Source organism: Leptopilina boulardi, unplaced genomic scaffold, assembly GCF_019393585.1.
Source record: "Leptopilina boulardi isolate dan_hultmark-lab unplaced genomic scaffold, ZJU_Lbou_2.1 LbouV2_372, whole genome shotgun sequence".
NCBI lineage: Eukaryota > Metazoa > Arthropoda > Insecta > Hymenoptera > Figitidae > Leptopilina > Leptopilina boulardi.
Window position 1 is genome coordinate 2,042,226 of NW_026137943.1, and position 288,358 is coordinate 2,330,583.

At 30.5% G+C, this 288,358-nt stretch overlaps 7 protein-coding genes, 2 long non-coding RNA genes and 2 other non-coding genes across 19 annotated transcripts in view; 8 read left to right on the forward strand and 3 right to left on the reverse strand.

Annotated features, from left to right (window-relative positions):
• Nucleotides 1-1,572: 1,572 nt before the first annotated feature.
• Nucleotides 1,573-37,731, reverse strand: LOC127287666 (cone-rod homeobox protein). The gene is made up of 5 exons (XM_051314722.1): nucleotides 37,121-37,731; nucleotides 15,657-15,945; nucleotides 8,836-9,041; nucleotides 6,264-6,613; nucleotides 1,573-2,635 (listed from the first exon to the last, which is right to left on the reverse strand). Exons 2-5 carry the CDS (start codon nucleotides 15,757-15,759, stop codon nucleotides 2,146-2,148), a joined length of 1,149 nt encoding a protein of 382 aa, XP_051170679.1. The 5' UTR covers nucleotides 15,760-15,945; nucleotides 37,121-37,731; the 3' UTR covers nucleotides 1,573-2,145.
• Nucleotides 37,732-48,789: 11,058 nt separating this feature from the next.
• LOC127287656 (cGMP-dependent protein kinase, isozyme 2 forms cD4/T1/T3A/T3B) lies at nucleotides 48,790-104,800 on the forward strand. Of its 3 annotated transcripts, none has more exons than XM_051314709.1 (10): nucleotides 48,790-49,783; nucleotides 82,409-82,575; nucleotides 95,801-96,020; nucleotides 100,048-100,111; nucleotides 100,319-100,491; nucleotides 100,584-100,730; nucleotides 102,834-103,280; nucleotides 103,727-104,026; nucleotides 104,116-104,178; nucleotides 104,480-104,800. In XM_051314709.1, exons 1-10 carry the CDS (start codon nucleotides 49,260-49,262, stop codon nucleotides 104,643-104,645), a joined length of 2,271 nt encoding a protein of 756 aa, XP_051170666.1. In that variant the 5' UTR covers nucleotides 48,790-49,259; the 3' UTR covers nucleotides 104,646-104,800. The 3 variants fall into 3 exon arrangements, with proteins under 3 accessions (XP_051170666.1, XP_051170668.1, XP_051170667.1); XM_051314711.1 differs by lacking the exon at nucleotides 48,790-49,783 and adding an exon at nucleotides 78,691-79,076; XM_051314710.1 differs by lacking the exons at nucleotides 48,790-49,783; nucleotides 82,409-82,575 and adding an exon at nucleotides 86,129-86,607.
• Nucleotides 104,801-105,980: 1,180 nt separating this feature from the next.
• On the forward strand, nucleotides 105,981-111,882 carry LOC127287654 (piwi-like protein Ago3). Of its 2 annotated transcripts, none has more exons than XM_051314706.1 (12): nucleotides 105,981-106,267; nucleotides 107,907-108,272; nucleotides 108,339-108,497; nucleotides 108,572-108,770; nucleotides 108,843-109,159; nucleotides 109,225-109,492; nucleotides 109,570-109,914; nucleotides 109,997-110,247; nucleotides 110,350-110,503; nucleotides 110,585-110,785; nucleotides 110,865-111,056; nucleotides 111,218-111,882. In XM_051314706.1, exons 2-12 carry the CDS (start codon nucleotides 107,917-107,919, stop codon nucleotides 111,545-111,547), a joined length of 2,772 nt encoding a protein of 923 aa, XP_051170663.1. In that variant the 5' UTR covers nucleotides 105,981-106,267; nucleotides 107,907-107,916; the 3' UTR covers nucleotides 111,548-111,882. The 2 variants fall into 2 exon arrangements, with proteins under 2 accessions (XP_051170663.1, XP_051170664.1); XM_051314707.1 differs by having other exon boundaries at nucleotides 107,914-108,272.
• Nucleotides 111,883-113,136: 1,254 nt separating this feature from the next.
• On the forward strand, nucleotides 113,137-135,459 carry LOC127287651 (insulin receptor substrate 1). Of its 6 annotated transcripts, none has more exons than XM_051314697.1 (11): nucleotides 113,137-113,578; nucleotides 118,840-119,450; nucleotides 120,786-120,931; nucleotides 121,762-122,050; nucleotides 123,569-123,685; nucleotides 127,120-127,452; nucleotides 129,183-129,616; nucleotides 129,730-130,157; nucleotides 130,223-130,637; nucleotides 130,700-130,934; nucleotides 130,993-135,459. In XM_051314697.1, exons 2-11 carry the CDS (start codon nucleotides 119,066-119,068, stop codon nucleotides 132,111-132,113), a joined length of 3,903 nt encoding a protein of 1,300 aa, XP_051170654.1. In that variant the 5' UTR covers nucleotides 113,137-113,578; nucleotides 118,840-119,065; the 3' UTR covers nucleotides 132,114-135,459. The 6 variants fall into 6 exon arrangements, with proteins under 6 accessions (XP_051170654.1, XP_051170656.1, XP_051170658.1 ...); XM_051314699.1 differs by having other exon boundaries at nucleotides 129,183-129,589; XM_051314698.1 differs by lacking the exon at nucleotides 113,137-113,578 and adding an exon at nucleotides 113,593-114,600.
• Nucleotides 120,947-186,897, reverse strand: LOC127287674 (uncharacterized). The gene is made up of 3 exons (XR_007843903.1): nucleotides 186,849-186,897; nucleotides 154,428-154,527; nucleotides 120,947-121,421 (listed from the first exon to the last, which is right to left on the reverse strand). It is a non-coding gene; the product is annotated as an uncharacterized LOC127287674 (long non-coding RNA).
• Nucleotides 136,790-155,423, forward strand: LOC127287673 (uncharacterized). Its single transcript, XR_007843902.1, has 3 exons — nucleotides 136,790-136,912; nucleotides 137,020-137,168; nucleotides 155,064-155,423. It is a non-coding gene; the product is annotated as an uncharacterized LOC127287673 (long non-coding RNA).
• On the forward strand, nucleotides 162,947-166,093 carry LOC127287670 (protein odd-skipped-like). The gene is made up of 2 exons (XM_051314728.1): nucleotides 162,947-164,158; nucleotides 164,740-166,093. The coding sequence occupies exons 1-2, from the start codon at nucleotides 163,641-163,643 to the stop codon at nucleotides 165,056-165,058; spliced, it is 837 nt and encodes a 278-aa protein (XP_051170685.1). The 5' UTR covers nucleotides 162,947-163,640; the 3' UTR covers nucleotides 165,059-166,093.
• Nucleotides 186,898-220,628: 33,731 nt separating the features above from the next.
• Trnad-guc (transfer RNA aspartic acid (anticodon GUC)) lies at nucleotides 220,629-220,700 on the forward strand. The gene has a single exon. It is a non-coding gene; the product is annotated as a tRNA-Asp (tRNA).
• A 4,268-nt stretch (nucleotides 220,701-224,968) lies between these two features.
• Nucleotides 224,969-229,326, forward strand: LOC127287664 (zinc finger protein 410-like). The gene is made up of 2 exons (XM_051314721.1): nucleotides 224,969-226,992; nucleotides 228,833-229,326. The coding sequence occupies exons 1-2, from the start codon at nucleotides 226,103-226,105 to the stop codon at nucleotides 229,176-229,178; spliced, it is 1,236 nt and encodes a 411-aa protein (XP_051170678.1). The 5' UTR covers nucleotides 224,969-226,102; the 3' UTR covers nucleotides 229,179-229,326.
• Nucleotides 229,327-241,162: 11,836 nt separating this feature from the next.
• On the forward strand, nucleotides 241,163-241,234 carry Trnad-guc (transfer RNA aspartic acid (anticodon GUC)). Its single transcript has one exon. It is a non-coding gene; the product is annotated as a tRNA-Asp (tRNA).
• Nucleotides 241,235-288,142: 46,908 nt separating this feature from the next.
• Nucleotides 288,143-288,358, reverse strand: part of LOC127287688 (protein drumstick) — a 17,195-nt gene continuing 16,979 nt past the window's right edge. Inside the window, exon 3 of the mRNA XM_051314750.1 lies at nucleotides 288,143-288,358. This exon is cut by the window's right edge and continues 4,681 nt beyond it. The gene's annotated coding sequence lies outside the window, so the exon portion shown is untranslated.

Here is a 288,358-nt window from a genome sequence, read left to right on the forward strand (position 1 = left end):
CAACCCCCTTCTAGTGTTCTTTCTATATACATTTTCCAAACTATAGACCCTCAAGTTTCCATTTCTCCTTTCCCAAAGAAGGCTTTATTTCTTTCCTTCTCTAACTAAAAGCTTTTCCTCTCTTTTCTAACCAATCTTTATTTTTCCTTCTCCTTTCCAAGAACTATATATATATTATTTCTCGATTTGTTCCATGATTGTTCTTTATAGATATATATATAGTTACACTGCGAGTATATGTCGAAGAATGAATTACCATCTAGATCGATTTGGTTTCTGATTAGGAAATTTAGGCTAAATTCAGAAATAGGATCAAATTCGAATTTGTGGACTATTAAATTTCGTTTAATATAAAATTCATGGTAATTTAAATTTAGACAAGTTCAAATTTTATTCACTAAATCTGGAATTTGTCACTTTTGACTAATTCAACTGCACCGATTTGTTCATTAAATTAATTAGCAACCGCTTTGACTAATTTTTGATCAACAATGACTAATTGATAGCAGAAAATAAACAAGATTTATTGAAGTTTAAAAAAAATAATTCTGAAAAGAAGCCGTTGAGAAAATACAACATATTACTCTCTTAATTTGAATCAGTGAAATTTCACTGGTGAAATAGCTAGAAGTCGGTTACTGAATCATTTAGTGAAATTTTCACTGAAAATCAGTCATATATCACTGATTTCCAGTGAAAATTTTACTAAATGAATTAGTCAATCTGTTTTACCCATTACCGATAATACAGATTGACTGATTCATTTAGTGAAATTTTCACTGGAAATCAGTGATATATGACTGATTTTCAGTGAAAATTTCACTAAATGATTCAATAACCGACTTCTAGCTATTTCACCAGTGAAATTTTACTGATTCAAATTAAGAGAGTAGGAAAAAATGTCAGGGAACCCAAAAACAGAATTTTTCTCCATTTTGAAATACTTTATATTAATTTTTGAAATGAAAATCAGTGCTTAACTTAGCAACCATTGCTAAGGACAAAAATGGTCATGGAAACGGTTGCTATGGTAACTGTTACCATGGCAACCGTACGATTGTACGACAGACAGATGGACGGACTCCGAATCGAAACTATATAAGACTTTCAGGCCTGAGCCACGAAACCCTAAAGGCCTGAGCAGAATAAAAACGTAACCGGAATCGTAATCGTCAACGCAACCGGAAGAATGAGTTAAAGAAAGACAAACAATATTTTTATCCTTCTCTAACTCATTTTTACGGTTGCGTTTACGATTACGATTCCGGTTTGCATTCCTATTCTGCTCAAGCTTTAAAAATTAATACTACTTCTGAACGGTTAGAGTCGGAATAAGTATTTTATTAGTTTCATTTTAGACAGTGTTTAGAAATTTATATGGAATAGCTCATAGATATAATTGAGTCAACTTAATTTTCTTTTGTACTGCATTTGAATCTTCCAATTGTTTTGTTAGATCCAAAAAAAACATTCCGCAGAAATCTTCAAACTGTTTTACTTGAAGTATAGGTATATATATGATTATATCTGCAACGGCTATAATGCTAAAGAAAGGATTTAATAAAACACAAATTTCTTTCATCACAAGAACAAGTTTATTAGAACTACCTTTATTATTTTCTACATATATATCTAGTCATATACGTAATATACCTTTCGTTAAGTTTATTCTTGAATTATTATCAACGTTTGTCAATCAAAAAATCAATATACAGGTTTCTACAATTGCTACAATTTGACTTTTACAATTTTTTTTTTGGTTGTTCTGACCCAGAAAGAGCGGAAAATTGATTTTATGCTCTGATCCCTATATGTATATTATATATATAAGAAACTTCTAAAAAGACGCCGTACGCGTTAATCACATTCTTCTTGAAAATTGAGACATACTAAAGTCTATATATATATATATCTATATGACAACATCCTTTGGAGGGATGAAATCGCTATTGTCACGGTACAAGCAGGCACAAGCTGGTCCTCCGTGGAGTTTTGATAGAGTTCAGTTTGCTATAAATATACTTGTGCCTTTCCCGAACTAGTAAGTTCAAACGTGATCGAAATAGCGTTGATTACTTATAAAGAAAATTGAAAAAAAAAAACAAAAATCTAAAAAGAATTCTCAATATGCCAAGGCAATGAATTTTAGGGATCTTCTTTTGTTGATGATTGTATTTGATGAACAACATTTGGTAAATGATGTTCATGCCGCCTGGCAAGGCCCAATAAAGGTGGTAATAGAGGCAGAGGCAAAGGCAATGGAAGACCACCGGGAAATGCAGCGAGACCACCCAATAGTGCTGTTGCCGTTGTATGTTCTTGGGCTTTTCTTCTTAATTCAGCTAAACTTGTTGTTCGATGAAGATCACCTGAACCTGGTTTACAACATCCACAAAGTGATCCAGGCCATCCTGTTGGTGACCATGAGAGCATTTCTTGAATGGTACTTGGTCGATGATCACTTGTTGTCCACAATGATGGTGTCGCTGATGATGTTAATGACGTGGGTGTAGTGCTAATAATCTTGTTACTAAATAATGGCGGTGAAAATTGTGCAAGATGAGGCGAGAAGAATAATGACGTTGGTGGATCAACTGGCCTAAATCCAGCTGAAGGCGAACTGAAGCTCGAAGTGCTGAAACAAAAAATGATAATATGTAAAATCATAACACTCTGATGAAAATTCATTTCTATAATATAATTCTATCAAAGAGAGCTGCGAGATTAAACACTTGACTTGATATTTGATTCGCATAACGTTTATGATTCAGTGAAGTGTATACCTTGAAACTACTACTTCCGTTAAACCTGGAAAGCGTTAACCCAATTACTAGCTCGACGCTCACCCCGCGGCCTCTAGGAATAACTTTGGCTACGGCTTTGAAGCGCTTGATGATTATCTCAAATATTAATCGCAAATATTGTTTAATTAATGTAACGAGCGAACTGGCATCTTCTAGTTAATGGTCTTGGCTGCAGGTGGAGGAGCTTCTATATATATATATAGTGGGAGAGATGAAAGCTGAGGCTTCGGCAAGAAGCAAATTGCAGAAGTGAGATGCAACAAAACCCCAAAGGGGATGAAGAAGGATGGAACAAGAGGTTGAGTTGTAGTGGGAGGAATGCTTCCTCTCTCAAGGAAGGCGAAGAGGAGTTTCTCAACTGAGGTAAGCGTGATAATTAGCTGCAATTACCCGCGTATCTTGCTTATGTAACCCCTTAAAATTATACACTATTCACAAATAAATGTGTATATATACAGATTAGATTTATTTTTTATTTGTTTATCTAACAGTAAAAATATAATTCTTTTGGTTGCAAAATGAAAGCTTTGTGTTGAATTTTAAGTGTAATGTCTGAGACTATACGGTTCCGTAACGACAATCCATTAAAGTTCTTTATTTAAAATTCAATGACATTAAAGTATAGCAAGAGGCGAACGTGTGCGGCCTCAGTATGTTATATCCGTGATATAGGACTTATAAGAGGAGGTTCACTTTCTTGATACGTTGTATAAAGAGTAGACCAAAAAAGGGGGGAAGACGAGAGGGGTTTTGTACCTTCCTCTCCGTTTCAGTATGGAAAAGCTAAGGAGAACCCAAAGCTTACCCCTACTTTATACCCTTCTAACTTCACCCTCCCCCCTTCTCTCTCTCTCTCTTTCTGCTCCTCTTTTCACCCCGAACCCAGCCCAGGAGCAAACTGAATAAATGATGAGGATATATTTACGGCGAGCAGTTTTAAATAAATTACAACTGCGGAGACGGTGGAGGAGTAAGTTCTATATCTCCCACCCCCTTGTGCCCTCCTCGCGTGTTTTATCCCACCAATGAACCTCTTATATGTTTTTCCCTCGCATTCTTCTTTCTCAAGATGCAGATTTTCGAGAAAATGCCTTTTTTGAGATATCTCGTATTATAAATAAGCCATATCTGACAAAGATAAAAACACCGATTTAACAGTATATAGGGTGAGTTGAAAATGTATGTTTTGTCTTTCTAAAAAACGTGTATAAGTAATTTGGGAAATTGAAACTTTTATAGGTTAGGTACAAATTGTTTCTATAATCGTACTAGTGATTTTGTACTAAAATTGATGAGCGGGGTTTGATTTTTAAATGAGGTTTATTTTCAGAAAAAATTAGAAACGAAAATATTTTGGTAAATAACTAATCTAAAAATTTAGATGCCGATAGTGCCAGATGGTAAGTTAGAGTTCCTAATCGGTAATTTAATATATATTTATTTACTACTAGCGATGTATTCCTCGCTCGCTCGGTTATAGTTGTACTTATTGTTGTTTACTTATTGTAATTTATGTATATTATATATATATAATTTATGTTTTAAATTAATATATTATTAATATTGTATAAAAATTTATCTTAATTTTGATCAGTATCATTGAAGGATGAAATGATAATTGTTAAATATTAAATGTTTTAATTTATTATAATTATAACAACAATATTAATTATATTATATTCTAATATATTATATTATATAATAATATATTTTTTTTATCTTATATTATATCATATTATATTATATTGCTGTAAATTGACCCACAAACATATGGAGATGTTGCAAATTTTTTAGAAAAATGTTCATAATAAATCGAAAAACCTTTTAAAATATCGGTTTTTATTTTTATTAGCCAGAGTAAACCTTTATAAAGAGATTCCAATAATTCGTAAAAATTGCATAAAATTGCAAAATAATCCTTTTTTTGGGATAAAAATGCAAAATAACCCTATTTCGGGTTAAAATTAAAAAAACATGTTACAAAAAAATAGTATGTAAGATTTTCTAAAAGCATATGGCAAAGTATTTTGATTTATTTGAAAATAAGTGAAAATAGATTTTCCAAGGACGGTGTCAAGGTCACGGTGTCGCTTTTGGAAATTTGTTAACTTAATATAATAGAAGATGTTTCGTTTTAAAATAAGAAATGTTAAAATTATTACGTTAAAAACAATTGATTTCAATGACACTTAAAATTAGGCACAATATTATAGGTTCCTAACTAAAAATTTAAAAAAACAACAATAAATAATTTTAAAAAAACCATAAAAAATTGGTAAAAAATTGTTTATAAGTAACTTTTTAAAAATAGAGTAATTTTAAAGGTATATATCCAAAAAATTCGTAAAAAATTGCATAAAATTGCAAAATAACCCTTTTTTTGGGAAGAAAATGCAAAATAACCCTTTTTCGGGTTAAAATTGAAAAAACATTTTACAAAAAAAAGTATGTAAGATTTTCTAAAAGCATATGGCAAAGTATTTTGATTTATTTGAAAATAAGTGAAAATAGATTTTCCAAGGACGGTGTCGAGGTCACGGTGTCGTTGTCGCTTTTGGATATTTGTTAATGTAATATAATAGAAGAAGAAGATTAGAATTATTACTACCTAGATAGCACAAAAACTTGCGAGTACTTGCAAATTTTTGTGCTATTTGGGTAGTAATAATGCTGATAGTAAATAAATATTAAATTACCGATTAAGAACTCTAACTTACCATGTGGCGTTACCGACATCTAAATTTTTAGGTTAGAGAAGTGAAGATGAATTAAAATTACATAACACTAGCCCGGAGGTACTTACACGGAGAAAAAGGAATGGTTGGGCCAACCATAGGTATTGATAAATACGTCCCATCAATATTATATGGTTACCACAACCATATCTTTAGTTGATACAACCATAGTATGGTTGGCGCAACCAAAGGTCAGGTTGACACATCAAATTTGCAATTTTTCGTCATTTTGATGTGACAACCTAACCTTTGGTTAGGCCAACCATACTATGGTTGTATCAACTAAAGATATGGTTGTGGTAACCATATAATATTGATGGGACGTATTTATCAATACCTATGGTTGGCCCAACCATTCCTTTTCTTTCCGTGTATTTAGTGTTTATAATGAAAAGAATTAAAAAAGAAATATAGAAGAACATTGCAAAAAGAACCAAGAGAGAACAAATTTTACCCCACAAAGAATAATAATTATCACTTAATATTAGATGTAAAAATAGTTGTAAAAAAAAAAAGATGAAGGAAAATGTTTGAAATTTTTCTACTGGAATAAGTCTCAGAGAAGTTTAATGGCGTGTGTCAGACTTCCGGTCCCCAAGTCCATGACGATTTGGTTCATATAAGGTTCTTTTTTGGTGATATTTCCTAAAGACGTAAATATACACTTACATAGAATAAGAGAGAGAGAGAGAGAGAGAGAGAGAAAAATAAGTTGAATGCTCACCTCTTCTCACCGGGTGGTCCCTGCGGGATATCAACTACTGCTCTCGACGGCGGTAAGTCACGAGTGGGGTTTGGCGGTGGCGTCGCGTCGCCCGGAATCAGGGGCGGCTGAATTTGCGGTTGATGCTTTGGACTAACTGACGCCGATGTTGTACTTGGACTGCTTGGACTTTGTTTACGACTTGGACAATCGTCATCATCAATTGGACTTCTATTATCCATAACATCATTAATTGTCACTAAATTATTTGGTGAATTTGGCGCAATATTGCCATCATTATCACGTTTATTTTGTTCCTCTCTTAAACGTTCACTTTTACGCCATTTGGCACGACGATTTTGAAACCAAACCTGGAATAATAATTTTTTTTATTAAATTAATATTGAATAGAGTATTTTTTTTTATGGTGGGCTTGTTTTAAACTCTCCTTTTGTGAAACTTGATCATGTCATATTAAGGACTTTAGTCTCCCCTTTAGATCGTTTCGTACCATTTGAATGGCTTTAAATTGATAATGATCATCGTATAATAAGGTAATGATGATTATAAAGAATTTGATACTGAATTTATTAATAAAATTAATCACGAGCTTCAAAGTGCGGTTATATAATATAATTGAAAATTATAAATTATTTATTTAAATTTTGGAGTAATGAAAATATTTCAAAGGTGCAAAGTGGTAGTATTAGGGGGGGAGGAGGAGGGGTATCAACAAACGGGTAGTCATTCGACGATAATTGCATCCAGAACAAAGTAGCAAGGAGCAACGCGAAGGGTTGGTGTGCATGTTCAACGAGCCGGCAGCAACCACTGTCCTCGAGTGTATTTTAAAAAGCTCGAGTTTCTCTAACGAGGCTAACTTGACATAATGCCAACTGAAATAGACTTTATTATAACTCCAGCAGTCTCCTGGGTTTCTTTTCCTTTTTTTTTCAAAAAAAAACTCGTTCCGCTTTAACACATAACATATAATTTCCCCTCCTTTTTTCTTTTTTTGCCCAAAAATAATAAAATCAACTCTTTTACAGTAATTATTGAAAATATTTTTGAATAAAATTGATTTAATAAAATACAATTCTTTGCGGTTTTTTGAAACGTAAAACTGATGCAGAGACTGGTGGCAGACGGGAAGATATAATAATATCCTAAGGGTTGCGAAGGCGAGTAATAGCTGGGAACAAAGCCCTCATTCCCCTGGGACTAACCCCGTAGATCCCCCTTCCTCCCCCCCCCCACCCCTCTTTTCTCGACTATATTTTCCTGGTTATACTTGTATTCAAAATTTACACTGGAAATTTAATCCTTATATATATATGGTTTACTTAATGGTATTAAAAAATTTCCAAATTCTATTTAAATTAGAATTGAATTTTTTGGTTAAAGAAGGAATTATGATAAAAAAAATAATAATTGACTGGCGTTATATAGACGTGGTGTTTATAAGTAAATGCCGCACGTATAGAGTTAGGTCGTGTGACGCGTGTGAGGAGAACGTGCTTCGTCGGGGGTCTCTCCCCCCCCTTTTGCCTCTCCTCGCACCCCTTTTAGGAGCTTCTAATTGGAGTATATTTAGGAGAGAATAGCGTACACTACATAAACGCGCCTATTTGTCCATTATTCCAGATTCTCTTTGTCTTCACTAATGAAACAATGAGTCTGCGCCGTAATTGCGTCATACTTCGTGGGAGGAAGAGGGGAACTCTCTAAACCCCCCTCCCCCCTATTATGCTCTATATAACTAAAACTACATTCTCCCACTTCTTGCATATCTTACAATTTGTAAATTTATCTTTCCTCTACTTCAATTTACATTCAAATCACAATTTAAACTTTGTTTTAATTTATAACAAATAATTTCTTTTTGAGGTAAAAAAAAACAATTTTTTTTTTTTGGCAGAAGAAAAAACATATATAATTTTGAATTAAATAAATGTGTATTTATCTTACAAATAAATATTTATCTGAGAGAAAGAAATATATATTTTCTCTGCGAATGACTATATATTATAATAAGATAATGGAACTATAATGAAAATTAATATAATAATTATATATAATAAAGAGGAAGAAAGGGAAAATAATGAATTGTGGGATTTTAGTAAATGCGGCGAGAGGAATTAAAGCTGAGAATTCACACATAAAATCTGTTAATTCATATATAGGTGTGTATAGCCTTGTTTCGCCTCGTGGCGAGAGTCACCACGTGTAAAATTTTACTCTTGTGAACAGTGCCGAGTGCAGAGTAATCCCAGAGATTACCGGCTTACCATTGTCAGAAGATTACGTCAGGTTGAGGGTGTCAGCAAACCCCTTGGGGGGCATGGGCCCCTTTCCCTTTTCTGTTTTCTTTGCCTCTTATAAATATATATATATCTTTTAAGTCAAAAGGCCCCATTATATCATATTTTCATCTTGTCATTTTATATCAAAATATATATTATACTATATACTTTATAAAGTATAAGTCACATGATTGACATGAAGTCATTTGATTTGAAAATCAAAATGATTTTTTCTAATTTAAAAAAAAACTTCAATTTTTACAAAATTAATAAATTTTGTATACTCTCACCTGAACTCTAGCTTCAGTTAAATTAATCTTCATGGCCAAATCCTCACGGGTAAAAACATCTGGATAATGAGTCTTAGCAAAGGCATTTTCAAGATCCTCGAGTTGTTGAAGTGAAAATGTTGTTCTGTTTCGCCTCTGTTTTCTCCTCACGAAGGAATCTTCGCTCACACCATGAAGTGCTGGATGATAAGCCGAGTAGCTTGTGTCTGAAATTTGATAAGAAAAGAAATTTTCTGATCAGTCGCAGAATATTAAGATCAATTATAGACGATTCGAAATATCTTTTTTTTTTTGAATTAGTAGTAAAAGTCAATTTTAGTCAGACGTTTTACATATTTGGGAATAATAGGTAATAGTAGGTGGTCACTATTCGGATTTTTGGAACTTATCAAAAAAATTAATATTAGTAGGGAAAGATAGTTTTATTCAGACAGCTGGAAAAAATTTATTAATTTTCTTCAGTAGAAAATGATATTTTTAGTCAGACTAGAGTGAATACTTTTTTTCGCTTGGTATCGGTAGTAAAAGACTGGAAAAGTTGTAAATTTTTAAAAAATGTGTACCAGTAGTCACAGTCAGTATTAGTCAGACAACGATAAGAAATTTTAATATATGTACTTTCTTTCAGTAGAAAATGACATTTTCAGTCAGACAACAATTTTACGAGTAAGAGACAGAGAAAATTTCAAACTTTTTAAAATTTAGTGTCAGTAATCAAAGACAGTTTTAGTCAGACAATAACAGTTTTTAGTACTTCATTTCAGTAGAAAATGACATTTTTAATTAGACAGCAAAAAATATTTTTCGCTACTTTCTATATATAGTAAGAAACCAGACATGATTAAAAACATTTTCAAATTGATAATCAGTAGTAAAACTCATTTTTAGTCAGACTTACTCAAATCTCGTTAAGTTTGTTATTAGTAGTAAAAAACAGTTTTAGTCAGACATTTTTATATAATTTCACATTCAAGTAATTTTTACTTAAAAAATATTGTAGTCAATGAGAAAAATGAGGAAGGAATTTTTTTCCCGGTAAACATTCTTTAAAAAAAAAATTATTTTTAACATATTTTCCAGTTAGTTTCCATTTAGTTTCCTGTTAGTATGATTTGAGAAAAGTATTTTTTAATAAAAAAAATGTAGTCAATGAAATAAATGAGAAGGGAATTATTGAGTTAGTTTTAAAAATTTTTTTCCTTTTCCAGGAAAACATTCTTTCCAATAAAATTATTTTTCCCTTTTTTCCAGTTAGTTTCCAGTTAGTATGATTTGAGAAAAGTATTTTTTACTTAAAAAAAAATTTTAGTCATTGAAATAAATGATAGAGAAATTATTTAGTTAGTTTTCAAAAGAGAAAGATTTTTTTCATTTTCCAGGAAAACAACCTTTCAAGAAAAAATTTTTTTCAACTTATTTTCCAGTTAGTATTTTTTGAAAAAAATATTTTTTACTTAAAAGAAATGGTATTCAATGAAATAAATGAGAAAGAAATTTCTTATTATTAATTATTTATACAAAATAATTTAATGATTATAAATAATAATAATCAGCGCGCAATGGTCTAGTAGTAGTAAAAGATAAGATATAGTCAGACGTTACAAAATTCTTATAATTCCAGTAATACGTTATTAATTTAATGCGGTACTTTTAGTTACACATCGCATTTTAAAATAGAAATTCAAAAAAATTAAATTTCTCCTCTATTATATAATTTTGAAGATAATATAATTTTCCGAATTGATATTTATATATAAATAGAATAATAGAAAATTGCGAAAATGTTTGTATCGGATTTGTAAAATCGTTTGAGGGGATCCAACTCGATTTTTGTGACCATTAATAATAAAATGTGGCACTACTGCGGACACACTGTTGCAAAATGTGAAAGCTTCAGTTGCAAACTACGTTGTCGTTTGACGAGACACGGAGAGAGAGAGAGATCCATGAATTTTTATGAGTTTAGGAAATTAATTTGTGTTTTTCGCTAAGCTGGGCTTAGCGCCGCGGTAATTAATTGCGCTGATTGCTTTGCATCATTGATGAGCGGTTCCGAGCTTCGCCGCGTTTACCTTCTCTCACTCTCTCTCTCTCTCGTATTTCTCTCCTCTTCTATTCACTCTCGTATTATCCGTCTCCTCTCTCATTCGCTTTATGGTACACGCGATGTTTCATTTGTTGAGGCTTTGCACGTTTCACTAGGTTATACCACTATATACGCATTTTCGTTCTCTCAAACTATATATATAGCAACGTTTCTACTAACAAGATCTAATTACAACCTGAGCTCACTCAGTTGCCATAAGAACAAAATTGAACATTCATAATGGACTGATTTCCCAGTGAATTAATTTACCACTTTTTTTTAAAAAAAATTTCTTTTCTCAAGAAAATAAAAAATTTTCTTATTAATTTAGAATTACATTTTGAAAATTATAGAAGAAAAACTCTTACTATAGTAAGAGGAAAGTTAATAATTTAACGAAAGTTAAAACATTTAACCCGTTGTCTGTCGCTGACGCATATATGTATGCGTAAAACTAAAACTGGCCAAAAGTGTTCTTTACGCATATATGCGCAACTTAAAAAAAGTGATGAAAAACATCTCAAATATTTCTGAAACTGGTTACTCGGGGGTTTTTGGAGTCGCTGATTCCGAATCTTAGGTCGGTTTTTCAAAATTCAAAATGGCGGATCCAATATGGCGGACGACAATTTGAAAATATGATACAATTCGCTTGAAAATGGTTACTCAGGGGTTTTCGGAGTCGCTGATTACGAATCTGATATCAGTTTTTTATAATTCAAGATGGCGGATCCATTATGACTGAAAATTTTTCAAAATTGATCGGATTTGACTGAAGCTCGTTACTCAGGGGTTTTCGGGGTCGCTGATTCCGAATATGACATCAGATTTTCAAAATTCAAAATGTCGGATCCAATATGGCGGACGACTATCTGAAAATCTAATGCAATTCGCTCGAAACTCGTTACTCGGGGGTTTTCGGGGTCACTGATTACGAATGAGACATCAGTTTTAAAATTCAAAATGACAGAACCAATATGATAATAAGAGAATTACATTATATTATATTTTCAAATTGTCCGCCATATTGGATCCGCCATTTTGAATTTTAAAAAACTAACATGGGATTCGTAATCAGCGACCCCAAAAACCCCCGAGTACCCATTTTCAAGCGAATTGCATTATATTTTCAAATTGTCGTCCGCCATATTGGATCCGCCATTTTGAATTTTGAAAAACCGACCTTAGGTTCGTAATCAGCGACCCTGAAAACCTTAAGATACCAAGTTTCATAAAAATTCATTAAAATTTTTTTCAACACACTTTTGGCCCAAATAGTGGAAATCTCGTCGACAGTCAAGGGGTTAAGATTTTTCTGCGGATTTTGGTTTTTGGCCTTAAAGTTTCGCTTTATCACTGTAAAAAGAAGGTACTAAAACAGTACCAATTTTAGGTATCAAAATAGAACCAAATAAAAATTTAGTACCTAAAATCGGTATTAAATTAATACCTTTCGTTTTACAGTGTAGCGTCTATCCGTCCGTCCGTCGTATACTTATACGGTTGTCATAGTAACAGTTACCGTAGCAACTGTTAGTTTTTTTTTATAAAATTTGTTTTAGAATATTTTTACAACAATGTAACTTCATAAAAAAAAATTCAATTAATACATGTTCCCCTAATAATTATTAGGGGTTTGTTGTATGACTTTTGGTGTAATTTTTATCATGCTGTGTCTTTATTCTATACACTGTAAAACGAAAGATATTATAATTTAATACCGACTTTAGGTACTAAATTGTTATTTGGTTCTATTTTGATACCCAAAAATCGGTACTGTTTTAGTACCTTCTTTTTGTAGTGTAAGGATAGAAAAAAACATTTTCATTCAATAAATAATCATTTTGAAAATCAAAATTATCTTGATAAATGGTAACCCAGTGTCTCTCTCTTTCTCTCTCTCTATATATATATGATGAGTTGTCTCGTAAATACATTAGCTTGATGCCTCGGTCTGAAAATCCACTCAAGATCTTAGATTAGAGTTCGTGAAAGTAAAGCCGGGATCTAGACAAGTTATACAACTCATCGAGACTCGACTTGATCCAATTTATTATCGAGGGGAAGGGGGAGGGGGGGGGGGATTTTGGAAGGGACCCTCATGAAAGCGCGTGTCTCAATTTTATTCCTTTAACATTAGAGATAAAAAAAAAAGATCGAAAAACTAGAGGTTCACCAGGACACAAAAGATATATCAATTTTCTTTTCTGGCTTTCTCTCTCTCTCTTTCTATTTCTCTTTGGGAACAGGAAGGGATCGAGCATACGTGCCTGCCTCGAGGTTGTGCTTTACGAGTGTCCTTGATTCGCGACGGAAGTCCCTTGATTTAGTGTCTTGTCTGACAAGAAAAAATTATTCTTTTGTTTTCCTCTTTTTTATTCCTAATTGCTCTTCAATTATTCGTCCTACTTCAACAAAAAAAAGAAAGAAGTAAAAAGTAAATAAATGGGGAGACTGTATCTTATACAGGTATGAGAAATTTAGATTTTTTTTTGTTTGTATTTGAAATTTGTCTAGAATGGGAAATTTAATTTTGATGCCGGTATATTTTTAGAGAAAATAATACGATTTTAAGGTTATATGTGGTGTAAATTTAGTTTCTATTGAAACGAAAAGAATTAAAGTTTACAGGAAGGATGCTGCAAAAAGATAAAGGAAGAAGTGAGAAAATGAGGCAATAGAAGAGGAAGAGAGAGAGAAAGAGAGAGAGAGAGAGAGAGAGAGAGAGAGAGAGAGAGAGAGAGGTGGTAGATTGATTGTGTTGGCTCTGGCGGAACACATCGATGAAGTTACATTACCGGCTAGACCGAGTTACGCAAAGTGGACGCTACAAACTGGACGGCCACTAAACTTAGTTTGCACTTGAAGTTAACTTCCGGTTAAACCGCGGTTCGATGTCAGTCGGAACTTTGCCGGTAGTTTGCCTATTCACTGATCGTTTCTAAGTCCACCTAACACTTTTGACTTAACCTTTCTCTCTCTCTCTCACTCTCTCTTCTATATATATATATATACACACGAAGATATCCCATCATCTCGATTGGAATTGTATCAAGTTTCCCATTTCAATTTAAACTTCATTTCCATTTTCGAATTCCCTTTCCTTATGACAATCAGAACTCAAGGAAATCTCATTCATTATTTTTTTCTATCTTCAATTTCGTTATTATAACCCAAAAATAATTTTATAAAGAATTTTTTCTTATGGTATAAATGGTTAAGAAAAATACTTACTTTATTTACTTTTTCATTGAAGATAGGAAAACTTGCTAGGCCCTGATTAGAGTCCCATTTAAAACATTAAATAAGGCTCTAATCTGGATCTGGCCAGTTTTCCTATTTTCAACAGAGGCAAATTTTGTAGTCACTAGAAAATATTGGAGAATGACTTTTTGAAATGGGAAACAAAATCCGTCCCCCAATGTCTCTCTCTCTCATCCCCCCCGTGTACATGACACACAGAAATGGTAGACATATTTTAAAATTTAAGCTATAAAATCGAAATTAGTATTCTCTTCTGAACGAAATATACATGTGATCCATTGTGAATGATTGAATGTGGGGGAGAAGAGAGAGAGAGAGAGGGGGGGGGGAAGGGGCCCTCAGGGACGTCCGGGCACCCTTTCTTTAGTGAGATGTTACCCGCGTGTAGTGCAGGGCCCCTCCTGTCGGGATAAACAGATTAGGTAACTACGTGATAAGTCGGTAAGTGGGTTCACTCGGCCCATAGTCCAGAGACCTCTTCTCTCTCTCTCTCTCTCACTCACCCTTCTGGACCACCGACATTCGCTCTAACATCTAACTACCTCGTTAGTGTCATTAGTAACGGTCGGGGTGTCATTAGATTTCCCTCTACGTGTAGTTTTTCCAGCGAATTCTCCTTGTCTCATTTTTTTTCTGTCCCCCCTCCCCCCAAACTAACAATATCAAAAGTTACTCCTTTTAGCTATATCATTTCGTAATTGAAATCTATTAAATTTTCCCGTTTAATGTAATTTCATTTTCCAACCTTCATCGCCTCACATATATACAGAGACAGTAATTGTAAATTAAATTTAGAAATTTTTCTTTCACCTCTCGAATAAAATGAAGTTTTGGTTTTTATTTCGTAATTTCACTTTCATTTTCACTTTTACATTAACATTTTCTTTTTCACTTTCATTTGAATTTCAACTTGATTTCTTTCCTGAAAATTTTTCGTGGCCAAAGATAAAAGGAAAAAAAACCCTTAGCAACGGTTGTTAAGGACAAAAACGGCTATGGTAACGGTTGCTATGGAAACTGTTGTTATGGTAACGGTTGCCATGAAAACTGTTACCGTACAGACGGACGGACGCCAAAGCGAAATATAAGGATACGAAACCCTAAAAATGAAAGTGAAAGTCACAGTAAAATTGGAACTGAAAGTGAAAGTAACAGTGAAAATAGAAGTCAAAACAAAATCACATAATGTAAAATAAAATTCGTTAAATTTTGGTAATCTGCAAATGGCTGCTCATACCCCAAACGATGGGGTAAAACACGTATATACATATATGTGTTAAATAAACATGGCTTAAAGGTGTCTGGAGGAGAAAAATGCATTATATGTAGACCCTGCTTTAATCTGCGAGAGAGTATCAATTGAAAAATGTAAAGTCAATATAAATTCGACATTTAGGGGTTTGTATGGAGTGAGAGATATGAAAAGAAACGAGATACCCGCAGTGAAAGAGAGTATAAAAATCGAACTTACAGGGATGAGTTGGGGCGAAGGGGTAATCGAGAGATGGTGGAAGTCGGGGGGTCGGGATACCGGGGGGGCAGTGATAGCAGTATATGCCACCGCTTCTGGCCATCACTCCAACACCACCCCCCGACCCACCACCACTGCTACCACCACCACCACCACCGGCTCCTGCTGCTGTAACTGATCCTCCCCCCGAACCCGGCACCTGCGGCTGAGGTGACGGCTGTTGCTGTGGCTGTAGTTGCTGTTGTTGATGTAAATGATTCAATGCCTGATGTGCGTGAACAGATCCAATCTGAAAAAAAAGGAAATTTACATTTTTTTTTTTCACTGAAAATTTGAATATTTTAATATATGACAAAATTTAATCCCTATTGAAAAAATTGACTACTGACGCAGTACTGGCACGACATTAGTACCAGTAACCTTTAGTGAACTCTTAACAAATTTGTAGGGATAACTAAATAAATTATTTTCCTTTTCTCTAATTTTTATTACTATTTATATAACTTTGATTTTTCTATAATGAAAAATATTGAAATAATAAAATAAATATTGTTTACAAATAGTGTAAATATTTTAGGGATAAAAGGATTCTATCCTTATGGAATTTTTCAAAAGTCGATATTTCAATTACACATTCAAAAGGTTTGCAGTCATTTTTTTTTTTATTAGAGTTTACTATGAATTTAAATCCTGATATGTTTAGTCTAAATAAAAAAATAACCGTTTTTCCAATATTGCATCATAGTGGAAGTTGAAATATTCAAACGTTTATTAGAATTGGATTCAGGTTAAAAAAAGAAAATTTTAAACAAAAAATTTGATAAATCTGATTAGTTATGGTTTATGAAAATTTTTTATTATTTCATCAGTACTCTCTAAATTTGAATTAGTAAAAATGTTTACTAATTTGAATTAGTGACTCACTTTTTGCTTCTGAATTAGTAAAATTTTACTAATTATTAGTAACTTTTACTAACAATTAGTAAAATTTAACTAATTCAGAAGCAAAAAGTGAGTCACTAATTCAAATTAGTAAACATTTTTACTAATTCAGATTTAGAGAGTAGTGAAAGTCAATTTTGTGGTAGACAAGAATTAAATGTTTTTGAAACTTTTTTATGAGTTGTAGGTACAAGTCACTTCAGAAATGTTTAGAATTTTTTGATTTTGGTATTAGTAGTAAAATCAGTATAAGTCAGACTGATTTTTTTTTAAAAATATGGTATCAGTAACAAAAGTCAACTACTAAGTCAGATACAGTTAATTTTTTTTATGTAATCCAGTAGTGTTAGTCAGTTTTAGTCAGACACGGTTAAAATCTTTTTTAAAAATGTGTTATAAGTAGTAAAAGTCATTTAAAGCTGGCCACAGTAAAATTTTTCGAATTTGGTACCAGTATAGTGAAAGTCAGGTTTAGTCAGACAATAATTATAATTTTTTTAAAAATATGTTATTAGTAGTGAATGTCAGTTTTTGTAAGGCAACGATGAAATTTTTTTTAAAAATTTAGTATCAGTAGTATAAGTCAGTTTTGGTAAGGCAACGATGAAATTTTTTTTTTTAAATTTTAGTATCAGTAGTATAAGTCAATTTTGATAAGACAACGATGAAATGATTTTAAATGTTAATATCAGTAGTATAAGTCACTTTTAGTCAGCCCCGGTTTCAAATTTTTTCAAAAATCTGTTATCAGTAGTAAACTGGCATTTTAAGCTAGCCACAGTTACATTTTTTTGAATTTGATCAGTGAATGTTAGTTTTAGTCAGACGTTTACAATTTTTATGAATATGGAATTAGTGATAAAAATCAGTTATAGTCAGACACAATTTAAAATTTTCCAAATCTTGTATGAGTATAGTAAAAGTCATTTTTAGACGCGAACATAAATTATTATTTTGTAAAACAAAAAAATTCATCATTCAGCAATTAAAAAAATATTGTGAAAAACTTGACGCATAACGAACAGTAGTTGAGATCGACGAGTGGTCAGACGCACATTCTCGAAATGCGAATTGCGGACCAAATTTCGTTAAATTTGGCAGCAATTACTTTTGATATCCGACACGCGGGCTTAATTGCATTGCACTCGTGTGAGAGAGAAGGGCAATAGCAAGCAGAACATAGAGAGCGTACGAGATAAAGAGAGAGAGAGAGAGAGAGAGAGGGGGGGGGGTAATAATTCGCTAATATCAATTTCAAATTTCAATTAGTATCATCTCGACGGCACTCGGCTCTTCCCGGGCTCTACCATGTCATGATCGAAAATTCAATTTGTCCCTTCGTAGACCCGTAGACGAGGAGGGAGACAGATTAAATGAGAGCGCAAGAGAACGATAGAGAATGAGAGAGAGAGAGATAGAGAGATAGTTTATGATTCTAAAGCCATTCGCGTGCGGACAAAAGGACCTCCTATACATGTAGCCGCATATATATATAATATAAATATATATATATATATACATAAAGACCTATACGATATGACAAGCTCATTATAAATTTATAACATGCCGTTTATTAAGTTCTGCGATCGATGCCTGCTTAGCCATAGAGAACCCCCAATACATTCGTTATTTATTTACATGAGTTTACAATCCCTCTAATGGGAATCTTCGTAATCGGTCTGCTCGCATTTCTGAGTGGCATAATCAAATTTTCCTCTTATAAAACAAAACACTCCCGTCACTTTTGTATATATAAATTGATATAGATTTTTAATTGGTCCATTCGTGAAAATAAAATAACGTGCGTCTGAAGAAAAAAAAAACAATTAAAACCATAACAGTTTGATATTTTTCTGTGGATTTTAAAAAATCTTTTCATTATATAAAACCAAAAAAGAATTTTTCTAATCACTTTTCACAAAAATCTCTCGATAACAGATTTTAATTCTACAATTTTCTTTTAAACTTAGAAAAAAAAACCTTTTTTTTACAGTTTAAAATAAGACTTTCACTTTCTTATTTCTTATCAATTTCAATAAAATGGAATTATTTTTAAATAATTTCAAATTATTATTATTTTCTCTAAAATAGAGAAAAAAACGGTAAAATAATTTAAAAATTAAATTTCATACTCTCGAATGAATATAATAATATACTATATTATATCTTTGGTATATGAGTGTCGAGGAGTAAACACACTCGAAACCTCAATCTCGTACTCTCGCCCCAACCCCAATCGGATGATCGCACAATAAAACACTGGCATAATCTTTCGCTTGGGTGGTTGAACACCACAAATACACACACATTGTGTGTATACGCCACACCAAGCATGGACCACATGCTGATTATTTTCGTGTATATATATATATAGGAGAGGAGGAGGGGGAGTTTGTATTCTTATGCACTTATTAGTGGATGGGGTAAAAGTGTATATGTCTCAAAATCGCTGTACCCGAAGGCCGTATGCGGATTAGCCTCGCTACATTTCGCCCCTTCTGTCGACGCGTATGTTCCCTACACTATACATATATATATAAATATAGCCAGTGCTTTACTTTATCCCAAAGGCATCTTACTTGCATTGCTAACAACTTTTAACCCATATCGTTTCTACTAAATCAAATATATATACACTACTTGGATTAATAACCCTTGATCGACCCTTTCTCAATTATGATTTTGTTTTTTCTTTTAAAAACTTTTAAAAAACACAAAAAATACGCTGGATAAATTTTGTTGCGGGTAATTTTAACTAATTAACATAGATCCTCAATTAGAATAAAATTTGTTGCAGTTAATTTTTATATCGATTTTGGGGTAAAAGATCCACTTTTTAGGGTTTTGTGGCCCAGGTCCGAAAGCCTTATAGTTTCGCTTTGGCGTACGTTGCTATGGCAACAGTTACTTACTATGGCAAAAGTTACTAAGGCAAAAGTTAGTTACTAGGGCAAAAGTTACTAGGGCAGAAGTTACTATGGCAAAAGTTACTAGGCCAAAAGTTAGTTACTAGGGCAATAGTTACTAAGGCAACAGTTGCTATGGCAGAAGTTACTATGGCAAAAGTTACTAGGGCAAAAGTTAGTTACTAGGTCAAAAGTTAGTTACTAAGGCAAAAGTTAGTTACTAGCGCAATAGTTACTAAGGCAACAGTTGCTATGGCAGAAGTTACTATGGCAAAAGTTACTAGGGCAAAAGTTAGTTACTAGGTCAAAAGTTAGTTACTAAGGCAAAAGTTAGTTACTAGGGCAATAGTTACTAAGGCAACAGTTACTATGGCAAAAGTTAGTTACTAGGGCAATAGTTACTATGGCAAAAGTTACTAGGGCAAAAGTTAGTTACTAGGGCAATAGTTACTAAGGCAACAGTTACTATGGCAAAAGTTACTATGGCAAATGTTAGTTACTAGGGCAATAGTTACTATGGCAAAAGTTACTAGGGCAATAGTTACTAAGGCAACAGTTGCTATGGCAGAAGTTACTATGGCAAAAGTTACTAGGGCAAAAGTTAGTTACTAGGGCAAAAGTTAGTTACTAGGGCAATAGTTACTAAGGCAACAGTTACTAAGGCAACAGTTATTATGGCAAAAGTTACTATGGCAATAGTTACTATGGCAAAAGTTACTAGGTCAACAGTTAGTTACTCGGGCAATAATTACTATAACAAAAGTTACTATGGCAGCAGTTACTTACAATGGCAATAGTTACTATGGCAAAAGTTACTAGGGCAAAAGTTAGTTACTAGGGCAATAGTTACTATGGCAATAGTTGATTTCCGCAGCAACCGTTTCCATAGCAACCATATAGCAATTCACAAATAATGTAATTATAAATTATTTATTATCTTCAAATAACTTTTGATCTGAATTTAAAAAGCCACGAAACCCTATAGATGTAGGCATTTCGCGTCTGCTTTTTTTTCCTTAACAACGGTTGCTAAAGATTTAGAAGCAAATGCCTTCTCATGCTTTCTATTATTATCATTTTTTCGTGTAAAAGTAAAAATAATATTAAAAGAAAAATTGATGATTAATAAAAATTAAATGAGTTTAATAATTTTTTTTTTAAATTTCAAGAATGTCGGGTGAAAATAACTTACATAGATGAGGTTAATTTTCACAATTCGCATTTGTTGTTTTGTAATTTATAAAGAAGTGAATAAATGGTTAATCAGACGATTCTTGTAAATTGATTTAAACCCGACTTACATTCTGCAGCGCCATTTCAATCACTTTAGATTAGCCACGATTGTAATACAGAGCAATTGTCCTTTATTTAATTGACGATTTTAGATTAGATCTAGCCTTAGAATAAATCACGTGAATTTTTTTTTTTTTTTTTTTCTTTCAATCAACTTTTTTTTAAAATAATTTAATTCCAAAACATAATTAATTGGTGACAGCGGTGGGATTAGTAAAATCAAATAGAAATTAATAAAAAAAAAATAACTTTATTATTAAAGAAACAAGAAGGAAATAAATTTATGATAGCATAAATGTAGGAAATTAATCATTTTGATGGTTTTTTTTTTTTTTTTATTACATTTTGTATTAAAGAGATGATGATTATTATTTGAGATCAGCATCAAGGCTGAGAAAATTTGTTACTTTTCCTGGGATTCTGAGAGGCAATATGAAATACAAAGCTAATTAAGGAATTATCGCTTTTAATTGCAATTCATGCTATTTGCGCAATATAGCCGCACAGTGGCACAACGCGATTATCGTCGCGTGCCAAATTATTGAAACATAACGTCATCATAACGCGCGGCACTTTACTATAGTTGCCGTCAATTATACAATTAACAAATGTTGATAATTAATTGTACACTATATATATATAACGCAGGACATAAAATTTTATTATACAACAAAAAAAGAGTCTTGATAAAAATGATTAAATATCAAAAATTTTCAAATATTGTACAAAAAATAATTTTTTAATTAAAAAAAAAAAGTCAAAGACCGAATAATTTTCTTATAATAAAGCGTTTTTTAAATAAGAGCGCCTTTTTCTACCAATGAGAGAGTTGCGCAAGCGCAATTGCGTTGGCATTTTTTACCTCCGTCAGTAGATGGCGCAGGATCAAAATTCACTCAAAGAATTTTTTTTTCGTTGTAATTATTTTTTATTCATTAATTAAAATTATTAAATTAAATTCTCAAATGGGAAATTGTGACGAAATTTAAGTTTCAAATTAATTTTATTCTAAGATTTCATTATTATAGGAACAATAAATGCTGGCATCATTGCTTGATAAACTTTAAGCGCATTTAAAATTAAGGTCCCAGGGATAAATTGAAAGGAATTAATTAACTGCGGCCTTAAATTGCATACAGCACGTTAGCCCTTATTCTTGGATGACACAATTTAATAAGGCATTCATTGTGTACGCGCCCTGTTCATAATAGGCGCAATAATGCGGGATAACGGAATTAAGCTTAAATTGCAAGTGCTTTTATCTGTGTGTGTGTGTTTTAAATAAGAATTTTAATAAAAGATGGTGTTTTTTTTTTTAAATTCGTGGAATAAGGGAAAAAATATGACACGCCATAAGTGAAATTTTTCTTTCTCCCATATATATAATATGTGCATTACAGTGATATATAGAAAATCAATTAGTATACGATTAGGTGGGTAATTTAACGTAATGTACTTTGGTTAAGCACATCTGAACGTTCTGTACATCGTATCGACGAGTTAATGCATTTAATGGAGGTTAACTTTGCATACGCGAGTTCCCCCGTGCCCTAACCTCTTTACTCGTTCACTCAACCCTCAGTGTTGCGTGTCTATATAACCTTACGAAAATTAATTCGACTTTTACAAGATATATATATATATATATCAATGTGCAAAGATATTTTCTTTGTTAAGAAATTGTAAATCTACAATTTATTTTTTGATATATTATATAGGTATTTTTAAAGAAAACTAAATCGTAAATTTCTTCTTCAAAATAGCTATTTGCTTTTTAATTATTCTTTATTACGAAAAAATTTCAAATGTTAAAAAACAGGTGTTCAAAAATTAAATGCTCTCAATTTACTCATGAATTATTTATTATACATTGTAATTTAATTATTAATTGAATAAACTTTTTACATTAATTTAAAAAAAGGGGTTATTATAATTTTGCTTACTATATATAAGTAGTTTTTTTTTTCGCACATAACCAACTGTCGTGATTCTAAAATGTTCTTTTTTCAATATACTCTTTTTATTTGCCTACTACATGTAAGTAAAAGAAAATTATTTTCAATTGTATAAAAAAAAAAAATGCTTATTAAACTGCTTTTTGTCAGATTTTCGTATTTTCGGAAAATGTACCAGATATTCAAAATTCCATCAATGAAATAAAAAAAAATATCACTGATGAAGCTGTATTACATTTAAAATTTGAGCTAAATATCGAGACGAATATTAAAAATCGTTTAATAAATGAAAAAAAGTTAAATCTGGAATTTAGAAAAGAAATATTTAATAATATAGGAGATTCAATGGTAAGAGCGAGAATTTCATAGAAAATTTTTTACATTTTTAATAATTAATTAATAAATAATTAAATTTTAAATAACTGAATTAAATCAATAATAAATTTTGTCATAAGAAAAATGTGTTATATTAAAAAATTTCCCACAGATAAACATAAAAAATTCAACCAATGATAGTAGAAGAATCAATTTATGCTCTAAAAATTTATTGAGAAATTTAACATGGCTTTCATTAACTTTTCCAAAATTATTTCAAGTTCAATGTATGAATATGAATTTAACTGACTTTTATGATTTTGAATATCAACAAGTATGCAACAATAATTACGAAATTTTGGTAAATAATTTAAAACAAAATTTTGATATTATTTTAAAAAAAATTTTTTTTTTAATTTTTTTAATGAAATTAATTAATTTTAATTAAAAAATATTTTCAGTTAAGTCAGGGAGTATTAAAAACATTACGTTCAATAATTGATGAATGTAAAAATTTAACAACTTTAGATATTGAAAAATGTCATAATCGACAAAAAGAAAAAGGGGAAATATTAAAAGAATTCACGAAACAGGCAATTAATGAAAAAAAGAAAAAATTACAACTCTATTTAAATGAATATGATGAAAAATTTTCTTCATGTTTTAATGAAATGAAATTAAAGGGAAACAATGAGTACACGAAACTTTTAGAAATATTTAATGAATGTGTATATCGTCAAGAATTAAAAATTATAAATAATGTTGATTTATTATAATAAATTGAAATTTTTAGAAAATTTACATAAATTTTTATATTTACATATTATATAAGTTAGATAATGAAATTTGGTGATACAATAGAAAAACACTTGTATTATCTATATATACAATTTTTTACAATTGACACGTGTGACGATTTTCATAATTTATTAATTAGGGAAAATTTTACAAAAACTATTAATTATTCAATTATTATTTTATTCTATGTGTTTTTTTATTATTTTGTTAATGTGAAATTTCTTTTTTAAATTTACTTTAAATTAATTTATCCAAATCTCTTTATAATACTTTATTTGTAATCTTTATACTCATAAAATTTCTTCTTATCTGATAAAGTTTTAATATAAATACAGTTTTTATTGAAAGTGTTCATATTACAGTAAATTTTTAAATCGTAACAATACTCAGTTCGTTATAATGTTCTTTTTATTATTTTCCATTCTTTTTCTTTTTTCTGTAAGTATAATTTTTTAAAATATTTTTTTAACTTATTTACACATAAAAAAAATAATTAAAAAAAATTATTTTTCTTCAGATAAATTCTATATGTTTAGGAAATAAAATCGAAATACCCAGTGAGATCAATGAATTAAATAAATATGTGTCAGACAAAATTAACAATGTTAACAATTCTCTAACATCAGTCGAAGAAAATAAAACAAATCTACTAAATCAATTATTATTTCGAAATGAAATTTTTGTAGTTAATTTTATTAACAAACGAATGGCACTATTGGTAAATAAATTTTTAAAAAAATTTCATATTATTAATTCTTTTAATAAAATATAAATAAAATAAAAATTTTTAATTTAAAATTATTAAGAAATAATATTTTTGAAATCAAATATATTTTTTAATTTACAGAATCAAAGTATTGGATCGATAGAAAGCAAAAATATTTGTAATAATATTACAAAAGATGAGTTTTCTTGGATATTATTTCGTTTTCCTTTAGAATTTCTATGCTATTGTTCTAAAAGTATTTATGTTGTTTACAATGAATATCGCGAAGATAATAATGTTGATCATTTATTTTGGGTAATTATCAAAGATTTTTATATTTTTTAATAAATAAAAAGCGTTCTAACTTTTATGAAATTACAATGAGAAAAAATTTTTTTGATTCAAATCAATTAAAACAATTAAATAAATATTTACTTGAATCAAAAAAAAAAATTTTTTTTTCATTGTAGATATAATAAAGAAATTAAAATATTATATCAATAATTATTTTTCAGTTAGGTAATAAATTGAAGAATAATTTTAATACAATGCATGAAGAATGTGAAAAATTAAAAGAAGATGATATAAATTTTTCACAATGTTTATTAAAAAAGAAGCAAAAAATTGAAATATTAATTGAATTTCTAAATGAAAATATTAATGAAATTCTAAATCCAACATATATACATAATTTTACTAATGAATATTCTTTGTGCAATGAAGAAATGAAGAAACAATTTGAAATTAAATATCTTAATGTTACAAATAAATATTTACAATGTCTCACTGAAAATAATGAGAATAATGAAACAACAACTTCAATATTGTAATTGAAAAAAGATAAAATTAAAATTATAAATGTAAAAAAGAATTTTTAAATTAAAAACATACAGATATATTTTGCAATTACACTTATTATTTTAATTACATTCAACATTACATATATTTAATTACATTTTAGTTAAATACAAAAACGTTATTGAAGATTATATATAGATTAATTGAAAATATATTTTACAATAAAAAAAAAAAATAACTGAATATAAAATGTGAAATTTTTTTTTTTTTTTTTTTTTAAATAAATGTGTGTAGAAAAGCGTGATTGGTATGGCCTTCAAACGAGGCGTCAGGCGAATAAATTAAATGTAAATAGATAAACGTGAAATAAACTGAAAGCCACGAACCATTCAGTGAACCCAAAAGCAAACAACGATGAGTTTAGCCAACAAGTAACTCGTTTCCTCATGATTGCACGCGACTGCTCTCCTGGTACATTATATTATATATATATATATATATATATATATATGAGGGTCCAACAACACAATAGAAATCATGAGCCCCTAATATAGGAATGAGCTAAATTAAGATTTCAATGTATATATACAATAATTTTATCTTAAACGAAAATTACATTAAAATACAAAAATAAATTTATTCAATAAACAAAAATTTATTTTTTTTATATTTTTTTGTTAGGCGAACATAAAATTTGTTGCAAACACTCTTTAATGGAGAAATTAAAAAATTTTAAACTAATTTTGAATTATTGTTCGGCTTTTGAATTAGAGCGTCTGCGCACAAGTTGTATACAAACATTTTGCGCAGACGCAGAATACTGCATTTAACCTCTCGGAAGATTGGTGAAAATGGGCTGTTAGTAAAATTTAACTAATTTCTAAGCATTTTTTTTTACTATCCAATTAGTGAAATTTAACTAATTAAAAAAAGTGAGTAACTATAATTGAAATTAGTTATAATTTGTACTAATTAGAATTTAAAAAACACAAAACTTTTTTTTACTTCTACATTATACACACGAAAAAAAAAGTAGAATTTTTACCCCGAAATCGGTATAAAAATTACCTGCAACAAATTTTATCCTAGTTGAGGGCGCCACCGTCTATGTGAATTAGCATTGGTTAAAATTACCCGCAACAAAATTTACCCAGCGTTTTTTCTGTGTAATAATCCCGATTTTAAATAAACAGATCATTTAGAATAAATAATATAATCATAAAATGAAATTCGAAATCAAGAAAAGAAAAATTTTTCGAGTCTAGCGTTAAAAAAAAAAAGAAAAAAAAAAGATGTTCCTGATAGCAAAGAAAAATATGAACACACATGAGAACGCATCAAATGCAGTGGAATCGAGTGGCGTAAAAAGTCGAGTACATTGAAGAGAGTTTATCGTACAGGGGTGTGTATATTCCCTATTGCGCGTGTATAGGCGAGAAACCGGAAATGAATCGGCATTCGAATACACTTTTGGTTCAGTGTTAACCCCCACCCCCACCCCTTCAACACCCTATTTCTATACAAATAATTCCCCTTCTAAAAAGATTCAAGATCATGAAGTTTTATATATATATATATATATATATAACACATTCGAGCGAGTTTATATCATCAGAATGCCAAAAAGACCTTCCCACTCGATTTAGTCGCGCTTGGTGGCCCCTCAATTCCGCTTCCGGAACTTAATTCAAGCATGTATTTATAAACTCTTAATGTTCATTTGCCCTCTCGTCTTGTATATAGTTACAAAAATTTTCAAGTTCCAATAAGAATAAATAAATATTTTAAAAATTAAAAGAAAGATTTAATTACTCTCTAAATCTGAATTAGTAAAAATGTTTACTAATTTGAATTAGTGACTCACTTTTTGCTTCTGAATTAGTAAAATTTTACTAATTGTTAGTAAAAGTTACTAATAATTAGTAAAATTTTACTAATTCAGAAGCAAAAAGTGAGTCACTAATTCAATTTAGTAAACATTTTTACTAATTCAGATTTAGAGAGTAAAGTCTGATGATTTAGAAGAATAATTTATTATTATATGATAATAATTTAAATTATTTATTTAACATTTAATTATTATTTTTCAATAATAATTTTTTTTTCATAATAATCAAATATAATAAATATTCAAAAAATCAGTGAGAAATGTTTGATGAAAAAAAAAAACATTTGCGTGAATCGAGAATCAAGTCTCAGCGCTGGTATAACAGTGAAATCAATACGATCCTCCTACTCCTATTGCGTTCGGTGCAGCAATTGAGCTCGTTCAATCTGTGCCTCGAGCTACAGGCTTACGTGTATATATATATATATATATGTGTGTGTGTCTCACAAATGCAGCACTTGGCTTTTATGTACTTCCACTCAAGTGCGATTACACGTGCAAAGCATCTATGTATATATAAAAGCAAGCTCTTGATACTTTCATTGGTCACAAGTTCTATTCACTTGTAACCGATGAACGAGGTAAAATACACTTAATAGATTTATAAATAGAGGAAGGCATGAAACATAAAACCAAAAGATACTGAGAGAGAGAGAGAGAGAGAGAGAGAGAGAGAGAGAGAGAGAGAGAGAGAGTAGAATATAGGTGTAAAGAGAATAAGAGAGGACTTATAGTGATGAGAGTAGAGCCACCAAACAAACTCATCCGTGTAATTGATAAATTGACAGATTAATTCAATCAATCCCATGCTTCGCTCAAGACTCATTCTATATATATATATTTATATATATATATATACTGAATCGACATCGATAATCTTTATCGACTTCATTAATACCATTTTTGTATTTTTTATATTATTTACCATATTATTTAATTTTTTATATTATTTATTATATATATGTATTATTTGATTTAATATATTCTATATACTAAAAGAAATCAAAATTACAACACGTAAGCTTGCAGCAACCTTGCGTTAAGTTTGTCGCGCAATATTGCCAATCTTGCACGGCAAATTTGCCGCAAGCTTCAAATGTCCCACTTTCACACTAAAAAAAAAAAGTAGAATTTTTATCCCAAAATCGGTATAAAAATTAACTGCAACAAATTTTATCCTAGTTAGAGGGGGGCGCCACCGTCTATGTGAATTAGCATATATAGGTATTAATATTAGCTGCAACAAAATTAATCCAGCGTTTTTTCTGACCGAAAGCTTGCATGGTAAGCTTACCGAATGATTGCAGTGCAATATTAAAGTAACCTTAAACTGCAATCTTTCGATATAAGCTTAACATGCAAACTTTCGGTCAGGTTACTTGTCTGACTATAACTGACTTTTACCACTGGAATTCTATTTCTTCATTCTTCTATAATAAAAGATAATTTTCTTTACCGTTTCCTTCTCAGATAACAGGTAAAATGTCTTATCTGACCGGAAGCTTGCATGGTAAGCTTACCGAAAGATTGCAGTGCAATATTGAAGTAACCTTAAACTGCAATCTTTCGGTATAAACTTACCATTCAAACTTTCGGTCAGGTAAGACCCTATTATCTGGAAAGGAAACGGTAAAGAAAATTATCTTTTATTATAGAAGGATGAAGAAATAGAATTCCAGTGGTAAAAGTCAGTTATAGTCAGACAAGTAACCCTCTCTTCTTCCAACTAAATGCAAGTAGTGCACGTCGATAGAAATGACTCGAGTATAAATATACATAGTTGGTTATTCGTAAAGTAATATATATATATATATATATATATATATATATATATATATATATATATATATTCGCGAGTACCGTGAGCAAATTCGTTTCAGATCAGGGTAACTTCGATCCGAAGTAGGCGGGCAAGTATTCCGACATTATACCAGTTTGGCATGAGGGTAAGGGAGGACGACAGGGAGATTTAGAGAGGAAACGAGGAAGGTAAGAGAGAGAGAGAGAGAGAGAGAGAGAGAGAGAAAGCCAAACACGATGATGGGGTAGTAGTGGAGGGACTCGGAAACTCGGTTTCGCCCCCTGGGCACCATTTCCAACAGAATCGCGTCGGTATGGGACTCGATCCGAGCTATATTCCAATTGCCTTCTGTTTGATATGCACCAATTTCGTCCAATATGTCGCGCCCCTTGTCACCCACTCACCATACTTGCCTAGTACTTAAAGCATCACTTTCAAATTTTCGAATCACCATCTAATTCAACTTATATAGGCAATTATTTTAATTGTATAAACCTCTCTCTAGTGTTTAACTCTCTCTTATTAAATAAATCATCTCCTTGCCTCTATAGGCAATTATTTTACGGAAAATTACAATAATTAATTGTTATTTTATAAGAATTTCATAAAAAGTAATTTTGAATTTTCCCTCCTTTGATCGTTTTCGATATATCGAACTCGTTGAGGAGACATAACCTCAATTTTCACTACTTTTTGAGTATGCCTTCGGCGTACGTTTTTTGTGATTTTGATATATTGTTAATAATTGTTGACATGTGGATTATTTAGAGCAGAATGTAGTCAATAATAATACACAAATACGGTTGAAAATAGTCGTTTATTATGAAGAAGATCGAGATACGTTTATACGGTCGAAGTAAAATCAAGAAGGGAAGAAGAAGTGCGTGCGCACACGTTAGTGACTACTGCTAGAGTCAAGCGAGATATTTAAGCGCCAATATACAAAATTTCACCAATAATATTAATATTATTTTTCAAAAAAAACCTATCAATCTGTAATTGATATTAAAAAAAATGTTTCGACTGTCTCAAATCAAGATTTACAGTTAGTAAAAATTATTAACTTATAGGAAAATTTTCTTGAAAAAAAATAGATTATATTTTTATCATTTCCACACGAAAAAAATAGAATTTTTACCTCAAAAATCGGTATAAAAATTACCTGCAACAAATTTTACCATACACAGAAAAAAACTGAACTCAGAATGAGCCGCCTAGGCGACTCATTTTGATGTGCAACAAAAATGAACCAGGTTGGTGGCGCCACTGTCTATGTCGTTTAGCATTGGCTCATTTTGATTTGCAACAAAAATGAGACTAGGTTTTTTCTGTGTAGTTGAGGGCGCCACCGTCTATGTGAATTAGCATTGGTTAAAATTACCCTCAACAAAATTTATCCAGCATTTTTTTTGTGTTGGAACCATTTTTTATTATACATACAGTAAGGTTATAAAGTTTAACAAAATATCGAAGGGGTGTGTAATATTCAATGAAAAAAAAAAAAATAAAAGGTAAAAAAAAAAGATGTAAGGCAAGGGAAATAGTTTTTTGGTAGTCAGTCAGGTAAAGAAGAGACTGGGGAACGTGCCGAGAATGAATGTGTGGGGTCCTGTTACTCGGTCGGACGAAGCTTTCCTACCTCTTTCTATCTTATTCTATTTTATCCGCGTTTTTTTTTTTTTATCTCTTTTCCTTCTTCTTTGCCTTCCCCTTCCCCTCTCTCTCTCTCCGTTTTCTCTCAAGTCAAGTAAGCAGCGCTTCTGTATTATTGCCCGACCGTAAATTTCACCCGGAAAGCGATTTAGCGAGGAAGCGGTGAGGATAAATCTTGAAAAAGTCGAAAAGCGTAAAACAGGAGCGAACCAGGCGAAAGAACGAGCCCGGCGTATATAAGGAACCGCCCGTAGTATAGTTGAGACTCGCCAAGCGAAAGGCGACCTCCTCAGGGAGGTTAGAGGCGTGTCTGAACCTAGGATCGTGTATGTGCTTTTTTTTTTTTTTTTTTTTTATCTTTTCTACCCGACCTCTCTTCATTTATTCCTCTTCTCAATTTTTTTTTCTCTCCTTCTTTCACAATTTTTCCTCCTCTACATGACAAGCGTTCTACAATATATTTTCTCCCAAGAAGCGCATATAATTTTATCTTATCTCTCTAATCTATATAAATTATATTTTACGAATTGGGTTTATTTTTTTTTTTTGGAAATGTTATTTAAAAGTGATAATAATTAATTGTTCGTGCAATTAAAAAAAAGCGGAAACAAATTTTGTTGGCAAAAAAAAAAAGGGAAAGTAATCTCACAGATTAATACCGGGGATTTATATAGGGTTGTTTGCATTTTTTTTTTTTTTAGTTGATTAAATTTGTAAACACACAGATATCCGTGTGGCATTGAATAAATAAAGACGCGCAGCCCTGCGGATTGAACGTTGTTCCGTTATCACCAAATTCATTTGCACCGTGCCTAATTATTCATGACTATGTGGCAGCGATTGAAGTGTGGAACACAATTTCGGTATATACATGAGGCAAATTGCAGTCAATAGAATATTTATTTTATCATTTTTCCAAAAAAAAAAAAATAAATAAAATCACTTCGAATATTATTTATTAAAATCGCTAGATTATTTTAAAATAATCATATAAATAATTATTTGAATTTTTTTATACTTATTAGGAATAAAATTGAAAATTAATTTAATGATATTTACATGAAAGAAGGAGAGAAAAGAGTGGAATAACTTTGGCAAATGTCATCCTCCAGTTATATATATATATATATATATATATATATATATATATATATACATCCGTCTAGAGGAAGTCACCACATCGCGCACGGCGCAGAATAAACGGTCAGTGACGCGCGGTAATGGCCGACATCCTAATCCTGACCCCCTACAGCTTAATACCACACACTCCGCAATGATAATAATGTTGCATGTTCTTTTTGTCATTACTATAGTATAATGAGCATCATATGTGTCAGAAATTCAATGTAGTACATAGTTTGAAAAAGTTTTAGAAAATTAAAAATAATCCTTACTATGAAACGAGTAGATATGAAAATTAGGAAAGAGTATAAGACATTCTTATCTTATTTTCATCAGAAGAGAGAAGATGATTGCGTTAAATTTTTAGACGATCAGTTTTTAAAAAAACCAAAATGGCGGATTTAATATGGCGGCCCAAAAATTTAAAAATTCATCGGATTTGTTTAAAACAATATCCAAAGGGGTTTTCGTGGTCGCTGCGATTAGGAATATCATGTCTGTTTTTGCAAATTCAAAATGGCGGATAGAATTCAAAAAAATTCACCAGAGCATTTTTTGAATCTCATTACATAACTGAGGAGTTTTCGAAAACGCTGATTACACCGTCCGACAAAGTTCAACTTTTTTTTTGACCCACAAAAAAATCCAATATTTTTGGAAACTAGGACCCAAAAAAAAAATACCCGTGTCTGACCGTTTTGCTAGATCAAATCATTTGTGGTTTTTAGGGGTGAAAATAGCCCCTAAATCACTGATTATTAATCTGATGTCAGATTTTCAAAATTCAAAATGGCGGATTCAATATGGCGGTCAAAATTTTAAAAAGTTATTAAATTTTTTTTAAACCTTGATATCTAGGGGTTTTTTTGGATCGCTGATGACGAATCTGATGTTAAATTTTCAAAATGGCTGATATAAAATAAAAAATTAATAACTTTTTAAAAATTTGATCGCCATATTGGATGCGCGTAAGAATTAGTTTTAGTTACAGTAAGAAAGAAATTAACCTCTCTTTTTTGTTTCAGAATTCTAAGAAGATCAACGAAGAACCAATAATAGGTATGACAAAAATATTACATACTTTTTATATTAGAAAAACCAATTTCTAACCTATAAATACAAGGAAAAAAAATATAAAGTACTTATTAATATATTTAACTATTTAACTATTTTTGTCCATCTCTGGCAACTTTTGCTTCGGGAGTATATAGAAAAAAAAATACTTCTGAAATGATATAAAGTTGACTTGAAAAATATAGTATTTTTTAAATATTTCCGTAGCAAAAGTTGCGCAGAAATTTCTAACATTTCAGGAATTTACATTGTATAAGTATAGTAAAAATTACTTTATTGTTGTTTTCCATTTTTTTCCATTGTAATGACAAATATAATTACTATCTATAATATAATGATGAAAACAAAGAAATATTTTCTGTTTATACTTTTTTTTACTTCAGATGCAAAAAAAGTATATCATTCTTTTTTTTTAATAAAAAAACCAAATAATTTCCTTTTAACTTAAAATCCCAAAAATAATAATAATTAATAATTTATTAAATCTGTCAAAGGAATTTTGAAATTATCTTTATACCTGTACTCATCGACTGAGCTATATGTTTAGATTACCTTAGGCCGAAGGTCATAAACAATGCGGTTGGAGAATCTCAAAGATAATTAAATCAGTTGTAATTCGTGTATTGACCTGTTAAGACGTGCTCAACGTGAGTGTAAATTTTGTAATTTTAGTAAATTTTTTGATCCGGGAGTGTTCGAAGTTCTTAAAATCGCGATCGCTTAAATCTTTAGGCCTTTTGTTTTTTTAATTGTCTAATTAAATTAAAATTCGGAAGTGTTCGAAATTTTTTTAAATCACGTGTGTTTACAGAAGCAGCAAATCATTTGCAGAAAATTTAAGGTTAGAGATTTATTTTATTTTTTTATAAATAGTAATAATTACATCCAATTATATTTTTCTCCTGGAAATTTTTAAATTAGTTTCTTTTTACAAATAAGATATCTACCCGTATCTTTTTTGCCGTTTATGTTTCGGAGGACCTAATATTTTTTTTTTAATTCTACTTTTTTTTGTTTACAAAACGAAAAAGGGATTTAAAAAATTTTTATAGGGGATATCCAGAACGTTAAAATCAACCCCTGTATATATATGTAACGAAATGATAATAAACAATAAATTTGCTTTCAATTGCATTTTAAGTGAATAAAATTGAATCAGTAAACGATTTTCCACTATTTCAATGAGTGAACATGCACTTAATAGAATATATCACTGAAACATATATATATATATATTACAATTCACGTAGTAAATTTTCCGTTGAATCTACAATCAGATATATATCATTGATTCGTTGAAAGTTCACTGATCATAGTTTTATTGATTCAATCAATTCAATTTCACCTGATATATATAGGAAAATACACAATTTGAAATTCTATTTTAAATTTAACTCGGTACTATTTTTCCTATATACTATGATTATATATAATTGTATTCACTCAAATATTATATATAATTGTTTTAATTTTACTATTACGACAGTTTTAAAAATTACTATAAACTATTTTATATTTTCTATAATATAAAAAAAAATTTTTAAATAATTAAACCCTTTCTTAATAAATTGTAATAAAATAATTTTTAAGAAAAAATTTAAACAAATTAATATAAAATGATGATCTGTCAATTTGCATTAATTGAAACAAGATGTTGTAGAGGATAATTCAAAATAATTGTTTATTTTTTCTCTCTCTGTATATATAGGCATCTATTATTATTTACACTTGGGTCAGTTTACTTGACTTAAAAGTTTCGATCAAGAAATTTAATCTTCATATCTTAACAATCTTAAATTGGCTGATTGAAATAATGCCATTTGACACACAGCCATATTGGTATTTAATAGAATAATAAAAAAAAATTAAACGATTTTATAACGGCAATTATATATATATATATATGTTATTATATATGTAGTAAACATGGTTTTATTATTTTTCACTATATAGCGCGCGTTTAGATTGAGTTATATAATTAACAAAATTGGTCTCACAAGTGATTTCTTTTGAATAATAATATTGCATTAGTATTACTCTTTCGCGTTGTATATCAACCAATCAAGTATCGAGCTCATTCGATAAATATATATCGATCGTACAATCGATAACATAACCCTTATATTAATTTTATACTAAATTCGTTAAGAATTTATTAATTTCGTTAGTATATTTATGTAGAAAGAGAGAGAGAGTAAAAAAAGTGTGCGGGCTCTATAAATGAAGAAAGATCTTAATTTGAAAGAGGAGAGCAATATAAGGAGAATGACGTCATGGGTCTTGACCCTTCTTTATGTATATGTATAAAGCATTATATCTGCGGGTCGTTCGTCGCCGTTGTCATTTCGAGATATAATGTAGGCAAAAAGGGGTAGAATAAAACCCGCAGCTGCTGCCGCCCTGACTGCCAACACAATAATATCTAATTAATTTATTAATGAGGTTAACTTGGCAGGATTGGTCGTCAGACAGCGCGAGCCGCCAGCCACTATATTTCTTCACTGTAAGCATCTTCTGTATAGCTTCATATATATACACACACTCGCGTTTGGAATATGAATTAAGTTTAATCAGAGCGAAAGTGTCGGGCGCGTGTTGAATCTACCCGCAGGGCCGCAAAACATTATTATTATATTTTACATGGGAATTAAACGTACTCAAAAAATTATTATAATTAAGCCCCCTCTTCCTCTTCCTCGAGATAATCTCCTTCTTCGAATTAATAATTTTTAATTATATTAAATAGTGTGACATAATTTAATAAATTGTTTTCTTTTTGTTCATTTACGGAGCTAATTCCGTTAGTTCTAACAAGGGAATTATCACTTAGCGCCATCTACATCGAATGGAAAAATCAATTTGGAAACAAATTAAATTAATAAAAATCCTATGCCATGAACTAATAAAATTAGAAGTATAGTTTTCCAAATGCCGTCAATTCAAAAGTATTTATGCGCAACAGATGGCGTTAGTTCCAACTGGGGAATTAACACCAAGCGCCATCTACATAACTACTTACCCCATAGATTATATAGAATCTCATTTTAGTTAAAAAATGGAATAATATATTTGAATTGTAGATAATTTTTACTGAAGAAATTCCTTTTAATTTATTATTATAGAATGAAAGTATAATAGAAATTTTTACACAAAAAAAAATATGTTTTTAAATCTGTTTTCAAGAAAGAGGGAGAATATGAGGGAGAGGTTGAGAAAAAAAAGTGGAAGCCCACGAAATCGCGCTTGGAAAGTTCTGACGAGCTTTCTGGCGAGAGCTTAGCCGCAGACAGCTGCCGCGGTCCCCGGAGGGATTCTGGCTCCTGTCTGACGAAAACGAACACTGACAGCCGCCCTTATACCCATCATCGTCGACCCAACCACTTTCTTCTCATTCTATATATATATATATATTTCTTTTTTTTAGCGTGCGGGGCATAATCTCGAGTTTCTCCTTCTATTACCCCCTCCCACATCACTTTATTTTTTAACTACATTTCGAAAATTATATTTACAATTTTTTTTTTTGAAATTTTATTTTCATTAAATGATCAAATATATCGTAAAGTAGAATTTCAAAGATGAAAAATTGTCATTTATAATTGATTGCATAATTCTTTGCAAAGATGTCCAAAGGTTCTCTCGAAGTATTTAATCTCAATTGCCGTTCGTGATCTAGAATTTTAATCGTGTCTATTTAAAAAAAATAAATAATTTTTGAATTATATAATATTAACATTTCGCGAATAAAATGTGAAATAATATTTTGAATATTGAAAAAAAGTGGCAAATAATTGAATATATTTTTATTTGCCTCTCTCTCTCTCAAGACATAAATTAACTTTAACAGAATAATTTCAGTTTAATATATGAGAATGACATTTAAATTATTTCGACTTCATTGTATAACGTTGTAATTTTTATCAAAAATGATTGCTGCTAGTATATTTTTGACAAGATTTTCAGGATATATTATATATACATAATCGCAAAATTGCTTCATCTAATTGACGAAAACTGTTTAAATTAATCCGATTAGTATTTCATATATATTTAATTATAAATAATTTGAATTCTTTATTACTTTCTTTAAAAATTTAATCCGCTATTGCAGATTTGAGAATTAAACTATTTTTTTTTTTAGGGGCAAACAATTTTTTTCTCCCTTTTTTGGATGAAAATTACTTTTAAAATATACCGATGAATGAAAATTTACCTTGACCAAAGGTGGACTATGATTTGATGGGAGATAATGTCCTGAAGTTGGACTCGCTGGAGGCCCTGCGCCCCCGGGCGAGACGTTACCACCTCCGGGGGTGAGAATCCTGGACTCGTGACTGAACAACACTTTACCGGTTTTCTCCGCACTTTCGCGGACCTTTTTTCAAAAAAAAAAATTCTTATTCACAATCAGTATTTTTATCAAGTTCGAAAAAAAAGATTACAAACACTGCCCCTAAAAAAAATCACAATTTCGTATATGAGAAAAATTTGGCAATTTTTTTTTTAAAGTTCAATAATTTTTTTTCAAAGGTTACGATTCAGGCGAAAATTTGAAATAATAAATTGTACCAATATGGCAAGGTGTTTGAATTTTTTAAGTTATATTTTGTAAAACACCATTGTTATCACAAACACTGGAAGAAAAGTTTTTTTTTTTGGAAAGAAATTAGATAGAGGAATTAAAAAACACTCGGGGGAATATTTTTTTTTTTTTTTTTTAATTTCTAGTAGGGGGATGAAGGGGGAACCGGTAAAGTTCAACGATCACCGTGACGAGAACCAGTGAATCGGACTCGGTCCGATGATGATCTGTGTCGCGGATTGCCGTTAAGATTGGGAAACGAAAAACGTGCGCGATAGGCGGTACGCGCAGACGTGGAGAAGTCGCGGGGGCGGAGTCCACGTGAAGGATCACAGCGAAAAGCGGGGGTGGCACCACGTGGTTTTATTGGGCAAATAACGTGTACGACAAACATCCCCTACTTTGTTGAGGGAGATATCTCTCTCTCTCCCTCTCTCTTTTTTCCTCTTTCTCTCCCTCTCTCTCTCTTGGAAACGCGGCACGACGAGAACGAACGTCGGGCGAGGCTGATAGTCGTCCTAGTGTAAATCGTGTTTACCCCCTCATCTATAGAGTGAATCCCTGTATATCAGCTCCGGCGGCGCTTCCTCCCTCTTTTGTTCCTCTTCTTCTTTTTACCATAGAATTTTCTCTCTCTCTCTTTCTCTTATTCATCTCTCTTTTTCTTATCTCTCTTCAACCACCTATTTTTTTCATCATATTTTTTCTTCTCAATAACAGACATCAAATATTCAAAATGGAAGATGAGAGTAATTATATTCTGTATGGGAAATTGAATTTGCATTTGGAATTTTGAGGATTCTTTTTTTTTTATTTACAAATTAAATTAGAAAATGGTTTTTAATTAATTTCGATTTAAATATTCGCGCCGAATGCTTAAGGAGGTTAGATCGCAGTGCGCATACTCACATCTTTCACGCATGCGCGTGAGAAGCTGCGCGGTGGCTCTCTGCGTCGATGTCTGTTTATTATGTCAACGAACTACTTTGCTGTCACATCAAATTACGTTAATATAGGTACAGAGAAGAAATTTTGCTGCACGAAAAAAAAGAAATTTACAGATGCTAACTGATATGTTTAATCGCGGATCTGTCAAAAATTAGTATAACCAAAGCTAAATTTTTTACTATGACAACAAAAAAGTTTGCTATGATAAAGAATATCAGTTTTAATTTTTAAAAATTAAATCACAGCAAAGTTTTTTGACCCCACTGCAAATTTGTTCGCTGTCTCTATATATGTTAGCTAACGTAATTTGATGTGGCAGCAAATTTTGTGTGGGATGAAAACAATTTGCTGTGACAGTAAACCCTACTGAAATGTAAGATATCTTATATATAAATTTTTAAATAATTATTAAGACCACACGGAAAAAAAGAAAAAGTAATTTTTACTATACTTTCATAGTAAAAAAAGGACCTGTCCGAAGTTTCTGCGCATCTCTGGTAACTTTTACTCCAAAAATAGTAAAATTGACTATTTTTGTAGTAAATTTTACTGTCCCACTTGGAAAGATTCCACGGAAAGTGCCCCCTGAAAGTTCTATCAGAATTCCGCCGTAACTTCCAACGTAATTCCGTCGGAATTCCATCGGAGTTCCAAAGAATCTCCAATGGGATTCCGACGGAATTCCGATTAATTTCTTTCGAAAATTTTAGAGTCCTAATTCCGTCGGAATTCCATCGGAGTTCCAAAGAATCTCCAATGGGATTCCGACGGAATTCCGATTAATTTCTTTCGAAAATTTTAGAGTCCTAATTCCGTTGGAATTCCGTCAGAACTCCGTCGGAATCCCATCGGAAATTCTTTGGAACTCCGATGGAATTCCAACGGAATTACGTTGGAAGTTCCGGCGGAATTCTGATAGAACCTCCAGGGGGCACTTTCCGGGGAATTTTTCCAAGTGGGGTTTTCGTAGTAATTTTTACTATTTCGGAAGTATATTTTACTATTTTTGGAGTAAAATTTGCCAGAGATGCGCAGAAACATCGGACAGTTCCCGTTTTTACTATGAAAGTATAGTAAAAATTACTTTTTTTTCGTGTAACATTGTTTATCACAGCAAACATTTTCGTTGTCATAGTAAAAAATTTAGCATTGGTTACTAATTTTAACAGATATCCGATAGCAAACATCAGTTAGCATCTGTAAATTTCTTTTTTTTTCATAAGCTGTTTACCTATTTAGAGGTAAAATTCCCTCTCCAGTTAGAAAAATGAGTATTTTCCGCACAGGTATTAAAAAAAAGTTATTTTTATACACGAATTAAATTTTTTTTCCATTTCAATTTTGTAAAATGAACAAAACACCTGAGATATTACTTTAGACACCAGATATTTAGTTGATTCGAGAGAGTCCGAAAATTACTCCACAGATAGTGAAAATGTGGTAATATATATATATATATATTTCGTTGTGTATATGTATAGGTTCACAAGCGTGGCGCGGTATAATTCAGTCACCACGTAACACAATTATCTTTCTCTCTATATAGTGTTTCTCTCTTGTGCTTATTGGAAATCCAGCTTTACCCTCGAGAGAGATAGAGAGAGGGAGAGAGAACCAACTATGAAGAGCCCCGAAGCATATACGAACATACGCGAATAAGCATGCATTTGTGTGAATTTAGTGTGTATATGTATGTATCCTGAATCTACATTGCCACAGGCAGTTCGTGGTCAAACTTTGAGTCGCTACAGGCAAATTTAATGGAATCCTAACTCGGCACAAGAGCCGTTTGGACCAGCATTGAAGCAGCAATGTCGACTCCAGTATTAAAACTAATTTTCTATAATTTCTTTATTTCGATTATTTTTTTTTTTCACTAAAAGTTTTATTATAATAACTATAAACTATATTAATAATTATTAATATAATCACAGAAAATTAAAAGGCATTAAAATAAGCTGCAACGCTTCTTATTTTAATCCAATTTTGCTTATTTTAATACCAAAATGAATTAAAATAAGCAAAATTTGATTAAAATAAGAAGCGTTGCAGCTTATTTTAATGCCATTTAATTTTCTGTGATATAATTATTAATATAATTATTGATAAACAGTATAAGCATAATAGGCTAGTTTTATTTCGAAATGAAGGAAAACAACTACTGCTCATGCGTTGGAAATCGACCAATTAGAAGGAGTCTAGTGACAATTTCTCGAACTAGAAAGCACTTTAAGTTCATTAAAATTAGCCTTGTGCGGGCATTAATTTTTTATTCCTACATTTTAAATTAATTAGAATTGCTTGGATATAATTTCATAATATTCAGAATTAAAACCTAATAAGAAGCAGTAGAAATAAATTTTAAAGTCAATTAACCAATTGAAAGAAATACTTTAGGTTAGAAGTTATATTTTTTGTGGACATATAAAGAATGAATTTGTTTGCCACATCTTCTTTCTCATTCAATTTTAATAACTGAAACTATGCGGCAGCTGTGAATAATCTTTCGACCACCAGAGTGTGTGCGTCAGACGTTGTATGTTATTCAATTTAGAGACCCAAGCTTTGTAATTGATAGTAAGTACTTAGTAGATTGAATCTAATATAGTCACTATATAAATTAGTAGAATATTCGAAACAAATTGCTTTAGGTTTTTTTTATTTTTTTAACTAATATATAACAATAATCTTAATAAATAGTTACAGGTAGTCGAAATTTTGTTTTACAAAGAAATTTAGAGATAAATTGCATCAATTTCATCAGTTTTTAGGCCAGTTAAAAAAAGTAACAAATTTTCTGAGAAGGACATTCAGTGACCCTGCAATCGCATGGTTGAAATAAATTGAAAGAAGCGGACAGCTATCAATTTACCGATAAGTGACAATCCCTGTGTGGATTATCGAATTTGATGCTCGGCCAGTGTGTGTATGTGTTTTTAATGCAAATGCAGCCGCAACGTGTGGAAAAAATCAAAAGTTTGTGCGCTGGAATAAAAGGCGAAAAAAAAGTGAAACGAAAAATATAAAAGAAAAATCGAGTTAAGATTCGGTGAATTGGAAAAATTTTAGTATTTAAAAATTCAATATTTCTATATGATAAGTTTCTGCAATATTCCTTAAAGTATATATATATGTTAGGTACAATACGCAGGGCCGTATAATTTAACAAATCTTACAGTATAGAATTAATATTGAAGGTTTCACAAAGTTTCTAGAATATATTCTGTAAAGGTTACAGAACGTTTCTATAAAGTTTATGGAATATTCTTTAAGAAACAATTGGAGATTTCACAAAGTTTGTAGAACATTCTGTAAAGTTTCTGGAATATTTCTTAAACTAGAATCATATCACTTATTATATAGGTTTCACAAAGTATCTAAAAGATTTTAGATCCATTTTTCTAGAACATTCTATGAAGTTTGCAGAAGTTGCTATGAGGTTTCTATATAGTAGGTTCCATAGTAGGTTCCATATAGTTTCAATAGATGGTTCTATAAAGTCTTCATGAAGGTTCAATGAAGTTTCTAAAATATTCCCTGAATATCCGCATAGTACATATATGTACAGAACTTTTTCAATTGTTCAGAATTACACCCTTACTCTCTAAATTTGAATCAGCGATAATTATACCACTGGTACCAATCAGCGGATATATACGCTGAAAAATCAGTGAAATTCCACTAATTCATCAATGCGTTATAAGCTGATTAGAATCAGTGGTATACTTATAGCTGAGAATCAGCGAGATTCCGCTGATTCAAATTTAGACACGGAAAAACTTTGTGCAAGAATCATTCCTAAATTTGTTCAGGAACTGAACCAACTAATCCCAGCCTAGTGTTTTGGTGTCTTCTAAAACAGTTCAAGAAACTTTCAACGCCCAGTGACTGAGATATTCCAATCGCGCCATTAACTAGAAGTCTTCCAATGTCATAATAAAAATACAAGTATTTTCTTGAATGATTTTTGTATTTTTCTGTAAATTTTGCAGAATTTTTCTCATATCCTCAGTTCCTAAACAAAATGATTCTTGAACAAAGTTTTTCCGTGGAGAGTAAGATCTAGTTATGTCTGTTTTTATTTTCCAATTATTATAACCTAAAGAAATACAAAATTTGTTTAAAATCAACAACTTTATATATATACAAAAGTGATAGACACTTTATTCTTAGGTTCATGTCGTATAGAAAATACGCCACAGCCGACGCCTCGGTAGAATTCCGACAGCGTTACCAAGCGGCGAGGAGGTTGTTTAATAAAATAATCTTGTTATGCCGCTGTTGGGAGTTCGCCGGAAGGTGGGATGGACTAATGTAACCAGCAGCAGTAGCAAGGGATGGTAACCAAGGGGGTTGAAGGAGGGAGGATGATACAAGGTGGAGAACCAGTCAGAAGGGTTTTTGGGGCGGTGAGGAAAGAGAGAGAGAGAGGATACTCTGGGTAGGCCATGGGGGTACTAATACATAAAGTAGCTTAAAGTAGAAAATTGTGGAAGCGTCGTGATGCCTGGTGATTGCGTTACCTCCGGGCTTTGATTTAAAATGCAACGAGGGGCCACGAGACGGGGTAAGGGGGGTGGGGGTGAGCCAACGAGGGTGGGTTTCGAAAAGGGGCTCTTGCCAGTAGCTATGTTCTCTCTCTCGTCTCGAGAATCATGATGAGGGACGCGAGGAGAAGAAAATTCTCCTAGAAGAAGGAGAAGTAAATGAAGGAGAAGAAAAGGTTGGAGTGGGGCTTTAACGTCGAACTCATCTTGAGGCTCGCGTGGGGATAAGAGGTGGAGGAAATTCTTTCACCGGGTTGGGAAAAGCAGCTTTCTACCAGCCGCACACGAACTTTGCTTCATTCCCTCTATCTTATTTCTCCTATCCATATATAGCAATTCATGGTTTTCAGTTTCGGTGAGGTAATGAGATCTCACTTGGAGAGAATATATTTCCTTAGTTGATCTTCAGTTTTGTCTTGTGTCTTCAAACAAAATTGAAAACTACTACCGTAACTCAAATTGAAATCCAGAGATTGTCAATTCAAAAATCCATTATGTTTTGTGAAATAGATATTGTTTGTCCTTTTATTTTAATAAATATTTAAATACACTAATAATTTCACACATTTTCGAAAGGGTTTCATAAGGCTGAGTAATGAATTAATTAGCTGAATCAATTCGAGCAGGCAAGAAGGTGAAATTAGAGTGAGGGAAACGAGGGATTAAGTGTAATCTGGCTTATTTCATTCGGCAAGAGGGGTTGACTCGAGAGAGAGAGAGAGAGAGATATACGTGTACGGAAAAGTGGATGGGATGTCGAGAAAGGAACAAACGATGTGACAATTTGTAAGTTAGTGTCATTTCAGGACTCGAATCTCACAAGTTTCCATCTCTCCTTTTCACCTTTCGACATTTCTCGTGGTTCACTTGTATCCCTAGCGGGTTTATATAAGAGGGTTCTTGAACGAATCTAGACTGACAGGAAACCTACGGGACTTCCCCGAGAAAAGATCCTACCATAGGTCATTTTTTACCCTCGGGATTCTGTCACAGTTGAAGTGGAGTCTCTGTTCCTTTTTTCCTCGGCGCTTTAACAAACTAGATTCATCAAATTCGTTCCCTCTATAAGCCGCTCAACTCTATTTGAGGTTGATTTTTTCCAATCGGGATTTAAATCGATTTTAAATTATACTGATGAAAATTTTTTAAACTAATGTATGGATTTTACAAAGATAAATTTATTTATCTTGATACAATATATAGATTATTTTCAATTTTTCTCGAAAGTGAAATAAAGGAGTAAAATTTCGCGATGTTGGTATTTTGACAAGGTTGGATCTCGGTGTTAAATCATCTGTCGCCCAGGAGTTACAGCCAAAATGGCTTCAGAGGCAACCTTAAGTCCCCAGCTGTCTGTCTGCTGTCACTCAGACCGTCGCATTACGCCCGACCCAAGGTGGCTTTCTCCTCCGCATAAAATGGAGTGTTTACGTCTAATCATATTTTCAGTGTGTTCAATTTATTAAAAAAAAAAAAGTTAAATTTTCCCAAATCCTTATTGCGACACAGAAACATTAACTTTTTTTCAAAGAAATTTTTTTTTTACCCCTTCCATAAAGAAATATTAATTAAGTATATATTATTGAAACCACAAAATGAAAATTGAGATTCAATTAAAGATTTTGCCTCTACCCGGGGGAAGTTAAAATGAGAGAATCACGTAAAAATCCTGGAAACTTTTCTACGTTCCGAACAAGAAGGATAATCAGGTTAAAGCTGGAATCCGGATCGGATGAGAAAATGAGGGAATCGACGGAACTTCGTTAATTCGCTTCTGAATTCGGGTTGAACGGATCTAATTATTGATAACGTGTGCAATTCCAATTCAAGGCAATTTTTTTTTTGTTCATCTATTAAAAAAAAAAAAAAATTGCGAAATGCATATGATTTTAGGAAACCTCTTGAAATTGAATCTATAATATGAAAAGTGGAATATTATATATATACCATTTGCGATTATTTCAACTACTTTTCCATTTTTATTGTGACGATTGATTCAATTGAGAGACGAATTTTCAATAAGTAACAAAAAAAAAAGTGAATTCGCATACTTTTTTGGTATTCCCCAGGTCGATTTTATGGAATTCTTTTGAAAGAAAAACTACTTTGTGAATTGAAGTTAGGGAGATATATATCGGTGTATATATATATATATAGAAAAGAGAATGAGCGACCGAATGAATAATAAATACGGTTATCGTTTAGTTGATATTTTTTGTCGGGAGCGTAAGTTGGAAGTGAAACAGGGTGAGATCAAAGTCTTCTATATTCAAGTCTATATAGTGAGGGACACTCACCCCATTTTTATATTCTTCGTCGTCGCGTCAAATAAAATGTTTGCATTTATGATTCGACTGTCGTTTTGCGCATCCTTTAACAATTGCGTGAAAAGCTTTATATATGTTTGATGTGTATATCTTTTGTCAGTAACTGACAAATTTCTTCATTTATTGCGTAAAATTTCTATTTTTACAATATTTTATATTTTTGATGATAAATTTTGTATGCCTAAAATTTTTTTTCATTGTGCGAGAAATATTATTTGTTTCAATGGTATTTCCAATAATGAAATTATTTAGAGAAGCTTAAATCTCGGATGTCAAAAGAAACATTTGGGTGAATTTGTATCGTTAAAATCCTGTCAATGCGAATAATGGGATTAGCCACTTGGAATGGAGAAAGTAGTGGTGGTTTTGGACATTTTGGTTTCATTGAAGAGTGGTCGATGCGGAGGCGATGGAGCGGCTAATAAACGATAACGACAATGGAGTAGAGGGTTTGTGTAGGGAATAGACTCCTGGGGAGGGAGGGGCGCTGATTGTCAGGACATTGGTGCGGTTCCGTTAGAAACTGAACACGTACGAATATATATATATATATATTTACATCTATGTTAGGTACGAGACAGATGGAGCAGTAACGAGTACACAATGCGATGCAAATTGCTTCACTCGCTCACTCATTCAGCCAGCGAATCGCTATGTACCACGATGGTATTACTAACATCGCTATTCTATTATGACATTACAGTTCCCCGAGCCGCGGCGTGCCCATTACGCACCGCCGCGCCAGCTCCCTCCAGGCATCCAATCAGCTAACTCGGTAACTAGCTCTCCTCGCCGAGAGACGGAAGCCAATATCGAATACCCCAAAAGTCGCCCAAGGCCAGGGAACACCAATGAAATTTTTTACTAAGGAAATATTATATAGTCAAGAAATGATTATACAATAGAATAATTTGAATATACCCCAAAAAGATATATACATTAAAAATTATTACACTACATTGAAGAACCTCCCTCACCCGCCTATCACTGTACATGACAAAATTGAATTCACTCAACTTTTATGAAACATTTATCTAATAAAAAAAATGTAAAACAGAAATTAAATATAAAAATTTAGATTCGCAAACATTTATATATTTATAAATAATATTCACAAATTGTAAATAATAGTTTGTATAAATATTACATTAACAATTTAAAATATAACAATCAAAATAAAATAAAGATTAAGCTAATCCAGATGAAGATAATGATGACAGTAAATCATAGATCATATAACCATAGATCCATATATCCATAGATCCATAGATGATTGATCCATGGATCATAGATCCATAGATAATTGATCCATAGGTCATAGATCCATAGATCATAGATCCATAGATCATAGATCCATAGATCCATAGATCATAGATCCATAGATCATTGATCACTAGATCATTTATACATACCTCATTGATCCATATATCATTGATCTAGAGATCTATAGATTCATAGATCATTGATCCATAGATTATTGATCCATAGATTATTGATCCATAGATCATTGATCCATAGATCATTGATCCATAGATCATTGATCCATAGATCATTGATCCATAAATCATAGATCCATAAATCATAGATCCATAAATCATAGATCCATAAATCATAGATCCATAAATCATAGATCCATAAATCATAGATCCATAGATCATAGATCCATAGATCATAGATCCATAGATCATAGATCCATAGATCATAGATCCATAGATCCATAGATCATAGATCCATAGATCATAGATCCATAGATCATAGATCCATAGATCATAGATCCATAGATCATAGATCCATAGATCATTGATCCAATGATCATTGATCCATAAATCATTGATCCATAAATCATTGATTCATAGATCATAGATCCATAGATCATAGATCCATAGATCATAGATCCATAGATCATAGATCATTGATCATAGATCATTGATCCATAGATCATAGATCATTGATCCATAGATCATAGATCATAGATCATAGATCATAGATCATAGATCATTGATGCATAGATCATAGATCATAGATCATTGATCCATAGATCATAGAGTCATAGATCATTGATCCATATATAATTGATCTGTAGATCATTGTTCCAAAAATCATATATCCATAGATCATTGATCCAATGATCCATAAATCATTGATCCATAGATCCATAAATCATAGATCCATAGATCATAGATCCATAGATCATAGATCCATAGATCATAGATCCATAGATCATAGATCCATAGATCATAGATCCATAGATCATAGATCCATAGATCATAGATCCATAGATCCATAGATCCATAGATCCATAGATCATAGATCCATAGATCCATAGATCCATAGATCCATAGATCCATAGATCATAGATCTATAGATCATAGATCCATAGATCATAGATCTATAGATCATAGATCATAGATTCATAGATCATAGATTCATAGATCACAGATTCATAGATCATAGATTCATAGATCATAGATCCATAGGTCATAGATCATAGATTCATAGATCATAGATCCATAGATCATAGATCCATAGATTCATAGATCATTGATCCATATATAATTGATCTGTAGATCATTGTTCCAAAAATCATAGATCCGTATGTTTTCGATCTATAATAATTCTATAATAATTTAGGGCTTTCATATATTTATGAATATATAATCTATATGTATTGATGAATGAATTATAATGTAGATATTTATTATTTATTGATCTATAGATTAATCATTTATGATCAGAATATTAACGTACATCATTTTTTAAACCAATGTTGTTATTCACAAATTGTAAACATTTTTAGGCAAATCTTATTGCTTCTAATTTCTAAAAGTCCTTTTTATAAACAATTTATAAACAATAGTTAGTGTAATAAATTTATTTATATATCCTCTAATATTTTTTGAATATTAATGCTTTCTTAAATAATTCTTTGAATATATCTTATATGTTTTAAAAGCGAGAAATAATGTTACAGTTTCCTGAATTACCTTTTGCGAGATGATGTCAGTGTTTGCTAGAATCTCACTAGAGCGCGCTTACATCCGCGTTTTCATATGTTTTAAAATCAATTTTTTCTTAAGAAGAATATTTTTGTTTCTTTCCATATAATGAAATCGAAAACATATAAAATTTTAAAAGTGGGAAGTAGAATTAATATTTTGTTCTTTTTTGAAAATAGGTTTAATATGCTTCTAGACTTGATAAAATAGTGTATACAATCTAGAATTAATTATAAACTAGTTTATTTCGTCCTTGTATGCTTTTTCAGATTGATTAAAAAAATTTCTGTCACCTAATAATACCTGATTTTTTAAAAAAATGTTTGCTTAAAACTAAAGTGTAAAATTTTTGATGAATACAATGAAAATTAAACAAAGCAATGTTTTCTTTCAAATCTTCACATTGGCAACATTGTTAGCACATGAGTGCCACCGTTCTGTAATTCTCTCAACTATACTCCCCCTTTCCGTGAGATCCATTGAAAAGAAGAAGGCAGGCGACCTAACCAGTACTGGCGGAGGGACAGTATTGGATGGGTTTTTGGTTAATTCGATCCCGCCACGTTCGAATGGATTTATTTTTTTTTTTCACGAGTCGAAAGAAGTAACCAAACACTTTGGATGTGTCACTCGTGAACATCGTTCATGGTGAATTTATAAAATCTCATCACTGATATTGTGTGTGTTTATTGAAAAATAGAAAAATATTTTTAAAAAAGATTTTTCTTTGGATTTATAATCAAAGCTTCGTGTCAATGGTGCCTCGCGTATTGTCACGATTAAAAATCGTCAACTCGTTGTTCGATGATAATAGTTGATGATAATTTAGAAGACACTATTATTCCTTTGGGAGAGACATCATCTCCCGCCACTAGGAGGAATTATCGATTAGCTGTGGACTTGGATCATCATCATTATTATTATTATTATTATTATCATCGACTTTGGGTGAATGGACCGCGGCGAGTGCCGGTTAATCAGCGACGCCTGCGTGTCTATGCGCGTGTGCTTCGACACCTTTTGCTTCTCGTCGACACAGCAGCGGCTGGCCGACGAGGAAGACGCATCGCAGTTGGCGAATTCAAATTCCACCACGGTTATTCATCCCGATCAAGGTGGTGGTGCCCTGCCAGGGACCACCGCACAAGTTATCCTGGCACCCCAACAACAACAACAACATCATCATCATCAGCAGCAGCAGCAGACGGTCGCCGCCATGGGCACACTGCGTGAGCTCCAGGAACTTTTGCGCGTCAAAGATGAAAGAATTGCCGATCTTGAAGAGCAATTGCGACGTCGCGATTCTGAAATTCAAGATTTGCGTAGTCATCTTGATAAATTTTTAAGTGTATTACCATTTAAATCGCCAATAACACCAACAAAACCACGACCCAGGAAACAACGGGCACAGGGCATCTCAGCTGAGCCACCACTTCAGGTTCTCGCGCCCCTGGTGGTTGTTGACAAGAGCGACAGGTTGGTGCCACGTGACTTTTTTTCCTCCCTTTTTTTTCCTTTTTCCTTTGGAGCATTGCTATTTTTAGATGACTCGCATGTGTATTTTCTTTTTGTTTGTTTCACTCATTCACTACAGTGCAAAAAGAAGTACATTGGAAGCAAGTTACCAAAAGTATCTTTATATCTTAAAAAAAAAAACTAATGCATTTTAAGATGTTTTTGATAACTTAGAAAGCAAGTAAACATCTTAAAAAGTCGACTAAAACATTTTAAAATAAGATACTTCTTTGTGTACCAAAGTCTTATTTTCTTTTTCTACTGTTTTGCAGTTATTTTCGAAAGAACAAATTTTCGTAATTTAGCTACACGTGAGAAAGAATTTCAAAATTCTGATATCGGAATATATATATTACTTTTTTAAATTACAAAACTGTAGAATATAATGAGTTTCTTTTTTAATGAAGATTATTGTCTTAAGAAACGATTTACTGTCATTAAATATTGTGTTTCTTAAGTTTTTAATCTAAATGACTCATAAAACTAAAAATAGAATGCCTTTTCAAAATATGATTAAGTTTTAGACTTAATTGTATTTTATTGGTATATAGATAACATAACCTAAAATTTAGAAATATAAGACTATTGTTATAAATGAAAAACGATAAGAAAAACTAAATGACATTTGCTGTTATGACACTATGAAACAATGTAATAGAAGAAAAAAGAAACTTTGACCCTGTTCTTATAAGATACTGAAAAATTCCTATAAAGACCTAAGTGACTAACAATTTGACAATTTTACCGATAATTAATAACTGAATAACGATCTAAGGGAACATTTAAACGTTCTTTTATTTAAAAAAAAAAATTTTTTTTAGGAATAAAATAAATAAAAATAATAACTAGTTCAAAGTATGTTTTTACCAATTAATGTAAATTAAGTTAATCTGCTTTATTCGGAAATTTTTAATTTTATCCATTTTATACATTGTTATCTATTTCTAAATATTTACTCATTTCTTAATTTTTATATATATATCTGTTTCTCAATGCTAATCATGAATCTCTATTCCTTAATTTTTTGTTGACAATAAATTTTCTTATATAGTAACTTTAGATTATTAATTTTATTATCTTAACACACAAAATTAAAAGTATCAAATTGATACCAAAAATATCAAATTGATACAAATTTTTAAATCAATTTGATATTTTTGGTATCAATTTGATACTTTTAAATTAGTGTGAAATTAACGAATGTTTTAGAAATTTTTTTTATTTATCATTTAATTCTTTTCTCGTCAAATAATAAAGAAAATTCGTTTTCTATTTTTGTTGAATATAAAATGTGAACAAAGATCGTTTTGGAATTTTCTCGTTTCTTTCTTCTCTATTGCACACGTGTGTTTCAAAAAAAAGAAAGAAAATTTTTTTTCCCTTCCATATAGAAGTAACCGTTTACAATCAGTAAAATCGTCATTGGTTTTCGTCTCAAGAGATACGCGGCCTTTGACGGATTTATTTTTGGAGCAGATGTTTCTGAAGAAATGTATAGGTAGAGGCGATAATATAAATATATATATATATATATATATATATATATATATATATATACACAAAGAATAGAGCACTGAGAAATGATACATCCGAGTATTGTAAGCACGTGCTTTTTGTTTCTTGGGCCACAGGTAGGACCATGAGATATTTATGACAATTCTAAAAGTGCATTTTATCAAGAGTTTTTATTTTAAAGAGAAGGTTTATGAAAATATTACCAAGTAATATTTATATCAGACATATTGGATCCGCCATTTTAAAATTTAGAATTTATTTATTTCTTGCGTCGTTAAAATTACATTATTATAATCGAAGATTTAATTTATTAAACACATCTTTAAAGCAGTATTATTGGAAAATTTTAAAGCTAATCCATTTCCTTGAAAGTTATGTTTACAATATGAGTTCTTAATGTAAATTTTTTTTTTTTAATGTGACTTGGAATTTCCTTGTCCTTGAAAATATTACTTATTTCTTCCTATTATTATAATTTATTTTTTTTTTGTATTTCAAAAAGAATTTATTGTAAAATAAACAAAAATTGTAAATATTCATTTTGCGATTTTTTTTCACAAAAATTTAAATTGTATAAAATGATATTTTTAATCATTTTTCTATGTTTTTGAAAAAAGAAAAAGAATTTTTACAATTCTGTCAGGAAAAATATTTTTCATTACAGTTCATTTACATAAAATATTTTCATTTTTGTTTTTTAATTTTGTTTCTCGCAACAGGAAACCGGAAAAGCTAGTTTTTATATTTACGAGAAATATTGCATGCATAGAATAATTAGCCTGAGGAAAATTTTCTCTATTTGAAAGATTCGAATGTATATAAATATTTTTAATAGTTTTAGATTTTCGTATTTTTATTTATTTAATTTTTTTTATTATTTGCTTTTTTTTTAAATTGACATCTCTTTGAAAAGGGATATCCTTTTGAATGAATTCTATATTTGAGATGATTGCGTGAGGGATTATTAAACAGATAAATTTTCCTCTTAATGTGAAATTATTCTTTTTTCTGTATTTATGTAAAAATAAAAGGAAACTGGTTAAATTTTTGATAATAATTGGGATTAGAAATTTACGCGAAACTGACCCACCCCTGAGCAACCATCTTCGGTTTTTTTTATCTCTTTCTTTTGCATATATGTTAGAAAAAGACGTAATGAAAACATGGCCACCATAACAAGGCTCTCAACAGATGGCGTATCGCAGTATTTCAGATCCCAATAAGTTTTTTTTTTTTTTTTTTGAGGGAAGCATAACCTTCAAATTTAGAAGCTCTCAAAAAGATCTATTTTAATTAAAAGGAATTTATTTTGTGCCAAAATAATGAGATATTTAAGTTCCCTTGAACTTGGCTTAATTGGACTTCCTTGGTCAGCATTCTATTTTCAAATTCATTAGTTATTATTATTATTATTTTTTTTTTTGTTACATTTGTTGAACTACTGAATTTATTGCCGTCCATTATATTACAGTTATCTAATTTTAACTTAGGAAATTTAATTTAAATAACATTAATTAATAATTTTTAATTAATTAATAATTAGTAATTATTAATTATTTAATGATTCGTAATTATTAATTATTTAATGATTAGTAATTATTAATTAAATAATAATTAGTAATTATTAATTAATTAATAATTAGTAATTATTAATTAATTGATAATTTTTAATAATTACTAATTATTGTAATAATTTTTATTATTTATTGAAGAAATAAGAAAAGACAAATTGAAGATTTTAGCAACTTTGAAAAAGTGTTTAGAAAAAAAAAAAAATTCACGCGTTGATTTGTCTTGAAATATCTGCAACTTTCTATAGAGAAAAATAATTATTTCTAAAAACAAACAAGAGATATTAAAGTGAAAGTTGAGTTTTATCCGATCTAATCAAAGTTACCTCCTCTGTATGTCTGTTGGAAAATGTCAAGTTATCAGGATAGTCAATCAACAAAAAAAAAAAATCGAGATATTCTTGGGAAGTGTAATTTTATTTTTTCATATATAATCAACTAAACAAGTGTCTATATATAAATATAATTTAAATATTTTAAAAATTCATTATACATTTTGAATGATGCAAATTCAAGCTCATAAAAATTAAGATATCGTTGATGGATTAATTCTCTTAATATTGTAATCATAAACAATTTTTATAGTACACATACATAATTCAAGAATTATGTCATTTTTTTTTCAATGAATAATTATTAATATTTTTTTGCAATTTAGCGCGAATAACATTCTTTTTAAAGATTTTTATTTAAACGTTTTTCCTTAAATCGAATTGATTGATTGTTAAAAATTTTTTTTTTTCATTATATATATAGTCAAGACAAACTTGTTGGATTGGGTCAGAAAAAAATCGGAGGTCAATGAGGAAAGGAGACAACTTCTCTTATATATTTGAGAATATAGATATATATATATATATTTATTTTTGGCCATGACTCTCGTGTGTCTATTTTATCAAATCGTTTTTATTCGTTTGCGCTTTGCCTTAAAGAGGATAATTAATAATAATGAGAGTAATAAATTTTTTTTTCTTTTATTTATATATCATTAGTAAATTGTTTGAACTAATTATAATTAGAAGCAGAAAGTTATACGATCCTCGGGGTATGATGAAGCAATTTATGACCTTTTTGTTTTTTATTTGATTTTTTGTTACGTAAAATGAACTATTACAAAAATTGAATTTTTCCTTAAAAAAGTTTATCTACTACTATTATTATTATTTTTTTTTTGCGAATGTTTATTTGGCTATGTGGGTACAATTTTTTGCTGTTTAGGTTTCTTTCTAGAAAAGTTTTTTTTTTGAATTATTTTTGAGATGAATCATAAAAAAGAAATAGAACCGCATAAAATTACCTTAGAGAAAAAAATTCTTTTTTAAGAAATGATCGTATTTTATGTATGCACATCAACTTATGCTTCGAGACACGAATTCATACAATGCATTTGGTTGTGTGTGCATTAGATATATATATATATATATATATATATATGCACTAAAGGGATTTAAATTCCACACTCGAAGTCAGGCGTTCATTGCCGACTGAATAACGTGATTCCTCACGATGATGATGATGATGATGATGATGATCACCAGTTCATATTCATCTTGGCACGTTTTTTTTTCTTCTTTTCTTTAAATATATATTTGCAGTTGAATTATATCTATAATACAGAAGATTTTTCCATGTCAAGTAAGCCATTTGTATGGAAGAAATGAAACTTCTTTTTTTTTTTCTTATCTAAGTCCTTATTTAAGTGTAATTGATTTATGTTAGGTCAGGGTCATTATATGGGACATCATCGAAACTCAATATAGAAAATCCAGATAATTCAAGATTATACCAGGAAAAATGTTAAATACGCACACACATTTAATATAAAAAAAATTTTCCAAAGGTGTAATGAAAATAATTTTTCACTTATCTTATCTTTTTTTTTTTGTCGCACTAATTCTCGAGATTAGAAGAAATCATTTATGCGCGATTAGAAGATATACTTAGACTATTTCGGTCAAATATATATAAATTATCATATACGCGGAATATTTAAATCTCTTTAACATATAAATATTTAATTATAAAATATTTACTATTTATGAAATATGTAATTTATTTTATATATTTATTTATAAAATATACTATAATCCATATATATTATTTAATAATTTTTATTAATTCTTTTAAAATTAATATTTGTTTTTAATTGTAATTTATTTCAACGCGTCATTTTCGAAAAAGTCGATTTTTTTTTTGTTATTGTCTCCCTCGCTTTAAATTCAAAGAGTAAAAATATTTTTGCTAATTATATTGTTTTCAGTAAAACGCTATACGCTGACTAAGCGTTCTATTATTAGAAAAACGAGGAAATGAAAATGAATTTTCAATTGAGTTATAACAAAATTTCTTCTTGGCATGAAATTTTTCTTAATATTCAATTTTTTTGGAAATTTAATTATTTCTTTTGTTTCCAAAAAAAAAAAAAAAATTCTATAGAACTTTTAGAAATTAATGAAATTTTTAATCTAGAAAAAAATGCGCTTTTAAAATTTAGGAAAAAAAAAATTTTTTTTATATACAATTTAATGTTTCGCGTGTAAAGTTCGTGAACTTTTTCTTTTATTCTATAGTTGAAAACGCGTCGATTGACGTCATCGTGTTGCGCACCATTGCGCGCGTTTAAGAATCATGTATCGTTTTCATTAAATCAAACTATGCACTCTAGTATTTGAGAGGATGGAACGAGATGGTCAAAGGCCATTGTACAATGTTCTATGCGTTATAAACATTTCTAATGGGATTCAAAAAAAAAACTATTCCATTTTTTATTTCCATACAAAAAATTGTAATATAAGTTTTTCATTCTTTTGATTCGAAAAACAATTTTAAAAAATTTTCAATAAAATATATAATATTTTTTATTATATTATATAATAATATAAAAATTTTTTAAATCTTCCAAGTTTGCGTTTTAAAAAAAAAGAATAATATTATTACGAGTTCAAAAATACATTTTCCGCGCGGTGTGTGTGTGTGTGTTTTATTATAATGAGGAGTTATGAAATTTATTTTGTCTTGCAATTGCAAATGACGTGCGATTAATCGTCGCGCAACTTAATATAGATAATAATATAATTTCGGCATTTAATAAATAAAATATATTTTTTTTTAAATTCGATGTAAATTTTAACGTTTTAAATAAAAAAAATTTCTAAAAAAAAAATCACAATCTTGTTAAGATAAAAGCGCGCGCGCGGTAAAATAAGTTTGAAGTTTAAAGACAAGTATTCGAGACACTTTAAACGTCATCATAAAGCTGAGAATATTAAAGTTTATACTGGCAGATATTTGAGAAAAAAAAAAAAAAAGTTTGAAAGTAACTTCACATTTTAGAGAACTCGTAAAAATCATGTTCAAAATAAAAACAATATATGTCTTATTAAAAAAAAAGTCCCTCGTGAAGGTCAGTGATTTATATATGTTGAAAAATCCGAAATTTTACGAACGTCAATTATTCGAGGTCAGTGTTTTTCACTTTGAACGAATCGACCCACATAACGTTTTTTTTTTGCCCTCGGAAGAATCTAAAGAATCTTGATTTTATCTGCCAAAAAAAAAAAATTCATCTAATTTTTCCGCAAAAAAAGTAATTTTCTCATTTCAGAGAAAAATAAATTTTGAATTTATTTTTTAATAATTATTATTACTACTACTACTAAAAAAAAATGCCAAAGGTATTAAAAATTTTTATGATAATTATTCTAAAATCGATAATATAATTATTACTCTCGAAGGATTTTGCTGATCGACTAATGCTTTTAACGAAGCTGTTCTTTATTATATGGATTTAATAGTGTCGATTCTAAAGCAAGATATGCTAATTTACAAGCCGCGAGATAATCTGCGAAATATGTGAGGTAAATAAAAGAAAAAGAAGAACAAGAGCGCAGCTATATATATATTTGCATATTATTTTTCTTTTAGAGGACAACTTTTTAAAATTTTTCATCTGAGCATGCAAATTTTTTCCAAAATAAATAAATAAATAAATAAAATTTAAATTTTATCACAATAATGATAATAATAGTTTTGAAATTTTGTAAATTATATTTATTCAAGTTGAATCTCTGTCGAAACATATATACGCATATAAGTTATATATATATATATGCTATTTATCTAAAATATTAGCGAAGCGCAACGAGTGACACAAAAGTGCAAAATGCACTTCCGACGAACACAAATTTCGCAAACTGTTAGTTGTCGATGATGTATATAGAGAGTTGTAATTTGGTTATTTTTGTCGTGACCCTAAAGACATCGTCTATATAGATATACGTTCATTTTCTTCGAATATACTGACACTTCCTGGGATATAAATATATGATCACTCGCGATTTCAATTTATTTAACGAGACAATATTTTTTTTCCCCCTTTGATTTTTCTTTTTTGATAAGTAGATAAATTTAAAAAGAAATTTTCACAATTTGTTTCTGATGTTAGAAAAAAGCCACTATTAAATGACTAGTAAATTTTAAAATTCAAAATGGCGGATCCAATATGTCGGTCAAAGTGCGAATACTCCTGAATTAGTATTGAGACGCATTGAATTCTTAAGTTCAAAGTTTTTAAATCTCTAAATCTCTCAGTTCTTGAAATCTGTAAGTTTCTAAAATCTAAGTTCATATAAGTTTGAAGTCACTAAGTTCTAAATAACCAAAAAAAATAGAGATCCTGAATCTTCACATCTGTTAATTACCCCGTGGGCAAAAAACCATGTTCGTTCTAAAAACGTTTTAAGAACGTTTCATGTCCACCAAATAATGTTCTGGAACATTATTTGAACATCCATGTTCTTAAAATGTTCCAGAACATTATTTGGCGGACATGAAACGTTCTAAGAACGTCCTTAAAACGTTTTTAGAACGAACATGGTTTTTTGCCCACAGGGTACTTATACACAGAAAAAAGCTGGTGTTATTTTTGTTGCGGGTAATTTTCTCCAATGCTAAAACCCATAAGATTTAACCCAAATTTAGGGTAAAATTTGTTGCGTGATATTTCAACACCAATTCTGGTGTTAAAATAACATTTTGTTTTTCCTGTGTAGTTCTAAGTGTCTAAGATCGGAAATATACCTAAGTTTTAAATTTCCAAATCTCTTAGTCTCTAAATCCTGATTCCAAGTTGTTAAATCTGTATCTTATTTCTAAAGTCTCTATGGGTGTTAAATTTTAAGTTCCTAAGTTTTAGTCCCTAAATTCTGATTTCAACTTTTTAAGTTCTGCTTCTTAGTTCTAAAGTATCAAACATCGTCAATTTTAAGTTCCTAAGTTTTAAATTTCTAAATCTCTTAGTCCTTTACACTGAGAAAAATATCAAACAAAATCTGTTTGGCCCAACATCTGTTTGGTTGAGTAAAAAAAAATAATTTCAGTGTTTTTTTTTTTAGAACGTTTCCATACGCTTCAGAAGAATAAACCAAAAATGATAGTCTTTTTTTTATTGTTTTTACAGAAGTTTAAAATATGTATATGTTTATAGAGAAAGTTGCGATTAAAAAATAGAAAACGATGACATAAACACCTGCTGGGGTGTGGAAGCGCCGCCGGAAATCACAGACCGGTCATATCTCTATACATGTATTTATATATATATATAGTATATGCAAAATATATACTATATATATATACTTGTTTCCCGGCTCTCCTATTCTGACTTCGAAAAACCCGTTTCTCTCAAAGCTATATACGACGGCACTTTAATGGCCTCGTTTTACCGCCCGTCCACACAGCATATTACACACTATATAGGTACACACAACATAATCACTATTCACGATGGAATATCATTATATTTAAAGACGATTATCAAGCTGGGGACATTTTCAAACCTATTAACAATCGGACTAATGATACTAAGTGCTCGCCAAACGTTTCCCATTGGGAAAATAATTTTATTCCTCCCTCTGTTTCTCTCTTTCTTCATACTTCTATCTCTATTTCTTCACTGTCACATGACATTATTAGAGAAAATTATGTATATAATTTACAAAAAAAATGTTTTAATAAAAATTAATAATTATATTATTAATAATTAAATATTTGTGTAAAATAATTAAAGAGAACAAAATATTGTCACGCAGTATATTTGTCAGTGTTATAGATATATATTCTGAATTAAATGATTCATATAAAATTTTAACACGTAGACATTTTTTATTTATGATTAATTCAATGTGACATAATATATATATATATTGTTTTTACGCATAATTCAAAAAAAAAAAAATTGTAAATATACTGAAAACAAATATAATTTTTATAATATTGTCAATTAAAAATTTTTATTTTAAATTATATCACATATCGATAGTGAGATTTTTTTTAAAAATTATTATTTTCTAATCGCACTTGATTGTAAAAGTGAAAAAAAAATCTATTATAAAGTCACTTCTTAGAAATATAATTGAATTATGCGACGAGCATCGTTTTATCTATCTCTATATATATATATATATAATATGTATCCAGTGTTGTTTTCAGCTGTGATTGAAAAATAAACCTGATGAGAACTAGTTTTATTAAGAACTAACACAAGGATTATATTTCGCTAATGGAATATAATATAATTATATATATATATATATTTGTTTTATATACTTTTAATCAGTAGTGTTGTAAGGATAATCATTATATAAACAAAATCATTGCTATAATCTCTGTCTCTTTTCTGTTCCCATATATACGCAATAATAGATATAAAAGGATTTGCACTCTACTCTCTAAATCTGAATTAATAAAAATGTTTACTAATTTGAATTAGTAATTAACTTTTTGCTTCTGAATTAGTAAAATTTTACTAATTATTAGTAACTTTTACTAACAATTAGTAGAATTTTACTAATTCAGAAGCAAAAAGTGATTCACTAATTCAAATTAGTAAACATTTTTATTAATTCAGATTTTCACTGATTCAGATTTACTCTCTAAATCTGAATTAATAAAAATGTTTACTAATTTGAATTAGTGACTCTCTTTTTGCTTCTGAATTAGTAAAATTCTACTAATTGTTAGTAAAAGTTACTAATAATTAGTAAAATTTTACTAATTCAGAAGCAAAAAGTGAATCACTAATTCAAATTAGTAAACTTTTTTACTAATTCAGATTTAGAGAGTAAATCTGAATCAGTGAAAATTTCACTGATTCAGTTTTAGAGTGTGCACAATAGGGATAAAAAAAGAATAATTATATCTATTTTGAAAAATAGTACTCGTTTTTTTTTAGAATTTCGTGGCCCCATAGAAAATTAAAAGGCATTAAAATAAGCTGCAACGCTTATTATTTTAATCCAATTTTGCTTATTTTAATACCAAAATGAATTAAAATAAGCAAAATTGGATTAAAATAATAAGCGTTGCAGCTTATTTTAATACCTTATAATTTTCAGTGTCAGGAACAAAACTCGTCCGTCCGTCCGTCCAGTTCCTCTACTGTAGGTATCGTTACCTTAGCGACGGTTACCATAGTAGCGGTTTACATAGTAATGGTTACTATGGCAACGGTTTTCATAGCAACAGTTACTACAGCAACCATTACCATATAGCAACGGTCACTATGGCAACCGTTACCATAGCAACAGCCACTATAGCAACTGTTCCCATAGCAACGGTTACTATGACTATATGGTTTCCTTAGCAACCGTTACTATAGTAACCATTACCATAGCAACGGTCACCATGGCAACCATTAGCATAGCAACGGTCACTATAATAACGGATACCATAGCAACCATAAAATATACTTTTTTTAATGTAAATTTTACCATACTGTCATGGAAAGTTTCCAATTTTGTTTAAATATCCCAATAAACGTAAATTTTGCTTTCTATCGATTTTTCTCATATTTCTACAAAACACTAAATATTAATCTACATGCAAAAAAATCGTCACCTAAATCAGCGATATGTTTCACTAAAACAGCGAAAATTTTCACTATTCTAGAAAAATATATCGCTATTCCAAAGAAATTTATCGCTGTTCCAGGTGAAGATTTTTTTGCGTGTATATGATATGTAATTGTTAGGAAAAAAAATAGAATAGTAAAATATATATATTAATAAATAAAAATATCTCAACTTTTAAATTGAAATGTCTTCTTTGACCTCATTTATAAATATATATATAGAAGATATTTTTGAGTTAGGAAGAGAATTGTTTCAATAATTGAGAATAATACCAACACTTGCTCCCTCTCATATCTGGCCTATTAAAATCATTGGTTGCCCTCGCATCGTTCTTAATAAAATTGTACTTCATAACTTGATTCCTTTCTTCTAGCTTCTTGATGCGAAAGGTCTTTTAAATATATATATATATATATATACAATGTATAATAAATTCTCTTCTCACTACCCCCCCCCCCTCTCTCTCTCTTTCTCTCTCTCGCGTGGCAATACAATGGCATCGAAAGGCTAATGCTAATAGCGTATCATCATTTCAATAGATTTCTGCCGGATGCCATGAGAATCGACTTGCGAAATCTTGTATTATCATCGATCATAGAACCGCCTACAATAATAAATTCATATCTTGATATATTATAAATAGAAAAACGAGATATAGTACCAAAGCTCTCTGTTGTTTTATAGAATTTTTTATTTCCTGTAATTTATCGCTAGGAATGCATAATTCAAATTCAGAAATCTCTCTCTCTCTCTCTCTCTCTCTCTCTTGCATGTTTATAATATTCGTATAGGTGAAAAACCCTGTTTCTAATTACATGTTAATTAATTTTACTACATGATATATATATATATATAAGTGAATTCATTAAACAACTGTATATATACGAAGTAGCTTGATTTTTCAAGGTTAAGTCTCCTTTAATCAATTATAAATAAACGCGCAAAAAAAAGGAATATAACATATCTTATTTTATTTCTAAATAAATTTTTCTGTAAAACAGTTATTTTTCTTAAAAATAATTTCGGTTTTTTATTTTTGTTCGGTGCTTAAATTTTCGAAAGTAGCCGCAATCGTTAAGGGCGCTTATAAGAGGTAATTCGGTTAAAAAATGCATCTAGGGTTCGATTCTCGACAAGTATATATATATTTTTTTTTTTTGGTCCTTTGCTATTTTTCTACATTACATTTTAAGGACCTTGCATTAGTAGTTTCTTTTGTAAAAAGAAAAATGAATGAAATAAAGTAGTGAGACATGACATCCTGTCATTAAATAAGTGTTCTTGGGGCCTGAGGCCCAAAAAAGAAAAAAAATTGTAATACACTATTATTATCAATTACATACAGATGTCTTGGAAAAGTATATGAATTATCGTTGATTGGCTGAGTAATTGAAAATTTTATTGGGCCTTATTGGCAGTGTGAACTGTTAATTGTCCGGCCCACTTGCTGTTTGACTCGAGTCGAACTCATCCTGCTGCACTCTCGGTGTTGAAACCAGTCGTGTGACGTCACGTATAATTAGCTCTTTGATTCTCTCTCTCTCTCTCTCTCTCTCTCTCTCTCTCTCTCTCTCTTACTCTCTTACTCTCTATCTTCCACTCCCCCTCCGCCTACGGCACTTCTTGTGCTTATCTCAACGATGCTAAAAATAGTTCCTGTCACGGCCACCGGCGACATTTTAAAAAGTTTAAAGCCACACTATATGGCACCGTCAACGATCAAGTTGAAACCTCTATATCTTTTTCTCTTGAATAATGTTAATTTGTCTCTCTCCCTCTCGCTCGTTTGCATAGTTATCTCTTTCCCTCTCATTGGGAGCGTTTCCCTCACTTTTTAATAGAGAGGGGGATATATTATATTTCTCTCTCTCTCTCGAGAGAGAGAGCTGTTGTCTTTTTTTTTATACTATAAAAAAGAAGAACCTGTATCGACAAGTGGCGCCTCCTCGTTGATAAACCACTTAAGCTCGTTAAATCAATTTTACCTGGTTTATACTTGACCACTTGTTGCTTTCACTCAGTCGGTACAGTGGAAATTTCCCTCTCGCTAAATAGTATACCTACAAGCATCAAAAAAGAAGTTTTTTTTTACGAATTTTTTATGTTTTTTTTACCCAATTTTTTGTTTCTTAAGAGACTTGGGAGAAATAATTAAAAATTTACATCTCTTTCATTGAAGAAAGATGATGAAACTATTAAATTATTATTTATATGTAAAAGTCATTGAACTTGAAAATATTTGAAAATTCTATTTTAAAATTATCATCTCTAAATTTAAAATTTTGATTATAGATAAAAAATGATTATATTTTAATGGAATAATTTTAAAACGCATTCCTTACTTATATATATATATTTTGTATTTCAGATCTGAAAAACTGATCAACTTCTTAGCGGTTTTCTTTATTTGAAAGCACTAAATTTTTATAGCCAACATATTATAGATATTAAAATCTGATTCACTTATATAGATTCATCCAACTTGATTTAGATTGTGATTTTTTTTTTTTAATACAAAACTTGTAATGAGAATTTACATTCTGCGTAACTTATTTTCAAAATTCACATGCATCTAATGTCTGGGTATAATTTTTTAAGAATACGATTTAAGACAATTACGATTGATTAAAGAGAAAAAGGCATTTAAAAAACCCTTATATATGACTTTCGTTACACAAATAATAAATTACAGGGGTTGAATATTAATCATAAGGGCTGCTTTTTAAATGTAGTTATCACTTTTGGTCAATTAGAATTAAATGAAAGTGTACCCTTAAAATTTAAATGTAAAATTCTGATAGTAACCGCGTTTAACGCTTTTAAGGGTTTCAATTGAATGTACACTCTAAATCTGAATCAGTAAAAATTCCACTGAATTCAAATCAGTGGCTCAGTTTTCTTTAATTCACCAGTGGAATTTCACTGGGAATCAGTAAAAACCACTGATTCTCAGTGAGATTCCACTGGTGAATTAAAGAAAACTGAGCCACTGATTTGAATTCAGTGGAATTTTCACTGATTCAGATTTAGAGTGTATCTTAAAACCAGCTCCATATCTAGCAATTTGCCAAAGGAAAAAGTTGTTCAGAATGCGCAAAAAACTATAAAATCCTAAAGTTACAGAAAAATCGACTGCGAGCCAAAACTAATGTATAAATCCTGCCAAGTCCTTTGTTATTTTATTTCGAAAATTTTAAATTTCTAAATGTTTTGTCCACTTTGGTCCATATTGTACCTTGGATGCTGTTGGTCCATTCATACATTTTTTGTACAGCACTATCTGCAGGGATAACTGCTATGCCCGAGAGTTTATCTCAAAAATTTAAAATTTCGAAATTTTTGATCCATTTTAGGTCGGAGGATATTGATCCTAACCCTTTTCGACTTTACTCATATATTAAATGCTTAAGAATGATATCTTTTTGTAACATAGGTGTATATATATATACACAAGTAAAAAAAAATCACAATTTGATATCTAATATATATATACATACATATCGTAGCATGTTGATCTTGACCGCAAGTCAAATCAAAACCATATCAGATGATCCTGACAAATCCAACCTCTTTATCAAATGGCTTCTTATCCGGTTAACGGAAAATCAGAGTAAAATTTCTTTTTTTTTTTTTTTGCTTATATTCAGTAGACTTTTGTTTCTCGTTTGTGTTACAGCGCGGAATTTATATTCAAAAGTATTTTTATATATAAAATAAATATGTACAATTTTATATATATATATATATACGGTTTAGACTGTGATATCGCAAAAAAAGAAAAAAATATTTAAATTATTATAAAACTTGAGGGATAAAGATAATAAAAGGGGTATTCAGAATTTTATTGATGGACCACGCCCCCTCATTTGGCATATTTATCGTGTCACGAGATCTAAACTGCGAATATTATTCGATTATTCAGTCTTCGATTTAAGTGAGATCAGTGTGCCTATAAAAAAAATCGCGATTGTCATATACGCGAAATAAGTTTATTTAAAAAAAAAAAAACCTTTGTGAATTTTATTTAAACGACAAAAAATTGAATTTTATTTTTTACTTTTACTCCTTTTCGTTAAAAGAGAAATGCAATTTAAATATAAATATATATTAATAGTGAAACAAATTAAACGATTTTCATAGTGACGTGTGCAAAAGTCGACACAATACATTATTAAACAATTTTTTAACGAGAATTATTTTAAAAATTGAAACACAATTTCTTTATAAATACACAAAATAATATTAAAAAGTAAAATTTCTTTTTAATTACCTCCCTGAAGTCGGCGTCGACGCTCAGCGTCGAAAATTTTTTTCACGAGACCAAAAATGTCACACCGTTTTCTTAAAGTTTCTTGCTCAAAATTAAGCCCTACAAAACGTCAACCCTTCAGTCATCGCGGAACACGGTTTTTCACCCCTTTCAACCCCCATAACGAAAACACATAGAAATAAAGAAATTAAAATTCATATCTTACAAACAAAAAGCAAGACCAAAATTTTTATTGTTATTTTTTCATCCTAGTAATAGTAGACAACTGCTAAAAAAGTTTGCACCCCCAGGCCATCAGGGAAAGTTGTCATTTTCACCCCTTAAACTCGAAAAAATCGAAAAAATACTAATAAAAAATTCATTTCTCACAAACAAAAAGCGGGACCAAAAATTTTATTGTTATTTTTTCATCCTAGTAATAGTAAACACTTGTGAAAAAATTGTGGACCCTCAAGCCATCGGGGAAAGTTGTCATTTTCACCCCTTAAACTCGAAAAAATCGAAAAAATACCAATAAAAAATTCATTTCTCACAAACAAAAAGCGGGACCAAAAATTTTATTGTTATTTTTTCATCCTAGTAATAGTAAACACTTGTGAAAAAATTGTGGACCCTCAAGCCATCGGGGAAAGTTGTCATTTTGACCCCTAAAACTTGAAAAAATTGAAAAAATACCAATAAAAAATTCATTTCTCACAAACCAAAAGCGGGACCAAAAATTTTATTGTTATTTTTTCATCCTCACAATAGTAGACAAATGTGAAAAAATTGTGGACCCCCAAGCCATCGGGGAAAGTTGTCATTTTCACCCCTTAAACTCGAAAAAATCGAAAAAATACTAATAAAAAATTCATTTCTCACAAACCAAAAGCGGGACCAAAAATTTTATTGTTATTTTTTCATCCTAGTAATAGTAAACACTTGTGAAAAAATTGTGGACCCTCAAGCCATCGGGGAAAGTTGTCATTTTCACCCCTAAAACTTGAAAAAATTGAAAAAATACCAATAAAAAATAAATTTCTCACAAACCAAAGGCGGGACCAAAAATTTTATTGTTATTTTTTCATCCTAGTAATACTAAACACTTGTGAAAAAATTGTGGACCCTCAAGCCATCGGGGAAAGTTGTCATTTTCACCCCTTAAACTCGAAAAAATCGAAAAAATACCAATAAAAAATTCTTTTCTCACAAACAAAAAGCGGGACCAAAAATTTTATTGTTATTTTTTCATCCTAGTAATAGTAAACACTTGTGAAAAAATTGTGGACCCTCAAGCCATCGGGGAAAGTTGTCATTTTGACCCCTAAAACTTGAAAAAATTGAAAAAATACCAATAAAAAATTCATTTCTCACAAACCAAAAGCGGGACCAAAAATTTTATTGTTATTTTTTCATCCTAGTAATAGTAAACACTTGTGAAAAAATTATGGACCCTCAAGCCATCGGGGAAAGTTGTCATTTTCACCCCTTAAACTCGAAAAAATCGAAAAAATACCAATAAAAAATTCATTTCTCACAAACCAAAAGCGGGACCAAAAATTTTATTGTTATTTTTTCATCCTCACAATAGTAGACAAATGTGAAAAAATTGTGGACCCCCAAGCCATCGGGGAAAGTTGTCATTTTCACCCCTTAAACTCGAAAAAATCGAAAAAATACCAATAAAAAATTCATTTCTCACAAACAAAAAGCGGGACCAAAAATTTTATTGTTATTTTTTCATCCTCACAGTAGTGTAAAACTATTGTCATTTTGATCCCTAAAACTTGAAGAAATCGAAAAAAAAATAAAAAATTCATTTCTTCGTCAAGATGAATCGATTTATGTATATAAAGTATAGATTTGATTGAAATTTAAAGAATTAATGAATACTGAAAATTCTTATTTTAGCTAAAAAATTTTGTGTTTCTTTAAATTAAAGTTAATGAAGTATTACACCTAAAATTAATTAAAATTTTCTTAATTTTTCAAAAAATTTAATTAATTTAAAACAGTTTTCAACTCATAATTTTTTTTAATCAATCTATTGAATTGGAGAAATTCATAGCTTCCTCCACGAGGAAGCAAATTTTTTTCTTCACACAATGAGGAAGCAAAATGTTTATGAATTAAATAAACATAAAAGAACCCTTCCTTGTTTTATATATATATTCTATATTACAGAATTTTAATAGAACCAAAAATTCAGTTCACAGAATTTATATTTGTTCTAATTTTTACTTTCTTGATGCGTGTGTGGCGGGGATAGAGCTAGAGCCGAGCGCGGACATTCGGCTGCGTTCGGCTCAGATCGGCACTTTGCTTTGCACTGGCCTCACCGCTCTCCCCACCAGACCCCGGCGAAAGTCTATAACTCCTCGGAAATCTTATTTTGCTTTTCTCGACATATTCGTTCGCTCTCCACTCGGACCCAACTTAAACTCGCTTTAAAGAAACAGTGAAGATTTAAATATTTTATGTTTGTGTCAATATTATTTAGAGTTGACACTTTCCTGAAAAATTATGATATATTTTTCAGTGATTGAAATTTTTTTTTTTTATCATGAATAAAATTATAAATCCTTTAATATTGAAATTGTTCAACATTTTATAATTTTGTAATTTTCATTTTTTTAACAACAAACATTGTAACGAAATGATTGCGTTTGAATTAAAAATTAAAATTGTTCTAAATTTTTTTTTTTTAATCAAGATTTCAAAAAATGTTCAAAAATTATTATATTAAAAAGTTTCTAATTTTATTCATGATAAAAATAAAAAATTTCAATCACTGAAAAATATATCATAATTTTTCAGGAAAGTGTCAACTCTAAATAATATTGACACAAACATAAAATATTTAAATCTTCACTGTTTCTTTAAAGCGAGTTTAAGTTGGGACCGAGTGGAGAGCGAACGAATATGTCGAGAAAAGCAAAAAAGATTTCCGAGGAGTTATAGACTTTCGCCAGGGTCTGGTGGGGAGAGCGGTGAGGCCAGTGCAAAGCAAAGTGCCGATCTGAGCCGAACGCATCCGAATGTCCGCGCTCGGCTCTAGCTCTATCCCCGCCACACACGCATCAAGAAAGTAAAAATTAGATTATCGTGGAGGAAGCTATGAATTTCTCCAATTCAATAGATTGATTAAAAAAAATGATGAGTTGAAAACTGTTTTAAATTAATTAAATTTTTTGAAAAATTAAGAAAATTTTAATTAATTTTAGGTGTAATACTTTATTGACTTTAATTTAAAGAAACACAAAATTTTTTAGCTAAAATAAGAATTTTCAATTTTCATTAATACTTTAAATTTCAATCAAATCTATACTTTATATATATAAATCGATTCATTTTGACGAAGAAATGAATTTTTTTTTTTCGATTTCTTCAACTTTTAGGGATCAAAATGACAATAGTTGTACACTATTGAGAGAATGGAAAAATTAAATAAAATTTTTGGTCCCCCTTTTTGTTTGTGAGAAATGAATTTTTTATTGGTATTTTTTCGATTTTTTCGAGTTTAAGGGGTGAAAATGACAACTTTCCCCGATGGCTTGGGGGTCCACAATTTTTTCACAGTTGTCTACTATTACTAGGATGATAAAATAACAATAAAATTTATGGTCCCGCTTTTGGTTTGTGAGAAATGAATTTTTTATTGGTATTTTTTCGATTTTTTCGAGTTTTAGGGGTGAAAATGACAACTTTCCCCGATGGCTTGAGGGTCCACAATTTTTTCACATTTGTCTACTATTACTAGGATGAAAAAATAACAATAAAGTTTTTGGTCCCGATTTTTGTTTGTGAGAAATGAATTTTTTATTGATAGTTTTTCGATTTTTTCGAGTTTTAGGGGTCATAATGACAACTTTCCCCGATGGCTTGGGAGTCCAAAATTTTTTCACTGTTGTCTACTATTACTAGGATGAAAAAATAACAATAAAATTTTTAATCCCGCTTTATGTTTGTGAGAAATGAATTTTTTATTAGTATTTTTTCCATTTTTTCGAGTTTTAGGGGTGAAAATGACAACTTTCCCCGATGGCTTGGGGGTCCACAATTTTTTCACATTTGTCCACTATTGTGAGGATGAAAAAATAACAATAAAATTTTTGGTCCCGCTTTTTGTTTGTGAGAAATGAATTTTTTATTGGTATTTTTTCGATTTTTTCGAGTTTAAGGGGTGAAAATGACAACTTTCCCCGATGGTTTGGGGGTGCAAACTTTTTTAGCAGTTGTCTACTATTACTAGGATGAAAAAATAACAATAAAATTTTTGGTCCCGCTTTTGGTTTGTGAGAAATGAATTTTTTATTGGTATTTTTTCTATTTTTTCGAGTTTTAGGGGTGAAAATGACAACTTTCCCCGATGGCTTGGGGGTCCACAATTTTTTCACAGTTGTCTACTATTACTAGGATGAAAAAATAACAATAAAATTTTTGGTCCCGTTTTTTGTTTGTGAGAAATGAATTTTTTATTGGTATTTTTTCGATTTTTTTGAGTTTATGGGGTGAAAATGACAACTTTCCCCGATGGCTTGAGGGTCCACAATTTTTTCACAAGTGTCTACTATTACTAGGATGAAAAAATAACAATAAAATTTTTGGTCCCGCTTTTTGTTTGTAAGAAATGAATTTTTTATTGGTATTTTTTTGATTTTTTCGAGTTTAAGGGGTGAAAATGACAACTTTCCCCGATGGCTTGGGGGTCCACAATTTTTTCACATTTGTCTACTATTGTGAGGATGAAAAAATAACAATAAAATTTTTGGTCCCGCTTTTGGTTTGTGAGAAATGAATTTTTTATTGGTATTTTTTCAATTTTTTCAAGTTTTAGGGGTGAAAATGACAACTTTCCCCGATGGCTTGGGGGTCCACAATGTTTTCACAGTTGTCTACTATTACTAGGATGAAAAAATAACAATAAAATTTTTGGTCCCGCTTTTGGTATGTGAGAAATGAATTTTTTATTGGTATTTTTTCGATTTTTTTGAGTTTAAGGGGTGAAAATGACAACTTTCCCCGATGGCTTGAGGGTCCACAATTTTTTCACAAGTGTCTACTATTACTAGGATGAAAAAATAACAATAAAATTTATGGTCCCGCTTTTGGTTTGTGAGAAATGAATTTTTTATTGGTATTTTTTCCATTTTTTCGAGTTTTAGGGGTGAAAATGACAACTTTCCCCGATGGCTTGGGGGTCCACAATTTTTTCACAGTTGTCTACTATTACTAGGATGAAAAAATAACAATAAAATTTTTGGTCCCGCTTTTGGTTTGTGAGAAATGAATTTTTTATTGGTATTTTTTTGATTTTTTCGAGTTTAAGGGGTGAAAATGACAACTTTCCCCGATGGCTTGGGGGTCCACAATTTTTTCACAGTTGTCTACTATTACTAGGATGAAAAAATAACAATAAAATTTTTGGTCCCGCTTTTGGTTTGTGAGAAATAAATTTTTTATTGGTATTTTTTCCATTTTTTCGAGTTTTAGGGGTCAAAATGACAACTTTCCCCGATGGCTTGAGGGTCCACAATTTTTTCACAAGTGTTTACTATTACTAGGATGAAAAAATAACAATAAAATTTTTGGTCCCGCTTTTGGTTTGTGAGAAATGAATTTTTTATTAGTATTTTTTCGATTTTTTCGAGTTTAAGGGTTGAAAATGACAACTTTCCCTGATGGCCTGGGGGTGCAAACTTTTTTAGCAGTTGTCTACTATTACTAGGATGAAAAAATAACAATAAAAATTTTGGTCTTGCTTTTTGTTTGTAAGATATGAATTTTAATTTCTTTATTTCTATGTGTTTTCGTTATGGGGGTTGAAAGGGGTGAAAAACTGTGTTCCGCGATGACTGAAGGGTTGACGTTTTGTAGGGCTTAATTTTGAGCAAGAAACTTTAAGAAAACTGTGTGACATTTTTGGTCTCGTGAAAAAAATTTTCGACGCTGAGCGTCGACGCCGACTTCAGGGAGGTTTTTAATTATTAAAAAATATTTTCAATATTTAAAAAATTGAAATTTTTTCCGTCATAATGAAGTAGGTTAATTTTTAGTTACCCTCCCTCTTTTTTTTTTGAATCTAAATGTCTGATTTTAACTTTATAATTATAATTAAATGAAACATTATTTCAAGCCAAGGTCAATAATGAAATTATTCGAGCTAAGAATTTAAATTAATTTAGACAGTTTTTAATTATTATTAATTTTAACTAGAGTAGAAAATTAAAAAAAAATAATCTATAAATAATTTCGTTAAATTAGAACGAGAAATATTTTGTAATTTTAAATTGCCGTGCGGTCTCAATATGATGTGCTATATTACAATCGATCTTTGTCACTATTACACCATATAAGGATCAAACATTAGTTCTTCATTGGTATTTTTAACACTATGAAAAATTGCACCACGTCTCGCTTAAGAAATTTCAATTGTCGAGAAGATTTTAATTTAATTTCAATTTCATTGCTATATATATATATATATATATATATATATATATATATATATATATATAAATTATAAAAATTATAGAAATTAGATCAAGTATATATATATCACTTTACATGTAAAACCAGTTTAATTAAAATAATTTGCTCACCAATAAACTTGTATTATGATGATGATGATGATTGACGAAAGTTTAATTTCTTTCTTAACAACTTGAAACATATTTATGCAACAAACAAAAATAAAATAATCAATCTAAAGTGGAGAAATATGTCAAGATCGTTTTCATATTTTTATCTTGAAATGTAGTACTACAAGTTTTATTATAACAAGTTGTGAATTTTTTATTTTTTTAATTGTTCCTTTTATTTTTTATTAACAGTTCTTGATATATATTAAAACAGATTTTGCCATTGCTGCTTTAGAGTTTTTTTTATATACATATAAAAATTTACAATTTTATTGTTGGTCTTCTTTTCATGGACCGTTGTTTTCATCCTTCATTTTTTCTGTTTCATAAGATATAGTAACAGTTACCATATCAATGGTTGTCATGGTAACGGTCGTTATGGCAACTGTTACATAGCAACAGATATCACAGCAACGTTCACTATGGTAATTATTACCATAGCAACGGTAACTATGGCAATGGTTACTATGCGGCAAAAGTTACTATATGGCAATAGTTACTGTGGCAATAGTTACAATGCGGCAATAGTTACTATGCGCCAATAGTTACTGTGGTAATAGTTACAATGCGGCAATAGTTACTATGCGGCAATATTTACTGTGGCAAAAGTTACAATGCGGCAATAGTTACTATGCGGCAATGGTTACTGTAGCAATAGTTACTATGCGGCAATAGTTACTGTGGCAATATTACAATGTGGCAATAGTTACTATGGCAATAGTTACTGTGGCAATAGTTACTGTGGCAATAGTTACTGTGGCAATAGTTACTGTGGCAATAGTTACTGTGGCAATAGTTACTGTGGCAATAGTTACTGTGGCAATAGTTACAGTGGCAATAGTTACTGTGGCAATAGTTACTGTGGCAATAGTTACTATGGCAATAGTTACTGTGGCAATAGTTACTGTGGCAATAGTTACTGTGGCAATAGTTACTGTGGCAATAGTTACTGTGGCAATAGTTACTGTGGCAATAGTTACTGTGGCAATAGTTATTATGCGGCAATAGTTACTATGGCAAAAGTTACAATGCGGCAAAAGTTACAATGCGGCAATAGTTACTATGCGGCAATGGTTACTGTAGCAATAGTTACTGTGGCAATAGTTACTGTGGCAATAGTTACTGTGGCAATAGTTACTGTGGCAATAGTTACTGTGGCAATAGTTACTGTGGCAATAGTTACTGTGGCAATAGTTACTGTGGCAATAGTTACTGTGGCAATAGTTACAATGCGGCAATAGTTACTATGCGGCAATAGTTACTATAGCAATGTAGTTACAATGCGGCAATAGTTACTATGCGCCAATAGTTACTGTGGTAATAGTTACAATGCGGCAATAGTTACTATGCGGCAATATTTACTGTGGCAAAAGTTACAATGCGGCAATAGTTACTATGCGGCAATGGTTACTGTAGCAATAGTTACTATGCGGCAATAGTTACTGTGGCAATATTACAATGTGGCAATAGTTACTATGGCAATAGTTACTGTGGCAATAGTTACTGTGGCAATAGTTACTGTGGCAATAGTTACTGTGGCAATAGTTACTGTGGCAATAGTTACTGTGGCAATAGTTACTGTGGCAATAGTTACTGTGGCAATAGTTATTATGCGGCAATAGTTACTATGGCAATAGTTACTGTGGCAATATTACAATGCGGCAATAGTTACTATGCGTCAATAGTTACTGTGGCAATAGTTACAATGCGGCAATAGTTACTATGCGGCAATAGTTACTATAGCAATGTAGTTACAATGCGGCAATAGTTACTATGCGGCAATGGTTACTGTAGCAATAGTTACTATGCGGCAATAGTTACTGTGGCAATATTACAATGTGGCAATAGTTACTATGGCAATAGTTACTGTGGGAATAGTTACTGTGGCAATAGTTACTGTGGCAATAGTTACTGTGGCAATAGTTACTGTGGCAATAGTTACTGTGGCAATAGTTACTGTGGCAATAGTTACTGTGGCAATAGTTACTGTGGCAATAGTTACTATGGCAATAGTTACTGTGGCAATATTACAATGCGGCAATAGTTACAATGCGGCAATAGTTACTATGCGTCAATAGTTACTGTGGCAATAGTTACAATGCGGCAATAGTTACTATGCGGCAATAGTTACTATAGCAATGTAGTTACAATGCGGCAATAGTTACTATGCGCCAATAGTTACTGTGGTAATAGTTACAATGCGGCAATAGTTACTATGCGGCAATATTTACTGTGGCAAAAGTTACAATGCGGCAATAGTTACTATGCGGCAATGGTTACTGTAGCAATAGTTACTATGCGGCAATAGTTACTGTGGCAATATTACAATGTGGCAATAGTTACTATGGCAATAGTTACTGTGGCAATAGTTACTGTGGCAATAGTTACTGTGGCAATAGTTACTGTGGCAATAGTTACTGTGGCAATAGTTACTGTGGCAATAGTTACTGTGGCAATAGTTACTGTGGCAATAGTTACTGTGGCAATAGTTACTGTGGCAATAGTTACTGTGGCAATAGTTACTGTGGCAATAGTTACTGTGGCAATAGTTACTGTGGCAATAGTTACTATGGCAATAGTTACTGTGGCAATAGTTACTGTGGCAATAGTTACTGTGGCAATAGTTACTGTGGCAATAGTTACTGTGGCAATAGTTACTGTGGCAATAGTTACTGTGGCAATAGTTATTATGCGGCAATAGTTACTATGGCAAAAGTTACAATGCGGCAATAGTTACTATGCGGCAATGGTTACTGTAGCAATAGTTACTGTGGCAATAGTTACTGTGGCAATAGTTACTGTGGCAATAGTTACTGTGGCAATAGTTACTGTGGCAATAGTTACTGTGGCAATAGTTACTGTGGCAATAGTTACTGTGGCAATAGTTACTGTGGCAATAGTTACTGTGGCAATAGTTACTGTGGCAATAGTTACAATGCGGCAATAGTTACTATGCGGCAATAGTTACTATAGCAATGTAGTTACAATGCGGCAATAGTTACTATGCGCCAATAGTTACTGTGGTAATAGTTACAATGCGGCAATAGTTACTATGCGGCAATATTTACTGTGGCAAAAGTTACAATGCGGCAATAGTTACTATGCGGCAATGGTTACTGTAGCAATAGTTACTATGCGGCAATAGTTACTGTGGCAATATTACAATGTGGCAATAGTTACTATGGCAATAGTTACTGTGGCAATAGTTACTGTGGCAATAGTTACTGTGGCAATAGTTACTGTGGCAATAGTTACTGTGGCAATAGTTACTGTGGCAATAGTTACTGTGGCAATAGTTACTGTGGCAATAGTTACTGTGGCAATAGTTACTGTGGCAATAGTTACTGTGGCAATAGTTACTGTGGCAATAGTTACTGTGGCAATAGTTACTGTGGCAATAGTTACTGTGGCAATAGTTACTGTGGCAATAGTTATTATGCGGCAATAGTTACTATGGCAATAGTTACTGTGGCAATATTACAATGCGGCAATAGTTACTATGCGTCAATAGTTACTGTGGCAATAGTTACAATGCGGCAATAGTTACTATGCGGCAATAGTTACTATAGCAATGTAGTTACAATGCGGCAATAGTTACTATGTGCCAATAGTTACTATGCGGCAATATTACAATGCGGCAATAGTTACAATGCGGCAATAGTTACTATGCGGCAATAGTTACTATGCGGCAATGGTTACTGTGGCAATAGTTACTATGTGCCAATAGTTACTATGCGGCAATATTACAATGCGGCAATAATTACTATGCGCCAATAGTTACTATGCGGCAATATTACAATGCGGCAATAGTTACTATGCGGCAATGGTTACTGTGGCAATAGTTACTATGGCAATAGTTATTATGGCAATAGTTACTGTGTCAATAGTTACTATGCGGCAATAGTTACTATGTGGCAACGGTTACTGTGGCAATAGTTACTATGCGGCAATAGTTACTATGGCAATAGTTACTGTGGCAATATTACAATGCGGCAATAGTTACTATGCGTCAATAGTTACTGTGGCAATAGTTACAATGCGGCAATAGTTACTATGCGGCAATGGTTACTGTGGCAATAGTTACTATGGCAATAGTTATTATGGCAATAGTTACTGTGTCAATAGTTACTATGCGGCAATAGTTACTATGTGGCAACGGTTACTGTGGCAATAGTTACTATGCGGCAATAGTTACTATGGCAATAGTTACTGTGGCAATATTACAATGCGGCAATAGTTACTATGCGTCAATAGTTACTGTGGCAATAGTTACAATGCGGCAATAGTTACTATGCGGCAATGGTTACTGTGGCAATAGTTACTATGGCAATAGTTATTATGGCAATAGTTACTGTGTCAATAGTTACTATGCGGCAACGGTTACTGTGGCAATAGTTACTATGCGGCAATAGTTACTATGGCAATAGTTACTGTGGCAATATTACAATGCGGCAATAGTTACAATGCGGCAATAGTTACAATGCGGCAATAGTTACTATGTGCCAATAGTTACTATGCGGCAATATTACAATGCGGCAATAATTACTATGCGCGAATAGTTACTATGCGGCAATATTACAATGCGGCAATAGTTACTATGCGCCAATAGTTACTGTGGTAATAGTTACAATGCGGCAATATTACAATGCGGCAATAGTTACTATGCGCCAATAGTTACTGTGGTAATAGTTACTATGCGGCAATGGTTACTGTGGCAATAGTTACTATGGCAATAGTTACTATGCGGCAATGGTTACTGTGGCAATAGTTACTATAGCAATGTAGTTACTATGGCAATAGTTACTATGTGCCAATAGTTACTATGCGGCAATATTACAATGCGGCAATAGTTACTATGGGGCAATAGTTACTGTGGCAATAGTTATTATTTAATTTTTAAAATGAAAAATGAATAATAAAATAGTAACAATTTAAAAAGAAATAGAATTTAGGCAATTAAATTAAAAAAATTGGAATAAGATTAGATTGTAAAAAAAAAGAAAATGTTGATAAAACCTCGAGGCTGTGTCGATATTGGACCTGTTGCGAATGTAGGGCGCCGCGGACGATCGAGATGCCCCGCGGCATAGCGTCCGCGAACCTAATTGGGTTTACCAAGTACGCACACGCGTTTGTACGTGAGCTTCATTGCGCGAGACCATAAAGTTCTTGAACACCACGAGGACCAGGTGGCATACCAGTGAAAGGAAAAGTTTTTTTTTTTTTTTGTTTTGTTTTTTAAATCACCCCTGGAACACTAAGGATAATTGTCTGTTTATAATTTTATAAAAAGTATTTTTTTTTAAATCTAATTTGCCAATTTTTTTTTTAAATTAATGACATTTAATTAATAATTTCAATTATTTTTTTATATGGTGATTTTAATTAGTTTTATTTGGAATTTACTTGAAAAAAACTATAAAGTAAAATTATTTTAATAATCTGTGAGTAATCAAAATAATTATTGATGTAATAATTAGATATTAATTTAATGTCTTTTCTAGTAAAAAAAAATTTATTTATATTACATTTATAAAAAAAAAATTATATATTTATTAGCGAATATATTATTAAAAAAGTTATTTTATTATTTTGTTACTTTATTAAATACTTAGTTTATTATATATATATTTTTTACAATATTTGCTAAATATGTCTAAAATAAAAATAAATATTATTAAATAGTAAATAAATATTATTGAATAATAAATAAATATTATTATATAAATGATTTAAATTATTGTCGAATATTTCTTAATAATTTTGTTAATTAATTTATTAACGTAAATAATTGTGTTGAAAGGTCACAGGAGTATAAAGTAAAAAAAAAACTATTATCAGTTTATTTTTAATTAAAAAGAGAAATTAAATAATTAAAATTAAAAATAATTGTTTTTTAGTAGGTGGTTTTTTTTAAGTTTTCTTTTTTTTTTAACTTAAACAGAAACCTTTGGGGGAATTTTTTGCATATTAAATATAAGGTCTACTCTTTATTCTTAGTGTTCCTCAAGTGTTTTTTTTTTATAGTAATTATGTGTGTGTGTATGTGATTTGTGTTGAGATATATATTTAAAAATAGTTTTTGTACGCTGTTTTGGCCCTTCGTGTGAAAGCTGCCCGATCTACTCTGTCAGTTTATGTGGAAGTCCTTGCTAGATTAGTTCGTGAGTGTCTCTTCGGCCAGTCGGACGTGTTTTTTTTTAAATTCGAATTTTTTTTTTTACCAAAATCGCAAAAGTCTTTAAAAAATATAAATTACCTTTACTTATGTCTATATTGTTCTCAACTATTTGTTAACTGAAATTATTCATTCCCTTAATACTTAATTTATCAATTTATTACTTATTTAATTATACTTAAATATTAAATCAATAATTGTTAAATTATTTACTATTATAATTATAAATTAAAATTCCTCGAAATTAAAACAAATAATATACAAATACATCTATTTTTTTTTTATATTTTTAAAGACATCCTGAAGAAATTTTAATGGTACACAAAAAAAATTATTCGAATCTTTATCTCACCGGATATGATCTTTAGACGGAATTGATAAACTCAAAACGATCAACAAATCTAAAAATAATCCGTTTGTTTAAATAATCGTATATAAGTGAACAAGACTTTTTTTTAGGTCCGGTTTTCCGTATAAGTTAATAAAAAAATCAACAGTTTTTTTTTTTTATATAATCGGGAAAAAACTGCCAATATATTTATGTATAATTTAAAGAAAAAAAAAAAAAAAAAACTTACAACTATACAATATTACGCAATAAAATATATACGATCATTGAAACTGAGATTTGTTGTGAAAATAAATAAGAACACGGATGTTCAATCACTATATACAAAAATAGTTCTGCAAAGACAATATAGTTACAATTTTTTTGTAAAATTATAAAATATAATTTTTTTTTACTTTCATTGTTAAAAATTTTTTTTAAAAATTATTTTATTAAAATATAATTTTTAGTTTAAAAAAAAACGATGAAAACTACACATTTAGGGGAAAAAAGTGTTTATAGTGAAAAGTGATTAGAGAGAAAAAAAAAATTTTTTTTTATTTAAAAAAAAAAAAGAAACTAAAACAATGGATTCTGTGAGAGATTTAAAGAGATTACTCTATGAGAGAACAGAAGCATTAAGAAAACGCGATGAAGCTGTTGAGAATTTGGAAAAGGCCCTTGAGGAACGTGACGCAACAATTCGTTACCTTCAAAATGAAATTGACAAATTTCGTCAAATTGTTGACTTTAATATGGTCACTGGACCATTGGGACCTTATCGAAGGTTGAAACGTCAAGCCATTTCGGCTGAGCCTTTGAAACATGATTCTAAACCAATTCCAAAGTTCAGCAAACCACAAAGGTATACTTAATGTATTCGTTTATTATAATATATATATATACATTATTATAGAGATGAATTTTATTCCAATTTTATCGTCTTTGATATTTCCTGTTACTATATTTATAAAATCCAAGGTTTATTATACTTGAATTTTTAAAATTAAATTCTGATGATGATGATGATGATGAAAAATTATTTTGCGCATGATTAAAATTGAAATTTTCTATAAGAAAATTTTATATAATAATAAATAGAATCAAAAAACATTTAAGTCTTTACTAAATTTTAAGCGCCAAGTGATTTAGAATCTTCTTTATCGATAAATTTTACCAATGTCGGTAAATGTCGGTTACAGGAATCTGTATAAGTTTTTTTTTCTCTTCTACATTGTAAATAGTTTAATTAAATCGAATTTTTTTTAAGTTTCTATGTCAAAATGATGATTTTAAAATGAAATAGTTTTTAACTGATCGAGAAATGTAATACTGAAATTTTTATTCGCTAATCGTAGCAGCATTATATACGGGCGACATTCGAATAGATAATGAGATGTCGAACTTTCACATCACGTCTTTGTCAATGTATATTCGATGGTTCTGAGCATTCTTCATAATATAATTTTGATTTAAACGCAAAACAATCTCTCTTATTATCGAACAACGATCTGAATAATTTAATAATGATAATAATTTTTATTGTCAATTTTCCATATATAATAGACCTCACAAAACGAGAAATTAATTTTACGATTGTCAATTTTACATTCAATTTCCTTTATTATTTCCTCTATAAAATATACAATAAATATAAAATTTAGATGGGAAAATATTCGAAATGAAACTAATTATTTTATTTCTATATGATAAATTTTGATTTTAATTGATTTTTAATGATTTCTATTTATTTGCGATTCAATGGACTTATCTTATTCCTTTCGCTAAAGATTACAAAAATGATGTTTGCAAATGTAGAAGAGACAGAAACTGTGTCACGAGTTAAGAATCATGACCCAGATGCTTGAAACATGTGGAATAGATGCTTTAAAAAAAAAAAAAAAAGTTTTTTTAAAAATAAAATTTCATTTTTTTATAAATTAAAGCATTCAGAAAATTAACACAAAATTATTTTGACAATAATTGTATTTTGTTTAGTATATAATTTATATAGTTATTGGAAAAAAAGTAAATTTTATAAAAAAATAAAAATTTATTTAAATATGATTCTGACAATTATATAAAATTTATAAATAGAGTTTTCGTAAAACAGATGAGTAATAAAATTAAAGAAATATATAATTTCTATTAAAAAAGACTTCCACGAAATTATAATATGCGGTTAGATCAAGTCCATAAATTCGAAATGGAATGTTGCATAACAGAATTAATTAAAGTGTAAAAAAAAAGAATATTTAAGATTTTCTTGGATCCGTGATATAAAATTATATTGAGTATAATTTTCCGCTATATAGTTACTTGATGGAGCTAAAGAACTCGACACATATACATATATATATATATATATAGTAACAGATCTTTTCTGAGCAAACTAATTGTTGTCAATTAGATTTTTTTTTTTGTCTTCTCTTAGTTCACTCACTTTATTTACCACCAGTTTGTCTAGGAAACTTCGTATACAATTGAAAAAATTATATATATTAATTTCAGATTAAGAAAAATTATAAATTAATATTATCAGAAAATAAATTTATTATTTTTATTTATTTAATTATTTTCTTGAACATAAGAAAAAGTGTGAATGAATAATTATCAAAAATTGTGTATAATCATTATCGAATTGCATCAGATTTATTTTAGGGTTAATTGATCTAATCGATGAATATGATATCTTTAAACTAAAAATAAATTTTTTTTTATCTCACAGAGACTACATTAGATGTGTGATATATTTAATATTTCAATTATAATTTAAAAAATTATTTTTACATATTAATAATTATTGTAATTTACCACATTATTTTTTTGGAAGTGCAAATAATTTTAACTGACTTTGAATAAAATTATATTTAATGAATTGTCAACTAACTGTGAAAATAACTGGAAAATACGTTAAAATTAAAAAAAAAACTCAATTTTTTATGAAAGGTTGTTTTCCTTGAAAATGAAAAAATTCTTTCTCCTTCATTCAAAAACGAACTAAATAATTTCCTTCTCATTTATTTCATTGAATACCATTTCTTTTAAGTAAAAAATACTTTTTTCAAATCATATTAACTGGAAAATAACTCGAAAATACGTAAAATTTAAAAAAAACTTATTTTTTATGAAAGAATGTTTTCCTGGAAAACGAAAAAAATCCTTCCTTGTTTCAAAAATAATTTCCTTTTCATTTAATTCATTGACTACTATTTTTTTTAACTAAAATATAGTATATAATAATATATAAGTACGGGTAAGACCTTTTTATAATATGATAAAGTCGAAAGTGTACGTCGATTGTGAGAGAGAATGTTCGCCACCTATGAGTGGTCTGTCGTACTTAAATTTAACGCTAAGAAAGCGCGGCAATATTTGAAACTGACCAACAGGATAAGCTCTTATTTCAAAGAATTCTTAAAGTTCTTAGCTTTGAATTACTAAATTAATTAATTTCTCATTTAAAATGTAAATGAAACCTTAAAAATGACTTAATTAAAATTCATCGTACATTTATACTAGAGCTGTGCAATGTTCGAATCGCATCGAATTTTGTTCGGTTTTTAATGACCCTGACTCGAATTTCGAACTTTCGACATTCGAACTGTACTGACTCGAATGTCGAATTTTCGACATTCGAACTCGGCGTAAAAATTCGGACAGTTCGGTTCGATTTATTTTGCACAGGTCTAATTTATACTACTGACAATTGTTTTCAAAAAAAAAAGGAATAAGAAGTCTCTAAGTAATTACAGATATAAATCATCAATCAGAATAAAAATAATTGTTCCACATCTTTGATAATTTATGGTTTGCCATTTAACTGAAAGGCGATACAATCACTGTATTTTCATTTTGAACATATATAATGTATGTGTTGAATAAGCCCATCATCCGTTACACGGAATAAGTAAACATGACAGAAACTAATGATCCAATGGCTAAGTTTCAAATGTCATCATCAATGTAATTGTAATTTTGAAGATCGTTTTTTTCAATCTTCTTTTTAATTATTTTTTTTAAAGATTTATTTTTAAATATATATTTTTTTTATCTCTTGAAGCTATATATATATATTCTTTTGTTGCGTGTTTCACTCATCTTCTTTTCTTTCATAAAAAAAAAAATACAGCGATGCTCCGTAATAAATGGCGAAGCCCGAGGATAAAAATTAATTCTTCTTTTCACTTTTTCAAGGTCACGCGAGCTGATCAAGGCCGCAATCCTGGACAATGACTTTATGAAGAATTTGGAGCTCACCCAGATCCGGGAGATCGTCGATTGTATGTATCCCGTTACTTTCCCCGCTGGTTCAATTATCATTAGAGAAGGAGATGTTGGGTCCATTGTATTCGTTATGGAAGGTACGATCATCTTTTTTATTAAATTAATCATGTCTCTATTATTCCTTTTATTTTTTTCTTTTTCAATCAGTGAGGAATTTCATTTACATTTGATTACACATTTAATATAATAATTTTATATATAGAAGCTAAATTTTTATATTGAAAATTTAATTGTTATATACTTTATTTATTATTGCCTTTTTTTAAAAAGTAAAATGAAAAAATTATTGAGAATATGGGGGGGATTCGAACCCGAGTTCGATGACCATAAATCAAGAACGCTAACCAACTCGCTACAATGAACTTTGAGAAATTTTTTTTCTTATCTGTACTGTGAACGTTTTTTTTAAATCTGAAAATAAAAAAAAATTATTTTTCCTGTAATGAAAATATTGAAGCTTCTTGTGAATATAATTTTTTTTACATATTATAATAATTTATTGCTCAGTTTAGAAATAATAATATAATGATAAGATAATAAATTGTGTGCGTACAATTTTTCATTAGAGGAAATTATTTCTAATTTTAAGTATACATAATAACTCGACTTCTCAACTATTAAGTCGCGTTTATCTCGCTCTCATTCACTGTAAATTTCAAGGTTCAAGATTTTGCAATTTGTGAGAGATATTAATAATATCCATATAATTATAGAATCTGTAAAAGTACACAGATTCTTTGGATATTATATATATATATATATATATATATATATATATATATATTGATCGAACTAATCGAATATCTTATTTAAAAATTAAAAATTTAAAAAGAAGAACATTAAAATTGAAATTTATTATTAATTTATTTCACTTTCAATGTAAATGATATTATCAAATGAAAACTATTATATAAATGATGTAAGAATTAGGGTTCTCAGAGTAAGAGTTGATTCAAATTGCGGAAGTGAAATAGTAGGTGTGGTTTATAAATGAAATAATTTTTATAACTTACGAGCAAAATTTATACATCTTTTGTTCTGTCTGGGGGACAATTAACTCGATACGCGCGTCTCTTAATTAATGTATAGTCAGAAATTTTTTTTTTTTAATTTATAATGATCTTATTTACTTCAATTCTCAAAGTTTTATTATCATCATTATGTGACAAAAGACAAAAGAAAAATTATGCAAAACAAATATATTTACCAACCTCCCTCTCGCCGCGCTCAAGTAAAACAGTTTTTTTTTTTGAAAACTAATACTGGATTCGTAATCAGCGATCCCAAAAACCCCCGAGTAACAGTTTTCAAGTAAATTTAATAAATTTTTTTAGCCACCATATTGGATCCGCCATTTTGAATTTTTAAAAACGCCATTCGGAATTTAAAATGATTTGTTTTTATTGAAGTGTTAAGATTATGCATGATTTTTGTACACTTCCAATTTTCTTCAGTTGAGAAAGAATGCCTCATACGGAGAGAAATGGAAAAAAGAATAAAGTAACTTTTACTATACTTTAAAAGTAAAACCTGAACTGTCCGCAGTTTCTGGTAATTTTTACTTTAGAAATAGTAAAATTGACTATTTCCGGAATAATTTTTACTATTTCAGGAGTAAATTTTTCAGTTACTAGATTAATTAGTTTTACCAAATTTATTAGTAAGAATTCGTTTTGATTACTAATTGAATCAAATAAAAGAGTTTCATAATACAAATAATAATAAAAAAAAAATAGCACACGATTCACATTAATGGCGCATTTACAACAGCGCAGGAAGTATGGCATAATTTTTGGGCGGGAAATTCAAAACCTCAATTTTAATAAATCAGAATATATATATATATATATTGTATGTACCAACTATTGGCTGCAAGTTATTTTCCTTTACTTGTGAAAATGAGAACCCCTGTCCTTTCTCTAAAGAGTTACTGTCCATATAGTTGGCATAGAGAAGGGTGGGGGGAGAGGGATTTGTATAGTATCCTGAAGAAAAGAGGGGGTTCTCGTGCACGGTCTCGCGGGCGTAGTTTTCACCAGTCGAGAACGCTGTCAGCGTATGTCTGTGTTTCCAAAGGGGACCTTGAGTCTCCAGTCTCTCTCACTATTCTGTTTTCTTATTTATAAGTGACACCAAAAAAAAAGTGCTAAAGTTCCGGAATCAGTTTTTCATCAACTTTTTAATTTATTCATAAATTCAAAAAGAAAAAAAAAACTCGAAATATTGAAATTTTTCACGAAAATTGGCATTAAAACTCAAAATTCGTTTTTTTTTAACTCTAAAGAGAAAAAAAAAAAATTGTGGATGTTTTTTTTTTTAAATTGTGTCAAGAGGAAAAATATTTCGCGGAAGAATATATATATGGATCATTTCGAAATTGTTGTTTTGTAATTTGTCGTAATGATATAATTATTTTGAAATAATTGTGAGGAAATCATCATTATATATGTTTTTAAATAAAATGCTTGTGTGTAGAATTTGAGGGTCACAATGTGTGTGTGTTTTATGGGGAAAATCCCAATGAATTATATATAAAAACAAAATTATCATCGAGATTTGTTTGCTCCATTTGACACGAGGAAATTTCCCCCTTATTTTATAATCAAATGTTGATTATAAAAATGCTCTAATTCTGTGATAATCTGTATAAATACAGTTTTGATTTTGTATTTTTTGGCAAACAGATTTCTGATTTCAAAGAATATTTAAATATTATCGAAAACTGTGATTAATAAAAGGAAGTCATCAAAGAAATATTGTTTAAGGTGTTTGATAAACAAATTATTTTTCCATAATCTGGTTGTGATTGTTGCCAAAAAAAGAAGAAAAGTTTCTGTGATAAACTTTAATAATTATATGAAGATTTTAAATTTTGATCATGAAACTTAACAATATCATTTGAAGAGAACAAAATTTCAAATGATAATGTTTTTAACAAAACCATTTTAAAACGATGGAAAATATTGAATATCATGCACTTTGTTAAAGACGATGATGTTGCATCCGTAAGAATTTTATGGTTTACATATATACATATGTATTTAAAATGAATCAAAAATAACATTGATTTTAAATTGACTGTAATTTTTTATATATATATGACTTATCATATATACGAGGGACAAGAAAAATTTTTTGTTCACCTTCTTTGAAAGAGAAAATTATATTTTTTTGAAAAATGTTGAAACACAATTTTGCCTATGACCATCATACTTCAAATGTTGCTTTCATTCTTCAAGGCTACATCCTTTGAAAGTTCTGCATCCTCTCTTTTGCTTTTAAAATCGCAACCAAACCAGTAAGAAACCATCAAATTTTATCGTTTCTCCTTGCAGAAGCAACGCGGAAGGCAAAGTTTATGAGCGAACAAAGGCTTTTCAAGAGTCGTCATTTTTGAAATGCAAAACTTTTAAAACCTCTCTCTCTGAACATTCAAGATTTTAAAAGCCATATAAGTTTTAGATTTTACTCGAGTTCGAAATTTTTTTTTTTTCATCTTCCCGAATGAAGAAAGAAAATATTATTTCATCTTCAAAATAATCTTACCAAAAAAGTCACAAAAAAAATTGTCACTTTAAAGATTTTTAAACAGCTTTAAAAAAATTAAAGCAAGTATAGAATTTAATAAATTCTTGACTAAGAGTTTAAAAATTAAATCATGAAAGTGAGAAGTTATCCGGGTCGAGCTGTATTGGAGGAACAGGAATTGATTTTGGATCCTGATGCAACTAGAGGACGGGCAATGGAACTTTTGTATGAAGCCAGTTGGAGAGAATGTGATGTAAATTGGATGAATAATTCGCGTGCAAAACCAAGAAATTTACAAAATAATAGTGATGATAAAAGACAACCATATGAAGAGGTGATAAGTCAATTAGAAGGTGTATTGGATGGAGGAGGAAATGTATCTCCATGTTTGAGAGATGTACGTTCACCGAGGTCAAGTAGTAGTACAACTGATAGTGACTCCTCAGAAATTAATCAATCAAATAGTGGTCAAAGTGGTTTCCTCATTCCTCGGCCAAGGCTAATTGTACCAGTGCACACATACGCCAGAAGAAGACGTACTGGTGCACCACCACCCGGTAAAAGACGTCCATTTCGTGAAGGTATTTCGAAAAAAAAACAAAGAATTTTTTCTCATCTAATTTTTGGTGTTTTAAACAGAATGTGATTTACTATTTTTATTTTTATCGGGATATTGTAATGCTTTTAAAATATTGATCTGAGATTTTGTCTGGAAAAGTTTTAAATATGATAAGCAAGAGGTGATATGTATGAAAAGATTTATTGCCGTAACAATAAATGTCGTAACATCAATTGTCGTAACATCAATTGTTGTGATATTAATTAGCGTAACGACAGTTGATGTTACGAGAATTAATGCTACGACAATTGATATTACAACAGTTGACGTTACCCCAATTAATGTTACAATTAATGTTAATACCAATTGACGTTACGCTCATTAATGTCACGACAATTAATGTTACACCATTAGACCCTCACAACAAAAGGATATTCAGGATATCCTTGGGACGTCCTGGGGATATCGATTTTTTTTCGGCGGTTTGGATATCCCTGGGATATCTTAGAGATGTCCATGGATATCCAGAGGATATCTTAGGGATATCCGGATCGCCAAAAGCAAATGGATATCCCCAGGACGTCCCAGGGATATCCTGAATATCCTTGTGTTGTGAGGGGATTAGCGTATAACCTCAATTGTCGTAACATTAATTGTAGTAACGTCAACTGCCGTAATATCAATTGTCGTAACATAAATAGGTTGCCAGACAACACGTAAGCTTGCAGCAACCTTGCGGCAAGCTTACCGCGCAATATTGCCGTAAGCTTGCAGCAACCTTGCCGCGCAATATTGCCAACCTTGCACGGCAAGCTTGCCGTAAGCTTCAAATGTCCCACCTAATCCAAGCCGAAAGATTGCAGTGTAAGCGTTACTGCAAGATTGCACAATAAGATTATCGCAAGCTTGAATAGTAAGCTTGCCGCAAGCTTACGTGCTATCTGGGTTTAAAGGGTGATTTTTTTTATTACATTTTTTTATTGAGAAATTGAGGATCCTCCCTGTTATTATTTTTTATTATTTTAATTAAAGGTTGTCGTGTGCGAAAAATCGCGCTCAAAAATATAGAATTAAATTGGCCATATCGTTTTTTATTGACATCCGAGAGGTGATCTAATTGTTTTATCGCTATAGTTATATATAGTCCCGTTGATTCACAGTGTGGAGAAAGTCGCGTGGACGGATCAAGGATAATGGAAGGGTGCAAAGCATGATTGTATATTTCATATATATATATATATATCATGAGTATTTCTTGATAGCAAGAGATTCATCATGCACACACTCTATAATTTCAATTTCCAGTTCTTGTCTTTATAACATCTCATATTTTTCTATATAATTAAAATTCTGATCAATTTTAATTGTTTCACTTTCAATGGACAATGAGTTTTTGTTATTCATTATTGTCTACGTATCATATTGTTACGTACTTTAAAGGTACATATATTTATATTTCTATCATTGAACTCTTTATATCAGGCCTTTTATTCTTGAACACCATGCGATATTATCGAAACTTTGCGACACTTCTGATTGGTGATTACTTGTCAAATCTTTGCAACGATTGGTCTAAACCATTTGAGTCAAAGTTCCGTGCACAAAAATCAGTGAAAGAGTTGGGAGAATTTCGCTCAACAAATTTTGAATTGACATTCTGGCACAATATGAAGGCTGATAGTTCCTTCGAAATAAGAATTTTTTTTTAATTGTTTCTATTGTATGTTGTACTAATTTTGTCAATCCTAAACTATCATACCCGGAAGATGAAATTGATGACAATATTTCAAACTTTATATCTGATTCGTATATATACTCAGAAAATTATAAGGTATTAAAATAAGCTGCAACGCTTATTATTTTAATCCATTTTGGTATTAAAATCAGCAAAATTGGATTAAAATAATAAGCGTTGCAGCTTATTTTAATGCCTTTTAATTTTCTCTGTATGTATATGTATATATTTATAGGTATATAATTGAAAATTTATTTAAACTCAAATAACCTTTTCTATTTCTTTGCCTTTCTAAAAAGTTTTTGTATCGTCTTTAGTCTTTCAAGGCTTCCTATATTATTTTGCTTTCTGTAATAGATAATTCTAGACAATTACACATTTCATAGAATACTGTGTGGTATAATAATATTAATTGTTCCAACCGAAGTTTCCAATTTTATTTGTCTTTTACAATTATTATACTTTCATATATACCTATATATCTAGTTATATATTTCTTCATAGAAAATATATTTTCAACTTCCGGAAAATTAAATTTTCATCCAAGAAATTTTTTTACTTTCACTAAAATACAAAAATCTAATTTATATTTTTTGTCGAATGAAATTTTATATAGTAATTAACGAGAAAAAAAACTTAAATTAAAAAAAAAAAGAATTTTTTCTAAATTAACAATTTTTTTTGAATAAGAAAAACTTTGGCTATAAATATAAGAATATGCGAGCAACATGTAAGTTTTCTCGTGATTTTCCAATGTACAAAATGAGAAGCAGATGTTTCACGATCATGTTTCATTGACATTCCTTTTTCCATTTTTCTCTGCGTTGACCTTCTTACAGAGGTCTGACGATCTGCATGAATTAAAAATCAGTGACATAAAATTTTCTGTCCAAAAAAATTTTTAGCCGAAAATTAATAGTATAAGGAAGTCATTTCCATCTCTATTGAAGATGCAAGGATTAAATTTGCATTGAATTAAGTTTCTTCGATAAAAATAGCTTCGATTGAAGTTGCATATCTATTAAATTTGCATTGATTGGAGTTTCTTCGATTGGAGTTGCATTTATAAAAATTTCTTTTATTCGATTTGCTTTTTTCTAAGTTGTAACCATTAAACTTGCATTGATTGAACTTTCTACGATTGGAGTTTCTTCGATTTGAGTTGCATTTATAAAAGTTTCATAAGTTAGAGTTGCTTTGTTTGAAGTTTCTTCGATTAGAGTAGCTTCAATTGAAGTTTCTACAATTGGAGTTTCTTCGATTGGAGTTTCTACGATTGGAGTTTCTTCGATTGGACTTGCATTTATAAAAATTTCTTTTATTCGATTTGCTTTGTTTAAGTTGCAACCATTAAATTTGCATTGATTGTAGTTTATTCAATTGAAGTTTCTACAATTGGAGTTCCTTCGATTGGAGTTTCTACGATTGGAGTTTCTTCGATTGGACTTGCATTTATAAAAATTTCTTTTATTCGATTTGCTTTGTTTAAGTTGCAACCATTAAATTTGCATTGATTGTAGTTTATTCAATTGAAGTTTCTACAATTGGAGTTCCTTCGATTGGAGTTTCTACGATTGGAGTTTCTTCGATTGGAGTTGCATTTATAAAAGTATCTTAAATTAGAGTTGCTTTGATTGAAGTTTCTTTGATTAGAATAGCTTCAATTGAAGTTTCAACAATTAAAGTTTCTTCGATTGGAGTTGCAACAACTAAATTTGCATTGAATAAAGCTTCTTCGATAAAAGTACCTTCGATTGAAGTTGCATCCATTAAATTTGCATTGATTTGAAGTTGCTTCAATTGGAGTAGCATTTTTAATAATTTCTCTTGTCGGATTTACTTTTTTCAAGTAACAATCATTAAACTTTCATTGATTAAAGTTTCTTCGATCGAAATTGCTTCGATTTGAACTTGCATCGATTGGAGTTGTTTTTAATCCAAGTTTCTTCGATTGCAGTTCATTATACATTAAAATTCTCTCATCCGCATAAATAATATATAATAATCAATGTTGCTTTCACCCAAGATGTTCTCAAGTTTCAAAATTATTATATGAAAAGAAAACGAGTAGAATATTGTCATCGATTGAGTGCATTTTAAAATGTGTGTCAAGACAGGATAATGCGTGGGTGTTCCTGTCGACTTTTGTGTCCCATATAATTTTTTTTTTTTTTTTTTGCGGATAAATAATATTAAAATTCTCCCGAGGATATTAATCGACAATTCGATTCCCTGTCACGCGTGAATGTCGAGAAGCAAAATAACTGAAAATAAGAGCAAAAGAATATTGACATGCCTGAACACTCAACTGTAAGACCGCTAGAGTTCAGTTACGTTTTCTGAAATAAAATCAAGGTGTATCGTATATGCGAGGCAGGAACTCTTTGTCCTGTTATGTCGTCATGCTAGACTGTCTATATTATATAGTTATACATATATATATATATAGGTTTATACACGTTCAATAACCTAACTGAACCTCCGGGTGCATTTTTTACCTGTATATAAAAAGAACTATATATATATTGAATATCCATCGTAAGAATCGGTTTATGAGTGAAATTTCGTAATTTTCTGTTCTTAATGACTTTTTTTATAACAAAATTGTGTAATATTTTTATTTACATATTTTTATTGTTTATCGAGTTAATAATTATTAGTTAAAATTCTTAAATAAATGATGATAAATAATTTAATTTGTTTGAAAAAATTTAATTAATTAAATTTTTTGTTTACTAAATTCAGTTAATTATTAAACAATTATTTTTTTTTTGCATAATTTAGTTAATTATTAAAATTAATTTTTTTTGCGAAATTTGAATTCTTTTGTTAGTTTTTTTTTTTTTTTTTTTAATATTGTAGCATAAATCAAGTACTTTCCAAACGATGGAAACGCCCCGCGGTAATATGCAATCGTTGAATGGAAAGGCCATGTTCTTGCTTTTGTCTAAATAAGATCTGATTTCTTGCAAGAAGCCCTATTTTTTATTATTATTATTATTATACTTGCAATAAATTATCGCCTTTCTTATACATGTACGTTTAACCTGAATGGAGACAAATCAATCGTCAACGCCTGTTTTTTTTGTAATTAATTTCTAAATAATTTATAAATGACCAAAAATTACGTACATCGTTTCCTAATTTTTTTTTGCATTATTGATTTTTTTTAAATTTTTTAATTACTTTTTTGTTATTTTGTATTTGTTTTATAACTTTTTTTTTTGTTATTTTCTATTTATTTTTTTTTTAATTTTTTTTATTTTTTTTTTTATTTTATTTAGGTATTATTTATATATATATTGTATATTAGAGTAAAATTGCTTTTTTTTATTAATTTATTTCTTTAATTAATTTTTTTTAAATAATTTATTTGAGTGTGTAAATTTTATTCATTTTTGTTGAATTTTGTTTTTCGTTTCTTTCTCTGAATACAATGAATCATCATAAAATAATTTTGTCTTTGGGAGAGAAGCGCGAGAAAAGCCGTTTAGTGTCCATTTATCGTGACAGAACATCGGCAAAAAACCTCGTGTCTAGAAATTTTTAAATCTACGAAACGAATAAATTATATTCACTCTTAAGATCGCGTCTTTGATATAAGATTTTGCATTGCCAGATGAGGAATTTCTGTAGGAGGATGCAACCTCGTCGCATTGAAAAATAGAAATTTTTTTTTTTCATTAAAATAATAACAATTATATAGTTTATTTCAAATTTTTTGAAAATACCTTTTGTTATTTTTATTATTATATCTTAATAATTATAATAATATTATTAATAATATATTAATAATAATTTTCATAATTATTATTATTATTATCATTATTATTATTATTATTATTATTATTATTATTATTATAATTATTCTACTATATATTATAAATAAAATTCATTTTTACTAATTTGTTATGTTAGATTTTTATTTTTTTTTAAATTCTACTCATTTTGAAAATTAAAAATTATTTTTTAGTGATTCTTGGAAGATTTTTTATTTTTTTTTAGGGTGGGAGGGGGTTATTCTGGTACAAATAAAATGCATAGTGAATCACAAGGCCTTTGTGTCTGAACGAGTCCGGTGTCAGGAAGTGAAAGCATTTTGGTCTGACAATACGGCCATGGACCTTCTCTATATACTTTTGAAACTCTCATTTCGCAGTCGAATCGTACATATATACAGCAAAAAAAAAGAAAAAAAAACGTCTATAAAATTCCGACTTATGCAAGTTTTATATCTAGAGATTGCTAACACGTAAAAAAAAAAAAAAAATTTCAAAACACTGCTTTATATATACTTTCAAAAATTTTTAAATTTTGCAATTTATAAAAAATTAATTTTTTTTTTATTAAAATAATTTTTATTTGCATTTTGAATATCTCTTTTTTATATATAATATTGTTAATTATTTAAATTAGAAGAATTACATGTGAGATGATAAATGAAAATGAGGTTCAAGGAATAAGAAACAAGGCATACAGTGTCGACGGAATTGCATATATATATATATATATAAAGCTATTTAACATTACTACTGAGAATTAATAACAAACAAGACTTTAACAACCGGAGGCGCGCAAACCCACGTATAGAATTTTTTTTTTTTTCTTTCTTTCTTTCTTTTCCACCAAGAAAATGAAATAAAACAACCGCCTTGGAATCCCGATTCACTATATACTTACGAAACATCCGTCACTTAGACAATTTTCTAAAGAATACTTCTATTAAATTAATTGTTAAATCATTATAATATATTAAAGTATTCTGTGTGTAAAAAAAAAAAAAAAGAAAAATTAGTCCAAGAATTTGGTATCATATAACTGTTATTTAAAAAAAAAAATGATCTAAAATTCTTTTTCTTTAAACTGTGCGTTAAATGATAAACGAAAAAGTTTAATAACTCCATTATATATATTTTTTTTATCTCCGATAATTATATACTAATGGTCAAAAATTTAATTGTTTTTTCTCCTCTCTTTTTCAAAGAAAAAACATAATTTTCTTTAATTGAGTTAATTTAATGACAATTACGATAAAATGTTGTGTGTTTTTTTTATATAATCTATTCTTATAATTACATCATTTGTAAGGCTATTTAATTGATTAAACATTAATTAAATATGTAGAACGTGACTTTGTAGAAATATATTTTTTATAATTTAAAAATATTTTTTTTTTGCATTGGAAAAAAAAATTTATCTGTAACAAAAGGTTTCAATAGTGATTAATTTAAATGGAAGAATTATACAAATTTTTCTATTCTAGTGAAATCTTTCCCTGTTTCAGATAAATATTTTTTTGTCAGTAATTTAAATTATTTAAATTATTATTATTTATTAATATTATGATTGTAATTTTTTAATATTTAATATTTTTTTACATATAAAAAATCAAATTTTTAAATTATAAATAAATATTAGAGAAATGAATTAAAATAATTTTTGTCTAAATATATGAATTTTTTTTCTTTTTTATGAAAAATATATTTTTTTATGAACAATTTGTATTAATTAGACTGGTAAATGTATATATAAAAATTTCTTGCAATGATTGTGATTCTTCATAATATATATAATGGTGTGCAATAATAAATATATCGTGGGAAATGTGGAAACCTGTTGCTATTATCGTCGACCAACAGAGCATTAAAATATATATATACATATATATATATATATATACTGATTAAAGATTCTTTTATCCTAATACGACTTTAGAAAGAATTTCTAAAATGATATAATTTTTATTACAACAATTCTTAAATAATGCAGGAAGTCGTATGTACATACGGGAATGAAATAAAAACTTTTATAAAAATGCATTATGTATTTTAAAAAAAAAATAAATATTGAAATTATTACATACATTTATTATTAAATTAAATTATTTATTACAATATATACTAATTTATATTGTCAATTAATTTTTGTCGTATTTTTCAGTGAAACTTTACATATAGTTTCATTAACTAATTTATTAAATTATTATCAATTACTGAATTATAATTATTTTTACTTTTAGAAATTGAAAATATAAATATATTTTCTGTGATTATACTCTGCCTAATGTTTATTCAATTTAATTCAGGAAACATGACCTAAAAATCAAAAAAATGCTTTCAAGTAATTATATATATATATAAATATATATATATTTTTTTTAAAGGGACGTTACACAATTTGTTTCACTGATTGTAATTAAATTGCCAAAGCGGATGCTTTCTTCTTATATTTCTTTTCCTGTTAATTCAATTTTTTTTTCTATTATAAATTTTCATGAAAAAAAAACAAACTTTTTTTCCACTTGTTCAAGTAAACCATAAAACCTCATGATATCATTCAAATATTATTTTTATTATTTTTTTTTATCACACAAAGACTGCAAAAATTTTTGCTAAACGTCTGCAGACTTTTTTGCGGACTAATTTACCTGAGAAAAAATGAATGTTTCAATATAATTTTTCGTTTATTTGAAATAAAATAAATATATTATATCATCAATGTGAGATTATTATTTTTTTCCGGGTAATAACTTTCACGATTATTCACCAGATTGAAATAATATTATGGGGAAAAAAAGTAAAATGTAGGTTAAATAAAAAAGTGAACTATTCCTTCCAATCAAGTGCAATCGACCTTGAAGGTATGAACATTTAAATTATATATGTTTAATAAATAAAAACAAAAGTTAATTTATTGTTAATTTTTTCATATTCTTAAAATAATAATAAATTTATAAAAATTAACAATAAAAAGATACAATAATAAAAATATAACTAATAACAATAATTATTATTATTATATATATTTTTATTGTTGATTCTGCAATTTTAATAAATGCTTCGTTGAATTGTGGGCCATTATCATAATAGGACATTTATCATAATAATCGGTCATCTTGTGTGGGTTGAATAAAATTGAATAAATTATATCAGATTGAAAAGATTTGTCGTCATTTTTTTTTTCTTTTTTTTTTAATAGACACGTGGTCACTGTTAATAAATTTTTATTCCCAAAAAAAAGTCCGCTTCCTTTTACGTTCTTAATAATTTTATGTAATCTATAATATTTGTAACTTTTATTGTTTTTTTTTATTCACTCAATTCGTTAGAATCAAATTTTTTTCTAATCATTTTTTCTCTATAGTTAAAGATTTTTTAAAAAAAAAAGTGTTAAAGATTTTAAAGAATTTATAATATCAATATATATAATATAATTGGATTTGGTTTCTTCTTAAGAAAAGTAATTTTAGTTTTTAAATGTCATTGGAGCATCTTGCCATTTACATTATCGCAATGTCCATTGTGTTATTATATTAGCAGCCAGGACAATCGATTAGAAATGCCATATATTATAGTCAAAAGTCTCTCATTTAAATTTAACTAAATAAAAGAAAAAATAAATTTTTAATAATAAATAAATAACTTTCATACAATTAAATAAAAATATTTTTTAATTTTTAGTAATTTTTTTCTATTTGCAGAGGGCAAGGTGGAAGTTTCAAGGGACGGAAAATATTTAAGTACCTTAGCGCCTGGAAAAGTTTTAGGTGAATTAGCCATTCTTTATAATTGTAAACGAACAGCAACAATAACAGCAGCAACTGATTGTCAATTGTGGGCCATTGATAGACAATGTTTTCAAACAATAATGATGAGAACTGGTCTTTCAAGACAAGCAGAATACACGGACTTCCTTAAAAGGTATTTTAATTTTTATTAATATTTTTTAATACTTACTAGCAAATAATAATAAAATTTCAAAGAAAAAATCAATTTTTCATAGGCAGATGATTTTTCTGTAATTTCTTGCACAAAATACACCTAAAAGTGTAGAAAAAAATCGACAGCCAAATCCGAGTAGAGGAACACCATTTTTATGACCATTAAAGCGATTTTCGTCAAAAAAAAATTTTCAAAAAAATTCAATTTTTCTTAGGCAGACTATTTTATTGCAATTTCTTGCACAAAATACACCTAAAAGTGTAGAAAAAAATCGACAGCCAAATCCGAGTAGAGGAACACCATTTTTATGACCATTAAAGCGATTTTCGTCAAAAAAAAATTTTCAAAAAAATTCAATTTTTCTTAGGCAGACTATTTTATTGCAATTTCTTGCACAAAATACACCTAAAAGTGTAGAAAAAAATCGACAGCCAAATCCGAGTAGAGGAACACCATTTTTATGACCATTAAAGCGATTTTCGTCAAAAAAAAATTTTCAAAAAAATTCAATTTTTCTTAGGCAGACTATTTTATTGCAATTTCTTGCACAAAATACACCTAAAAGTGTAGAAAAAAATCGACAGCCAAATCCGAGTAGAGGAACACCATTTTTATGACCATTAAAGCGATTTTCGTCAAAAAAAAATTTTCAAAAAAATTCAATTTTTCTTAGGCAGACTATTTTATTGCAATTTCTTGCACAAAATACACCTAAAAGTGTAGAAAAAAATCGACAGCCAAATCCGAGTAGAGGAACACCATTTTTATGACCATTAAAGCGATTTTCGTCAAAAAAAAATTTTCAAAAAAATTCAATTTTTCTTAGGCAGACTATTTTATTGCAATTTCTTGCACAAAATACACCTAAAAGTGTAGAAAAAAATCGACAGCCAAATCCGAGTAGAGGAACACCATTTTTATGACCATTAAAGCGATTTTCGTCAAAAAAAAATTTTCAAAAAAATTCAATTTTTCTTAGGCAGACTATTTTATTGCAATTTCTTGCACAAAATACACCTAAAAGTGTAGAAAAAAATCGACAGCCAAATCCGAGTAGAGGAACACCATTTTTATGACCATTAAAGCGATTTTCGTCAAAAAAAAATTTTCAAAAAAATTCAATTTTTCTTAGGCAGACTATTTTATTGCAATTTCTTGCACAAAATACACCTAAAAGTGTAGAAAAAAATCGACAGCCAAATCCGAGTAGAGGAACACCATTTTTATGACCATTAAAGCGATTTTCGTCAAAAAAAAATTTTCAAAAAAATTCAATTTTTCTTAGGCAGACTATTTTATTGCAATTTCTTGCACAAAATACACCTAAAAGTGTAGAAAAAAATCGACAGCCAAATCCGAGTAGAGGAACACCATTTTTATGACCATTAAAGCGATTTTCGTCAAAAAAAAATTTTCAAAAAAATTCAATTTTTCTTAGGCAGACTATTTTATTGCAATTTCTTGCACAAAATACACCTAAAAGTGTAGAAAAAAATCGACAGCCAAATCCGAGTAGAGGAACACCATTTTTATGACCATTAAAGCGATTTTCGTCAAAAAATAATTTTCAAAAATATTCAATTTTTCTTAGGCAGACTATTTTATTGCAATTTCTTGCACAAAATACACCTAAAAGTGTAGAAAAAAATCGACAGCCAAATCCGAGTAGAGGAACACCATTTTTATGACCATTAAAGCGATTTTCGTCAAAAAAAAATTTTCAAAAAAATTCAATTTTTCTTAGGCAGACTATTTTATTGCAATTTCTTGCACAAAATACACCTAAAAGTGTAGAAAAAAATCGACAGCCAAATCCGAGTAGAGGAACACCATTTTTATGACCATTAAAGCGATTTTCGTCAAAAAAAAATTTTCAAAAAAATTCAATTTTTCTTAGGCAGACTATTTTATTGCAATTTCTTGCACAAAATACACCTAAAAGTGTAGAAAAAAATCGACAGCCAAATCCGAGTAGAGGAACACCATTTTTATGACCATTAAAGCGATTTTCGTCAAAAAAAAAATTTTCAAAAAAATTCAATTTTTCTTAGGCAGACTATTTTATTGCAATTTCTTGCACAAAATACACCTAAAAGTGTAGAAAAAAATCGACAGCCAAATCCGAGTAGAGGAACACCATTTTTATGACCATTAAAGCGATTTTCGTCAAAAAAAAATTTTCAAAAAAATTCAATTTTTCTTAGGCAGACTATTTTATTGCAATTTCTTGCACAAAATACACCTAAAAGTGTAGAAAAAAATCGACAGCCAAATCCGAGTAGAGGAACACCATTTTTATGACCATTAAAGCGATTTTCGTCAAAAAAAAATTTTCAAAAAAATTCAATTTTTCTTAGGCACACTATTTTATTGCAATTTCTTGCACAAAATACACCTAAAAGTGTAGAAAAAAATCGACAGCCAAATCCGAGTAGAGGAACACCAGTTTTATGACCATTAAAGCGATTTTCGTCAAAAAAAAATTTTCAAAAAAATTCAATTTTTCTTAGGCAGACTATTTTATTGCAATTTCTTGCACAAAATACACCTAAAAGTGTAGAAAAAAATCGACAGCCAAATCCGAGTAGAGGAACACCAGTTTTATGACCATTAAAGCGATTTTCGTCAAAAAAAAATTTTCAAAAAAATTCAATTTTTCTTAGGCAGACTATTTTATTGCAATTTCTTGCACAAAATACACCTAAAAGTGTAGAAAAAAATTGACAGCCAAATCCGAGTAGAGGAACACCATTTTTATGACCATTAAAGCGATTTTCGTCAAAAAAAAATTTTCAAAAAAATTCAATTTTTCTTAGGCAGACTATTTTATTGCAATTTCTTGCACAAAATACACCTAAAAGTGTAGAAAAAAATCGACAGCCAAATCCGAGTAGAGGAACACCATTTTTATGACCATTAAAGCGATTTTCGTCAAAAAAAAATTTTCAAAAAAATTCAATTTTTCTTAGGCAGACTATTTTATTGCAATTTCTTGCACAAAATACACCTAAAAGTGTAGAAAAAAATTGATAGCCGAATACAAGTAGGGGAAGACTCCTATTACCACCTATAAGTCTGTGTTTAAAATAAATAGTTTTTAATTATTCAATTGTTATTTTTCTTAATTTTTTTCATTATTTGATTCACAATGAAGTATTTCTGAATGGAAGTTGTAAAATCAGCATCATGAAAAATATATTTATATATATTGATCACTTAAGATTTACTGAACTGTATATAATTTGAAAATTTTTGAATGATCAATGAATTTTAATTTGAATGAGTCATTTATAGCCACAGCTGAATAAATATTGCTATAAATAGATTTTAATGATCAGCCTCATCAACACTTCATGTTTTTAAATCTTCTTGTTTTCACATTCACGATCGACTTCAACTGAGCGTGAAATCCATTATTAATTACATACATCTTTCTATAAACCTTACATTAGGAATACGATTTCATTTTTTATATATTATTTCAATATAAAAAACACTAAAGAATAATTTTGTTTCTTATTATATTTATTATTATTTTAAATTTTTCAAAAAAAAAAAATATATAATTTTAGTTACATTGTTTATTAAAAAAAAAAAATTTTATTACGATTTTAAAAGAAAAAAAAATGTGTTAACTTGAAAATTGAGGAATATATTATAGTTTTTTCTTATTTATGATTCGTCTTTCCATAAATAGTTTCTCATTAATAGACATGGCAAATTTTATGAGATTAAAAATAGAAGTCGTTAGGGAAAACTTGGTTCGAAATCAAATAACTAAAAATAAGAATTAATTTTTTAATTTTATTATAAAATTCTTTTGATATATTTATTTTTATACTATTGAAACTAGAAAAATATTCTTAATATTAGAGGATTTTTCATACTATTATATGCAAATTTTCTCTAACTAAATTGAATTGAAACGATTTTTGTTTGTGAAATTTAATACAAAAGAAAATTAATATTTTTAATTATGTACTAAAATAAAAATATTTTATTTCAGTGTTCCTATTTTCAAGAATCTTCCAGAAGAAACTCTTATTAAAATATCTGATGTTTTAGAGGAGGTAAGAATTTTTTTTTTCCAAAAAATATTCTTTTTATAATTTATATTTATTAATATAATTATTTATTATTTATTATTATTTATTATTAATAATATATTAATTAATTAATAAAAATCTGAAATGAAAATAAAAAATACTATTTTTTTTTTACTTTAAAAATTTTGCCTCACGTATTATAAATTGAAAAATTGTTTCTATGTGTTTTAGACATTTTATAATCATGGAGACTATATAATTAGACAAGGAGCAAGGGGTGACACTTTCTTTATAATAAGTAGGGGGCAAGTGAGAGTGACAATGAAACAACCTGATACGACTGATGAGAAATATATTAGAACTTTAGGCAAAGGTGACTTTTTTGGCGAGAAAGCACTTCAAGGGTTAGTATATTTAAAAAAAATATTATTTCTTCATCCCTTTTTGGAAAATTAATTTCTAAAAATAGCTTAAAAATTTTGATTTAATTTTTCAGTGATGATCTTAGGACAGCAAATATAATAGCCGATGATCCAGATGGTGTGAGTTGTCTCGTAATCGATCGAGAAACATTTAATCAACTTATCTCGTCCTTAGATGAAATTAGAACACGATACAAAGACGAGCTAGTCGAACGTAGAAGGTAAATTATTATTGCAATAATAAATAAAAAAAAATTCTTTTAGAATTTTTCTAAACAAATTTGAAAAAAAAGTTGGAATTCTTTTCTTTTTATATTCTTTTACTTTATAAATTTAATTATAAGAACCTTTAACAAATAATCGTATATTATAAAGAAGAAATAAGAAAAAGCAGAGACCAAAGAAGATAATTCATATATATGTATATATAGATTAAAAATAGATTTTCAATAGATTCACGAGATATACTATTATAATATTATTTTATATTCGAGGGTTTGAAAATTGACCAATTAAAAAATTTCCAATTAATTACCTTCAACTTTTAGCAAATTTCGCATGATATTTTGGAATTGTTGGAAGTACATTTATCATTTAAAGTTGCAAAAAAAATAAAATTGTGTTTCACGTCTAAAACACAAAGGATATGGGGTAAAAAAAATATATATATGTGAGTTTTTCAAAATTGCATGTTGAGAAAAAAAATAGACTGCATTATTTATTTGCCTTTTGCTTTGTTTCCAAACAAAAAGAACAGCAACGCAAATTTATTCTAATTATCATAGATAGTATTATATAAGTTTTACAATTTTTTTTTTTTCTATAATTACTAATTTTTTTTGGTAATTTCGTATGTACACTACTGTTCGAAATTGTGCGAACGCTTACACCGCGAGTCATTGAAAAACATACTCGCGTGAAAATAAAGATAACTCTGAGAGAAATTAACGTAGTGACTTTTCCCTTATAGCGTTGGAAAGCTTATTAAATTTCGAAAAAAATGATAACACAATTATGATATCTTTCGCGTTATACAAATAATTTATGTTCACAAAAAGGCAAAAATAATAAAATTAATGGTGCCCGGAAAGCGCCTAATCAAAATCCTCTGTTTCGGCCCTGGCGCACGAACGAAAGAGGCAGCGAGACAGGAAAATCGAGCGATTGACGGTCGAATTTTTTTTCGTGCACGCTCGTCCTTTTTTATTTTTTCAACTTTGTAACATGATATATTTAAACCTATTTAAGCAATCTCATTCAAATAGGTATCATTTTTTCGAAATTTAATAAGCTTTCCAACGCTATAAGGGAAAAGTCTCTACGTTAATTTCTCTCAGAGTTATCTTTATTTTCACGCGAGTATGTTTTTCAATTACTCGCGGTGTAAGCGTTCGCACAATTTCGGACGGTAGTGTATTATTTATCAACTAATTAGTGACAGAATATTGACATTAAAAAAAAAGAAACTGAAAATTATTATTTTTTGTGATTTTAAATAAGTAATTTATTAGTAATTATTTGAATATATTTCTTATTAAATTAATTATGTATTATAAGTGGCGCGCACTGAAGAAAGGGGAAGAAAAAAATTGAAGGTTATGTCTATGATAGGTAAAACTATCATAACCTATAATTGTTTTTTTTTTTTGCTTCTTCTTCAGTGCACGATTACTATTTGTCCATATTGTGTCACTATTACTAATTGCAATTTTTAACGTTACACACTTTTGAAAAATTATATTTTTAAATAAAACGCCCTCGTTGAACGTGTGCAAAAATTTTGCATACAATAAATAAGTATTGGATAATTTAGAAATAAAGGAACAAGGAAGTAGGGGGTAAAAATAAATTAGGCGGAAATCAATTTAGAAATAAGAGATATAAAATAAAAATTGATAATTTGTAGCAGGAAAAAAAAAATTAATTTAAGAAAGTGATAATTACAAAATTTCAAGAATATTATTGCCAATATGAGAATTCAAAACTTTTGAATCGTTCTTATACGATTATTCTGTTGATTCACTTGTAGTTTCTACTTTCTAACATAAATTGCGCCTATATAGAAACTTCAGATCATTAAATTGATATGCTCACCATGATTCACGCGCATTTTAAATTAATCTAAATTTATGCACTCGTGACCTCTACTTTGTTTATTGCAAAAATTGAAAAATTTTTTTTTTTCATCCTCTTTTTGAATTTTTTTTTTTTTCAGTTTTATTTAAGAAGAAAGAAAGAATATGGAATTGAAAACGTAATTTTTTAAATATTTTATATAGGTATTTAAAATAAATAATAATTTTTAATTTTTTCTTTTTAATTAGATTTAATGAAGAATTCAGAGAACTTCGATTGCAAGATCTTCGACCATTGGCAACATTGGGAGTAGGAGGATTTGGAAGAGTGGAATTGGTGCAAATTGCCGGCGATAGTTCAAGATCATTTGCATTGAAACAAATGAAAAAAGCACAAATTGTTGAAACACGACAACAACAACATATTATGTCAGAGAAAAGAATAATGGGCGAAGCTGATTGTGATTTTGTTGTTAAACTCTTTAAAACATTTAAAGATAGAAAATATCTTTATATGCTGATGGAGGCATGTCTTGGTGGTGAATTGTGGACAGTTTTAAGGGATAGAGGTCATTTTGATGATTCCACAACACGATTTTATACTGCCTGCGTTGTTGAAGCATTTGATTATCTTCACTCGAGAAATATCATCTATAGAGATTTAAAACCTGAAAATCTTCTTCTTGATAGTCAAGGGTAATTTATTTTAATTGATTTTTATTGATTTTTATTGATTTATTAATTTTAATTTTCAAAGAAAAAAATTTTTTGCAAAATTTTCTTTTAAAATGTAAATTTAATTTTTGACATTGACCTTCTTGATGCAAATGCAATTTACTAAAGAATATGTAACTCTTAATAGCGAGAAGACTTTCACTTGACCCATCCGACTATTATCTCACTATTTCTTTCTCTTTTTCTCAAGACTTATTTTCTGAAATCTACATACTCACGTGACTACGATACAAAAATCAGGAATTTTCTCCTATTGCACGAGAAGAAGTTTCTCAGGACTTTCTATTACTTTCTGAGATTTATTTTCGAATTCTATTAGATTTTCTTCTTTTTTTTTTTTTTTTAAAAAATAGATCACATCCGCTCTTTTTAATCTATTTGCTAAAGAATTTTTTTTTATTTTACAGATACGTGAAATTGGTGGATTTTGGATTTGCAAAACGATTGGAGAATGGTAGGAAAACATGGACTTTTTGTGGTACACCAGAATATGTTGCACCGGAAGTTATTCTTAATCGAGGTCACGATATTAGTGCTGATTATTGGTCATTGGGCGTTTTAATGTTTGAATTACTCACTGGAACACCACCATTCACAGGCGCCGATCCAATGAAGACGTACAATATTATTCTCAAGGGAATTGATGCCATTGAATTTCCACGAACAATCACGCGAAATGCAACGGTTCTTATCAAAAAACTTTGTCGGTGAGAATAAAAAAAAAAAAAAAAATTTCAAAAAAATTACAATATTTCTATTTGAAAAATATTATTAATTAAAAATTTTGTTTTATCAGGGATAATCCAGCTGAGCGTCTCGGTTATCAAAAGGGTGGAATTAGCGAAATTCAAAAACACAAGTAAGATTTTTAATTTGTATTTTAAAAAAATTTTTAATATCATCATTATTAAGAGAATTATTTCTCAAAATCGTTTTGATAAATTTAAATTAAAATTAATTTAAATTAAATTTAATTAATTCTAAATTTTAATTTTAAAATTTAATTTTAAAATTTTTAATTTCATAAATAATTGAAAAATAAAATATATGTTTTGTGCAATCGTCAGGATTTTAACAAAAGGTATTTATTTGAAATAAAAAAAAAAGAAATATATTGGTTTGAAATAAAATTTGAAAATAATGAAATTCAATTTTTATAGATGGTTCGATGGTTTCAATTGGGAAGGTCTGAGATCGAGAACATTGGAACCGCCAATAATGCCACGAGTTCAAAATCCCATGGACACAGCAAATTTCGATGAATATCCACCAGATTCCGATCCACCACCACCGGACGATATGTCAGGATGGGACAATGATTTCTAGCACATTCGATATGGCCATTCGACAATTTTAAAAAACATTCTCTACGTCCACTAAATAGCGTCGTTTGGCAAAAAAATTTTTTTTTTCTCTCTTTTTATAAAACACTAAATTAAGAATCTTTGCCCTCGATTCTTTCTTCCAATTCAATTTTTTTTTTTAAATAAGGGCTTTTTATTTCATAGAATTTCTATATTTGATCGAAAATTTCAAAAAAATTCCATTACTGTATAATTAAAAAAATTTCTGTATATAGCTAAATTGCGTTAAACGAAAATTCAGAAATAATTTTAGTTTTTAAAAAGAATATTTTAATAGAAAAATGAAATTTCGATTTTATAATTTTTTAAAAAAATTTTAATTCCCATTTTCGAGACATCAAAAATGATTTTTTTTTTTTTTTGCAAAATATTTGTACATTCAAACGTAATTAAATACATATCGAAGATTATAGAGAAAATATATTTTAAATTCGGGCTTGTGATAAAAAAAAAATGAAATGTATAGCCTTCTTAGACTCACGTCTGCGTGAAATTATTTCAAGGCAATGTAAGTGCAAAGAGAATAATTAAATTTTCGAATTTTTCAACTTTGTGAAATTTTATAAAACAAAGTTATTTTTATAAATTAAATACCGTGAATGACTGTATTTTTTTTTTTTTTTTTTTTTTGCAAAAGTTTATAAACTCGGTATTTAAAAAAAATTGTAAAATGGAGGTAATTGAGTCTTGTTAGATTATAGTAGGAAAGCCACATGCCAGTGGGCCAAGTGCCATTATTTACGTTAAAAAAAAAAAAAAAAAAAAGTGCGTATTCGCAAAGAAAGCAGCCAGCTCAAATATATAATTTCTCTTGCCATTCGCACTGTACCTCGATTAAAAAAAAAAAAAGAAAAATGCGATCTCGCCCGATCGTCTATTAATTTTTTTTTCTCTCATGCGCAGATTCGATGAGCTAATTGTTGTTTTATTCGTTTTTATAGTTTATTGACATAATTCTATTTTAATTATTATATTGAGGTCATTTGGCCCGTGTAAATAAACTATACATATTATAAATACATGAAACATTATGTACATCTATATTAAATAAAGTTTTATTAATTCTACAAAAATAATAGAAATTTATTTACACAATTTAATTATTGAAAAAAAGAAATAATTTTTTTACTCATTTCTAATTTAAAATAAATATTTCTAAATAATTTAAAAATCAATTATTTTCAAATAGTTTAATTTTCCCGCGATTGAATAAATGCTGCGCGCTTGCGTGAAGTGAATTTAAATTGACGAATCACAGAGTTACCACGTGATATAAAATTTTTTTTTGTGGGGGAGTTGACATGAGTGAACAAGAGAGAAGCGTAATGGACGCTCGCCATAGTAGTTGTGTATCTCGCATGTAAAAGTATTTTTTCATTAAAATATTCGTGTTATAGATTTATTGTACAACTTGGAAAAGTTATTCTTAGTTTAATAAATAAAATTCAGTGATTGAAAATTATTAATAAACTTTGAAATATATCAAGACGGACGTGGAAGAATAAAATTGGCCGGTGTGGAGAAAAAATTCCGGCTGTTGATTTTCTTTTTTTTTTTTTTGTTCTGTGGCACACATAATTATCGGTAAGTCTTTTTATTGTATTTTATTGTCTTTTTTTATTTGTTAATTATTTACTAATTCTTTTCTTCTTTTCTTTGTTATTATTAAATGTCGCTTTCTTAAAATGATCGCTCACATTTTTTTTTCACTGTAAGAATTTTTTTTGTTACATTTTATAAAGAATTTAGATCTGAATTTGTTTTTATAAATCAAGAAAATTATTTACATTTTTCTGAAATTTGTAGATTCGTTTTTTTCTTTTGTTTTATAAGAAAAATTTAACACGTGGTCGAGAAAAATTGCATGGAATTTAAATATACTTTACGTAATTTATTTTCTTATTGCGATTTAGTTTTTTTTTGTTGTACTTTTTGTAATTGATGCAGGTCATTTATATTTTGAATTATTATCAGATAAATTTTTTACTATTATATATATTTGAAAATTAAAATAGAAAACTTTTATGTATAATTTGCGACATAACCTCAAAAATACAGTTTTGTGTTCTCTCTTTCCTACTATTATTTTATTATTAAAAAAAGGTTAGAAGTTCAAAAAAAAATAATATTATTAAGATTTAAAATTTACATCATTGTAAAAATAATTAAATTATTATAAAATTTCGTTTTGTTTTTATTAATCATAAAATTGAGGTTATTTGAAAATAATTATAAAGAAATACATGAGTTTCTAAATTATTATTATTGTGGTTATTATCACTATATATGTATAAAGTATTCATTCTCGTAGAAGAGAAGGAGAGGTGACTGAATATAAACATTCTCGCCTGCTTTAGATTAAATGCCGGAAGAGAATATTACGATAAGAGAAATATACAATTGGCGAATGTTTACCAAAAGACTATTAATTCGGGACAATAAAAGCAATAGAAAATTTATTGGGAAATTCTACAATATTCTCACAATAGATTAAAATTTCCAGTTATCGTATAATTTTCTTTTTTCTCCCTTATTTATTTTGAAAATTTCCCCTTTTTTTCCCACACTAAAAATTTTTGTTTATATATTTCAACAGTATATTTAAACTAAAAGAAATTTTAAAACATTTTTAATATACAGATTTTTTATTTTTGAAAACCAGATAAAAAAAAAATTTAATTTTTAGTGTAAAATAAATTTACATACAAAAATTGTGATTAAATAAAAAAATTAAAATAATTAAAGTTCACGTTGAAATTAACTCGACTTTTATTTGTCAAGATAAATGTGCTTTCTTGAGAAGCTGACTAAGTGAAAAATATTTCCGAGGTCACTTGATAAAAGTTCTAAGCTTATTTTTTTTAGTCACTTTTAAAACTGTGTATGATTGCATTTTTTTTAAATTGATTTTTTTAAATAAATTAATTAATTTTCTATTGAAAATTTTTTTTAAATTGTACAAGAAAATTATTTTTTAATTGAATTTATTTACTTTTCTTTTTGTATTAGTTTTTAATTTAGAATTAATTTATTTACTTTTTTTTGTATTTGTTTTTAATTTAGAATTAATTTATTTACTCTTTGTATTTGTTTTTAATTTAGAATTAATTTATTTACTCTTTTGTATTAGTTTTTAATTTAGAATTGATTTTTTTCTGTGATTAAAAAATTATTTGGAAAAAATATGAAAATTGTTTTTTTGACAATGATTTTTTTTTTTGAGGGAGTAGAAGATGGAGGGAACTGGTAGAGGGAGATCAAATCTCCTGGATCGATTAAGACAGCAACAGCAAGAACTTAAAGCAAGACAACTTGCTCAGCAAGATGATAAACCTGAGGAGCCGCAACGAGTTCCAGAAGTTGCTTCAATTCCAACTATTGGACGTGGACGTGGTATTGCTGCTCTTCTTGCTTCTGCTGAAGCTTCTAAAACAGCAGGACAAGAATCAGCATCACCTCCAACTCTGAATATTGGCCGTGGTCGTGCTGTTTTTAAACCAGAATTATCACCCCCCGAATCTGTAGCACCATCCTCCATTACTTCAATAATTGGTCGTGGAAGAGGAATCGCTCCAACGATATCAGTAAAGTACGTAAAAAAAAAAAAAAAAAATTTATAATCCTTGTGAAATTTATTGATCAATTTTATTTCTAGATCAACAACAACAACCACAACTTCATCAGGTTCCACTCCAACAACTTCAACATCACGTGATGTGGCTGGTGTTCTTGCGCCATTGGAGTCGTTAAGTCTCGCCGAAACAAAATCCTCTGAATTGGATATTATTTCCAAACAAGGAGAAAGCGGAAAATCGTAATATTTTAAAAATATATTCATCAATTTCAAAAAAAAAAAATTTATTTATTTATTTTTCTTTTAATTTTCAGAATTGAATTGACGTCTAATTACATTAATTTGAGTATAGAACCGGGAAAGGAATTAAATATGTACGAGGTTAAATTTAACCCCGACATAGATTCGCGTCCATTGCGAAATCGATTACTCAATCAGCATATTGATTTTATTGGAAAAACAAAAAATTTTGATGGGGCCTTGTTGTATTTGCCGAAAAAATTAGATAAAGAAGTATGAATTAATTTTTTTCCTCTCTGTTAAATATGATTTTTTTTTCTTTTCTTTAAAATTAAACTTTTTCAGGTAACAATATTGGAGTCTGTTCATCCTGCTGATGAAACAAAAATAATTAAATTACAAATAATATTCAAAAAAACCCAAAGAATGAGCGAGAATGTTACATTCTTTAATATTTTAATTAATCGCGTAATGAAAGCATTACAATTGGTTAAAGTTGGTCGTAAAACATATAATCCAGCTTGTGCACATGAAGTGCAACAACATCGATTGGAAATTTGGCCAGGCTATGTTACGGCAGTTAATGAATATGAGGGAGGTTTAAAATTGTGCATGGATTCAAGTCATCGTGTTATGCGAACTGATACTGTTCGCGATTTAATGTAAATATTAAATATTTTAACATTAAATAATTCATTATATTTAATAATAATTTTTTTTTTTACAGGAAAGATATTCATAGAAAGAATCCACAAAATTTTAAGGATATGGTCACTAATGAATTACTTGGTACTTCAGTGTTGACGAGATATAATAATGAAACATATAGAATAGACGATATTGCTTGGGATAAATCGCCGAAATTTAGTTTCAATAGAAAAGGACAGGATATTACTCTTATTGATTATTATAAAACACAATGGAATCTAACGATTCAGGATAAAGATCAACCGTTATTAGTGAATCGATCAAAAGAACGAACTTCCGATGGACAGGTAAATTTTTAATTTCCTTTTTTTTTGAAAACTAAATAAATAGTTATTTGATTTATTGAAATTAATTTTTAAACTAGACTGTGGAGAGAATGCTTCTTTTGATTCCGGAATTTTGCTATTTAACGGGAATTACGGATGCAATGAGAAGTGATTTTCGAATTATGAAGGATATCCAACAAGTGACGGGTGTTAATCCAAGTGGACGACGTGATGTTATAAGAAAATTTGTAAAAAAAGTTAAAGAAACGGACGTTACAAGAGAATTGTTAAACGGTTGGGGTTTACAATTGGAAAATGATACAATTAGAATAACCGGAAGAGTATTAGATCCAGAATTATTGATTTTTGGAAATAATAAAACATTGTCGGCTGGACCAAAAGCTAATTGGCCTGGAGCGACAAGAATGCCTGTTTTACGCACTGTTAGTATTGACAGAAAATTTGTATTTTTTAAAAATTGATAAAATTACAATTTTGGAAATAATTGAATTTTTTTCATTTTAGCCACATTTGGAATCTTGGTATCTATTGTACGATAAAAAAGACGATAGAAGGGCCAAAGATTTTGTGCAAACATTAAAATTCGTTGGTAAATCGGTTGAAATGAAAATAATGGAACCGCAAATGATCGCTTTGCAAAACGATCGTACGGAGAGTTTTTTGGGAAAATTGAAAGAAATAATTAGGCCAAATATTGACATGGTTGTAATGATTTTTCAAGCTCAACGACAGGATCGTTATTCGGCAGTAAAAAAGTAATTTTCTTTTAAATTAAATTTTATTTTATTTGTTAATTAAAATTTCCTTTTTTTTTATCAGTTGATCGAACATTGTGATAAATTAACATTTATTTTTAGGCTATGCTGTGTGGATATGCCGGTTCCTTCACAGGTGATTCTATCAAAAACAATTGGAATGGATCCGAAGAAAACAAAAAGTGCAGTGGAAAAAATAGCTTTGCAAATGAACTGTAAACTTGGAGGTGCTCTCTGGGCATTGAAGATTCCATTTGTTAGTATTTTTTCCATAAGAAAAATTTCTTTTTTATCTTAAATTGAAATTTTTAAAAACAAGTTTATTGTTTTTTTTTAGGATAAAGTTATGATATGTGGAGTCGATGTCTATCATGCTGGTCCTGGAAAAGTGACACATGGAAGTGCAGCCGGTTTTGTAGCAAGTATGGACAAGGGATTGACATCATGGTACTCGAAAATTTGTATTCAGACAAGAAATCAAGAACTTGTTGATTTGCTGAAAATTTGTTTGATTTCGGCTATTAAAGCTTATGAACAGGTAAAAATAATTTCAAAAGTACATATTATTTTTAAATTGATCAAAATTCTATAGTTGTCTTTTTTTTTTTTTTTTGCAGAAAAATGGATGTTATCCAGACAGAATTTTCTTATATCGCGACGGAGTAGGCGATGGCCAATTAGAAGTTGTTACCAAGTACGAAGTAAAACAATTGATTTCGGCTTTTTCGCTCGTTGACGAAACCTATTCTCCAAAATTGACGATTATAATTGTTCAAAAACGAATCAATACAAGAATTTTAGCTGTACAAGTAAGTATATCAATTTAAAAAAAAATTTAATTTAAGTGTTGCAAAAAACAAAAACACAAATCTATTTTATTTTGGATCCCAAAGAATAGGGAAAATTAAATTAGTCTACGGAATCTGGAATTTAAAATTACATTTTCCATAAAATATTTATTTTATTTTAGAATAGAGATCTTGACAATCCACCACCAGGAACAATTGTTGATAGCGATGTTACACGAAGAAATCATTATGATTTCTTTTTGGTTTCTCAACATGTTGGCCGAGGCACTGTTTCACCAACACATTATATTGTCATTCATGACAGTTCAAATATGAAGACTGACCACCTTCAAAGATTGACATACAAATTATGTCATCTTTATTATAATTGGTGTGGTACAGTAAGAGTACCAGCGCCATGTATGTACGCTCATAAATTAGCGTATCTCGTTGGCCAAAGTATTCAAATGGAGCCAAATGAAAAATTGGCTCATCATTTGTATTATCTCTAAAATAACGAAAGTTTTGTTACTGTTTGTTTCTTTTTATTTCAAAAAAAAAAAAAAATTTAAGGCCAATAAGATCTTAATTTTTTTTTTTTAAATAAAACTTCCGATTAACGCGTTATAGAAGTTTCTAGAATAAATAAATTCTCCATGAGAAATTATTTGGGAAATGGAAGCCAAAGAATATTTTCCATTAAGGGGACATTCATAAATATATGTGATAATTTTTTTTTTTAATTAATATGCAAAAATTTGACTGTTCGATGTTGTTTAATATAGTTTATGAATGTTTTCATTTTTTTTTCCCATGCTCAGTATTTATTAAATTATATTTATTGTTTCTCATCGAGATTAATTGCGTTTTTTTCGTGTAAAAAACGCGTGATAGTACAATTTATCGTCTAGAAATTCGTTTTTTTTTTTACGTAAAGAAACGTATAATTTTTTTTTCCAATAAATTTGGAAGTATTTTTTTTAAATAAAAATTTTTCTTTGCGTAAAAAAAATTTGTTTTCGCGAACAAAATATTTTAAAGTTTCCATTTTTCTATGTTTTCGACATCGTTACTTTTTCTCTGTCTCGTAACACTTTCAAAATTAAAAATATAATGTAAATGAACACGTATAAAAGAACTTAAATGACGATTTAAAATTTGTGACTATTGAAAACAAAAGAAAAACTATTGAATATTCCATTTAGTTTATGAAAATATATTTGTTAAAAAATATAGATATTTATAAAACTAACTTTAGTGTTTAAGTTACAATTTAAAAAAGTAGTATTAATAAAAAAAAAAAAACAGTGTTCAATACATTTTGTAATTATATAAGTTGTAATGTACAGGGAAAAAAAAATTTGTTTGATTCAAATAATCGGTTACTTAAGTAAATATTTATTTGTATCAAATTATTATTATTTTAGTTAATTAAATGTTATTTGTTTTAAATACAATAATTATGGGTTTCAATTTATTCGAATGAAATAAAAATTATTTGGTTTAAAAAAATATTTATTTTTGATATTGAAAGTAAATGATTATTTTGAATCAATTAAACTCATTTTTTCAATGTAGCATTATTCAATTTTTTATTATTTACGAAATATATATATATATATATATCTGTTTGCTACGAGACTAGTATAAGTTAATATGATAGAAATTTAAATACTTGAAATAATATTTTTTTTTATTTTTATACTTAAAAATTGTGTAAATAAAAAATGCTACCAAAAATTCGTGTTTTTATTCGAAATATATTTCGGTTTTACATTTAATGGGGGTCATTAGTCATTTTACATGACTCAATAATAATGTTAGCTTATTATAAATGGTAAAGATTAAATTTACCGCCAAATAGCACTGAATTAGTTGATCAATGAGAATCGTGTTTACATTATAAGGAACAAAGTGTAGTAATTTGATTGGTGTAAAGTTTGCCGGGCTTTTTTGGTAGTATTGAATAATATTCAAAAATTCCCGCGACTAATGAACCAATAGTTTGGCTCTATGTTTCGCGCAGTCGCAATGCGTTTTCTCGCAAGAAAATCATGTTTTTCACGCCTGCGCAAATCTTGTTTACAACTAGCGAGTTTAACCATACACATGACCTTTCCAAGATGGACGCAAGTGCCTGTTTTATTGCCTAACGTCTGAGTTGGATAAAAAAAAAAAAAAATTCGGTTCTTTCATCTCACGCTCGTGACATTCCCATCGTGTTGAAGAGTTTCTCATTTGTGTTGTGAAATTCCGCCGGAAGAGTCGTTGGAAGTTGACGAGAATTGTGTTTATGTGTTTGTGTTAAACGCGATTAATCTTTGGAAATTATTTTGTGCAACGAACCATCCACCTCGAGGCAGATGTAAATGTCGCGCATATTTCGTTCCATCTCCGCAGTGCAAAACGCGGCACCGGACCGGGCAACCTGATGGTGGTGGAAGGGGGAGGTTATGTTTACATCCTGGATTTTCACAAGAGAAGAGACATTGTTCAATAATTGGTGTATGAGTGAAAAGAGCAAGAAAAAAAAAACAAGTGTGGTAAGCGTGTTCTTTTTTTTTGTCCCCTTAACTACCATTGCGCATGAAAAATATTTTTGCCCTTGGCAATAGCCTATTTATCCGTTGTAGGCCGCTGTTGTACGAGCCAGGGCGCGATATCTTAAGTGTGTATATGTTTGTAAATGTGTATATGCGTCTCTTTTAGTAAGGAATGAGACGTCGCGACGACCAGCGCACCGCGAATTGCGTTCGTTCAAGTAAACAGGTGTACAATAATACGCACTAAAGTGCGACGTACGTCGCCTCGTGGCGATCCAGTGTTTCCTTCACTGTGCTCCATAATCGTTGGGAGAGAATAACAACTATACTCTAGAAAAGAAAAACATTTTTTCTAATTCAAAAAAAAGCAATACTTATTGGATCTATTGATGACGATTTTTTTTTTTTTTCTTTAAAAGGAAATTGAGATCGTCTTTTTCCTGTTCATGAAAGAACGTTTGTGTTGACTTTATCCGTGACCTGAAAAAAAAAAATCACCTGCAATCGATTTTTAAAATTGGTGTTTCTGAAAAAAATATTGTATTTTTTATTATCGACATCCGTGAAATTTTTCGTTTTTTTTGGAATAGAGAGTCGTAGACTGGCGTCGGTCAAAAGTGACGACGGGAGAGGAAAAAAATCGACGCAAAGCGATTTTTAGGCGTTCCCTAACCTCCGAAACGGGAGCATTTGATTTCGATCGGGGCAGTAAACTCGTGTTTGGTGGGGTGGAGGAGGGGGTGAGACGCCCTTGATGCAACGCGCTGAGTGATTATGCACCCGTGGTGGCGTGCGTGAGTACGAGTGCTTATTTACTTTTTACCCCCCTTTAACACACGACACGTGTGTGTCTCTGCAGCAGCAGCCCTCGGCATCGCCCTTCGCTGGCTGTGCGCGGACAACGTTACTTATATATGTCGCTGCCTCTTTGGCGTTTCTAGGAAGAAGAGCCGTCCCGAATGGAACGCGCGGCCTGCTCTGATCGTCCATGTTTACTTTTCCTCGGGGGAACGAACGCACAGGTATATAGTGTAGTAGAATGAATGTATGTGTGTTGTTGGTTGAGGTTTCATTGATAGGCCTTAACGGAAGTTTCAAGTCCGGATTCTTCTGCGGAATGTGTCCTCTTTTCCAATATCATTTCCGAGATTCGACATTTTTCTTGCAGTCTCTCTTTTTTTTTTTTTTTGTTGCTCCAATTGATTTTCTATAGATTAGATTAGCAGTGTTTATATGTGATTCCACCCTAAATATATATACATATACAGGATTTATCATTTTTGATTTTGCAGATGGTTATGATATGTAATGAAATGTATGGAGGTGCGTTTTGTCAATATTTTGATTGTCGAGAAATGATAAGTGGTCGGATTTCATTAATGACTTGTATTTTTTGTTTTCATCTAAAGTGAATGACGAAATATTCTCAAGTGTGTCAATTACCATCATATGGGTTATTCTAAAAATACTAATTTTTTAATTGTCCAGTAAATAGTGATATAAACAAAATTACACAACCTTTTTTTTTTACTTTACGTATTGAAAAGGTGATTTGTTTATTTCAACACTTTCTCCTCAGTCTCAAATAGACCGTAAATGGGTGACAGATGAAAGTTTGACAATATAGTATATATATAGCTACTATTATTACTAGTGCTGCTGCTACTACTTTTACTACAATAACAACAACTATTACTACTTAGAATGATTACTTACTGAAACTAATTGATAATAACTTCAAAAAAAAAAAATTTTTTTTAGATCTATTAGTGGTGCAACTACTGGGGTAAAAATATTTGTATTAATGAACGCAGATGATTTAGTCTTAATTGCAGAAGAAGTGGCAGAATTACTTAAGATGTTAAAGACACTTGAAAATTGGATAAAAAGAAATAAAATGGAAGTTAACATTGAAAAAACAAAGGTAATGGCTTTTAAAAACGGGGGAAGAAACAAAAAAGAAAAAACAATATGGAAATATGGGCAAACTGAATTAGAAGAAGTGAAAGAATTCAACTACTTAGGAATTTGGTTTATACAAGTCGAAACAATTACAATACTCAAATCAGAAAATTTGCTGGGAAAGTACAAAAATTAATCAACAAGGCATGGAGAAGAAGCGAAAAGAGCGTCAATAAACGAATTAAATAAAAAATTATTTCTAATGGATATGACTGTCAATGCAGGGGCATTATATGGGGGTGGCAAAAAAAATAAAAAATTGAACGAGTACAGGCAAAATTCATCAAAGCAAGCATGAGTTTACCAAAGAATATTTCGGACTACATTTGGAAAATGGAAACAGGAAGAAGAGAAATAGAAATTAAGGCTTGTAGAACGAGTATAAATTTCATAATAAAAAATTTCAAAATTAGACGAAGATAGATGGACATACAAATGTTTAAGGGAAGAAGTAAGAGGAATCAAAAACGGGAATCCAACGAATTAGGAAAAAAAGATGGAAGGGACTCTAAAAGAATTGGGAGATGGACGAATAATAAACATGATTTGGGACAAAAAATCTAAAGTTAACATGTTACTGAGAGCCAAGGAATTAGAAGAACAAGGCATACAAAATTATTAGGCAAAAATAGATAAATCCAGTTATTGCAACTATTATAGAGAGATTTAAAAAAGCAAAGGATTGAAGGAATATTGGAACAAAAAGGATGTGAAGGAATGGCAAAAGATAATTTGGTACACGTACTGAGTTGTGTAAAATTTTTTGGAAAAAATGAGCAACGAGGCAAGGGATCTATTGCAAAAATGGAGAAATGGCATTGAGGAAGAAGAATGGAGAAAAAGAATTGTAACAAAGTTAAACCAAAAAATAGACATTGATATTCGTAAAGTTTTCAATGAAAATTGTCTTATTTTAGAAATACAAGAAATAAAGTGTAAATAGTTTAATATATGGCTGTGGCTAGACAAGAAACAAATTTTGCATTGTCAAAAGAAATAAAAATTCTATTCTATATGAATTTTAAACACTTGATACATTAGGATCAATAGAATTACTTTCCTATATAGGGATTTATGTCCATCTCTATGAAATACAATATCAGAAAACAATTACAATACCTAAAAACAATAATAATAATAATAATAATAATAAATCATAGTACAGAGTTTTTCTTTTAATATAAACGTATATAAAAGAAACATTTTCAATTAGAAGTGAAATATATTTATTTTCTGGATAAAACCAAATATTTATTTAATAATAGTCAAGTAATAAATTATCTAAATCAAATAAATTTTTTTCAGTGACTAGAAAATACCCACGTGGCAATCCCACGTGAGATTTATGCAGGAAATCCATGTGGATTCTTAAATAAAATTTTGTATATTCGTATAATACGAATTATTTTAGGAATCCACAAGGATATTTTTATGCATTCATCCTAAATAAATTTTGAAATTTTTTTCCTCTCATTAAATAATTTATCTTGGAAAATAATTCAAAAGAACCTAATGAGAAAAACATGATCTACAGAAGAGAATAGTACACACATTTAATGGAAAATTTCGAAAAAAATCAAATTGAGAAAAGAAGATTTAGAAATTATTATTATTATTATTATTAATTATTAGATAACTTTGGATCTTTAAATAGTAAAGTAAAAAATTTTAGTCTCAGTTCTAAATTGCTTGGTGAAATATTTAAATTTAGATAATTTTAAATCGTTTATTATTTTTTTTTTTTTAAATGTAAAATGAAACTTTTTAAAAAAGGAAATATGTTATTTCAAATTATTTAAATTTCATGTTAATTTTGATTAGTTTTACTTAACTAAAGTATTATCATTTTATGATAAAGAATCGAATGTGTTTGTTGTGCATAGTAATGTGACGTAATTGTGTAATTTTCTTAATAATAAATGTACAACTTTTCTTAAAAAAAAAAAAAAAATTTTATAATCACGATAAAAAGTTTCAATTACAATTAATAATAAAAATAATAATACATTAACATTTATTTTTTATTAATTCGTTATTTATCGTTATCTTGATATTATTATCATTATTTTTATTATTTTAGTTGTGCTTGTTTTAAATTATATGATCCAGTCAGAAAATTATATGCATAGACATTGTAAGTTCATAATTTTTATCATTCTTTAATGAGAATTTAATAACTCTAATGATAATAATAGATGGAATTGTAATTGCTTTTGAAAAATAATTCAAAGAAATCATTTAAACGCAGTATGATTTTAACCTTCATATATTAACAGTATGTATGAATGTTTCCAATTCTCACTGTTTTTTTCTCCTTTTTTTTTTTTTTTGTTCTGAGATAATGTTCACTTTATCACAATTTTTTTTTTTTTTTACAATAAACGTAACAATATTTTTGTTTATAGTCATTTTTTATATGACAAAAATATTTTGATTAGACAAATTAATATATGGGTTTGATTTTTTTAGCCCATAAAAAATTTCATTTAGTTAATATGTTTGTTGTGAATGAATAATTGAAGGCGATAATGATCATGATAGTGGAAAGAGGGAAACAAGTTGTCTTCTATATGTATTTCATTTGATGATTAATTTACTCTAAATTAGGTTTTTAAACTTTTTTTTTTCTTGATTAAATATTTTAGAAATTGCTTTGGGAAACTTTAAACGATAATTAAATAAAAAAATATTTTTGTGCTTGTTAATTCAATTTCGCGCCTTGAGTCATAATTTGATTTTATCTCCGTTTATAAATCATGAGATTGTTTACAACGAAATAAATTGTTTTTCTATTTTTTTCAAAACGTTTTAGAATTTTATTGCAAATTATTATAGAAATATTATTATTATTAATAAAGTGGAATGAAATAGAAAAAAAAATTTTTTGAATATTTTTTTTGTTTCAAAAGAATTTTCAAATTGCTTTCTCTTTTCTAACATTAGATTCTGTTTCCTGTTTCTCAAAATGCCTGCGGCTTTGGAAATCACATTCTGATCTCATAGCTTGCTCTCAAACTCTCAATAGTTTGAAAATATTTTAATTAACTCATGAATAATGAATATTAACAGAACTTTCAATATATATACTGCATCTCTAAACTTATTTACTTGACAATATTCTAATAAAGTCGAATATTTCTTTCTATAAAAGAACTTTAGATGAATCGAAAATAGTCAAGTCAAAAAAATGTCATATTTTGAAACATTCCCTAATTTCTATTTTAAATTATTTCTTTCTTTCTTTCAAAAAAAAAAAGGTTTCTGAAAATAAATGAAAAATAATAATTTTTCTTTTTTAGGGTGTCTAGACAACGACGAAGATTTTAAACAATTTTCATCACGTTTTCGTCATCGTTCACAATCGACACTATTCGACTCCGACGTGGGTCGAGTTTACGCGGAAGGACGAATGTGACGCGTTTCACCAGTGAAGTACCGTGTAAATGGTGCTTCTCATCATATGGAAATCATTGTCGTGGGGTGTTTACAAAAAAAACGGGTTTCTTAAGCTCGACGACAACAACAATGTCATCAAGCCGAATCCTGGTACCACCATCGACAGGCAATGTCATACGTTCGGGACATTTAAGAAAATTAAAAACATTGAAAAAAAAATATTTTGTTCTTCGCGAAGAAGCACCCGGATGTCCTGCATGCCTCGAATATTATGATAGCAAGAAAAAATTTGAAAATCGCCAACCACCAAAACGACAAATATCACTTCATAGTTGTTTCAATATTAATAAACGAGGTGATATTAAACAAAAAAATGTCATTGCCCTTTATACAAAGGACGAATGCTTTTGCTTGGTCCTTGACTCAGAAAAAGATCTTGGCGATTGGCTTAATTCCATGTTGTTACTTCAAAATGGAGGACAACCCGATGGCGAACAACCACGTCCTACTTTTGGTAATAATTTTTTTTTTTTTTTAAATTTAGTATTTGATAAATGAAATTTGGTTGAAATAAATAAATCTTATTTTGGTTCAAGATTTAAATTATTGAAAATAGATTACAAATATTAATGTCTAGTGAAGAATAAAACTGGTTGAATAAAATTTAAAAGCAGACCCAGTTCTAAGGAGTGTGTAGTATACCTGCATGACATTATAAGTCTCTGCTGGTTAAATTGTTCGTAATAAACTAGAATTATTTTCTGTTCTCAGTTGGTTAGTCTCAAGTACAGGAAACGGCAGTACAATGTATAATAATGATATTAAAGCATTCATTACAAAAATGAAATATGATGACAACCAAATTATTGTACTGTCACAGTGCCTTTTGACTTCTAAAGCAGTTTTTTTCACTTTAACTCTTTTCTGTCGGAGTAGAAATTCAAAAAAAAAAAAAAAAATTCGATTGTACACTTGGATTAAAAATTATTAATAAAAAATTTCCATTTAAGGGGACTTTCTGGTTTAGAATTGACAAAAAAGTACACGTTTTAAAATTTTTGTTGTAAGAAAAGTATTAAATAAATTGCAAATTTTTTTTTTTTTTGATATTATTGCACATTACATAGAGAAAATTAAAAAAAATATTTTTGAGTGTATTTAGCCCTTTTTTTGGTACAGGTGATAGCGGACAACCTGTAATATATAATTTCAAACGCGAATCTCTTCATAGGGGTTTATTCTAGACAATGAACCTAAAAAACGATTTTTTAGGTTTTTTTTTATATTTTTTATGAACATTTTTCTTAAAAATTTGAAAAAAAAACAGTGTTTTTGGGGCAATTACCCCCTTATAAAATAACAGGGGGTAGAAAATTTTTTTTTCAAAGGTTTATTCTTTAGGTTTTTTAACTAAGGAATCGAATGGTTTTTATTTTTTTTAAATCGGTTCAGTTTTCGAGAAAAGCCGTGCACCAGTTTGAAAAATATTTGTTTTCGAGAAAAACGCGTTTAAACTTTTCATAACATAATACATTGAGCCAGGACTATCAAACAATTTTTAATTACAATTTTTGTTTTTTTACATAATTTAAAAAAAAAACGTTTTGGGACAGTAATTTTATGATACTAAGGAACATTTTTTAAAAAAATGTATTTTTTTGGAATTCTAAACCAGAAAGTCCTCTTAATTAGAAAAAGTCGTTAAAGAAATTTTTTTCTATTTTATCTGTTTACAATTTAATAAATAATAATAATTTTCAACTTAGTTTAAAAATCTACCATTTTTTTTTTAATCAATAGAGATTGAAATTAATCTTTTTGTTTTTCTTGATTTTTTTTTTCATTGTAGAGCACGTGTGGCAAGTAAATATGCAGAAAAAAGGACTAGGTGAGCGTAAAAACATCCAAGGATCTTACAGATTATGTCTCACCGATTCTGCTGTGACTTTCTACAAAGTTGGAACGAATAATAAGTCTGATTTTATCGAATTTCCAGTAAGTTTATTCTTTTTATTACAAATATTACATTAAAATTAATTTTTCATTTAATAAAATATTTTTAATCTTTCAGAAATGTGGTAATTATTTGCAAAAAAATTTGAATACTGCAAATTATTTTTGCAAAAAATTTTTATTTACACTTTATAACAAGAAAATTTGAAATTTCTTTTTTCGAGAAACATTTAAAAAATTTTTTTTTTTTGTTTTATGTAGTACTAAATTAGTATAGTGAGCACAATTTTTCTCTGGTTCAGTTTTACTAACCAATTTTATATTTAAAATGAAAGAAAAATCCTGGTGATATTGCTTTTGACACTGGATTCAGAAGAAAAAAAATTCCAAGAAGTGAAAAATCTCAATGGTTCGCTTCTATTTTATTTTCTCTGCTTTTTTTTTAATTTTCATCTCTTATCTTTCAAATACAATTCTTTTTGGATTCCCCGTAATCTCTGTTAAATCTCACATGTAGATTAGATCAAGTTCACTGAAATCAAAATGAAATCAAATTCATGTGAAATTCTTAAACAATGCATTGAAATCTAATTATTTTTTGTTTAAATATAATTTTATTTATCTTCTGTAACTAAAACTATAATTTCTCATATTTTAATTATATACCTTTTTTTTTGTTACAAAAATTCATTTAATAGAAAAATTTGGTTTTTTTTTCTATTTTACCGCTTGTAATTTATTTTTTGAGTTGTGAAAAATATCAATGGTTCGCTTCTCAAATTTTACTAAAATTAGAAATTTATTTTCAAAAAATAAAAGAAGTTAAAAATTTTTTTTTAAATATTTCATAAAAAAAAAAAATTGCATTATAGCTGGTGTCGATAAGACGTTGTGGATTTATGGAGAGGATCTTCTATATGGAAATGGGAAGATCGGCCGTGACGGGTGGTGGTGAATTTTGGATGGAGGCCGAGGATAACAATATCGCTCAAAATATGCACGCTGCTATATTAAATGCCATGACCAATTCAAATACAAATCGAGATGAAGTTGTACCACGTCAAAGGATGCGAAGTTCATCGGCGAATGAGGCTAGTAAACCAATATCCGTTTTACCCCGTCGACATACGGGGCAAAAGCTCCTTGGCTTCTCACCTCTTGGTAAGTTACTTGTTTCTTTACATTAAAAAAAAAAAAATAGAATTTAATATGTTTTTCTCGCTTCCCATTTAAAAAATATTTTTTTTTGTGAAAAAAATGCCCTTTTTTTTTATTTAATTTTTTTTCCGTTACTACATTTGAGAGTTGTTGTGAATTTTGTATATATATATATATATAAAAACACCGCGGGCGATGATTCTCATTCAACTGATTCACTGGTAAACAATGTGCAACATTCTTGCGCGACAAACATTGCTGACTCACGCAATTCAAGTGCAATTAGCTATTAAGTTGTTTGTACGCCGTATTAGGAAACAGACTGATAATATACTTACACAGAAATTATTCATTTTCATATATTGAATGAAGGTAAAAATCATTCTTGCAAAGGCATTTCCCTTTCTTTTAACATTAATAAAAAAGAAAACAATTTTTTCTCACCTTTTTTTTTTCTAATTTACATTTTTTATTTTATTAAATGAATAACTTACTTTTATTTTTTATTATTAAATTAGATCAAGTTTAATAAGTTCATTAGAATTAATTTATTAAGCAAATGTTTAATTAATTTTCTTCCACAAACAAGTCCATTTGGTAATAAATTTTTTTTTTAGTTATTAGGTTTATTCAGTTAGAAGAGGGATTTATCTGATGAAATAGTTTTTTTTTTTGTTTTTCTACTTTGTTGACTCTTTTTTTTTTGCTTTATGTATAGAAGTTTTCAATTTACATAATTTTTCTAATTTATTGCGATTTTTTTCTATTTTTAGAAATTTGTTTTTTAAATTTATGTTTTCACTATATTTTGATTTATAGTTATTTTTATTTAGGAATTTTTTTTTTTTGAATTATTTAAATTTATGGATAATTTTGAATTTAAAGAACTGTTTTGACTCTAATAGAAATTAAAATTTTTTTGTATAATTTTATTCTTAGTTTTTGACGATATTTAAATGGAGGAAAAAAATTAGTTTATTTTATTTTGAATGTTGTGTTTTTTTTGAAGAAATTAATTTTCCTCAAAGAACTTTGCTTTATATAATGCCTTTATTTTATTTTTTTTTTAATTTTTTCACAATAATTGAATATTTATTTGTGAGAAATTATTTATATAGGTATATTTAATTTAGCGCAAACGTGTGAGATTTGAACTTTGATTGTAACCTATCGATGTTTATAATCAGACGTAATTAACTGTTTTACCGGTAATCTAATTTTTCTTTGTGATTTTGGCTTTTGATTAACGATCAAATTTGTTTTCATTCCAAGTAATTATTATTATTATTATTTTTTCGTTAAAATTTCGAAAATTGTAGATAATATTTAATAATATAAATAAAATGGGAATAATATAATTGTAGTATTTTAGAAAAAGGGAAAAATTGAATTAAAAAAAAAAAAGCAGAAAAAGAGAGAGAGATGGAGTTCGTAATGAAACGCGAAGAGGCAGAAGATCCGTTTTATACTTGCTTTAGTTTAGACCTTTAGAGTAATACACGTGGGTTATGGGCTTTGCAGAGGAACAGAGGACGCAAAAGGAGCAGGTGGACTCGTTGCAACAGCAGAATGCCACTGTCTCTGCCCCTTCACAGTGTTGTCAATCACAGAGCACATCCTCTTCCAATACACTCACGGGTCTGTTCTCTGTTCACAGTAGTTGTACGCTTTTTTTTTTATGCCTCTATTCCATAGCAAATGAAATTCGCAAATAAGCACAAAAATTCCATTAAAAATTGTTTAAGAGAAAAATTTTCAATTATTCAATTTTATAAATTAAATAAAAAATATAATATATAGCACAGAATAAAAATTTTTCTCATTCAGGGAAATTATCGTTTTTCAATGGTCCCACATAATTTCTCAACAAAAAAAATTCTTTTTCTATATAGTCATTAATAATATGCAGGTCGACTATATTTCTCGGCTCTTTATTATAAAATGATTCTAGGAAGATAAAAATTCTTTTATAAAATAGAATTCTCAAAGTTACAGAATCACATTTTTGATATTTTGAACATTTTTTTTTCTCATTTAACTTCATAATTATACAATTTGAAAAATACACAATTCTTTTGTTAATATATAGTTTTCTTCGTAAACTAGTTCTCAAAAATAAATATTTGATTTAGTTGATAAGAAAATACTTTTTTAAAAATAGTTGCACAGCTTTTTTTTTTGTTAAATTAATTTAGTTTTCTCTTTTTACAATCTTATATAAAAAATAGTAATTAAATTGTTTAAATCCTCTATTTCAAAATGGAATTATTATTTTTTATTTTCTGTTAATTTTACTACAGAGAATTATACGAGATAAAGAAAAAAAAAATGTTAAAGATTTGAAAACATTTTTGTTTTTTTTTTTAAAGAGTGCAAGTTAATAAAATAAAAGAATTGAAAAAAATTGCTTTTGACGAATATTAAAGGTTCATAAAATAACCTTAACGTAAACCACAAAATATAATTTAAATTTTTATAACCTCTTAAAAAGTTTGTAATAAAATTTTTTGTATAGATAGTAAAAATTAAAAAAGTATTTAAAATAATTAATAAACAATGAAATTTTCTTTCAAAGTATAGATAAATATTTTTTGTCATTGTCGATAAAGTATAAATTAAATTGTAGATTTAATATTTAAAAATTAATTTTGAAAATTTAAATAAAATAATGCATGACTATGATTTATTGATACTTTGTGGTTTTGTGTTTCGGTAATTTTGTTGAACCGATTTATCATTGTTATGGATTTTAGGCTTTACTATTTTCTCTCTTGCTTTTGAACGATCGTAAAATCCGTTCAGAATTTTTCCATCAAATTATTAATTAATTTTTTTTTTTTAATTTTTTCGAAAAATTCTTTGAATTTTCTATTTTTTAGTATCTATTTTTTTTGTTGATATTTTACATGATTATAATTACTAATTTTTTTTTGTAACTGATAAAATAAAGTTTTTCACCCATTAGCTAATATAATATCGTGATTGCAAACAATTTTTGAACGGATGACACACGAATCGTTGTCGGTATTTGGTTTATGCTCGTTGTTAATGAAATGTTTTGCCCGAGTGGCATTCAATTTTGATCAATGGCAATCAATCGATGGAATTGGGATATTGTCTCTCTCTAATGAAAGTATCACTACGTGTGGGTTGCTAAAAAAAAAAAAAAAAATTCTGCTTTTTCATATCGCTAAATGTAAACGTGAGCAAAAAGAAAATTGAAGCATAAACCAACGCTTTTTTTTTAATACTACGATCTTTATGCTCTAAAATATATTGAGGAATAAGTTGGGAACGGTATAATGTGCCTTATATGGATTTTTTTTTCACTTGCAAAATATGTCGTTAACAGAAAAGCTTCATCGACGATACATATATAGTCATTGTCGAAAAATGGAATGGAAGCATTTTATAAATGTTTTTTTTTTTCTAAATTTTATGCTATATTTGATTAATATTTATTTTATCATATATCAATGTATATATATATGTGTGTTTTTCAATGAAATTTGTATATTTATAATCCGGTGTTGGGTGTCTGATTCATTTTTATGTCCGGGTTGTCGATGATATAGTAATTTTGTCAAATGACTAATGTCGAGGCGGCTTGATAAAGAAAACTTAAATTCATTTGAATCTACTTGTAAATTAATAGCCACCATTATTGGTGGAGACGCATTCTTGTTTGTGGCACTTGGGAATAATCATTGTAACGTTCTTTGTTTTTTTTTTTTCTCTCTCTCTGCATGTATTTTCATTTCTCATGAGGCTGAGGAGCTATTTTAAAAAAATTGACAACAATTTAATTAAAAATTAATTTTTGACTTATTAAAAAAAAAAATGATATTTTTATCTAAGTGTATATTCATTTTTAAATTGAGAAATATTCTCTAAAAATTAATTAATAATTGTTAACATACAGTTTAAATTGTGATCCGCTGTGTATATTTTATGTTGCTTTATTTAATTATTGACTTTATATTATTATTATTATTAATTCTGCTATATAGAGTATAACTTTCATGAAATAGCCTTGCGCAATCTTTTGCAATGTTTGACATTTTGCTCAATTTTCTGTTTGTATCGTTTTAATTCTATTTTTTTCCCCTATACTATCTTATTTGTTCCTGTAAAATATCATTGTATCCTTTGAAATCTTGTTCAATATGTAAAATTTAATTTTATATATACAAAACAAAATATTGTATACAAGTCTATATGATATATTTTTTTCAATTCTATGAAATAATATTTGAAATTTTATTGAAAAAAGAATATTAAATCTGATGATGCTTTTAAATTCAGATGTCTCAATCTGATGCAATTTTGTGCAAATTTTAAATATCTGTATTTTTTCTCCTGATTTTCGAAAATCGAATTATTGAAAAAAAACGAATATTTTAGTTTTGTTATTTTTATTACGATTCAATTTTTATTTTTATCCTCTATTTGTGATTCGATAATTTTCTAAGATTGACAATCTCTGCGTTTTTTCTCCCAGAAATTTTTTTCTCAAAAATTTTGTTACAATCTTCACAAATTCACACTTAGCAGAATTTTTCTCGTTAATATTTTTTTTTTTCTGCAAGTTTTTACAATCTCTTCATATTTCTTTACAAATTCTTTGCTATTTATTTTCTTCTTTGTAAATTTTTCTTTTTTCCTTAAAATATTTACAATTCTTTGTTTTACGCAATTTGCAAAATATTGCAAATTTTTTTTTTCTATCTCATCTTTTTTCTTCTTTTTGGAATATTGTGCATTTTTTTTTTCGCGGAAGATAGAATTTTCTTTTTTTGACTCAGTGTACACCAAAAACAAAAATGCAACAAATCTTTTTTGAAGTTTCTGTAAAAAAAAAAAAGAAAAAGACTCAAGTCGATGTGGCGACGAAAGTTAACGACGCTTAAAAGAAGCAAATAAAAAAATCTTTTAAAAGTCTTTTATTGAATGCAAAGCTTATGAAAAAAAGAAGGTAGTTTTTTTTTTTATTGAAAAAGAAAAGAAATAAAAAAAAATATGGAAAAAATCTCTGGTTAACTCGTAAACAGTGAGAGCCATGTGGTTTACAGCACCTGCCGGTACCGGAACTGGAACCACTGGAATTGCCACAACTAATATCAACAGTACCAGTACGAATAGACGCCGCCATTCGGTGGCAAGTCATCCCCATTCCACCAATAATTCCCAATCCGTTCATGTCAATACTACATCATCATCACCATCATCATTATCAACAACAATTTCTACAACAACAACATCAAGTATAACAACAACTGTCACCGCAACCATTGCAACAATCACAACCACAACCGCAACAAATTCCCATCAGAGAACCCTGTCGCTGCCCTTAGCTGCCGTTGCTATCAGTCAAACGCAATCATCCAAAAGATCCGTTTTACGCTGTATGTATTTTCCGTTTCATCATCATCATCAACATCATCATCATCATCATCACCTCTCTCATTTTTTTCCCCTTCAATACAATGCTGCTAAAAAAAAAATCGTTTGCAATAATTATTGAAGCTGCCGCAATATTTCTAATTTTGAGATTGTCAAATCTTTATAAATAAGGATTTTTATCAACATATGAAAATTATATTTATTTTCATATATATTTCATTCAAATTCTTTATTCATATTCCAAATGATGATATTCTTTCGAACCCTTGAGAATGATAATAAGAAATTCTATATTAAAATCTCTAATGCCCAATTTTTTCATCTCAATATAAAATTTTCATATTTTATTAGGTTATGGAATTTTAATTACTAAAAGAGTGGAGTAAATTTGTAAATTAAATCAATCGAAGGAAATAATATTTTTTTTCCATATGCAAAAAAAACTTTTTTTTTTAAATTAAAAATTTTTTTTCGATTTCAAATAGCTCATAAATTTGAGAATGCTTTAATAAAAATTATTACATTCATTTTAGTTAATTTTCTAGGATATTGGAATTAATTAAACAGGTTTTTCTTGAATAATATTTCTCTTACGCTGAATTATATGGTAGATACAATGTTTTTTTTTCTTCAAATTTTCATAAATTACGCAGTTTTCATTTTTTCTGAAAAAAAAATCTATTGTTTTTACATAATATTATTTTGTGATTTTACATCTAGAAAAATATTTTATTTCTCAAAAAATTATGAAAAAAAAATTGATCTTAAATTTAAGATGCTTTTTTTATTATTATCTTGAGAAATATGATTCTTTTTTCTAATTTGTAATTTAAATTTTCTGTTAAATAAATAAAAAAAAAGGTGTACGCACCTTTTTGTTTATTTTTACAGCATCTAATAAATAAAATTTTGCAGTGATTTTTTTTTTGTTGCAAAAACAGTCAATTTATTTTTAAAAATAAGTAGAAAAAAAATTAGAATAATTAATAGCGATAAATAATTCGTGTTTTTGCATAATTTATATTTTTAAAAAAAAGGAGAATATTTGTTAACCTTTATATTATAATAAATTGTCTTACATAATTAACTTTGTCGAAAAAAGAGAGATTTCTCATACTTGACAATTTGTAAATGAAATGACTTTTTTTTCACTTATTCATAGAATTGAAAAATTGTAAATATTATTTATAAATACATTTTTCATTTTGTTTATAGAATTTTAAAGTTTATCATCTATATTTAGGGGGAAAAAAACTCTTCCTTTTTTTGCTCTAAAACATTTTTTAATTCATATCTGAAATTATGTTTTTAAATAAATTCCTTCCCCTTTGTTTTTGTGGTCAATGATCAATGCTTTTTTTTTTTTTTTGGAGTGTCGAAGGTACAATGATACATTATGATCCAAATTTTTGGGAGAAAATTTTGTGTCTTGATAGAAAATCGGTTACAATATAAAGTTTAATATATGAATTAATATTGTAAATTGGCGATTTTTTTTTTTTTGAAAACATCAAAATTTTGACCAATTGGATCAGTGTCTGCATGCGTGGATTTTATAATGCAGGAATAATTTTATTTATATTGAAATATTAACCCAGGGAATATGGTTTAATTGGAATGATGCAACTAATCTATTTTTTTTCTCTGCTGGGTGATTGGCTTTTATTGAAAATTTTTATTATTTTTCTATATATATATATATATATATATTGATGATTTTTTGGATTTACAGGTACAAGTGGAAGAGAAAGATGCGATAGTTTACCATCGAGAGCACGAACAACGAGTGTTGGACATCCAACACCACTTGCGATGGTTCATCCACGAGCTATTCATTTGGGTTCACATGCACCAAGGCCACATTCAATGTACGGTCGTGGAATGTCATATTCACCACCTGTTTCATCAATGCCAATAAGTCCAGCTTCCGGTGCTTGCTCGACAGATTCAGCTGGATCATCACTATCAATGGACGATGGTTCAGAGAATATTCTCGAGGAGGGATTAACATCGCGATATGGACATTCATTAACACCAGATGAGCCCGTTATACTTGAGGAGAATGGTGATGATTATGCGCCATGGCCGAGTAATCAACAGAAATATTCACCAAATTACAAATCACATTCTCCATCGCAGGTGATACCAATCTGCGGTTTCATGCTTGTATGTTTAATTTCGCATTAATTGCATGTATTGCTTTTGGCTATTTAATTTTTAAGAAATAATAATAATATTCCAAAAATTGTTGATAATAAAAATTATTTTTTAAATTTTAGAGTTCCTATGTGGAGATGTACAGTCCTTGTGGATCAAGTCCTAGTCGTGTTGGTGGTGTTTATATGCCAATGAGTCCAGCAACAACGGCTCATTCGCATTCACGAGCCTCGTCATTGGTTGAGGATACTGGTACACTTTTGTCCGAAGGTTATGTTCCGATGGCTCCTGTACGTGACGATGGTTACGTCGATATGGATCCTTCAAATAGTCAAAATGGCGGTCATTTTCCTGACGATATGTCAGGTCATGGTGGTAGTAGTTGTTCAGTGACATCAGGAACTCCCAGTACGGATCTGAGATTCTCTGAATATCATCTCGATAAAGTAACAAGCTATTTGCCACCTGGTGAGGATCTTCAAGCGAGGCCCATCAGAGCCTATTCCGTTGGCTCAAGACCAGAACCTGTAAATAGGCATCGAAAAAATAGGTACGTTTTTTGTATATTATTTTTATAATCAATTTTATTTATACAATTTTTTTTTGTTTGTACAGCACCTTCCGTGATAGGTACGAATTTGCCCAACAAGATGTAAGTAGAGTGCGAGCATTCTCAGTGGGTAGTCGATCAAAAAGGCCCGAAATGGGAAGATTATTAAATATCACAACTGCACCTCTATTACCCGGTGGGGAAAATTCGAATACGAATAAATCGAATTCAGCGCCACTTTTATCCAGTTCCTGGGGTCATAATTCTGGTTGTTCAGTTAATTCCGAACGATTGGAGGATCTAATGGAAATGGATTTTTCAAGATCACATTTACCAACAACACTATCGTCACCACCTTCGACTTATTCGCAATCGCAATCTTACTCCACTGCCACTGATACTAGTTCATACGTTGACATGTCACCGGGACAACAAACATCCTCGACTACTGCCCCTTATGTCGATATGAGTGGCATAAAGGTAACAAAAATTATTATATTATCAAAAGAAAAAAAAAAATACTAAATTTACCTTTTTTTCAGCATCGAAATAATAATAATAACACAACCACTGCCAATCACAACAATATTCATTCATCGACATCGATTGTCGATACATTAAAACCGGTGATAACAACATTAAAACCCGTCGAGGAAGCCGAATCACCTTACATGAAAATGGATTCCGGTTTGGATTATTGGTCAAAAAGTGGATCAAGTCCAAAGCAAGTGCCCTCACCATTACATGATGACTATATGCAAATGAATGGTCCACCAGGTAATATTTTTTTCTTCATTAAAAAATTAAAGAAAATCTAATTAATTATATTTTCCAGGTGGTACAAGAACAGCACCTGTCGATTTTCCTCAACCACGTCGACCAAACGAAGGTTACGTTGAAATGACTTTTAAAGTTCGACCAAGCCTTGAACAAGACTACATCAATATGAATATGGGCGCACGTAATCAACGAAATCGTAATGGTAATAATACTACTACTACTACTACTACTACTAATAATAATAATAATAATAATCGTAAAGAAAAAATACGCTCGCAACCAATTGCAATACTCGCCGGTGGTAAATCAACAAAAACAACGCCAAGTTTTCTACCTCTTAATAATGCAAGTCCAACATCTGAAAGTCTTGAATCAACACCGGCAACACCGCCACGTGCAACACCCACCGGTTCAACTGCAACAATATTTCCATTCTCATTAAATAGTCCTCAATCACCGGAGAAACCATTTGAAGAAAATAATAAATCATCAATAAATGATGAAGATTATGCTTTAATGCAACTGAGAAAAATTTCTGCACCAACAAATTCATTAATTAAATTAGACGATACTAAATTAATTGATGATGGTATAACGATACCAAAACTCGTTAGGGGTAATTCATTAAAGAAAGTTGATGGAATCTCTATGTCGAGTAATGAAAAATCTTCTACTTCTACTTCTAATAATTCAACTATTACTACTAATATTAATACTAGTCCAAAAGAATCATTGTCAAATAATCAGGATATTCTTGTGCCCCTTGCGAAAAGACTCAACGATTTAACAGTGACGAGACCGCGTCTCATTACAACATCGCCAACGACTAGTCCAACACCCACGGGATTTAAGCCCGTTCAATCGAAACCATCGTCACCGAAATTAATTGACGAAACAACAACAGCAACAACAACAACAACAACGACGACGACAATGACGCCAACGTCAACACCCACGTCACATGATTCAGAAGACTACGAGAAACTTCAACCTGGATATGAGAAAATTCAAACGAATTTCGAAAAAATTCAACCGGGTTTTGATAAAGTTTCAACGTTACATTATGCAAGTCTCGATTTACCGGAAGTCAGCGGAGCACCTCCGGTTTCGCCGACACCACTTCAGGAAGGCTTTAAATATGCCGAAATCGATTTCGGGAGGCTTAAACAAAATTAGGAGGTTTTTTTTTTTTTTTTTTTTAATGTTATTTTATTTTAATTTCTTTTTTTTCGTCAACTAAACCAGATCCAAGTGACGATATGCCGGGGAATTGTTTTTTTTTTCGGGAATAATGAGATTTTAAGGGAATTATAATATAGAAGAGGAAGTGTGTGTATGTGTGTGTGATTGTTGTTGAAAAATAAGTATCTAGTGACTGATAAATAATCGAAAATTTCATAATTCGATGATTATTTATAATGCGCTTTGAAAAAAGGAAAAGCAAAAAAAATTATTATCGAATTTTTTGTAGTAAAAAAAAAACTAGTCTTCTCATTTACATCATATAAAACGATATTTTATATTAAAATTCGAGAAATTAAATTACAAAATTTTAATTCCTGAAATAATTATAATTTATAAAAAAAAACACTTTTTATTTGAAAATGTGAAAATTAGTAAAGTTATTTTTTATATTTAAATAACTTTTTCAAAACATTTTTTATTTATATATATATACAAGAGAAATTTTTATTTTTTAGTTCAATGTAAGTAGTGGAATAGAAATTTTAATTTTGTTTCGATTCTAAAAACTTATAACGGAATTAAAAGAGAAATTAATTTCAAATTCGCGACGAAATTAAAAATTTTAATTTGATTCTCCTTTAAAGAAACTTTACTAAATTTCCATTTAATTTTCTTATTAAAATGTTTTTTAAATTATAAATCGATTTCTAATTTTTTTTTTGATACAATAACAGACTTTTTGTAATTAGAATCTGGATAATATATTAATTGTAGAGGTTTTAGAAAGTTTGAAAATTCATTAGAATTTTTATTGTTAAACAATTATTTATGTTGATTACTTTTCAGTCACTTCTTATTATCTTTATTAAATAATTAATGAATAAGATTTATAAAATAGAATTCTACAAATTGTTATTTTTTTTTTAATTCATGTTTCATTACATTTTTTTTTTGAATTTTATGGAAAATTTAATTCTTGTCATTTAAAAACTAAAGTCTTTTTAAAGTCGTGAATAATCTCGATTTCTTTTTTTTTTGTTTTGAAAAGGTTTTTAATACTTTTTAAGAATTTATAGATTTTCAATGAAAACGAAATAATGCAAAGAGTATATGTTTATACTCGATATAATGTGTATACGAATTAAATTAATTTGAAAATGAAAATTAATTAAGTATAGAAAATGTTAATTATTTACAAGAAAAAAAATTTTTTTAAGTTAAAAAATTATAAAATGTAAACAAATTTCCAGTGAAAAAGTTTTAAAAACTTTTTATTTTTAAAGTTTTATTTGTAAATTGATGGAATTTATACTTTTAACGATAAAAAAAAGTAGTTTCTCAATTTTACTAAAATTATTTTCTATTATAAAAGTTTGAAAGTTAAAAATATTTTCGAAATATTCTATGTACGTGAAATGTACATAGTAGTTGTTTTTTTTCTCCTTATTTGTTATGTGAAAACAATATTAAAGAATTTCGATAACAAAAATATTCAAACAAATGTTATTGAATGTTAATCCTTTTTTTTATATATATTTGTTTTTCTGTTTGCTTGTTAATCTTTATTTGTAGATATAATACGCTTGAAAAAAAAATGTAACGAAACGAAAAGACTTTATATTTACAATTCAATGCATATTTTAAGAGACAATAAGTCATTTCCATAAAAAAAAGAAACGAAAAAATTCGTTGTAAAACTTGCAGAAATTTTATTAAAAAAAAATTTTAATAAATTTTCTTTTAAAAGTGTTAAATAATTTTGAAATTAAAATTTCTTTAAAATTTAAATTATACAAATGGATTTCCAAAGTTTAAAAAGATAATGATATTTTTTATCTTCTAACGAATAGTCATTTTTTTTTTGTTTTTTTAAACTCGTAATTTAAAGATATGATAGTCTTACTAATTTGGATTTTTATCGTTAAAATAAAATAGAAATTTCGTCACTCATGATCTGGTTTAGTTAAAAAAAAAAGAAAAAAAAATGGTCTATTTAGCACTTGCAGGTATAATCGTCGGTTTTCGATTAATTTTGTCGGTACGTTATAGTTACAAGTTATTGTTTAAATGTTTTTTTTTTTTTTATATTTCGAAAGTTTGAGATGCTAAAGGTGAAAAAAAAATTGCAGCATTGTTCGTCTAATGGACTTGAACTTTTAAACAGATCGAAGATATTTGACTCATTTTAATTAAAATGACATTAAACGAGTCTTATGTCAAAACAAAAAAACTGTTTTAGCTAATGTGTAGAAAATGGACAAAAGTTATAGAGGAATGGAAGTTTAGAAATAATTAATAACAGGTGTGTGAATATACCAGAATTTTTTTTTTTTTAAACTAATTGTCATTCTTTAGTAATTTTATTTTGTCTATTTTTCATTTTTCCTTTACTTTTTCTATGTTTTTGCTCCCCAAAGACATAAATATCAGAAAGAAATTTTTCTGTGTAAAAAACACTTTTTTTCAAAAGTAAATTAAAGAAAATAGAAAAAGAATGATTAGGGAAAATAAAAATTTCAAAAGTAAAATTTAGAAAGAATGATTATTAGCAAGATTTTAAAAACGATAAAAAAAATGAAATTTTGCTTGTGCATTCATGCGCCTTAGAAAAAAAAAAGTTATGTCAATCGGAAAATGCTGATTTTTTTTTCCTATCTTAAAAATCGAATAGGAAATTTGTCATATTCGTTGTTATGTGTGTCTCATGATTCTCGATTTAAATAGATTTATAGCTGAATTTCTAAACGTTTTATCTAAATTTTATACATTTTAGCTGAATGATGTTTTTTTTTATCAAGCTAAAATTTCAAATTTCCTTTTTTTTTAGCTAAATTTACACGTTTTAGCTAAAAAAAAATTCTATATAGCTAAAACTTTTTTTTAGCTAAATAAACACATTTTACCGAAATTTTTAATTTTTAGCTAAATTAACAAAAAACGTGAGCTAAATTTATATACATTTTAGCTAAATATGCAGAAATATTAGCTTAATTTTAGCTAAATTTATACCGTTTAGCTATAATATGTTTTAGCTAAAATTATATTTTATAGCTAAATATATACACGTTTTTAGCTAAATTTGTACTTGGTAGCAAAATTTGTAACTGTTAGCATAATTTCCTTGTTCGATTGGAAATTGAATTAAAAAAAAAAAAAAGAAAAAAGAAAAAAAAAATTGTAAAAGAAAACTAAGAAATGTGTAAAGGAGAAGGTGAAAAATTTTTGTAACGAGGTTGCATGACTGACTTCGTTAGGAAGAATTTGCGCTATGATATTAAAATGACAATGTTGTGGCAATCTTTAATATAGAAATTAAAAAAAAAAAAAAAAAAATAAAGCAAGAGATTGTTTTTAACATTTATTCGAAAACTGAAGATAACTGCCGACAAGTGCTTACAGGATATGTTATTGCGCTTTTTCGTATAAATTATAAAACGCTTGATACTCTATACATACATGTATGCAAAAAAGCGTTAATATTGTAAAGTAAGTATATAAATATAAATATATATATATAAATTTATATATATATATATATATCCATATATATATACAGATATATATATATGAATATACATTATACATAATATACATATGAAATATAATATTAACGATTAATAAAAGTGGTAGAATAAATAAATTACTGATTTCATTTTTATTAACCGAAAATAACTTTTATGTTCAAATTTTGAATTTTTATTAATTTAAAAAAAAAAACTATCATTTTTATGAAATTATTAAAAAAAAATTAATCTTTTTTTTTTTAATCTTTTGAAATCTATTAATTATTTATTTATCTATTTATTATTATTATTATTATAAATCAATTATTTATCAATTATTTGTCGTTTTTAAAATTTCTGTTCAGTTGTTAAGATTACTGTTTGAAAATAAATATGAAATCTATGATTTCGTTTTAAAATGAGAGGATAAAAAGGAAGTGAACATTATCATCAGATAGTTAGGGAAATCCCCGTTTTTAATTCATACAAATCTTGCTAGATGGCGTAACAAGACATTGGGGGAAAAAAATTCAAATTTGTTCTAATTCACACACTTTTTCATAGATGGCGCAGAAAGACATTTGTTATATAAAAGAATAATTAAAATTTAATTACTTAAAAAAATAAAAACTTTGTTAATAATAAAATTGGATCAAGATTATTATTTAGTAAAAAAAAAATTTGATAGATTTATTTATTTAAATATAAAAAATTATAAAAAAATTATTTAAATTATTATTATTATTATTATTTAAATTATTTAAATTTAAAAAAAAGTAAACAATATTGTTTAAAAATTGGGATTTAATTTATTACAGTAATATTTAACAACTGAATAGTAATAATTTTATGTAATTTCTAAAAAAAAATTTCAGTTAACAAAAAAATCTTTACTTGAAACAGCGATAACTTTCACTACTAGAGTAATACATTTCCCTAAAACAGCGAAAGTTTTCACTAGTCCAGAGAAATATATCTCTGTTTCAGATAAAGATTTTTTTTTCCCGTTTATGAAAAAAAAAAAATTCTTATTTTGAGAGGAATAAATTGAAGTCTATAGAAGAAAAATTATTTTACCAACTCTCATAATGAGATTAATTTTTTTTTTTTCAAATCAAAATTTGAACATTTAAGTATAAAAAAAATTAATAATTTGATTTGTAAAAAATTGTCTATTTTTAATAAATATATATTATATTTATTTTTAATATTAAAATAGGTTTTTCTTTCGGTGGAAAATGTTTGAAGCTTTTTGGATATTATAGACAACTAATTGGCACCTGGGAGGTATGTTTACAAAAACTGTTATGAGTTTCGTTCACGGGATACTTCCTACGGTTCTCATCTCATCCTCTATTTTTCAACGTTATAACATGAAATTGAACATTTTTCAGCGTGACGGAAATGTCAAGGTACTTATAGTTGCAGGTAAACATACCCTAAATCATGAGCAATGGGCCAGAAGTGCTTTTCGTGACTGACCTCACTTTTCGTAAAACTGCAACACACGAAGTCATAAAAGTTCCAATTTTCCGCTCTCAAGGTATTTATGTATTTTCAATTTATTTCAAAATTGTTGATTTAATTTTTTTTTGTATTTTTCTATTATAAAATGGTTAATGGATTTCGCTAATGAATTTTATATTATTTAATAATTATAATACTGAAAAACAAAAAAAAATTTATTTGATTCAAATACTCGATTACTTGACTATTATCAAATAAATATTTACTTGAAACAAATAAATATTTACTTGAATCAAATAAATATCTACTAGAATCAAATAAATGTTTACTTGAACCAAATAAATATCTACTAGAATCAAATAAATGTTTACTTGAACCAAATAATTTTTATTTAAATTAAATAAATTCTATTTGAACCAATAATTTTTCTATATTTGAAATAAATTCCATTTAATTGATTTAAATAATAATTATTTGATATAAATAAATATTTATATTTGATAATAGTCATATAATCGAGTATTTGAATCTGAATAAAAAGATGAGAGAAATATAATGACTCATTTTTTTGAAATAAAAAAAGGAATTTTATTCTTACAATTAGTATTCTCAAAATAAGAATCAAGAAGTATTATTAATAATTTATAAAAAGAAAAAATACTTAAATTTAGAATATCATTTTTTGGATTTATAAAAAAAAAATATGAAAATTCAAAAGGCGATTAGGTGCACTGAGTAGTTGGGCTTTTTTTTTTTTTTACTGAAAAATGGAAAAATGCAATAAAAGAGAATTGTGGGTCACTGTGGGGAGTTCCCCCCACCACTTTTCTTGGCCCTCAGGTCGAAAATGAGACCTTTTTGCTTTGCAATTCTGGGTCGTAACTCGCTCCCTTTCGAAAACTAGACTTTTATTAAATTATTGGGGTCCTTCTGTTGCTTCCGAAACGGTCGAAAGCACAATGAACAGTTAGAAACTGTAAATGAACTGACCTGTTTACCCAAGATGGATATCGCTCTATACCTAAAGAAAATTTACAAATTTGCATGAATCCTCTATTTTTGTATATAATATAATATAATATTATGCCGTGAACTCAATTTGAGTTTCGCTTTTATGAGTGTCAGTCGGCAAAAATGGTTTATATTTTCAGGTGCTATTTTTAAATGACATACTCGAACTAATTCTATACAACATTTTACAATCTATATTTAGTCAAATTTTCCAAAATTTTTAAATGCTCATTAAGAAATAAAATAATATTTTATGCTTCTGAAAAGATTTTACATAATTTACAATCTTTGCGCACAAATTGGCAAATTTTTTACGCTTCATGGGGGGGGGAGTGGAGGGTTATTATTTTTATTTTTAAATTATGATATACATATATATATATATATATAATTTACACGGAGACAAATAGCTATATTAGCTAAAATTTAGTTACCTCAGCTAACCCCATTTGCTATTATATGGATAGCAATTATTGTTAGCCAATAGTTAACTTTCATAGCTAACATATTTTGTTATGGCAGCTAAATATTAGTTACAAGAGCTAAAAATTCGCTATTCACATAATAACAAACTCATTTTTCTCCGTGTATAATTATCATTCAACATAAATTTTAATTTAATTTAACAATATATAATGAAAATAAATATTTTTTATAATTTGCAAGAATAATTCAAAAAAATGTAAATGAAATTAAAAAATTAGAAATTAAATTTAATGATGAGAAATTTAATTGGATCGTTATTAATGAAAATAATGTCCTCGATAAATAAATTGAATTTGTTTAGACATTGTGCAAACAGAGTTTATAGTATTAAATTTAGTTGGGTCACGCTGTTAATAAGGGCTGATTAAGAAGCGGTCATTTTATAATGTTTACTGAACATGTTTCCTCTACCAAAGGGAAAACAGGGATAAATGAGTAGGTGGAGATTTTTCATTATATATTATTTTCGGACCAAATGGTCGTTTTATATGAGAATAGAGCTTTGGAAAATTAATGTTTTAACACTTTTTTGACAGTTTTACTACTTCAAATTAACGTTTTGTAGAGAAAAAAAAGAAATCTTTTCATCATCAATCGTTTCTGTATTAACAGTTAGGTCTAAAATGTTTATTTTGTCGTGAATTTTACTCTTAAAATATTGTTGATATAGAATTATTTTTTATTTTTATATATAAAATGTTAGCATGATAGTCCCATAAAAATAATTAGTTTCTATTTTAAATGATTCTAATTTTTTTCAATTTTTAATTTTGTCGAATTCTCATTTTTTTCGAATTAGTAATTGACAAAATTAATTTTAAAAACAAATTTTTACTTTACAGAATGTTATAGGTATTTTTTATTTAATAGAATTTTTTATTTTACATAGAATTTCTTTTTAGACAACTTTTTATTTATAAATGAATTCTAATTAGGCAGAATTCATATTTAATAGAATTTTAAGTTCTTCGAATTTTTAAATACTAGAATTTCCAATAAAAAAAAATTTCCAACTCTAAAACAGTTTTTAAAAATACAAAAATACCGACACATAAATCTACCCTACCGACTGATAGTAAAACAGTTTTTAAAAATAAAAATACAAAAACACCGACACAGAAATCTACCTTACCGACTTATGGTAAAACAGTTTTTGAAAAAACGAAAATATAAAAAATTACCGACATAGAAATTCACCTTACCAACTGATGGTAAAACAGTTTTTAAAAATAAAAATACCGACACAGAAATCTACCTTACCGACTGATGGTAAAACAGATTTTAAAAATAAAAACACCGACACAGAAATCTACCTTACCGACTAATGGTAAAACAGTTTTTTGAAAAATAAAAATATAAAAAATAACCGACATAGAAATCTATTATCAGTTGGTCAGGAAGATTTTTATGTCGGCAGTTTATAATATTTTCATTTTTCAATAAAACTGTTTTACCACCAGTCGGTAGGGTAGATTTCTATGTCGGTAATTTTTATATTTTCGTTTTCAAAAACTGATTACTATTAGTCGGTAAGGTAGATTTCTATGTTGGTAATTTTTATATTTTCTTTTTTTTTGGAAAAACTGTTTTACCATCAGTCGGTAAGGTAGATTTCTATGTCGGTAATTTTTTACATCTTTATTTTTTAAAAAAACCTATTTTACCATCAGTCACGTATATTTGAATTTGAAATTCAGTTAAATTATAGAATTCTTTTAAATAAAAAGTTGCGTAAACAGAAGTTTTATGAAGTAAAAATTGTGCTTAATAAAAGTTCGGTATCTAAGAATTTAGTTTCGTTAAAAAAATTTCTGTTAAAGGCTAATTTGAAAAATGAAAGTTTGTTTAAAAAATAATTATGAAATCAAATGAATAATTGAAATTTTGAATTAAAAAAAAGAATTTTTTTTAAATTGATCAACAAATTTTTGTTTGAAACTGCATTTTTATGGTTAGTGTCACACACACACACACACACAACACACAAGATCACCCTAAGTCAACAAATCAAAGCAGTTGCAGACTCGATCCTCTCTTTCTCTTTCACTCCCGAAGAGTGTTCTGACAAGAACAACTGACAGGTCTTGGATCATAAAATGAGTAAAATATATATGTATATATTTCGAAAAGGGAATGTCAGAGGAGATACAAGGACACAATTTTTATCATCGGGGGTCACATATATGATCGGCATATATATATATATATATATATATATATATATATATATATATATATATATATATATATATATATATATATATATATATATATATATATATATATATATATATATATATGTATGTATTTTGAAAATTTTTGGTTGAAAAATACACACACACATATATACATTTCTTGTGTTCGCTTCCATTAACGAGAAATTGCTATCGCTATATATATACATATATAGAGTCGCGTTAAAAGGTTTATGCGTGGGTGGCTGTGGTTATGGTTGTGGTCTGTAGCGTGTCACTCGAAACCGGACCACAAATCGTGCTTGTCTGAACTCGGGTCACGTTTAGGTAATATGGGTCTGCACTCTCTGCAGATCTTATATTAATTCAAGAATTTAAAAGTTTAAAAAAAATTAAACTCTTCTTTCAATCCAATTTTCAAATCTTTGATTATAAATTGTACTTGAAAAATTTTACATTTATATAGAAATAGAAGTCTAGGAAGAAATATTCTTTTATTTTTTGTTTTTTTAGCAAATTTCTAGGTTTTGTCGACAACGAAGTATATAGTAGTTGAATGAGGGATGAGGAGAACCCAGGGGTTGAAGCCATTTACTGGCACAAAGCTGCCACCAGATTGCCGTCGGGGCTTTGTACCGCCTCGCTCGCTTCGTTCGTATTCATGATTTAAATTCAATTGGCTTTATCTGCCGTCCCGCAGCGAATCCCGGAACTCAGTCGCTGATGATAGAATCGCAATATATGTTTGAGATCAGACAATATTACTCTTGACTTCACGTTTCAATATAACATATATGCAATTCACAATATATGAAAGCAAAATAGCGTCGCAAAAAGAATGTTTTAATCGATTATTAGTTGATTAATTTCCGATTAGTTTAATTTAATCAGTCTTTGAAACGCTCAATTAATTATTTTACAAGAAAACCTGTGGCGAATATTCCCAGATATCATGTAAACTTGCAGCAACCTTGGGACAAGCTTGCAGCGCAATATTGCCAACCTTTCACGGAAAACTCACCGCAAGTTTCAAATGTCCCACCTGATTCAAGCTTGCATGGTATGCTTATCGAAAAATTGATCAGTTATCCTAGCGAAATATTGCAGTGTAAGGTTACTGCAAGATTGCACAATAAGATTATCTCAAGATTGCTCGGTAAGCTTGTAGTAAGGTTGCAGTAACCTTACACTGCAATCTTTCGGTAGGCTTACTGAGCAATTTTTTGGTAAGCCTACCATGCAAGTTTGGGACATTTGATGCTTGCGGCAAGTTTGCCGTGCAAGGTTGGCAATATTGAACTTTTCGCTATAGTGCATCATACTCGATCGTGTCAGTTTACCATGTGTATTTAAGAAATTAAAATATATGAACTTCTAAAAACAAGGTAAGTCGAAATAATAATTTAAAAAAATTGCTTGCTCCTTTATTAGTTTATTTTAATTTTTACAGATTCGTCGATTACTATTTGGTCGTGATTTTGTGTATTGTAAAGTTAACCTCAAAAATAAGTTTGAGTTGCTGTTTACCTTTATTCATTAAGGCCAGGTCCAAGTGAGGCAGCGCCATCTACATTGAAAATAAAATTTTTGAAAATTTCCAACAGCCTTTTCTTGAAAACAAGAAGATTAAATGGTTTTTCCATTATGGATAATTGATTATTGGCAAGAAATACACCAGCTAAAACTTTTTTTGGGTTAAAATGATGAAAAAAATTTCATGTCGATAAATTAAATATGAGCAGTTTTTTCACAAAAACTGTAACAGTACTTTCTCGGAATTGACAATCAAAAATGCAATTTCCATTTGGAAAATTAATAAACGCTACAAAATACACCAGCTAAGATTTATCAATCACGAAAACAATAAAAAAAAATTTTTTTAACATAACATATTTTACTAATTATGACAGCCGTTTGGCAGGTTATTTTCGTGATTAGTGAATCTTAGCTGGTGTATTGTTTAACGTTTATTAATTTTCCAAATGGAAATTGTATTCTTGATTGTAAATTCCGAGAAAGTACTGTTACAGTTTTTGTGAAAAAACTGCTCATATTTAATTTATCGACATGACATTTTTTTTCATCATTTTAACCCAAAAAAAAGTTTTAGCTGGTGTATTTCTTGGTAATAATCAATTATCCATAAAGAAAAACGCATTTTACCTTCTTGTTTTCGAGAAAAGGCTGTTGAAAATTTTCCAAAATTATAGTTTCAATGTAGATGGCGCTGCCTCACTTGGACGTGGCCTTAAAGATTAAATGAATGTCGGTGATTGAATTTGAAAAATCTCCATTGTCATTTTTTCATCATTGAGTCTGAATTTAATTATAATTAATTGAAAGAAAATCTACATTTGTTAAAGTTTGCCCGGAAATAGAGTAATCTATGAATAATCGCAATTAATTAAAGGTTAGGTTTGCGTCTTTACGATTTAATATAATATCGATTACCAAGTGGCGCAATAATCGAATTTTTTTACATTCACTGACAGACAAACAGACATATATATCGTTATATTAAATTCCCTCTAATGATAAAATGGAGTATAACGATTTTTTTTGTGTTCTCATTTTTGATGATTCAAAATTTCTAACAAGTGGCACGCGCAAAATGGGGTGTTTTTATAAAATAAGTGAGGTCTTCTTCAAGGTTCAACGGCGGTGAGGATTGAGAAACCCCATATTTTCAGCATTGACCCTGAATCTCATGGTCATGGGTCGCGTGGCGTTGACGAATCTGTTTAGTGCCCCCCCAATAATATTGGGTCCCATTTTCTGCTCGGGAGTTTTTCAATTTTGACAATTGGCAAATGGGGATACACACTAAGAATTTTTGAAACCTATGAATATACACTATACTATATCTTACTTTGAGAGTATATATATATATATATATAACTACTACCGTGGTAGTTTGACAGGCAGCAGGACACTAATATTATGGTCTTTTAGAAGACTCATTTATTCTGACGAACCACTTCTTGTTGTCATCCTTATATAGTTTCGCGTCAATTTGGAACTTTTAGAAAATCATTTCCTGAATCATTGACCATAGGACCTTGAATTCTACTAAACGATTCAATATATAATGTCATGAAAGAGTTTACAAAAATTTTATTTTCTAACTTTTTGACAAATTTAGCTTTTGATGCAGAAATAAAGAAAAAAAAAAATTGAAGCTAAATATAAATATTTATTTGTTTTAAAATTTTATTTCAAATCTTTATTTTTCAATTTTATTATACAATATTCCTTTGAACTTCATTTAAAGTTCAAAAATTGTATATTGCCTGTAAATCTTTTTATTTTTAGGTGCAATTTAAACTTTTATAATTGTTTTTTTTTATATTTTATTCCAATCACTTTCTGTATATCATCAAATGGAAAATAAATTTTTCTCTGAATTTTTTTTTTTTTATATACAGCAGAGAATAGTTTTTCCTAACTTTTTTATTTAAAAAAAAAAAAAAAATTGTTTTTTAATTATTTTCATTTCTCTATATTGTGAGCAATTTTTTTTTCTGTAAATTAAAAAAAAAATCACTTCCCCTATTGTGAGAACGAGGAGAAAAAATTAAAATTACCATATAGAAATTTTTCCAAAATCAATTTTTTACAGTGTTTATTTGTTATCGGAAACAAAATTATAGTTATATAATTAAGTTTCGTTAGTAATTTATTAATTATTCTATACTTTCAGTATTAAAATACATATATAAAAAAAAAGTCAGTATCGAAAAGTGCGTCACACATAGATTGCTCCAGATGTTATAATAATTTGTTACGCATGATTTCTTAAACAAGAGACCCTATGGGACATATTTTCTATTTGAAAATTGTTGACAGGCAAGAATTTTGTCGCCTTTCTCGTCTCTATTTCTTTTGTTAAAATTACAATAGGTGTGAAAGAGTTACACAAATATCGGGAAGGGATGCGCTCGAAAGTAGCGTAACGCAGAAAGTGCAAATTGTAAAATCGCAGAGAGAGAGAGAGAGAGAGAGAGAGAGAGAGAGAGAGAGAGAGAGAGAGAGAGAGAGAGAGAGAGAGAGAGAGAGAAGCAAACGCATGTAGCCTTCATGTTAAGAGGGCTGTAGATTGGGAGCCAGGAGCAGGAAGACGAAGTGCCAGGTCGTCCTTGGGGCCACGCGCCTCCAGCGTCGGAGGTGTTTTATGGGGGCCCATAATGGTGCCCCGTAATATCCATTCCATTTCTTCGTATAGTTGGTATTCTCGCGGCGATATGTTCGCTTCTTATGCCCCTTTTTGTGTCTTCCTCAATCCTCAAAAATATTCTTTCTCTGTCTGTCTGTCTTTCTGTCTCTCTTCATCCTCCTTATAACCTTCTTATACACAATCGACCTCCAGAATTTTCTGTCATTGCTACAGTTTATAGATTTTGGGTCCTTTTTAGAGCCCCCGGAAACTTTCATATTTACGAGGGCATTGTATGCTGTTTTACGATGCTAACAATTCCTATTTGCAAGATTACTTATTTTCATTAAAACGAGTGCCTGCGGGTGTTCCTTCAAGGTTGTTGCGTGTAAGCGTGCCAAAATTTGGAAACAGAAAAATATACAAAAAAAAGAAGATATTTTTCAAATACGATTTTTTTTTTTGTTTTATTGGTGGCAGCGGTGGGATAATGAAAAAAAAACGATTGAATGTTGCGATTTTTTAATTCTCTAAAGAGATGTCGTTATTATATCATAATGACGCACTGTAAATATGAGTTTCAGTTGACTCGTCATTTATTTGATATATAATTAAATTTTTTTTTTTCTTCGCAGTGACATTGGAGGTTTTTTGTTTCTATATATGACTTCTGTTTTGATACGAGAACTAAATATCAAGTAACAAACGAAATCAAAAGAATTACCGATTACAAGAGATTTGCACAATAAAAATTTATCTTTCAGTAAATGGAAACTGTATACATCTAATACGTAGAAATAACGAAATTATAATGTTTCTTTTTTTTTTTTTTTTTATTTGAAAATCATTTAAAATTTTAACGAAATTTTTATTACTTCTTTTCTTATTGTTAATTTCCTCATTAACACCTAATATTACATATATCAATATATGATTCAGAAGTAGCACCATTTCTTTTTTTTGTCACAAAATTTTTCCGCGGAAGTATATATTGTAACCGGACGTGACTCAATATAGAAATTTATGATTTACACCAAATTCATAGAAATTGTAAATTAAATTTTGCCTCTGTATGAGTTGTGCACGAATGTATACATATGTATATATACAATAAAATATATTCATATTGAGTAAAAAGAGATAACTGACACGCGAAACGGGAGCCGATATTATCGAGAGTCTCATGATGATAAAGTCATCGTTTTTTTTTTCTGTTATCAGTGGATCGTGCCGAGAGCTCTTTATTGGCCCTTGCGCGGTGCCTATAACTATTCCCAGAATCGGCCTTCTGCAAATGATCAAAGCCAAAGCGACCGAAATGTCTACTTTTGGCTTTGCACAAGATAAGATCCCATCCAAGATTATATACATATCCTCTTTTAAGTGTGTATAATACAGGTATATATGTACACACAAGAAACAAAAAAAAAAGAAAAAACACTGAAAGTGACGGAAAAAAATATTTTATTTCTACATAGAAAAATATTTATTGTTTCTATTAACTCTTTTTTTTCAAAAAATAAATGAAATTAAATAAAATTTTAATTTTCCTTTTTTTCCACTTATTATTTTGAGTAAAAAAAAAATCTCAACACATTTTCTAATTGTAAGTGACTCATTGATGAGAATTTATCGAAAATAATGGTATTTTATGCTTGAAACATAAACACTCGCTCATCACCTCCGGGGAATCCCACGATTATATACTCGTTCGAAACTTGAGTCTCGAGAAGAGTGCATCGAGATGATTATATTGGCCATAGTTTAGTATCTCAGTAAAAGATATTTAGTACATTGGCAGACGCAGGCTCAATGAAAAAAAAACCGTTAAAATTATTGCAAGAGAGGGAGGTGATGATAGTAAAAGAAAAGAGATCCGTTAATTTGGTTTTCCGAGAGATATGTTTGAATAAATATATTCGGAATTTAATTTATCGTTCACGCTCGCAGGCACTCGTATACATTAATTTCTATATATATATTTTTTCATTTATTTATATGTATATAACATGTATAGGATTGTACATGTGTTGCTAAATTGTAAAGTAAAGGTGAAATTTTACATTTGGGATGTTTCACTCTATAATTTAGCAACCCATCCCTGTGTACTGCTTTTGAGTTTCCTTACTCTGTGCCAAATTTCACGCACTGTTCGAGTCTGACAATAAAGTAAAATTATAAAAATTAAAAACAAGAAAAAATTAAGAAAATCTTTTAAAAAAAAAGATGTAAACAAAATTTTGTTTAGGATAATTGGTGAATTTTGGGTATTAGATTTTTTTTTTGAGTCCCCGGTTTATCAAGCTCCTTTTTACTCTTTGGTAACTCTTTCCATCACAAAATTTATACGATCCAATATCCGGTGACATACAATATTGTATTTATATATATATATATATATATATACCCATACCAACGATGGTGGGGAGTTGAAGCGAACGTTATACGAACACATTGAGCGCATAAAACGACTTTAAGCCGCCAAGCGATAGCGGTGCCTTTGATGTTTGCCTCATCTTCAACCCAATGCTCTTCGTTGGCTTGAATGACACCTTGATTCTAGTCAAAACAGTTTCTTTATATATATATATATATACACCCAGACGTCAAATTTTTATGCAATTTTATGTATTAGAAATTTCATGCCTCCCAGACACATTATTCATTATAAATATGTTTAAATACAGTGTGAATATATTATTTTATTTATTCTATTGAATGTGACGAAAAATGTATATTATTATATTATAGAGAATTCTTTTTTTTTCCTAATATTTTTCAGGTGTTTGGAAACATAATGATTGATTCTGAAATAGTTGTAGAATATATTATGTAATATAATATATTTCACGGAATTTATACAACCAAGGAAAATATATATTTGTCTCATAATGTATTTTTTTGCAAATATTTATTTGATTTAAATAAAAAATTTATTTATAGCGAATAAAATTTTTATTTACGATGTTTATTTGAACCAAATGTTGCCACTCACTGATTTATTAGTAGATCTACCGATTTTCGACTTCTTATACTGATTTACCGATTCTTTACTTAATTCTACTGATTTTTTTTATTCTTTGGAAAATTTACATATTTTTCCGTATATTACAAATATACCCACATATCATCATTATTTTCGGAAAGTTTCCAGGAAACTGTCCGAGGTAGGTTAGGTAATTTCCACGGGTAACTTTGTGGAAACTTCCTGTGTACTTCCCTGAATCTAATAATGTCTTAGGTTCGGCAGTTTCCTTTGGTAACTTTCTGTTAACTTTCAGAAAATTATAGGAGTAAATGTCCCGGAAAAGTGCAGAGGAAATTTTATAAAGTTTCAAATTGTTAGTTTCCAAAAATTTTTCTCTCAAATTATCCCCATTATTATTATTTTATTATTAAAATATTATTTATTTATATAATATCTTTTTAAATTTATTTATTATTCAAATTAATAAACAGAAAAATAATATTTATAAATTTTATGAAAATAAAATAAAAAAAAATTACTTCTTTCTTTCATTGTTGTCTTTCTTTCTGTTTATTTATTCACAACATTAACGCAGAAATTATTGGAAATAAATTTGGAATGACTGGGGATTATAATATTTCTTTCTCTGAACTGATATAAGTGCCTTTTATTCTTGAACACTATGCGATATCATCGAAATTTTTCGACACTTCTGATTGGTGATTGCTTGTCAAATCTTTGTAACGATTGCTCTAAACCATTCGAGTCAAAGTGCCGTGAACAAAAATCAGGCACCCCTGGATTTCTATTTCTATTGAAACGAACATATTCTCAGAACCAATCAAAATTGTTCATTTTTTTAGGACAATTATTCCCAGCCCATGTATGAATGTACCTTAAGTTTACAATGGCGTATTTTTTCTAATTGTGTATAACCTATCTTTTTTATTCATGTGTTACTGATTATATTTCTAAATTCATACTTTTGCAAATCAAATCTTTCGTATCGCAACAGTTGATGATTCGCTATTATTATTTTTGTTCATTCAAGCAAACGGAACTTTTGGTTTCTCGATATAGTTAAAAAGGTTAGGTTAAAAGAAAGAATTCTCTCCTCGAACAGAAATATAGAGAGGAATTAAGGAGGTTATAGCGGAAATAGAATTAACATTAGTAATTTAATGAAACTTGGTCCACTATTAGATAAATGTTTGAAAGATATGTAGCTAAATTTTTCAAACCTCTAGGTTCTTGTGAAAAAAGTTATAAGCGTTTTTGTTTTTTAAACAATTAACATTGTGTCTTATGGGAATTAAGTACTTTTTCATACATATATTTACTCGCCACAAAATAATTAACATTAGGAAATTGATGAAACTTTTTTTTAATACAAAACAGATATTTAATGATTAAATATCTGTTTAAAAAAGTGTTATTAAGTTCTTGTGGGAGCTGCAATAAAAATTTGCTACTCGACTGACGTAATGTGGTGTCGACAGACGTTTCACAGTACCGAGAAAGTCAAATCATAAAATAATGGTTTCTGTTTTGATTAGTTCAGTCAATCCCTATAACCTCCTTAATAGTGAAAGAGTATATACGGGGGAAGAATTGGGAGCATTTCACTCAACAAATTTTGAATTAACATTCTTGCACAAGATGAAAGCTGTGATAGTGCCTTCGAAATAAAAATTTTTAATTGTTTCTATTGTATGTTGTACTAATTTTGTAAATCCTAAACTATTACCCGCACTGTAAACTTGATGGTATCATTTTGGAATGCAACGTTTTGATTCGATATAAGATATTTTTATGGTTCAAATAATTATCAATAATTTATTTATTATAAATGAACAAAATTTAAGCAATGCACGCTTGATAAATATTTCTAATGCGTTGTCAATTAATGCAATTAATAATTTCCTATTACACAATATATCATAATCGATATATATGACATTTGTAAACAAACAGGGTTGGGAAACAAGAGCCCAAAATATATTCGTCCAAAGCAGAGTTGGGTAGGATTGAAATTCGCTTTGGACGAATATATTTTGGACTCTTGTTTCCCAACCCTGTTTGTTTACAATTGTCATATATATCGATTATGATATACTGTGTAATAGGAAATTATTAATTTCATTAATTGACAACGCATTAGAAATATTTATCAAGTGTGCATTGCTTAAATTTTGTTCATTTATAATAAATAAATTATTGATAATTATTTGAACCATAAAAATAATTAAAAATTTTCAAGTGTTGTGATTGTGAACGTAACACAAGAAAACTGTGCGGCAGATGAAATATTGATGACAATATTTTCTTAACGTAGGAATTAATTTTTATTTTTCCGAATTCTTTGACAAGAAAGTCATCTTAATTCATCTTACTATGTGAAGGAACGAGACAGAAATAACTACCGAAAAAAATAAAAAATTTTAATATAAACAAAAAATTGAAATTTTTTAATACTGCTACTGAAAAAAAAGGGGCAATGATAAATGACATTTATCGAACAATCAAGTGACAGTTATTATTATGTCTAAAGATCCTGAAGGTGTGATTGATCGATAATTGAAATTATCTTCCTTTCATTTCAAAAACATAGGTGGCACATATAACAAATTATCATCTGCTTAGTCTCAGCTGCAGAAACAGATGCCTTATGCTTCTGTAGTTCTTTCTTCTTGTTGTCATATACGCCTACTAAAGATTATATTTGAACCTGTGTGGTCATCTCTCGTCCATGAGATCATTTTTATTCTTTTTTCCATCATATCTCTACTATATATCGTTTATAAAACAAAAAATTTTGACTTTTTTTATTCCTATATAGGTAGTAATATAAAAATTTTCCTCAATTTTTTGTTTCTCAGCAAAAAAAAAAAATAATTTTATAAAAAAAATATTTTTAAAAATTCTTTTCAGTTCTTTCTTCTTTTTCCTTTTAAGGAATAAAGACGGAATATTATAAATTGTAAAACGAGAAGGTTTGACCTTTTTTTTTAAAGTGAAATTGAATTTTTTCCACTTCGACGTTTTGTCTGATGAAGAAAAACACGTCTGTGAAACATGTGGGGCCTTTGCCTTCTTTTTTTTTTTTATGAAAAATTTGGCGCAAGGGTTTTTGGATTTATCCATGGTTCAATTTTTTTTTGTCGCTCTTTCAGTTTGTGACAATTTTTTTTCGATTCCTCTTGAAAAATTTTATTTATGACTTTTTACTGCACTAAAAATTGTATTGTATTTATATATTTTATATATATATATTCTTTTTTGAAATAGGAAAAAAGGGTTAAAACCATAAAAGTACGAGAGGCAAATTTTTTTTTCTGGTTTGAAAAATCTGGAAGTATAAAAAAAAATTTACTCTTTCTTTTATAAATTATAAAAATGTAATTTTTTTTCAGTTTTAGAGATTTTTTTTTAAAATTATATACGTATATATTTTATATTTAACATGTGAAGAAAATACGTTTATTAGAAATAAAAACTAAATTTTATAAAAAAAAAAAAAATTTCCTCTTCAGTAAAAAGTCATAAATCTGAGTAAAAATTTCACAGACTGTAAATGAAAAAAAAATTGTCTCAAAATAAAAGTCATGCAAAAAAAAAAGGGAACAATGAATTTCAAAGTCTTGCCAGATTTTTGTTCACGAAAAGAAAGGTCCACATGGTTGACAGACGAATTTTTCTCCATAGACAAAAAAACATCAAAGTGGTCAATTTTCCTTTTTTTTTGACTTATTTAAAATTTTATAATTCTGTCTACTTTTTTCCCTAACATCCAGACAAAAAGAAAGAAAAAAAACTTATACTTTTATTAATTAATTTATTTTAATTAATTAATATTTATTTAATTAATTAAAAAATAAAGAAATTATAAAATGTTTAAAAATATTACTAATTTTCTTCATATATACAATAATATAATATTGAGTGCGTTATATCTAAAACATAAATATTAAAACTAAACAAAATAATTACTTATTGGCTCCAGAGGATCGTTAAATCCTCTAAAATAATACGAAACAAAGATTCGACAAAATCCCAAAAAAGGTCTATACTGGCTCGGTATAATTATGCAGGATTTTGGGAATTCACAAATATTTTGTTTAAAGATCTTGCAAGTTTTTATAAAATTTAAATTGTTTCTCAAAAGAAAAAGAGATTATGCTAAATTTTTAAATATATAAAAATTTGTTTGTGAGTTCACAAAAATTATTAATAAAATTATTATATTTAAAATGATTTTTTTTTATCTTTCCTATCGATATTTTACTGTTTCGGTATATTGATAACCGTTTTACAACGCAGATGCTTTTTACGATCCGTTACATATATATGACAATATTCCTATCTAAAAAAAAAGTGTATTTTTTGAGAAATTTGAGCTCTCCGAAAAGGGACCTTAACAAATTTTAGGTTATGTTTGTGTTTTTTAAAGTGATCCTAAAAAAAAGATGATTAACTCATAACCACCGATGTTTAGATCTAAAATATTTAATAAAAATTTATTTTACATAATTAGAAAATGAATTGTAAAATGACTATAATTAAACATAACCTAAAATTTTTTTTGGGAGCTTAAGTCCCTTTTATTGTGAAGCGTCACATATATACTTTAAGAATATTTTATAATACTTAAATTCAGCATGTAATATTCTTAAAATTAGAATATTTGGTACTTAGTATATAATATTAAATGCTAAGAAAATATACTTAATACTAAGAATATATTCTAATTTTAAGAATATTAAATACTGAATTTAAGAATATAATATTTTGGTACCAATATTCTAAATTTTATAATGGAAAAAAATATCTTCACGCAGGAACAGCGATATATTTCACTACTCTCTAAATCTGAATTAGTAAAAATGTTTACTAATTTGAATTAGTGACTCACTTTTTGCTTTTGAATTAGCTAAATTTTACTAATTGTTTGTAAAAGTTACTAATAATTAGTAAAATTTTACTAATTCAGAAGCAAAAAGTGAGTCACTAATTCAAATTAGTAAACATTTTTACTAATTCAGATTTAGAGAGTAAAACAGCGAAAATTTTCCGCTATTCTAGAAAAAATTATAGCTGTTCCAGATAAAGATTTTTTTACGAATAAAATAAATACCCAAAAAAAAAACATTCAATAATGCGCAATTTAATACCAAAATTTCAGTAGCGAAAGTTTAAAGAAAGGGTTAATTTCACCTTGAAATCAGGTATATAAATCATTTTCAGCAAAATATATATATGTATAACATAAAAATGAAAAGAATATTATATAGTATAGGTGAATTGCACTTGTATTCTTTTCCAGGTCAAGGCTAAAATTTTTCCAAGCAATCAGTAACAATTTTATTGTATCCGAGGGTTATTGTTCAGTGCTTGAACTCCATTTTTAGACTTAATAGCGCCAATTTATGTATATATATATATATAGGAAAACTTTGACCTGCTGACCTAATTTTTCCTCCTCAGGTAGTCAAAGTTGCAGAACTGAGGATTATATATACATATTTTGGAAAAATGGGAAAGTGTGCCAGTAGCGTGGTTAACGGAGGTATACTCGGATTTTTCGATTTAGGGTAGTTTTTGTTCACTGACAGCTGCTTTGGATTATATTGCAATGAATTGTTAACAATCCGGATATAAGTGAAAGCACAAAGTCAGCAGATTTTTCACAAATTTTTCCAAGTTGGAGAACATTGTTTTTCTTTTAATTAGAAATTCTTTTAAAATACAAAATTTTATTATATAAAAAATATTTTGTTATTTAAATAATATAAAACAATTCGATGAAAATAATTGTAATTTAGAAACTCTGATTTTAGTATTTCCTCTTGAAATTCAATTATATTTCACTGAAAAATTAGATGAATACTTTACTAATTGAATCAAATCTGTTTTACCGATTAATGATAATGAAAATTTGACTGTTTTACCAATTAATGATAATGCAGATTTGAATTTTTTAATCAGTAAAGAATTCTACTAATTTTGAGTGAAATATAGCTGAATTTCAATTGAAATTATACTGAAGTGATTTCAAAATTTTAAACATTTTGTATATTTAAAGAAAAATGTACTTAGTTTTAATTTTAAAATTAAATACAGCGGGTAATTTTTTATATTCAATGTTCAAATACAAATTTTTAGAAAAGTATTTGTGGGCTGAATTTTTACTTTTACATTCTAATCCTGTGAACAAAGTTTTATGATTTTATGTTTATTATTTTTACGACTCTGCAGTAGCCATATCCAAAGAGAGGACCTTAAATGTGAGAATTTCAATATTATGGCAATTTTCTATGGTTAGACTTGTTTCTAACCCAAAAAATATTCCCCATAGATTCTTTTTTCGAAAAACTTTATAAAATTTTTGACGCGTTACGAATTTTCATAATTTTTTTTTTTTATTGTCCTGGTAAATTTCAATTTTTTTTTAGACAAAAAAATTATTTGGAAAAAAAACCACGTGTTTTTTTTTTTAAAATAAGAAGATGAAAAATTTCTTACCTTCTTTTTTTTTCGCATGACTTTCATCCTTTCCGCTACTGTTCAGAGCTTTTACAACTCTTCGAACCTGTCAATAAACCTTTCGATTTAAAGTCACTACCTGAAAAAAAGAGAAAAAAAGATAAAAACCATTTTGTACGTCCAGAAGCAAAAATATATTTTTCCCTCAATAAAGTTATAAAAAAAAAAATAAGGATTGGCTTGCTTGGCACACTCCCAAGGCTCGTGGCACTTGTCCACTTTTTTTTTTTTTTTGACACAAGTCACAAACTCATAAAAGGAAAAAGTTAAATGAGCAATAACCGAAAAAAAACGGTAAAAAGTGCAGTTAAGCTCTTTTTTTACAAGGGGTGCCAAAAAAAAAAGAAAGAAAGAAAAAAAACTGTCAATAACGTTTCCTCAATTTCTCATATATTGTCACGGTTTAAAAAATTCTAGAATATTTTTTTTTTACAGTTAAAAATATCCGTTGCAATATACATAGTAGTATCTTAAAAAAAAATTTATATTATACCTAATAAAAAAAAAATATATATATATTTTATTTTTGCAATAAAAAAAAAAGTGACGGATTTTACTTTATTATACGTGAGAATGATTAAAAATTGATAAAAAGCGATTAAAATGATTTTGCAGCAGATTGCAGTCTACATCAGATAAACGCTGAGATAGAAGACGTTTATAAGGGATGCTGAATAAAACCAGAGAGAGGGGCAGGAATCGTGGGTTGGTGTGCTTGATGGAGCTTTAAACTAAATTAGCCGCCCATGCCTCGGGCCGACGATCTCGAAGCATCCTCATCTCTCGGCTTCCATTATGTTTGTCTTTGTATGCTAAACATTTTCCAGAAATTATTATCTACACGTCTTTTGTGAAATAAACAAAAAAAAAAAAAAAACATCGTCATTTTCATTTCAAAGCAAAAATTTACATATTATCATTATTCTTCTTACTAGTAAGAAAAAAAAAACGATAATTTTCTTTTCTTTTAGAAAAATTTTCCATACATATATATATATACAAACGCGAATATATTATTATATTGTTTTAGAAAATTTGGTAATTATGCAAATTTTCTATATTTTATGCATATGAGTCTGTGTGTTCAAAAAAAAAAAATGTAGTTTTTATACATTTGTTTAAATTCATTTGCAGAAATACATCAAATTGACAACATCAAAAAAGACAAAAAAAATTAAACGTTAAAACTAACATAATTATACATAATTAAACATAATTAAACATAATTAAACATAATAAATATTATATACATAAAAATAAACATATCCAGGTAGCACGTAAGCTTGCAGCAACCTTGCGGCAAGCTTGCCGCGCAATATTGCCGACATTGCACGGCAAACTTGCCGCAAGTTTCAAATGTTCCACCTGACCAAAAAGCCTGCAATGTAAGCTTATCGAAAGATTGCAAAATTACACAATAAGATTATCGCAAGATTGCTGAGTAAGCTTGCACGGTAAGCTTGTAGCAAGGTTGCCAAATAACCTTGATTTGAAACTAAAATTTTTTTTTAATGTTTCGTCTAATTTATATAATAAAATTTATATAAATTAGACGAAACATTTTTAAAAAAATTGTTTTAGATTTAAAGCAAGGTTATTTGGCAACCTTGCACGAATCTTGCTACAAGCTTACCGTGTAAGCTTACTGAGCAATTTTGCGATAATCTTATTGTGCAATCTTTCGGTAAGCTTATACAATGCTAGCAATAGGGTTAATTGGGACATTTGAAGCTTGCAGTAAGCTTGCGGCACGTTTGCCGTGCAAGGTTGGCAATACTGCGCGGCAAGCTTGCCGCAAGGTTGCTACAAGCTTACCGTGCATGCTTATTGAGTAATCTTGCAGTAATAAATAGTATATCTGTAGTCAGAATTGTTTAGTTAATAAATATATAAAAATAAATGAAATTACAAATAATAATAATAATAAAATAAAAAATGTAAATTAAAATTAAATTAAAAATTAAATGACATAATAAATATAATAATTTAATAAAATAAATATAAAGTAAAAATAAGTTTAAAAAAAAAATAAAATAAAACATAACCGTATATACTAAAACTTGGTGGTCCTTTCAATATAATTGAAGAACTAGATGAAAAATAAATATAGAATAAACAAGTAAGAAATTGGAAGTCGGGTTTTGTTTATTAAAAACAATTGAAGATAATATTTGAGTAAAACTGAAGAAAAACTGCTTATTTGACGGATTCTTCTTTTTTTTTTTTGCACTTTCCTTGAAAAAATAAAAGGCGATAATATATATGTTTAGTTTGTTGAGTAAACGTCTTTTGTGGCACTTAGACAAGATTCGACCCAGATTTTAGACGATAATCAGTCAGGTATTGGAAAAAGTACGTGGGATTTTGTAATCTCCGTCTTTTAGACGGATATAGACTTAAAACTATAATATAAAGAGAAAATTTTCGAGAAAAGGGTTAACATTGGTAAATTTCTGATTATATATACGATTTAGTTTTAGTTTCATCAGTTTGAAATTTTTTTTTTTTTTTGGGATTTCCCCCCATCTACAGACACAAGAAGCGTGATATGTAAACTCTCTCAGTGTGAGTGTGTGATGATATTTGACCATTAAATATTTGCAGTAGTCTCACTATATTATATTGAATATATATATATTTTTGGTCGTGTGTTCCGTGGCAACTTTTCGTTTTTAAAAAAATTTGACCTGCACTTCCGCTCAAGTGTCAGGTTCCTTTACAATTTTTTTTTTTTTTTTTTTTTTTTTTAACAAAATTATAATAATTAAATATAAAAATTTTGTGAAATATATTTTTATTATTTTTATATGTGTGTGTTATGAAGGGAAAAGAAAATAAAGAGAAATTACAAGTGTATGCGAAAGATATATTAGAATGACCCTTGAAAAATTTGTCCCTTAGAAATATAAATGAAGTATATACGATGGAATCGTCTCAATTTCCATGGGTGTTAAAGAGATTTCTAAGAAAAGTCGTAAAAATTCTTAAAAAGCTTATAATAACAGATGATAAACATTCTCCCTTGAGCAAAAAATTCATTTTTCATTTCGACATTTATAGCTTTTTTTGACATATACATTTTATAAATTGGAATCAATTTTTTTTTTCGAATATTATTTTCTTTTCTGAAAATTCATTTTCGTTGGATACTTAAGAATATTTCTTATAATATAAGTATGTATAATTATTATTTTAGAAAAATATGAACTGGATTATTTACTCTCTAAAGAATTTGTCGATTTTAACTAATTTTGAATTGGTGATTTATTTTTTGCTTTATTTTTTATTTAAAAAAAAAATTATCTTCGTTTCAAAGAAATTTTTTATTTAATTCAAATAAATGTTTCTTTGATCCTATAATATATCAATGTTAGAATTTCTTTGATTTAATGCACAAAATTTTGTTTAATTCAATAAATTTTTTTTTTTTTGAAACTATAAGAAGCTTTTTTTTTGTTTCAAAGAAATTGGTTTCTTTAAATCAAAGAAATCTTTTTTCTTGATGTATAATTAAATTTAATTAAAATAAATATACTGGAATTTTTTTAATTTTTTTTTAATTCTTTCGATTTTGTATTCTATATAGTATTGGAAAAAAGAAGAGTAGACTGCTTGACTGGAAGGAATTTGCTTCGTCCACTTGAGAAATAATATTTAAGCTTTATGCGCACTCAAAGTTGACAGAATTGGCCTGTTTAGAAAATAAATTTCATATTTAATTACCTTCTTCATGGTAACGTGAAAAGTTTATTGAAAGTAATTTAAAGTCGTGAATCTCCGTTTTCAAGTCAAGAGTATATATCTGCACAATGTCTCGTCTAGACTAATCACTTTTTCAAATCCTAAATTTCAAGTGTCACGTATGTCTCATGAAAAAAAAAAATTTATTTGCTTTAAATAATCGGTTACTTAACTATTATAAAATTTATTTGTATCAAGAAAATAACATTTCTTTCCAATACAGTCCAAATAGAGTTTATTTAATTCAATTATTTTGAAAAATTATTTGCTTCAAGTAAATATTTATTTGATAATAGAATTTGAATCAAATAAATTTTTTTTTAATAATATCGTAGTTATTAAGAAGTTGATTTTTAATTCAAAAAAAAAAAAATTTGACTTCCAATTTCGATGAAATTTTTTTTTTTAGCATCGTGTAGATTTTATCGAGAGGTGACGCGCTGTCTGCATTGCCATATATATATGCCATATAAATGATAAGCGTAATTTTGCAGTTGATAACACAACGTTTTACACACCACACACACACACACACTGTCAATACACCGATCCTCAAACTGAAATTTATATACACGCTGATAATGATCTTATATGCCTTGAAAACCAGGTGATCTGGATTTTGATGTTTGTAGTGAGATTTTAATGTTCCATCAATTATTATCACTCTAATCAAATAAAAGCTGCTTCTCTTCCTTGAATTTATAATGATTCACAATATTCCCACTATAAATTTTTTTTCTCTGATCATAAATTATTATTTTTTTCTGGACATTACATTCTTTTTTTTTTAAACAAAAATTTATAATGCTCTACAATGGAAAAAACATACGTGTCACTTCCCAGATAGCAGGGTAAGCTTGCAGCAACCTTGCGGCAAGCTTGCTGCGCAATATTGCCAACCTTGCACGGCAAGTTTGCCGCAAGCTTCAAATGTCCCACCTAATCCAAGCTTGCATGGTAAGCTTGCCGAAAGATTAAAGTGTAAGGTTACTGCAAGATTGAAGAGTAGGATTATCGCAAGATTGCTCAGTAAGCTTGCACGGTAAGCTTGTCGTAAGGTTGGTGCAAGGTTGCCAAATAACCTTGCCAATCAGCACAGAAGGTTGCAGCAAGCTTGCCATGTAAGTTTTCTTGGCAAGCTTGCGCAAACTTCTGTGCTGATTCGGCAAGGTTATTGTCAACCTTACACCAACCTTGTCACAAGCTTACTGTGAAAGCTTGCAATAATCTTATCATGCAATCTTGCAGTAACCTTACACTGTAATCTTTCGGTAACCTTACCATGCAATCTTGCGATAATCTTACTGTGCAATCTTGCAGTAATCTTACACTGCAATCTTTCGGCAAGCTTACTATGCAATCTTGGGTTGGGACATTTGCAAGCTTGCGGCAAACTTGCCGTGCAAGGTTGGCAATATTGCGTGGCAAGCTTGACGCAAGGTTGCTGCAAGCTTACGTGCTGTCTGGGAAAAATATTTTTAACAGATTTATTATACATAACAGGAAGTGGTCCATTCATGACCTACATTACCGTTTTTCCTTTTGTAGGGCAGAATAACATTTTCTTTTTTGATATTTATAAATAATTATATTTATTTGTCAATATCAAAAACCAAAAATTTGATTGAAAACAAAAAAAACATTTGTATTGAAAACAAATATTTGGAAATCAATTAGTTCACAATATATTATTGTGAAGAAGAGAGGAAAAAAAAAGAAGAAATTTTTGATGGTAGCCGTTTGATTATATCACGCTGAGCATGATCGTTAGCGTATAATGAGATTACTGAGAGTTGAACATATAATCGACGGGAGACGCGAGTGAGAAAAAAAGATGGTCAAGAAAAAAAAAACCGTGTTCCAATTAATGATCAACAGTGAGTAATCTGTGTTCTTCCAATACTCTCTGGGGCGTGAGCCTATAAAGCATGAGTCCACCTCAAGTCCTTCAAGAGCCTTCTTCAAGGTTTCTTTGAACATATATGATACACACTATATTATATACATATATGTATATATGTAATTATCGTCGTACCTTGTAATTTACATGGTTTTTGCTCAGCGATCAGTGTTTAATCGACACATTTAATTTGTATACCATCAATTTTTTTTTTTTTTTATATCGAAGGACGCGATGCATGATACATATAATAATTCTTTATTTGGAATTAATTAGTTGGGAGAAGAAACTGATAAAATTCCAATCAGAAATGAATCTATCAGTATGGGGTGACATATTTTTTTTTTTTTAAGCCATTTTTGATAACATCAAGAGCAGCTTGTTGGTAGCCCTGTAATCTATTCATGCTAACATCTGGTTATCTGTTACAATTATCATATGCGTCAACATATAAAATTTCAATTTTCACCCTCACTTGAAATCTATTATGTCGATATTTATGTATTTGCAAAAGATAACATAATTTTCTTTTTTAAATGTCTTTTTTTTGAATTTTTTTTATACATTAACTTTTGGAATTGAAAGATGATTCATTAAATTATTTTTTAAAGATCGAAATGATGTATCAATACGCTGCTGAAACAATTGACATTGATTGATCATCTATAGGAATGATAGTCGAGATTTTATAGACAAAATGATTAATATGATTCATTTACTTGTCTTTTATCTTATAAACATGTATTATCATTTAATTTACAAATATCTTAAATATTATTGACGAATGAAGCATATTTTATAAACAGAAGTCACTTATGCAAAAAATTACAATTTAAGTATAGAAAATTTAATGAAACATTATTATGTTATTAATATTTATCAAGTTACCAAGAGCTAACAAATTTTGTTTGGTCGCTACAACAAATTTGTATTGTAACACCAACAATATATTTGTTACAACAAATTTTTAGTTGTTAGAAAAAAAATTTTATGGTCGAGTGATACAATAAAATCATAATTCTTTGTTACAAAAAAGAAAACGAACTGAAGCATCAAAAGCTGTATTGTAACACCAACAATATATTTATTACAACAAATTTTTAGTTGTTAGAAAAAAAATTGTAGATACAAATAGGAATAATAGTTAATATTAATGGTACCTTCTGCTTCAGATAATAATTTGTACTTTAAAAAATAAAGTGCAAATGGTCTAAATTTAATTAAAGGTCGAAAAATGTAAAATTATGTGGATTTTTACAATTTTATGGAAGATTTTTCAAAATTTTGCAGCTTCTGATGCTTTTGTTAGAAAATATTATAGTTAATACATATCAATGGGACCTTCTGCTTCAGATACTTTGAATTCTTAAAAATAAAGTGCAAATGGTCCAGAGTCAATTAAAGGACAAAAAATTTAAAATTATGCAGATTTTAACAATTTTATAGAAGATTTTTCAAAATTTTGCAGCTTCTTATGCATTAGTTCGAATATTTTATAGTTAATATCAATGGGACCTTCTGCTTCACATACTTTGAACTCTTATAAATAAAGTGCAAATGGTCCAGAGTCAATTAAAGGACAAATAATTTTAAATTATGTAGATTTTGACAATTTTATGAAAGATTTTTGAACATTTTTCGGCTTTTGATGCTTCTATTCAAATATATTATAGTTAATATCAATGGGACCTTCTGCTTCACATACTTTAAACTCTTAAAAATAAAGTGCAAATGGTCCAGAGTCAATTAAAGGACAAAAAATTTTAAATTATGTAGATTTTGACAATTTTGTGGAAGATTTTTGAACATTTTTCGGCTTTTAATGCTCCTATTCAAATATATTATAATTAATATCAATGGGACCTTTTGCTTCACATACTTTGAACTCTTAAAAATAAAGTTCAAATGGTCCAGAGTCAATTAAAGGACAAAAAATTTAAAATTATGTAGATTTTAACAATTGTATAGAAAAATTTTTCAAAATTTTGCAGCTTCTTATGCTTTAGTTCGAATATTTTATAGTTAATATTAATGGGACCTTCTGCTTCACATACTTTGAACGTTTAAAAGTAAAGTGCAAATGGTCCAGATTCAATTAAAGGACAAAAAATTTAAAATTATGTAGATTTTAAAAATTTTATAGAAAATTTTTTCAAAATTTTGCAGCTTTTTGATGCTTCAGTTCGTTTTCTTTTTTGTAACAAAGAATTATAATTTTTCTATCACTTGAAATACAAAATAACGCTATATCATAATAAAGACGCCATGCTATAATCTCAAAGGAAATGTTTAAGACTCCCCTTCGTTTTCTGATTCGATATAGTCAATAACTGGGGTTGAAGAAGCAAAAGGGTGGCTATTGCGTTATGCGCAAGCCTTAAATATAACTTTATGTTAGGCGAACATTGATTGGTTCAGCTTTTAAGCTTCTCTGTTAATTATGTAGTTTTTTTCCTTTTTCACAACAAACTTAATTAAAATTAGTATTCACAATTTAATTGTACTTTTCTTGAAGGATTTCCTTTTTTTTTATTTTAGATAGCCAAACTGCAGGAAGTGTAGAACATCCGTGTGCAGCGATGGTTAACATTAATTATTTGTTCTAATCTTTTATTTTCAATTCTTCCACTTTATATGTGTTTTATTTCCTTTTTCTCACATGTTATTTACTTTATCATTTCTAGTAACTTAAATTTTCTTCATCTTTCAACATTTTGGTTTCCGTTATTTCCTTAACGGGTTTTATTAGTGATTTTAATTATTAAGTTCGTTAATACATTTACAAATAATGAAGATATTGAGATCTAATTAGTTTTATTTTTTTTTTGGAAGTACTTCCTGTAAATGGATGGAAATTTTTTTTTCTGCTCTGAAAAAGAGCTTGTAAAAGGATCGGCCATGGAAGCTGAGAATTGAGTACGGAAGTAAATCGCGTGGGTGTCGTGTGCGCATGTTTAAGTTGAATTGAGAAGTACCAACATCAGCAGGGGTAGCGTTGGGACGCGACGCCCTGAGGGTTCTACAATCGGAAGCCCCGCCCCTGTAGAAGTCGCCACCAACCGGGAGTTCAACATTAGAAATGAGAGGAGGAGCTCGCCGTTCATCTGAGGATACAAGAGGGAACTTTTCAACCAAGCCAGTATCTCTCAGAACTTCGAGAAGAGAGCTTCTTATTCCTTTTTTTTTTTCTCTTTCAAAAAATCTGACAACCTTCCCATCCTACAACTTGCTACCGATCGTCAGGGAGGAACTTTCCACCACCAGTTCTTCTACTGTCATTCATCATCCGCCTACTCAGATTTTTTTTTTTTTGCAAATTCCATTTTTCTAAAGTTTCACTCTCCCTTAAGATTATTTTGATATTTAATAAATATTTTTAAAAAAGTGATGTTTGTGAGGAAATAAATTGTATCGGTCAAGTGTTTTAGTGAATAAAGTGTTTAATATTCATCGAGACCTTCATCGTTAGATACTTTGGACATTGCCAAGTGTAGTGCAAAAGGTCCGGAATAAATTTAAAACTAAATTATTAGTGAAAATTGTGATTTTCGATGATGGACACGAAGATGGAGCCTCTGACGCCTCCACATACTCCCCCCTCTGCGGGAATCGATAGGTTACACCCTCATGGTACTCTGGCGCAAAGGTGGATGAGAAATCCTCAACTTCATCTACCACAGCATCAGCAGCAGCAGCATCATCATCATCATCAACAACAATTGCCACAACAACCTGGTTATCATGCTGCTTTTTTAGATCATTGGATGAGGGGTGCTATTTTGGCAGCGAGGGGTTGTTGTCCTCAGACACCGTTGTCTTCCCATCATCATGGACCATCAGGTCATCCTATGCATTCTGCTCTTCCAGTGCCACCTCCCGCCTCTTTTCTCACTAAGAGACTTCCCGGTCAAAGACCCAAGAAGCAGTTTATTTGCAAATTTTGCAACAGGCAATTCACCAAGAGCTACAATTTACTCATACATGAGAGAACACACACCGATGAGAGGCCCTATTCCTGTGAAATTTGTGGAAAGGCTTTCAGAAGACAAGATCATTTAAGAGATCATAGGTAAACTAAATTCTTTGTAATTTCAGTTCAATTAGTTTTGATCCCAAAAATTTATCTTAAAATCAGGGTACATAAAGAAAAAACGGATGTTCATTAAGGCCATTAGGTTTTAGAAATCCTAGGAGTAATTAAGGGCGAAGTCTTGGGATTTTGTTTAAATAGACTTACTTATTCTTTCAAATTTTGTTACAATAAAAACAGATATTCTTAAATTTTATTTCTGTATATATTGTGAAACTGGGATTAAGATCAGTAAACTAAAGAGGTAACATTTATCATCGCTTGAGGCTAAATTTGTTTTCTCTTGGATTAAAAGCAAAAGATTACTTTTTGTTGATAAGACATTTCAAATTTGTACATTCTATAAAAGATCTTGTCAATAGGTCTTTCTATGATGAAAATTTTTAAAGATGTTTGTCAATATGACCTTATTTCTTACATCATTTTTTTATTGTCTTTTACGATTTTAGGCTAATTGTCTTTGTTCTGATAAAAAAAATTTCTGCAATAACAGATATCTATACTGATAAATAATTTTTTGGAAACTGTAATCTAATTAGCATTTTTCTTTTGTTTTATAGGTATATTCACAGTAAGGAGAAACCTTTTAAATGTGCTGATTGTGGAAAGGGATTTTGTCAAAGTAGAACATTGGCGGTTCATAAAATTCTACATCTTCAAGAATCACCTCATAAATGTCCAATTTGTGCAAGAAGCTTTAATCAACGAAGTAATTTAAAAACACATCTTGCAACACACACTGAAGTACCACAGGATCTTCGAATAGATCAACCAATGACAACAGAAAATATGGAAACATCAAATGTTTTAAAATCAAGCGAAAAATTAAGTTCCACGAGAAAATTGGGTTTTAGTATAGAAGATATAATGAGGCGTTAGATGATTAGAAAAAAAGAAGATGAAAAAAATCCAAAGACTATTAAAATTGTCAAAAAATTATTTTTCTCCCAAATAGTCTATAAAAATTGTTTTTGTTTTTTATTTTATAATATAAACCAAAGGTGTTTTTTTTCTTTAGATTTAAATGTAAATAAGTCTTTCAAGTTTTAAATTATATGTCATTTCTCGAAAAAAATTTATCCTCCATAGAGAAATTTGTTTCGATTGTCAAATTGTTGTGTAGGTTTAGGTTTCTAGAGATTAAAACGAATAGTATTTACGATCTGTTTCGACGACTGATGATCATCCAAAAGTGTAAACGTAGATAGTTTATAGATGATAAGAGAGAGAGTTGTATGAATATTGAAGAGCCAAACGATGCTAATATCTTCTAGGTGCTAATCGAGTCTTTTTTTTTTTGTTAACGGTCTTCCTCGTAAAAATTAGGAAATCTTGATCTGATAAGAAGTTGGGACTCCTTCCTTTTTCCAGTGATCTGTAAATAGAAGTCTCAGATTGTGATTTCCTTTTTTTGGCCAAGGACCACCCACATTATCTTGTATATAGTAGTTGTCTCTTGTATTTCTCTTTTTTTTTTATTTTATTATCAAAAACGATCCTTTTTAAGCACGTCCCATTCTTTGTCAATTCCTTGATGTTACCACTAATTTAAGATCGGTGTAAATAGCACATATATATATATATATTGTTTGCCAAAGGGGGACTTCTAGGTGTAAATTTTGTCTTTTAGATGTCGTCGTCATCGTCAGCTTATCTCGACGCTTAAGAGAGTCGCCCGGAGCGTTAAGTACCTAAGCCTGTATATTAATTGTAAGTGCCGCCCGCGGACACCCAAGGTTTCAAGATTAACGTGTAAAGATATGCACCTATACCAAAAAAAAAGGGAAAAAAAAAAAAAAATTAAAAAGAAAAACCTGAGAGTCACCATTCAGTCCTAGTCGACTCTTTATAGATTGTAATGTGTATTAAAGATTTATTGTTATTGAGTGGAAATAGATAAAAGTAGTATATGAATTCATTCTTGAGTTATTTCTCCCACAAAATCTTATCCTGTTTCTTTCCTTTTCGACTAATAAAGGCTCATTTACATAAGGAAGTTCAATTTGGAATAGTCTTCCAACATTTTTTTTTTTTTTTTGATTTTTCTCTCTAGTCTCAAAAAGACTTTCTCTTTTCTATTAGTAAATTTGCTTTAGTTTGATTTTAATTCAATTAATATATGCGATTTATCACTATACAATTTGTTTCATTAAAACTTTATTTATTGTTTAAAAAAGATTTAAAAAAAAATTTTTCTTATCCTTATTTTCCGTATGAGTTCGACAACCTCATTTTGGTCCATTGTGTACACACAGACAATTAACCTGCTCATGGGGCAGTTAGAACTGTTTAACTTTAATTAATTCTCACCCTAGATATAATAATAAAAAAAAAATAATAATGAAAGAGAAGTGTAAATATTTCTGGTTCTTCCATGTCTTTTTTTTTTAATACAATGCTATATATATATAGAATTCTCTCCTCACTCTCTTTATTTTCTCTTCTTTTATTATATATCCAAGAAACTTGGAGCATTGTTGCATCGTTATCCCCATTCTGATCGTAAACTTCAAAGTACTATATCGCCCCCCTTTCTTTTGTACATCTCTCGACTCCGGTTCTTCCATAGTTTATGTGCCTCTTATCAAGCGTAACTAAGTACCTAATAGAACGGTATCTTTTTATCGAAATCGTATAAAGTTGAGTTTATTAACACAGAAATATATATATACATATATATATCCGGAAGTATTTGCAAATTTTTTCAAATATAATTTTTATTTTAAGAAATCAAAATTAAAATTTTAGTTATCAAAATTTTTCAAAAGTGTGTTTTGATAAAAATTGATCATTATAAATAACGAGACCTTCTACTTTAGATTGTTTACAGTTCCACGAAAGTGTTATAAAAGGTCCGAAGTTATTAAAAATTAAGTACATTTTCCAAATTTTACGGATTTTCTGTTTTTTTTTAAACTCTTATCATTATTGAAGTTAATAATTTATAACATTTTTTGATTTACTAAAACAAAATAATTTTACGCTCATTAGAATACCTGTTGTACATCTTTATATAAGAAACAACAAAAAATAGGGGGAAAAAATTATTATACAAAACTGCTCATTAATATTTAACGAAAGTTTCGAAATTTTTTTTTACTTTTTTTGGGTAAAAATTGTAACCTGGTTGCCTATTCATAAGGGGCATTTCCCATGGTGTAGCAGGTAGTCGAATGACCTCGTTTCACCCTTTGCCATAAACCCCTCCTCCCTCTGAAAGTCCATATAGGCAACAATTTAATTACAATAATCAGAACAGGATCTTAGAATTCTGTTTACTCCCCTCTCTCTATCTTGACTACAAAGTAATACCGCTTCTTTTATAAATCAACGTTTAGTGAAAAATAGAAAGTGAAAGGGATTTCTTCTTTCCGCGGGGATCTATATTGTCAACATTTTTTTTTTTTTTTTTTTTTTTTGTACCGCTAGAAAATTATTGCTGCTGTTAATTCTCTCAAGACGTTATATATATCTTTTGCAAATTATTATTTTGCGTGCTAAAACACATTTTACGATTTAATGGACCATTTCATTAATAACTTTTATTTGTGATGATCTTCATTTAATAATAGGATTAAATAGAGAGAGAGAGAGTTATAAAATCAACAATAAACTTCACTTCATTGATTATGATAATGATATACAATAAACGAGGCATTTGTCATTTTTCGAAAGTGATATTCAATTAAATTATCATTTCACTCAATTATAAAAATATTTAAATTTTAATATCAAACTACACAAATCTAAATAGAGAAAGGTCATTTTATTGTAATTAAAAAAAAAATTTCTAATCATTCTATTCGAAAAATAATATAATTGTGACGATCATTTTAATTATTTAATTGCTGTGTAATTATAGAATTATTTAGAAAAATTTTAAAAACGCGAATCGAAACGAAAATACATATTTTATTATTGATAAATCTCGTCTAGTTTTGATAAAATAAAATTTTGTATGTACAGAATATAAATGTTTATTTATTCGTAAATTTTGCTAAATAATTATTTAGCTGCGAGAACTTTGCAGTCTGTAAGCAACACACAAGAAGACTAGAAACAGGAGGAATAACTCCAGTGGTGGGGGTAAGAGAGCGTTGAGGCAATGTACGGGCACATTGAAGGTGGCAAGCAGTTTGTGCAGTAGACCAAATTACGTTTCTGCGCATACTGACATGATTTCTGCTAACTTATGTTTTGTTTACCTGTTTGAAAGAAATCACGTGGAACAGAAATTTGCAATCGTTGGATAATTTTGTTGTGTGCAATGTTAAAAATTGTGATAAATAGAAAATAAATTGTAATGTAAAAATGCCTTCAAGTTGCTGTGTTATGAATTGCTCAAATAAAGGTGATAGTGGTGATAAGCACTTATTTAAATTTCCAAAGGACGAGGTAAGTTATAAATTTGAAACTCATTTAATTTATTATTATAAATAATTTTCTCATTAAAAATAGTAAATGCAAAAGTTTTACGTTTATTTAGTATCTATTGTTATATTTTACAGAAAGTGAGAGATGTTTGGATAAATGCTGTTGGTCATAACCTTAAAGACGGAACATGTGATAACAAAAATCTTTTTATTTGCAACAAGCATTTTGATTTATTATAAAATAAAGTGGTTCGCAATTTAATAAAATTATATAGCTTAATATTTTTAACCTCACTATCATGATGATACATTCAATATATCGTCTGCTCGGCAAACGCTCGAGAAGCATTCACACATGTATGCGCGGATGTTTCATTTTTTCACTACTGCGCAAACTACCGGAGTCCTTCATTGTCCTCCGAATTTGCTTCACCCCCACCACCGGAGTTATTCCTCCTGTTTCTAGTCTTCTTGGCAACACAATTCATCAGGGAATATTTTAACAGCTGATTTACAATTCTATCTCCAATATTTAGACACTAGGTGGCGCTGTCATTAATTTCTCCTCATGTTTTTTTAATACCTCGCGCTAATTGGTGGACAGTTGGAATATCAAGTTCCATATTAGATTTTGAATATCTCGTCAAGATTTGCTTTTGTCATTTATTTCTAAGCAAAAAATTAATCAATCGAAAAATAACCTCTCCTTTTCTTCAAATGATTATTCGCTTTATAAAATTTTTTTTTAATGTTTCATTTTTTTAAAAAATACTTTACAAAAATTAACTTCAAAGTGCTAAAGCGACTAAATGGCATTTTCTTTATGACTTAGAACAAGATTCTCAGAGATGATTTGCGGTAGCTTCAGTCTTTTTAAATGATCTCTCTCTCTCTCTTTCTCTGTTGAAGTTGAGTAATCACAGGATCGCGGATAATAATAGGAGTAAAGTTATGGAGTGACTTTTCTGAAGTAGAAACTGACCAAAATTTTGCACTTAAACCAAAATGACTGGCGGGTGAAAGAGAGAGAGAGAGAAAAGGAGGGTGGGGGGAGGTTTAACTATTACGAAGAACCACTGAATCTTCTTTTGAGGAGAAATTAAATTTGGAACATTTCAGGTACTTTATTGCACTCTGCAACTGTGGGAGCTCTTAAAATTTGCCCAAGGGTACCAATTGATGCCCTTTAGGTTTGAATCAAAAATCCTTTAAAATTGGTACCATGCATTTTTACCCACAGGGTTCAAATAACACCACTTTATTTTTGTCTTGCCATTACTTTCTTTTTTTGTTGGTCAAATTAAATAATGAAGGGTTATATATATAGCTTTGATAAAAATTTTTCTTCTAGAAAAGTACTCATTTTTATTTTTTTTATAAATTTTATTCATTTGTTGAATGAAGAACGCTTTGGCTAAAAGGGGAAAAAATCTAGTAATAGGATATAGGCATTTGAAAATGGTAGACCATTTTTTTCGATGAATTGTTCGTTTTATATATATAAGTGCTGGAGAAAAATAAGAAAAAGAAATGAAAAATTGGGGGTGAAATGGTCAGTTCGCGGTTTAGATTATCTAGATTGAGGGTCGAGAGTTTAGAAAGAGGAGCAAACCATATGTGTACCCACTTATTAGGGCGTGAGCCTTATCTATATATATAAAGGGTCACCGGGGTCCGATGCGACCTCGAAAAATGAGTCCCAGGTCCCACACCGACCTGGAGGTCGAATTCCAGGAGTTTGATGCTCATCGACTCTTTCTTTCTTTCTCTCTCTCTCTCTTTCAATTTCGGAAGGGGATTTTTACGCGGCGCCACTTTCCGTCAAAAAATTCTGTCCGCCTACCGAACGACCCACCATGGTGAAAAATACAAGGCAACAACGGCGGCGGAATATTCTTTCCAAAATCTCATTCGAAGAAGCGCGGCAATTATAACGCTTTTTTTTAGATACCTCCAAATCTCATGCTAATAATTCAATCCGTGTATGTCTTTCACGATCAAAATTCCCCCAAGGACGCCTGGAGGCGCCACTTAAATAATTGTATATATATATATATATATATATATTAGTCAATCGATAACAGTTCATCTCCTTTTTCTAATTCTGGTATTATTTTCTCGTTTTGAATTTTGTAATAAAATAACTACTGGAATTAATTTCGTAATATGGATCTTCATAAAATGATAATTAAGAAACAGAATGATAAATCATTGAATAATTGGAAAAAAGGTCCAATTAGAGAAAATTACAGAATAGTATAGTAAATTTTAATCTTCCTTTCTCAGGGTTGTGTACGTAACATGCCATTTGTTATAATTCTCGGTCAACTACCGCACCCTGCTCCAAATTTAGTAACTTTACAGTAACTTCTAATTTTAACAATAAAGTCACTAAAATATTTACTAGAGCAGGGTGTGGTAGTTGATGAAAATTATGACAAACCTACGTATGTTATGTACGTACGATTACCCAACGTTTGTTACATATGACGTCAGTCAAAAGCAAACATAACCTCAATTTTTCTCTTTGCTGGCAATTACATGTTTAGTACAAAAAGTGAGGTTATGTTATTTCTTTTGCGAGAATTAGTTACGTATATTACGTCATTTAGGTAATAAGTAAAAATTTCGAGTCTACCCCTCCCTACCCTTCTTCAGCCACAGTTACCACCAGACGTTAGGTAAACTTGAAAAAAAAACAGAACCAAAAATATTCCCATACTCATCTTATTTCCGGGCTTAAGATTCATCTTGTTCTAAAACAAAATTCAACATGATCCGCTTTCAAATTCAATTAAATCATTTCTAATCTGATGTTTTGTATCCCATTTGAAAATTGTCGTTGGGGGAAATTTTTTTTTTTTTTTTTAATGAGTCGCAGGTCAGGAGACGCGACGCATGTTAATTCAATGCTAAACTTCGATCGATCACACGTTCCCAAGGTGGCGAATCGTCCAGGCGTAAAAACACACAAGCGCCAAAAAAGATTTCTGGCACTAAATAACCCGCGCATTTTTCTTGGTATTATGGTTGGGCAAGTAACATACCATGAGAGTTAAGGGCCGCGGGCTCATAGCCTGTGGTTAGGGCGGTACGCGGTTTTTTGTGCCCGGCAATTAGGTAAACGTCTGCTGGCTCTCTGTTCACATTGTAGACACACTCTAGACTGCTATTAGTTAGTAGTATACTTTTATACTACAAGCAAAAATGACCTTTCTCTGTCAATAATAAAAAAAAAAAAAAAAAAAACAAATTTGCCCAAAAATAATGTTTCTAAACTTTATTTTGGTTAAAAAAAAATTCATCATCATTTCTTATTTTTGATAATGTAATTCCGGCGGTTGGTAGAAATGATCATTACCGACCGAGTTGGTGAGCTACGCGTTGTTTCCCACGTGAGTCCGAATAGGCGGTTCGATGTCGCTTGTGTCACAGATTCTTATTTCAAACAAGCGTATATATATTGAACCGTTTCAGCTATACAATATGAAGATCCCAACAGCTGCTGCCGCCCTGGCGGAAAAAGCGTCAAGTTACGAAAACTCGTGGCCGCGAATCTCTTCGAATATTGTCCCGTGGGAACTTCTATATATACTTAATTGGAGCGTCGTTCAATCTATTCAAAACTCTTTTCTCATCTTTATAGCTTTATTCTTCTCTTCTCATTCTTTCGTTTTATTATTCTAAGATGACTTTTCATTTGTCATTCTGCGTTTTTTTTTTTAGATTGACTTTTATAATAGTATATATAAATTAAATATGCTAGTAGATGATATATCAAAAAATGGCGAACTGTCGATTTTGTTTAGATCATCGATGTTTTGCACCATCATTTTTTTGTTTGTTTCAAAATTGAAATATAAGTATAAAATAAATCCTTTGTCAGTTATAAGAAAGTGTGATTACTAATTACTTGAGAATATTGATTTTATTTAAAGGAATGTTTCTTCCTCGTAGCTATCATTAAAAACAAAAAAAGCGCTACGTAATTAACTAATTGAAGGCGCTTCTTGAGACTTTACCATGAAATTATTAGATTCACAACTATAAATTCGCTACTTTGAGTTTTAAGAGATAACTCGAGACAATAGTTTTCTTACAATAATAATTTTCTAACAATCTGGTTAGAATTCTTTTCAGTCGGGAGTAATGATTCGGAATAACAACTCTTTTTTTAAAATTAAAACTTAGAAAGAATAAACTGAAAATAGACAAGGTAATGAATTGTTTTTACTATTTGATTTCATTGTCATTTTCTAGATGCTAGAAGAATTTAACGATAATCCTCATTGCTTATTGTTCAATTAAATTAAGAACTAAATTTTTTTTTTTTAATCTTACAAAAAAGAATCATTAGCATGAGAATCAAAAGATGAAGATGGTTGAATAAATAATAGAAAGAAAAAAAAAAAGTAGCTTTTAATAATTGACTAGAAGGACACGCGCGCTCTCTGAGGCAATATTGCCGTTACCGTCGATGATTGGGACCCACTCCTTTTGACTCACGCCACTTCGAAATTGATTATTGTTCGCCCATAATGATCCATTACGAGTTTTGAGCGCGCCCAAAGCATAACGGCAGGCTAACTGACAATCACTGTCTCGAGAAACGTGAATTATGAGCCAGTAATCTATGGGTACCGAGGCAATAGGACACATTTATCCTCTGCACTCAACATCGTAAACATCAATATAGGTCCCATGGAAATTCATCCAATATTAAACGTATCTAGAATTTCATTAAACTTTAATTCTCAAAAAATATCTATTGAGAGGAGAGTTCATTTTCATTAAAAAAAAAAAAGAAATAACGCCGTATATTATCGACAATACTCTAAGAGGAACAAGATAATTACAAGGAACTATATAACGTAACATTGAGTGTTAAACTGCTAAACATAGTAATTAAACTTTCATATTTATTACTATTACCATAAATAATAATTGACTTATTTAGAAAAAATTTTCAGATATTTGGTTTTTGTTTCAGATGCAGAAGGAGTTGTTCAAAAATTTGAAGCATTTAGAATCAAGGTATAATGCAGCAATTCCAATATTTCTTTATTGTTTCAGAAGGCGGATCATCGATTAAAAAAAAGTAATCCTTGGAAAACCAAATCGTAATAAAATTGTTTATTCTTTTATCGAATATATATACAAACCACAGTACCTAAAATTTCATTAATATTGCAGCCATTATTTCGGCAAAGTTATTGTAATTTTTGAATATTTCTGCAAGTTTAGCAACTGTGTGGAATCGATTTGTATAATATTTCTACACTGAGAAAAATATGCTATTGAATCAATAGCATTTCTGCCAAAGGTATAAAAATTATTGATTCCAAAGCATAGATGCTATAAAATTTGTAAAATATTTTACAGATTTTATAGCATATATGCTTTTGAATCAATAATTTTTATACCTTTGGCAGAAATGCTATTGATTCAATAGCATATTTTTCTCAGTGTAGAAATATTATACAAATTAATAGCATTTCTGCCAAAGGTATAAAAATTATTGATTCAAAAGCATAGATGCTATAAAATTTGTTAAATATTTTACAGATTTTATAGCATCCATGCTTTTGAATAAATAAATGCTTTTTTATAAATTTTATACCATTGGCAGAAATGCTATTGATTCAATAGCATATTTTTCTCAGTTTATCTTTGTTAAATATAGATCTTCGATAAGAGAGTGGTATTAGAAAACTAAATCGTAATCTCTGCCAATGCAAAGTTAAATATTTTCGAAAAGTTTTGTAATTTTTGCTTTGGATTAACATATACGTGCTGTTTTTTTTAGAACAAGTATTATTTTTTCATGCATTCTTTCTTTAAGGCCTTCTTTTATATATATCCCCACTATTAAATTCCTCATGCCCCGGAGGCACGCGCTCACAAGCTGCGGGGGATCGCTTCGTCTTTAACGTCAGACATTTGTTTCCTGTTGCAGTAAACCATATAAGATCATTCAAGAGAGTCATAAAATCTTTCAAGAATTGCAAAATCTACGTAATAAAAATTTTCGAAAAAATTATCATTATTTTATAATATTCAAAAATCTAAATCTGTTTTTCAATTTTCACATGAATTTTGGTGTATATACATATATGTAACCAAATTTTGGTGTATATGTATTTCAAGAAGCTAAACATTGTTTTCAACGGCGGTCATCGTTGAAGAGCATTTTTGAGGGCCTTAAACGACTGGGACTCACCCGGTTATAATACGTGAAGGGGGGAAAAATACCGAGGCTCCTCGCAGACAGACGGAGAAACGCGGGTAATGAAAGGGTTGAAACTGGAGGTGGACGACGAAATCGGCCGCGGAAGAGATGCCAAAGAGGGCCCAAGATATAGTGTATATATATATATAGAAGGTGAAGAACGGGTCCCAAGGGGGGGGGGTTAGTTAGGCGCGTGGGTCCACACGCGTTCCCACGGTTTCGAAGCATATCGCACCAGCCCTCTGTGTATAGTGCTCCTATATAGCGAGGTTCCTCCACCCTCTCGATATAACGTATATATTCCCTCCTCTCTTAGCGTTGGCGGCGCGGTGACCTTTGACCCTCCATTACCCGGTACCGGGACTCGACTGACGCCGCAGACTCCTACGGATACACATAAATACAATGCATGCCAGAACTGTGGGTACTCTCTCTCTCGCATCCATATGTGACGTACCGAGTCGACCTCAAAAGAGAGAAGAAATTAGTATATATATATATAAACGATCATGAGAGGGACAGCGAAAAAGGGAGAGAATATATACGCGGGGTGGGTATGCCTTGGCTTGCGCCCTCAGGGTACTTTTGCCTCCATATCTTTTCTAGAGCCTCATCTTACACGATCCCACCTCTCTCTCTCTCTAGTATATTTACATCGTATAACATTCAAACAGGGAATAACTAACCCTTTGGAGGAAAAATATAGAAAAATTTTTTTTTTCTTCATCAAGTTTTTTTTATTAAAAGTTATTACAAATTTTTAGGTTATACACAAAAGTGGCGTATTATGAAAAAAAATTGAAATTTTCGAACGTCATCAACCTTGTTGGAACTCGCGCATATAGTTATGCCCGAGGCTGGCCCTGACCGATACTACATAAAATCTTGTTTTTCGTTGACCTGGGAGGAGGTAGCGATGCCTGGGGGTCCTCCCATGAGGAGGAGTGACCTTAGCTTTTTGCTCTTGGGAATGAGAGTATACGCGTTGTAAATATCTTTCACGCGGGTGCGGGTGCATTGCCCAAAGGTATATATGCGAGAGGAAAAGGAAGACGGCACCGAATCCTTTTTACCTTGGAAGTTTTAAAAAAAATACTACCGCGAGCGTTTGTCTCCGATGAGTATAACAAAAAAAAAGAAAAAAAAAGAAGGAAAATTGCCACTTCTTTGGAAGAAGTTACAGAATTATCACCCATCGTGAAGAATAATCTTTAACGATGACCTTCAAAAAGCCTAGTTGAAACACCCTAAAGGCGCTTGTTGTCTAACTTTAATGACCTTGGACCAGTGAGAAAAGCCCTAAGCGATTCTCTTAATGAGCCCTCTTCTCTTTTTAACAATCTGAGAAAAACCAGGAGCGCGCGAGCATTACTAAATGATACGAAGAATTCCCTTTCCTTTGTGTACATTTACCTTTTTTTTTTTTTTTTGTTTCACGAGAGACAATTTTGCAATTATACGGCCAATTTCAATTTTTACGAGTTCATTATAATTTGTACTTTTACTTTTCAATTTCTTTGAATTTTTTGTGAATTTCACGGTTCTTGCGCTAATTTTATTTTTTTCTATTTGGATATGAAATTTTGAGGTTATAAATAATTTTCAAATAATTAACATTATCTCATCAGTTGCTTTCATATGGGTCTGAAATTTTGTTAAGTACAGTAAAGTTATCAGTTATTGTATATATTCAACATTTATTTCTGACCGAGGGGCTGTTCACTGAAAATCCAATTGAACAATATTTGAGAATTCATTAAAGATTTTTAAGGATTGCTAGTTATTTTTGTAATTCCTTCTTTGCGCTGCTTCGTGTCGCAGACTAAATAAATATATACAAGAAAGTGAAGATTATGATAAAAAAAGTCAGTCAATAATAATAATTAGTGTAAATAATTTTATATTATTTATACCATTCTTACTGCATGACTTAGGATTTTACTGGAATCGACGAGATTCGTTCGGATTCGCATATAGTATTCGACAAATTCGAATGTCCTTTTCAATAATCGTCGGTAATCTCCACTTTAAATACAATATATTCAGAATTAAGAAATTTACATTTTCTTATGTTAATTGATGAATTTACGGAAGATTCCTAGTATATGCTCTACATTACAAATCGGGTATTCGAGAGTGAACAGCCCCTTGTTTCTGATTATTGAGAATTTATTTATTAATTATTATTTTAATGTAATATTTAAAGTTTTTTATTAAACGAAATAATTTGAAGTGTCAGATAATTCTTTAATTAAAAAAATCCTGCACTAAGTGACGAAATTCATTAATGACAAATTACCCATCGAATGGTACAAAATCATATGCTGAAAAAATTATAAGCAAATCAAGTAAGTTTTTCATATGGTTTTTATTTACTAAACCAGAAATGTATATTTTATTAAATATTATAATATAATATTAATATTATAAATGTTAACCTTGTATTCACTGCCAATTGTAATAGTTTATTTAATAAATTATTGTATAAAATATTATAACACAAAAATTTTTTATAAAAAATAATTTAATAACATTAAAATATTTAAATATATTATTGATTAGAATGCAACTTAAAGTTGACATTTTTTTCAGGTACGGAATTATGAGTTTTATAATGGATATACATACCAGATTACTTATCGCATCAAATATTTAATTCAGATAGTTATTTTTCTTTATGTTTATCTAATTATTTATTTAACTTGTATATTAATTAATTACGTATTACACAGTCTACCGTTTGGCACGGAGCAATACTAATTCGAATAATATGTGACTCAAGTTTACTTTTGGAATACCTACATTTTTCATCCCGGGGTCTTTAAGTTCAAAAGTTTTATTTCCGACTAAATACAGGAAGCAGAAAAGTTATCTTTTTTTAAAGTATATATATACAAAAGTCATCACTTCTCTCTCTAAACTAATATACACTCCAAAAAACATTTCGTTCTTTCTTCAAACCTCCACCTTCAATGAAGTGGAAAAATTTTCCACTAAATTAAATCCTCTCAAACGAAGAATCGATTTCTATAATTGTAGGTCTAAAATTGCATCATATTAAGAAGATTTTCTCTGAAGTAGAAAAAAAAATTTTTTTTTTCTTTCTTCAGCGTGAAAAACGCTTCAGGAGAAGCTTCACTTATCCGGCGCGTGTGATTGGGGTCCAAATGCGCATATAAGTTTACCGGCATGGTAAGTATATAACTATGCGTGTAAATACACTTACGGCGAATATATATATATATATATATGAATGAAGTATGGTCGTTCTCTCGTTTTATGGGATATATCCATATACTTCTCAGACCCATAGAGCGCGAGAAGAACTCTCTTGTTGCCTTATTGTGAAGATATACCATAATGCCAGAGGCGCATTTTCATCGTAATCGTCGTCAGGTACGCGCAGGCTTAATTAACCATCCTCTCTGTAGGTGACTTAAATGACCGCGTTTCATTCGCGAGAGAGTAAGTTCTTTGGCGCGCTTATTACATATATGACCTTAGCGCCAATGTCAGTCGGTCGACGATTATATATTCCTTTTTCTGTCTATCATCAAGTGTATGAACATAAATGACGTTTCCTGAATGTTAGTAATTTTTTTTCTGCCGTTTAAATTGCATATGCCAATCTTAAATTTTCACACAATTTGTCACAATATTAAACTATTTCGTCAAACTATTTCTCTTGTATAATTAAAACTAAAGACTATGTTGTTAGTTTGCGTCTCTTTTATGATCCAATTAACTAACACGTAATAATTATTCAAAAAATATAAAAATTTCTTCTTCACATGGAGGAGGGTGGATCGTTAAAAAAAAATTTTTTTGTATCTCGCATCCTTATGAGAAAGATCTTCAGGTATAATCTTTAAGGTTTGTTATTTGCTAAGTGGCGCCTTCGGTGAAAGGGTCTTAACTAAAAACTCACCGGAAACAAATAATCTCTCTTTCTCTCTCTCTCTCTCGGCCACATATTTACGCACAGGTTCTTTCACTAGAGCTGCCGATGTTAAACCATGTGAGTTACGTGTAGGAGGGCAAAAAGACTCCAGGGAGTGCAAGTAACGAGCAAAAACATTATTAGCAAGCTCGTACCATATATATATATATATACATAGAGCTATATATATATATATATGTATATATTACACGGAAAGACGAGATAATTAACGCATTAACTGGTGCCACGTCACGTTATCGGACCTCTCTCCATTTAATTATGTACGACTTGTCGCTACTCTATCCGTGGTAATATACGATCGTGTGAGGTTGCAGCTTCCGGGTCGCGTAATAACCCCTCTTCATATAATCTATGAGATCTACAAGATTCTATATATCGATGAGATATAGTGAAAGGTTACCGGATTCATGTCAGAATTGCAGTTAATTTTTTATACTCTCGTTGAGAAAGTTATCCGAAAAGGTCAAAATAATTAGAGAGAATTTAGGTCGTACATATATATAATAATCTAGGTTCATTGTTATTTTATAAAGAAAAAAAAATGTCCTTTTTGCAAACTGCATTGCACTGAAATTTCAGTCGCATTTATAAAATAAATTGAATCTACAAATCTGTTTTACCGATTAATGATAATGCAGATTTTGACTGTTTTACCAATTAATGATAATGCAGATTTTGACTGTTTTACCAATTAATGATAATGCAGATTTTGACTGTTTTACCAATTAATGATAATGTAGATTTAACTTTAAATCAGTAATAAAAAATTTTATGCACAAAAAAAAGTAGAAAGTGGTCTGATGACTAGAAAAAAAATGCTTTTATATATTATATGAAAATATATAAATAACTGTTTACATTGAGAAGTATTTTCTTTATTCGAAAAAGCACGAACAATTGGAAGTATATAGTCATTTTTGAGTGATCGTTGAAGACGCGCGCGTCCCTTAAAAATTTGAAAAATGCGAAACCCCTCCATTGTCCATTCAACTATACTAATTTGAAAATGATAGATACCTGCTTTTTTCACACTAAGTGTTCTCTGAAGGTGAGATCCATTTTAATGGAAGAATTGTGAAAAGCAGAAGCCATTAGTTCACGAGGTCAGGTGGAGGAAAAAAAAAGCCTCAAAGGTATATATATAGCGACATCACAAGAGTCTATATTTCTATTCGAATCTTTCACTCTCCACAAACAATTCTTAAGAATACAAAAGACCACTTCTGTTCTTCGTAGCATTACAGAGTCACACATATATATATAGATACTCCCGACGGATATCGGAGAAAAGCAACGACAGGTGGGTCAAAGCTACCGCAGATTGGATATACCTTTTGTCACCGAATAACGAAGTAGGCGTCGCCCATCGATTTCTTTTACGCGTATCTATTCGAATAAAAGAGTCCAAGAATTGTTACGAGGCAAAAGCTCTGAGAGAGACAAGAAACATAGAAAGAAAGAAAAAAATAAAGAAACCGAAGGGTGAGTTAGTCGATATTAAAAAAATGAAATGAGTCTTTTGTTGCTAAGTTGTTTCTAGTGAAAAGAAACTTCACAAGAGAGCGTTCAACATGAAAAAGAATAGTGTGTGTAATAAAATAAATTTTGACACACTTTTAAAAGCCATAAAAGAAGTGTATAATTTATTATATTATTCGAATCGTATATATATATACATACGAAACAAGAAAATTTTGTTACTAGTTACACTGAAAATTAAAATAACCTGCAACGCTTATTATTTTAATCCAATTTTGCTTATTCTAATCCATTTTGGTATTAAAATAAGCAAAATTGGATTAAAATAATAGCAGCTTATTTTAATGCCTTTTAATTTTCTGTGTAAAGAATAATTTTCCGTATAAAGGGAAAAACTGATAGTTATTGTCATTATTTATATATATTTATTAATTTATTCAAAAAGAGTTGGAAAAGATTTTCAAATGGATAAATTTTTTCTTTTTTTTTGTTTAAAACGCACTTGAAAGAAAAATTCTAAGGGTGAAAACATCGTGACTCGGTGCGAGAAGTCCCATGCCGAGATGATGATTAAAATTGTAAATATCCATCGCGACCCCTGGTGTTACGACCTTTTGCGCGTCCATTGGCTCCCCATTGACTTACCCCATATATCAACCAATATTAGATTACGAAAAGAGGTGTACATTAATATCAGGTGGAAAGGAATCGATGATCAGAATTACGCGACCTGACCTCTTTCTTATTATACGTGCGCCGCGCGCGTAATTTTTCACGCAATATATAAATTTATATTTTCTCACTCAATATTATTAATAATAAATGACAAACTAATAATAATAATTAGTATTATTTTAAAGCATCGTTTATCTTCTTTTTTTTAAATTTACCCGCCTCCTCGTTATTACGGTGTCCGCTAGACGGCTCTTGCGTTAATTTCCCTAGTGGCGTTTTGTTTATATAGTTTACAGTCAATTTTATTTTTCTTTTTTTTAAATATTTATAGTAATTAATTGGACTAGATATTGTCACTACGCGATAACGTAAATAAAATTATAATATACGGGATCAGACATTATGAATTTTGAAAAACTGACCTCAGATTCGTAATCAGCGACCACGAAAACCCCTGAGTACTCATTTGGTGCTCTAATTATTAAAATTTACCGCCATATTGGATCCGCCATTTTGAATTTTCAAAAACTGACCTCGAATTAGTAATCAGCGACCCCGAAAACCCCCGAGTACTCATTTTGGTGTACTTAGCTCTAATTATTAAAATTTTGTCCGCCATATTGGATCCGCCATTTTGAATTTTCAAAAACTGACCTCGAATTCGTAATCAGCGACTCCAATAACCCCCCGAGTACTCATTTTGGTGAGCTTCGTTTAACTTAGTTTTATACAAAATCGATATAGATCGAAATCACTTGAAAATATACTAAAAGTGAAAAAGTACTTTGTTCAATAAATCTAGTGTAGAATTGTCATTTTTTATCCGATTGAGGTCTATAAAGGCTTAAAAGTTTCGTAATTAAATATACTATTAATAAAAAATTTAAAACTTGCATTTTTTTGATTGTTTGACTTTGAAAAAATTAGCGAAAGTTAGACGAATGTCTAAAAATTTGAAATTTGAACTTTGATCGACTGTAACTCTTACAATTTTGAATGGATTTTATTAGTTGACCAATAATTTTAGAGGCAATTTAATTATCTTTCAAATGGTGATTTATTTTTTACATTTGGATTAACTGCTTTCTCTACCGGTGACTTTATGTGACGTCACACCTCGAAAATGCATAATTTTCTATTACAAAAAAATTGCACGAGGGAAAAAAATTTAAAATATGATTTTCTTACTCAAAAAACACATATATTAATCGAAAAAAAAAAATGTTTTGTTCGATTGACAATTTCACTGTAAACCTGTGTTATTTTTAGTCTGCTTTGAAAATTATAATAAATCAAAAATTTTCCCTCATTTTAAAGTATGAAACAAAAAATTGATCACAAAATTAAGAATAATAAGTTTTCATTCGAATCAGTGAAATAAAAGGGAAAAAAAAAAATGTTTCCCCTTTGACGTCTAAATCTAGCGGTATGATCGTTTGGCGAACTCGCGGCTCTGTGTCGTTTGTCACCCCGATGTGCGAGATATTTGAGCATGAGGTTTCACCGACCGACCCTAAATCTTGAAGAAGGGCAAACGTTTGCCGGGTCTTTTATCGCGGTGAGATTAGTGGAGATCAGCCACGTTGGCGTTTGTTTCGTTTCTCTTGTATATATATATATATATATATATATGTATATGTGCGTACAGTAAGTTTCGTTGGGGACTTCGCAGCGAGTGAAAGAGGCGCGCAATAAAGCAATCTCTTTCTATATACCCACCTCTGCCGGCTCCTCTTGGTGGACGTATACCTGGCGTGGGTGTATCCTGGAGACAAGCCAACGTTTGGAACACGGCCGGCCCTCCGGTAATGCATGGGTTTGTGTCGCGGCGGGCGGCGCACTTTGTAACAACGCGGGCTTTTGACTCGATTAATCTTACCGATATATTCCGCCGTGCGGCGCACGCTGCGAGCGCCGATATATCAGAAATAATGTGTCGTGCTGCGCTTCGGGGTCCTTCCCTATATATATATATATATACACACCAAGCAATGTCATATATGAAAATCGACCTATAAGTATAAATTTGCATTTATTTTCGGAAAAATCATTTTACAGAATTTGATTGCTTCTGAAATTTATATTTTTCTTCTAATTTTTATTCGTATAATATGTTCTGGGGGTCGATTCTGTAAAATTTCTACTTTCCATATTCCATCTTCTACTTTCCACTTTCTATTTCTCATTTAACACCTTATACTTTCTGTGTTTTACGTCCCAAAGTTCACTTTCTACTTAACATTCGTTACTTTCTACTTTCCACTTTCCACTTACCATCTTCTATATCCTATTTTTCACTTTCCATATTCCACCTCCCAATTTTCACTTTCTACTTTCCACTTCCCATTTTCTGCTTTCTATATCTCACTTACCACCTTCTACTTTCTACTTTCCATATTCCACCTCCTACTTTTCACTTTCTATTTCCCACTTACCACCTTCTACTTTCTAATTTTTAGTTCCCACATTACACTTTCCATTTTCTACTTTCTACTTCCCATTTTTCATTTACCATATCTCACTTACCACATTCTACTTTCTACTTTCCATATTCCACCTTCTACTTTCCACTTTCTATGTCTCATTTAACACCTTCTACTTCCTGTGTTTTACGTCCCAAACTCCACTTTCTACTTAACATTCGTTACTTTCTACTTTCCACTTTCCACATACCATCTTCTACATCCTATTTTTCACTTTCCATATTCCACCTCCCAATTTTCACTTTCTACATTCCACTTCCCATTTTCTACTTTGTATATCTCACTTACCACCTTCTACTTCCTATTTTCCACTTTCCATATTCCATCACCTACTTTCCACTATCTATTTCCCACCTATAACCTTCCACATCCTATTTTTTACATTCCACTTTCCATTTTCTACTTTCTATTTCCTATTTTCCACTTCCCATATTCCACCATCCACTTTTCACTTTCTACTTTCCATTTCCTGCTTTCTATTTTTAACATATAACTTTCTACTTATCATATTTTACATTCCACTTTCCCGCTAATATATACACATATCTATATAAGTGGGATGTGAAATATGGGAAGCAGAAAGTTGTAAGTTAAAAATAGAAAGTAGGAAGTTGGAAGCAGAAAGTGGAAGGTGGAATATGGGAAATGAAAAATGGGAAGTAGAAAGTAGAAAATGGAAAGTGTAATGTGGGAACTAAAAATTAGAAAGTAGAAGGTGGTAAGTGGGAAATCGAAAGCGAAAAGTAGGAGGTGGAATATGGAAAGTAGAAAGTATAGAAGGTGGTAAGTGAGATATAGAAAGTAGGAAATGGGAAGTGGAAAGTAGAATGTGAAAAGTGGGAGGTGGAATACGGAAAGTGAAAAATAGAAAATAGAAGATTATAAATGGAAAGTAGAAAGTAACGAAAGTAAAGTAGAAAAAGGAACGTGAAAAACAGAAAGTAGAAGGTCTTAAATGGTAAATAGAAAATGGAAAGTAGGAGGTGGAATATGGAAAGTAGAAAATGGAATGTGGAAAGTAGAAAATGGAATGTGGAAAGTAGAAAATGGAATATGGAAAGTAGAAAATGGAATGTGGAAAGTAGAAAATGGAAGGTGTTATAAGGGAATAAAAATAGGAAGTAGAAAGTGGTAAGTGGAACATAGAAAATAGAAAATGAAAAAGAAAAGTAAGAAATGCAAAGTGTGATGCAGAAAGTGAAAAGTATGAGGAGAAATACGCGGAAGTGGAAAGTGGAAGGGTTACATAATCGACCCCTTGCGGTGAGAATCGCTTTTTGTTATTTGAGAATTTTTTTGATGAAGGGCGTGCCGGCTGTCGATCGGAACAGTGATCATGCAAATTTTGAGGTTTGGGGAGGGGGGGGGGAGGCGTAAGAAATCTGTCAGAAAACTCAAAATGGCTCATTACCAGCAATTGTGGTATCGATCGACTCCCCATGGTTGGGAGGGCCTCCACATGACAACGGCTTTTAATTGCTCGATCAATCATTATTTTCATTGGTTCTAATATAAACCATACGCTCACACATTTATTATATCCGCTTCTCGCTTTACTAATCAGATGATAACTCTGCATTACTTAACCTTATAATAATTCTTAATATTTTCATTTTTGAAATTTCAATACAGTTGATTAATATTTTTCCATGAGTGAATATATGAAATGACAAATGTTGGTAATGATCGTTCACCAGTCAGTTGAGTTGTATAATGTAATATGTGATGTTATATATATATATATATATATATATATATATAATACATATAACTGTGGACTGATTATCCAATGGTCACGATAAGGCGATTTGTCCACGCTTTTTCAACTATATTATATGCGAGACGGCCGTCGGGACTCAAGAGACACTGTGGAGACAAAACGAACCACTTATAGAACTTTTAGGGCGATTCTCCACGCTCTCTCTCTCCATATTATTAGCCGCTGGTCCCAAACCAAGAGACTCCAATGTCTCATTCTTTCTGAGAAACAATCTGTTATAGTGCCCCACATGAATGGCGAAACGTAAAAATACCCTCGAGTTCCCACGTGGCTGTCTCAATGGAAGAGAGGGACTTGGTGAGAGAGGAGGTGCAGAAAGGGATATAAAGCATGAGAGAAAGAGAGAGAGAGAGAAGGCGGAAAGAAAGAAAGTGAGAGGAGAGGAATTCGTCGCGGAGTGCGATTTTCAACGAAGCCAATTATTATATGTGACTTAAGGTGTACTGCAACAGTGAGAGGACTTGGGCCTCTGGGTATGCCAAACTCAACAAAGGGACATCATCGTGCTAAATAGAATTTAGATATTATAAAATTTCTCATTCTTTTTTGGAATATTATATACTCTTTAGAACCTAAATCCTTTTTAGCTTTTGTTATCAATTGTAATTATATCTTTAATATTACGTAAATGCTATTTTGACCCAATGAGCTGAAATTTGGTACAAATTCTACATTTTCTCATAGAAGCCAAACATTTTGACCCAGTGAGCTGAAATTTGGAACAAATTCTCCATAAAATTAAACTAAACAGGTATAATTTTGTTTGTTTGTTTTATGGCAAAAGTTTAGTAGGGGCGGGGGGGGGGAGAACGTGCTTCCCGGAATGCTCGGTTCGTGTAAAGCGAACTTTACCTCTCGATGATCCGGACTCGACCCTGCCCCTCGCGGGTTACATCGAATCGCGCAGGACGTATTGCTCTGTCACCCAGGGCTCGCCGATCTATTAGTTATGAATATGTAGCCCACGGCGATACATGCCCAGACTCGACGATCCACCGAAAATATGTATATACGACCACAGTCGTCCATTCCGAAATATGTCACGTAAAATATAATAAAATGAAACTCATCCTAAGAAGCAAGTATAGGTGTTCTCTACTCTCCAGGGAAGGGAACTAATTTCTTCAAAATTCTTAATAAAAATTTCGATTATTTCTTGTTTTTAATTTTTACAGTGAGAAACAAATTTTTTAATCGGATTTAAAAAAAAAAAATTTATTAGTGCGAAAAAATATTCGATTTTTACTCCCGCGCTCTTTGGATCCCAAACCCACAATTTGGTCCTTTGCTTTTAATATAACCACAGGACGAAAATGCAGCATCGATCATACTCCGAAAAGAGAGGGGTCATCCGTAAGGGTCAGAGAATGGGTCAGGAGGAATTTTTTAAATTGACACGTTCAGCGCCGGGGTTTTTTTTTTTTTTTTTTTGCCAAATCAGACTTTAGGGTCCCGGTTATTCGTCGTCATTTAGCATTTAAATTACAGTTCAATGTAGGGTCAACCAATTCGATGTCGCAATTTTAAAAGAAGTTTAAATTTAACCTCTCGCTCGCACAGCATGATGCCACCTGCACTTGAATACGTGTTAATTTGTTACAACACGAACTCAATCAATTAAGATTTTTGATAACAATAAATTGAAGAAAATACAGTTGATTTGATGAAAAAAAAAAAAAAATTACTTACGATTCTTCTTGTGATTTGCGCCTACCGGAACAGTGTGTGTGATGTATCTGAAACAGAAAATTTTCATATAAATTAAAAAGGCTGATTTTTGTGCTGCAAATGGTAAAGCTCTGATAGGTTTTTTGTCTGTTGATTAGAAATTCGTTAGTGAAAAGTTTTCATTAATATAGTTTTTAAGAAACTCAGATTCAAAATATTGCGTTTTAGTACCTCTAGTAATAAAACAAAAGGTGCTGGAATCTTTTTGAAATCTTACAATTCCTGAAAATAAAATACCTACACAGAAAATTAAAAGGCATTAAAATAAGCTGCTACGCCATATTGGCTCCGCTATTTTGAATTTTTGAAATCTGACTTTAGATTCGTAATCAGCGATCCCAAAAACCCCCGAGTAACAATTTTTAAATATTTTTAAATCATTTTTGCCATTTTTTGAAAAAATCGTCCGCCATATTGGCTCCGCCATTTTGAATTTTTAAAATCTGACTTTGGAATCGTAATCAGCGACCTTAAATACTATAGTATACACATTTGCACAAATTTTGGTCATTCAAAAATTTACTGACATTTTGGGACCACTTATGAGGTTTTGGCCTCGACTGCGAAGGGGTTAATCCATTTTGGTATTAAAATAAGCAAAATTGGATTAAAATAATAAGCATTGCAGCTTATTTTAACGCCTTTTAATTTTCTGTGTTTACTTTAGATTTGAATTTTTGAAAATCCTATTAAACTTTAATTTGAAACCAAATAGAAGATTCTATATACCTTTTGTTTCGACGATAGAGGTATACTCAAACGCGATTTCTTAAATCCGAGTTTCTTAAAAATTTTTCATTAACGGATTCTTTAATCAGCAGAAAGAAATCATCTCTCTAAATCTGAATCATTAGAAATTTTACTAATTCAATTAGTACTTTTCATTTTAACTGAAGTTTCAGTTATTTTTTGAAATTTATACTAATATAATTAGTGAATATGCAAGCGCAATAGAAAATAACTTATGTGAATCAGTAATTTGTATATAATATAACCTTTAAAATTAACTATTAAATCAGTAGATTTTGTGGCCGCCGCCATATATTTATATTACTGATTCAATCAGTAATTGATATTTTACTAATTGAATCAATAAATTTCTACTAATTGTCAGTTGTTCGATTCTCGCTATGGCAATTAGTAGATTTGTACTGCTAATCAGTAAAATATGACTGATTCAAATTTAGAAAGATTTGCTGCATTAAATTATCAAGTAAAAGTTTGGAGTTTAGATAACATAAAAAATAAACACAGCCGCATATACAGATTGGGACGCAATTCGAACAAAAAGGGATATCATACCTGAAAAACCACGCACGCAATTTAAAATCACCGAATGAATTTACGTTTAACAATATACTAATCATTATTATTTATGTACATCCCTTGACGTAAAACCCTTGTTTTTTGTGACGTAGATGATGACCATGATTCTTTTTAATGCACTCAACGTATTATAAGTTTCCAATAAAATCAAGAGACAAACTTTTAACAACCATTTTCGACAACTTAAAGACACGATTTTAAAAATCATGAGTTAAACAATAATAGTGTTTTCGCGAGAACATATGTGCGGGGACCTGGTTACAGTTTACGTTTTTGCATCATGGTATCGGGTTTCGAACCATGAAGAGAACAGGCGAAAGGTATATGTATATATAGAGAAAAGGGTCATCGAAAGGTCAGAAGGGGTCAGTAGTACGGGCCGGCCGTAATTTAACCGGCTGTTAAGTCGATCGTAAAGGGGGCGCCGGAATCTGTCGTCGGTTATATACCCTCGAGGTGTATATCGAAGGCGAATAATACTTCTCTACACTCTTTTGTACCAACTTTTCAGAAGAGGAAAGTAAAAATCAGTTGTCCAGGATATATACTGTAATCGTGGCACGTAAAACACGAAGGGAACAAATTTTCCACTGAAGATGACTCTGCGAAGCTTTATAATCTCTCTTTCTCTCTGATACATTGGAAGAGTTGGCAATATATCTTACTTGTTATTTTCAGCAGTAAAATTTTGAATGATATCAGATGCGTGAAATAAAAAAAAAAAGGTTGACAGAATGTTTATGTATGCCATAAAGTGGATTTGAAGAAATTTCATCTTTTTTTTTTTGGGGTTAAATTATAAATGGTATAATTTGTAAGTGAAGGTGTTTATGAAACCTAATATTGATACATATAGGCGGGTATATATATATCGACATGATCATCAGCATCCTGGGTGGCGGAGTTATAATTACAACAAATTCTCGTCGATTGGCTGCGGGGGGGTCGTTGATGATCGTCTGGAGCACGAGCGAAAAACCCCAGCAGTCAGGATGGGAAGCCATACTCATTGCGTCTTCATTATAAATCCTGAGAATCACGCAAATTGATAACGGCATCCGGGTCCCTACCGTTTACTTTTAAAATATATATAGATTCAAAGTGCCCTTGCTCTCAGCAGGAGTATTTTTTTCGAGTTTCAAATCGTTTCATTTTTGCAACACACGAGGAACGTCATCCCTGTGTTTGGTTCGTTATTCAAAAAACACTCATCCCCCTCAGGTTATCTGTGCCAGGTGAAGGAGAGTAGAAGCCGCCGACGACGATGATGTGAGTCCTATATATATATATATTGGGACTCAGCCCCGCGGACCCGGGTAGAGATTCATAAATTATTTTAGGAAAAAAGGATGGAAAAGTATTTCCAATTACAGTTTTTTGTGAAGGGTTGCCGCGGGCCACACGGCAGGGGGTCCGCTTAATGGCGACCCGCACCCACCGCACCTCTTCTTCTTCTTCTTCTTCATCATCTCCTCTTTTCTCGCTATCCTTCATATTCTTCAGGGTCCTATATACCAATCGTATTATTCTCCCACATTCTTTCACCTCTCCTTCAATTTGTTATATTAGCTCATTTTTTTTTTTTTTGAGACTATTAATTGAGGTATTAAAAATGACAAAAAATATTGTCATTTTATATTTCAATTAGGTGTTTTTTTTTGGGATGATAAATTTTTTTACGAATTTGCCAAAAAAAAAAGAGACACGATGCTCTTTTGTGAATTAATAATCTTGGAATATCTTCATTTACATAAATGAAGTCGTTCAGCCCACGTTTATAAAAAGTGAATGTCTTGAAATTGTATACGCTGTGTGTACAAAATCAAAGTGGTTTTGTATAACTTGTCGTCAGTTCATCAATTACTGTTTGAATGAATAGCAATTGTGTAAAACATGACGTCTTAAGCAACAAGAAGAAACTTGAGATGGTTCTTTCTGATATAGAAACCAGTATCTCGTAAAAACTATTAACAGATCGTAATTCGAGAGTATATACGCAGGTTGTATTCACCATATGATCTGGTATCGAATCATACATATAGGGTCAAATTTTGAGCAATATTCTCTTCTGCTCCGCCCTCTTAAAATCATTTGGTAAAATCAGCAGGGGAGCTTTGGTGCAAACCCTACGGGCTCATTTTGTATCGAATTTGACGACCCCAAAATTCTTGGGACATATGGAAGGTGGTTTTTTTTTTTTTTTTTAATTTTGTGGTTTTCTTGCCGACGCATATGAGCGCATATATGGTCCAGAAAAAACGATTATTAATCGTTTGCGCGCCTCCATTGCTGAAAAGGGCTACGATCTATCGACTCAGGTAGCAGGAATCCTTTGACCTTTTTCCCCGTAGTGTCTATGATCCTTATACATATATTTCTCTCACCTTCTGTCTCATCAAACCCCGGGGGCGGGTTTCAACTTATAGCTCCCGCTATTCATTTTGTTGCCTCCGAGAGAATTGAAAGAATTAATAAGTGACATCTTTTGAGAAGAGAGGTTTTACGCTTCGAATATAAGCGCTTTCTTTGTTGTTGGATTTCCTTTCGGCACGAGCTGCGCCTGCTCTTTTTTTTCTTTTTTTTTTACTAGAACGCGATCCAACTGTCTTATATGTGTTCCTATTATAATCCACAATAGCATCGATACTATATATATATATATATATATATATATATAGAAAGACGCGGAAGATTTAAGACGTCCTCCGAATAATAGAATGAAAAAGAAGCAACGGACCCATTTTCGGTTATGTCAATTATGAAGACAAAAACTTTAATTTTATCCTCTCTTGCTTTCTTCGTAGTGTGTGTTAATCATTCTATTTTGAACGAAATTTTATAGTCAACTTATCAGAATTTTCCATGCATTATGATATATACATTTAAGTCTACAATTGGAAAATTAAATCAAAATCTAGCCGAGACTGAATTTTTGAATCGGAGATATAATTTTATTTTTTAATTTAATTTTACGAGGTATTTTTTAGAATAATTTATTTACTTACTAGAGCAGGGTGCGGTATGTAGTTGACGTGAATTATGACAAATGGACAAAATTTCAATCCTATCCAACCTTGCTTTCGTGCTCTTGCTTCCCAACCCTGTCTGTTTATAAATGTCATCTAACAATTAAGATATTGTCAGGAAATTATTAATTGATAACGTATTAAAAAATATTTATCAATGGAATGAGAAATAAAAAATGAATCTGCTCTAGTAAAAATTTAATAACTTTATGGTAATTTAATTTTAACAATATAAAGTCACTACATTTTTACTAGAACAGGGTGCGGTAGTTGACGAAAATTATGACAAATGGCCAGTGGGGACAATGACAACCAACCATATTATGTAGGGTAAATGTGGGTATTACCACGATTTTGATGAATACCAGAGTTTGATAAGAAAAATAAAAATATATTTTACAAGATATTTGTGTAATTTTTTTTTAAATTGATCATTGAGTATACTTTGTGTTAATAAAAAATTAATAATGTCATTTAAGGTATATTTTATTAAATAAAAGGTCATTTTAAAAATTAATGCAAGTGCATACATTACCGCGATGCCAAAACCTTTATGACCCAAATGCCGTGTGCCAAATGGCGCGATGATTTTTGTATAAATATCTTTTTTTGATCTAGAATTTACTGCTTTCTTTTGGTATTTCCCATATTTTTGTTGCTTACATTTAAATTATATTAAAAACTTAAAACTTTTTAAATTTTTGTTATGATGACAGTGAGTAATCAGGTTATGTGTCGACAATTTATAGGTTAGGTGTACATGCATGTTTGCATGAGAAAGGAGTCGCGGCATTTGACGCGCCTTTTCCGTATTACAAATATAAAAAGGAAAAAAAAGTCGGATCTTTATTAGCTGAGGTGTTTTAATAAAAAAAGTTACTTTATCGAATAAAAAAAGAATAACAAAATTTGGAGCATAAATATCAATATAAAAGACGTTTTTTAGACAACCTTTTGGTTACAATGCTATGAGCATTTTACCAAATTTGTTGCTCTAACGAGATTTAACAATTTATAAAAACTTAACGATACATTAAATAACTAATATATTATTTTTATTTGATACTTATAATATTAAATTAACAGTGTAAATTTTTTCAGTGAATGAATCAGAACGTAATTGTGAAATTTTATAGAAAAAAGCGAATTCGCAGTAATACCCACATTTACCCTAGGGACAAATATTTTTAAAAAAATATAAATTATGTTCTTCCAAACTGCAAGCTTGAAGGAATAACTCTCCGCATCTTCAAAGTTAAAAAGATACACGCACGGTAGTGAATATATATCTATATATACTGCCGGTTGCGCAAGAATTTTTGGTTAAAAAATGATGTGTTCTTGTATTATATAAAACGTCATTCCTATACAGTTCATTGAAAGAGAGAAAGAGAGCGTGATTAATTGATCGAAAAATATTCTGAAAGGCTCTGTCTTTGGAATTTCAATGTATATAACCTGTTCATCGTAATGCACAACAGTGGCGATGATTCCGCGTTGTCTTTAAGAGCCCAAATATTCGACGCCCAAAACGTTAACGATATGCATTCCAAAGTGCCCCCCCAGTGGCTTTTGATGGAGCCAATATAGTCTCCGACAAAATAGTCACGGGTTACAGGTCTCGTTGTGTTCGTTTTTTTTTATGACTGTGGTATTAGAGAGAAAAAGAGAGAGAGACATTGTCGAATCACTGACAATGGACCATTGGTCCGCCATTGTGACCAAAGCACATTAATTGTGTCTCTTTGGAGTCTTGATGATCATCAATGCAAGCCTTTTCTTCATCAGCCATTCCTGTATATATACTATGTACTATTGTCATCCATTCTCTTTTTCTTTAGAATCATCATCTTTTATGTGCTCCAATCAAGTGAGTAGTAATATGCTCACATACAATATTCTTATTGTTATTCGAATATTTACAAAATGAGAATTCTTCTTTTTCAATACTCAAAAAAAAAAAGAGTTATTATACAAATTCCCTTCGTTCGTCACAAGATGGCAGATAAGGTAAATGACCCAATTTGTGAACAGTCGCGTAAATAAATGCAAATTAAAATCAGTAAAAAATTATGTTTTGAATATTTATTTCTTATTCTATAATATTTATTTTGTAATAAAAAATTGAATTTTACAACCATAAAAGATTTATAAATTTACTTTAAAAAATAAATACTTTTACAATGATGCCATCTCTGTGCGATTAGCGGAAATATTGCGCCATCTTATATCATATACGTCATTTGTGAGGTTAGCGTAAAGCGTTTGTCGTATCAATGGGAGTGAAAATTTTACAAATTTAGGTAAGAGAAATAAGAGATGTATTAATTATTAACATTTATTCACATTCGTTGGACATTAAGGTAAGTACATTTTAACGTATTTATAAAAAGTACAAATTGGTACAAAAGATTTATGCATGTTCAAAAAAATTTTGAACTATTAAATACTTGGAGAAACATATCACTGTCAACATTAGCGCTGTTCCTTTGCTATCATTCGGCACTAACTTATTAAATTAAGTATGATTTTACTGCTGTTCACAAATAGGTTCATTTTTGTTCACAAATAGGTGCAATGAGTAACTCAGCGTTCACAAATAGGGACAATAACCTCAATTCATAAAAACGCTTTAATTTTTTTTATTTTGTCGATAATACTTCTCTCAAAGTCACTTTTGCTTTAAAAAATAAAGTAACTTTTTCTGATAAAAATTTTTTTTAAATAAAATACCATAAAATAGGCTTTATTTACTATTTAGTGTAGTAAAATTTTTAGTAGTCCACAAATTGGGTCATTTACCTTATGGTTATGTAGAAATTGTTCATTTGGTAAGAACAGAACCTTAAAGTATTAGTAATATTCCGTATTAGTAATTGTCTCCGTGCAAAAATGTTTTAATAAGCGTTGAGGTAAATTTTGAATTGCTTCTTTAATTTGAAGAAATCTATATAGTTAAGGCGCAAAATCTCATTATCGAAATTGGGTTTTCACGTGAAGCAGATGGTGCCTCATTAAGTTTCATAAGAAATTGAGGTTAAGGGGAAGATGATAATAATGTGCAATTTACCCCACCAAAAAAATACAACTTAATCAATTGATTGATAATTTTTGATATTTATATTTGACCTCTCCTTAAATTCCATTATAAACTTTTTATCAAACAATAAAAATAGAATAATGTCAGAGAAGAAGTCAAAGCAACACGGGGTGTCTGTATATATAAGTGCGGTCGCAGTTTGGAGAAGTTGAATTCTCAATTTCGTAGTGAGTTACGGCTGATATTGAACTAGAGAGGGTTTTTTTTTTTTTTTTTTTGTTGATAATTAACGTTCTTCCTCAGGCCACTTGTGCGTCTCGCGATGGAATCCAAATTTTATGTCGGTACCATAAACGCGTGACGGCATAAGAATTAGGACGGCAACGATTGGTTGAATTGAGCCAAGGGGTATAAACTGACCAATTCAAAGTGAAGAAGAAGAAGAAGAAGAATAATAAGAGAGACAGAAACATGTGTGAGTGAAATGTAAATGAGTAATATGGGTTCCTGGTTCTCTTTCTCTTTTGCCTCGGTATAAGATGAGGGTGTCGCGATTCCCTGCTGTGCGTTGATAGCCTCATCTAGCCTAGGATCCACCTGTAATTAGATTTTTTTTCTTTTCCAAAAGAGGTCGAATCCCATATACAGTAATGACAAAATCGTTCAAAAAAAAAAAATTTTCGACCTAAAAAAGCCGCGCATTGAAAATTTTAACGATCAATTTAAAAAAAAAAATTTCCAAACATAATCTTAACAGTAGGTGGGACATTATTTGAAAATAAACCTCTTTCTTAAACAATATTTTTCCTAGTTTAATTTTCTTATGCAGAAAAACATAAACTAAAACAAAAAAATAAATAAACCTTTTTTGGATTATAAAAATAATAAAAGGACTTTAATTGAAGTTTTAATCGAATCTGGTTCTATGAAAGGGAAGACGATAATGGTTATATCTAAGGGTGTTCGCGACATCCCGCTGAGCGCTGATGAGAGAGAGCCTGTTCCAGAATTCGTACCCGATATTTCCGTAATGAGGTTCTTTTTTTCATTTTGGATGCCAATTACGCGCGCGGACTGATTTACATATAGTCTTTCTCTCTTTCTCTTTCTCAGCCTCCATTAGATAGGTCAGGCTAATGGACATCAGAAGAAGAGGTTATAGGGGATAGGAACGCACAAAACTTGACGGATGCTGGAGCTGTCAATTTTAAAAAAACTGCCTGAAGCCACCTATACCACTTCTTCGTTGGCTGATATCCCGCTGTGTAAAATTGTCTTTTGCCTCCGCTTCGACCACAACGCGCGCGAGAGGGACCGTGTAATTATTCGGCCAGCCATAACTTATATATATATATATCTCTCCAAAAGTCTAGACCTAAAGAATCGCTATATATACGTGGATCAGACACTTGTTTTATCGACCCCTTAGCCATAAATCGATAAACCGGGAAAATTACTTCACACCCTCATTGTGCGTCATTTTTTTATTTCTCATTCCATTGATAAATATTTCTAATACGTTGTCAATTAATAATTTCCTGGCACCTTAATTGTTAGATAAAATTTGTAAACAGACAGGGTTGGGAAGCAAGAGCCCAAATGTGCACGAAAGCAAGGTTGGGTAGGATTGAAATTTTATCCAACACTAATTGGTTGGTTTCCATTTTCTTCACTCATCGCCATTTGTCATATAATTTTCGTCATCTACCGCACCCTGCTCTGGTAAAAAAGTGAGTTTATTGTTCAAATTAAGTTACTTAAGGCCTGAGCAGAATAAAAACGTAACCGGAAGAATGCGTTAGAGAAGGATAGACAAATTGTTTGTCCTTCTTTAACTCATTATTGTGGTTACGATTCCGGTTACATTTCTATTCTGCTCAGGCATTAAAATTTTACTAAAGCAGGGTGGGGTAGTTGACGAAAATTATATGAGTGGAGACAATGTCAACCAACCACGTAACTTTAGGAAATTTAATAATACCAACATTAATCTGAAAATGCGTTTCTTTTATAATTGTTCAGAGCATCCAACTTTCAAAATGTCGAAACGGATATTGAGAAAAAGAATCACTTGAAAATGAAAAAAAAGAGACAATCTGTAACAAGAAGGCTGAATTTTTTTTTTTTTTGGTGAAGCGAAGTTTGTGCGACACTCACAGCGGGTGTTCAAATATATATATAGAATATGATCTTTGACCCAAAAGTTACTCCCGCGACAGGGTGCGGCCTTGTATGTTTCCAAGGAGTCCTATACTTCTTGGGGAGGAGGTGCGCGCGGGTATCTTCGACAATAGACCTCAGTCATATGATAATAATGATCAATTATCGATCTGTCATTCAACGGTCATGCCGGCAGAATGCACAATGAATTGAGCTTCTCTCTATATTCTTTTCTCTCTCGTCACGTTTTACTGTCTTCCTTATACGATTCTTTTTTATCTTCTTCATCTGTGTGATGCCTAATACCGTGTGTCACAATTTTAGGGCCCTTTTATTCTCTATAATCAAACTGTTATTATTACCATCTCCTTCTTCGATTTATAACTATTATTATTAATAAAAAAGAATTTTAAAAATAATTTAGTTTTCAAATTTGAATTTCCCGCACTTTTAATTCTGTTATTACACCACCAGGTGTTGAGTACAGTTGCGAAAGATAAATCTCGCGCGCGTAATTTGAATTTGAAAAACGAAATTATTGAAATTTTGTTTCAAAATTCTTTCCAATACAAAAATAAATTTATATCGTCACAAGGTATAAAAATAAAAAAAAAAAATCCAATCTCATTGCAAATGTATAAATCAGTGCGTATATGGGGAAAAAAAAATTTTTATCATAAATAAAAAATCGTCTCAGCATAAGGTCTCCTAAATAAGCGACATTTATTAGCAGATTAGATTAATTCTGGAAAGAAAAAAAAGAGCCTTTCAGCAGGAACTGACCGTGGTAAAATATTATTATGCTTTAATATTCAATTTAGACTCACAGCCTAGCGGTCAGTAAGGTAATAAATAAATCTTATAAAAAAAAAAACCGGTTAAGCTACACTGTGTGTGGAGAGCATATATTATAGAAATTATTGCTCCTTTTGATCTGAATCGAAGCTTTATTGTGCTTTTAAGTAGCATCATTTTTTTTTTTTTGACAATATTACAATATCATTTCAAAAGTGCCAATATTTATGTTATTACAATTTTTTTATTCATAACTATTGTATATATTTAATTTTTTTAAATAATAATTTGTTATTATTTTTATAGCACAAAAATGAAATGCAAGACAAAAAAGTTGATTTCTCAATCTTTCATCATCGATAATAATAAATTCTAAATTGCTATATTCAAAAGTATAAAAATGGAACCTGCGCCTTTTTTATCGATAATAATAATATTTAAGAATGAAACGTTTCCTTGGAATAGTTAACTTACAATAAAATATTATTACAACTGATTCAACGAGAAAATGATGATGATTTCCTATAGACAAGTGCCATAGATCAATTGTGGACTTGTATATAAAAAGAAAAAAAAAAAAAATTCTGAGCCTTGAATGCCAAAGTGCTGGTATATATACACATCACTGATAATATTCGGTGCTGAGCGAGCTTTCTCACAGCAATAAAACGTCGAGTAACTACCGTCGCCCGCAAAAAGCCTAAAATTAGTAATAATAACAACGTTAGGAAGTAAAAGGCGCTGCTAACTGGAGTCACCTAAGGGCAACCACAGTCATCGAGAGAAATGGAAACCCAAGAGTAGGAAATATGGTGAAGGTTCAAACAAGACGGTTTAAAAGCAAACCAGAGACAATTATTTCTTAAAGACGCCTGCTTCCACGAAGGTAATTAGTAGGTAACTAATAGGGATGCTTAGGGTATTAGTATGTATCAAGTAGCGACTAGTAGGGTATTCGTAGGCAACTAGTAAAAATAGTAGGGCAGTAGCAGGTAACTAGTAGGGACTACAAAGCAACTAGTATAATAGTAGAGACTTGTAGATAACTAGTTAAGGTTTGAAGGAATTCTAGTAAGAATCAATTTGGAAATTTTAATTCTTATTTTACATACAGTTTATATACCTCATGCAATAACAATAATCGCAATTTCAAATATTTTCATTTTTAAATTTATATTTCTAAATAATATACAGTTTTCATCATTTATTATAATGATCATCAAGTTTAATTAAAATCAATGACATAAGCCAAATTTTTGATCGGAAAGTATATTTAAAAAAGTTCGAAACGGTAAGTTCGAAATGAGGCGATGAGAAAGATAAATTGAGGAGAATGAAGAGGGGGTGGTTTCAACACCCCCCGTTGTGAAGCCGCCGCCTAATCATTCTTTAAACGTGCATAAACAAGTCCCCGAGATGCTGTATATGACTAATGTCATTCCTGAACCAACCGTTTCCACTATGGATAAGGTTCTTTGGAAAGTTTGAAAATGAAGGAGCGAATAAGGGAGAGAAAAAAAAAGTGAGAGAGATGAATATGAGAAAGAGAGAAACGTAGGAGCAGGCGCGGCAGTCTAAATCTAAAATGCAAATACACTCAACAAATCACTATCGGTGACAGGCATCCTTACTTTAAAAAGAGGAAGGAGAAGCCAGTGGGACCCCCCGTCAAGGGTTTCGGTGGTAACCTGGTCTTCAAGACGGGTTTATACCTAACACAGCTGATTGGATGACGCGACTCCTTAACCTTAACCCTTTAACGCCTTGCGTATCCAATTTAAGAAAGGACAGAGATAAGTGAGAAATTATTGAAAAAGCACATAACCTCTCAAGTCTCAACATTATTTAATGCGGCAATTTTAACATGTGTGCGTGGATTCTTATCTTCCTTTTCTGATCATTATTCAATTTAAATTAAAATCTTTAAAAACTTTAAATTGCGAGCGCTTAATAATTCTTCTATATATGTATTTGATGGGTGTGTGCTTTTTGATAAAATGAGACTAAGCGCACCCAAGAATTAATGTATACTTAAGTCGAAAAATTTCAATATTCTACAATAAAATAATTTACATTAATTATCTTTGATTAGAACAACAGTTTTTACATAAACTGATGTTGGGCTACAAAAAAATTAATTTTGTAAAAATTAAATTTCCAAGATAGTGACTCGGGAAAACCACCAAAAAAATTGTCAAAAAGTTTCAAACAAAAAATGTATGGCGCACTTTTTAATTGGTCCAGCGGATGCTGAGCTACACTTAAAAATATTTTGGAAAAATTTTCGAAAAATTAAATTCACGACATAATTGTTCGGGAATACCGCCGAAGTAGTTAGAAGAAAGTTCTGAACAAAAAATGTATGGCGCACTTTTTGATTGGTCCAGCGGATGCTGAGCTACACTCAAAAATATTTTTGAAAAATTTTCGAAAAATTAAATTTGCGAGATAATCGTTCGGGAATACCGCCAAAGTCTTTAGCAAAAAGTAGCGAACAAAAAATGTATGGCGCACATTTTGATTGGTCCAGCGGATGCTGAGCTACACTAGAAAACAAATTTGGAAAAAATTTAGAAAAATTAAATTTGCGAGATAATCGCTCCGGAATACCACCAATAAAATAGGGAAAAAGTTTCGAACAAAAAATGTATGGCGCACTTTTTGATTGGTCCAGCGGATGCTGAGCTACACTTAAAAATATTTTGGAAAAATTTTCGAAAAATTAAATTCACGACATAATTGTTCGGGAATACCTCCAAAGTAGTTAGAAGAAAGTTCTGAACAAAAAATGTATGGCGCACTTTTTGATTGGTCCAGCGGATGCTGAGCTACACTCAAAAATATTTTTGAAAAATTTTCGAAAAATTAAATTTGCGAGATAATTGATCTAAAATACCGCCAAAGTCTTAACCCGGGAGTCTCGAACAAAAAATGTATGGCGCACTTTTTGATTGGTCCAGCGGATGCTGAGCTACACTCAGATAAATTTTTTAAAAAATTTTGAAAAATTAAATTTGCGAGATAATTGATCGGAAATACCGCCAAAGTCTTAACCCGGGAGTCTCGAACAAAAAATGTATGGCGCACTTTTTGATTGGTCCAGCGGATGCTGAGCTACACTCAGATAAATTTTTTAAAAAATTTTGAAAAATTAAATTTGCGAGATAATTGATCGGGAATACCGCCAAAGTCTTAACCCGGGAGTCTCGAACAAAAAATGTATGGCGCACTTTTTGATTGGTCCAGCGGATGCTGAGCTACACTTAAAAATATTTTGGAAAAATTTTCGAAAAATTAAATTCACGACATAATTGTTCGGGAATACCTCCAAAGTAGTTAGAAGAAAGTTCTGAACAAAAAATGTATGGCGCACTTTTTGATTGGTCCAGCGGATGCTGAGCTACACTCAAAAATATTTTTGAAAAATTTTCGAAAAATTAAATTTGCGAGATAATCGTTCGGGAATACCGCCAAAGTCTTTAGCAAAAAGTAGCGAACAAAAAATGTATGGCGCACATTTTGATTGGTCCAAAGGATGCTTAGCTACACTAGAAAACAAATTTGGAAAAAATTTAGAAAAATTAAATTTGCGAGATAATCGCTCCGGAATACCACCAATAAAATAGGGAAAAAGTTTCGAACAAAAAATGTATGGCGCACTTTTTGATTGGTCCAGCGGATACTGAGCTACAGTAAAAAACAAATTTGGAAAAAATTACAAAAAATTAAATTTCACAGATTTTCGGTCGGGAATATCACCAATAAAATAGTCAAAAAGTTCCGAACAAAAAATGTATAGCGCACTTTTTGATTGGTCCAGCGGATGCTGAGCTACACTCAAAAATATTTTGGAATAATTTTCGAAAAATTAAATTTGCGAGATAATCGTTCGGGAATACCGCCAAAGTCTTTAGCAAAAAGTAGCGAACAAAAAATGTATGGCGCACATTTTGATTGGTCCAGCGGAAGCTGAGCTACACTAGAAAACAAATTTGGAAAAAATTTAGAAAAATTAAATTTGCGACATAATCGCTCCGGAATACCACCAATAAAATAGGGAAAAAGTTTCGAACAAAAAATGTATGGCGCACTTTTTGATTAGTCCAGCGGATGCTGAGCTACACTGAGATAAATTTTTTAAAAAAATTTGAAAAATTAAATTTGCAAGATAATTGATAAGGAATGCCGCCAAAGTCTTAACCCGGGAGTCTCGAACAAAAAATGTATGGCGCACTTTTTGATTAGTCCAGCGGATGCTGAGCTACACTGAGATAAATTTTTTAAAAAAATTTGAAAAATTAAATTTGCAAGATAATTGATAAGGAATGCCGCCAAAGTCTTAACCCGGGAGTCTCGAACAAAAAATGTATGGCGCACTTTTTGATTGGTCTAGCGGATGCTGAGCTACACTCAAAAATATTTTTGAAAAATTTTCGAAAAATTAAATTTGCGAGATAATCGTTCGGGAATACCGCCAAAGTCTTTAGCAAAAAGTAGCGAACAAAAAATGTATGGCGCACATTTTGATTGGTCCAGCGGATGCTGAGCTACACTAGAAAACAAATTTGGAAAAAATTTAGAAAAATTAAATTTGCGACATAATCGCTCCGGAATACCACCAATAAAATAGGGAAAAAGTTTCGAACAAAAAATGTATGGCGCACTTTTTGATTAGTCCAGCGGATGCTGAGCTACACTGAGATAAATTTTTTAAAAAAATTTGAAAAATTAAATTTGCAAGATAATTGATAAGGAATGCCGCCAAAGTCTTAACCCGGGAGTCTCGAACAAAAAATGTATGGCGCACTTTTTGATTGGTCTAGCGGATGCTGAGCTACACTCAAAAATATTTTTGAAAAATTTTCGAAAAATTAAATTTGCGAGATAATCGTTCGGGAATACCGCCAAAGTCTTTAGCAAAAAGTAGCGAACAAAAAATGTATGGCGCACATTTTGATTGGTCCAGCGGATGCTGAGCTACACTAGGAAACAAATTTGGAAAAATTTTCGAAAAATTAAATTCACGAGATAATCGTTCGGTAATACCGCCAAAGTAGTTAGAAGAAAGTTCTGAACAAAAAATGTATGGCGCACTTTTTGATTGGTCCAGCGGATGCTGAGCTACACTCAAAAATATTTTTGAAAAATTTTCGAAAAATTAAATTTGCGAGATAATCGTTCGGGAATACCGCCTAAGTCTTTAGCAAAAAGTAGCGAACAAAAAATGTATGGCGCACATTTTGATTGGTCCAGCGGATGCTGAGCTACACTAGAAAACAAATTTGGAAAAAATTTAGAAAAATTAAATTTGCGAGATAATCGCTCCGGAATACCACCAATAAAATAGGGAAAAAGTTTCGAACAAAAAATGTATGGCGCACTTTTTTATTGGTCCAGCGGATGCTGAGCTACACTTAAAAATATTATGGAAAAATTTTCGAAAAATTAAATTCACGACATAATTGTTCGGGAATACCGCCAAAGTAGTTAGAAGAAAGTTCTGAACAAAAAATGTATGGCGCACTTTTTGATTGGTCCAGCGGATGCTGAGCTACACTCAAAAATATTTTTGAAAAATTTTCGAAAAATTAAATTTGCGAGATAATCGTTCGGGAATACCGCCAAAGTCTTTAGCAAAAAGTAGCGAACAAAAAATGTATGGCGCACATTTTGATTGGTCCAGCGGATGCTGAGCTACACTAGAAAACAAATTTGGAAAAAATTTAGAAAAATTAAATTTGCGAGATAATCGCTCCGGAATACCACCAATAAAATAGGGAAAAAGTTTCGAACAAAAAATGTATGGCGCACTTTTTGATTGGTCCAGCGGATGCTGAGCTACACTTAAAAATATTTTGGAAAAATTTTCGAAAAATTAAATTCACGACATAATTGTTCGGGAATACCTCCAAAGTAGTTAGAAGAAAGTTCTGAACAAAAAATGTATGGCGCACTTTTTGATTGGTCCAGCGGATGCTGAGCTACACTCAAAAATATTTTTGAAAAATTTTCGAAAAATTAAATTTGCGAGATAATTGATCTAAAATACCGCCAAAGTCTTAACCCGGGAGTCTCGAACAAAAAATGTATGGCGCACTTTTTGATTGGTCCAGCGGATGCTGAGCTACACTCAGATAAATTTTTTAAAAAATTTTGAAAAATTAAATTTGCGAGATAATTGATCGGAAATACCGCCAAAGTCTTAACCCGGGAGTCTCGAACAAAAAATGTATGGCGCACTTTTTGATTGGTCCAGCGGATGCTGAGCTACACTCAGATAAATTTTTTAAAAAATTTTGAAAAATTAAATTTGCGAGATAATTGATCGGGAATACCGCCAAAGTCTTAACCCGGGAGTCTCGAACAAAAAATGTATGGCGCACTTTTTGATTGGTCCAGCGGATGCTGAGCTACACTTAAAAATATTTTGGAAAAATTTTCGAAAAATTAAATTCACGACATAATTGTTCGGGAATACCTCCAAAGTAGTTAGAAGAAAGTTCTGAACAAAAAATGTATGGCGCACTTTTTGATTGGTCCAGCGGATGCTGAGCTACACTCAAAAATATTTTTGAAAAATTTTCGAAAAATTAAATTTGCGAGATAATCGTTCGGGAATACCGCCAAAGTCTTTAGCAAAAAGTAGCGAACAAAAAATGTATGGCGCACATTTTGATTGGTCCAAAGGATGCTTAGCTACACTAGAAAACAAATTTGGAAAAAATTTAGAAAAATTAAATTTGCGAGATAATCGCTCCGGAATACCACCAATAAAATAGGGAAAAAGTTTCGAACAAAAAATGTATGGCGCACTTTTTGATTGGTCCAGCGGATGCTGAGCTACACGTAAAAATATTTTGGAAAAATTTTCGAAAAATTAAATTCACGACATAATTGTTCGGGAATACCTCCAAAGTAGTTAGAAGAAAGTTCTGAACAAAAAATGTATGGCGCACTTTTTGATTGGTCCAGCGGATGCTGAGCTACACTCAAAAATATTTTTGAAAAATTTTCGAAAAATTAAATTTGCGAGATAATCGTTCGGGAATACCGCCAAAGTCTTTAGCAAAAAGTAGCGAACAAAAAATGTATGGCGCACATTTTGATTGGTCCAGCGGATGCTGAGCTACACTAGAAAACAAATTTGAAAAAAATTTAGAAAAATTAAATTTGCGAGATAATCGCTCCGGAATACCACCAATAAAATAGGGAAAAAGTTTCGAACAAAAAATGTATGGCGCACTTTTTGATTGGTCCAGCGGATGCTGAGCTACACGTAAAAATATTTTGGAAAAATTTTCGAAAAATTAAATTCACGACATAATTGTTCGGGAATACCTCCAAAGTAGTTAGAAGAAAGTTCTGAACAAAAAATGTATGGCGCACTTTTTGATTGGTCCAGCGGATGCTGAGCTACACTCAAAAATATTTTTGAAAAATTTTCGAAAAATTAAATTCACGACATAATTGTTCGGGAATACCGCCAAAGTAGTTAGAAGAAAGTTCTGAACAAAAAATGTATGGCGCACTTTTTGATTGGTCCAGCGGATACTGAGCTACAGTAAAAAACAAATTTGGAAAAAATTACAAAAAATTAAATTTCACAGATTTTCGGTCGGGAATATCACCAATAAAATAGTCAAAAAGTTTTGAACAAAAAATGTATAGCGCACTTTTTGATTGGTCCAGCGGATGCTGAGCTACACTCAAAAATATTTTGGAATAATTTTCGAAAAATTAAATTTGCGAGATAATCGTTCGGGAATACCGCCAAAGTCTTTAGCAAAAAGTAGCGAACAAAAAATGTATGGCGCACATTTTGATTGGTCCAGCGGATGCTGAGCTACACTAGAAAACAAATTTGGAAAAAATTTAGAAAAATTAAATTTGCGACATAATCGCTCCGGAATACCACCAATAAAATAGGGAAAAAGTTTCGAACAAAAAATGTATGGCGCACATTTTGATTGGTCCAGCGGATGCTGAGCTACACGTAAAAATATTTTGGAAAAATTTTCGAAAAATTAAATTCACGACATAATTGTTCGGGAATACCTCCAAAGTAGTTAGAAGAAAGTTCTGAACAAAAAATGTATGGCGCACTTTTTGATTGGTCTAGCGGATGCTGAGCTACACTCAAAAATATTTTTGAAAAATTTTCGAAAAATTAAATTTGCGAGATAATCGTTCGGGAATACCGCCAAAGTCTTTAGCAAAAAGTAGCGAACAAAAAATGTATGGCGCACATTTTGATTGGTCCAGCGGATGCTGAGCTACACTAGAAAACAAATTTGGAAAAAATTTAGAAAAATTAAATTTGCGAGATAATCGCTCCGGAATACCACCAATAAAATAGGGAAAAAGTTTCGAACAAAAAATGTATGGCGCACATTTTGATTGGTCCAGCGGATGCTGAGCTACACGTAAAAATATTTTGGAAAAATTTTCGAAAAATTAAATTCACGACATAATTGTTCGGGAATACCTCCAAAGTAGTTAGAAGAAAGTTCTGAACAAAAAATGTATGGCGCACTTTTTGATTGGTCCAGCAGATGCTGAGCTACACTCAAAAATATTTTTGAAAAATTTTCGAAAAATTAAATTCACGACATAATTGTTCGGGAATACCGCCAAAGTAGTTAGAAGAAAGTTCTGAACAAAAAATGTATGGCGCACTTTTTGATTGGTCCAGCGGATGCTGAGCTACACTTAAAAATATTTTGGAAAAATTTTCGAAAAATTAAATTCACGACATAATTGTTCGGGAATACCTCCAAAGTAGTTAGAAGAAAGTTCTGAACAAAAAATGTATGGCGCACTTTTTGATTGGTCCAGCGGATGCTGAGCTACACGTAAAAATATTTTGGAAAAATTTTCGAAAAATTAAATTCACGACATAATTGTTCGGGAATACCTCCAAAGTAGTTAGAAGAAAGTTCTGAACAAAAAATGTATGGCGCACTTTTTGATTGGTCCAGCAGATGCTGAGCTACACTCAAAAATATTTTTGAAAAATTTTCGAAAAATTAAATTCACGACATAATTGTTCGGGAATACCGCCAAAGTAGTTAGAAGAAAGTTCTGAACAAAAAATGTATGGCGCACTTTTTGATTGGTCTAGCGGATGCTGAGCTACACTCAAAAATATTTTTGAAAAATTTTCCAAAAATTAAATTTGCGAGATAATTGATCTAAAATACCGCCAAAGTCTTAACCCGGGAGTCTCGAACAAAAAATGTATGGCGCACTTTTTGATTGGTCCAGCGGATGCTGAGCTACACTCAGATAAATTTTTTAAAAAATTTTGAAAAATTAAATTTGCGAGATAATTGATCGGGAATACCGCCAAAGTCTTAACCCGGGAGTCTCGAACAAAAAATGTATGGCGCACTTTTTGATTGGTCCAGCGGATGCTGAGCTACACTCAGATAAATTTTTTAAAAAATTTTGAAAAATTAAATTTGCGAGATAATTGATCGGGAATACCGCCAAAGTCTTAACCCGGGAGTCTCGAACAAAAAATGTATGGCGCACTTTTTGATTGGTCCAGCGGATGCTGAGCTACACTTAAAAATATTTTGGAAAAATTTTCGAAAAATTAAATTCACGACATAATTGTTCGGGAATACCTCCAAAGTAGTTAGAAGAAAGTTCTGAACAAAAAATGTATGGCGCACTTTTTGATTGGTCCAGCGGATGCTGAGCTACACGTAAAAATATTTTGGAAAAATTTTCGAAAAATTAAATTCACGACATAATTGTTCGGGAATACCTCCAAAGTAGTTAGAAGAAAGTTCTGAACAAAAAATGTATGGCGCACATTTTGATTGGTCCAGCGGATGCTGAGCTACACTAGAAAAAAAATTTGGAAAAAATTTAGAAAAATTAAATTTGCGAGATAATCGCTCCGGAATACCACCAATAAAATAGGGAAAAAGTTTCGAACAAAAAATGTATGGCGCACTTTTTTATTGGTCCAGCGGATGCTGAGCTACACTTAAAAATATTTTGGAAAAATTTTCGAAAAATTAAATTCACGACGTAATTGTTCGGGAATACCGCCAAAGTAGTTAGAAGAAAGTTCTGAACAAAAAATGTATGGCGCACTTTTTGATTGGTCCAGCGGATACTGAGCTACAGTAAAAAACAAATTTGGAAAAAATTACAAAAAATTAAATTTCACAGATTTTCGGTCGGGAATATCACCAATAAAATAGTCAAAAAGTTCCGAACAAAAAATGTATAGCGCACTTTTAGATTGGTCCAGCGGATGCTGAGCTACACTCAAAAATATTTTGGAATAATTTTCGAAAAATTAAATTTGCGAGATAATCGTTCGGGAATACCGCCAAAGTCTTTAGCAAAAAGTAGCGAACAAAAAATGTATGGCGCACATTTTGATTGGTCCAGCGGATGCTGAGCTACACTAGGAAACAAGTTTGGAAAAATTTTCGAAAAATTAAATTCACGAGATAATCGTTCGGTAATACCGCCAAAGTAGTTAGAAGAAAGTTCTGAACAAAAAATGTATGGCGCACTTTTTGATTGGTCCAGCGGATACTGAGCTACAGTAAAAAACAAATTTGGAAAAAATTACAAAAAATTAAATTTCACAGATTTTCGGTCGGGAATATCACCAATAAAATAGTCAAAAAGTTCCGAACAAAAAATGTATAGCGCACTTTTTGATTGGTCCAGCGGATGCTGAGCTACACTCAAAAATATTTTGGAATAATTTTCGAAAAATTAAATTTGCGAGATAATCGTTCGGGAATACCGCCAAAGTCTTTAGCAAAAAGTAGCGAACAAAAAATGTATGGCGCACATTTTGATTGGTCCAGCGGATGCTGAGCTACACTAGAAAACAAATTTGGAAAAAATTTAGAAAAATTAAATTTGCGAGATAATCGCTCCGGAATACCACCAATAAAATAGGGAAAAAGTGTCGAACAAAAAATGTATGGCGCACTTTTTGATTGGTCCAGCGGATGCTGAGCTACACTGAGATAAATTTTTTAAAAAAATTTGAAAAATTAAATTTGCAAGATAATTGATAAGGAATGCCGCCAAAGTCTTAACCCGGGAGTCTCGAACAAAAAATGTATGGCGCACTTTTTGATTGGTCCAGCGGATGCTGAGCTACAATCAGATAAATTTTTTAAAAAATTTTAAAAAATTAAATTTGCGAAATAATTGATCTAAAATACCGCCAAAGTCTTAACCCGGGAGTCTCGAACAAAAAATGTATGGCGCACTTCTTGATTGGTCCAGCGGATGCTGAGCTACACTCAAAAATATTTTGGAATAATTTTCGAAAAATTAAATTTGCGAGATAATCGTTCGGGAATACCGCCAAAGTCTTTAGCAAAAAGTAGCGAACAAAAAATGTATGGCGCACATTTTGATTGGTCCAGCGGATGCTGAGCTACACTAGAAAACAAATTTGGAAAAAATTTAGAAAAATTAAATTTGCGAGATAATCGCTCCGGAATACCACCAATAAAATAGGGAAAAAGTGTCGAACAAAAAATGTATGGCGCACTTTTTGATTGGTCCAGCGGATGCTGAGCTACACTGAGATAAATTTTTTAAAAAAATTTGAAAAATTAAATTTGCAAGATAATTGATAAGGAATGCCGCCAAAGTCTTAACCCGGGAGTCTCGAACAAAAAATGTATGGCGCACTTTTTGATTGGTCCAGCGGATGCTGAGCTACAATCAGATAAATTTTTTAAAAAATTTTAAAAAATTAAATTTGCGAAATAATTGATCTAAAATACCGCCAAAGTCTTAACCCGGGAGTCTCGAACAAAAAATGTATGGCGCACTTCTTGATTGGTCCAGCGGATGCTGAGCTACACTCAAAAATATTTTGGAAAAATTTTCGAAAAATTAAATTTGCGAGATAATCGATCGGGAATACCGCCAAAGTCTTTAGCAAAAAGTAGCGAACAAAAAATGTATGGCGCACTTTTTGATTGGTCCAGCGGATGCTGAGCTACACTAGAAAACAAATTTGGAAAAAATTTAGAAAAATTAAATTTGCGAGATAATCGCTCCGGAATACCACCAATAAAATAGGGAAAAAGTTTCGAACAAAAAATGTATGGCGCACTTTTTTATTGGTCCAGCGGATGCTGAGCTACACTTAAAAATATTTTGGAAAAATTTTCGAAAAATTAAATTCACGACATAATTGTTCGGGAATACCGCCAAAGTAGTTAGAAGAAAGTTCTGAACAAAAAATGTATGGCGCACTTTTTGATTGGTCCAGCGGATGCTGAGCTACACTCAAAAATATTTTTGAAAAATTTTCGAAAAATTAAATTCACGACATAATTGTTCGGGAATACCGCCAAAGTAGTTAGAAGAAAGTTCTGAACAAAAAATGTATGGCGCACTTTTTGATTGGTCTAGCGGATGCTGAGCTACACTCAAAAATATTTTTGAAAAATTTTCGAAAAATTAAATTTGCGAGATAATCGTTCGGGAATACCGCCAAAGTCTTTAGCAAAAAGTAGCGAACAAAAAATGTATGGCGCACTTTTTGATTGGTCCAGCGGATGCTGAGCTACACTAGGAAACAAATTTGGAAAAATTTTCGAAAAATTAAATTCACGAGATAATCGTTCGGTAATACCGCCAAAGTAGTTAGAAGAAAGTTCTGAACAAAAAATGTATGGCGCACTTTTTGATTGGTCCAGCGGATGCTGAGCTACACTCAAAAATATTTTTGAAAAATTTTCGAAAAATTAAATTTGCGAGATAATCGTTCGGGAATACCGCCAAAGTCTTTAGCAAAAAGTAGCGAACAAAAAATGTATGGCGCACATTTTGATTGGTCCAGCGGATGCTGAGCTACACTAGGAAACAAATTTGGAAAAATTTTCGAAAAATTAAATTCACGAGATAATCGTTCGGTAATACCGCCAAAGTAGTTAGAAGAAAGTTCTGAACAAAAAATGTATGGCGCACTTTTTGATTGGTCCAGCGGATGCTGAGCTACACTCAAAAATATTTTTGAAAAATTTTCGAAAAATTAAATTTGCGAGATAATCGTTCGGGAATACCGCCAAAGTCTTTAGCAAAAAGTAGCGAACAAAAAATGTATGGCGCACATTTTGATTGGTCCAGCGGATGCTGAGCTACACTAGGAAACAAGTTTGGAAAAATTTTCGAAAAATTAAATTCACGAGATAATCGTTCGGTAATACCGCCAAAGTAGTTAGAAGAAAGTTCTGAACAAAAAATGTATGGCGCACTTTTTGATTGGTCCAGCGGATACTGAGCTACAGTAAAAAACAAATTTGGAAAAAATTACAAAAAATTAAATTTCACAGATTTTCGGTCGGGAATATCACCAATAAAATAGTCAAAAAGTTCCGAACAAAAAATGTATAGCGCACTTTTTGATTGGTCCAGCGGATGCTGAGCTACACTGAGATAAATTTTTTAAAAAAATTTGAAAAATTAAATTTGCAAGATAATTGATAAGGAATGCCGCCAAAGTCTTAACCCGGGAGTCTCGAACAAAAAATGTATGGCGCACTTTTTGATTGGTCCAGCGGATGCTGAGCTACAATCAGATAAATTTTTTAAAAAATTTTAAAAAATTAAATTTGCGAAATAATTGATCTAAAATACCGCCAAAGTCTTAACCCGGGAGTCTCGAACAAAAAATGTATGGCGCACTTCTTGATTGGTCCAGCGGATGCTGAGCTACACTCAAAAATATTTTGGAAAAATTTTCGAAAAATTAATTTTGCGAGATAATCGATCGGGAATACCGCCAAAGTCTTTAGCAAAAAGTAGCGAACAAAAAATGTATGGCGCACTTTTTGATTGGTCCAGCGGATGCTGAGCTACACTCAAAAATATTTTTGAAAAATTTTCGAAAAATTAAATTCACGACATAATCGTTCGGTAATACCGCCAAAGTAGTTAGAAGAAAGTTCTGAACAAAAAATGTATGGCGCACTTTTTGATTGGTCCAGCGGATGCTGAGCTACACTCAGATAAATTTTTTAAAAAATTTGAAAAATTAAATTTGCGAGATAATTGATCGGAAATACCGCCAAAGTCTTAACCCGGGAGTCTCGAACAAAAAATGTATAACGCACTTTTTGATTGGTCCAGCGGATGCTGAGCTACACTAGAAAACAAATTTGGAAAAAATTTAGAAAAATTAAATTTGCGAGATAATCGCTCCGGAATACCACCAATAAAATAGGGAAAAAGTTTCGAACAAAAAATGTATGGCGCACTTTTTTATTGGTCCAGCGGATGCTGAGCTACAATCAGGTAAATTTTTTAAAAAATTTTAGAAAATTAAATTTGCGAAATAATTGATCTAAAATACCGCCAAAGTCTTAACCCGGGAGTCTCGAACAAAAAATGTATGGCGCACTTTTTGATTGGTCCAGCGGATGCTGAGCTACACTCAGATAAATTTTTTAAAAAATTTTGAAAAATTAAATTTGCGAGATAATTGATCGGGAATACCGCCAAAGTCTTAACCCGGGAGTCTCGAACAAAAAATGTATGGCGCACTTTTTGATTGGTCCAGCGGATGCTGAGCTACACTTAAAAATATTTTGGAAAAATTTTCGAAAAATTAAATTCACGACATAATTGTTCGGGAATACCTCCAAAGTAGTTAGAAGAAAGTTCTGAACAAAAAATGTATGGCGCACTTTTTGATTGGTCCAGCGGATGCTGAGCTACACTCAAAAATATTTTTGAAAAATTTTCGAAAAATTAAATTTGCGAGATAATCGTTCGGGAATACCGCCAAAGTCTTTAGCAAAAAGTAGCGAACAAAAAATGTATGGCGCACATTTTGATTGGTCCAGCGGATGCTGAGCTACACTAGAAAACAAATTTGGAAAAAATTTAGAAAAATTAAATTTGCGAGATAATCGCTCCGGCATACCACTAATAAAATAGGGAAAAAGTTTCGAACAAAAAATGTATGGCGCACTTTTTGATTGGTCCAGCGGATGCTGAGCTACACTTAAAAATATTTTGGAAAAATTTTCGAAAAATTAAATTCACGACGTAATTGTTCGGGAATACCGCCAAAGTAGTTAGAAGAAAGTTCTGAACAAAAAATGTATGGCGCACTTTTTGATTGGTCCAGCGGATGCTGAGCTACACTCAAAAATATTTTTGAAAAATTTTCGAAAAATTAAATTTGCGAGATAATCGTTCGGGAATACCGCCAAAGTCTTTAGCAAAAAGTAGCGAACAAAAAATGTATGGCGCACTTTTTGATTGGTTCAGCGGATGCTGAGCTACACTCAAAAATATTTTTGAAAAATTTTCGAAAAATTAAATTTGCGAGATAATCGTTCGGGAATACCGCCAAAGTCTTTAGCAAAAAGTAGCGAACAAAAAATGTATGGCGCACATTTTGATTGGTCCAGCGGATGCTGAGCTACACTAGAAAACAAATTTGGAAAAAATTTAGAAAAATTAAATTTGCGAGATAATCGCTCCGGCATACCACTAATAAAATAGGGAAAAAGTTTCGAACAAAAAATGTATGGCGCACTTTTTGATTGGTCCAGCGGATGCTGAGCTACACTTAAAAATATTTTGGAAAAATTTTCGAAAAATTAAATTCACGACGTAATTGTTCGGGAATACCGCCAAAGTAGTTAGAAGAAAGTTCTGAACAAAAAATGTATGGCGCACTTTTTGATTGGTCCAGCGGATGCTGAGCTACACTCAAAAATATTTTTGAAAAATTTTCGAAAAATTAAATTTGCGAGATAATCGTTCGGGAATACCGCCAAAGTCTTTAGCAAAAAGTAGCGAACAAAAAATGTATGGCGCACATTTTGATTGGTCCAGCGGATGCTGAGCTACACTAGGAAACAAGTTTGGAAAAATTTTCGAAAAATTAAATTCACGAGATAATCGTTCGGTAATACCGCCAAAGTAGTTAGAAGAAAGTTCTGAACAAAAAATGTATGGCGCACTTTTTGATTGGTCCAGCGGATACTGAGCTACAGTAAAAAACAAATTTGGAAAAAATTACAAAAAATTAAATTTCACAGATTTTCGGTCGGGAATATCACCAATAAAATAGTCAAAAAGTTCCGAACAAAAAATGTATAGCGCACTTTTTGATTGGTCCAGCGGATGCTGAGCTACACTCAAAAATATTTTGGAATAATTTTCGAAAAATTAAATTTGCGAGATAATCGTTCGGGAATACCGCCAAAGTCTTTAGCAAAAAGTAGCGAACAAAAAATGTATGGCGCACATTTTGATTGGTCCAGCGGATGCTGAGCTACACTAGAAAACAAATTTGGAAAAAATTTAGAAAAATTAAATTTGCGAGATAATCGCTCCGGAATACCACCAATAAAATAGGGAAAAAGTGTCGAACAAAAAATGTATGGCGCACTTTTTGATTGGTCCAGCGGATGCTGAGCTACACTGAGATAAATTTTTTAAAAAAATTTGAAAAATTAAATTTGCAAGATAATTGATAAGGAATGCCGCCAAAGTCTTAACCCGGGAGTCTCGAACAAAAAATGTATGGCGCACTTTTTGATTGGTCCAGCGGATGCTGAGCTACAATCAGATAAATTTTTTAAAAAATTTTAAAAAATTAAATTTGCGAAATAATTGATCTAAAATACCGCCAAAGTCTTAACCCGGGAGTCTCGAACAAAAAATGTATGGCGCACTTCTTGATTGGTCCAGCGGATGCTGAGCTACACTCAAAAATATTTTGGAAAAATTTTCGAAAAATTAAATTTGCGAGATAATCGATCGGGAATACCGCCAAAGTCTTTAGCAAAAAGTAGCGAACAAAAAATGTATGGCGCACTTTTTGATTGGTCCAGCGGATGCTGAGCTACACTCAAAAATATTTTTGAAAAATTTTCGAAAAATTAAATTCACGACATAATCGTTCGGTAATACCGCCAAAGTAGTTAGAAGAAAGTTCTGAACAAAAAATGTATGGCGCACTTTTTGATTGGTCCAGCGGATGCTGAGCTACACTCAGATAAATTTTTTAAAAAATTTGAAAAATTAAATTTGCGAGATAATTGATCGGAAATACCGCCAAAGTCTTAACCCGGGAGTCTCGAACAAAAAATGTATAACGCACTTTTTGATTGGTCCAGCGGATGCTGAGCTACACTCCGATAAATTTTTTAAAAAATTTTGAAAAATTAAATTTGCGAGATAATTGATCGGGAATACCGCCAAAGTCTTAACCCGGGAGTCTCGAACAAAAAATGTATGGCGCACTTTTTGATTGGTCCAGCGGATGCTGAGCTACACTCAAAAATATTTTTGAAAAATTTTCGAAAAATTAAATTTGCGAGATAATCGTTCGGGAATACCGCCAAAGTCTTTAGCAAAAAGTAGCGAACAAAAAATGTATGGCGCACATTTTGATTGGTCCAGCGGATGCTGAGCTACACTAGAAAACAAATTTGGAAAAAATTTAGAAAAATTAAATTTGCGAGATAATCGCTCCGGAATACCACCAATAAAATAGGGAAAAAGTTTCGAACAAAAAATGTATGGCGCACTTTTTTATTGGTCCAGCGGATGCTGAGCTACAATCAGGTAAATTTTTTAAAAAATTTTAGAAAATTAAATTTGCGAAATAATTGATCTAAAATACCGCCAAAGTCTTAACCCGGGAGTCTCGAACAAAAAATGTATGGCGCACTTTTTGATTGGTCCAGCGGATGCTGAGCTACACTCCGATAAATTTTTTAAAAAATTTTGAAAAATTAAATTTGCGAGATAATTGATCGGGAATACCGCCAAAGTCTTAACCCAGGAGTCTCGAACAAAAAATGTATGGCGCACTTTTTGATTGGTCCAGCGGATGCTGAGCTACACTCAAAAATATTTTTGAAAAATTTTCGAAAAATTAAATTTGCGAGATAATTGTTCGGGAATACCGCCAAAGTCTTTAGCAAAAAGTAGCGAACAAAAAATGTATGGCGCACATTTTGATTGGTCCAGCGGATGCTGAGCTACACTAGAAAACAAATTTGGAAAAAATTTAGAAAAATTAAATTTGCGAGATAATCGCTCCGGAATACCACCAATAAAATAGGGAAAAAGTTTCGAACAAAAAATGTATGGCGCACTTTTTGATTGGTCCAGCGGATGCTGAGCTACACGTAAAAATATTTTGGAAAAATTTTCGAAAAATTAAATTCACGACATAATTGTTCGGGAATACCTCCAAAGTAGTTAGAAGAAAGTTCTGAACAAAAAATGTATGGCGCCCTTTTTGATTGGTCCAGCGGATACTGAGCTACAGTAAAAAACAAATTTGGAAAAAATTACAAAAAATTAAATTTCACAGATTTTCGGTCGGGAATATCACCAATAAAATAGTCAAAAAGTTCCGAACAAAAAATGTATAGTGCACTTTTTGATTGGTCCAGCGGATGCTGAGCTACACTCAAAAATATTTTGGAATAATTTTCGAAAAATTAAATTTGCGAGATAATCGTTCGGGAATACCGCCAAAGTCTTTAGCAAAAAGTAGCGAACAAAAAATGTATGGCGCACATTTTGATAGGTCCAGCGGATGCTGAGCTACACTAGAAAACAAATTTGGAAAAAATTTAGAAAAATTAAATTTGCGAGATAATCGCTCCGGAATACCACCAATAAAATAGGGAAAAAGTTTCGAACAAAAAATGTATGGCGCACTTTTTGATTGGTCCAGCGGATGCTGAGCTACACTTACAAATATTTTGGAAAAATTTTCGAAAAATTAAATTCACGACATAATTGTTCGGGAATACCGCCAAAGTAGTTAGAAGAAAGTTCTGAACAAAAAATGTATGGCGCACTTTTTGATTGGTCCAGCGGATGCTGAGCTACACTCAAAAATATTTTTGAAAAATTTTCGAAAAATTAAATTTGCGAGATAATCGTTCGGGAATATTGCCAAAGTCTTTAGCAAAAAGTAGCGAACAAAAAATGTATGGCGCACATTTTGATTGGTCCAGCGGATGCTGAGCTACACTAGGAAACAAATTTGGAAAAAATTTAGAAAAATTAAATTTGCGAGATAATTGCTCCGGAATACCACCAATAAAATAGGGAAAAAGTTTCGAACAAAAAATGTATGGCACACTTTTTGATTGGTCCAGCGGATGCTGAGCTACACTCAAAAATATTTTGGAAAAATTTTCGAAAAATTAAATTCACTACATAATCGTTCGGTAATACCGCTAAAGTAGTTAGAAGAAAGTTCTGAACAAAAAATGTATGGCGCACATTTTGATTGGTCCAGCGGATGCTGAGCTACACTAGAAAACAAATTTGGAAAAAATTTAGAAAAATTAAATTTGCGAGATAATTGCTCCGGAATACCACCAATAAAATAGGGAAAAAGTTTCGAACAAAAAATGTATGGCGCACTTTTTGATTGGTCCAGCGGATGCTGAGCTACACTCAGATTAATTTTTTAAAAAATTTAGAAAAATTAAATTTGCGAGATAATTGATCAGGAATACCGCTAAAGTCTTAACCCGAGAGTCTCGAACAAAAAATGTATAGCGCACTTTTTGATTGGTCCAGCGGATGCTGAGCTACACTGAGATAAATTTTTTAAAAAATTTTAAAAAATTTTGAAAAATTAAATTTGCGAGATAATTAATCGGGAATACCGCCAAAGTCTTAACCCGGGAGTCTCGAACAAAAAATGTATGGGGCACTTTTTGATTGGTCCAGCGGATGCTGAGCTACACTCACTAAAACTGGGGAAAAATTTTCGAAAAAAAAAATTTGCCAGATACTGACTCGGGAATAATGCCAAAAAATTGAGCAAAAAGTCTCGAACAAATAATGTATGGCGCACTTTTTGATTGGTCCAGCGGATGCTGAGCTACACTCACTAAAACTGGGGAAAAATTTTCGAAAAAAAAAATTTGCCAGAAACTGACTCGGGAATAATGCCAAAAAATTGAGCAAAAAGTCTCGAACAAAAAATGTATGGCGCACTTTTTGATTGGTCCAGCGGATGCTGAGCTACACTCAGATTAATTTTTTAAAAAATTTAGAAAAATTAAATTTGCGAGATAATTGATCAGGAATACCGCTAAAGTCTTAACCCGAGAGTCTCGAACAAAAAATGTATAGCGCACTTTTTGATTGGTCCAGCGGATGCTGAGCTACACTGAGATAAATTTTTTAAAAAATTTTAAAAAATTTTGAAAAATTAAATTTGCGAGATAATTAATCGGGAATACCGCCAAAGTCTTAACCCGGGAGTCTCGAACAAAAAATGTATGGGGCACTTTTTGATTGGTCCAGCGGATGCTGAGCTACACTCACTAAAACTGGGGAAAAATTTTCGAAAAAAAAAATTTGCCAGATACTGACTCGGGAATAATGCCAAAAAATTGAGCAAAAAGTCTCGAACAAATAATGTATTGCGCACTTTTTGATTGGTCCAGCGGATGCTGAGCTACACTCACTAAAACTGGGGAAAAATTTTCGAAAAAAAAAATTTGCCAGAAACTGACTCGGGAATAATGCCAAAAAATTGAGCAAAAAGTCTCGAACAAAAAATGTATGGCGCACTTTTTGATTGGTCCAGCGGATGCTGAGCTACACTCACTAAAACTGGGGAAAAATTTTCGAAAAAAAAAATTTGCCAGATACTGACTCGGGAATAATGCCAAAAAATTGAGCAAAAAGTCTCGAACAAATAATGTATGGCGCACTTTTTGATTGGTCCAGCGGATGCTGAGCTACACTCACTAAAACTGGGGAAAAATTTTCGAAAAAAAAAATTTGCCAGATACTGACTCGGGAATAATGCCAAAAAATTGAGCAAAAAGTCTCGAACAAATAATGTATGGCGCACTTTTTGATTGGTCCAGCGGATGCTGAGCTACACTCACTAAAACTGGGGAAAAATTTTCGAAAAAAAAAATTTGCCAGATACTGACTCGGGAATAATCCCAAAAAATTGAGCAAAAAGTCTCGAACAAAAAATGTATGGCGCACTTTATGGTTGGTCTAGCGGATGCTGAGCAACACACAAATAAATTTTGAAGAAATTTTCAAAAAATTAAATTTGAGAGATAATTGTTCCGGAACACCGTGAAAGTCTTAAGTTGAGAGTCTTGTATATGGAATGTATGGCGCACTTTTTTATAGAATCTAAATCATTATATGATGGTTTCTGTTTTTCACGTGAACTAAATGAATCTGCCAAATTCGTAGTATTGATATGTTACTAATAAATCATTTTAAACAAATTTATGCATGAATCTTGTTCCATCGTCGGAATACCGATGTGGTGGTTCCTTTTGGGCACGCAGTAAAAGCGAAATAGTTAATGGAATGAACCAAGAGTATATGGGATTATACCTAGTTCGTTGAATATTTCTCGAGTTCTATTTATGACAAATCATCGCAGTATTTTTCTCTATCCCTGAGACTGGCTCCCCGTCGTTTTTTGAATCTTCCTCTGACTACCGTGCTAAAGCATTTTTAAATTTGCGAACTCTTTATACTATATACGAAATATATACCTTTGCGACCCAAAGACTTGTGTTCCTATCTTTTTATTATTTATTATTACCGAAAGATTCTCATTATTAAAATTTTGAGTCTTCTTTTAATGGCTTAATTTATGAATGGAACGTTTTTTAATGTTGCATTTTAAATCAATATTCTTCCTATCGAATTGTTTAATATTGTTACATCTTTATGCAGAATTTGTTATTATTACTACGATATATATTGTTTAAGAGATTATGAAACATATCTAAATTTTTCGATATTACCTAAAAAAACTAAATTTCTATTTTAATTCTCTAGAAAGGGAAATTTATTGGTATACTATTTAAGGAACAGACAATTTTGTTGACAGTTGACATATTTAAATTGAATTAAAAAAAAAAGATTTAGGATATTTTATCAATTCATTGTAAAATTTAAGTATTGAAAATTAAAATACAAGGTAGGAAATTGAAATTTCATATAATCTTTCATCATTTACTAATTTCGTTAACAACTCTATATTGAAATTGCATAAATTGGCAATAAATCCCGGCCTCTAATTTCATCCATAAATTGACAATATTTCCCAGTTCTTTTTAAATTCCTCTAGCAGCTTCTTTATAAATTCTCATTCTTTATAAACTCACTGCCTCCTCATTAAATTATGCACAAGGTGAAAAAAAATATAAAAAATGAAACCTGACATTGTAGAATATTGGGTATCTCCGGGAGCAGAGAAAAGTTAGTAATAAATTTTGTCGTTTTGGAACGATGGTATATATATATATTCAAGATTTGGGAAGGTAGACTTTATAATTCCAAACTATATAAACCGGACTTTTGAATGCATATATGTATATATATATTGAAAACAGTGGTGAGGTTCTGACTAATGGAATCACGCTTCACCTCCTGGAGATACGTTTCCTTCTTTATCTCCAAAGATTCTCCACGGATCCCAAAGTCACCTTATACAACTTCTTGATTCGAGGTAAATTATGTGATATATATATATGTTGGACTTAAGGTATAAACTGGAAACATAACAGTGTTGAAAATATCATATTTGTATTTCCAATTCAAGAACCCCCATAGATATATTTTTGCTTGCGAACAAGAGCATTTTATATTTTTATCTGCCATAGATGTAGCATTAATGTAGAATAACTAATTATGTATAAATAATGGTCAAATTATTATAAAAAGTAACTTTTCAAAAGTTGACAACTTAAAACTTTAAAATAAAATTCTCCGTTTTCCTGGCATAAATAATAATAATAATTATTTGTCTGCTAAATAAATTTAGTAACAAAATTTTTTTTTAATAGAAATACTTTAAATATAAAAATAAGAAATAATTAATAATAATAATTTAACAGAGAGAAATTACAAAATTTACACTCGCACGTTGAGAAGGTCTAAACAGGTCAATGCGTAAATTGCAACTAATTTAATTGCCTTTGTGATTTTCCAATCACATTGTTTATTATCATCGAAATTTATATCCTTTGTTCTTCAATGTAAACATACAGCTTGGGACGCAGGTATAGAAATATCCCTTCCATATACATTTAAAATAATTTCAAATTCATTATATTTATTTCATTGATTGAATTATTTTTTGGAATTTTCAATTTTATTGAAAAATTTTAATGCAAAATAAAAAAGTGACTTTATTAATTAAGAAAAATAAAGGATAATTATAAAAAAAAAATTCTTAATACTATATGTAATTTAAAATAATATTACTTAGAATTTTTTTCCCGGTGAAAAAAATTTCAGGTTAATTCCCGCTTTTCACGTGTGGTGGCTCTTCAGTTCTAAATATGACGTCATCATCGCTCGCGCCATTTTGAGTTGAGGTCTACAGTACCCCTATCTTCAGTAGTATAGTGGTCAGTATCCCCGCCTGTCACGCGGGAGACCGGGGTTCGATTCCCCGCTGGAGAGAATTTTTTTTTTTAATTTTGCAAAATTGTTAAATATAAAACTTTTAATCTTTTTTTCTGTTTCAGATGCAGCAGTATGATGATTCCTCCACAGTACCTAAAATTTCAGCTATATTGCCAACATTGCCTCAATATTATCATTATTTTTGGAATTCCAATATTAGAATCTTGAGGCAATGTTGCGAAGGGATTTATTAGAAAACTAAATCGTAATAATATTATTTATGCATTTATGATGCCTAAAATTTCGTTAATATTCAGAACTTGTTAACTATTTCTGTATACAGAGTAAATCAAAATGCCAAGTTTTCAAGTTATAGTAAATTTATAGAAGTTTTAAGATGATAATAATAAGACGTGCGCGGAATTTGACTCTGTATGGGGGTCGACATCGTGATTTCACGCCCACGTTTTAAAAACGAAAATATTGCATTTTAATATAATGATAATGTACTACCGATGAAAAGAAGATTCGTGGGCAACAGTATAAATTTCTTTGTAAAATGCCTTGACATAAACGTCGTCATAATCGTCTTGTCCGCGGGCACATGCAAACGACCAGTGGCAAAAAACATCCCGCTTATATACATATATATGAATATCCTAACCACCCCATTTTTTTATTTTCTTTATGATCTTGTCTCTTGGCTTATTATAAATATATCTCTCGCAATGGAGAAACAAATTATTTTTTTTCTTCTAAAATAAAATTCACAAATTCTTTGAATATTCATAAATATATTTAAAATCAGTCTTCTAAAATGAATTTTTTAAATATGTTTTTAAAAAATAATCTTTTCTTTGCAGGAGTTTATAATATATGTATATATCTACACACATAAAATTAAAAGGCATTAAAATAAGCTGCAACGCTTATAATTTTAATCCAATTTTGCTTATTTTATAATCCATTTTGGTATTAAAATAAGCAAAATTGGATTAAAATAATAAGCGTTGCAGCTTATTTTAATGCCTTTTAATTTTCTGTGTATGCCGTAAAATAAGTTTGGAAAAAATTTTTTTTAAAGTGAAAAAATATATATAGGAAAAATTTGTTAATTTCGATTTTAAAGGTAAATACTCGGGTAAATAATTAATCAAATAAATATTTATAGTAAATCTTAGTCGTTTTGTGTGTAAAATAGGCGTTTCACATTATGACTGCGCTATGAAAGATCGGAGTGTGCAGTGCACAAGTTTCTCCGCATGCTGTCAAAGGCATATTATATATATATATATACAGTCTCGGTGCTCTTGTTTCCCTTTTGCACTGGGGGAGGTCGCGAATCCCTGCCGCGTAGATAATTAGATCGCTACCAACCACCTTCATTTTAACGCATCTTCACCTCTTTTTCAGCCCTTTTTTTCTCTCCCCTTAACACTCCCTTTTTTACTTTCTTCACACTTATATAGATGTATCAAAATTAATATTATATATTAAAAGAGGAATTATTTCGCGTATATTTTACAAGGTTACTATGGGATCGGTTACTATGGCAATAGTTACTATGCGGCAAGCAATAGTTACTACGGCAATTGTTACTATGCGGCAATAGTTACTACGGCAATTGTTACTATGCGGCAATAGCTACTACGGCAATAGTTCCTACGGCAATTGTTACTATGCGGAAATAGTTACTACGGCAATTGTTACTATGCGGCAATAGTTACTACGGCAATAGTTACTACGGCAATTGTTACTACGGCAATTGTTACTATGCGGCAATAGTTACTATAGCAAAGTAGTTACAATGCGGCAATAGTTCCTATGCGGCAATAGTTACTACGGCAATTGTTACTATGCGGCAATAGTTACTACGGCAATTGTTACTATGCGGCAATAGCTACTACGGCAATAGTTCCTACGGCAATTGTTACTATGCGGAAATAGTTACTACGGCAATTGTTACTATGCGGCAATAGTTACTACGGCAATAGTTACTACGGCAATTGTTACTACGGCAATTGTTACTATGCGGCAATAGTTACTATAGCAAAGTAGTTACAATGCGGCAATAGTTCCTATGCGGCAATAGTTACTACGGCAATTGTTACTATGCGGCAATAGTTACTATGGCAATTGTTATTATGCGGCAATAGTTACTACGGCAATAGTTACTATAGCAAAGTAGTTACAATGCGGCAATAGTTACTACGACAACAGTTACTACGGCAATTGTTACTATGCGGCAATAGTTACTCTAGCAAAGTAGTTACAATGCGGCAATAGTTCCTATGCGGCAATAGTTACTATGACAATAGTTACTACGGCAATTGTTACTATGCGGCAATAGTTACTACGACAATAGTTACTAGAGCAATTGTTACTATGCAGCAATAGTTACTATAGCAAAGTAGTTACAATGCGGCAATAGTTACTATGACAATAGTTACTACGGCAATTGATATTGTGCGGCAATTGTTACTATGGCAATAGTTACAATACGGCAATTGTTACTACGGCAATAGCTACTATGGCAGCCGTAACTATGGCAACGGTTACAATGGCAACAGTTACTACGGCAATTGATATTATGCGGCAATTGTTACTATGGCAATAGTTACAATGCGGCAATTGTTACTACGGCAATAGCTACTATGGCAGCCGTAACTATGGCAACGGTTACAATGGCAACAGTTACTACGGCAATTGTTACTATGCGGCAATAGTTACTATAGCAAAGTAGTTACAATGCGGCAATAGTTCCTATGCGGCAATAGTTACTACGGCAATAGTTACTACGGCAATTGTTACTATGCGGCAATAGTTACTATGGCAATTGTTATTATGCGGCAATAGTTACTACGGCAATAGTTACTATAGCAAAGTAGTTACAATGCGGCAATAGTTACAACGACAACAGTTACTACGGCAATTGTTACTATGCGGCAATAGTTACTCTAGCAAAGTAGTTACAATGCGGCAATAGTTCCTATGCGGCAATAGTTACTATGACAATAGTTACTACGGCAATTGTTACTATGCGGCAATAGTTACTACGACAATAGTTACTAGAGCAATTGTTACTATGCGGCAATAGTTACTATAGCAAAGTAGTTACAATGCGGCAATAGTTACTATGACAATAGTTACTACGGCAATTGATATTGTGCGGCAATTGTTACTATGGCAATAGTTACAATGCGGCAATTGTTACTACGGCAATAGCTACTATGGCAGCCGTAACTATGGCAACGGTTACAATGGCAACAGTTACTACGGCAATTGATATTATGCGGCAATTGTTACTATGGCAATAGTTACAATGCGGCAATTGTTACTACGGCAATAGCTACTATGGCAGCCGTAACTATGGCAACGGTTACAATGGCAACAGTTACTACGGCAATTGTTACTATGCGGCAATAGTTACTATAGCAAAGTAGTTACAATGCGGCAATAGTTCCTATGCGGCAATAGTTACTACGGCAATAGTTACTACGGCAATTGTTACTATGCGGCAATAGTTACTATGGCAATTGTTATTATGCGGCAATAGTTACTACGGCAATAGTTACTATAGCAAAGTAGTTACAATGCGGCAATAGTTACTACGACAACAGTTACTACGACAATAGTTACTAGAGCAATTGTTACTATGCGGCAATAGTTACTATAGCAAAGTAGTTACAATGCGGCAATAGTTACTATGACAATAGTTACTACGGCAATTGATATTGTGCGGCAATTGTTACTATGGCAATAGTTACAATGCGGCAATTGTTACTACGGCAATAGCTACTATGGCAGCCGTAACTATGGCAACGGTTACAATGGCAACAGTTACTACGGCAATTGATATTATGCGGCAATTGTTACTATGGCAATAGTTACAATGCGGCAATAGTTACTAAGGCAATAGCTACTATGGCAGCCGTAACTATGGCAACAGTTACTACGGCAATATTTCCTGTGTAATTAATTAAAAAATTTATATTCTTTTTAATATGAAAAGAAACGCGCCTATAGTGAAAGAAAATCACAAATGCGTAAAACAGCTTTCTTTAATTCTATACGCATACAAAAAAGAGAGAAGCAATTCGTCATGCCTTCAGTCTTATTTTTCTTCTTCTTTTTTTTCATTAACTTCATCTCGCAAAGAGTATATACACACACTTTTGTCCTCAACACTAAATCAACCAGTTTTAACGATCACGGTTCTTCATTGCGTAAAAGACATCTTCCCCAAAGTACATATATACGATAAACCAGAATAAGAAGAGAATGTGTGGGTAACAGAATGAATCTCGTTCCAGTCGGTCAGTCAGTTGTGCGGTGAGAGTCAGTGCGGGTGATTAAGCGTGCATCTTTTACTTCAAGAAGAAGAAGAAGAAGAATAAGGGAACGGTGGATAGGATATACTAGTACCAATGATGAAGGAAAAGAAAAGGACGAAGAGGAGGAAACGAGTCTTGGGAGGAGAAGGAACCGTCGGTCGGTGACGGTCAGCGAGCGCGAGCTGACCTATGACCCATGCGTCTTTCTCTCTTTTTCTCTCTCTCTCTCTTTTAGCCAGTCGTCGGATCTCTTTGCACACCCGTGGCTAAGGTCCCGGCGTGGGCGATGTTGCGGGGAGGGGTGCATGTTGGCCCGCGGGCGTCCCGGGACCGTGAGAACACCACCTATAATATTATTTAGTCTGCCCTCTACGCGAGAAAAGGACGATGAGAAGGAGAGAGAGAGAAAAAGAGAGATGACTTGAAGGAGAGGGAGATGGCTGAAGAGAAAGAAAGAGAGTGAGAAGGTACCGGTAAAGAGCAGCTAACTATAGGCGCTATACACGGTTTACTCTCGCGCATTAATTGCCGTCGTAAATTGTTGCGGCTTTACAGTCAAGTCAATGTGAAATGGTACGGCGCGGCACGAAGAGCAAAATTCCCTTTAGTTGTCGATCTTTTCCGCATTAAATCCCTCTTGTATTTCTTTAACCTAATCCAAATGGATTAGAAATACGTTATAAAAAATATCTATTAAGATTAAGACTCCCGAAAAATATTATTTTTTTCCCATTCTTTTTTTAAGGTTAAGGTATATAATATAAATTGTATACATCAATTGGAGAATTGGGTGTATGATAGCGCACGCTTAATGCCAGAGGGTACTCCCCCGCAAATGTGAAGGCGCGTGTGTGTTGCCAGGCCGCCAAGTCCCAGCTGTACAAGATGCAATGGGGACGAGTGGGCCCAATGTGAATCTCAGATACCTGCCGTCAGGTGGCTCCACCAGCAGCGCTCGTCAGCGAGTTGCTGAAGCAGTCGCGAAGGCGCTTTCGTAACGCCAACAACTTGCGTCTTGTTCCCAAAGATGCCAACGGACACGCGCCCATTTTATCAGTGATCAATTAATTCTTCTTGATATTGAATCAATGTGAGAGGTGTGATTTAAATTTCTAAAAATAGACAATGCAGCAAGATCAGCGCGAGATGACAAAAACAACATCTGATCTTGAATCAGTCTCATCAACGGAGACAACGGGTTTAACTCTACAAAGTGTTTTACAAAGCGTACAAACTTACTTGACCCTCCAAAGACTTCACGCGAGTGGGGCGACAAATGTATCATCATCATCATCATCTTCAACCCCATCATCAATATCAACCCTGGGGCTTCAAGGGGCATTACTCGCTGCCCTACAAAGGGTTGCCCTCTTACCCCCTGGTCATGCTGCAGCAGCTGCACTCAATCTACAAGCACTCGAGACCTATCTAACTCTTCATCGTCTTCATGCAAGTGGAGCTGCAACTGTATCATCAACTGGACCTAGTCAGCGTTGCTCAATGACCTTTGGTTCTTTGACAAAAACAGATCATTTAGGTTTGGATCATATACTCCAATCAAATTCCTTAGACGAAGATGATGGATCACATCTTGATTTTGTCACCGATCCAGAGGAGGATTTAGCACTACTTGACGATGATGATGATACAACAATATTAAGGGAGAATTCAATTTCGTCAAATCATGATGTACTTTTGCAACGAATAGTATCGGATGGTGGTAGTCAAATTTTACCGACGGGCAATAATAATACCACTACCACAACAACGGGACAATTGGTGCAAAGTTCGACGTTACAAGCGACATCAACATCAAATACAGATGTTAATTTAATGCAAAGAAATTGCCGTGCTGCAAGGCCCAAGAAACAATTTATTTGCAAATTTTGCAATCGACAATTTACAAAGAGCTATAATCTATTGATTCATGAGAGAACACATACGGATGAAAGGCCCTATTCCTGTGATATTTGCGGCAAGGCATTCCGTCGGCAAGATCATCTTCGTGATCACAGGTGGGATTTTTATTTTCAATTTTGGATTTATCTTAATGATTTTATTTTTATAAATCAAATATTTATATCAAGAAAATCATGTGATATGCTAAAAAAGAGGAATCAAGTTATTAAATGAAAATTAAGTTTAGAAATGTGCAAAAGCAGCGGCTCAGATCTTGTAAATCTGTTTAAAAAAAAATCCAAATTAAAGATATTATAAATATTCTATATTTTCAAAATTGAATCATTTTAATGCATTCACAGAAAATTATAAGCTGCAACGCTTATTATTTTAATCCAATTTTGCTTATTTTAATTCATTTTGGTATTAAAATAAGCAAAATTGTATTAAAATAATAAGCATTGCAGCTTATTTTAATGCCTTTTAATTTTCTGTGTTAAAAAATTTTAACTGATTTTTTAAGCGTGAATTATTAGAAAATAATTGTTTCAATTTGCCAACAGAGGATTTAAACAAAAAAACAGGATTTTAAGAGAAGATAATGAATAATAAATTTTTAAATATTACTCGCTGTTTTTTTAGTTGGTAGTGAAGTCAAAACACAGCGTGATCCTTGAAATTATGACTCATAAAAGTCCTTAAAGATTCTTTATTCTTCGATCCTTTAATATTTCCCATTTTTTCTGCAATAAAAAAGGTTAAATCGGTTATAAACACTTTATTTCCGTTATAGTGTTTGAGAAAAAAAAATTTTACTATATTAAAATTAATATTTTAAATATTATTGTAAATATCTATTAAATAAAAAAAAGTAAATTATTTTTTGCTAACATAAAAATGTTACCATTAACTAAAAAAAAAATTTATGTAACTTTTTTTTCACTCGTTAAAAAAGTGTGTTTTTTTTAAAGTAGAATTTATAAGCGAAAATTTTAGGAAACATTATATGTTTAAGTTGACAATAAATCTTGAATTCTTACAAAAAAAAAATTCAAGTGTCATTTTGATACTAAAAATTTAGTAACCAAGTGTCTCTTTTGACTTCCGGGCCTTTTCAGGATAATTTAAGTCAGTTTAGATAAAAAATCTCGCGCATAAAAATGAGAAAACAGGTTTATTATCTGACACCATCTGCCACAAGTTGGTAATTTCAAAGAATCATTTGTAAAATCACTATATATAACCCAAAATTTATGTATCGGCAAGTGAAAATAATTCTCCAAAAATTATAATATATGTATATACATATATTTATAATTATATATATACACATGCGCAACAGTTTATAAATTTAGAAAATAGAAATTTTGTTTATTTCTAAAAATAATTTGCTGTTTTTTTCACAATAAATTAAAATTTAATTAATAATTAAATTTTATAGTCATTAATGAAAACGCAGCAATTATTTTCAATTAAATTATTGAAAATTTAATTATAGCAGAAAATTTTAATTCTCTATTAAAAAAAAATTAATATTCCTAAATCAAATTGAGAAGAAAAGATATATGATTTATTTTTAATAATAAAAAAAAAATTTATTCTAAACTTACAACAATAGATAATAATATTGTTGTTAATGACAAGTAATGAAAATTACTGCATGTTCTAGAATGAATTTATTGTCTATTTTATTATCGCTTATGATTTCAACTAAAGGCGCAAATACTTTGAAGAATAATAGACATGTTTTATAATTGTTTTCCATTGTTGAATAATTAGTTTTCTGATTCAAATTTTATTTTTACGATCAATGATGATATTTTTCCAAGCTTCTTCTTTATACTATTTTACAACAACAACATAAATAATAATAATAATAATAATAATAATAATAATAATAATAATAATAATAATAAATAACGAAAATACAATAAATTTTGGTAATTTTTTTTGCAGGTACATTCACAGTAAGGAAAAGCCATTCAAGTGTGCGGAATGTGGGAAGGGATTCTGTCAGAGTAGAACATTGGCCGTTCATAAAATTCTTCACATGGAGGAATCGCCGCATAAATGTCCAGTTTGTGCGCGAAGTTTCAATCAGAGGAGCAATTTAAAAACACATTTATTAACGCACACTGACATAAAGCCATATCATTGCGCAAATTGTGGCAAAGTTTTTCGTAGAAATTGCGATTTAAGAAGGCATTCGTTAACTCATAATCTTGGTGTTGCGGCGTCGCCACCATCGCCGGGAATTCCCGTACCTGGATCGAGCGCTGCTGTTCTCCAAGAGACATCCTAGCACACCCTTTAAAAAAAATTTTTTTTTTTTTTTTTGTGTACATGTGCACGCTTCCTCTCATCAAAAATTCCCTTAAAAAATATCTTCGCTAATTTTTTTTCCGTCATTATTTTTTAGCGCGTAAGTCATCATACACACTTTTTTTTTTTTTTTTAAATAATTCTACCCACTTGGAAAGATTCCCCGGAAAGTGCCCCCTGGAGGTCCTATCAAAATTCCGCCGGAACTTTCAACGTATAATTCCGTCGGAATACCATCGGAGTTCCAAAGAATTTCCGCCGGAACCTCCAACGTAATTCCGTCGGAATTCCATCGAAGTTCCAAAGAATTTCCGCCGGAACCTCCAACGTAATTCCGTCGGAATTCCATCGGAGTTTCAAAGAATTTCCGATGGGATTCTGACAGAATTCTGACGGAATTCCGATTAACTTTTTTCAAAATTTTTAAGAGTCCTAATTCCGTCGGAATCCCATCGGAAATTCTTTGGAACTTCGATGGAATTCCGACGGAATTATACGTTGAAAGTTCCGGCGGAATTTTGATAGGACCTCCAGGGGGCACTTTCCGGGGAACCTTTCCAAGTGGGTAGGCTCGTGCGATAAATGTAATTATTTTTTTTTTACAAAAATAGATAATTGAAAAATAATGATATGAATTGATAAATGTAATAAATGAATTGTAATTGATAATTTTACATACAATTAGTAAATAAACAGTCGATTTGAACATTTTTAGGTTATGTTCACTCGTGGCCAGATAGACCTATACTGTTTTTTTTTGTCCTTTTCTGATAAACGCGTTGTCATGGCAACACGTACGTTAGAAAAGGACAAAAAAAGTATAGGTATATCTCGCCAAGAATGTTCATTGCCATTGGTTGAAGAAAGAGCGCGCTTTTTTAAAATAATATTTCAAATAAACGCGATGTTTTATAATTGTACTATTAGAAAAATTTATTTATTTCTTTTATCAATTCATTGATTTAGTTATATTTTATGTGTGTAAAAGAAAAAAAAACAGAGAATGAGGAAGATAATTTAATTTAAAAAATGTATACTATTACGATAAACGTGTCTGTGTTCTATGTAAGTATATATATATATAGTAAGTAAATTTATTATTTTTAACTAAACTTTGATTTTTTTATGAACGATAATTTAAAAAAAAAAAAAATTTGTTTTAAGTCGAAGACTCAAAAAGCAAATTATTTCGTGTTTCATAAAAGAATTTTATATATATATATATAGAGAGAAAGAGAGAATAAATTAATTATTGCGACTTGAAAAAGTATGATTTTTGTATATTTTATAAAGTGACTTAATTTGGTGATAATTGTTATAAAATATTACAGTATCGACATTTTTTTTTTTCGTCGATTTCGTTTATAGTCAGATTTCTAATGATACTCATTTCGATGTTTATTTTAAAAAAAAAAGTTTTTTTTTTTTTGTTATTTTAAATAAATATTTTAGAATAAGTGGATCGTCGTTAGCATCAACATTATACATAACGAAGAGTTGAATATTAAATATTGTAAAAAATTTTTTATTCTTCAATTTCCAAAATTTGTTTCTATATAAGAATTAATAAATTAATAAATTTTCTATATTTGTAGTTATTGTATTTTATTTTTAAATTCCACTTTTACATACAAATATTTAAATAAGTTTTTTCTAAAATTTAAAAACATTCTTTTTTTTCTTACTATATAATTTTATTTTGAAATCAAAATTCAAATAAAAATATTACAATTTCTATATAAATATATATGTATTCATACCTGGAAATATATCGATGCGAAACAATATATGTGTATAATTTTAGGATTTAAATCTCCATCTGTTTTGTCCACCCATCAATTTTTTTTTTCTTCAAAAAAAAAAAAAATAAAAATAAAATAAAACACCTCAATTATATCTCGAAAGGAAACATTTATAATATTCTAGAACGCCTTAATTAGACATTTGAAGAAAAAAATGATTATCAAGAAGTTAAAAGACTGTTTTTCCTTCTAATCGTTTCAAAATTTTAGACTCCCATGGGTTTCAAATTACAGCTTTTAAATATATGTATTTGATCGATAACAAATCAGCTTCCGACGGATTTTTTGGATGAGAAAATTTCTAATTATATATACAAAAAGATTTCTTTTTTTTCTTTCCATATATATAAAAATAATTTTAAATTAATGTAAATTATCAATCCTTTATTATATATATATATAAATCAAGAAAATTAATTTTTGTTTACAAAAATATTGTTCAAATATTTATTAGAATTCTATTTTTCAAATCTTCAAAGAAGAAAAGAGATTAGAATTGAAAAAAAAATTTGATTATTTATTATTCAAACAAATGAGTGAAAAAAACTTTTATCTCATTTCCCACTTGGAAAGATTCCTCGGAAAGTGCCACCTGGAGGTTCTATCAGAATTCCCCTGGAACTTCCAACGTATAATTCCGTCGGAATTCCATCGAAGTTCTAAAGAATTTCCGATGGGATTCCGACGGAATTCTGACGGATTTCCGATTAACTCTTTTCAAAATTTTTAAGAGTCCTAATTCCGTCGGAATCCCATCGGAAATTCTTTGGAACTTTGATGGAATTCCGACGGAATTACGTTGGAGGTTCCGGCGGAAATTCTTTGGAACTCCGATGGAATTCCGACGGAATTACGTTGGAAGTTCCGGCGGAAATTCTTTGGAACTCCGATGGAATTCCGACGGAATTACGTTGGAGGTTCCGGCGGAAATTCTTTGGAACTCCGATGGAATTCCGACGGAATTACGTTGGAAGTTCCGGCGGAAATTCTTCGGAACTCCGATGGAATTCCGACGGAATTACGTTGGAAGTTCCGGCGGAATTCTGATAGAACCTCCATAGGGGGCACTTTCCGGGGAATCTTTCCAAGTGGGTTACTAAACAAATATGTTTTTTTTTTTTTTTTTTTACTGAACCCATATAATGAAAAACTAACTTTCAAATCATCAAAGGTAAAATTATGCAGTTCAATTATGCGGCAGTAGTCTCACCCCTTTGCCTGTCATTGTGACTCTTAGCGCAGGTAGACACTTTTTTTTTCAAAGTGAGTCTTTTTGGTTCCTAATTAATTACCGAGACCCTTCTTTTTCTTCTTCTTCTTCTTCTGTCTATATTCGAGGCGTGTTTTACGAGAATGGCCGCAAGGGCCCCAAAAAGAAACGAAAACCTAGGATCATATTACAAAGAATTGGCCGCCAGGTGCTCGCAAGTATGTACATGATACTGCTGTGTATGAGTCTAGGGTTACGATTCTCTGGCGATGCCGCGTGCAGTTTGACTCGTCATTGAGAGCCCGATAAGGGAACTTCAAGTCAAGAGAGAAGAAGAAAGAGAGAGAGAGAGAGAGAGAGAGAGAGAGAGAGATTCTCGCATTTAAACACGCACCCATTTCGTTTTAACTTCACGTATATAAAATCTCACACCTTTTCTTTTATGAGTTTCATAAAGTCACTCAGAATATTTTTATACAACAAAAAGTATTTTACATCTGGCATTAATGTTTTTGTTCTGACTCTCGCGATATATGCGGTAAATTGAATAAAGATTAAAAAAAAAAATTCCTTACGCAACAAAGTATTTTCAATGTTAAAGTTAGGTTAGATTCGCAATCATACTATTTTCTTTTTATCCAACCATTCTGATTCGACACTTCAGAACAGCTGATAAAATTGCGTGCGCAATTAGTAACAACTATTTATAGGTTATGTTGTCACATAATCGTCGATTAACTCTGTTAACAAACCAAAATTGGGTTAAGCCCTAAGCAGAATAGAAACGTAACCGCAAACGCAAACAGAAAAATGAGTTAGAGAAGGATAGACATATTGTTTGTCCTTCTCTAACTCATTCTTCCGGTTGTGTTTGCGATTACGATTCCGGTTACGTTTCTATTCTCTTCAGGCCTTTAAGGTTCATGTATAAAGTAGATCCTAACCTTCAAATGTATATGGTAGAAAAGTCTGGCAGAAATACTGCTAATATGCCGGGTCCTCGATAGGTTAATTGCGATAAATATTTAAAAAAGAAAAATAAAATCCTTTCTTAAAAAAAAACAGTGGTGCATCTGAACTCAATAAATCTCGAAATAAGAAAATGGAAAAATATCGAAATATGAAATGAGCATTGAGAATGTGAAATAATAATAGAAAGGCGGTATATTAAGATTAGAAATGTATAGGTGGAGCTGCAGTCGCTTTTTTCATAAATAAAAAATGAGCGCTATTTGAATTTATCGCAGCTTATTTATTTTTGAACACATCAAAATTATTTAGATTAATTGATAGTTTTAAATTAACAAATTGAAATGAAAAATAATCTAAATTCGCATTTTTCCACACTTAAAGAAATTAAATTATTATCGAAAATTATAATACAAAAAAAAAGGGGGGGGGGAAATATTTACAGAAACGAGGAACTAAAAAAGTCAGTGAGAAAGTTGATCCTTTCACGTAGGAAGGAACTTGGTATCTAATGGAATGCTTCCTACGGACAAAGAATTGTCGATAAATAAATTGTAATAAATTGTGGTAACTAACGACGGCGTAAATAAATAGTTGTATATATATATATATATATATATATATATATAAAATGCGGTGCTGTTCTTATAGCGAGAGCGGTGCCTTATTTTGGTTCTTAACGGTGAAAATTAATCTTCCAACCGGCCCACACAGCCAATTATCTTGAGAAAATATTGTATATAGTTATTTAGTGACGTGAGATAATAGCGAGGTATCGGAAAGGCCCGCAATAGATTTTCTCGGAATTATGCACGAGGAGGAATCGTCGATTTCCATAAACGAAATATGTACTAGGCCTTTTTTGAAATTATATTATTATATATATATACAATATATTTTTCCCCCTATATGAAAATCTATATTTTTTTCAAGAAGGACGTTATTTTTAACAATATAGAAATAATTATTTTGTACGATTTAGTTTTCTGAAAAACACCTTTTTGATTTACCTGTAGTTGTAATTGGCATGATAATTTCCCTCCAGTTTTAATTGTATTAAGTAAATGATTGATTACGATTTAGTTTTCTTAAAAACACATTTTTGACTTACCTCTAGTTGTAATTAGCATGATGATTTCCCTCCAGTTTTAATTGTATTAAGTAAATGATTGATTACGATTTAGTTTTCTAAAAAACACCTTTTTGATTATTACCTCTTGTTGTAATTAGCATAATGATTTTCCTCTATTTTCAATTGTATTAGGTAAAACTATGCAAAATTTCTATTTTGAGGTTATGTTTTACTGTCATAAGCTGACGCAATTAGTTCTGCGCAAGCGTTATATGTTATAAATATAAAAATGGTGATAATCGATTATTTCTTTTTTTTTACAAGCATTATTAGGAGTTGACGAAAATAAAAAATGATTTTTAAATGAGACAGCAAATATACGTGAGTTGCCTTGTGATCTGTTCCTTGTTTTAAATTCGTTACGCCCACTGTTGCCCGCGCGCACAGTTACACAGAAAATTCCTCAGGGTTGTGTGCTCCTCATCGAGTTAGCTTAGTAGCAGATGTTCGAAATTATTCTACTCAATCAGATAAGACGTGAAAGGTAAGATTTACTCCTCCTTTAAGATCATGTTTGTTACTTCAACCCATGTTGGCGAGTTTCTCATCGTTTGTATACATATATATATATATTCTTCTATAAATTTATTTTTCAACATTTCGAGCAAATTTGCCAAAAATTTACAATTTTTTTTTTTTATTATTCTAAAATTGATTTGATTAAAAATGTAGGTACTTAGAAAAAAAGGAAATGAAATGTGAATATAAAAATGAGAAACATTTGTGGTTCTTTTTTTTATGAAATGATAGAGAAAAGACGTGCATTTATGCAGATCACGTCAGTGTAACCGCAGTGATAGCATATCTGTGGGCGTCACGTGCGTGTGGTCTTAAATGTCCCCAGAATTCTTATTCTTTTTTACCTTCTCTCTGTCTCTCAGATTTAGTATAATATATATTTATTATTAGTTCACAAATTTTTTTTCGACTTTTTTTTTGTAATCGCACTTGATTTTTCTATTTTTCAAACACGGAATAATTTTTTAGAGGAAAAAGAATTTCAAAACGTAGAATTTCATGTTATACAAGTTTGATGTTGACTATATGTATGTATATTGCGCATATATATATATATATATAACTCGCAGATAATCTGAAAATTGCTCAAGAATGTAAATTCTAATGTGATTCGTTGCTAAATTTATTCGCGCGCAATAGTGAAATAAAATACTGTTAAATAAAAAAATTAATGTCCAACTCACTGATTTCTAATTTTATATTTTTGATAAAGTAAAATAATGAATATAAATAAAAAAAATATATAATAAATAATATTTTACTGTTACACTTATTTTTAACAGAAAGTATATATAAGAAATGAAATATATTAATGAAAGAGGGTTTTAAGATTTTGAAATATACTTTCAGTGAAAGACATACATATCAAGTGAAACCGTGAGTCTTAAAGAAGCTGAAAGATTGGTGTTTAATGATATAAGTGGCATTACTGGAGTTGTATTGGCCAATCTTCATGTCCTAAGTCACGCGATGGTATATACGCGTAAAACTGTAAAGTCACGTGAATGCTCGTAAAGTCCCGTAAAACCTCATAAAGGCTCGTTTCAAGTACTACTTGAAAAGTGTCGTTTCACCGAATGTATATATAATAATTCCAAACATACTTCAGTATTGTCACCTTTCTTCGCTGTTTTTTTTTCCTATAAAAAACTAGCTGAAAATTTCTTAGTATTTTTTTTTTTAAATAAAAAAATAGTATTTTTATAATGTTTGTAAATTTTTGTAAATAAAATTTAGAAAAATACTAAAATTCAACAAGTCTGATTGGTTTAAGAGAATTTTACAATAGGCTATTGGTAAGAGGCTTTCGAGTCGCGAATAATGTATTTGGTGCTTATATACACGGGACATAACATCTCCATACGAGAAAACGAGGTTGTACTTGCCGATATACGATCGGAGAAACTTATGCGGAAGGTGGTCGACTGGCCACCCGGAATACTCTTTAACTGTTAGTATACTGGCAAATATGCAAGGAGAGAATTTTCAAACGACCAACGCGCGTCAGAAAGGTCTCGTTTCTTCTTCCTTAACAACATTTACCAAGTACCGATTTAAACACACGCACACCTCGACAATTTCGAATATTGATGCTTTTTCATATTTTCCAAATACAACTTTCGATTTTTATTATTATTATTATTATTATTGTAATTCTTCTTTATATTCATTTTCTATTTTATTTTCAAATACTTAGATTATTATTACCAGTAAACCATTTCTTATTGCGGTTAATGTAAGTTGAGAACACTGCGCGCGCAGCGTATTAATATAGCGAGAGCCAATCGTTATTTGTCCCTACTCTTTACAAACCGACGCTACCAGTGTTCTCAACCTTTTTTTCCTTCTAAAAATAAGAAAAGTATTGCATTACAAAAAAAAAATTTCTTTTTTAAATGATCGTATATTATCATTTTAGAAACAAGTTTCATTTTTTGCTTAAATCGGAACACGTCGGTTGCGGCGACCTGTTAAAATATTGGTGGTTATCCACCGCTAAAAGTCGGGAGATTTTATTTATTGGGTCTCTCCAATCGGCACTTCTATCCTTCTCACTCTTCATTTTTTCCTTTACAACCATAGTTTTTACCCATCACTTATTTTTTTTTCTCTCTCTTTTTTTTTGTTGGTGGCCTATGCGGTCGTCACAAAAATATACTTCGTATGTACTAAAGTATATAATATAAAAGTATAATACTTTCTAAAAAAAAAGAAAATTTTCTTTAATTCCACAAAATATTGAATAAATAAAATAAATGATTACAATTAAGTTTAAGGCCAGGTCCAAGTGAGGCAGCGCCATCTACATTAAAACTATAATTTTGAAAAATTTTCAACAGCCTTTTCTCGAAAACAAGAAGGTAAAATGCTGTTTCGTTTATGGATAATTGATTATTGGCAAGAAATACACCAGCTAAAACTTTTTTTGAGTTAAAATGATGAAAAAAAATTTCATGTCGATAAATTAAATATGATCAGTTTTTTCATAAAAACTTTAACAGTACTTTCTCGGAATTAACAAATGAGAATGCAATTTCCATTTGGAAAATTAATAAACGTTAAACAATACACCAGCTATGATTCACCAATCACGAAAATAACAACAAAAAATTTTATTACATATTTATTATTATTATTATATAATTATTTTTATATGTATTTCATATTATGTATTTCAGGTGGTTAGCAGCAGCGCCAATCTCCTCCTTTCGGTAAAATTGCGAAACGTCTGGTGACATATATAACCTGCCAAACGGCTGTCATAATTAGTAAAATTTGTTATGTTGAAAAACTTTTTTTTTATTGTTTTCCTGATTGGTAAATCTTAGTTGGTGTATTTTTCAGCGTTTATTAATTTTCCAAATGGAAATTGCATTTTTGATTATAATTTCTGAGAAAGTACAGTTTTTGTGAAAAAAGTGCTCAGAGTTAATTTATCGACATGAAATTTTTTTTCATCATTTTAACTCAAAAAAAGTTTTAGTTGGTGTATTTCTTGCTAATAATCAATTATCCATAAAGGAAAAAGCATTTTATTTTCTTGTTTTCAAGAAAAGGCTGTTGGAAATTTTCAAAAATTTTCGTTTCAATCTAAATGGCGCTGCCTCACTTGGACCTGGCCTTAAACGCGCGCGCTCATTTCGCACCGATCAATGAAATTCATCGAGATATCGATCGAGTTTTTAACATAACCTCACTTTATAAAAGTCTACCACGAATGACGCCAGAAGTCTTCTATAAAAAATTTTTTTTCCTTGTATTCCATATAAAGGTGACAACAAAAAAAATCTATCCAAATAAACAAAATTCTTTTTAAATTTATAGAATCGATAAAAAAAATAAATTGAAATGAAAAGTGACGAGTATTTTGCATTTAAAAGGACATAATGTTTCTTTGTGCTTGCAAATATATATATGTATATACATATATAGGTATATGTATGTGTTTATTGTGGGTGGGAAAATGATTGTTTTGGAAATGAGATAAATTTTGGCTTATCCACATAAATGTATCTACCTGAGCACCAGGTACTTGTCCTAACCAGCCTCCCAGAGAATGTAGCTTATAAGAGATAACCTAATCTCAGTGTGTGAATGCTCAAGGCGTGGAAGAGCAGGTACCCGACGCTCAATAACGTTAAGATAGCGAGGACCGATAATTTACACTCTGATTCACGCCCCATCGCCTCGGAATGTCCAGATTAATTAAAACACCGTGCTATATCCTTGTTCACAGTTCTCTCAAAACCCCCCAACACCCCCCTTGATCTCGCGCACGAGATATCAATGATTATACCACCCAAAGGATCCATTTTTACGCACGCATTGTGTATATGCAAACTCTGCAAAAAAAGAGAGAATTGTCTCTTGAATTTTATTATTAAAAATTGTTTTTCTATTTTGTAAAAACAAGTGCGTCAATTATCTTTTTTTTTTGTTGACCTGTTTGGGTTTTAGAGGTTATGTCTAAGATGGCGTATACTAACGCCATCTGTTTTTGAAACACGAATAAACCTCTAAAATCCAAACAAGTCATGAAAAGAAGTATATGTATAATATTAATACAAAAAAATTAGAACAATAAAAAGAAATTCCTAAAAATAAAAAAAAGAAACTTTGCGCTCATAAAACCAAAAAAATTCAGTAATAAAAAACATTTTAATATTAAAAGAGAATATCCAGATGTATTTTTCTATATTTTTTTTTTTCAATTACATTCCATATATACTGAAGAGAATGTTTATCATTCTGCCCAAATCATCCAAGAAACGAGTCTGTCGTAAATGTCAGTTTAAGGCGAAAAAACGTCGTCATACAAATAAAGTTTGAAAAATTTTTAAATTTCTGAAAGGCGCACATTGCATATAGCTTCTTAATGGTTCCAGAATGGCGAAATGATGAGCTATATAAAAAGTTAGGTTAGAGGAAAAAAAAAGAGTATAAAAAGAAAGAAGAGAAAAAAAAGAAAGAAAGAAGAAAGAGAGAGAGAGAGAAAGAGATATCAAGGGTGAGAAACGAAGAAGAAGAAGACATCTTCTATGACCCTTTTGGCTTCATCCACTTGTCCAATTTTGTAATACGTGCACTTTCAAAAGGGAGGATTAGTAAAATTAATAATCGTAAACCTTTTAACCTAACGCCATCGAGGGGCCGATAAATTCCTATTTATACTGAAATTGTGGTCACGAGCCACCATTATGAATGTTTTACCGCGTCATCACTTCGTAAACCTGTTAAATAAATTCCCTGGTATCGTTCATAATACGTTACGCAGACTATCTCATTAGGGCTTAGGCCCCTCTACTATATATATATATTTATAGAGGGGTGCCTACTTTCTCACTTCTTCAATCACTTCATTTCTAAAGTATTTACATTTTTTTTTTTTTTTACCTAGCCGCGTGTGCAACTTTCATTAATATGAGTATATTTGCTTTAATAGAAGAAAAATTCACTCACGAGTTAATGAGAAATAATGTTCGAGGAAATCGTACGGTGAATAAATTTTGTTTATTCTGCGATAATAACCTAACGTGGATTATAATTTAACTCTGAAATTCCAAGGTGTAAAAAAAACAACTATGACCTATTTTCATAAATTGTAATATAAATTTTCTTTTTAATTCCAACGCTGATGGAAAATACACAAAAAAAAGAGATATTTCGATAAAGAAATTTTTATATTTATAATAAATATATCTAGACTTTTTTTTTTCTTTTTAAATTTAGCGCCGCATATTAATGTCGCTGCTATTTTTGCTTTGTTGGTACACCTGCTAAATATGGAAACCATAAAGGCGCACTCACACCTTTTTGCTTGCCTGCAGGTTACCATGGTAACACATGAGAGTGAGTGCGACAAAAAATTTGAATATTCATATTTTCTGTCTCACTCACACTCGAGCGTTGCCATGGTAACCTGCAGCCAAAAGGGTATGAGTGCGCCATAACCTATTTAGTTCTTTTTTACTATAATAGAAAGAAAAAAAAATTGTAATTTGCATATAAAGAGTATAAAATTTTTTTTTAATATTTTCATATATATAGTAATGAAAAAAAATGACTCAGGAAGTACTTCGAAATTGTCTGTATACATTATTTTTCAATTCTCTCTTGTTTATCCATTTGAATGTTTCTGCGAAGTACATAATTTAAACTTGGAATTATTTCAGTGAAGAGAGAAGCGCGCAGGTACTCGAGGTAGCAAATAAGTCTTGTGTGTTTATACTAAAGAAAGGTGTCGCTTTATCTACAGCGGCATGGCATTTGTGAGAGTTTTGTTTAAATGTCGCAGATCATCGACGTGATAACAAGCCGCCCGCGTCGCATCCCTTATACCGGCAGTAAACTTTATCTTACACCGAACCCACCGTACCACTATGATTTCTTTACCTGGAGGCCGTTACCTGCCCTCGCACGTGTTGTATATGCACCTAACACCTAACGGACACCCACCTTTCTTCTTCTTCTTCTTCTTCTCTTCTTCTTTTTTTTTTTTTACTTTCTTACTATCTTATTTCTTATTATTTTTTGCTTCCCTGGTCCACCAATGAATGGTATAGTGGTGAACCTAAATAAATGACCAATGATTTATCTAATTTTATTGATGGTCATTTTTTTTCTTTTTGCAAACAGTATTAGCCTTTTATCTGTTTATTCGATAATTTCCTTATCTTAAATGAATAATCGCTTCTTTTTTTTTAATAGTTTGGTAAATCATGGTGAAAAAATATTTAAAATTTGTTTTTATGGTGAAAAATAAAAAATAAACTTTTAAAATATGACGTCATCATCGCTCGCGCCATTTTGAGTTTAGGTCTACAGTACCCCTATCTTCAGTAGTATAGTGGTCAGTATCCCCGCCTGTCACGCGGGAGACCGGGGTTCGATTCCCCGCTGGAGAGAATTTTTTTTTTTATTTTGCAAAATTGTTAAATATAAAACTTTTAATCTTTTTTTCTGTTTCAGATGCAGCAGTATGATGATTCCTCCCACAGTACCTAAAATTTCAGCTATATTGCCAACATTGCCTCAATATTATCATTATTTTTGGAATTCTGCTGCAATATTAGAATATTGAGGTAATGTTGCGAAGGGTTTTTTCAGAAAACTAAATCGTAATAATATTATTTATGCAAGGGAAAAAAAAATCATATTTCTTAATTTTTCTCCCCTATTTTGGGGTAAGATTCGATAAAACGGCCAGGTCCAAGTGAGGCAGGGCCATCTACATTGAAACTAAAATTTTTGAAGATTTACCAATCACGAAAATAATAAAAAAAAAGTTTTTTAACATAACAAATTTTACTAATTATGACAGCCGTTTGGCAGGTTATATATGTCACCAGACGTTTCGCAATTTTGCCGAAAGGAGGAGATTGGCGCTGTTGCTAACCACCTGAAATACATAATAATCTACCAAAGGGCTGTCCAGTAAAACAGTGTCCATATGTTAAATATGTAATAAAATTTTTTTTTGTTATTTTCGTGATTGGTGAATCTTAGCTGGTGTATTGTTTAACGTTTATTAATTTTCCAAATGGAAATTGCATTCTTATTTGTTAATTCCAAAAAAGTACTGTTATAGTTTTTGTGAAAAAACTGCTCATATTTAATTTATCGACATGAAATTTTTTTTCATCATTTTAACTCAAAAAAAGTTTTAGCTGGTGTATTTCTTGCCAATAATCAATTATCCATAAACGAAACAGCATTTTACCTTCTTGTTTTCGAGAAAAGGCTGTTGAAAATTTTCCAAAATTATAGTTTTAAGACCAGGTCCAAGTCAAGTCAGCTGTTTCTTTGAAGTTTCAATGGAACAGCTGACACGACTTGGACCTGGCCTTAACGTATACACGAAGAAAAATGAGATATAGATAGCGAATTTTTAGCTCTGGTAGCTAATATTTAACAAGTTAGCTATTAAAAGCTAATTATTAGCTGTATTGGCTAACAATAATAGCTATCCATATAATAGCAAATTGGGTTAGTTAAGGTAACTAAATTTACCTAATCCAAACTATTTTTCTCCCATAACACAATTAATATTCAAATACATAAATTTTTCCAAAAAAAAAATATTGTTAAATTTTAATAATAGTTAATTTCTCCCATATGTCTAATATTTCTCGACCCTTTGAGAGAGAAAAAAAAAATTCTTTGACATAAGAGCAAAGAATTCTTTGAAGTGGTAGCGCGCGTATGTGCACCGGTCAGAATGACGGGGGAGAAATCAAAATATGCGATGACTGAGCAGATGAAATATCCGTGTCTCTTTAATGGCGAGTCGGATGCTGTGAGAGTTAGGCGGTAGTATAGGTGATTATAGGACGTGGTTTTTTAGTGGTAGGGTGTAGGAGTCGCGCAGGTAAGAACGTGGTCGTAGGAGTTGTATTACGTGCGTGGCTACAGCGGCAAATGGTGACTCGTCGCTTCTTGCAAATGGAGGAGACATATATACACACATATACATACATTCATATATATATACATATAGAAAAGATTAAAAGAAAAGTTTCATGGGAATTCAACAGTTATGGGTCCGCATTTCGTCGAGCAAGTTAGCACGGGGGTGTGCCGCGTGCCAGACCCGAGGCTCCATAGGCATCACAGGGGGCCTTGATGGGCCTCACCGTAAGGCAAGCCCTCCTGGTGGGATTCGACGACGCGCGACCGACAACCATGTCACATTATTACCATATACGTAAGTCTCGCGTCGTCACAACACGGTCATCGAACGTACCACCGAAGATTCGAGTAAAAAACCTTTTTTCTCACCCACGCGCACAGTGGGTTCACTGACTACTCCCATGCCATTAGGCACTCTTAATGAAATTCTTGTAAAATAACCCAAAAAAAAAAAAATTATTTTATATAATTCGCAAATCAAATTCTATACTTTCAATAGATTTTTTTTAAAACTGCAATACACTCAACATGAAAAATATATATTCCATAATTTAAATATTGTCCTTGCATGAATATATTTGTAGATAATAAGTGGTTATACTTTTAGTCACCATAAGACGCGACAAAACTTGTAATATATACACCATTGAAGGCGGTACCATATGGCTCTTAAAGATGGGGAATTTAATGTCCCCCTATAATTAATATCAATATCATGCATAACATCTGTATTTACCTTCAAACAACACTGCAGATATTTTATTTTTTTTATTAATGAGTTTCGACCTGCTTATATAATTTTAAAAATCTCCATATTCCATTCTTCAAAAAAAAAATGTTATTATTGTTCAAATATTTAATACAGTAAAACATGATTCAAAAAATCGTCGTTTTGTATCATTTATTATTTAAAGGGGAATTCTTTAAACGTGTCGAACATTTGTATACATCTTCATTAAAAAATATAAGTGTCAAAAATCCACCACAATCTAATCAGATAAGAAATTACTGTTACGTTTATTGGAGAACCATTTTTCAATGGTTGAGGATTTGTCGAAAAAAATAAAATAAAACTCCTGTAAATATATAAATAGGTGTCAAAGAGAAAACGAGATACACGGGCGCATTTATACCATTTAGAACCTCCAAGTCAATTAACAAAGTTGAGAGATATATTAGTATATCCCTCACAAAAAAAAAAAAATTTTCGAGCACATTATCTATTTTAAGTTATTTACGAGATGGTGTCAACTATGCGGACCGAGATTCTCGCGCAATCTTTGACAATATATCTCTATGCTTCCGGAAGCTGTCCGTCTCTTTTTTTTTTGATCGTGTCTTCTCATCTGATCCAAAGAAGTACAAATTCCTCGAGATAGACCAAGAAGTAGCCTTCTCATATATATATATATATATATACCCAGAGAAAGATCACCTAATCGGCGAGAGATGAGAAATATTCCACTAGATCTGCTGCTGCGATAAAATAAAAATCCCTCTTTTGAGGTGTAAAAATGGAAATGACTCCACACTTTTTTTCTACGAATAAAACTTCTCAATTCTATGGAAAGCCGATTTAAGAAAATTACTGTCGCTATTGTCTGTCATTTATTTTTTCTTCTTCTTGGTGTTCCTTGGAGATTTTAAGGTATTTTAGATGGAAAAAAATGTCCAAAAGGGTATTTGTCGGTATATAGATTGCATCTGCCCTTTTAACGGTTCTCTTCTTTTTTTCTTTTTGTTGCATTGATTTTACATATTACTACCAGACATAAAGTTATTCGATTCTTTTGTTTGCCTTGAGAAAAAAATTTTTATATAAATGTTATGTCTTTTGGATGGTTTATTGACAGCTATGATTTTAAGGATTCTCCACACCTGTTGATCCCCCATGATTATATATAGTTTTGAAAAAGAAATTTTTTTCTGTTTCAGATCTCATAAAGAATTAAGAAAACTAAATCGTAATCATAATTTTAAATAAATTCTTAAAAAGAGAATATATATGAATTGTTGTGAATTGTCGATACAAGTTGTTAGATAGGAACAAGGGTTCGATGGAAACAAATCCATTAGGCGAGAACGTGAATTGAGCAATAAACCAACTGGGAGGTAAGCGTCTTCGTTCCTCTTTTCGAAGGAAGCAAGATCCTCAAGTCTTGGGATCTCTTATTCCTTCGTTGGGGCCCGCATTCCCATACAAGATGTCGCACCGATAAAAATCCTCCATCCCCCTTCTTTTTTCCCCTCTAGCAATTCATTTAAACATTCCCCAAGGTGGTCGCACGACAAATTACTCCCCAAACCCAAAAGCACATATAACAACCAAAAATCTTCCTCTTCGAGATAGAGAGAGACCCTATAAATCTAGAGATCTAACTTTCCATATATATATTTTTTCATTCGATAATTAAAATAATTTTAAACTTTTTAGAATTTATTTACAATAAAAATGAGAATTTCACATATAATTTTTTTATGGGACTAGCGTCGATGTCAAAGTTCCTTGACATTATGAGTTTCTCATCTTTGGACTAGACCGGAAACGCGTAGGGGTCAAGAAACCATACCCCCCCCATTTCCCTGTAATGAATTTCATTCATGCGGAAAAACAATAATGTTTTCTCTCGAGGTCAAAAGGTATCAGGAAATGAAATTTACATTATGTAATGCTTTCGGGACAACATCAGGAAGACATCAGTGACGTATTGCAATTCAAGTTATGAGAGAGGGAAAAAGATAAACGGTTTATCTCGTATAGAAGATGACGTAGAAGGAGGTGAAGGTGGCGCTGGAAAGAAAATCGCCCACGCACGCGTAGGATAATTGCGGTACCCAAAGATTTCCCCCTTCTGCCCTTCTTTCACCCTTTGATATTTAGCTGTGTATATATATATATATACAATTGGTTTCAGTGTTTAAAATGTGTGTTTCGCATCTGCATGCGTGATTAAGGGAAGGATGAAAGATACCTTTAGCAAGAGGTGAAAGACGAAGAGTGGTACGAGAGAGTAAGAGGAGATGGGTCAGAGGTCGTACTCGACGAAGCAGACGCGACGCCCACAAAACGACACCCACGCAGAAAATCCCTCTTACTACTATACTACGTTACTATACTTTTATACTTTTCATCGCTCTTCATTTTGAATCATAATTACATTAACGTAATAAATAACCTAATTTTGTTCTCATTTGATTGATTTGAAAAAATACAAGGCTTCCTAAAATTGCATATTTTTTGCCTCCATACCTGTGTCATTACCACTACTTGTATAGATTAGAATATATATATATATACCTTTAGGAAAGGTCTGGCCGCACCCTCTCACTCTCCCATCAGAGAAAGAAAGAAAGAGAGAGAGAGAGATGATCTTCTGGCCAAGCGATAAATAATAATGCCCTCAGGGCCACGTGGGCTCGGTTTCTTGACGGGAAATCGGCGAACACAACTTTCGAAATAATTTTCGGTTACATCTCTCCATATATATATACACCTTTCCCCCAAGAGCCGTGAAATCCTTATTGAAACCCGCTTTATTCAAGGATAGATTTGAATCTGCAAATCGCTCAAGTGTCAGTCAAATAAATCGATGTCTCTCAAAAACTGACTGACGGTGTTACGTCATTATATGAAACCCCCCACAAATTGTAATTTCAATAACTCAAGTCATATATAATTTTTTTTTTACCTAATTATAATTTTCTCTTACAATTAATCTTCTTTTTTTGTTTCAGGAAGCGGTTCAAGTTGCCATTAGAAAACTAAATCGTAATTACATTATAAATAAATTCTGAAAAATTAGATCCTTATTTTTCAAAATGATATACCATTTTTTAAATGATTCTTATATTTTTTTATTTAATTTTTGATCGAGACATAGATTTAATCTCCTGTCAACTGCTCTTATATATATGAAGTTTAAAGATCATATTGACTAAAGAGATTATTCAAAGAAAGATGAACGTTTGATCGCCGTAACGATTTAATTCGTCTCACCTAGGGACTGATTTTCCAGCGAGTCAAGATCTCTCAACATAGACCCCCCGCGGCTCATCCTTCTCACCTCGTCGCAGAGCTACTGATTCTGATCTTCTTGACGGGACCGCTTAAGCTTTCAACGTGTGTGATCACATATAAATGTATATAGATTACTTTTTTTCCATTCTTTCTTTTTTTTTCTTGTTATTTATTTAAAATAAACACCAAAGAAAGACGCGATGTGCCACCAGGAGTGTAGGGTTTATGTGAAAGACATTATATCTCCATAAAGAAGAAGAAGAAGAAGAAGAAGAAGAAGAAGAAGAAGAAGAAGAAGAAGCAACAAGTAAGATGAGCAAGAAGGTTCAGCGCACAGGTTTATGAGTAGCGTGACCTCAACCAGTATTCTTGAGCGCGTACTCGGGTATCAAATTTCCAAAAATTCTAAAGACCGCCGCCAACATTTCTCTTTTCTTTTCTTTTTTAAATCTTTATCTTTTGCTTCTTAATTCCCTTTAGTTTCACTTTTTTAAAAAAATTGAGATTCAATTTCGTTTTAAAGTCAAATTAATATTTAATTTTTTTGATATTGACATTGTCAAGTTGCGTATATATTTTTGATGACAGAGATATGTTCTTCAAAAAAAAGATCATGACGTCACGCTCTGCTGTCAAGTTATAGCGGCTTAACGGTGTAATCCGCATCGTAATACCGTCTTATATTCCTATTTTTTTTCTTCAAATATTATCCAATGAGAGAGGGAATTCATATTAGATAAAAGGTGGGTGTCGCTATCATATATATATATATAGAAAAGCAGACAAGTCAATCGAGAATCATATGCCACCTTGTGATGATAATCAACACCTTTCGCGTGATATTTTATATATGCCTCGGGCTTATTATATTGTTCACTCTGTATATATACAGCTCGCATTTATTCTATTGCGAAATAGTAAAGTTTCCATTATCGTTGAGGTGTGGAAAACTGATTTCTTATCAACGAATATCAAAAAAAAAAATTTTTTATAATCGTTAGGGAGTAAAAAAATTATATATATTTCGATATGACATTTAATTTAAAATACATATAATTTCTTTGATGAAAGTCCAGCGTGTAGGCTAAAATAATAGAATTATACTTTCAGAAATTTTTTGAAAAATCCTTTACAATATTGAATAATTTTACAATTAATTTTAGCAGATTTCAAATATGGAAAACAAATAATGTACTCATCCTCTATTTTTCTTCTATACAAGACACATTGTAATGGTTAAATTTCAACATGCTAATGAGCGAATAAATAAACTCAACAAAACCCGGCCCTTAATCTTATCGCACGGGAATCCCCTTTGGATTTAACTTCCTCGTTCGTGCTTTACAATTATCTCGACATGGATAACGGACAGCAAAGTATAACTAAAGGAGTGGTCTCTCTCTCTCTCTCTCTCTCTCTCTCTCTCTCTCTCTCTCTCTCTCTCTCTCTCTCTCTCTCTCTCTCTCTCTCTTTTTCTCTCTTGGTTCAAGAGAGTCATTCATTTTTATCTATTATTCATGATCAATACATGCGGCCACGATCGGCCTCTTCTCATGAAAACGCGAAAATAGGCGTTTCTTATGGTTTTTTGTTTATATTGCTTTTTTGTCGTTTAAAAAATAATATCGGAAATTTCATTCTGAATCAACAAACAAATAGTAACTTTTGCCATAGTAACTTTTGCCATAGTAACTGTTGCCATAGTAACTTCTGCCATAGTAACTGTTGCCATAGTAACTAACTTTTGCCCTAGTAACTGTTGCCATAGTAACTAACTTTTGCCATAGTAACTGTTGCCATAGTAACTTCTGCCATAGTAACTGTTGCCATAGTAACTAACTTTTGCCCTAGTAACTGTTGCCATAGTAACTAACTTTTGCCATAGTAACTGTTGACATAGTAACTTCTGCCATAGTAACTTCTGCCCTAGTAACTGTTGCCATAGTAACTAACTTTTGCCCTAGTAACTGTTGCCATAGTAACTAACTTTTGCCATAGTAACTGTTGCCATAGTAACTTCTGCCATAGTACCAACTGTTGCCATAGTAACTTCTGCCATAGTAACTTCTGCCCTAGTAACTGTTGCCATAGTAACTAACTTTTGCCCTAGTAACTGTTGCCATAGTAACTAACTTTTGCCATAGTAACTGTTGCCATAGTAACTTCTGCCATAGTACCAACTGTTGCCATAGTAACTTCTGCCATAGTAACTGTTGCCATAGTACCAACTGTTGCCATAGTACCAACTGTTGCCATAGTAACTTTTGCCCTAGTAACTGTTGCCATAGTAACTTCTGCCATAGTAACTGTTGCCATAGTAACTAACTTTTGCCCTAGTAACTGTTGCCATAGTAACTAACTTTTGCCATAGTAACTGTTGCCATAGTAACTTCTGCCATAGTAACTGTTGCCATAGTAACTAACTTTTGCCCTAGTAACTGTTGCCATAGTAACTAACTTTTGCCATAGTAACTGTTGACATAGTAACTTCTGCCATAGTAACTTCTGCCCTAGTAACTGTTGCCATAGTAACTAACTTTTGCCCTAGTAACTGTTGCCATAGTAACTAACTTTTGCCATAGTAACTGTTGCCATAGTAACTTCTGCCATAGTACCAACTGTTGCCATAGTAACTTCTGCCATAGTAACTGTTGCCATAGTACCAACTGTTGCCATAGTACCAACTGTTGCCATAGTAACTTTTGCCCTAGTAACTGTTGCCATAGTAACTAACTTTTGCCCTAGTAACTGTTGCCATAATAACTAACTTTTGCCCTAGTAACTGTTGCCATAGTAACTAACTTTTGCCATAGTAACTGTTGTCATAGTAACTGTTACCATGGAAACGGTTACCATGGAAACGGTTACCATGTACGACGAGCGGACGGACGCCAAAGCGAAACTATAAGGCTTTCGGCTCTGGACCACGAAACCCTAAAAAGAAACAAAACAATTATCTAGTTTCAATTTTTTAATTATCCTAAATACCACAAAAACTTTTAACCTCATGCATCCGAAGTGCAAAATAGACGTTTTTTTTGACCATATTTGAAGGTATGTAACTTTTTTTTTCCAAAAAAGTTGTTACAGCGTCTAAAAGTATACTTCATATATAGGGCTCGTTGGATGCCATATAATTTTCTGAAAAGAACAAATTTTGACACCACTATTTTGTACGCATATTTATGAATAATATATATAGTTTTGGAAAAAAATGGTTTAAAAGAAGATTAAGGCATTTAACTCAGAATAGATTTTTCCTTTAGCTTTTCAAGATACATCTCAAGATACATTTAAAGATGAATCTGACTCTATAAAGACAAAACTAAAAATGATACTAAAAATGATTCTAAAGATGTTTCTAAAGATGATTCTAAAGATGATTCTAAAGATGTTTCTAAAGATGTTTCTAAAGATGATTCTAAAGATGAATCTAAACATGAACCTAAAGCTAAATCTAAACATGAACCTAAAGCTAAATCTAAACATGAATCTAAAGATTAAATATAGATCTAGAAGCCAAAATTTGCTGTAGAAATTTCCTGCTGTAGTTGTATGCGCCTTTATCATCAACACCGATCTTCGTTGCGACCAATTTCCGTCGTGGTTCCTCAATACGATGTGAAAGGAATTGTATTTTGGAACGAAGAAGGGTGACAGGACAGTGGGAATTTGGTTCATCTCTATGGTCCTCCTCCTCCTCCTTCTCTTTCTTCTTCTCCTTCACCATCGAATCCAATCTTCTTCGATCCGAAACTCGTGATCGTGAAACTGGACAAGAGGATCGGAGGGATCGACTTCACTGCTCTTTCGAAGGATTACAGGTTTGCGGAGAGAGAAAGAAGGAGAGATCTGAGCCTCTGGTGTGCGGTGATCGGACGTCGGAGCGACGGATGGACGAACAGTTCCCACACGCCGCTTAATTGATCGATTCGAAAATCTTGGTGATCGCCTCGGGATCTACTCGAGCATTTACTGGCAAGATCCCGATCTTTCCCTCGTCTTTGTCTCGCTCTTTTCATTCCAATCACTTTTTTTTATATATATATAAAGTTTACACTTTACCGAGTCGTAATTCCATATAATCGTCTTCATAAAACTTCCAAAGAAAAAGGCAACAATAATTTCTATTGTAAATTTTGCTTTTTGATAACGTTCCGATTTTTTTTTTTTTTTTGAAAGTATATACGAAAAAATGAATAAAAAGATTTGAAACGTAAATTCGACCGCGGGACTACTCGATTACCTGCGCCCACTCGATTTCCGAACTATGTTACGTCTGATATACACCAGGGGGTTATAGGAGCAGAAAAGAGAAAGAGAGAATACGAGCTCCGGGTATCCGTGACAAGATACTAGGATTCACGCAGGAATGGACCACACAAGGACAGCGATCACCGAGAAGAGAAGTGGTTCCAAACTTCACCCCGATATCTCAGAGCAGCGAGGCGTGAGGACATATCGCGTATTATTCTTCCCTTTAACGGGAAAAAAAGAACTTTATATATATATATAGAGAGAGAGAGAGAAAAGTGAAAAGAAAGTGCAAAAGAAGACATGGACCACCGCGACTTGCATTTCATTATTATCCGCGATCAATCAGCCGCAAAAGGATTAGCCAATTTTTGCTGAGAACATTCTTTATATAAATAAAAAAAAAAAGATAATCTAAAAATCAAAATACCGACTGTCGATAATAAAAAACCATAATTATTAATTTTTCTTGCTTTTTGAAAAGTAAATAATTATAAAAGTAAAAAATTTTTGTTTAAAACAATTTTTCACAGGTCAGTGAATTTTTGATTTCGATATGAGACACATATTTATAGCGAAAGAGAATGTCGCCAATGAGGAACCAACACTGGGGTCCCAGGTGGTCTCCCGTCAATCTGATGCTCATGCCGCTTTCGGCGCAAATATTCTGGTCCTCTCTCTGTTTACTTCTTTTTTTTTTTTTATGTCGGCACACGTAACGACCTTCCTCATCCTGAGCGCAACGAGTCGAGGACGAAAAAACCTCGAAGATCAAAAAAAAAAAAAAAAAAACAAAAGAGATCTTTCTTCATCACCCTTTAAGGGAGGATTTGCGGTAAAGTAAACCTCACAGAAGGGATGCTGCAAAAATTGTATATATATATATACGTGAGGTCAGGAAGGACAAGATATAAACGGCACAGAAGATTAGGATCTGAAACGTTGGCCACCCACTCCGATGTCTTCTCTCTGGACCTCCTGCCAGTTTCGTGGCGACAATTAACCGTAAAATGTCTCCCAGATCTTTCTGTATATATATTTATTTTGCTTTTCACAATTTACAGACACATGTTCGTGCTCTATTTTTTTCATTCAAGGGTGTAGTGAAAAAAAAAAAAAATGGTCGACCTCGAAATAAAAGTATATATATACGAAGATTTTCCAAGTCTTTTACTGCCTGGGGCGCCAGACTCTTATTTTAGATCAAAAAGATGCGAGAAGAATTTTCTATTGTGTATTTCGTAACACTGTGAAAACTGTATAACAAAATATTGACTGTCCTTTTTACAAATTGATGTTCCTTCCTTTCTACCGCATCTTGAATTCTATTCTCAATGGGGTTTACTTTCTAAACTCCTGTTGCGATGTTTTTACATTTTGTTTCAAATTCAAAAATCTTCTAAAAACTGTTATAAATTTTGGAAATTTTTTTTTCAAGTGCCAAATGTAGTTTCAGTTGTATAGTTAAGAAAATTTCCAAATGGCACAACATTTGAACATACTGTCACCATATTGAATCCGACATTTTGAATTTTAAAAATCTGACATCAAACTCGTAATCCGGGGTTTCCCAAAAACTTCTAAAACCAAATCGCACAAGAATTTTGAATTACTTAATTAATTAGATATATTTTTTGAGGTTAGAAAAAAAATCCTGACGTGATGGAGCAAATCGGACATTAGATTCGTGTTCAGCGTATCAAATTCAATTATACACTGAAAATTAGTAAAATTCTCTTCTTATTGATAAATCTGTTTTACCGATTAATACAGATTTGACTGTTATACCGATTAATGATAATGCAGATTTGACTGTTTTACCAATTAATGATAATGCAAAAAATAAAATAATGTAAAATAATAATAATAATAATGTAAAATAATGATAATAATGATAATAATAATAATAATAATAATAATAATGTAAAATTCTCTTCTGATTGATAAATCTGTTTTACCGATTAATACAGATTTGACTGTTATACCGATTAATGATAATGCAGATTTGACTGTTTTACCAATTAATGATAATGCAGATTTTACTATTTCAATTTTTATATAGAATTTTATTAATTTTCAGTGAAATACAATTGAATTTCAATGGAAATTTTATTAAATTGACTCTTAGTTACTATTCCAATTATTTTATCAGTATCTCACTGATTTAAATTTAGAAAATCAGTTCAAGAAATAAAATAATTATTCCAAATGCAATAAAAAAAAAAAAACATTCATGATGTATTTCAGTGAAAAAACACTAAAAATTGAGGAATTTATATCACACTTTCCTGGAAATAACGGCTTATACGATATTCTACATAATAGGCGCCATATTTTGAAATTTTCAATTTTTTACGATATCTCGTTATTAAAATATAATTTAAAAATTGCTGTTATTTTTTGTCTACTCTCGAGACTTTTTAAAGGGGAATATTACTATAGATTGGCTGAATAACTCCAATGTTGTTAAAATGTAATTCTACTTTGTATAAAAGTATATATATATATATATATGTATATATTTTTCCACTTGGAAAATTCAAGGTGTCGCTTTAAATAGAAATTTTGAAAAGAAATACAGAAGTCTATGTGAATGGCGCGGGCTCTTTTTAAATCGATACCCCAACACCCGCAAATTGTCCTTTAACCACAATATAAAGAATAGATATCTTGCGACAAAGGATTCACGAATGATCATTTTTCTTCAGGTACAAATCTCTCTTTTTTTTTCACGCCCTGTACTTCGATACGCCACCGATTCTTAGACTTTTAAAATGGTATAGAGGTTATGCGCGCCTCCAATTCAAACCAACAATAATAATGTTCCTCTCTTTCATCTATCCACAAACTCTTGAGAGATGACAATGCCCTAGCGCCAGTTGACTCTCTCTCTCTCTTTCGCTCTCTTAATATATATAGAATCATAGAGGACATTCGGTAACAATTCAGCCTCTTTCAAATATAAAAGATATACACTGGGCTTTATTTTCCTCCCATTCACTAAAAAGAAAAAAAAAAAAAAAAAAAGGATAAATCTCTTGTAGAAATGTCACGGTGGTCTCTTGAGGCGGAGACACTCTGCTCGACTACCGTGTTGCCATTCTCTACAGGGGGTTTTCTCTCTACTCATTTTCATTTTTCTCTTTTTCATTCTTTTCTCTTTTTTTCCTTGCCTTCTCCGCCTCATTTTTTTTCCCCCTCGAATTGTTCAACTTTTATTCGGCAGCTTTTCTCAAAAAGCAATTCAATGCTTTATTGAGAACATTGAATTAAACAAAGAACACCGTCCGTGTCGAATTTTAGAAGCTTGAAGTCAAGTGGCCCTCAAGTGCTAAAGTAGCAGGTGACCCGCGGAGACTCCTGGGATATACCAAAAATCTCAATAAGCGCTTAAAAATATTCATTTATTTAACCAGTTGTCAATTTAATATTAATCATCGATTTTCTGGTGTCAATCGCCGCCGCTTAATGCGCGCGCAACTATAGTTCGCGCGTTTTTTTTTAAATAATAATTTTTATTATATTCAAATAAGAATAGTTTCAAATATTTTTAATTAAAAAAAAGAGATTTTTTTTTCAAATAGAGAAGAGAAAAATAAAAAAAAAATAAAGAGAGGAAAATATTTTCTGGAGGGAGACTTGTTAATAATGTATTATAAATATAGACACGCACTCACGCAACACAAGAGACGCGTGCTTCGCATAGCATTGGCATTGTAGGCTCAGCACGAGACCCTCTGGGGCCTTGTGTCGTCGTTGTTGCCCCATTGGAATCGAATGGAACACGGGACAAGCAAAATGGGACAGTGGGGGGGGGGGGGGGAGACTTCGCGTTGCATGGACAACAATCACATTCATCGAGAAACTCACAATGCTAATCATAAAGACGCCGACCATTGTAACATCAAACCATTGCTTATAACCTAACCTCTCTGAATCGAATAATGTCTCGCATCTTTTCTTCATGCGCATGTCTTTACGCGCAACAAATGCTTATTTCTTCATTTGACACTTAAAAGAACTTTGAAAATATGTCAAACAGTTGCCTATATACATATTAACAGAACATTCCTTTTCTCCGAAAAGACATATTTTCATCTTTTTTTTTTTTTGAGAATGTAACTGCGCCGTAAGAAACTTGTGATTGGTAGTAAATAATAACTGCGCTTATTTAAACTTTAAATAATAATAAAATATTTATAGCAGACGAATGTGTAGTGTTGTTCTCGATTGACGCGATTTTTATCGCTCGAAAATAAAAACACTCAGGGCCGTATGAAGTGCCTTGCGCAACAATGTGAACTTTATCTAGGGAATTTTCACTAGTGGGGCACTGAATACACCTTAAATTTAAAAATCACAAGTACGACACTGGCGTCAGTCATAACCTAAGTTCTACCCACTTCCCCTCAAGTGTTCCCAAGCACTGTTTTCGACTGACGTACGTTCTCGATTGACGCTTTAGTGTAGTATCCAAATAGTTTTTATAAAAATAAATTGTTTTTAATCTTCTTTTTCTGTTTCAGATGCTATAGAGGAAGCGGCTCATAAAGTTATTCATTATGAAAATAAATCGTAATCATTTTAAATAAATTCTTAAAAAGTGAATGAAAAATCAGGTCGTAGTTATGTATATCCTTACAAGAAAAACCCGTAAATTTATTCTTGGCGCCAAGAATATATATTAACAATATTTTATACTTTAAATATATATTTTTATTTTAAAAATAAATATACTAAATTTAAGTATAAAATATTCTTAAATATGCGCCAAGAATATATATGTTTAAGGTTCATGTAAAGTAGATCCCAACCTCCAAATGTATGGTAGAAAAGAAGTTTGGCAGAAATGCTGGAAATATATAGGTGTGAGAGCGCCTTTAGAGAAACTAACGCAAGAGCCGTCTAGCGGCCACCGTAATAACGAAAAGGCGCGTAAATTTAAAAAAGCAAAGAAACGATATTTAAAAGAATACTAATTATTTTTATTATTTATTATTAATTATTAATAATATGTATAATATTTACATAATAATTATAAAGAATAAATAAAATTATAATACAGTCATTGGCATTACAATGTTTACAATTTTGATTTTAAAAAAATATTGTAGTATTAATATTTGCAAATATTAAAACTACAATATTTTTTTTAAATCAAAATTGCGAGACAAAATAAAATCGTAATAATATATAAAACAGAATATAATATTCCTTTTGATCATCACATGAAAGGTGAGTTGTCGTATATAAAATCCGATTGACGACTGAACGATTGGAGATTAACCGTTGGAATTGTATGCATCATCGCGAAGAGAAAGAGTGAGAGAGAGAGATATAAATTTTTATGTTAGAGTGAGTCTCGCGATATGTATTAGCTCTTGTGGGAGAGGTCAGAGAGCTGTCGCTCAAAGACTCGACGTCTAGCTACCCTTCTATTAGGTATCTCCTCTCTTTTTTTAATTGCTAAATTGATGCCAATTTCGTGGCAATGCGGAGCCCTGATGCTATTCACAGTGAATCGATTTCACCGCAAGAATATATATATATATAAACGAGATGAAGAAAGAGAACAAATAATGTTGAAGAGAGAATAAGATAAAAGCCAATTGGTCTGAGAGAAACGTGAGTGTGTAGGGGGGGGGGCAGGCATCATGGGATTTATAGACGTCATGACCGAGTGTTTTTGGGTCTTTTCTCATCACGCGCTTAAAGGAGCTCTTCTGTCGGACGAAAAAATTTCGAGGAGGCATATAAATCGCGGACGGAAATAATACCGCGGGCACTCAAATGCGATTCTTCATCCCTTTATTTCCAAGAAATCACCAATTAGGCAACGGCTTCTAGGCCAGCGCGCTAAAACTTTTAAACTTCTGCGATGATGGATAAATCCTTTAAATTGGACTCTTCGCCAAAGAAAAAATAAACTCTTGGAATTCCAAAAGTGATGCGTATAGTAAAAATTGTAAAAAAAAACAACATTTTTTTTAGCTATTTCGCTTGTTTTTGAAAAATAAAGAAATATTATGAAACTTTGTGGAATTTAAGAAGTATATATATATATATATCTGTTTTTTTTTCGTCTCATTACTTTTTTGAGGTATTTTTGCTTCTGTGGTTAAATGGACGCGCAGCAATTCTTAAAATAACTGACCTGGGATCTTATAACAACTATACTCTCTTTTGTTTTACGACTCGTCGAAAGCACGACCTACTACTACCTTCTCGAAAAACTGCGGGTATATAACCAACAATTCTATATACATTTCATGTCTACCGATCTAGACAAATAATACGTACACATTTTTGAATTGGTATTATTATAAATATTGTAAAATAAATGGCTTTAAAATGAAAATAAAAATTTTTATTCGTCGTAAAGAAATGGAAAGGCTAATTGTTTTAAAAGGCGTATTTGATGTTGGTAAAACATGATTTTTATATACAAGAAAAAATTTCTTACTTTATTTTTTCTATTTTTTGTGATTTTCAATTATAGGCATTAAAAAATTTTTCATTCATCATCTAGATATAAATATAAATGGCCAACGACCGTCACCAAACACAATTGCGCTTACTCTCTCATTGGTAGAAAATGGCGCTTTTATTTAAAAAATGCTTTATTCTCAGAAAATATTTTAAAAAAACATTAATTATAAAAAAAGCATTTTAAATAAGAGCGCCTTTTTTTCTACCAATGAGAGTCGCGCAAGCGCAGTTGCGTTTAGTAACGGTCGTTAGCATATTTGAATTCTACTGTAGAAAATTCTTTATAATATATATATATATATATATACAGGTTAAAAATTAAAATCCATGGGAACAGAAGAGTTTTGTGTCACGGACTCGGTTAAATTTGAACGAAACATAAAGAAATATACGACTCCCAAAAAGTGTTGAAAAACTTTACAGAGGGAGTCATAACCTCACTGGGTAATTGGACGTTTCCATTTTTAATTGGCCACTCGATGTTCCAGCCCTGGTTGTTAGGCGTTATATTGTGTTGTGTTGTAAACGCTTTACTGGAAGTTGGGACCGAATTTTTTATATATATATATATATATATACGCGAGGAAATGGGTTGAGAGTGTTTAGTCTCCTCCTCACACCTACATATATATTATACACCCAGCTCCTTCAAATCTTTTTCGACCGTTTACGATGAGATGACCGCGAAAGAGAGGTCCCCACCATGTTTAGTGAAGACTTTGGGGACCCCGGCACCAATTACACACGTCAAAGGTTACCCTATATATATGCGATTCTCAAAATTAGAGCCCGCGGCCTACATATTTTTTTTATTATATATATATATATTTTTTTTTTTTTGGGAGGGAGTTTTCCCGATTAGAATCTATCCGAGAATCTTTCTCTGGACCTGTTTCGACAAGTAGGACTATATAAAGGCCTACCATATAATTGATACGTTATTAAATACCGCTTATGTTACCCTCTCTATGTTCGTTGTGGCTGATGCGAAACACGGAGGAAATTTCTTATATATATATAAAGGGATACGATCATCAGGTCCCCCTAATTAGAGTGTTCTGCTCGCCTATATGTGATTCCTAAAAATATCCTAGAGACCCACTCAAACCTATACTCCATTCGATCCAGGAAAACGAACTTTTAATCGACCTCTAAAATCGCTTTTGGTCCAGATTGAATTGAGATTATTATTTCTACACACGTGTTTTGTGTGTATATAATTATTATTTGATTGGTTCATTTTTTTTTTAAAAAAGTATAGTTCTCCAGACCACTGGATTGGAATCATTTATTTCTGCATAGATACTGGGGAAAAATTTTACTATTATGAGTGTAAAAATAAATTTAAAAATTTTAATAATTATTTTTTAAAATTATTTATAATCGCATAGATCTATAGTTCATTGATCCATAGATCAAAATTTTTAATAAATATTTTTTAAAAATTATTTATAATCATTGATCCATAGATTATTGATCCATATAGATTATTGATCCATAGATTATTGATCCATAGATTATTGATCCATAGATTATTGATCCATAGATTATTGATCCATAGATTATTGATCCATAGATTATTGATCCATAGATTATTGATCCATAGATTACTGATCCATAGATTATTGATCCATAGATTATTGATCCATAGATTATTGATCCATAGATTATTGATCCATAGATTATTGATCCATAGATTATTGATCCATAGATTATTGATCCATAGATTATTGATCCATAGATTATTGATCCATAGATTATTGATCCATAGATTATTGATCCATAGATTATTGATCCATAGATTATTGATCCATAGATTATTGATCCATAGATTATTGATCCATAGATTATTGATCCATAGATTATTGATCCTTAAATCTATAGATCAATGATCCATAGATCATATATAGATAATAGAACCATGTAGATCTACAGATAAAATTTCTATATGCAGTAGACTAAGAATAATCAATTTTATTCCATTTTTTTGGATAGAATGTTTTCCTGGAAAATGAAAAAATTCCTTACAAATTCAAATAAAATTAATCAGCATGTCTCTATTATTTTTTTTACCTTAAAACAACACGTAATACCTTCAAAAAAAAAAACTACCAATTGAACCTAAATCGCACAGAAAGAAACTGAATTTTTTGAGAAACAATAATTTTTTAATAGATTTCTGGGACAAATAAAATGTTTTACGCAAGAATTTGTTTTTATTATCGCGTTATTGTCTTTTTATTATATACCAATTCCAAAACGTTAATTGACTTACGAAGCTACTCGGAGAAAGAGACCAGAAATGAGAATCTGACTGTTACCTGTGAGGCGCGGGCTTCCCTAATGATTGTTTTCACTACCGTTCCAAGAGAGAGGGAGAGAGAGAGAGAGAGAATCCTGGTTGTGTGTGTATATAGAATCTGACTTGGGTCATTGGGCTCTTTATATATATTTTTCGAGAAGCCGGTAATTTTGCTGATTTATTGTTTTATGTGAAACAATGAAGCTGACCGAGAATAGCATAATTATATATGACGAAAAGAAGCTTAACACATTATTATTTCTCTTTCCTTTTTTTTAAAAAAGCAATAACATATATATATATATATACACATACAAATTTCTCAAATAAGACATTTCTGATGCATTTAAAATAAATTTGTTAATTTATTTTTTTTTCCACTAAACAATCGATATGTATAGGATTTTTGCTGCGAGTGACGATACCGTTATTTTAAACTTATTCAAGTAATAAATTTTTCCTTAATAATAATACTAACAATATTGTTAACTGTTAACTATATAAATATATATATGTATTAATTTTATAATTCTATATATGATATAGAAATCGATAAAAATAGAATGAAAAATTTGAATATATGTTTTTTTTCCCCTCCAAAAAAAATATATACCATTTATTTATTATATATAGGCAAAATATTGATAAAGGTAGATAAATGCTAATTTTAGTTTGAAAAGGAAAAAAAAAATAAATATTTTGAGTGAAGTTATTGGTTGGTCTTGAATTATTAATTATATGTAGAAGTCATAATGTATATATATATATATATTCTTTCAATAATCTGCGAAAAGAGCATATAAAGTAGAAAAATATTATTCTCCCTAGGAGACAAAACTGCACACCCAGAAGACTGTTTTAAATTTAAATAAATTATATATAGTATTGGCATGCCGCTTTCACCACCACCACCACCACATGACGAACACACCTGGAGCATACTCTCTGTCGGCAATCGTCAAAACAACGTCTGATCTCAAATTAATTTCACAAATATACATATCTATATATATATATATATATATATATATATATATATTCCATAATAGAAACGATAAATCTCAGAAATTTTTACTAATATTTATTTTCATTCATATTTGTAATATCAAAATTTATGCTAATTATTACAATCCGAAACAAAACTTGTTGTAACGTGTTTCGTGTAGTACCATTGAAAAAAAATTTGTACTATTAACAATTGCCGAAATTTTTATTCAGAACTACGATTAAAATAAAGAGGTACCAATTCTGAAAAACTGAGGTATAATTAAAAATTTTAATGGTATAACACACGTTTATAATGGTGGTACCACCTCTAAAATATACTGTGGCAAATATAATTATTATGGTACCACTAGTAAATAATAGTGGTACCATACTTTTGAAATACTGTGACAAATATAATTTTTATGGTACCACTATTACAATTAAAAATTTTAATGATAACACACGTTTATAATGGTGGTACCACCTCTGAAATATACTGTGGCAAATATAATTATTATGGTACCACTAGTAAATAATAGTGGTACCATACTTTTGAAATACTGTGACAAATATAATTTTTATGGTACCACTATTAAAAAAATAGTGGTACCACCTTTGAAATACTATATGGAACTATTAAATTAGGGTTCTGGAAAACTGTGGTACTATAAGAATATGGTGGTATCGCCATTAAATGATAGTGGTACCACTTCTAAAATACTATTGTAGTGTTAAAAAATAATTTAATATATAGTGGTACCACTATTAAAACATAGTAAACTATCAATTAATAAGGTAACATTAAAATAAATTTGTATATAATACGCTGGTACTATTGAAATATGGTGGTACAACTTTTAATAAAGAGTGGTAACAACTTTGGAATACTCTGTTACTATTGAAATATGTTGGTACCACCATTAAATAATAATGGTACTATCTCTTAAATACTGTGATACTTTTAAATTACAGTGGTACCTCCATTAAAAATAGTGTTACCACCTTTGAAATATCATTGTTCAATTAAAATTTAGTGGTACCACAAAGTAAGTAATAGTGGTACCAGTTTTAAAATACTCTGGTGTACTATAAATATATGGAGGTACCACCTTTGGAATACTTTACAACTATTGAAATATGGTGGTACCACTTTCAAAAAATAGTGCTACCACCTTAGGAATACATTGCAACTATTGAAATATATGTTGGTACCACCATTAAATAATAATGGTACTATCTCTTAAATACTGTGGTAGCACTTCTGTAATATTATGGTAGAATTATAGTGGTACCACTATTAAAATATAGTGTATACTATCACAAAAAAAGACAACATTTAAATTCGGTGGTACCACCATTAAATAATACTACTACTTCTTGAAATACTATATGGTTCTATTAAAGTGGTACCACCATTAAATTCTTGTGGTAACACTATTAAAGTATAGTGTAATTTCACAAAAATAATATAATGTTTAAATTCAGTGATACCACCACTAAATAATATTGGTACCACTTCTGAAATACTATTGTAGTGTTACAAAATAATTTAATATATAGTGGTACCACTATTAAAACATAGTAAACTATATCAATTAATAAGATAACATTAAAATAAATTGGTATATAATACTCTAGTACTATTGAAATATGGTGGTACCACCATTAAATAATAATGGTACTATCTCTTAAATACTGTGGTACTTTTAAATTACAGTGGTACCTCCATTAAAATTAGTGTTACCACCTTTGAAATATCATTGTTCAATTAAATTTTAGTGGTACCACAAAGTAAGTAATAGTGGTACCAGTTTTAAAATACTCTGCTGTACTATAAATATATGGTGGAACACTTTTAAAAATAGTGGTACCACCTTAGGAATACTTTGCAACTATTGAAATATGTTGGTACCACCATTAAATAATAATGGTACTATCTCTTAAATACTGTGGTACTTTTAAATTACAGTGGTACCTCCATTAAAATTAGTGTTACCACCTTTGAAATATCATTGTTCAATTAAATTTTAGTGGTATCACAAAGTAAGTAATGGTGGTACCAGTTTTAAAATACTCTGGTGTACTATAAATATATGGTGGTACCACTTTTAAAAACCAGTGGTACCTTAGGAATACTTTGCAACTATTGAAATATGTTGGTACCACCATTAAATAATATTGGTACCACCATTAAATAATATTAGTACCACCTCTAAAATACTGTACTGCAATTAAATTATGGTACCACCACTAAATAATCGTTGTACCACTTCTAATATTCTATCCTACTATTAAAAATATAGTGGTACCACCGTTTAATAATACCAATAACCTCATTAAATTCTGGTACTATTGTATTAATTCAAATATTGTAACATTCAAATTCACCTTTATTGAAATATTATGGAATATACCATTGAAAAAATTCGTGATACCAAAATCATAACAATGTTTAGCAATAATCAGTTGTTGCGCAGCTAAAACTATTACTGAATGGCAACGTCATGTCACGAGATGCGTGGAAGGTGGTTGCGGTGAATGCGATCATAAAAGAAATGAGTCCCGGCGAATTGCCACAAGTATAGCTTTCTTCTTCTTCTCTCTCACCGCGTGGTTTTTGCGCGCTCCTTCGCGAAGTCGAGAATTGTTCGAAAATTGAATCCCGTAGGAGCCGCGAACGAGGTATCGTCTTTAAAAACACATAAATTAGAGGCAAACAGCCGCTCGCGAGAGTCATGACCGGTAAATTATGGATCGCTAACGCCGCACACTCAGAAACAACTCTCCTAATGTCCCTTATAGTTGTGAGAAAGACAAAAAGAGTCGAGAGTTTACTTTTTATGATTGCAGAATGCAATTGCAATATTGTGTGTCCTACCGACTGTTATTTTTTTTCAAAACTAAACACGTAAATAAACTTTATGGTTTCAATTACAGATATTAAAATATTTTAAATTACAAAATTACTACAATTTTAATTAAGAGTGATAAAAACATGATAATTTTTTAAAAAAAGAAAAAATTACATTCTAACTACCAAATTTATACTTGGTTGGTGATTTATTAAACCCTGTCAAATGTTGATTTTAACATTGCTCGTGTGTAATGCCATTCAATAACCATATAAGCTCGTGACGTGCGAGAGAGTCGATGAAACGGGTAAACATCGAGCAACTGCGCGTTTAAACTTCAAGAGCAATCAAAGCAAAGTAATCGTTAGGAAATTTCAATATATATATATAAATCCAGCTTACTGGAATGCAAGACCGGTCGCGCGCATATATGTATTATTATAAAAGTTAAACCTCAATACTCTTTAGTTATTACATCCTTCACTATATTATACATTTACAAACATATATATGTTACATTTAAATTTTTGGAAAAAAATCATTATAGAATTTGAACGAGAGAGTTACGTTTAGAGAAAATGGAATATTTTATTATAAAATATATATATTTAATGACATATATGGGACCACCACGAAACATATATATACTTTTCTATATTTCTTTTGAGAATAATATTTTTATTCTACAGAGAGAGAAATTACAATTATTATTGGATAATAACATTTAATTTATGTTGCGGTAAAAAAATAATAAATTATTATTGAGTGGTATTTAATGGAAAATAATATTATTCTAGTCTGTACAATTTTTGTGGTATGTTTTATTTGGGAAAGCAGTACTAAAATACTGTGCGGTATGAAAAAAAAATTGGTACTATTAACAATGGAAGAAACCTGATATTCAAAATTGTCACTAAAATTGGTACCACCTATGAAATTGGTACCACCTATGAAATTGGTACCACCTATGAAATATTCTGGTACCATTAAAATATAGTGGTACCAATCCTAAAATATAGTGGTACCAATTCTAAAAAATAGTGGTACCAATTCTAAAAAATAGTGGTACATTTGGAAAACTTTGCTACTATTTAAATATGTTGGTACCACTGTTAAATAATAGTAGTAACACCTCTGGAATACTGTGGTACTAAGATAGATTTAATTATAGTGGTACAACTATTAAAATATTATCAAATAAATATTAAGGTAACAGTCAAAATCAGTGGTACCACTATTAAATTTAATAGCGGTACCGCATCATTTAATAGACCATCATTTAATAGTGGTATCATTATTGAAAAATAGTGGTACCACCTCTGAAATACTATAGTAGTACTAAAATATGGTGGTAGTAGAAGTAAATATAGTGGTACCACTTCTTGAATACTGTGGTACTATAAAATACCGCACCTTCGAAATACTGGTTTACTATTTAAATATATATGATGGTACCACCAATAGATTATAGTGGTATTACTTCTGTAATATTATGGTAGAATTAAAGTGGTACCACCATTAAATTATAGTGGTATCACTATTAAAATATAGTGTACTATCACAAAAAAAAGACAACATTTAAATTCTGTGGTACCACCATTAAATAATACTACCACTTCTTGAAATACTATATGGTTCTATTAAAATGCGTACCACCATTAAATTATTGTGGTACCACTATTAAAGTATAGTGTAATTTCACAAAAATAATATAATATTTAAATTCAGTGATACCACCACTAAATAATATTGGTACCACTTCTGAAATACTATTGTAGTGTTACAAAATAATTTAATATATAGTGGTAGTAAATAATAGTGGTACCACCTTTAAAATAATATTATATACGATTAAAATATGGTGATATCACCTCTGACATACTGTGGCAAATATAATTATTATGGTACCATTACTAAATAATAGTTGTACCATACTTTTGAAATACTGTGACAAATATAATTTTTATGGTACCACTATTTAAAAAATAGTGGTACTTTGAAATACTATGGTACTATTAAATTAGGGTTCTGAAAAACTGTGGTACTATAAAAATATGGTGGTACCGCCATTAAATAATATTGGTACCACTTCTGAAATACTATTGTAGTGTTACAAAATAATTTAATATATAGTGGTACCACTATTAAAACATAGTAAACTATATCAATTAATAAGATAACATTAAAATAAATTGGTATATAATACTCTAGTACTATTGCAATATGGTGGTACAACTTTTAATAAAGAGTGGTAACAACTTTGGAATACTCTGTTACTATTGAAATATGTTGGTACCACCATTAAATAATAATGGTACTATCTCTTAAATACTGTGGTACTTTTAAATTACAGTGGTACCTCCATTAAAAATAGTGTTACCACCTTTGAAATATCATTGTTCAATTAAAATTTAGTGGAACCACAAAGTAAGTAATGGTGGTACCAGTCTTAAAATACTTTGGTGTACTATAAATATATGGTGGAACACTTTTAAAAATAGTGGTACCACCTTAGGAATACTTTGCAACTATTGAAATATGTTGGTACCACCATTAAATAATAATGGTACTATCTCTTAAATATTGTGGTACTTTTAAATTATAGTGGTACCACTATTAAAATATAGTGTACTATCACAAAGAAACATTTAAATTCATTAGTACCATCATTAAATAATACTACCACTTCTTGAAATACTGTATGGTTCTATTAAAATGCGTACCACTATTAAATTATTGTGGTACCACTAATAAAGTATAGTGTAATTTCACAAAAATAATATATTTAAATTCAGTGATACCACCACTAAATAATATACCACTTCTAAAATACTACAGTACTATTAAAATATTCTGGTACCACCATGAAATAATAGTAGTAATAATTTAAATTCAGTAAATAGCAACTAAGACTGTTGTACTATCAAAATATAATGGTACAATAAATTATTCACCATAATTATAATAAATAAAATTTAAATTCTAATTCAGTGATACCAACATTATGACAATTGAACCATATTTAAAATAATTTTTTGTGAACTATTATACTCGTCTGGTTCTACATAAAGAAAACATCACAGACGGCGCTATTTTCCTACATCTATACCTATATATATATATATATACATTAAACAAGAACCGAAACGAGCAGAAAACTCGTTTTTTCTTTTTTTTCCCCATCGATACAACTATATCCTCACTGAAGCAAATAGAATATTATATCACCATTCCGGAGGACTAACGACTGCTCGTATCTAGCACCCAATTACTCGTCTTATTTTATAGTCGACACAAACTTAAGCATCCCACATATTTTATAGATATATAGGTTACTATATAAGACGGCGGCGTCTTCTTTAAACATATAATATTATTATTTCAAGATGAGACATATATAATATAAATACCCTCTGCTTTATTACATTTCATAAATAATCCCAAGACGCAATTTTCCATCAATTAAAGAATTTTATCTATACTTCTTCCTATATTCTATAAATAAATAAACAATTTTTTTTTTAATAAAAAAATTAAAATACTATGGTCAAGGTCAATTATTGTAGAAGGCGGGAGTGATGAGAGAGAGGGGGCCTCCTCTCTTGATTTATTTGAAATATAACGTTATATATACAAAATGAGGCTCGATCACCCTAATGGTAACGCGCGTGTTACCTAATTGAGAATGGTCGGTGAATTATCGCCATTGGCGTGAATCGCCTTGGCGCACAAAAAAGAATCGCGAATAGTTTTACGGCTTTCAACGTGAGAGGACATCCTCTTTCTTTCTTTCTTTCTTATATATGCGCACGTTTCACCATCATCCTACGTTCTGCGACAACGCAACATTCAGCCCGACCACACGCGTCGACAAGTAGATAAACTGATTGAAATATGACCTGCATTATCTATCTCTTTCCCCTCCACTTTCTGCCTCTTTATTTCCCCTACTATATATATATATTTTCTTCACTGCTCCTCCCTCATCTTATTCCTCACTTGGCTCCTTTATCTCCGAGGGGGGGGGGAGGAAAAAGGTGTGTGCAATCAACGAAACGGCCCCCCTTCTGTATTCTGAATTCGCGTGATTCTGATTTTGACCACAGAAACCAACTGTTATCAAAGTAACTGTTACCATAGAAACTAACGGTTGCCATAGTAATCAACGGTTGCCATAGAAACCAACGGTTGCCATAGTAACTAACATTTGCCATAGTAACTGTTGCCATAGTAACTAACTTTTGCCATAGTAACTTCTGCCATAGTACCAACTGTTGCCATAGTAACTTCTGCCATAGTACCAACTGTTGCCACAGTAACTTTTGCCATAGTAACTTTTGCCATAGTAACTTTTGCCATAGTAAGTAACTTTTGCCATAGTAACTGTTGCCATAGTAACTTCTGCCATAGTACCAACTGTTGCCACAGTAACTTTTGCCATAGTAACTTTTGCCATAGTAACTTTTGCCATAGTAACTGTTGCCATAGTAACTTCTGCCATAATACCAACTGTTGCCATAGTAACTTCTGCCATAGTACCAACTGTTGCCATAGTAACTTCTGCCATAGTACCAACTGTTGCCACAGTAACTTTTGCCATAGTAACTTTTGCCATAGTAACTGTTGCCATAGTAACTTCTGCCATAGTACCAACTGTTACCATAGTAACTTCTGCCATAGTAACTGTTGCCATAGTAACTGTTGCCATAGTAACTTCTGCCATAGTAACTTCTGCCATAGTAACTTCTGCCATAGTACCAACTGTTGCCACAGTAACTTTTGCCATAGTAACTTTTGCCATAGTAACTTTTGCCATAGTAACTTTTGCCATAGTAACTTTTGCCATAGTAAGTAACTTTTGCCATAGTAACTGTTGCCATAGTAACTTCTGCCATAATACCAACTGTTGCCATAGTAACTTCTGCCATAGTACCAACTGTTGCCATAGTAACTTCTGCCATAGTACCAACTGTTGCCACAGTAACTTTTGCCATAGTAACTTTTGCCATAGTAAGTAACTTTTGCCATAGTAACTGTTGCCATAGTAACTTCTGCCATAGTACCAACTGTTACCATAGTAACTTCTGCCATAGTAACTGTTGCCATAGTAACTGTTGCCATAGTAACTGTTGCCATAGTAACTGTTGCCATAGTAACTGTTGCCATAGTAACTGTTGCCATAGTAACTGTTGCCATAGTAACTGTTGCCATAGTAACTGTTGCCATAGTAACTTCTGCCATAGTACCAACTGTTACCATAGTAACTTCTGCCATAGTAACTGTTGCCATAGTAACTGTTGCCATAGTAACTTCTGCCATAGTAACTTCTGCCATAGTAACTTCTGCCATAGTACCAACTGTTGCCACAGTAACTTTTGCCATAGTAACTGTTGCCATAGTAACTTCTGCCATAGTACCAACTGTTACCATAGTAACTTCTGCCATAGTAACTGTTGCCATAGTAACTGTTGCCATAGTAACTGTTGCCATAGTAACTGTTGCCATAGTAACTGTTGCCATAGTAACTGTTGCCATAGTAACTGTTGCCATAGTAACTGTTGCCATAGTAACTTCTGCCATAGTACCAACTGTTGCCACAGTAACTTTTGCCATAGTAACTTTTGCCATAGTAACTTTTGCCATAGTAACTTTTGCCATAGTAAGTAACTTTTGCCATAGTAAGTAGCGGTTGCCATAGTAACTTTTGCCATGGTAATTGTTGCCATAGTAACTTTTGCCATACTAACTAACGGTTGCCATAGTAACTGTTGCCATAGTAACTGTTGCTATGGAAACGGTTACCATGTACGACGGACGGACGGACGGACGCTAAAGTGAAACTATACGGCTTTCGGCCCTGGGCCGCGAAACCCTAAAAACGAATATATATATATTATTTTTGAACCACCAAATTTTTAGAAAATTGATAGTCAGCTGAAATTCTACAAATTATATGTCAGCAAATTGTTTTATTTAGGTGATTAACAAAAAAATTTTAAAATATCATCTTTATATATCCTATAGTTAAAATTTGTTATATAAATCAAAATTCTTCACTGTTGTATATATAAAAAAATAAAAAATGTCATTATAAACAAAATTTTACCTTTTTTATTTTTGACAAGAAAAGAATCATCGACCTCTAGAAATCTATTTTGTTAAGCAAAAACAATCGTCACAATGACTTAGTATGCTGGACTTATTTCCATTGTCAGTTCACGTGGACCGAATTAAATTTATGTGGCACCGGGAGCCAAGGGTGTCCATTTGAATTGGGAATAGGTATGATATTGCATATATATACATATACATTTATGACTCTCTCTCTCTCGTGCCCGTTCAAAGCAAATGTAACTTGAAGGATATTTTATAGTTTCCGACATATGTTGAATGTCATTCCAAAGCAAAAGTGCAATAAGAGGACACAAACATTGCACGTGCGCGCTTATATAGAGGGGAGTCACCCAGGAATTCTTCTTCTTCTTCTTCTCTATTCACATATTCTTTGTCATCTACGTTCAAGTTTCATGATCTATGACCTTATAACTTCAAGTCACCAATGTCTGAATAAGTGTAACTCAAAATGTCAAGTTTCTGTGACGTACATAATTTAGGAAAATATATTTCGCATGGGATAGAATTTGTTTTTTTCTTTTTTTTTCTAAAAGAGAGAAAGTTGATGATTGACGATTGTGAATTTTCTATATATTCAAGAGTAGTATTCTATTTTGAGAATACCAAGTAAAACAGAGTCGGTAGAAAAGTCTGTATAGATAGTTTGGACCTACATTGCACCCTTTTGGAACTTTCTTTAAACATTGAATCTACTTTGACTCTATGTTGAATGTACTTTAAACCTACTAGACTGTTTATGAAACTTCTTTAAACCTACTTTGACCCTAAATTTAACCCTTTTTGAACCTATTTTAATTCTACATTAAACATACATTTAATCCTTGTTCAATCTTCATCAAAATTTACATTGATACTATACTTTGAGCCTACATCGAAGTACCTTGAACAATGAACCATTTTTGAACCTTCACTCAACCTACTTTGACCCTACAATTAACTGTTTTTGAACCTCCTTTAAACCTACATTGAACCTACTTTGAACAAATTTTAAATCTACATTGAATCAGAAAGTACCTATACTTTAATTCTATACATTAAACCTTTTTCGATCTCGGAGATTTGGAGAAGTGTGTACAACAAACGGACGGATAAACAGACATCAAATTCTCTTTATAAGAGTCAAAGTAATATAAGCTTTAAATTTTAAAATACAATTTTAGAAAGTGATTCAGTTGCTCATTAGAATTTCGCAATGCGTCGATCAAGTCATTGTGGGTATTGGTGGAGAATGAGGTGTCGATTAGGTATTTCGATTCAATCGCGATAAAATCGAGTTCCGCGCGGAATGATTTTACCTTTATATATACTCTTCCGAAATTCTTGGAACGTTCTTTTAACACTCAAAGTTCTTCATACCAAGTACCCTTGACATTCTTTTTTTCTTAACATTGAATTTAATGCCCAATGAGTATAAATGAAGTTAATAGGGTATTTCCTAATTCACCGTGCGACAAAATTCAACTTTTCTTTCACACATAATAAAAATCAATGATTTTTGGAAACTGGGTCAAACAAAAAAAACCCCGTGTCTGTCAGTTTTGGCTAAAGCAGGTTATTTTTTGTTTTTAGGGGTGAAAACAACCCTTACATGAAAGGTGAGAGAACATATCTTTTACAAAATACTAATTTTTTATGAAACCTGGTATCTCGGCGTTTTCGGGGTCGATAATTACGAATATGATGTCAGATTTTCAAAATTAAAAATGGCGGATTCAATATGGACGTCGAAATGAGAAAAAATCCATCGAATTCCCTTGAAAGTTGCTAGTTATTAATAAAACTTGGTATCTAGGCGTTTTTTGGCTCGCTGATTACGAATTTGATGCCGGATTTTCAAAATTCAAAATGTCGGATCCAATATGGCAGTCGAAATGAATAAAAATTCATCTAATTCTTTTGAAAGTTGTTCGTTTTTTGTACAACTTGGTATCTAGGGATTTTTCGGGTCGCTGATTACGAATTTGATGTCGGATTTTCAAAATTCAAAATGGCGAATCCAATGTGGCGGTGGATATTAATAAAAATTCATCTAATTCCCTTCAAAATTGTTAGTTTTTAATAAAACTTGGTATCTAGGGATTTTTCGGGTCCCTGATTACGAATTTGATGTCGGATTTTCAAAATTCAAAATGGCGGATCCAATATGGCAATGGACATTAATAAAAATTCATCTAATTCCCTTAAAAATTGTTAGTTTTTAATAAAACTTGGTATCTAGGGATTTTTCGGGTCGCTGATTACGAATTTGATGTCGGATTTTCACAATTCAAAATGGCGGATCCAATATGGCGGTGGATATTAATAAAAATTCATCTAATTCCCTTCAAAGTTGTTCGTTTTTTGTAAAACTTGGTATCTAGGAATTTTTCGGGTCGCTGATTACAAATTTGATGTCAGATTTTCAAAATTCAAAATGGCGGATCCAATATGGCAGTCGAAATAAATAAAAATTGATCTAATTCTTTAGAAAGTTGTTCGTTTTTTGTAAAACTTGGTATCTAGGGATTTTTCAGGTCGCTAATTACGAATTTGATGTCGGATTTTCAAAATTCAAAATGGCGAATCCAATGTGGCGGTGGATATTAATAAAAATTCATCTAATTCCCTTCAAAATTGTTAGTTTTTAATAAAACTTGGTATCTAGGGATTTTTCGGGTCCCTGATTACGAATTTGATGTCGGATTTTCAAAATTCAAAATGGCGGATCCAATATGGCAATGGACATTAATAAAAATTCATCTAATTCCCTTCAAAATTGTTAGTTTTTAATAAAACTTGGTATCTAGGGATTTTTCGGGTCGCTGATTACGAATTTGATGTCGGATTTTCACAATTCAAAATGGCGGATCCAATATGGCGGTGGATATTAATAAAAATTCATCTAATTCCCTTCAAAGTTGTTCGTTTTTTGTAAAACTTGGTATCTAGGAATTTTTCGGGTCGCTGATTACAAATTTGATGTCAGATTTTCAAAATTCAAAATGGCGGATCCAATATGGCAGTCGAAATAAATAAAAATTGATCTAATTCTTTAGAAAGTTGTTCGTTTTTTGTAAAACTTGGTATCTAGGGATTTTTCAGGTCGCTAATTACGAATTTGATGTCGGATTTTCAAAATTCAAAATGGCGAATCCAATGTGGCGGTGGATATTAATAAAAATTCATCTAATTCCCTTCAAAATTGTTAGTTTTTAATAAAACTTGGTATCTAGGGATTTTTCGGGTCCCTGATTACGAATTTGATGTCGGATTTTCAAAATTCAAAATGGCGGATCCAATATGGCAATGGACATTAATAAAAATTCATTTAATTCCCTTGAATGTTGTTAGTTTTTAATAAAACATGGTATCTAGGGGTTTTTTGGGTCGCTGATTACGAATTTGATTTCAGATTTTCAAAATTTAAAATGGCGGATCCAATAAGGCGGTCGAAATGAATAAAAATTCATCTAATTCTTTTGAAAGTTGTTAGTTTTTTATAAAACTTGGTATCTAGGGATTTTTTAGGTCGCTGATTACGAATTTAATGTCGGATTTTCAAAATTCAAAATGGCGGATCTAATATGGCGGTGAACATTACTAAAAATTAATCTAATTAATTTATTAATTATTATTAATATGAATTGATGATATATATAAATAAAAAAAATTGCAAATATCTATTACAATATTCTTTTATAATCTTTGGGAATATTGAGACGTTAGTTAGAAATGTTTATATTAGTCAGAAATGATGTCATATAGAGAATAACATTAAATTGAATCCTGTTGAAATTTGGTAAAGGATTTTTGTGTATTAAAATCACTCAGAAGGCCTAATATTTATATATTATATATATATCTCTGTCTCAAAAAAATATATATATATCTCTCATTGAAAATTGAATTAATAACCGTATCTTATTCTTTTCTATGGAAGTTCATGCGGATTGTGAGTTTTTTTTTTATAATGGAGGATAATTAAGTGGAAGAAACACGCCCCAAATGACATAGTTGAATAAAATGATATGGCGAAAAGAAATTTGCATATTTTTGTAAAGATATGAATTCTTATGATGAGAGAAGATATTAAAAAAGTATATATATATATATATATATATGAGGATTTATCGATATTATATACGAGATACTATATGTCAATGATTGTTGGTTTAAGAAAATTTGCTTATTTATGCACTATGTATAATAGAAAAAAAAATATTTCCTAAAAAGAAGTAGGAGGTTTATTGGGGCTTAATATTTTAATTAAGATCTTATTAATTGATTATTTATGATAGACGTGATTTTGCTAAATTACAAAATATATTTTTTACGTATTAATTTATAATAGCTGAAGAATGCTTGAGATATTATTTTATTGATTATTTCATCATTGTTTGACTTTTAAAAAGAAAAAGAATTTATTATTTTTAACTTATTTTTGACTGTACATTTTTTCTGTGCGGCAGTAATTTGAACTGAAATTAGACCTACCCTTTTACATATACATTCAACCTAAATTCAATAAAAACAAAAAATCGACAGACGGAAAATTTTTTTATAAATTAGTATGTAAAATAAAAAAAAAGAATGAAAAGTGGAAAAATAAAATAGTAAGTGGTGCTTTGAAAATAAATAAATAAAAAAAAAAATATGAGAAAAGGAGGAAGAAGAGACGAACGGGAATATATATAAGACAGTTATTTATGAGGTAGTGTTGTGGTATAACGAGCGTCCACGAGGCCAAGAGACTATGAAGCGACGCGCGACGCGACACCGATCTGTTCAGAGGGCACCTCGTGAAATTCTGCTTAACAAATATGATTTCTTTAAAAAATTTCCAAGAGGTGGTTTTTTTCGAGTGATTTCATTTTAAGTGGACAAAAACAATGACATAATTCAAATTAAAAATAAATAATATTAAATTCCAAATCTCATCCTTTTTTTTAATACTAAAAAAAAATATAGAAGCTAAGTCTCTTATTTTATATTATATATATATTTCTCCCACAGCATTGCTTCTTTATTTCTATGAGATATCCCAGATTGTGTTTAAGATTAAAACTTTTATGCTTTTCTGATTTTATGTCCGACGTGAATCTTGCCTCTTTATAGTTCTTTAATATAAAGTTTAAAAGTGGCATAAAAAAATTGTGTGTATTTTTTTTTTCGAAACTTTTTAACTCTTTTTCGAAGAATGAATATTAAAATTCTTTCAAGAGAGGAAGGGACATATAATATTCGCATTTTTGTTTCTCATCTTTTTTTTGAGAAAATTTTACGAGATATAGAAAAGAGCGTGGCTTCTGTAGGAAATTTTTTTTTTTATTTAAAAAAAAAAGAGAGATTATTATTGATAAATATTAAAAAATAAATAATTAATAAAATTTCTAACCTTTATATTTTGGTGGATACTTTAATTTGATGCCACTCATTGCTGATTCACTTGCTCTCCTAATATATGGAAACACTGACACAAATACACGCGATTTGAAAAATTTGACAAACACTAGTTAAAAAAAAACTTTCCTTCATTTAAAATTCCCGGCTAAATAAAAAATTCGAGCGTTTTTTTTAAAGAGAAAAATTGATTATATCTTTCACGTTCTTTATATGGACTTACGAGATTAAATTATATATACACTTCGATAAATGAACACGTTTAAACAGGTCGAATCCCGAATTGCAACTAATGAAAATTAGAATAAAATTTTTTCTTGACAATTAAATTTTATTGTTACGACCAATATATATTTGGCAAAGGACATTTCTACCTGAATGTAAACAAATACAATAACCGTAATTAAAGACGCAATAATAATTTCTGGTTTTTGTAACAATATATAATTTTTCTTTATTGATGCAATTAAATTATTTCGAGAATATAATTATTTTAAATTACTTTTTCCAATTTCTGAAAATAATATTATTAAAATATATAGAGTGTTCAAAAAATACATAAACTTGCAAATATTTCTAATTTAGCATTATTTCAAACATAAGAACGAATACTGACACAGAGAAATATTTTATTTTCTATTTCAAAATTTCAATTTTAAAAAATTTTCGTTTTTTTTTTTAGTATATGAATCGTCATATTGAATCACTGTTTCATTCATTTGTCCTTACCTGATGGCTATAATTATAAGTTAACGCAATATCCCTTTAGAATTCATCAGCGTTCAGGTAAGTTTCACGATATTTTTTTTTTTTTTTTTTTTTGGGAAATTTATGATCTTTCATTTAATAATTTATTCACGGGAGTTGTTTAAAGTTTATGCTCACTGGTGGCTAGAGTATAATTGATATAATTGATTGAATTAATTATTTCTAGAGTAATAATATGACTATTATGTGGATTTGATTAAGCACTTGGTTGAGATAAAAATCTTTGAATTGAAATATACTATATAGAAGAATCTTTGTGTGAATAAAATTATATTATACTATATATACTGATACATAGTTATTTTTTTTTCATCTAAATAAAGATGTTTAACTGTTTTAATGAGAATTTTTTTTTTCGATTGAAGGAAATTGGACATTTTTTTTTCCCACGGATATACGATTTGATTAAAAATTCATAACCGATTTCGTTGGTTGCGGTTTTTTTTAAAAATATTATTTATGGACCTACCATGAAATATTTTTTCCCACCGTTTCGAAAAAATTATAAGTTCGGAAAAAGATTTAGAAAATTAATTAACAGAAATTAAAAAAAAAAAGAAAAAATATTTTTGTAGGGAATAAAAAAAAATGTTTTAGGTTTTTCATAACAAAAAAAAAATAAGAGGGGGACGAGAAAGAAGCGAACAAGTTGAAACTGGGCCCCTCAGTTGAATATTTATTATACGCGTCGATCGGATGAATCGCCAATCGATGCCATTCGAGTTGAGACACCCCGCGATGTTCAGTTTGACATGACCTAACAAATGGCTGTTTTACCATCGAGAGAAAATGAAGCGAGCATGACAAGTTGATTTTCGTTCTCTATATAAAGATGAAACGAGAAAGAAAGGAAACCACAAGATGGTAGGGGAACAAGAGATATGCTTATTTCGTGAGTTTAGGGGGAGGGGGGTAGGTGGGTTGGGGGCAAGGGGTGAGAGTTCATAAGAGAAGCAAGGAGACACTCCTACGCCAAAAGGAAGACGAGCTAAGAGGTGTTACTTGTCAGGCCTCCGGCAATGACAGCCATATTCAGAAATTAGCATGGGATAATGAGACGAAGTTGGTACCCCTGCGGGGGCCAATAAGGAGCCACACATTAGATTTTTTTTTTTTTGAAAGAAAAAAACAGAAACAGTCAATCCACAATTCCATTCTGAAATATCTCTGAGTCACAGATTTATTTTTTATTTTGGTTAATGAATATACTCTGATTTACAATGGAAAAAAATATTTAAGTTTCATTTGTACTTCCTACTTTTCATTTTCCACTTACTACTTTCTACTTCCTATTTCCTACTTTCCACTTTCTACTTCCTATTTTTGAGTTTCCATATTCCACATTAGTTTTAACTTTCAACTTCTTATTTTTCACTTACCATTTTCTACTATTTTACAATATGGGAAATAAAAAGTGGTCAGTGGAAAATAGAAAGTAGAAAATGGGAAGTGGAATGTGGAATATGGGAAGTGAAAAATAGGAATTAGATGGTGGTAAGTGGGAAGTAGATAAGATTCCGACGGAATTCCGATTATTTTTTTCAAAATTTTTAGAGTCCTAATTCCGTCAGAATACCGTCAGAACTCCGTCGGAATCCCATCGGAAATTCTTTGGAACTCCGATGGAATTCCGACGGAACTACGTTGGAAGTTCCGGCGGAATTCTGATAGAACCTCCATGGTGCACTTTCCGGAGAATATTTCCAAGTAGGGAGGTAAATAGTAGGAGTTGGAATATGGGAAGTAAAAATTAGTATGTGGAAAATAGAAAGTAGAAAATGGGAAGTAGAATATGGGAATTATAAATTAGGAAGTAGGAAATGGAAATTAGAAACTGGAATATTGAAAGATGGAAATGGGTATTGAAAACTGAAAAGTAGGAGGTGGAATATAGAAATTAGAAATTGGTTTGTGTAAAGTAGAAAATGGAAAGTAGAAAATAGAAAGTAGGAAATAGGAAGTGTAATTTAAGAAGTAAAAAGTAGGAAGTAGAAAATGGAAAGTAGGAAATAGGAAGTGTAATTTGAGAAGTAAAAAATAGGAAGTAGAAAATGGAAAGTAGAAAATAGGAAGTAGGAAATGGAAAATAGAAAGTGGAAAATAGGAAGTAGGAAATGAAAAGTAGAAAATAGAAAGTAGGAAATGGAAAGTAGAAAGTGGAAAATAGAAGTAGGAAGGAAATGGAAGGAAGTAGGAAACGGAAAGTAGAAAGTGGAAAATAGGAAGTAGAAAGTGGGAAGTAGAAAATAGAAAGTAGGAAATGGAAAGTAGAAAGTGGAAAATAGAAAATAGGAAGTAGGAAATGGAAAGTAGAAAGTGGAAAATAGGAAGTAGGAAATGGAAAGTAGAAAAGGAATATCATTAAATTCAAATAATATTTTCTAAACCCATTATTATCATCCCAAAAGAAAATTACAATGAACTAAGATGAAAAATAAAAAAAATTGTTTCTCAATTGGCATAATAAGATTGATCATAGCATTATTATTGTAAGCAACGTCAAAATTTCAAATAGCCGCATATTGGACGAAATGTCATTTTTGTTGACGCCTTGAGGCGCACTGCGAGAGATGCGATATCAAGATGAATAATCTGGGCTCGTCATTGGAGAATGTGGGAGTGTTGTACCCTCGAGTGTTGCTTTGACACAACTTCAACGATATACAACATCAAGGTATATACGATATCCATTTGCAACAAAATTGAACCTGAAGAGGCGTTGACAATCGTCACAGGTGTCATCAAAGATGTCATTCTTACAACCTCGTCATTCTTCTCCCGACTTTTATATTGTATATATATGCGACATTAATGAGATTCTCCGATATACATCGATCCTTTCAAAACAAATCACTTTCTTTCATTCTTCAATAAAAAAAAAAAAATTATATATTTTAAAATACTGAACATATATTTTTTCTCAATTGACTTTTGTAAATTTAAAAAAAAAGGAAATGAAAAGTATTTCTGTGAGAGAAAGATCAACAATAGAAAGCATTCTTGTGCGACTAACATTGAGCACTTCTCTAGGTCATGGATTATTGTAAATATATATATATATAATCTTTGCTAACAGCTTATATATACATACTTGTCACACGTGAAAGCAGGTGTCAGCGACTGATTTATAAATCACTCGATTAAAGAGAATTAGAACACACAACAGGACACACGTGGGATCAGACGTGTCTTTGAGATGAATGCATATATATGCTGATGGAATTATAGCCGGATTATTGGAATCCGAATGGTCTAACAGATGAATTTTATTTTATTTTTTTCAAGTAGGAGATCTTTTCTATTCAATCCTTGCGAGAAGCTGCGCGTACAGAGTCCATAGAACGTGGGCGCAGTTTTAAAAAAAAATTTAATTCTTTCAGTCTTAATTTTTTTTTTTTTTTTAGCAAAAATTGCTCTAGACTTTCAGTAGACTGATGAAAGTTTGTGGAATGTCCGAAGACTTTTCTGATGTTTTATACTTATATATAAAACTATAAATCATAGTTTACATTTGCAAATAAACACAAATAGATATCAAATATTTGACCAAATAGATGCGTGAAAGTTATATATATGTATAAGAAAGTGAATTTAACTTAGAATTCAAATCTAGGAAGTGTAATTACAAAATTCTATTCTGATACGAGTATATATTTATTTTCATCTTTAACATATATATATCTTTACTGTTCATCTTGTACCCTTTATCCTTATCTTTATTTTTAAATCGTAAAATAATCTCTGGTATACATATTCGTAACCGCAAGCAACATCTTCTAAAAATAGATTTAGAATGTGAGATATATATACAATATTTGTAGGCATGGAATAACATTATGCAGTTTTAGTATATTTATTTTACTGTTTTTGATATCAGCAATTGACAGTTATTAATGTGAATTTTTTCAGCGTTTTGTCGCCCAGGGGCCAAAAACGATAAAAGATGCAAAATTTATATACCTATAAGTAAATCTCTTCTTTTAAAGTCTGCAGAAATTTTCTAGATTTTCAGCGAACTGTCTATCCAAAAAAAAAAACGGACAGAAAGATTTTGGCGCGAATTTTAAAATTAATCAATCAATAAATTAACCAATGAAAATTGTGAGAGCGAAAATTGAAAAAAGTGAAAATAACAGGGAGATTTAAAATAATATTCAGTGTTGAATATAGGACAAAAGTGATTTTGCAAAAAACAGAAATATATATTATTTGGATAATGAACTTAAATGTATATATATATATTTATATTGGAGAGACAGAAAAGTGCGTATATGGAAGTTGTTGAGGCGCCAGTGTGCGCCTTTCATGCCGCGATAAATCATTGTTCACGCGGATTTGGCCGAGGCCAATCGTGAGTTGAATGCACAAAGATCCTGATCGGTCGATCTGATAAGCGAGTCATCGACTACAAAAAGAATCACGAATATATATATATATATAAAATTTCAAAGAAACGAAAAACGATGAGAATTTGCGAACATTTTTTTTAAAAAAAACCCAGTAGGTACTTCCGTGTAAGGCCAGTCGCTATTATATTTAAAAAGAATTAGTCTATATGCAATTTAAATAATCCCATATAACTAATAATCTCAAGAAAGCTTCCGAAAATCATAATTCCATAAATGATTAGTAGAATACAATTTGGATATTCTTATTATTATTATCATTATATTATTTGGGGTCACGCAAACACGCAAAGTATACCCGTTTCAGACCGGAAGACCCGGCGGCATTTTGGTTTCCCATCCCGCAAATAATAATCGATAAAAATTGGTCCTTGACCGTCTTTCTTTCTTTAATGCGTGGGTGGACGTGTGAGAATAAGAGTTAAAAAACAAGAAATATATATATATATATATATATATATATATATATATAAGCAACGTAATAAATTTCCTTAAAGGAACGCGAATATATATTGATGTTGTGGAGTAGTCGCGCACACCTCAACTTGTTATAGGGACGAGGGGTGAAGGAAAAGGGGGAGTTTATGAATACTGGGATACTAATCAAATTTGCATAACTATCGCTGGTACTGGCACTCGGTAGCCAATCTGGTAAGTGTGCCAGGGACGTGTCATGATCAACTTTAAACCCGGTGAGAAATTGTATATTTAATTTTTATTTTAACAATAAGTTTTCTCTTTTTCTTATATGAAAAAAGAGGATATTGAAAATTGTTAATTATTGAAATATTTGCTAAAGAATTATTATTTGAAAATTAAATATTCAAAAAAAAAAAAGAAAATTCGGGGTCAATTCTGTGACTTTTTCAATTTCCACTTCCCAATTCACATTCCACTTTCTACTTTCCACCTTCAACTTTTCTCTTCCTACTTTTCACTATTTTACATCCCACTGTCCATTTTCTATTTCTTTCAACTTTCTTCTTTCTACCTTCCACTTTCCATTTTCTATATTCCACCAACCACTTTCCATTTCCTACTTTCTATTTTCCACTTACCACTATCTACTTAATTCCACCTCCTACTTTTCTCTTTCTACTTCCCATATCCCTCCTTCTATTACTTTTAATTTTCTACTTTCCATATCCTTCCTTCTACTTTTAATTTTCTACTTTCCATTTCCTACTTTCTCTTTCCCACTTACCACCTTCTACTTGTCATTTTCTACTTTCCATTTCCTTCTTACCATCTTCTACTTGTCATTTTCTACTTTCCATTTCCTACTTTCTCTTTCCCACTTACCACCTTCTACTTGTCATTTTCTACTTTCCATTTCCTTCTTACCATCTTATACTTGTCATTTTCTACTTTCCATTTCCTACTTTCTCTTTCCCACTTACCACCTTCTACTTGTCATTTTCTACTTTCCATTTCCTACTTACCATCTTCTACTTGTCATTTTCTACTTTCCATTTCCTACTTTCCATTTCCCAATTAACGCAGCTTTAAGTTCCTATATTTCACTTCCATATTCTACCTCTCACTTTCTACTTTCCATTTTCAACCTTTTTCATCACATTTTTCTCTTCCCACTTTCCTTATTCCACTCCCCAATTTCCTTTTTCTACATCCCACATTATTTTCTAGTCAATATTTATTTCTTATCAATAAATATTGATTAAAAAATTAAGTGGGATGTGGAGAAAAGACAGTGGGTGGTAGAATATTGGAAGTAGGAAGAGGAAGTAGAAAATGGAAAATGAGAATATGGGAAGTGAAAAATAGGAACTAGAAGGTGGCAATTGGGAAATAGAAAGTAGGAAATGAGAAGTAGAAAGTGGAAAACTTACGGAAGTAGAAAGTTGTAAGTAGAAAATAGAAAATTAGAAGTAGAAAGTGGAAAAATTACGGAAGTAGAAAGTTGTAAGTAGAAAATAGAATGTAGGAAATTAGAAGTATAAAGTGAAAAGTAGGAGATGGAATATGGAAAGTAGAAAGTGGAAACTAGGAAGTAGAAAGTAGGGATTGGGAAGTGGGAAAATTACTGAATTGATCCCCTGCTGTCCGATGAAAGTCCAGTTGTTCAAAAAGAATATATTTTCGTTTTGAATCGCCAGACTTTTATCAGACAGCAGTTCGCTAAAAGTCTATGGAATGTTTTATACACTTTTACACTTATTGTGGATATTAAACTGAATTTTTTTTCGCGTACAAAAATCACGTTTGAAAATTATTTTCTTTTTTTTTTTTTTGCAAATCGCGTGAACACGTGCCATAAAAGTGATTATTCGAGGATGTAATGACATCTCCTACCGAAAGGATTGTAAGTAGTAAAAACCGACTCCTTTTGGTTATAAGAAAGAGAAAGAGAGAGATAGAGAGAGAGGTACTTGTGAGAGAGTGTACGCACGGTGTGCCAAGGAAATACCTTCGAAACGGGGCTTTAAATGTCAACGCCGATGGTCTACCGGCGTAAATAATTGTTATTATTAAAGTGGTCAGTGCCTGGTAGGTATATATGAGTCAGAGAATACTTCGGGCGAAGGCGGTCTTACCTTGTAATTTATAGATCGAAACGAATCACTAGAAGGGAAGAAGAAGAAGAAGAAGAAGAAGAAGAAGAAGACGGGTTTTTCATATATATGGGGCCATATTGCGGGTTCCAAATACTCACCGGTATACGGTGCGTGGTATAGATAACCGGCGGGTGCTATTTTTGCAGAATGTAATATGTAAATCCATGTCGTCGCTTGAGAATTGAGATAAACCTATATATACAGCATCTGATCTTCCTTCGTATATATTAAAGAAGGTGCGAAAAGGAAACCGTTTTATCTCTTTTAACTTCTCAATAGGTCATTCACAAATGTTGTCCACACTGCTATCACAATTTGTCACCCATTTTTTTTTTAAATAAATTTTAATTTTTCTCTCAACTTTTTTTTTACGCAAATTATAGGTACAGAATCTGCAGATTTTTAGCGATCCTAGTCTAGTGAAATGTCTGATGATTCAAAACAATGAGATTTTCAACAGATTCTCAGAATGATTATATATTTATACTTGGGACATTGTAAAATGTAAAGGTAATAGTAACGAAATAATGATTTGAAAAACCTGTAACTGAAAAGACTATAATAATAATAACAATAACAATAGTAATAATAATAACAATCAGATGAAACGAGAGCAAACCTAACATAATCTAGAAGATATTTCAAGATAACAGCAAACTGGTTTGAGATAAAATTTTTCCTTTACAAAAGGCGAACACTGAACAAGACTATATTGACAAGGGAAAAAAATTTACAGATAATCGTCTTGACGTGGATGATCATTGTTCACCATGTTGATCAGGAGTAAAGTATATATAAGATGGATGTATGAAGGCGATATTATATTGTATATATATATATGAAGGTGAGAAGCAATCAGAATGCTTTCCTAAAGGTTATATACTACCGCGGCATCATCGCTACGTCAAACTACCAGCAAGATTAGTCCCCTTTGGCGAACACGAGGTGTGTTTTACACCGACTGTGCTCTCTCACCCGCAGCAGCTAGTTCATGATGTAGTAACTATGTTGCATTGGTAGGCTTGCTATATTAAATGATCCAGTCTACAGAATACACTAGGGAACACTATATATATATATATATATATATATATATATATCCCGCTTTGCCCGCATATGAGCGAAGCTTCTTGATATCTGTGGGAGCGCCTTTCACCTAATTGTTCCTACATGCGAATATCCGAGAACAACATTTCCCATCGACTTCTGGTCATTTCTCAAAAAAAAAAAAAAAAAAAAGAAATTCGCTACTGATTTTATCTGTTATATCATATTCCTTTACTGATTAATTAGATTAATAAAATAATCCGCTAAACATCAACAAATGTCAATGATATGTCTATTTACTCTTTCTTCAGTCCACTGAAGAAATAAGGATTTATGTTATGCTATACATTTATAATTGTCAACGATAGCTCTACCTATCATTTCTTCAGTGCACTAAAGAAATAAGGATTTATGCTATACATTATTAGATTAATAAAATAATCCACTATACTTCTGTAATTGTAAATTATAAGCTAATCTACTCTTTCTTCACTGCATCGTAGAAATAAGGATTTATGCTATATATTCATAATTTTTAACAATATACCTACCTACCCTTTCTTCAGTGCTATGAAGAAACAAGGGTTTGGTTTTTCTTAATCAAACTTTTGTTGACACAACCAAACTATTATTTCTTCAATACACTGAAGAAAGGGTAGATAGGTATATTGTTAAAAATTATGAATGTATAGCATAAATCCTTATTTCTTCAGTGCACTGAAGGAACTGTTTCGTTTTGACAACAAAACGTTTAATATTTCTCAATAAAACTTTTGTTGACATAACCAAACCCTTATTTCTTCAGTGCACTGAAGGTAGGGTATTGAAAGAAATGCATATTGATGACAATTAGCTTAAATCCTTATTTCTTCAGTGCACTGAAGAAAGGGTTGGTATATTGTTTAAAATTATGAATGTATAGCATAAATCCTTATTTCTTCAGTGCTCTAAAGAAAGGGTATACACAATATTTAGTTGGTATTTAAACAAAAAAATGTTTTTGTTAACTCATTAAAATATTTCTAAATAAAATATCTATGGAAAATAACCCAATTTTCAAAGAAGAAATGTAAATGAAAATTTTATTTTTCGCTATATGTGTACAGTTATAGTTTCAATATATCCGCTTCATTTATAATTTAAACACATTTCGACCCCAATTAGAAGTGCCTTGAACTTTGTGGGAGTCACATATATATATATATATATATATATAAACACGAGAGCTATTCATTAGATAACTTTATAATGCACGTTTATAATTAAGGGATATAATTTACGAATGCATTGCTAAAAAAATCATATGCGCGATAAATAAATATATATGTACTTGTATGGCAATATTGCGTAAAACTTCATTTATTATGCAAATTAATATGAACACAATTTCACTCAACTTTCAGCTCCAATTACATTATATGAAGAAACTGGTTCTTATTGCAAAGTTGGAATCGTGTTTTTTTTTTAATAATTATTTTTTCTTCATTATCCTCAAATTTTTGTAAATCACGACGAGAATTGGAAATTTGATATAAAATATAATAAAATATAATAAGACCGAACAATATTACACAATTTTTTTGAAGTAACGTATGAATAAAAATCTTATTTTTTTTAAATTACGTTTAAAAAAAAATAGAAATTCGATTTAATTTTTTTCAATAATTTGAACAAATTTTTTTTTTATGGCAAATTTGTTCCGCATTGTAAATATCAGATCTATTTTGTTCTTCCGCAAAGTGAAAGTGCGCGCACGGCCCATGGCATTGAAGCTATTAGTAGCGATCGCTAAACAATTTTTTATTCACCTTTCACCCTTCAAAATGATCGCACCCAACATTCGCGCGCGCGCGCACATGTTTGTAAACTATTTATATATATATAAGAAGTTCACTTCCCGCCCGCGGAGGTGAGAGTCCATGGGAAGCTTCTGCCCGCTACCTTAACTCTCACATATTTATTTCTAACTTGATATTTTCTAACAATTTTTTTCTGTCTCTTTTATAAATCAATTCAACGATTGTGTTATATTTGTGTAAATTACATATATGATAAGTAAAATGAAATTAAGTAATTGAAAATTCAAATTAAACATAAACTATATTGTACAATGAAAGAAAAAAAATTTATTTGATTCAAATATAATGTTTACTATATTATATCAAATAAATATTTATTTGTATCAATTTAATATTTATTTGTATCAAATATAATTATTATTTGAATCAATGAAATGGTAATTGTTTCAAATACAGAAATTATTGGTTCAAATACAGTTTATTTAATTCGAATAAAAATTTATTTGGTTCAAGGAAAGATTTATGTGATAGTCAAATAATCGATTATTTTGAATCAAATAAATTTTTATTTTTCAATGTAGATTTATAATTTAGGACAAATGCAGATTTAATTTAGGTTTAAAGTAGGTTGTTTTTCTTTTCAGTTTTACATTGCCCAAGGGCAAAAAAAATTTCCTAATCCGCCAAAGTGTTATTATATGTTTAAACAAATCGAGAAATCGAATCCTTAAGATTATATATATGGAATATTCCCCTCACAGTGGCATTTTCCTCACGATTTTTGCCCCAGGAGGTGAGAGTGGCTCCCAGTTGGAGGTTGTATATATATATAAAAGTGAATACAAAATCGAATAGTATATATAGGATTCGTCTAAAATATTGCATCTCGTTTGTTCAATTTTTTTTCTTTTTTAAAAAAAAATTTATTTTTATTAATTTTTTTTCATATAAAAAGAAATTTTGAAATTAGTTTAAAAAAAATGTATTTATATTTTTTATATCACAATTGTTACCTAATAATAATTTTTTAATATTTTTTAAAGGAAAATAAAAAATTATTTGATTCAAATAATCGCATACTTGACTATCAAATAAATATTTCCTTCAACCAAATAAATGTTTATTTGTTTTAATTAAATTTTTGAGTAAATTAAATTTGTTTCAAATATATATAGAAATTATTGGTTCAAATATCAGTTTATTTAGTTTCAATGTATTTGGTTCAAGTAAATATTTATTTGTTAAGTAACTGCAATTATTTGAATCAAATAAATTTTTTTTTTTTTTTTCAATGTAATAGTAATAATAAGACCTCGGTGGCTGAAAATTATGCTAGAGGTTGAAAAGCTTCTGTATAGATATCACGGCACGAGTTTCGTCGCTGCTCGTCGACAGACGGTAATTACGGATAAAGATAATTAAGTCACTGGTGGCCACACAGGTACGTCTCACTGTTGTGACAGGATGATATTTGAAAGCCAGCCTCTTGACTTTCAACTCGAGAGATAGAACTCGTTTTCTACGACGGGGGGTCTTTCTTTCATTTATATATATATATACATTAAATACTTATTTATAAAATAAATTATAAAATTTAAGATTTAGAAAAACGTTTACAAAAATTAATTAAATATAGAAATAATAATGATTTATAACGTTAAAATTTAAAAAAAAAAAAAAATTTTAACAACAAATACAAAATTTTTTTGAGAAAAAAAAAAAAATATATATCGTATGCAATGAGCGAACGGTAAAAGAATAATAATATACATATAAGTATAGCGTACCTACACTTGAAGTGAAATAAATGGAAAACAAGTTTTTCGGTCATAATCATGAAAAAGGTAGCTGTGCGTGGCTATTTGCATAAACGTGTTAGTAATCAAAAGCAATATAAAATTTTTCGATCACAAGTATTAATAATTTGCATGTGACACTGATCCCGGTGTGACTCGTCGAACAAGCTGTACCGTTTTTGCGCGTCAAATTTTTTTTTTTTTTTTTTTTTTTTTACATAAATATATACATGCACATTAAGATATATTTTATGTAAAATATAAAATTTACCAGTTTTTGTTATAAAAGTTTCTATATATATAATATATATATAACCTACCTTTTCAGCAGCTTTCTTCTTTTCCTCATTCCTCAACTAGTTGGCAAGTAGCCAAAATAATTGCAAAAATTTACCATTCAAGTTGCAACGTATCTGAAAATTTTTTTGTTTTTTTTTTTTTTATTAATTAACATATATTTTAATTTTATTTTGAAATATATTTGTTATTTTATATTGTGACCCCTCGCAAAAAAAGGGACCTTAGAAGCAAAAAATTAATTCTGTAAAATAAAGATATTATTAAGTGAAAATGAGGGTTGGAAAAAAAGAATGATATTTTGTTCGACTTGGAAAATTTATTGACAGGATCGATGAATACGATCGTAAATACACATAATTATATAATGACTGACCAAAAACGCACGCGGACATTTGTCATTTTCTTTTTGAAAGATTAACAAAATATCATCATACTACACGTGCACTCAATTCTCAATTATTATTCATTCATATATACACTAAAAAAAATTTATTTGAATTCAAATAATCGAT

What these genes read in the sequence shown, in the direction of transcription:
- LOC127287666 (XM_051314722.1), bottom strand. Translation starts at nt 15,759, where the DNA reads ATGGCCAGAAGCGGTGGCATATACTGCTATCACTGCCCCCCCGGTATC. An exon ending in CTTCGCCCCAACTCATCCCT is followed by an intron (nt 9,042 to 15,656) that starts GTAAGTTCGATT and finishes ATCAAATTTCAG; the next exon opens with ACACAAGCTACTCGGCTTAT. An exon ending in GGACCACCCGGTGAGAAGAG is followed by an intron (nt 2,636 to 6,263) that starts GTGAGCATTCAA and finishes TTTTTGTTTCAG; the next exon opens with CACTTCGAGCTTCAGTTCGC.
- LOC127287656 (XM_051314709.1), top strand. Translation starts at nt 49,260, where the DNA reads ATGGACCGCGGCGAGTGCCGGTTAATCAGCGACGCCTGCGTGTCTATG. An exon ending in TATCTGATGTTTTAGAGGAG is followed by an intron (nt 100,112 to 100,318) that starts GTAAGAATTTTT and finishes TATGTGTTTTAG; the next exon opens with ACATTTTATAATCATGGAGA. An exon ending in GGCGAGAAAGCACTTCAAGG is followed by an intron (nt 100,492 to 100,583) that starts GTTAGTATATTT and finishes TTAATTTTTCAG; the next exon opens with TGATGATCTTAGGACAGCAA.
- LOC127287654 (XM_051314706.1), top strand. Translation starts at nt 107,917, where the DNA reads ATGGAGGGAACTGGTAGAGGGAGATCAAATCTCCTGGATCGATTAAGA. An exon ending in CAAGGAGAAAGCGGAAAATC is followed by an intron (nt 108,498 to 108,571) that starts GTAATATTTTAA and finishes TTTAATTTTCAG; the next exon opens with AATTGAATTGACGTCTAATT. An exon ending in CGTTATTCGGCAGTAAAAAA is followed by an intron (nt 110,248 to 110,349) that starts GTAATTTTCTTT and finishes ATTTATTTTTAG; the next exon opens with GCTATGCTGTGTGGATATGC.
- LOC127287651 (XM_051314697.1), top strand. Translation starts at nt 119,066, where the DNA reads ATGTCATCAAGCCGAATCCTGGTACCACCATCGACAGGCAATGTCATA. An exon ending in ACAACCACGTCCTACTTTTG is followed by an intron (nt 119,451 to 120,785) that starts GTAATAATTTTT and finishes TTTTCATTGTAG; the next exon opens with AGCACGTGTGGCAAGTAAAT. An exon ending in AATAGGCATCGAAAAAATAG is followed by an intron (nt 130,158 to 130,222) that starts GTACGTTTTTTG and finishes TTGTTTGTACAG; the next exon opens with CACCTTCCGTGATAGGTACG.
- LOC127287670 (XM_051314728.1), top strand. Translation starts at nt 163,641, where the DNA reads ATGATGGACACGAAGATGGAGCCTCTGACGCCTCCACATACTCCCCCC. An exon ending in GATCATTTAAGAGATCATAG is followed by an intron (nt 164,159 to 164,739) that starts GTAAACTAAATT and finishes TTTGTTTTATAG; the next exon opens with GTATATTCACAGTAAGGAGA.
- LOC127287664 (XM_051314721.1), top strand. Translation starts at nt 226,103, where the DNA reads ATGCAGCAAGATCAGCGCGAGATGACAAAAACAACATCTGATCTTGAA. An exon ending in GATCATCTTCGTGATCACAG is followed by an intron (nt 226,993 to 228,832) that starts GTGGGATTTTTA and finishes TTTTTTTTGCAG; the next exon opens with GTACATTCACAGTAAGGAAA.